Source organism: Trichosurus vulpecula, chromosome 4 (genome assembly GCF_011100635.1).
Source record: "Trichosurus vulpecula isolate mTriVul1 chromosome 4, mTriVul1.pri, whole genome shotgun sequence".
NCBI classification, from domain to species: domain Eukaryota; kingdom Metazoa; phylum Chordata; class Mammalia; order Diprotodontia; family Phalangeridae; genus Trichosurus; species Trichosurus vulpecula.
In genome coordinates this window covers 54,305,110-54,558,981 of record NC_050576.1, presented here as the reverse complement: position 1 = coordinate 54,558,981, position 253,872 = coordinate 54,305,110, and the positions used below count along the sequence as shown (strand labels likewise).

At 38.6% G+C, this 253,872-nt stretch overlaps 3 protein-coding genes across 3 annotated transcripts in view; all 3 read right to left on the bottom strand.

The window, feature by feature from the left end:
* Positions 1-24,107: 24,107 nt before the first annotated feature.
* Positions 24,108-234,213, bottom strand: ATF6 (activating transcription factor 6). The gene is made up of 16 exons (XM_036753691.1): positions 234,056-234,213; positions 224,253-224,329; positions 218,264-218,351; positions 217,076-217,182; positions 213,173-213,302; positions 212,229-212,432; positions 200,558-200,778; positions 175,453-175,638; positions 174,059-174,150; positions 152,952-153,095; positions 147,994-148,107; positions 146,555-146,657; positions 136,066-136,133; positions 131,365-131,476; positions 66,419-66,503; positions 24,108-25,245 (listed from the first exon to the last, which is right to left on the bottom strand). The coding sequence occupies exons 1-16, from the start codon at positions 234,111-234,113 to the stop codon at positions 25,034-25,036; spliced, it is 2,001 nt and encodes a 666-aa protein (XP_036609586.1). The 5' UTR covers positions 234,114-234,213; the 3' UTR covers positions 24,108-25,033.
* Positions 104,404-105,168, bottom strand: LOC118845691 (proteasome activator complex subunit 3-like). The gene has a single exon (XM_036753692.1). It carries the CDS (start codon positions 105,166-105,168, stop codon positions 104,404-104,406), a length of 765 nt encoding a protein of 254 aa, XP_036609587.1.
* A 9,929-nt stretch (positions 234,214-244,142) lies between the features above and the next one.
* DUSP12 (dual specificity phosphatase 12) overlaps positions 244,143-253,872 on the bottom strand; it is a 14,756-nt gene continuing 5,026 nt past the window's right edge. Inside the window, 5 exon segments of the mRNA XM_036756384.1 lie at positions 244,143-244,569; positions 251,133-251,316; positions 252,677-252,773; positions 252,916-253,034; positions 253,135-253,248. Coding sequence (XP_036612279.1) covers positions 244,408-244,569; positions 251,133-251,316; positions 252,677-252,773; positions 252,916-253,034; positions 253,135-253,248 — 676 coding nt within the window. The 3' untranslated portion in view covers positions 244,143-244,407.

Sequence of the window (253,872 nt, the reverse complement as noted above, 5' to 3'; positions counted from 1 at the left end):
TGGTTGTTAAACATTTACAAGCACACCCCTGGGTGATGATCATAGAAATGCCAATTGACTTTCTGACTTAAGCTAGGCAACATAAAACAAACCCGGACTAAGTTTCTCTGACTTTCTCTCCCTAAGTACCTACCTACCTAAGTACCAGTTCCTACCAACTCACGAAAGCCAATTGTTAAATGTGTGAACATTTGCACCTCAGAAATTGGCAAACACTACAAATCTGGACTTAATTTATTGCTTCATTGATTGTCTAGGCTTAAGGAAATGATGGAGAAAATGTTAACGATGCAGTTGAAACTTAAAAGTCTGTCTACATTTTCTTTCCTGAGAGCTGGTTGTTAAACATTTACAAGCACACCCCTGGGTGATGGTGATGGAAATGCCAAATGACTTCTGATTTAAACTAAGCTAGGTAAAACAAACCCCTGACTCAGTTTCTCTGACTTTCTCTTCCTAAATACATATATTCCCTTTCACAGACTCTGCTTTGTTTTGTAAGAAGTAAATTGATCCTTGCGTTTGGCAGTGCTGGGGGTGGGGCAGGGCTCAGTGCAGCATTGTGGTGAATGTAGTTGATTTCTCAGCAATCGATCTAAATTCATTTCCCAGCTAAGGCACAGATATCACATCAAAGGCAGAGAAAAGGACACTGGGAACTAACAGATACAAGAGAAAGGCAAGATCTAGCGCCAACAAAGTAAGAGGAAGAAAGGGAAATGCTGAAAAGACATTGTAGTTATATTCTTGACAGAAAGAAAAAAGAGAGGAATGGAAAAGACATTATCGTAGCTGTGGCATTCTAAACTTAGGGCACATTTATAAGTGGATATTACACTTTAGAAGGTGATTCCGCATGATATTCTTTTAAATGGTGACCTCTGCTTATGGAGTAGCAGAAAGAGTAAAATGAGGTTTGGCATTAGAAATGGCTCCAAATCCTTCAATTGGCTATTGAGTCAGACACTGAATATCCATACAAAGGACTCCTATGGGGGCTTGAGAGTCCCTGAACAACTTTAGGCAAGTAAATTGGCCTCTCTGGGCCTTGGTGACTCATCTGTAAAATGAGAGACTATTTCATTCAACCAATCAGCAAGCACTTATTAAGTACCTACTGGTGACAAGTCCAGAATCATGGATACAAAGGCAAGAGTATAATAGCCCCTGACCTCAAGGGGCATGTACACCAACTCTGGACTTACTCTTCTGAGCCCCATGTATACCAGCAGGTCCAGTTCCCAGGAGATGTCCAGTTCTAGCTCCCCATCTGGGCTCTAGGGGTACTCCTGAGAGGTGAGGGTTATCTTTCTAATGCTGTTGGTTTGAGTCCCCATTAGAGTGCATTTTTTCCAATGTAAACCTTTAATTAAATTAGTTTCTCTCAAATCACTGATTGATCCAGCAATTAGCATCCCAATATAATCATTTAACATTAATTAGTTCTTACAAAGGTATATTTACTGAGACCATATAGCAAGAACAGACACACAAACTCATCTCCCCCAACTCCACGGGTACAGTCTCCCCTCAACTACCTCAGTTCTCAGGGAGAATGGACTCAAAAGCGTTGCTAAAAGCATTTGCCTAGACCAAGTTCACTTCTGGATGTGGTGCAGCCACTTGATGAGTCTCTCCCTAGCTTCAACAGGTCATGGTGTCTCAGAGTTCATCGACTGCTAGGCCGGATCAAGCAGGTCACTCTCCAGGGCGGCACTGGGGACTCACCTGACTCAGTTGCAGGCAAACTCTGCTATGCTACAGATTTTGGACCTTTTGAGATATCACAAAACAGAGAGGGCCTCATCCCAGACATAGGCTTGCCTAGTAGGCCATGAATTCACCAGCTTCATGGTGGCTCTGGGGGAGAAAGGGTCCAGTGTTCCTCTGCCAGAGGAGTTCACACTTCTTATTACTATATAGCCAGAGAAGAAAAAGAGATTGAGTTGCCCCCATAGGAGTCCTTTGTGTGGATATTCAACATCTGACTCAACAGCCAATTGAAAAGCCCTTACTCACTGAAGACAAGAAACATAGAATACTTGTGCATGCTCTAAAATGGAGAGCAGGACCCTCCATAACACATGCGCAGAAATAGACCCACTAAGCACCCATGTGGAGGATTGCATGAGCAGAGCACACTCCACATATCTGAGCACAAGGCTCTTACTAGTCAGTCCCTCAATACATATAAATATATACAAAATAGACACAAGATGATTGGGGGTGGGTGGAAGTCCTAGCAATGCTAAGGGCCTAGGCCAGTTCAAAACCCCATGATCCTTTGTAGTAGGATTTGATTTACAAATTTTCAGGAACATGTCTATTGTTGTAGGTTCAAATGACCATTTGCACATAGGGAAAAATTACTATATAACTAAGAATTTGGGCAGCCTCTCAGAATTCACTGTAATTAATCCATCAGCAGGTATTTGTTTATTATCTACAATGTGACCCACACTGGGCCAGATCCTGTGAATCTGACCCGAAAAGTGTTTAGGGAAAATATAGACCACTGGCCGTTCCCCAACCTCTGAGGAAGACGTCTTAAGGTGGGGATAATAGCCTCAGAAACGTCAGCCCAGGCATCCAGCAAAGGCCGAGCCTAAGACACTTAGCTCATCACTGGCCAGTTTTTTCTCTTGGTATTATGCAGGCTGGCTGGCACCTTTAACATCCTGCAGAAACAGAGGGCCTCCTTGTACTAGTATGGCGGCAGACATACCAAGGGACCACAGAAAGGACCTGTTGTCCTGGTTTCTCCTCTTGGATGGGGGGGGATTCCCAGTAGAATACAACACAGAGGAAAACGCCCACTTCACACCAGCCGTGTCGCTGCTACCAAGATCCTGGCAGGCTCCTTTTCCTATTCCCCTCATTTTCATTGACTCTACATTTGGAGGAGGAGGAGAGGGTCAAAGACGTAGGGCTGGAAGAGACCTGTGAGGTCACTTTAGTTCAACTCCCTCAGTTTACCCATAAAGAAGAGAAACAGAGAAAGTTTAAGATATTTGTCTGAGGTCACCCTGGCAATAAAGGACAGAAATGGGATTTGAACTCACTTCCTCTAACTCCAAACCTAGAATCCTTTCCACTCATTCTCCTAAGGACTGAGCCAAAGGTTCAACTCAATATCACTAACTCCTGGCTGCAGGCAGCCTCAGAACAAGTAGAAATACCAATCCACTTTTTCTTGTCAAGTGGTTGCACCTGCTCCCATAGTTAGCTCAGCTGTGTTTCCTCTCTGATGGTTCTAGCAAGCCTTTATTTCTTAGTGTACACAGCCCCACAACCCACCCGTCCCTCTTTGATTCAGAACTGCCTTTCAAAATCTTCAGCCAGTTGGGCATAATCTGCTGTGTATGAAAATGAAATGCCATTTCAGTACTTAGCTCAGTATATCGAGAAAAGTGCAGCGGATAGAGCACCAGGCCTGGAGTCGGGAAGACCTGAAAGTAAATTCAGCTTCAGATACTTACTAGCTATGCAACCCTGGGCAAGACACTTAATTCTGTTTGCCTCAGTTTCCTCATCTGTAAAATGAGCCGGAGAAGGAAATAGCAAACCACTAACCAGTGTAGTATGTATCATTGCCAAGAAAACCCCAAATGGAGTCACAAAGAGTTGGACGCGATTGAAATGACTCAACAACAAGAAGTGTCTATCCTAGATGGAAATGGAAACACCTAGGAGAGGAGCAAATGACTACTGGTCAACAAGCATTTAGTAAGTGTCTACTATGTGTCAGGCACTAAGCACCAGGGAGACAAAGATGGAAACAAAATAGACCCCGTCCTCAAGGAGCTTACAATCTACTTGGGGGAGGGGAATCACATAAGCACAATCAATCAGCATTTAGTAAATGTCTACTATATGTCAGGCACTAGGCACCAGGGAGACAAAGATGGAAACAAAATAGACCCTGTCCTCAAGGAGCTTACAATCTACTTGGGGGAAGGGAATTACATAAGCACATTCAATCAATCATTCAATAAGTATTTATAATAAGCCTGCTATGCCAGGCATTAGGCTAGGCATTGGAGAAACAAAGATAAAAGCTCCTGCCCTCAAGTAGCTTATGTTCCACAGAAAGGTAAATATGACATAAATTTTAAAAATACTAAATTATTGGGTTGGAAGAGGGAAACTAACAGCAAGGAGAATCGGGAACTATCTCCAGTAGGAAGAGGCGCATTTGGAGGAGGGGGACCTTTCCTTCCCCATCCAGAGGTTAAACGGTGAATTCCTAGATGATAATCTCTTAACTGCCAAATGTACTGGCTTTTTCTCAATCCTCAATCATCTGTAGCTTGTGACACTACAGATCACTCTCTTCTCCTTGATACACTCTTCTCTTTAGGTTTTCAGGACACCCCTCTCTTCTGGTTCTACTCCTTCCTGTCTGATCTTTTTCAGTCTCCTTTGTTGAATCTTCATTCATGTTGTGCCTGGGAGCAACTGGGGGTATCCCCCAAAGCTTTGTGGTGGGTCTTCTTCTCCCTCTATACAATTTCACTTGTTGATCTCATCAGCTCCCATAGATTCAACTATCTTCTCTGTGCAGATGATCCTCAGGTGTATTTATTCAGCCCCAGTATCTCTCCTAACTTTCAGTCTCTCATTTCCAGCTGCCTATTAGGCATCTCAAATGGAATGTTCCATAGATTTCTTAAGCTCAACATGTCAAAATCCAAACTCATTGTCTTTTCCCCCAAAATTCTCCCTTCCTCCTAACTTCCCTATTAATGTGATCCCAGTACAACCTAGGTGCCACCCTCGAGTCCTAATTCTCTTCTTTTCCTCCTCCCACCCCCCTACAAGCAATCTGTTGCCTAACCCTGTGACCTTCACAATATTTCTCTTACGTACTCACTCCTCTGAAGCTTCCCCCACTTTGGTCAGGCCCTCATCACCTCACATGGATTATTGCCCTCACCTACTGGTTGGTCTTGCTGAAGCCTCTCCTCATTCCTGTCCTTCCTCCACTCAGCTATAGATGTGACCTTCCTAAAGTGCAGATTCGATAACGCCATCCCATCTATTCATCCATTGGCTTCCTATTACCTCCAAGATCAAATTTTAACTTTTCTATTTGGCTTTTAAAGCTCTTCATAACAAGGTACTTTTCTACCTTTTGGATCATCTTATACCTTTCTCCCCTCCATGTACTCTATAATCAAATGATACTGGATGCTTTGATGTTCATTGCTTAAGACCCTCCATCTCTCCAGTTTGTGCATTCTTAATGGCTAGCCCCCATGCCTGGAATGCTCTTTCTCCTTATCTCTGCCTCGTGGCTTCCCTACCTTCCTTCAAGCCCCAGCCAAAATCTTACCTCCTGCAAAAAGTCTGGTTCCCCCTGAATGCTGGTGCCTTTCCATTGAGCTTATGTCCAAGTTACCCTGTATATATTTTGCATGAGGGAAGGGACCATTTTTGCCTTGTTTGTATCTCCAGTGCTTAGTGTAGTGCCTGGGCACATAGTCGGTGTTTAATAAATGCTTGTTGACTTGACTTCTAATGTGTTAGATATATCATCACTTCCTAGTCACATCTATAAAGGAGGGACTTTGCCTTTTCCTCCCAGCCTTCTGTCTCCTGAGCTTCAGGTTTACTGGCTAGATTTCTTTCTCAAAAACCAAGCCTTAACCCCAACTCACTCTGGAGCTCATAGATTGGACAATAGGTCCCTGCCCTCCTAGCGCAGAATGAATGTAAATACTAAATAGTAACTGTTTCTCTTTTGGGTAGGAACCCTGAGAGTCTTCCCCTCCAAGTTTGATTTTTTTTTTTGAGTTTTTCATTAAAGGGGCATTTACTGAATGGGCATTACCTCACTCAAAGTGAGAACCTGAAAAGACCTTAGCCTGGAAGGGCCAGGGTCTCCCAGTGTATCCTGGGCCATCTACATTTGTCCTGGTGAATATCAGGTCACTGGAACCAGATGGCTCTGGAGGAGAAAGTGAGGCTGGTGACCTTGCACAGCCCTCCCTCCCTCAAGTCAAAGTCAATTGCAAGTCATGTCATCATTTCCCTGATGTCATAGTCCTCTTCGAGAACAAAGGACAAACACGACAACAATAACCCAGCCTTCTCCAATTCCCTGGGCCTCTGCTGATCTTGAAAAGACCTATTGACCCAGACTCCAGCAGCCCTCCTATTACCACTACTCTGATCCAGCCTTTGACGGGATAATTGTATGGTGCAGGTCCAGAACTAATCACCATAAACTTGATGAGTATTAAAGTCCTAGTGTGGGGAAAAGACATTCTCTAGAGACAATGAAAACTCCTTCTCCTGCCCTTTCAGCCTCCTACTCTCCACCTCCCCTAACTTCTTGGTTTTCTAGTCTCACAAAGGCCACTACTGTTTAGTAAAAGGGGCCACTCCTGCCTCTCTGCCCCACAGGGACAGAGGGCCTTCAGAATGACCTTTACACTGACCGAGGCAGGCCCTGTGGGATGGCAGGATGGTGGTTATTACGCCCACTGCTGCCTGGCAAGAGAGCGGGATGTTGGTTGCTCCATGTCCCCAAGATGGCACCCTCCTCTCCTCTCCCTCTCCAACAAGTCAGAGTGATATACTTCAGCTCTAAGGCTCTTTTCACCCCACAATACGGGATTATGTTTTTCACAGGGCTGGGGGGTAGGGAAAGTCTAGTCAAGGAAGAAATTATATATAGTGGATTAGGGGGAAAGGGAGAGAATTTAGAGAGAGGAGGGGAAAGGTCTCAGAGCTCAAGTTGCCACGTCATGGTTTATCACAGTTTAATGGGAATGTTGAGAAAGATTAAGCCACAGCTGAGCTTCCCCCAGGAGGTGTGTTGCTGGGCAACAACGCAGCTTAAATTGGGAAATGTCCCGGAGACCAGTTCTGCTAACCACTTTTTATTATTTTTCTAAGGCAGCGTGATGGAGAGCAAAAATCCCTGGGAAAGTAATCAGAAGACTTGAACCTCATCTTGGATCTGCCATTCAACAGTTTGTGTGATTGTGGGCAAGCCTGGGTACTTCCCCCACTTCTTTTTTTGCTACATCTGTAAAATGAGTGAGTTGGATTAGATCAGTGGTGTCAAACTCAAACAGAAATGGCCACTAGTCCATACATATTGACTTAGTTTTAGCTCCCATGATCTTATCCAATCCAAACCTCTCTCCTGATCTCCATCCTCTCATCTCCAGCTGCCTATTGGGCATTTCAAACTGGATGTCTTGTAAGCTTCTCAAAGCCAATATGTCATTGTCTTTCTTAATGTTATCTATGTTTTATTGTATTTTTATTTATTTTGTTAAATATTTCTCAATTATATTTTGAACTCCTGCTGCTCTCACTTGGAAGCGCTATAGGCTGCAGCCTGTAAGCTACCCTCTTAACTAAATGATCCCTAGATGAATTAAAAAGCATTTACTAAGTGCTTACTGTGTGCCAGGCACTGTGCTAAGTTTGGGGGCTACAAAACAGTCCCTACTTTTCTGGAGCTTATCTAGTAGGGGAAGACAACACAGCCAGGGCAGAAGCGCTCTTGACAGGGAACTCAAAAGGAATGGTGAATGGCGTCATGGGGTAATTGATCGACCTGTCCTTCCTGGGTACCGTTATGCTGACCTAAGTATTGTTCTCAGAGATAGAGTGGAACAGCTCCAATGGAAGTGCCTTTGGCATCATGGCATACAGTTGCATGAGTGGTGTAGTGGTTCTGAGGGCAGGTGAACATACACAAATCTGAGCCTGGGGCAAAGTCCAGAGCCCAGGACCTTCATTTATTGAGGGGGGTGCAGGTTGGAATGCGGATAGTATAGCATGAAGAAGGTCAAGTCTTTTCTTCTTCTAAAGAGATGGATCTTCATGATAAGCCTCAGTTTCTCTCCTGTGCAAAATAGTAGTCATTCCTCAGAGCACTTGCCAATCAAATGCTATGCAAATGTAAACTCATATAAAAAGTAGAGTGTTCCACTGAATGGTTCAACCTACTTTGATCTGGGACTCTCTTAAATAGAGCTGTTGTCTTTCAAATCACCCCTGGTCTTCTCTTGTTTTAATTGTCATGGTGTTCTTCTTTTGAATTATGTGTTTGTTTGTTTAGAAAATTCTGAACTTAACAAACACCAAAACAAACATTTCCATGTGCATAATAGAAGAGGAAAAGAGGATTGTACATGAAATTGTAGGTCTCTATTATTCACAGTTTGCTTTTAAAAAATGATAAATTCAACAAGTAACTTTCATTTTTCTTTCAATTTATATATTTTAATAGTATTTTATCTGATTACATGTAAAGACAATTTTAACATTCATTTTTTATAAAATTTTGAGTTCCAAATTTCCTTCCTTCCTATGAAGTAAGCAATTTGATATAGATTATATATGTGCTATCATGTAAAACCTATTTCTATATTAGCCATGTTGTGAAAGAAAAAACAGTTTGAAAAAAATAATTACAGTTTGCAAAAGGAAACAAATTTGAAAAAAGTAAAGTGAAAACAGTATGCTTCAATCTGCATTCAGACTCTGTCAGTTCTTTCTCTGGATGTGGATAGCATTATCCATTATGAGTCTTTTGGAATTGTCTTGGATCACTGTATTGCTGAGAAAAGCTAAATCAGTCATAGCTGATTGTTGCACAATGTTGCTGTTACTATGTACAATGTTCTCTTGGTTTTGCTCACTTCACTTTGCATCAGTTCATATAAGTCTTTCCAGGTTTTTCTCACAGCACAATAGTATTCCAATGCATTCATATACCTTATCTTGTTCAGCCATTCCCCAACTGATGGGCATCCCCTCAATTTCTAATACTTCGCTACTACAAAAAGAGCTGGTGTAGATATTTTTGTACATGTGGGTCTTTTTCCCTTTTTTATGATCTCTTTGGGACACAGACCTAGTAGTTGTATTGCTGAATCAAAGGGTATACATTTTGATTGCCCTTTGGGCATAGTTCCAAACTGCTCTCCAGAATGGTTGGATCAATTCACAACTCCACCAACAGTGCATTAGTGTCCCAATTTTCCTACATCCTCTCCAACATTTATCATTTTCCTTTTCCGTCAGCCAATCAGACACATATGAGGTGGTACCTCAGAGTTGTTTTAATTTGTATTTCTCTAATTAATAGTGATTTAGAGCATTTTTTTTCATGACTATAGATAGCTTTGATTTCTTCCTCTGAAAACTGACTGTTCATGTCCTTTGACTATTTACCAATTGGGGAATGCCCTGTATTCTTATAAATTTGACTCAGTTCTCTATATATTTGAGAAATGAGACTTTTATCAGAGATGAACAAGTAACTTTCAAAGCCATCCTGCTTGTCTGGGACTCTTTCTGGTTTTCCTTTTGTAATCTGAGCATTAAAAAATACTGTAATGACCCTGTTTCATTATTATTTTTATAATTGACTACTGTTATGACAACAATAATAATAAATGCCATTTATGTAGCTTTAATGCTTATAAAGCACCTTACATCCAGCACATGGAAAGGAGGTGAATCAAGGGAGTCCTTGATAATAGTGAGAATTTTCTGAAGATAACCTGACAATATATAATCTAATATTAATAATAATGTTATAATAGGCCATTGTCAATTGCTGATTAAATTGAAGAAGTTCCTCCTTTATCTTGGTGAGGTTACAGGGTATTGGTCTTCATTTATTGTTTTGCTGATTATCTAGTTTTAAGAAAGAGATGGAGAAAATTAAATAATGCAGATCAAATTTAAAGGTGTGTCTTAAGCACATTATTTTTTGGTTCCAGAGAGCTGGTTATTAGACATTTACTAGCATACCTCTGCCTTTGCCTTTTCCTTTACATACCTCTTCAAGAGTACAACTGGTGGAGGAGAGCATGTCTTCATTTCACCCCACCCCTACCTCAAGCAGTAGTAGTGACTTCTGGCAGAAGCACGTCGACATAGGAGATATTTCTTTGCAGTCTGAGAGGAGAATCACAGGCCATTCTATCCTTTTGTGTAGAGAAGGAAAGAATCTAACTTCTACATAGGGGTCCATGCCAGGATCTAGCCTGCTATCATGTAAAGGAGATTCCTAGTGCAGAAGCAACTATGAGAACCATTTTAGGGGTAACTCTAAATTCCAGAGTTATGGAGCTCAAACATTCCTGGTAATGCATCTTCTGGAGCCAGAAGACTTCCTAATGCATTTTGCTCCTTAGAGAAGGAAGAGTTTGACCATATGGTTCCTTCACAGGGTTGCCCTTGGATTGTAAAGCCAGATAAAGGTTCCCACTCATTCTAAAAAGAGCTTTAACAGTTTGCTAGCCCAGGAGATGAGTTAAGTTAGAAACTGGTGAAGACTACAGGAAGGAGCAGAGCCTGAGAGTGGTATCCAGCAGCAGCTAGTATCATTATTCATTAGAGGCCTAAGACCAAGACCAGTGGGCAGAGCACAGAAAAACAGGCGACTCTGTAGAACTGCAGCACCGAAGGCATGAGTTGCCTTCTCATGTTCCCTATAGGTGTGCCTCTCTGCTAACACACTCTATGCGTGACCATTCTCCCTTCTGATGCCAGGATCTTCAGCCAAGTGATAGAGTTCTGTAAGAAATCTTAGGGTACCAGGAACATACAAGAGAGTAGACTGGTGGATGGAACGTCACTCTATATTAGGTAGTAGAAAGACCGGGCAGCTTCCCTGGAGAGTCATCCTGCAAAGAAAATCCACCACAATCACCTAGCATCTACTGAGGAGTTAGATGGACTCCTTAAAGTGAAGGAGAAAAATTGTTCTCTAGTCAGCCAAGCAGACAAGATAATAAGCTCAAAAGATGCTCACTCATAGGATAGAGATATGGGGTACTGCTTGGGGTACACACTTTCTAGAGTGTCAATCTATCCTTGATTCAGAGGGGACTCTGTTCAGATCGAGAAAAAGGGTGAGCCTAGAAACAGCCTTTTTCTTGCCTTATAATCAAGTTGTGGGGAAAAAAACAAGTTAGGGATAGAGATAGATCTCTCTCTCTCTCTCTCTCTCTCTCTCTCTCTTTCTCATCTCTCTCTTTTCTGTGCATATATATATATATATATATATATATATAAAATCTCTCTCTATCTATCTATATAATCTCTCTAGATAGACATATCCATGTAATTCTCTAGATAGATGTATATATATATATAAATATATATAAATATATATATATATATATGATATATCTCAAGTGAGAGAGAGAGAAGGGGAGAGAGAGAAAGAGAAAGAGTGTGTGAGAGAGAAAGAGAGAGAGAGAGGTGGCCAAATGGCACAGTGGATAGAGTGCTGGACTTGGGAGTCAGGAAGAACTAAGTTTGAATTCTACCTCAGACATTTCCTAGCTGCATGAATCCAGATCAGTCACTTGATCTCTCAGCCTCAGTTTCCTCATTTGTAAATGGGGATAATACCAATAGCACCTCCTTTCCAGGGTAGTTATGAGAGTCAAATGGAATATTTGTAAAGCACTTTGTAGACCTTAATAAAAATGCTAGTTATTAGAGGGAACCTGCAGAGCCAGGCAACAGTATCATCCTTGAACCACCTATAAGCCCAGGAATGGGACTGAGGGTCAGGAGATGGGAGGATGCTGACAGGCAGCCTAGACCAGAGGCAACATCCTTGTTGATTAATACTCCAGTTGAGGGAGGGGAAAGGAGGGGAGCCTAGGAAAGAGTGTCCCTGCAGAGGCCAGAGACAGCAACAGGCGTCCTGAACCAAACATAACCTCAGGACTGTAGGCTCATGGGTCTAAGAAGTGTAGATCCATAGATTTAGAGATGGAAAGACTTTAGAAACCATCAAATCCCAACTCTTCCATTTTAGAGGTGAGGAATTCAAGGCCCAGGCAAATGAAGGGAAAGTTGTTCATGGTCACATAGGTAGTTAATCAGCTGAGACAGGGTTTGTATCCAGATGCTATCATGAGTACGATCAGGGGAACCCCCTATTTGCTGCACTGGGGCATAGACATGGAGTTATACATGTACCCTGATACTTTTCTATGGAACATGCAATCTATACCCTTACTGAAAGACGCTGCTTTGCCTCCTCCTCCTTTCTGGTGATTGTGTTGAAGGTGACTGGTGACTGAGCCAGTAAGATCCACTCACTCTTAGAAGAAACAGCTCAGCCTCTTTTGGGAAGTGTCTCTTATTTTCTCTCTCTTTGACTTCTAGCAAGAGAGGGAAGAAAAAGAGGGCTCTAGAGAGGATTTCTTTCTCCTGCTCCCAACCCAGCATCCTAAGGGACCCTGAGTCTCTGGTTGCTGTCTACTGCTTTCTGTTTCCTTCTCTGAGTATGATCCTGAGAAACGGATGTTTCCAGCCCCTATCTCGTGGGTAGCTTGAGTTCTGAGTTCAAGAATATAATGGGTGTGATGAGTTATTTCATGTTTTTATGTATTTGTTAATGTGTGCCTTTGAATCATTTACTCTGGCTGATGGGCAGCTTGGTGGCACAGTGGATAGAGTGACAGGCCTGGAGCCAGGAAGACTCAACTCCCTGAGTTCAAATCCGACCTCAGACACTACTTGTGTGACTCATGAGCTGGAGAAGGAAATGGCAAACCACTCAAGTATCTTTGCCAAGAAAACCCCAAATGGGGTCACGAGGAGTCGGACATGACTGAAATGACTGAACGACAACACACTATGGCGGATATTTGTGATACTTATGACTGATGCTGTATATTGAGTGCCTTTTCTAGAAAACTCTGGTCTACACATTTTGGGAGAACCCTGGACATAAGGAAATAAGCGTTTATATAGCATTTATTATGTGCAGGGCAACATGCTAAGTACTTTTTATAATTATTAGCTCATGTGAATCCCCAACAACCCTTTTAAATACAAAAGTTTGTGCCAAGGGCTGACTTTCAATAGATTACAGCGATGGAACCGCTCTGCTGCGTGTGAAACCCCCGATCCATAAGTTATACCTAAGCTTTGTTTAAGAGATTTCCCCAGGGTTACTCTGAGATGGGGCAGAGTCAGAGAGAATAAAGCCTGCTCCCTCCCAACTTTGGGGTCCAGTTCACCTCCACCACCTGTTTCCACAATTTGGCTAGCAGCTTCTGTGGGGGTGTAAGATCTACCCACAGCCAGCACCCTGAAAGCTGCCAACAGCACAGGTTCTTTTGATCTGCTTAACTAAGGAAAGCAAGGTGAAGGGGTTGACAAGTTTACTTTAATCCAGCATACAGACAGCATTCATTTAGTTCAGGGAAAAGAGCTAGCACCCTGAATTTCAGAATAAAATACAAACATCAACAGACAGACCCAATACAATTCATAGTTACCAACATTTAGGTTCAGCCTGGGAGCTCAGAACAAGGCTGGCCCAGGGTCACGCACCACCACTGCTGTAAGGAGGAGTTCCAAAGGACAGACAGCCAACTCCTGGTTTTTATATCTTTTTCAGTGTCAGGGGTGAGTCACACATGCGACTCACCCATGTGACCTAGAATGGTCACAGAGGCGGACTTAAACCCACATGGTCTAAGAGCCTCTGCTCTCCTAGACATGTAAACTAGGCTCTCCCTGGAGTTAGCCCCACCTTGAGCCCCACCTTAGTTGCCAATACACACCCACTAAGGTTTTACACCTAATAGGGGTTTGGGCCTGGGGCTTAGCACCTAGTAAGGCTCAATGAATTACTCAAAGGAAACAAAAGCCAAACTATTCAAGGGCACTTGTTGAACTAAGTGCTAAGGAGCCTATTTTGCTTACCAACACACCACCTCCTACAGGATTGAACCTGGTCCATACGAGTCGAGTCCAGAGCTAGAGCGCCTTTGGGGAAAGGAGAGGGCAGCACCATCATCCCGATCCCCTAGGCTCGTAATCTAGGTGTCATCCTGGTTTCCTCACTATCTCTCACCCTCCACATCCAAACTGTTGCCAAGGCCCATCAGTTTTACCTTGAATATGCCCCCTTCTCTCCTTTGACACTGCCACCCCTCAAGCACAGGCCTTCATCACCTCAGCCTGAATTACTGCAATAGCCTGCTGCTGGTCGGTCTGCCTGGGTCATCCGTCTCTCTCTCCTAATCCATCCACCATTCACTCACTACAGTGCAAATCTGATCATGTCACCCCACCCCATCCCTCCCCCCACTCAATAAACTCCACTGGCTCCCTGTCCCTCCAGGATCAAATATGAAATGCTCTGTTTGGCATTTGAAGCCCTCCATAACCTAGCCCCCCCCCCCCACCTTTTCAGTTCTTCTTACACCTTACTCTAATATTTACTCTTACATCCAGTGATGCTAGCCTCCTGGCTCCTGGCTGTTCCACAAACCAGACGGTCTCACAGACAGTCCCACAAAGCTCTCAGCTCTGGACGTTTTCTCTGGCTGTCCCCCGTGCCTGGAATGTTCTCCCTCCTCCACACTCTGGCTTCCTTTAAGTCCCAATAAAACCCCACCTTCTACAAGAAGCCTTCCATAACTCCTCTTAATTCCAGTGCTTTCCCTCTTTTAGTTATTTCCTATTTATCCTATATGTAGCTTGCTTTGTATTTATTTGTTTGCATGCTGTCTCCCTCGTTAGATTGTAAACTCCTTGAGGGCAGGGACTGTCTTTTGCCTCTTTTTGTGTCTTAGCACAAAGCCTGCTACATAATAAGTGCTTAATAAATGTTTATTGATTGATTGGCATTTACACCTTCTGTCTTTTCGAATATACTGATTTTTCTCCTCAGCTTCTGCTGAATCCAGCAGCCACAGACGTGGGTTCCTTCCTCTGCACACCAGGCCCATCTTCTTGTCTTTCTTTCTCTCTCTTCCTTTCCAGGAATGTGCCCTTGCATGGAAAGTTCCATCTCCCTGTCTATTTTCATACACTTTCCCAGTTCTAACATCTCAAAGGAATGTCTGACCTCATCGCTGTGAGTGTCTCCAACACTTTTCTTTGCTCCCATCCCCCAGCTACTTTCTATCCCAGCCATTATTTAATCCACCAAGCTGGCCTAATTTTGCAAATGCATTTTTCTCTTGCCTCTATGTCCCCCCCCTCAACTTTGAACTGCTGGGGTCAGGTTTTTCCACCAATGACAGACACTGAATTTCATTCTAGTTTAAAGGGCTCCTTTCTTCTGTCATGAAGCAATATAAAGGTTACAGACAAATAACCCCCACCGAACCAGAGATTGGGACAGGCTTGTCAGGGCTGTGAAGGAGGCAAATTGGCAGATGCCATAGTCACAAAAGACAAGGGTTCTTTTGGGTAGCCTGGGAAGGGATATCATTTTGTTCTAATTCAATTTCAGATACAATTGTGAGGCATCTACTACTGTGGAGAAATATATAATTAGCATTTTGAGTACTTGGGGCAACACAAATCACACCTGAACAAGTGGCATGAAACGCCCTCAAGGTGGCCAGACAGATAGAGCTCTGGGCATGAAGTCAGGAAGACTCATTTTCCTAAGTTCAAATCTAGCTCAGACACTTATTAGCAGTGTGACCTTGGACAAATCACTTAACCCTGTTTGCCTCAGTTGCTCATCTGTAAAATGAGCTGGAGGAGGAAATGGCAAACCACTCTAGTATCTCTGCCAAGAAAACCCCAGATAGGGCCACGAGGAGTTGGAAATGACTGAACAACAACATCAGCTTCCTACTTTAACAATTTTTTCTTGCTACTTAGGTATTAAGTTCTGTTGTTTCTATATTGAAAGAATGTAAGAGCTCTTGATCCATTTTCAATTCTGTTCCCTGTGGCAAAGCCCCAGTCACCCCACCCAAGTTATGACTCTGGCAGGAAAAGAGGAAAATGGATTCTGAGCCAGGGAGCTGCCTGCTGGGTGTAGCTAACTCCTGCCACTACTGAAAAACTTTCCTTCTCTATAGTGGCTACAGATAGCCTCCCAGCTGCAGTTCCCTAGCATGCCAGAGTTCAGATGTTTGTAGGTCCAGGGCTGATATACACTGCTTCTTAGACTCTGAGGCTTCTGAGTTCTATTTGAAATCCTGTCTTTCTCCACCACTGACTTTGCATCCTTGTTAATGCCCTGTGCTTCAACGACCTCTTTTCCCTACTGGAATTCTTCCTATGCTTTAAAGCCCCAGTCAAATGTCATCTCTTTAAAACCTTCCCTCAATTTGTATCCTCCTTCAAGGAGGTAATGACTTTTTCCCTCAGCACATTGCAATTTTATATAATAGATCTATGTGTTTCACATTATCCCAACTAGACCATGAGCTCTATGAAGAAAGTGATAAAGTCTTCTCTGATAAGGTACTGACTATAGCAGGTGCTTAACAACAGTTAACCTAAGTTGATTGGCTTCTACCTACCTTTCCAGGATTATTTCATATTACTCCCATTTTTTCACTTGCCATTCCAGTCAAGCTGGTCTACTTGAACATAAACATGCCCTTATATACTTCCCATACATGAATTTTCCATCTTTGCACAGATGGTCCTCTATGCCTGAAATACATTTCCTCTTCCCCTCTATGTCATAGTATCCCTTATTATTATTGTTGTTCAGTTGTGTATGACTCTATGTGATCTCAATGGGGTTGTCTTGGAAGAGACACTGGAGTGGTTTGCCATTTCCTTCTCCAGCTCATTTTACAAAGGAAGAAACTGAGGCAAACTGGGTTAAGTAACTTGCCCAGGGTTGCCCAGCTAGTAAGTGTCTGAGGCTGGATTTGAACTCAGGAAGATGAATCTTCCCAACTCCAGGCCCAGCACTCTATCTACTGCACCACCTAGCTGCCCCAAAAGAACTCCTACTATAACATCCCTCAGGAGCAGATCCATGAAGACCTTGGAGGAAGGGGCTCAGCCACCTCCAGTCAGTTCATTCTACTTTGGATGCCTCCAATTGTTGGGAAGTTTCTTCCTGATCCTAGGTCTAAAGTGACCTTTCTATAACTTCCAGCCATCACTCCTAGATCTGCCCTTTGGGGACAAACAGGCCAGTCTAATTCTCTTTTCCATATGGCCACCCTTGAAATACTTGCAGATGACTTTTGTCTTCTTTTATCCATGCCCAGTTCTTTCAAATGATCCTCATATGTCTTGGATTCAAGGTCCATCAACATCCTGATCGACCTCCTCTGGAGACTTGTCAGTTTCTCTATAGTCTTTTTAAATCAATGTGCCCAGAACTGAACAAGATGCTCCAGATGAGGTCTGGCAAAGGCAGAGTAGGTGGGACTATCACCTTCGTGCTCCTGGAAGCTATGACCCTCTCAGTGTAGCCAAAGATTGCATTTGCTTTTTTGCCTGCCACATCAGTGCTGACGTATTGAACTGGTAGTACACTAGAACACCCAGATCTTTTTTATACCAACCGCTATCTATCTATACATCTCCCATGTTGTACTTATGAAGTTGAGTTTTTGCACCCAAATGCAAGACTACATAGTTTTTATCCCAACTGAATTTTCAGCCCAGTGTTCTAGCTCAGGGATAGGCAAACTACAGTCCAGGGATACATTGTGTGGTTTTTACATTTTTAAGTACAATAAAACTTCATTTTAAAATGCTAAAAACAAATAATCTTAGCTTGAGGGTAGGTCCCCTAGACATCAGTTTACTCATCCCTACTGTCAAAACCCTTTAAGATGCTAACCCTGCCATCCATTACATTAGATCTCTCCCAGTTTTGTATCATCTACAAATGTGATGAGCATACCATCTATGTCTTCATCCAAATTATTGATAAAAATGTTAAACAGCCCAAGATTAAGCACAGATCACTGCATACTCTATCAGAGACTTGCTATATTGACACTGAGCCACTCTGAGTCCAATCACTGAACCTGAATTTGAATGGAATCCACCTGGTTTTATTATCAGCTACCCAAACCTATGGCCACAGAGGCCATTGCCAGTTGTCTTGACTTATCTCTCACCACTGGACTTGACGACCCTGGAGGAGAGAGTGAGGCATGATTTTGTACAGTTCTGCATCACTTTAATTCAATTCAACCACAAGTCAAGACATCACCCTCCTGATGTCATTGGGCCTCCTCAAGAATGAAGGACATCTCCTCCACAATTGTAAGAGATATTTTATCAAAAGCTTTTGTAAAACCTAACTAAACGCTATCCATACATTCTCCCCATCTACTAGTTGAGTGATCTTGTCAAAAAGGGAAAGAGGGTGAGCATATGCATCACTTGGTCTTGATGAACTGAGCGGCTCTTTAATCGTCACTATCCCTTTCACCAGCCAAGTCTTTAATGACCCTTTCTTTTTCCCCACGAATTGAAATCAAGTTCACTGGCCTATAGTTTACAGACTGTTCTCTTGCCTTTTTTAAAAAAATGAGGGTAACAGTCACCCTTCTCCATTCTTGTGGCACCTTTCCCATCTTCCATGATCTTTTAAATATCACTGACCACAGTTCAATAATCACACCCGCCAGTCCCAGTCTTTTCTTTTTTTAAAGCGGCTAAAGGTTTCAGCCTCTCTCTCTATCCATGTGGCCTAAATTAAGATGATGATGATGAATATATTCCAAATTCCCCTTGGGTCAGAGGCAGTGCTAGGGCATTGCTGGGAACAGCCTGGGTAGATGGTAACAATCCTGGAGCAGGCGTGGGAGCTGCTGGTTCTGTTACATTGTCTTCTTGAGTTTCGACTAGGCAACGTGGTTCTGCCATATGTTACGTTCTCAGAGCCAGGAATCATAGTAACGAAATAAAACCAAAGCTAATGGGATGGAACGCGTCATTCTGTGCCTTGGGGCCAACAAGTTGTGTAGATGTGTTATGTGGATATGGCAAAGGCACGGCTTGACTGATAGCATGACCACACCAACCTCAAGCACTACTGAGAACCTTTGTCCCTGCGTAGCCTAGCTTCTTCCACTGACCAGAATTCTCACCCTATTCCAAGGGAAGATGGGTTGTATGAGGATCAGTGAAAGTGACATCATTCAAATGTTTTTTTTTCCTAACAAACTTTTTGCTACCATCAAACTTAAGCCATTAATTTAATTCAATTCGACAAATATTAATTAGGTGCTTATTATAGGAAAGGTGCTTGCTAGGTGCTGAAGGTGAAATAAGATTTCTTTGCCCTCAGGAGCTAATAATTCCTAATAATAATAAGAGATAATGTGTGATGATAGGGGTTCAGAGTCTGTGAGCACCTCTGTGGTCACTGAACAAAACTTAAAGCATGGTGTCCCGCTCAGTATGGGTCTGCAGTAAATTCCCTGCTCCCATCCTTTACCCCTTTTGTTTCACATTCTTGCTGCTGGGATTCAGAAGTTTGAGGGTGGCTCCAGCCCACTGCCCTGGGCCACTGCTTTGGCCAATACATGGGCCACTCTCAGAGGTGCAGTCACTCCTACCCAGGCCACAGACACCCTCCCAAGTCCTGGCATTAGCTCCACAGCCAACCTTTGACCTTTGTTCTTTGTATAGTCTCCATTTTTGATAAAATAGCATTTCAACTTAAGTGGGTCTCATAACGGAAAATTTTTACTTAACCAGGAAAAACAGTTTAATCTAAATAGCAACAGGCCACATTTCTTTTTTCATCTCTAGCCACTTAATACTAAGTATTTCTTTATTTTGGATCCTCTACTTTCTATATAAAGATAAAAACCAAGCATGAAAGTTAAAAATTCTTTATTTCAAAGAACAGGTACAGCATTATAAAGACTTGTTGGAAAGCATTAAATACATATTATCTGTCATTTGTTTCCTTTGTGAATTGTAATCCCACATAAATACCAAAGGAGAAAATGGTATCTTCCCTTTCCCCCATCTTCATCTTTAATGCAAATTATTAAATCAGCAAGTGTGAATATAATCTTAAAGATGGTGAAACAACATCTCTTACATACTCTCAGATATCTCTCCCAGGAAAAGAGTGTTAATCTCCTCAACTGGGAAACTCAAGCTAGTCAGATGAAACAGCTGGATCTAGGCCAACTGGAGCTGCCAATGTGATGAGAACAAGAAACCAAGATTCCTGTATTCAAGATTGCATGGTAGTTTCCAACTATGGGGGAACCCAAGGCTTGGTTTCTTTCTGCACTAACACTAAGGGGGAAACTACAAATTCATAATTTTACCACAGGTCATATTAGTAAATATTTAGAAAATAACAACAGGCTTGTTTCTCATCAGGAAACTGACTCAAACATCTTTAAAAAATCAAGCTTGTGCCCAGAAGAGAGGCAAATTCTGGAAAGATAGAATCAGTCTGGAGATGATCACCTGAATAATATCTACCCCAAACCAATAAATTAGTGAGTTATCTCTGTGCTGACACTTCTATTCTTACTCAAATGTTTTATTTAACTGATAACCACTGTCATCACTGGGGAGTCCAGTGCAGTGACAGCCAAAAGTGATAAATTATGTCACATTTATTCTTACGATCTTAAAACTACTTTCCTTAAAAAATACACACAAACCTCTTTTGAGGTATGAATGCTAAATTAACAAATCATTAGACAGGAAGCAAATATTTGCTAATTTGACAGATCTCAGACGCAGCCTATACATTACATACAAGAATGTGGCTGTTCTTGCTAGGTGACAAGACAGCAGACAGGGCCACATAAAATCTAGTCACCTAAATCCTTCTAATTTACAACGCATGCTTCCCTTATTTCCTTGAAGTTGTGTTTAAAACTAAACTAAAAAACAAAACCCAAACCCTGCGATTTCTCTCCCTCCCCCACGCAATTGGCAACTAGAAGTTGGAACTCCAGTGTTTCTCCAAATGTCTCCATCTCTAATCACTCCTCCCATGCTTTTTAAGTAAAAGTTATATTTGGCCCCCATAACAGCAAATGCTTTTGCTCTGCCCTGATTTTTTAAAACAAAACAATTACGGGCTGAGACAAAGGACAGTCCCAATCCTCGCTGTTGCTAAATGTTAGTCTACATTAGGCAAACAGACTAAAGGCTACCTACCGTAAAGGTAACAAAACAGGGGGTCAACAGAGGGATGAATGTTGAAGCATTATGACAATTTCGGCAATGGGTCAGAAAGAACGGGTATTTTACTGAAATAGTTTAATAACATGTTCAACTCCTATGAATCCAGCTATACATATTACTCTGTTGAAGGAAGCCTGTGTCAAGCCCTTCTAAATGCAGAATAAGGTGCTCACGGGTAGAGAGATTTCATGGTGTCACACAGAAGAAAGGGGGCCTCCATCTATACACTGCTTCCTTTACTCCATCTCCAATAATAGAAAATTGGATACTTCCAAAATGAGTTATGAAGAGAGAGATCTCTTGGCATACCATCGAAGATGCTTGTCAAATTTCATCACTTCAATTTAGTGCAATGACAGGAATCAGACAATAGCATGTAAGGGAAGAAGTTGACACAAATCTAGCTTTAATGAACTTAAATACCACAGGAAAGGAATTTAAAACATCAGATCCCCACCTTTTGCCTATGGGTATGCATTACAGGGGAAGAAGAGTCAAATCAGTAACGTTTTTAATGACTGTGTCTCTAATAAAATACATTGAAAATCAGCCTGGATTCAAAGGTCCTTGTCTGCTTCCATGTAATTTTTGTTCTGAACACTGAAGGATCTCATAATATTGCTGCATTTGATTTCCAACACCTTTTATATTTTTTGCTAAAGTGAAAAATGAAGCAAGCCAGTGGAAGGTGGAACTGGTAGTAATCACCAAAAGACAGCAGAAGATGTTCTTGGAGCTCTGGAATCCTTATAGAGTTTTCATTGCCATTAAAGGGACACCCCCTCCCCCCCAACTTTTTGGAATGCAAATGCTTGGAAGAATAATCCGTTTGCTGAGAAAGGACTGACCCTTTCTCAAACTGCTAGTTTTGGAAAAGAGCTATTTAAAGCTAAGATGCTACCTCAAGTTGGACACGTAAGCACTTTTAAACACGGCAGAGCCCATTTCCAGGCCTGATGCAGAATGCATTAACCCAGTCATGGGAGAAACTGCTCAAAGTCCCTTCATCACCTGATTCAGCTGTCAGTGTGATGGAACATCTGTTTTACTTTTATTCAGTCTAAACTGTGCAGAGAAATCCCTCACTTCAAAGTTTCCATTGTCTGCTTCCCCTGCCAGCCAGCAGAGTACTCTTGGCTGAAAGGCATATAGCAAGGTCACACAATGTGTGCAAGTACGTCTTACAGGGGTCTGTGCATCTCTCAAGCAGGCCTTTGAAAACTAACTAAAAGAACTTGGAAAAAACAGTTAACACTGTACACACTCCTGCCGCAATGCTCAAATGGTGATGCCGGAATCTGGTTTCGTTCACTTACATGGTTATTTTTCATTTCCTGAACAGAAACGAATGTCAGTCATTTTTTTCTCATAAGGACACACAAATATCCAAAGGAAAACCACTATCACACAAGAGACTTAAGTAGTTTAAGAAAGGGGTGAAGAGATCTGGGGATAATCTGAAGGTTGTCTTTTCAAATTTCTCCAAAAAAAGTTTTGGGGGTCATGCTATGACTCATGAGCTCATCTAGAGGAGCTCAGTTCATGAAGGGCTGATGGCAATAAGGCAAACGGACAAGGAGACTGAGAGATAGGACTGTGGTTCCTCTACCATTGTCAGTAACTCACATAGCATAGATGTTCAGAGCTACCTGTATGTCCACCACCTTATTGCCAGGCTGATCCCTGTGTACGAACCATCCAGGCTAGGGGACTCAGGCAATGAGCTGGGATGAAATTGCCTGATGCACTGGTACAGTGACCCCAGGAAAGCTAGATAAACCACAGAGAGATGAAACCACAGCTTTGTGCCAGAAAAAAAAGTCCACTGAGTGAATGGTTTCTTGATGGGTTTAGAGATCAGTGAAAAGAGATGGAAGATTCTGACAGATCCTGTTTGGACTGCTCAGAGCATAAAGTATTGTTATAAAAACTGATGACAGAGTTATCTAACTTCGAATCCCTTGGGGAATTACAATGTGGGAATTTCTAATCTGCCTCCTCATAGCAATCAAAACTATAGACAATCTGAATTAGATAGCCCACATACAGAGACAAAGGAGATGGGCCAGGAGATGACCAATCTAAGATTGCAGGCTTATTATTGCATATGCTTTCTCCCACCATCAGAGTACACAGTATTCAGCTAGGATCACACAGGGCTTTTTCATATTTATCTGCTTGACAAATATACAAAGAGATTGAGAGAGGATTCAGTAAGATACTGGGTTATCCTGATTTAAAGTGATTTGGAATATAAGGAATAAAAAGGTTGACCAACCCTTAAAGTCTCAAAATTCCTTCTTGGTACACGTATTTCTTTTCCAGGGAAGTTAGGCTGATTTCCCATAGTGATCATCTAACTTCAGGGGAATGGCATTTGCTTAGAGAGAGGCCTTGCTTTGCAGAAGGTCAGAAATGTTAGAAAGACTCCAAAATCTTGAGTTGAACCCAACTTCATGAATATAAAGATAACACCACAAATAGAAAAATAAGCATTAAAGGTTGACAGAATTTTTGTTTTTCCTCTCCTTAGAAGAACGTACGGAGATGGCCTAAGAGGAATGGTATAAAATCCAACAAAGAAAAACTGAATCTGCAAGCTAGCAAATGTGTTATCCACATTGATGGAGGAAAACCACCATGTTTCCATGTTAATAAAGGGTCTAGAAAATGCCATAAGAAAGGCCAGAGGAAGACAACTGTTTTAAGTAATTGGAATCAGAAATATATGTCAAAGAAAAACAAATCTATATGGTCTGGGAGGCACAATGTGGACAATATTCTTTTTCATGTTCAAAATTTACAGGAATACAGTTAGAGTGGAATGCAAGTGAAAACAATAGTCATTTTTAGGGATGTAAAAATCTAACTCTGTCATGGTCTCCTCCATGGTGAATATGGAAACTGGTGCTACATTTGCCAAATGGACTTCCCTAGCAAGTATGTCTGCTTTTCCTGAAATAAGCAAACAATCTATTAGTTTTCAGAAGAAACAGCTTCTGGCTCGCCTAGTTATAAGCCACACCGATACTTATCACTTGGACCTGCTATCAGTGCAATACTCAGAACACTCTCCCTCCCACCCCCCACCCCACCCCAATCTTTCCCAACAAATACAATGAGGTATTTTTCTGCAGGCCTTGTGGATCTGTATAAGATATCATTGAAGAGAAGACCAGAGCACATGCAAACACTCCCTGTGAATTAATTTAATGAAGCTATATTAAAGCTAAGTTTTTATTTTAGAGTGCCCCCAAATATTTTCACAGCTTTAAAAACTTTTATTACTTTAGCTATTTCTTCCTCCATTCTCCACATTAAATTTTCCTGTAGTTCTCTCATTTTCAAATCATTAGTGAGACAAAAGAAATTTCATTCTTTCAAATCAGCATGTTTTCTGTTCCCCACCATACCACCCGTGCAACATCAGGCAGCTTTTAAGTGTAGCATCAGACTTTTAGAGGTGGATATGAAATATGAACAACAGATTCCACTAAGGTTAGAAGTTACCAACCGAGGGCTCTTCCACTTTACCTTCAGCTTGGATCAAAAGCAAGCTTGTTTTGAGTGTTTTCAATACAATTTAGTAGTAGCTGAGTACTTTCAGCTGCTAGGTTTTGAGACCCGTCATTTGGATAAATACCAGCCCTAGAAGGGGCAGTTACATCACTTTGCTACATACATCATGTGTAGTAAGACGACATTTCCCCAAATCAAGTGTAGCCACACTGGACATGCCTCAGGGAGGGAGGGGAGAGGAAGCTGATGTGAAAGAAGGAGATATCTATTTAAACACAAGATGAGGATCGAATGGCAAGAACACCCAGGAAGTACAGAAGCGCTCTGAAGGGTAGCACTGGAGGAACCAAGGACTGAGTTTGCCTCTGAAATATCTCGCCAGGCTGCCCTCGCACCACCTGTGTGACAGTAAGGCTGCTGGAAAACAAAAGCGTTCCTCCTTTGCTCCCTCACCTATCATTCCCCTAGGTAGACACTGAATTATATCACCGGGCAATACTAAACTGCCTGCCAAAAAGAGAGCAGCAAGATGTGCTTGTCTGACATGCGGCCCATCACCAATCTGGCTGTGGAGGTCTGTGGCAGCAGGCACATCAGCTGCCTACTGCACAGACTCAGTGATCGCACTGACAACATGGGCCGTCGCCTCTGGGGCAGCTGGTGGAGAGCCAAAGTAGCTGCTGGTCTGATTCCTCTGATGATCTCTGAGGTAGGGAGGAACAGCCGAACTCTTGATGTGGAGGATTCTGGTGTCCATCACTTCACAGTCAATCTGCATCATCACTTCATAATCCTGCCCATTGATTACATTCTCTGCAGGGAAGAAAGCATGAAGAAGATAGTTATCGGAACTCATAATTTTGTGATGAGTTTACAGCACTAAGGATGTAAATGAAATGAAAAGGGAAAAACTTGTGAAACACATCCTCATGGGTATGGAGGAATTTCACCAGCTACTGACATTTAACCTTACCCCTAACACGCCACCACAGCTGCAACTCATAACCACTTCAAAATTTCAATTTCTACAAGTGCTTCATTGGCACAGTTAAGGGACAGCACCACAGCCAAATTTAATACACACTGCTTCTGTTCCCATACATTATTGTAAATGGGAGATAGATGGTATCGAAACAAAGATACTGGTCTTGGGATACCACTTCCCACCTACTTGACCTCCTGGATTTCACCCTCTCCAGATACTCATCATTCTGCAAGATGAAATCAACTGTGAAACTCACACTTCCTCAGTACCCTCTGGCCCTGGGGCCCCATTCTCCCTCTGATTGTAGAGGGGGCTGGACACTGGAGAGCTCTTCCCTAATCCTCTACCATTTAATGAGGTCACTGGGGAATTCACCTCATCATTTCCTACCCAGATGACTTCCTGAATTTCATCATCTCCAGAGATTCACCATCTTACAGGATGAAAACATTCATGAAATGCACACCTCTTCAAATTATTTTCCATCCTAGTGACAGGACTTCTTCGGGCTCTTAGACTGGGTAACCTCTTCCTGTCAGCTTCTTTTTATGCAGTGGCTTCCTCCTTTATATGGTGAGCTCCTTGAGGGCAGAGCCTGTCTCATGCCTTTTTTTTGTCTACCCAGGGCTTAACACAGTGCCTGGCACAGACCAGGCACTCAATAAATCTTTACTGGCCACAGTCTGATTGAATGAGAGGGTCCTGGCTTGATTCCCAGCTCTGGCTCTAACCAAAAGGGAGTAACGGATGTTCTCTGAGCCTTCATTTCATCATCAGCATAGAGGGAGCAATACTGTCTGTACTGCCTATCTCACAGTGTTCACAATGCTTTGTAAATCTTAAAAGTTTTATGGATATCTGAGTTATCTGTATAATTATTTATTTTCATGTTAATTTATATATTTTCATATTAATTTTATATATGTTTATATTGTTATACTAATACATATAATTATTATTTAATATAAAATTTTGTTACTAATTTAATTAAGATTAATAAAATAATGATTTTATATTAATTTTATATATTTTATATTACTTGTAATTATCCCAAGTATTCAGTCACTTCCTACTTCTTACTAAATCCAAGTTAACATCCTGCATCTGAAGTTCAAAGGCTTCCATAAGCCAGACTCATCCTGGACCTTTCCAGCCTCCTGTCCTGTTATTCCTTTACATGAACTCTATGCTCAAGCATAACTGAACTCCTTTCTATCCTCTGAGCACAACCCACTCTGCACCCTTGGTCACAGCCTCTTAGCAGAATATCCATTACACTAACAGTTGCCTAGTATAATGCCTCTTCCCCTTCTTTGCTTGTCTAACTTCTTTCTACCTTATAAAGCCCAATTCATATGCCATCTTCTCCATGTTCTCCCAGGTCAGTAATGAGCTTTCCTCTTCAAATTCATTCGGTACTTTGCTTTGCCCCTCTGTAATGCCTTTACATAATATTGTAGTTATACAAATACACACACACACACAGACACGTGGTTTTTGTCATTACTTTGGCTGAAACATAAGAGTACATGAAGAGAAACATGGAGAAGTAAAGCTGGAACTGGAATTTGGAGGTCCTTGAGAACTTGGACTTCATTTGGTATATAATGGCAAGATATACAATTAGAACAATGAAGAGAAAGGGGGATCTTGAAGGAAGTGTGGAAATGGAAAGCATTGACCTTGGAAAAAACTCAAAAGAAACAGAAGTAACAATTGTCTGGAAGACTGGTACAACATGTGAGTGAGAAAAAGAGACCTTTGTTGTCATCTCATGGCTTCTCATTCATTAGTAAAATTTCTACTTTCATCAGCACACTTCTAATTATGAATACAAAAGATAAGATAATAACTAAAGGCTCAATGACAGCTTCAAGGCATCTGACGGCCAATTCAGCCTCCTTCCTGGAGATATAGCTTCTCTTCTTGAATGAACAATGTTCCAATCTAGAATTCTTAATTTTAGCTTCAAAGGTTCTGTACATTTTCACATCTGGCATCAAGGTGGGGAGGGGAAAAGGTGTTACAGGATTTTAAGATTAAAATAAAAGCTTATTTCTAAAATTTAAGATATCCAGGTGGGAAGTCCTATTTTGTAGGGTAGGGCTGTCCAAAGTGCGGCCCGTGGGCCACATGTGGCCCGCAGTGCGATTTTATGCAGCCTGCCTGTGTTTACTACAGGCATGGAAATTGACATAAATGCTTTAACTAAAGCATTTGTGTCGATTTCTGTGCTTGTGGTGGGCACAGGCGGGCTGCATGGGGACACACGGCCCGTGTTTGGACAGCCTTGATGTAGGGAATAGTAAAAAATACCTTTTTTTTCTTTGTCTTAAAAAATACACATATTTGGGATCCAAGATGGCAGAGCATCAGGAAGCAATGTAGCCAAGCTCCTGTCCATAAAACTCTTCCAACCAGACCTAGAAAACGCATAGCTTGAATCCTGATGGGGAAATCCTGAAAAAGGCACAGGGAGTCCTTTGTCTGGCCCAGCTAGGCCTAGGGAGACAGACAGACAGGTCTGTGGATACTAGGTATGGAGTTGAGCCAGAAGCATGATGGAGCACTTCGAACTTCTACACAGGGAGAGGCTCCGTCTCAAGGTAAGAGGACTTCTCAGACACTGGGCACCACCAGAGCTGCACTGGTACAAACTGGTAACTTTGTCACCCACTATCCAATTCTAGGTCACAGATCCAGAGTGGACTGAGAAGGGAACCTGTGCCAGGGGGTGGTGCTCATGGGTAGGGAGGTCCTAGGGGTGTAATGAGAAAGGAGGAAGTTCAGAAGCAAACAGCAGAGATGTGGGTCTGATCATAGGAGGTGAGCAGGATCTCAGTTCCAGTATCTAGCCTAGCCTGCAGCCTCCCAGGGGAGGACTGCCAGACCAAAGAGAAGCCTGCAGTTATGTCACCATGAACCAGTAGAACTTCCCAGTTGGCTGACAGGAACTGAGTCCAGCAAGATTCTAACTGTTTTAACCAAAAACTTAGGTGAGGAACCTGCTGCACTCAGAATAGAGGGATAGCAATCAGACTTTGCCCTGGATCAGATTGCTTTGAAAAACCTGTAGATCTCTAGACTGTCCCTGAGATTCTGGAATACAACAAACTTAATACCACAAAAAAAAGCAGCAACAGGACCATCTCAGACCTTCCTTCCAGAAATGTGGCAGAGTCAAGCCCTAATATAAAGTCCAAAGTCAGGAAATAGGCTGGAAGAATGGTGAGGTAGAATGGTCACAGGGATGTTTGAGATGCAAAAGCAAAAAAAAAAAAATGACTCAAAATACCTACAAACAATGCCTCAGAGTAAAACATAGCTTGGGCACAAACTCAACTAGAATTCCTGGAAGAAATGAAGTAAGAATTTTAAAGCTAAAAATGATTTTTATAAACTAAATGAAAGCACTTAAGAAAAAAAATGGAAAAGAAACAAGAGCTATGGAAGAAGGAACTGAAAAGGGACTGATTGGCACAAGAGATACAAAACTTTGTCCAAGCAACAAGCTCCCTGAAAATGAGAATGGGCCAAATAGAAGCCAATGACTCCATGAGACAAGAAACATTAAAACAAAGTCAAAAAGACTTAACCACGACCAAAAAAGCCCAGCCCTGATATCCTATTTCAAGTGTTCTTAGAAAACTGCCCAAATCTCTTAGAACCAGAAGGTAAAGTGAAAGCAGAAAGAATACACAAGTTACCTCCTGGAAAAACAAATAAACAAACAAAAAACAAAATGAAAACTCCCAGAAACATTATTGCCATAATCCAGAGCTTTCCAGGTCAAAGAAAAAGTACTGCAAGCAGCCAGAAACAATGAATTCATGTGTGGAGGATCACATACTATTTAGCTGCCACCAGTATAAAGGAGTAGAGAACTTAAGATGTGATATTCTAGAAGGCAAAGGATATGTGCTTCCAGTAAAGAATAATTTCCCAAGCAAAACTGAGCATAGTCCTACAATGGAAAAAATGGACTTTGAATGAAATAGAAGACTTGTAGGTATTCCTGATGAAAAGACCAGAGCTGCGGAGAAACTGTGAAGTTAAAAAAAAACACAAAAAGGTAAATATGAATAATCAGGGACTAAGTAAGAATCAATTTCTCACATTCAAAAATAGGGAGATGATACATGTATCCCCTTTGAATTCTATCATCATTGGGATTCATAGTGGGAGTCAAATTAGACAAGGCCAAGGAGTAATTCTATTATGTCTTGATGATCTTAAGAGAAAAATGGAAAGAAAGGGGAAGAGGAATACACTGGAGAAGGGTGGGAGGGAAACAAAGGTTAGGGAAAATTATATCACATAGTTAGGTTGCATAAGAATACATAAAAAAAAGACACTTATATAAACAAGGAAGAGGGGGAAGGGAGAGCAGATGACTCTTGAACCTCATTCTCATCTGAACTGGTTAAAAGAAGGAAAAATAAATATACACAGTTGGGTACAGAAATACATTTCATTCAAATAGAGAGATTGGAGGGAAAGAGGAAAAGGGAAAGGACAGAGTAAGGGAGAGGGATTAGTACTAAGCAAAACACACTCTAAGAATGCACACAATATAACAATTTGAGGTGGCAAAGAATTGTAATCAGAAGGAGTGCTTATAAATTGGGGAATGGACAAACAAGTTATAGTATGTAAATGTGATAGACCGCTTTTGTGTTGTGAGAAATGATGAAGGCATGTTTTCAGAGAAACTTCAGAAGACTTGTAAGAACTGAAACAGAGTAAAGTGAACAGAATCAGGAGAATAAATTTGAAAGGACAGAAATATCATAACGACAAACAACTCTGAAAGAATCAAGAATTCTTAATCAGTGTAATGACCGAACTAAGGGAGTAATGAGGAAACATGCCATCCACTGTCCTTTAGAGAAGCAAAGGATTCAAAGTGCAGAATGAGACAACAAATCTTTAGTTCTCAAGTGTGAATGAAGTTTTGGGGTGGTAGGGTGAGAAGACAGATTTTTACTAACTGAAAAAAATAAAATATAATTCAAGAATTACATTCCTCCCACCCCTCCATGACTGAACTCTGAGGCTCTGTTGGGATAAACCTAATTACCCCCAATGTGGCTCTGTTTGTTGGTTCTGGGTAGTCAGCTTTTTAGTCCATACTTCACTTGGGCCTACTGCTCATTTGAATTATAAATAATTATTTTACAAATGGTAAAACAATATCAAATCTACAAGATGTGTGAGCCTAAAGGAATACTGGCTATTAACATGGCATCTCAGATTCCCTCTTATGCTTTTAAGCCAGAATTTTTGATGTTAGAAACAACAAGAGCAAGTGTTAGCAGATGCAGAGTATTACTCCTTATCAAGGTCATGTGTAATCAGTATACATTTTAATTAGCTGTTGGATTTCCTTGAGATAAGAGTGGTATATTTTAAAATATTTTCATTTTTTTCTCACTATCCTTTCTCCTTTCTTCTAAAAATTATGTGGCCAACATTACAAATCTAGAGGAAGCCTGTATTATAAATTCAGTTTTTGACCCTTAGCTATTTCAGTGCAACCTAGTGATCTGAGAATTAGTCAACCTAAAGGACTTATTTAATGGTAGTATGGCAATTTATGAGTGAAAAAGATGGAGTGGTCACATGGTGAGGCTGAAGCATAACAGGCAGACAGCCCAAGTGTTCCATGGTGTTCCTGTAATGTGAGAAGAAAAGAAGGAAGTGTGCCTCCTTTGACCTATGATAAACTTATGGGAGGTCATGGTCAGGAGTCTTTTGTATAGGGGCAAGCACTGATAGGATGGGATGTCCATCATTGGAGGAAACATTCAGAATGATAAGATCATAGATCCATTTGGACAGAATTATAAAACACATGGCATTTTTTCATTAAGAGCTTAAAGTATTATAAAGATATTATCACACTCTGGTCCTTCCCTTCAATGTCCTGCTGCGCAGAGGAGCAGCCAAGGCAAGTACTTTGTCTTCTAATGTTCTTCCCTCTATTTGGCAAGTCATTTAACTTGTCAACGTCCTTTCTTCAACAGTGAAATGGGCATAATAACAGCACCTTACCTCCAGTGAGACATCTAAGAAGTGCTTAGCACAGTGCCAGACTCGGGAAAGGTGCTTAATAAATGCCTGTGCCCTTCTCCTTCCCTCAATCTGGGCTTACGGCAGTTGCAATAGCTTCTACTAGAAAGGAAAAGGCATGTATACCCTGCCCAGAAGTACAGCCCCATGCCTGTAGGGCTTCCTTCCTAAGCTCTTCAGCTGCAGAACTGCTGCCAACTACACTGTCACTGGCTCCAATCGCCGACACTGGTTTTGTCCAGCCTGATGCTACTTAGTACAGAACAACAACCCACTTCTCTGTGGCGCTTTACAAACTGTTTCACGACAACACTGTGAATTAGGAAGCACAAACGTTATGACCTTTATTTTATGGATGAGGAAACTAAGGATTAGACAAGTGAAGTGACTAACCCATGGGCACTCAGCTAGTGTCTGACCTGGCACAGGGATCCAGGTCTCTGGATCTCCAGTACTCCTTCATTACCAGCGAATTGCCTCTTCAGAGAGGGCTCAACACCTTACCAATCAGACAGGTGTTACTATCCCCATTATACTTTGAGAAACGTAAACATTGAGCTGAAGTCACCTAGGCAGGTTAAATAGCACAGGATAACAGAGTCGAGTCATAAGGCTTGTTCAAGACCTAAGAGAAATCATTTAATCCAGCACCCTGCCCCTAGACCCTCCTGGGCAGATGATTTATTTTATCGCTAAAGACCGTTGGAAGATACATTTCTGCCACTTTAAACTGGTGACCTATTCTAATGCTAACAAGTGTGGTTAGCTTTAAACTTTATTATTTTTTGTCAATTTCCTTCTGTTTCCATTGTCAGTGGAAATGGAGAACAGCTGGATAGCTATATCTCAGTTAACCCTACATGTACGTGAAGACTAAATTACTCCTCATTTGAGTAACAGAAATGTAAACCTAACCAAGATTCCCTAATTCTTGGACTTCTATAACATCTATCAGCTGATGTGCTTTATATTTACAGAATTAAATTCGTCTTCCTCTAATTAGCTAACTTATTTGGAACAAGTGCTTTCTTTTTCAAAGACAAGGAGATGGAAGAAACAAAGGCAATTTGCTAATGTGTTGTCATTTTGGGGGGAGCATGTGACTGAGCTCAGATTTCAAGGGACCTTGTCAATCATTTTCTTTTGGAACTGAGGTTCCTTCCCCTCACCCATCGCCTAAGCACAACTGAAATGAGTTTCTGGTTGTTGGTTTTTCCTTCTTTTTAGTGTGTCCCAAAGCATAGAATAGCAGTTAATGGAAAACACATGGATCAGAGACATGTAATACATATTACTAATTTTTACTGCTTTCCTGGATTAACTCTGAATCCAGATGACAGTTTAGGATCAGACTAGGTCTTTTCATATAGCAAAGCCACCTGCAGAAGTCATTAAATTAAATGTGCCCAGAATGGCTAAAGCTTGGTGATAACTGCCCCCCACCTCCCCTCTCCCTCGCCTCTTCCTAAATATCAATAAGCAACCACACAGCCAGGATGTGAAGCTGAGGGGCCACACCACGGAGGGAGGGCTAGAGGCCAAGTGTGATGCATTCACTTTGGAGTCAAGGAATCTGGGTTCTACCACTCTCTACCTACGTGACCATGTGCTCTCAGTGACTTCACCTCCCTAGGCCTTGACTTCCTCTTCTGTAAAATGGAGGGGCTGGATCAATCTCTAAAGCCTCTCCCAGCTGTAAATCTTCTGAATGAGGATCTCTAACCTCAGTCAGTTGTGATGAGAACATCAGTGAGACTTTAAGCTACAGCAGAGTTGGATTCAAGCTAGTCAGAGTCCACTTTAAGTGGCTTTCCTGGCCCCTTCTTCCAACTGTAACAACTCCTTGGGGCAAGGAGATCGATATCATAACTAGAAAACATCCAAAAGGAGGGTGATGCTTCAAGTTGAATTCAAGGTATCCCTTCTGAATAGGAAACGTGACTGATCTGTGTCCAGGTAGAGGGCTAAAAATTCATTGTGATCTGTGTTATTCAAATAAAATTACATGAAAGTGCTGTGGGACTGCCTTAAACTAAAGTACTTTATTTTATTTTTATTTTTTTGCATGTGAAACTGAAAATCTAGTATGTACAACTTGCTATTCCTTTTAAATATATAATAGAGTTACCACGTACATTTCTTTTATTTCCTTTTCTTCTTCCTTCCCTTTCCCAGCCTACAGATGGCTACCATTAGACACAAATAGGTATATATATGTAAAACTATTCTATATATATATATATATATATATATATATATATATATATATATATATATATATATATACACACACCTCTATTTATCAGTTCTTTCTCTGGGTGGAGATGGTGTCTTTCTTCATATGTCTTTTACAGATAATTTTGGGTATTTATAATAGTCAAAATGACTTATTAGCTCAAAGCTGTTGTCAGAACAATATTGTTGTTATTAAATTGCCTATACCCTCAGATGCAGCAATACCACGACTAGATCTGTTTCCCAAGATGATCAGGGAAAAAGGAAAAGAACCTATGTTCTGCAATTTTTACAGCAGCTCTCTTTGTGGTGGTAAAGAGGCAGAAATTACAGGGATGTCCACCAAATGGGGAAGGGCTGAATAAGTTATGGGATATGATTGGGATGGAATACTACTGTGCTATAAGAAATGAGGAGCTCCATGATCTTAGAAAAACATGGGAAGATAGACTTGCAGGAAATAATGAAGAGCAAAATGAGCAGAACCAAGAAAACTAAGGTACTTTAATAAATTCTGGCTAGACAAGGCCCAAGGCAAACTTTACCTTTTGACAAAGTGAACTACAGAAGTGTTAGAGTGAAGGCCATAGGTTATGTTAGTTTAACCAGAGGGAGAACACCCATTAGGACTGAGTAGATTGACTTTGCACAGCAGGTCTGTTTTTGAAAAGGCAGAAGAGTTGACAGAGGGCTGTTGTGTTCTATTTTTGGTATGATTAAATAAAACTTTTATCATATGTAATCATCCCAGTTCCCACTGGGCTGGGTAATTATGTAGTAACACCTGTAGAGTATCAAATGTCTACCAACACAACAGGAGCTTCTTTGATTGGATGAGAGGGAACATGGCATTTTAGAATGGAATAGGCCAATGAGCTCCATCCAGAGAACCCAAGGTAGTTGAAAGAGGAGAGTGGAATGAAGAAAGAGATACTCCAGGCTGAGACTGTGGCTAAAGAATTGTTTAGAACAGGGTCAGTAAACATTTTCTGTAGACTCAGATAGTGACAAAATTGGAGATATTATGTAGGTATTTATATGATGAGAGAAAACACATTTCCACAAAATTTAATGAAATTAAAAATATAATAATAATAATAATAATCACTTCTTTGGCTAATACAGGTTTACTAATGAGAAGAATGGAATTCTTTTTGGGGGGGGGGGATGGAGATAACATTTTGCTTAATTGGAGATCAAAGTTATTGTTCCTTATCAAAAATGGTTGAAAATGGTCATTTGTTAATGCTTATCTGTAATAAAATTTTACATTTCATCTCTAAAAATGATTTTTCACCCAGATATGTACTGCCAAACACTGATATCAATCCACTAGTATGTGATTTTAATTGAGCTGAAAGGACAATAGTCTTAAATAAGTTTATTTTCTCTGGACAAATTTCTTAGGCTGTTGCAATCAAACGTGATTTGGTGAATTGGCTTTCCTTGCTTGGCTAACAAATAAGCCAGTAGGGAACTTACTGTGGTCGCAGCCTCATTTTCATTTTTAATTTTTCCTCAGGAAATTCTGCTGTGATGAAATATTCCATCTTAAATTTTTTAATTTTTCTAACCATTGTTTTCCTGTGAGTTGGGAATATCATGATGAAGACAGTCCAGTAATGTTGCCATATATTGTAATCTTTTAGCACATTGCATCACAAAAAGGTGCTTTCCAATAACAAAATAACCCACATTCCACTGTGCCTTAGAAGTGTGATATTCAAAATCCATTTTTCTCTTCTTTTCTTGTTTTGACACGATGGGTATGTACTGGTAATAAAAAAAATGGCATGGCATGGCAATATGCGTGGCAGTGAAGATGCTATCAAGTTATAACTGCATCACTATAGTACCCTAGTGTACCCTAGTGCAAACTGATGACAGCACCACATATGGTCTGTCGTAACTTCTCAACTCTGCAGCTGGAGCATAAAAGCAGCGAGAGACAACGTGCAAATGAATAAGTGTGGCTGTGTTCCAATAAAACTTTATTTATGGATGCTGAAAATTTTCACATGTCACAAAATATTATTCTTCTTTTGAATTTTTTTTCTAACACTTAAAAATGTAATAACCATCCTTAGCTCATGGGCCATACAAAAAAAAGGAGCAGGCCATATTTGACCCATTAGCTGCAGTCTGCTGACCCTGGTTTAGAATATAAATATCACTCAATTAGAAATATTTTATATGCACTTCCAGTCACCAAAATTTGCACCACTGTGGTCTGACCTATGCGGTGGCATGGATAAGAAGTGGAAGAGGGAGTGGATGCTAGAACTAGGAATCTACTTAACAGTGGCAGAAGAAAAGATAGGAAAGGTAATTAGTAATTTGGCAGATTTCTAAACCCAGGGAGGCAAACATGCTTGGGGATCAGGAAGGTTCAGAGGCTTGGTACCTCAAATTGGGGGGTTTCCTGGTAGGGGTGGCAGGAGAGGGAGAAAAAAAATGTCCCTGTGTTAAACGTGAAGGCCCACTGGATTAGTTCTAAGGCACAAGAATTACTAAGAAGCTAACCAAGGACTGCAAAGCCTGGGCTCCAGGGCTGAACTTTATGGTGTGATGCAAGGGTGGGGAACCTGTGGCTTTGAGGCCACATGTGGCCTTCTAGGTCCTCAGGTGCAGCCTTTTGACTGAGTCCAAGTTTTACAGAACAACTCCTTTTATGAAGTCAAAGGGCCGAACTTGAGGACCTAGAGGGCCACATGTGGCCTTGAGGCCCTGTGGTGCCTGCAGCAGGTTTTCTGGGGCACCACGAAGGTTCCTGTGTTCCTTCCCAGCAGTCTTCTATTTGCTGGCAGACTCCTGAAATCTCACTCCTGGAGTTTCATCCCTTTAATTTAAGGCTCACGGGGCATTGACATATCCAGAGTTTATCAGTCATTGATACCTCTGGGTAAATGAAGACACCAAAACTAACTCCCATTTTTATATAGCACTTTCAGGTTTCTGGGAGGCTTTCCTCACACCATACTGGCTAGGTTACTGCAGGGTGGGAGCCGGAGGAAGGGAGAAAGAAGGGGAAAGCTTGGGGGAGCGGGATAATTGGAAGGGGGAGGGGCCTTTTGGGAAATAGTTTCCAATTTTTCTTGGGGCTAGCCCTGTTCCTTATAATTTTTAGTTTGTTGTAGCCAAGTAAGAAAGGGAATAACATTAGAATGGAAATACTTTCTGATGATAGGCAGCAAACAAGCATCAGAGCACAAAGCTTTGAGATAGGTTCTGAGGACAGTAAGCATATCTCCATGTTGAATAATAATGTCGATGACAGTATCTGGTGAGATGATTAATGAGGCAGATCGAGTGGTGAAGGTCAAGTTTCTTGACTAGAATTAGAAAGGTCTCCACGTTTGGGCAGCACTCATTTGGTGTGAATGGTCACAGCCTAGTGCTGGCTTGCTGACGAGTTCTTCCAAGCCCTCTAAACTCAAAGGACTGAGATGAAGAACAGGTCAAATGAGTCAGAAAAGTATAAAATATGAGTGTAAATCAATGGCAAACCAAGCAAACAAATAAGGAGAAAAACATGAAATATCAGACTTCAAATATCAGCAATAAAATTTGACTTTTAATTCTCACAGGAATGGGAAAAGCCAGAGAAAATGTCTGACCACTAGAGGTGGAAAAACCCCCAAGCACTGTGGGATTCAGAATAGCCTGTGAACACACAACAGAAGAATAAAGGCAGCCTGCCAAGAGACTGCAGGATGATCCCTTTGGGAGATGACTAATAGGCAAACCAAAATCTTTAAGGCAAACAACTGAGTATGACTGTTTTACAAAAATTATGTTTAAAATTAAAAATACACACACACACACACACAAGATTTAACGAGCACTCCACGTGATACCCTAAATTTCACTCATCACCAGTTCAGAATTTCTGAGATGTGTACCCTACACTCAGTACAAGAATCTTTGCCTTGTGCATATGAAGTTGGGTGATGGGTTGGCCTTTCTGTATGATACTGGATAATCAGTGGGGTGATGGAACATCTTACAATGAGAGAACAGGCATCAGGGACGTGAACCTTTGGGAGGTGGGGAAGGCTGTTCTTCAAGAGGGACACAACAGTGACCAGGACTTGGTAGTGGTGGAGGGCATTTGGTCTGGGTGCAGCATGATGGGTCAGTCCAGGAATGCAAGGCCAACTTCGAGAGTGGTGGGCACCATGGATGCCCTCCCTCACAAGATATTTGCCCCTCCTCCAATGAGAGCATCCTGGGTCAAAATCCTTCTAAACCCTGCTAGTATTATATATCCCTCTCATCACTTGTGACTATATTGATCAAGTGAAAAGGTTCCTAGGAGAGGAGATTAAGACCACCTAAGATGTCCTGAATGAGGGAAATGGGGGGAAGCCCTATAGCTGGCTTTACAAGGAGTTAAGAGAAGCTTACCATCAAGGTGAGGCAGAATGGTCACACATTTGTAAAGGAAATGAAGAATGCAAATAAAAATTGAGGGTCAGGTCCATCTAGAGGTCCTGTGAAGATCATCTTCTCACAAAAACTAGTCCAGAAAATACTCCATTGATTTGGAGCTGTAAGGAACCTCAGATATCACTGAATACAGTCCATTCATTTTACAAATGAGGAAATTGAGGCTCAGAAAGGAGAGGTGACTTGTACTAGAACACAAGGGAGACATGAATAAAGCCAGGATTTGAATCTGGAGCTTTGGGTCCTCAGTCCAAGGTTCCTTCCATAGTGCCAGCCTGCCTCTCTTAAAGAGCGTTTTCTTCACTGACTAATAGGAGAGACTTGGTAGTTGAAGTCTAGGCTTCAGAAGGCAATCTAAGGTGAAATAAGTCTATTCCAGTTTAACTGGATAACTCAGTAACAGTTTTAGTACTTCTGGTGTTTAGAAAACTCCAGTTCTCTCTGGAACTTGGCTATTCCTCCTCAGGATTTCTGCCTATGCTTTTAAAATGTTTATTACCTGAGATCATAACTGTGTAGAAGTGCAGAGAAATACTTTGTCTTAATAAACTCCTGAAAGAGCGACAAACAAAAGGGGACTAGAAGGTCTGTTATTCATTTTCTTCACGCTGATTTTTTTTAACACCAATTTATATTTGATTACTATATAGTTGATTACCTCAATTAATATCATGAAAACAAACCAGGTAGGTACTGGTGTGCGATGTAAGATGTATAAAAAGAACAAGTCTTGGTTAAATTAATCATGGTAAGTGAAACTCGGTGATGCTGTTGAATACCATTATGACACTGCTGGAAGTTTTAATGTGAATCCATTGACCAAGGCAAGGCCAACAGCTCACGCTATCAAACATGAACAAGGATTAAGCATTTAAGTGCCTAGTATGTGCTAGGTACTGAAGAGATCTTATTAAAAAGTGAAAATTGCTACTCTCAAGGAGCTTATGTTTTATCAGAGGAGACAACGCGTACGTGTATGTATACACACAGAACGTGTACAAAGTAGTTAAGTGAAAGGCAGCTGGGGAAGATGGGCATCCGTAATGGGAGGAAGGGGATGAGGACCCATTAAGATCTGGTGTAGAAGGTGACGCTTAAGTTGCACCTTGCAGGAAGTGAGGGATTCTAAGAGAGAGAGGTGGAGCGAGAGTGCATTCCAGGCTGGGGAGACTATGCAAAGACATGGAAACTGACTAGGGACAGAAAGTAATACGTGAGGAAGAGCGAAGGACAGTTTCTGTCACACACAAGTTGCATTTGGCTCTTTTCATTTCCATTTTTCCTTCCCCCTTTGCTTTCTTTCAACAGTAATAATAACAAATATCATGACTAAATTGTATGGTGTGCTTTAAGGTCTGCATACACCATGTGCTACTTTTTAACCATAATACTCACTGCGATCAACCAAATATTGAAGGTGTGTCCAAAGCTGTCAGGAATCTGACATTCGACGGTGACAAAACCAAACACATATTTAGAAGACCTCTCGCATTACCTAAAACTCATCTGACACCATCAAGACAGATTCAGTAATATTCTATTAATTTTGCTACTGTTGAGTTAAAATACTATCCCAATAGCACCCCCCCCAAACCCCCCCCCAAGCATATAGTTCAAATTGTGTTTGAGATCAAGCTCAATGAGGCAGGGACCATGTTTTGATCATACCTGTGTCTCCCTCAGCACCTACAACAGTATTTTGAATATGTTATGTGACTAATAAACAGTTGTTGAATGAATAAATCTACAAATTGTTTTCTCACCCCCACCTGCCCCCACCAGCAAATACCATCCAACACAGAAAGAGCTACATTGTTCATGGCTACTCTGCCCAAACATTTCTTAGAATAACATCTTGAAACAGGTGTCAGAAGCCTGAAGACTGGCAATTGTTTTTTAAAGAGGAAATGTTAAATAGGTCTTTCAAATCCTAAACTGTCTTACATGAGTAGGTTATGCATATTTATAAAATGATATGGTGAGATTAGGAGTCACCATGAGTTTACTAAGAACAAATCACAACAAGCTTAAATCATTTAATTTCTGATAGGGTTACTAGATCGGTAATCAGGGAATGCTATAAATGACATATTTGGATTTCAGTAAAGTCTCACAAGTGTCTCATTTTATTCTTGTGGACAACATAAAAAAATGTATACTGTATATACCGTACCTGTGAATTTGATTCTTATTGATAAAGAGAAATACAAAGAAAGATTGGGGTAGATATGTCCTGGTTACCTTCTGTGTGATCCACACCACAGAAGATGGCCTTTTAGGTCTGAAGAGTGGGGAGACTGGCCAACTAGTGCTTACAGATATATTTAACAACCTCTCTGTTTGGGGCAGTGACCTATTTCACACTATCAGTAATTCTGTGAAACATTCTTGGTGGAGTTAAAATGTAGAATAGAGCTAAGATAGTCTGGGTCTAGCAAACCTTATTGAAACATAACTCTCAAATCTCCTTTGGAGAAGAGCTGCATCAGTAGTACCATTTATTACTGTCAAAGCTGATAAATGTAGAATCAGTCCCTAAAACAGGAGGCAGACCTGTCAAGCGCCTTCTACTTTGGGTTCACACAGCCAAGCCTGAGAGGGTAAGGAAGGGATCAAAAGTATTTTCAAGAATGCAGCTGCCATCAAAGTGACAGTGACATCACAGCCCCTGCCTTTGCTGTCTGCTTTGTCTTGAGTCCAAGTGATACTCCTAATGTGGGGGAAGCCACAGCACACTATCTGACTCTCTGCAGCTGCACTTCTGTGCCACTGAGATCTCACCTCTATCGTTTTCTCTCCCTCCTTCCAACAACAGTAATTATCATTAATAAAGCTGACATTTATATACTGCTTTAAGTTTTGAAAGCATGTTACATATATTATCTTGTTTGAATCTCAGAACCCTTTGAAGTATTAAATTATTACCACCCTCATTTGACAGGGGGAGAAACTGAGGATCAGAGATATTAAGTGATTTGCCAATGGTCCCATCTAGCAATGCTGGGAGGCAGGATTCAAACCTGGGTCCTCTTGATTCCAGAGTCACACTTTATCCCATGCTACTGGACATACAAGACCAAGGGTTAACAGGATGTAGGGTGGGAAGGGTCCTTAGGGATCATGCAGTCTAACTGCTCTGCAGTCACAAAATGAAGCTCAGTTTGACAACATCCTCTCAAAGAATAGAGCCCACATGGCTTGCTTTCATGTGCTGCTGCTTCCTGGTAGCCTAAAGGTGAGAGAAGGACTGGTGACCTCACTAGGACTACCGGCAGCAACTGCTGGCTTCCTGCTTCCGCAGCTCAACTGTCCTGCTTCTAATATATTCGATGTTACTAATACTACAAAAAAATTGCTTTCTCTGTGTAAGAAACTTGAACTTAAAGATAACTACTGATTATAAATTTGTATCAGTTTGGCAAGAATTACATCAGTGTTTCAGGTGGCAGAAAAGTCAGTAATAGGAGGCTGTGGCTAGGCCTTTGAAAGACAAGAAAGAGTGTAAAAAGCAGTCAAACAGATTAGTATCGCTCACACACTGGGCAACACCCTGAACGTCTACTTCAACAACCCGGACTCTGTAATCTTTCTCTCCCAGTATCCATGATAGAAGAAAGAAGGATGTGATGAAGAAGTTGCTCTGATAATTATATAACTGATTAGAGGAAAAAAAAAGAAAATGAATGACAGGATATCACATCCACCTTAGGGTAAAAGGTCAGAAAGAATATGGCAAATTCTATTAATGGGGTGCATTGTGTAAATAAAGCACTATCACAACACGGGCCCTTCTTGTCAAACTAACAGTCAACTACTCTTGTTACGATGAGGGCCCCCAACTAGTCCCGATGCAGAAGCTGCTTGGACAGTATTCACGTCTGATGTCACTGTCCACACAGTGAAGTAGTAAGTGGTTGGGGGCAGGGAGGAGGGAGACCAAAAGGCTGGGAGCCCAACTCACAAGTGACTAAATGTTCCTGAAGGCCAATATCCTTGAGACAGCGCTATTCTGAGCCTCATTTTCTCCACTGAAACGTCAGCACTTCTCAGTCTGCATTAGACTTGGCTGCTTTTCAATCACCTAATGTCCAGAAAAGCTGAGATACTGAGTAGTTCCTTGTGTTTACTTCCCTCAGTTACCTACAGCTGATAGTTTTGCAGGATTACATAAGTGAAACCAAGGAAACGGGTCTCCTGTAAAGGTGTCTGGATTTATAAATAGTTTTATTGCTCCCTTTAAGCTTTGCAACATGCAGCTCTGCATGCAGTCAAACTACATTAACAAGCCTCTGGAAGCAAAAGGCCATATATGTTTTAAGAATCTGAGATGGCTAATTCATCTCATTCTTAACTGCAGTTTAATAAGGTGTTGGTCATACAAGACTTTATTTGTTTAAAAAAATGAAAATCATTAAGTATATCTTTCGGACAAGGCAGTCCATTTCAATTCAATTTAACCTTACGTGTATGTGTGAAGCACCATATTGTAAATATATTACAGTGAACATATTTCTGAAGTTGTATTTAGAAGCAGACTATCTGAAAAATAATTCCAGAACTGAAATAATTGATTTGTATTTGACAACAACATCCATCAATGCCATCTGACTCAATTCATGGAGATTAACTTATCCTGATAAAAGCATTTGGAAAGAGGAAAAGTATTAGGAAAGGTGACCAAGTTGGTGTGCTATTTGTAACCAAACTGGAGAGGACACTTAATGAGGAACTGGATACTTACTTGCCCTGGTGGTTCAGATAAGAAAGTATGACTGGGGTTTTGAGGCAGGTACTTATACTTGAGTAGACAGGAAGAACTGACAAGTATGGAAACATTCTGGCTTGGTGAATTTACATACAAACACTAGGAGATGGAGAAGGCCTGTGGTCACTGGCTATACCACTCTGTACATCTTGAGAATTTTCCATTCAGAGAACTGCTATGCACGAACAAAGAAGCCTACAAACCCAGGGATGCATTACTCTTAATCTAAGAATTTGACATGATATTAATTTCCAAGGGAATCAAATCGATGCTAACCACCTATGTTAAGGCTATGCAATTATTCTGTGTGCCATAAAAAAAATAACTTTTATTTTTTAACAGAACATGTGGTTCATCTGTTCTCTGTCCTTATCTTCCAGCCAGATGCTGGCTATCACAATTATAAAGGAATCAGTGATTGATAAGCAGATCCTTTCCCCCCCCTAATTTATAAAGAATTACTATAATTTAAGAAAAAACTGCAAAAATATTTCAGTCATTATAAGTTAGTAGATTTAATTTATAATTAAAATAGTTGTAAAATCTAGACTGTATAAAGGGTACTTTATAGTTTCATAGTTTAGTAATCCGATCGTAAAAACAGGTCAACGTCAGCAAATGAGACAGACATTTCATGAATACAATGGAATAAAAAGACTGGCACATAAAGAAAAGTAGTCCATGATTTCCAAATTTGGATTGATGCTCTAGTCCTTCAGGAAAACTTCTGAAGAACTTGATTATGTTAAAAAAAATTAGTGAACTTATCCCCTAAATAATCAGTTTTTACTTCACATTTGATTTGTTGTTGAGGTCAAGGATGCTGGGGTGAGGAATAGTGAATGATGACACTTAGAGGTACAACTTCACTAATTCAATTAAACAAACATTTACTAATCACCTAACTAGTTGCAAGACTGTGCTAGAAGCTATAAAGGATCCAAAATGAGTAAGAACATGCCCTTTTCCCAAACACAATTAGACTGTTCCTACAATCTAACTGGGGTGATGGATGGATGGGTGCAACAAAAGATGTCTTGAGAAAGGGACTAGAGAAATACAGAGGAAGGAGACACTATTTCTGATGGGCAATCCAGGAGAGCTTTGTGAAAGAGACGCTTCTGACCCAGGCTTTGGAGAACAGGTAGTATTTCTGTTATAACAGAATTGTAGTTCCTGGAGAACTGGGTTCTTATAAATTGTCTTTGTATCCTTACTAGAGGAATGTCCAGCACACAGCAAGTACTTAATAAATGCTTGAACTGAGCGGAATGTGACAGTCAAGAATGGAGACCTGGGAAAGGGAGATTTTTGGGTAGAAGGAATAATGTGAACAAAGACATAAAAGCAGATAAGTACAGGGCTTGTTCAGGGAATAGATAACTAACTAAAATTGAATTAAATGTAGGGTTAATATGAGGGAGTGGTGGAATATATAGATGGAAAGGTAAGCTGGGGTGGAGGAGTTTGGACCTTATTCAAAAGGCAATGGGGAAACAGTAAAAGGTTTTCTTGGCATAGGAAGAAACATATCTAGAGCTGTGTTTTAGAAAGACTATTTTGGAATCGGTGTATAGGATAGACTGGAATGGGAATGGGAAAAGCTGGACCCAGGACTCAGTTATACTAAGGGCACAGGACAGAGGGGAGAAGAGTCTGAAACAGGGCAGTAGCAGCTGGATTGAAAAGTAGGTATGGATTTGTGACATCTTCAAAGAAAATGCACAAATACACATTTCTTAAGCACAGAATCTTAAAAAGACAAAGGCCAAGATTTGCCACGTGGAAAAATCCAAATGAAAGATGAACAATGGGCAGAGATGGGCAAATATCACACCCCAATACTCCATTTGGCTGTGAACATAAATGTCATTAAGAGTCAAAACTTGCTCCTGGTCATCCTGAGGAATGTAACACATATGCTATCTGAGAACAACTTGGAAACCCAATTCCCACAGATTCTGGGTTGTAGCTTTGATAGATGAACCATCTAGTATATAATTTTCTTTTTAACTCCAAGGAATTTCTCACGCTCCTGAATGATGCAGTCACTATGAGGCTTCAGTGACACTGCAAAAGCAGACACTTTCCAGGGAAACTTTGGTCCTATGGATCAGGCCCATGTTATCATGCAGTGTTCTCTCTAAAGTTCCTTGATGCATTCAGTTATGTTCAATTAAATAAATGTTTATGACCTTCATTAAAGATAATGTGTGCCTGCAGCTTCTGAGGTCATGTGGGATTTTGCATAAACCAACTTAGGTGGAAGACTGGGAGAAACCTCCCTTTGACTCTGACATAGTTTCTAATGGATCTATCATGAAATAGTGTATATTATAGTTATCAATGCTTGTGGCTTATTCTCCTCTTAGAGTGGAAGTTCCATGATGGTAGGGACCTTTCCTTATCTCAAATGCATATTGCTAGACTCAAGCTTCTAGCATGACAATACATATAATGGGCGATTGAAAATTCTCATTGAATAAAATGAGTGACACAACATAACAACAGCAATCATAACAGCTAGTATTTGTAATATTTCCTTCAAAGTCTAAGTACTCTCATGCCTAAGACTGCCACCAAGAAAAGCAAAACAGATTCCAAAACAGATAATGTAAACATTCTACATCACCCTCTTTACATAATTGCAGATGGCTACATACAGGTAAGCTGTCCTAAACAGTGTGCCAAAAAATCCTGACGGATGAGCTGCTATGTCTGTTTGCATCTGATAACGTATAAGCACTTCTTGCATTTCAAAGTTGTGTCTTGCTTTAGCACAGCGGCTTACTTCCTCCCTGCTTCTCCATTTCACCAATTCTGATTCAAGTCTAGGTGCCTCAAGTCTCTATTCCTGCCTTTTGGTTTGGCTGCCCCGTGGCTACTCAAGAGAGAAGGCCAGGGCAAAGAACAGGGGTCTTTTATGGTCTCCCCATTCCAAAGCAGAAGGGAGGATGAAAAGGAAGACTACTGATTCAACAATAAAGAGACAGAGTCTAGACACTTAGTTTGCCCTGGCTAGGCAGCATACAGAATGACAAGCCACATCTGCTTGTGGGTTCAATATGAATCAGAGACAGATGGGAAAATGCCTGTGTACAGCTTTCCTATAGAAAAATGGAGTGTCATACTGTATGCAGAGAGCAAGTCAAACATTGCCTCCATGTGTCTTATATATTCACAAAGTTGGAAGCAATCTATAAGAGGATAAAGTGACTTATCTAAGGTCACATGGCTAGTTAAACTGAACCCTAGTTCCTTATGTTATTAATTTCTTCATCTGGAAAGCTGATCTCTACAAGAGATAGGCTCAATTTCTAAATGTACAGACAGTCATTAAGAAAAATTCTCCCATAAACCTTTCAATCCATCAAAAACTAAAAGGAGGCACTGTTCCCAGGCCCCAGTTTTATAATCTGCCAAAGGAGGGGGTTAAGCCAGATTCTATCTGACATCTCTCCCTGCTACAGACCTATAATCTAGTCCAGTGCATATGGCAGACATAGGTATGAGTCTTCTGGGTTTTATTCCTTATTCTTCTACTGATGAACTCTATGGGTCAAATGTGCTCTCTATGGCTCATCTTTTATCTGCTAAATGATTCTGGTGCTAGTGTAAAAGAGTTAATGAATGAGTTCATAGAGCTACTGATGGGTTTTGATGAAAGATAATATACAACGACGGAGTATTTCTACTGTTAACCAGGTGTGACCGAGACTCACATTAAAGAAGATGTGAAATACTCTAGAGGAAGCTGCTACACTGGAAACAATGAAAAATTTGTTTATTTTTAATGACATTTTCCAGAGCTTCCTGAGTTCCATGGCTTTTGCCATAGCAGAAAGGTTGATTAATATGTAGTCATAAAGAGGGGTAGCAAGAGATCATTATCACAAAGATAACACAATGCCAAAGAGGAAAAATGGCAATAAGTCTTCTTCATGGCCTCAGAAAATCACCTACTGTTGGGGAAATGTGTTCAGCTGTTAATGTATCTTTTATTACCATGAAAACCTCCCAGAATCAGTTGCTTACAAGTGAGTACTTCTCACCAGGTTCCTTCACATGTTCTTATTGTTTTTTTTTTTTAATAAAAATTAGAACTCGGTGACCCTTCCTAGGTAAAATGACAGAATTCGCCACAATAGCTAATAAAGTGGGTGGCAAATAACTGGGTAAATCTTTTTATTGGAAAGACCAGATGATGCAGCCTGGGTATGGCTTATGGCTTAGATGTATGTAGAGTGATGGGCTATGGTTTCTTTCTTTCTTTTTTTAAAAGTTACTTTATTTTTAATTTATGGGATACAACAAGAATTTCCATAACACAGTATAAAAAAAGATTGCATGTGAAACTGAAAATCTATTATGTACAATTTGCTATTCCATTTACATATATACTAAATTTATTTATATAAAATTTTTTTCTCCTTTTTTCTCCACCCCCCCCAAGATGGCTACCATTAGACAAAAATAGGTATATATGTGTACTTCTATTTATCAGTTCTTTATCTGGATGCAGATCTTTTTTCATATTCCCTTTGCAGTTAATTTGGGTATTTAAAATGGTCAAAATGACTTATTTGCTCAAAGTGGTTGTTAAAACAATATTGCTGTTACTGTATACAATCTTCTCTTGGTTCTGCTCATTTCATTCTTCATTATATTATGCAAGTCTTCCCATGTTTTGCTAAGATCACTGAGCTCATCATTTCTTATAGCATAGTAGTATTCCACCACAATCACATACTATAACTTGTTCAGCCATTTCCCAAATTGATGGGCATCCTCCCACCCCCCCAAAGCTTTTCACAACACAGAATGCAAGCCTGAACTTACCCAGCTTGTTCCACAGTCCACTGGTGCCTTGTGACTTTCATACTATGAGCTCATCTATAAGCACTAGTCAAACTATCACCTAGGTACAAAAAGCTACAACACACTCTAAGATTGGACATTACAAACCCAAAGCAACTATAAAATGCAATCACCGCTTACATTTAAAGGTTAATAGGCATTAGGTAATCTTAACATACTTGTGAACCTGCTAAATGTAAGCTCTTTTATCTGGAACTAACTCCCAAGATTTAGAGGGCAGCGCAAGAGACCTCGATGATGCAGCATTTTAAGGAGGGGATAAACTCTGCTCTTGGATCTGATTTACTGTTCACGTAGGAAAAACAGTGTAATGGATTTCAAGTTTGCCTTGAATTTTATCACATTTGACATTAAAAAAAATATTAAGCCCTACCAGTTTGGTACTGTTTCTCCCAGATAAGGCTTAAAATGCTCGGCACAAAGACCTTCAACATATGTCAAAAACATGTTAAAATATGGCCTAATCAATTCATGATTTGCACTCTCTCCCCCATTTCACATCCTCCTCCCTAACACTCCCCTGACCACCGCCATAAACTCCAGCGGCTCCCTATCACCTCCAGGATCAAATAAAAAGTCTTCTGCTTGGCTTTCAAAGCCCTTCATAACTCCCCTTCTAATCTCCTCACACCTTACTCCCTGATACATACTCTTTAATCCAGTGATACTGGCTTCCTGGATGTTCCACAAACAATATACTCTGTTTCTCAGCTCTGGACATTTTCTCCAGTTGTCTCCTATGCCTTGGAATACTTTCCCTCATGTCCACCTATTAACTTCCTACTAAAATCCCATTCTACAGGAAGCCTTTCCCAACCCTCTGTCAATTATTTGCTATTTATCCAGTACATAGCTTGTTTGTATACATTTATTTACTTATTGTCTCCCCCCACTCCTTAAAACTGTGAGCTCCTCAAGGGCAGGGACTGACTTTTGCTTCTTTTTGCATCCTCAGCATTTAGCTCAGTACCTGGCACTAGTAGGTATTTAAAAAAGGTTTATTGATTATTTGGTCTGCTTACTTTTTTCTAGATAAACTCCATCAGAGGCCAAAAACAATATGGTGAAATATAGAATCACAAAATTTTAGAGTTGGATGGGACGACACCGGCCATCTAGTCCAAATGATCCTCCCAAGTAACCCCTCCTATGACGAGCCCACGCAGCTATTCAGTCTGCTAGGAAGCCTCTAAATGATGGCAGATCTTAGCACTCTCTGAAGCAGCTCTTTTTATTTTTGGACAGCTCTCATCGCTAGGAAGCCTTTCCTGACATCAAGTCTAAATCTATTCTTCCACCTACTGTTACTGGGTTTGCCCATCAAAGCAAAAAGAACAAATCTAATCTGTCTCCTCTCCCATAGCAGCCTTTAAAATACTTGATGACATCCATCATGTTCTCTCTACTTCTTTTTCTTTCCTAGGCCAAATGTACTCAGTTCCTTCAACTGATACTCACATGAGACAGACTCAAGCCGTTTAGTCATATCGGTTGGGTTTCTTAGGATGCTTTCCAGGTTATTGATGTTTTTCTTAAACTGTGGCACCCATAAAGGAACACAATGATTTCATACATTGTGTGACTATGGGAGAGTACAGTGGAACCATCACCTCACCTCCTTATTCTTGTGAGCTATTCCTCTGTTAATACAATTCAAGAGAACATTAGTTTTTTTGGGGCTGCTATGTAAAACACACTGCTGACTCATATTAAAACCCACAAATCTTTTTCAAAAATGAAACAAAAAAATTAACAACCCATCCCCAAACATCTATCTAGCCAATTGTCCCCAACTCAATATCTGTGAAGTTAATTTTTTTGAACTCTAGTGTAAGACTTTACACGTATCCCTGCTGAATTTCATGTTCTTAGATCAGTGGACCAATATTCCAGCTTGTTAAGATCTTCTTGGATCCTGACATCCAGCATTCACTAACAGGCCCAGCTTTGTGTTATCTACACATTTGGTGAGTATGCCATGTATGTCTGTATAGGTTATTGGTAAAATAGCACAGAGTCAACCAAAGATCCCTGAGGTACTCCAATAGAAACAATTCCAATAAACCACTAAGTACTCTCTTTGTATTTTAAATTTTTAAGTTTCAAAGCCATCTAATTGTATTATTGTTCAGTCCTTATTTCTCCAAGAATTGTATGAAATATTTTAGTGAATGCTTTGCTAAAATTGGGGCAAACTATATTTAAGGCTTCCTCGGATTGTCCATTTTAATAATCCTGTCAAAAAAAGGGAAGCGTTAGTCTGGCATGACCAGTCCTTGAAGTGAAGGTGGTTGCTTGTAATTACTGCTTCCTGTGTTAGATGTCCAGTTGCCATCACTTTAATGATCTATTCTAGAATTTTTTCCAAGAATTAAAATCAAACTCACTGGCAAGTAATTTATATACGCCTTCTTCCCTTTTTGGAGAATCAGGACATCTACCCTTCTCTAACACTGTGGTATCCCTCGCATTTTCCACAATTTTTAACACTGTCAGGATACAGTGGTGGAGTAATCATACGTATGAATGAATAAGCATTTATTAAGCATTTACTATGTGCTAAGCCACTGTACTAAGCACTGGAGATACAACTACAAGCAAACTTAACAGTTCCTGTACATAAGGAATTCATAATCTAATGGAAGAAGACAACACATAAGGAAGCTAGAAAGCGGAGAAGGTAAGTGTGCACATTGGGTGGCAACAGCTGGGAAGTGGATGGCCTGCAGCCTGGATCTGCATAAGATACGGTAAAGGCTCCACTATCTGAGCCCAGGGATCCAGAGTTCTCATGGGGTGTGGCTGAGGAGGATGGCCAGAGCACAGAGGGAAGCAGTTCTTTTAGCACCCGAGGATGTAGTCCATCTGGACCAGGTGACTTGAACCCATCAAGGGTAATGAGGTGTTCTCTTCCTGTCTCCTAATTTATTGTGGGGATTAAAGCTTTGTAACCATTTAAATTCTCATTTCCAGTGCAAAGATCATACTTCTTGGCAGAGAAAACTAGAGTTAGTTTAAATTAAACTCCTCAGAACTAGCATGGTACCTGGAACAAAGCAGGTACTTAATAAATGTTTGTTGATTGAGTCACTGATTGATCCTTTTGGAAACTCAAATGTCATGGTACTAAAACCTATTTTCCGTCTCACTCAACTCTTTTAAACTAACTTTTCCTGTAAACCTTGTGCTTCTAAAGTCAGTAGATAAATGCTCTGTTCTCATTACTGAAGTTGAGACTTCAGACTACTTTTCCACAAACTTATACAGGGCTTTTGTCTTTCCCTTTAAATTCGCCAGGATCTTTGCTAGCATTATACAAGTTACAAAAGTTCAGTAAGAAAAGAAAAGGTCAGTGAGGAAATCTTAACTTTCCACACATAGTGTTCTAAATTAGGTAGCTATTTTTCTAGTGTTAACAGATGCAATTAATGCAATTTAGGTAGGCTGCTTTTTCCCTTTACTTGCCATGTCTCACAGTAGTACAATACATAACTCCAAATATCCAGAAATAGGCAAATAGGGTGATCAAAACTCATTCCCTATTAATGACTGAAATCCAGACCATAACAATTCAAATAAAACCACACGTTTGTTGGGGGGGGGGCAACTTCCATATTCGGATTCCTAATTGAATTCATAAGTTGATACCTGAGAATCTTCCTCTGTTAGACTCTGAATCACTTATAGAGAAAAGGTCTGAGATTTTTTAGTCCAAAATGTGCACATGTCCTCTATCTTCCTAAGCAGATGTGAATTTTTAAAATATCATTAATGAGGGCCCCATTCATATTTTAAAATGCATAATAGTTAAGCTACAATGCACAAAAGAATAAAATAAAATCTATATGGAGAAAGAAGAGTAGCTAGATTGGGTGAGGTCTATGGGAAAGGAATATACCTTGTCTTTAAAAACTGAACCTGATTTGTAATAGATTTTTTTCTTGCTTTCTCAATAGGTAAGGGAGGGGGAAAGAATTTGGAGCTGAAAATAAAATATTAAATTTTTTAAAAATGAAATTACAAAACTGAAACCAAATCTCTGCTTGAAAAGAACAGTTCTAGTGAAGTACAAGGCCAAGTGAAGCAAGAGCTCACACTAGTTTGGCTAAGAAATATGCAGCTATATATTCCTACTGAAACACATGAGAAAGAGAGAAGGGAAGGGAGATGGGGTGTTTGCAGTGATGTAACTCTGAGCCATATTTGCAGTCATTTAGATAAAAGAGGTACATGACTGCAGGATAGTCTTGGGATAACAAAATATTCTAAAACAGATACTGTTGCCTTGAAGAGCCCACGAAAGTGCGAAAGATGGATAGATACCTGGTTAGAGTATCACCAGTGTAAGGGGCATAACTTATTTGGACAGTTGGAAGGGAGAACTCATAGGCTGGGTGGCAAAAGGAAGTGAAATGTATTCAAAAGCATACAATGAATATGTCAAAGTAATACAGCTATCTATTGTCCAATTTATGCTAGTTGTGTTTTTCAAAAAGAACAGAAAGGCAATAGAAATGTAAGAGGATAGTGGTAAGTGCTAAAAAGAATAAATGAAAAGAGGATGGTAAAAATATAGAGGGAGAAGGGAGCAGACTGATGGAAGGAAAAGAAGAATAAAAGAAAGAATCCATACTTAACTGTATAGTATAAATCCATTTACTAGAGAGAAAAAGAGTTCCAAAGTATTATCAGTTCAGTCAAAAAGCATTCAGTAATCTAGTGATAAAGGCACCTAACTGATGCTTCACAGTACCTACTGTACCAGTGACTGAAATGAGTTGTCATCTGATCTCCATGACAATTTACAGCATCACATATTAGACTCCTCTGTGGGGTCAGCCTACCTTTGCCCAGAAGTTTCAGCAAATTCCCATTATGGCAGATTATTGGGTGAAGCTGAGATGAAATATGATAGCTGGCTGGCCATGGCTCTTTACCTGTCCCCTGAGAAAATATAAGCTGTCCTACAAGCCGTGAGCCCAGCCTTCTCTGGAGTAGCTGGATTTTACTGTCCGAACACACTGTATTTAGAGTTTATTTGTATCATGGAAACATGTTTAGCCTTTCCAAATGCATTTGTAAAATACAGGCAAGAAAAATATAAATCATGCAATTTGAGAGTAACGGAAAAAAAGCAGAACAGTGAAATTCATCAAAGACCCAAACTATAATTACCATAGAAAATAAAAACTGGAGTTGAACCCACACTCTAGAAAGTTATAGGGACTCAGAGTGGATGGCATCTTATCATAAATCTTCCTCAAAAACCATACAAGAAAGAATTCAGTACACCCACCAGGAGCAGCTCCACTATTCAGACATGCATGGGAGCTAAAGAAACCTTGAGGGGAAAGGCAACCCAAAGAAAGATTCTCAGTTCCAGCACTCCTTTCAATAGCTAAGCTCTCCCCACATGACCGGGTTTCATCACTAAACAATTTCCTGCCCTTTATTAGACTCTCCCCCTTTTCATCTGATTTGTTGTTGCTGAGTTGGAAGTATGTGACACCACCAAGGTTCTGAAGAATGATGGGAAAGAAGGTAGCAAGATTTTAAGTTACTGGGGCCATAAATCATAAAGACCACCTGTTCTTTGTCAGGCCCTGCACCACTTTATTCACTCCAAAGGTGGTCTCGATTGTTGGGTGGCTGCTGGATACCCAAATAATAGAAGTGCTGCTTCCTGGAGTGAAGGAGTTCAGATGAGATACGGGAATCTTAGTATGAAATTCAGATCTTCCTGACTCTAGGTCCAGTAATTTACTCACTGAGCCATATAGCTGCCTTATGCAAAGATTCAGAGGCAGGTTGTAAAATAATTTTCCTTTTTAAAATGGAAAAAAAACCAACTGGAATCTTAATGCAACATTATTTTGGAGCTCATGTCACAGGAACATAGGTGAGAGTTTTATAATGAGATTGATTTCTTCAATAAATCCCACTGGACAGGATCCAAGATGGAACCTGGTCATACTGAGTTTTGCACTGAATGGCTTCATGTTAACATGAATTTTCAGTTGTCTGGAATAGTTCGTACCATCCTGTAGAAAGGGAAGATCTGGACTAGTTACTTTCTCAGTGTCCTTCCAATCTCTTCCATTCAACAAAGTAGCCTCTTATTTTTAAAGATACAATTTGATGTTGTTTTCCTTTAATTAATCAAATTAAGAAACAAATGACTGCCACAGAATTACATTTTCAATATGAAATTAAGTTTTTTTTAATACTGAGAATTATTTTTCAAACTTGAATGAGTAATATTTTTGAAGGAAATGTAATGCTTTCCAGTTCATTACCATAAATGCAATCTAAACTCCAAATGTTAAATCACATGCCCTTTTGTTTGCAATCGTGCACAAGTAAGAAATGGATTCCTGAAACTAGAGACTTGAAAAAGGCTCTCATGCCGAGAGATGCCAAAAATAATGATGACAAATGCACTGAGTATTTCCTCTGCTACAACATGGCTGTCCAGGCTATCCTGTGTGGGAAAGTGCAATTGTTTCATGGTTTTTTTTTTTAAGTGGGAGGTAAGGAATTAATTCTTCCAATTCATAGAAACTTACTATAATCAAAAATAGGCTTATGATTTATTTGCTAAGGCACACAGTTAATTTTCAAGAGATATTAACTGCCAATGAGCCATGGTTTTTGAGATGGAAGGGATCATCTACTACAGGCACTCTTAATGTGGGATCCATCAGCAAAAAAAAAAAATTGTGATAACTATTTCATTATAATTGGTTTCCTTTGTAATCCTATTTATTTTATTTTATGCATTTAAAAGCATTATTCTTAGGAGTCCATAGGCTTAATTAGACAGCAAAAGTATTCCATGATGCACAAAAAGGTTAAGGACTCCTGAGCTAGCATTACTATCCCTCTCTTCATCCTTAAAGAGGAAATTAAGAGTCTTCTTGACTCCAGGCCAAGCACTCTAACCACCTGTCACCTAGCAGCCCAAAATATAAAATGCATGTATACAAATAACTATAAAACACTTCAGGGGATAGTTATTATATAAGGGGATAGTTATATTACATAATATACATTATATATAAGTCCCTCACATAACTATTATATATGTTATTATATACAAAATTTTATCAAAGCTCACAGAGTAGAGTTGGGACAATAGCCTAAGTTTCTAGTGTTGTAGCATGCTACAATTAACTGATTTCAGGGTAAAGATATTATTCGCATGACTTCAGACCTGAGCCTGTATCTTGAGCTGAGAACACAATATTTAGGATTCAGAACCAGAATCACAAGACTGTAAGGGAAGTATGAGGTCAGAAAGTCCAACTCCTATAAAATCCCCAATGTGTGGTGTGAAGACCCCCAGGGAATCCATTACTTCCCAAAGTAGCCCCAAATCCGTACCTCTACTTGCTGGGCAGTTTTTCCTTTTACTAGGCCGGGTCTGTTTCTATATTTCCACCGAGTGCTCTTGATTCTCCCCAGTGGGGCTAATCCAACCAAGCACAGTCCCTCACCTCTTTCTTCTCAGGGACCAGGGCACAGCCCAGCAGGATTATCATCTGCCTCTCTTGTTCTGGTATTATGCAGTGGCTGCATGGGACAGCAGGAGTGAATCGGGAATCTGCGGGACTCTGGGTTAAACGAGTTAACCTCTCAGGGCCCTAGTTTCCTCAACCATAGAATCAGGTGGTTTGAAGTCTCTTTTACCTCTAAATCTATGAACCAATGATGTCTTTAATGAGGCCTAAGGTAGCGTTAGCTTTTTGTCTGCCATGATAAGCCGCTGATTCTGTTAAGCTCAAAGTCCACAGAAGTCTTCGAGTCTTTGCTCCTATAAACTAGTCTGGCCGTGCCTCGCCCGTCCCATTCTTATATATCGGCTTTATTACCTTCTGTGATACAAAATGACAAATGATTTTATGACAATATAAGCCAAAACAAGCATAAAAGAGATATGAGCCAAATGCTATAGTGGAGGGCAAGATCACTTTCAGTTGGGAAGATAAGGGAAGGCTTCATGGAAGAAATTAGTTATGATATAGCTCTTGAAAGATAGGTTGGGTTTGGGTAAGCAGAGATTGAAGGGGAGGAAAATTCTAGGCTAAAGGAATGGAAGAGGCAGAAAAACAATGTATGTTCAGAAATAAATTAATATTCATTTGTTTGGTTGTAGCGGGAGAATGGTATAGTGAACGAGCTGGTGGAGGGCTTTGGGATGATGGCAAGGTAATTACGGAACAATTTATCAGCTGAAGGCAAGAGAAAAGTACCCATTCTTTTGGGGTGGGGAATGGCAAGGAACCAGACCCAGACTGGAAGAGAAGTGAGAGCATTAGACTAGAAGGTCTAGGTTCAAATCCTGGATCTGCCACTTTCCCTCAATGTGACAGTAGACAACTTATTTAACCTCCACAAATGAGCCTTAGTTTCCTCACCTGAAAATGGTGAGGGGAAAAGGAGGCGGTGAAAAGTAGGTCTAAGTGATCTCTAAGTTTTCTTCTAGCTCTAATAGTGTGTGACTCTAAATACACTATAGATACACTCAGTCTTCACTGATACAGTTTCTGTGAAATAACTTGTATCTCTGGAAGTGAAAGGTCAAATCTATTGCACTGCTTCATTGTACAAAGTGTTGGTATACTCTGATTTAGTCTGGTGGCAAATATATTTTCCTGACACTCAAGTGCTGTATTTAACTAACTTCATCAGTTATTTCAAGTTCCTACTGATAGCAGTAGCTATAAAAATATTCCTTTGGGGAACAGTTTACCAAATTTCTTTGGCTAATCTCAAATGACCCATAGCTTAACATGCTGAGTACGGCTCCCTTGAATAATGCTAGAAACACTGTATAAAAGGAGGGAGTAAAATCAATGTGTTTGTGGGATTCTGTGTGAAATAATAAGCTAAGGGAAGAGGGAGTGACCTCTCATATTAAGGGAAAGCCTGGCCCCTTTACTGGAACCAACTAGAAGTTTCAGTGTGGGCATACACATGGGTTTCCTGGGAAAACATGGTCCTATCTGAAATTATAGACAGCGAATTAATTAGGGAGAATGACTTTGTTTTTATTCAGTTAAATAGTATGTTTTGTTTTATTTTGAATGTAGAACTGGGCTGTCAGTTTGTTAGACATAGTTTAGTGGTTGTGGCTCTGAGTGGAGGAAAAAACAAAACAAAACCATAGACAGCAAGACCAGGAACAGTTGAAGGCTTTTGTGCGTGTTCGAATAACATGAGCAAACAAATAAACTTTGAAATCATTGTCTGTAGAATTTGGCTGGGTTAGATCTACCTAATTAGAGGGGTTTTTGCTTAGATGCCAAGAAATCTTGGGTTGGCATATTCCCCATTTATTTCTCTACAGTTTATATATAGTCAAAATTATCCTCAACACTCAAATGGCCTTGGTTATCGCAGCAAATTCAGGGTGTTTAGGCTGGAAGTCATTTATTTTATTACAAATACAAACACACTTCATTTTTAAGTGATCCTGATGCCAGTTTTTATGAAGGACATTATATTAAATATTATGCCAAATGTTAAACATTTACCACTGGGCCAAAACACACATGTAGTAGCAACTATTTTTACATTTATGTTCAGATTTGTTGTATTCCTCATCCTAACTTGTGATTGTGAAACAATACAAAGCCCAGAAATTTATCTTGCCCTACAAGAAAGGAAGGGAAAAGGGGATGAGAGGGGAGTGGGGTGACAGAAGGGAGGGCTGACTGGGGAACAGGGCAACCAGAATATATGCCATCTTGGAGTGGGGGGGAGGGTAGAAATTGGGAGAAAATTTGTAATTCAAACTCTTGTGAAAATCAATGCTGAAAACTAAATATATTAAATAAAAAAAAAAGAAACAATACAAAGCCCTATCAATTTCAAAACCAACTGAAAATTGACTGAGTGGTATATTTGGTTATTCCTCTCTGAATTTCTCAATTTCCCAGTGCTCTGTATTTATTTAGAAACATAAGGAAATAGATTATGAAAAAGCTTCATGATGAATAAGACTTCATGTTTTTATGTTGTAATATTCACTGGGTCTTATAAATGCTGAATTTGACTTATTTCCACTTCCTCAACTATCCAACAGCCTCTATAATGCATGTTAATAAGTCATGCTTATGCACATAATTTCTACCCTGTTTCCCTACTGATATTTTGACTTTAAAATAGCAAAATTATATGAGAATATGGCTGCCAACAAAGTGGTCCATATCCAGAATCAATCACTCAATTAACAATCATTTACTTAGCACCTCTACCACGTGCTAGGCACTGTGTTAAGGTGCTGGCATAGAAATAAAAAAAACTGAGGTGGGTCACTGTCCTCAAGGAACTTACATTCTATTGGAAATACAAGGAAAGAATGCTGAATTTTACAGCTACGGTATCTCAGAGGTGAAAGAGATCTTAGTGGCCATTCAATGAATTAACATGTAGCTAACAATCACACCTACAATATACTTGACCATTTCTGCTTCTTATGGATTGGTACCAAAAATCTTATGTGGAGAGCTATCAGAGAAAGACCTGACCCATTCTATGGAAGGAAAATGTTATTGATGCTACATGTTTAAAATAATGTTGTAATTATGAAATTACAGTGAAAGGATTCTAGAAAAGTCTCTGGCCTGTAAAGAAAGTACATATGAATAGAGCTCATCAAAGATCATGGGATCACAGACACAGAGTTAGAAGAGACATTTAGCCAAACTACACCATTTTACAGATGAGAAGACAGAGGGGTCAGAAAAGTACCGGCCTAGGATCTGAAACTGAGTTTCCCTGACTACAGCTATAATACTCTTTCTTTCTTCCATACCACAATATCTTGGCTAAGTGGGTGGAGCTCAGCTTGATGGGCATTTGTTAAGCTCAGAACATGATGCACCTCTACAAATGCACTGAAAGCTAGAGGCTCTAAGAAGGGAAAGGGGAATTTGGTGCTGGCTGGATGGGATATAGGCTTTGAAGTGGGTAGAACAATCTACCTTTGGAAATTATGAGGGAGGGCTGTCCCACAGGCCTTCTCTGAGAAGGGAGCAAAGTCTAGATACTAGCTAGGAGAAGCCCAACTTTCCCCAAGTTGGGGAGCTGGTGAATTTGCTTTGGGGAAGCAGGATGGCTGCAAGATGCTTGTAGGACACGATGCTATTTGGAGGAATCACAGGGAACTTCATAGGTCTTTAAAGCAATATCCCACACATAGACATGGAATCAAAAAGCACCATGATATATGTCTATGATGCTCCTTCTGATAATCTACTGATTCCCTGATTTTCCAGGAGAAATATAAATCTACATCATGTTATTCTGAGGAGCCTATTATGTGGAAAAGAAACTTCAGTTGTTGGGGAATTAAAGAGTCTTGGATCAGTAACGTGTATTTAAATGGAGTCAGATCTCCAGTTTTTAGTAGTTGAATGCTGAACATCTGTTGGAACAGCTTAGATTTGGAAACAGCTCTATGACACATGGGAGAGGGAGTTAGGATGATCTCATCAGAAGTTGACAGGACACTGAAGGTCAATTAGGTACAAACCCCAGGGGGCCTTAGTGGCTGTCTTTCTCAAGGCAAAGAAGTATTAACATCACAGACAAAACAGATACATATTAATCTAAGATGAACTTCCTGAGGTATGTGAAAATCTCAGTGGCCAACACCGACCACCATGCTGAAAAACAGATTATGTTATATGCCAAGAGGCAAAATCAAAGTCTTTAAAATTTCCTCTATTTTTCTTTATGACACTAAACCATAACACTCTCCAATGTGAAGAGCTAGGCCAGGTCTATAAATATAGCCATTAGCCTTTATTGAGCATATATATGACAAGTTTTACTATTAAAACTGGAGAGTGGGATTTCTTTTTTTAAGGGGAGCCAGGGAAATAAGGAAGCTGTGTTTGAAGAAAAAGGGTTCTCTAGAAGGGCTATGTCAAATCTGGGGAGGACTGAATGATCAAGCCTTGGGAGATGTGATGAAAAATTAGGTACTTTAATGATGGCAGAAAGTTGAAGGGGAATGATAAAGAACAAACATTCACTGAACATCTACAGTAGGCACAGCACTGGGCTCTACACATGGGAAGGGACTCAAACAGTATGATTCATAGTCCCTGACTTTGAGGAGTTTATAATCTAGTTGTAGGAATAAGACATATACATGGAAAGTTAAATAATAATAAGAAAAGCAGGAACTACAGGGGCAGAATAATTTAGGAGACCAATGGCTGGACTCAAAGTCAGGAGTTCAAGTCTTGCTCCTAACAAATGCAGCAATGCTGGGCAAGTCACTTAAACTCTCAGGGAGCTAGGCAGCTCTCTGAGCATGTTTTGAGAACAGTTGCCCATGTGCATCAGTAGAGGAAGTTTCTTCCCTAGGAATTGCCTATACCAACAAAATCACAGGTGCAGACAAAAATTATTATTGTTAGTTAACATATAGAGAGAGCATTAGGGATTGGAAAGTACTTCACATACATAGCTTTGTTTGGTCAGTAATTTTACAAAAGAAGACCACAGGAGATGCTCTAAAGCAGTACACCATTAAGTGCCAAATGAGCGGTATAGGCAGCAACTGTCACAAGATCAAAGATGAAGAATCACTGTGGGCCAGAGTCAAAAGTGACTGAGTGGGAATCATCCCAGTCTAGGTGACTGGGAAGATGGTGAGACTATTAATAGAAATTGGAAATTGAGAAAGGTGAGGAAGGTGATGGGTTCTGTATGGGACATGTAGCACTTGAGGTACTGGCAGGATATCGAGATGTGGCCTTCTCTCTCTGGAATGTTCCTCTGCCACGAAGGTCCCCTTCTCACATTGGTGAGTTTCTCCTACAGCCTCTATTTTATGGAAGATCCTAGACCAGCCATCCTTCATTTCCTCTCCTCTTTCTGGTGCATATGAGCCCCTTCCCCAACACCATTTTTCAGCTCCCTTTTAAATGTGCTGTTTTTCCCCATTAGAATGTAAGTTTCTGTAGGGCAAGAGCTTTCTTTCTTCTTGTATTTGTTTCCCCAGTGCTCAGCACAGGGCCTGGCACATAAGCACATAATAAATATTTGTTGACTTGCCTTGCTCAAAGACTTCCCTGATTTTGAGTTGGTAATGACTTTCCCTCCCGTACCTCACCCAGCACCTTGTCTGTATCCTTTGCATACACTTAACATGTACTATACTGTATTATAGTTATCTGTGTATGTTCCTATCCCATAACTGTTTGTAAATGAGCCTTATTCCCCTACTAGACTGTAAACTCCAAAAAGACTGAGACATGTCTTATCCTAACTTTGTATATACCCTAGCACCTACCTGAGTGCTCTCCATATGGTGGGTACTTATTATATTTACTTAATTGAAGGAGGTCAGTGGAGAAAGAAAGACATCAAGTCAGAAGACAGAACCTGGCAACTTCTACATCCAAAGCTGGTAGAAGGTGATGGTGAAGGGGACAAAAGAACGGTCAGAGAGGTAGGAAAACCACTGACACTTCTTCATGATACCTATTACTTAATCAAATAATATCTGAAAAGTACATAAGAGGGCACTGTGAATTCTTCACGAATAACCATCTTACCAAAAAAAAAAAAGATACAATCCATTCCTAAGCTAACTCACCATGAAACAGAGCATCCCATCATTATCATCCTTTCCATGTCAGCCAATTTCAAGAATTCTTTGAAGGTTTTAAAAATACACCTGCTTTATGTGGATGGATAAATTCAAATCAACGAAAGATCAAATGTCCTTCCCAAATCCACTGTTAATTAAGCATCAAGATAGGAAGAAAATCAAATTCAACCAAAAGAAAAATTAAAAAAACCTTACCAGAAACTTTTACAGACAGTCCTGGACACTATCAAACAGGCTCCTACCTCCACCTCCCATACACACCCCAGAACTTTGCTAAACTTCTTACTGAGAGTCACGGAAAGCAGCTGAGAAGTTTAATCACAACATAAGTAGAAAACCTTCAAATATAGGAAATGTTGATATTACAAGTGGAACTACAAGTGGAACCTTAAAATTCCTTCTTAATGGTAAAGGATTTCCATTCATCATCCATGATCAATATGCAGGTAATCATACAGAAAAAGTCTTCTTACAAAAAGCTGGATGAGCAGTTTATTGTGATTCAATAATGTTCACAATCAATCTTGCTACCTTTTACTTGAGGCACTTATTTCTACTTTTCACCACAGGAATATCCCCACAAAGTAAAAAAGAGAATTTCTATTTTGATTCTTAAATCTTTGACTAACACATGTTATTTTAAGCTGTTTTTAGTGGGAGAAGGGAAGCAGAAACACCTGCAGAACAAAGGCCAATTAAACTGCAAATGTAAAAATGGGACGTAGAATAAAGACTGATGCAACTGGCAAATACTGAGGACTTGGGCCCAACACCCACATCCTCTTTGTTGCACTCTCATCACTTAAAGCCATAATGCAGAACTGTAAGAATTAATGCACGGTACTCTTTTTATCAATTTGGGTCTAAAAAAGCTTCCTCTGGCCCCTACAATCTGGTTCTAACCCTATTTTCCCACCCTTACCTCAAATTTTTTCTTGAAATTACTCTAGGCTTTGGACAAAATGGACTATTCATGGTTTCTAGGAATTTACCTTTGTGCCTCTATTAATTCCATTCCATCTGTATGGAATATTTTCCACTCTCCATTGTCACTTACTAAATGCTACCCCAAAGTTAAGGCCAAGTTCAAATAAAATCTCCTCCATAACCTTTTCTGATATTGCAGAGTGAGTGGGGTAAGTAAGGTATAAATAGACTGTGAAAATAGGAGAGTACTAGGTTACAAAGGGCTTTAAATGCCAAATAAAAGGTTAAACATTTGCTCCTGGAGGTGATAGGGAACCAGTGGAGTTCACTGAATTGAGGGTGGGAGTGGGTGGAGCATACTATGACAAGGTTAGAACTTCACCTTAGGGAGATTTGTTTGACAGCTGAATGAAAAATAGCCTGGAATGAAGAGGGACCTAAGGTGGGGAGACCAACCAGCAGGCTACTGCAATAGTCTAGGTGGTGAGTTGATGAGTATCTGTACCAGGATGGTAGTATTATTAGAGGAGAGAAAAGGGCATTTACAAGAGATGTTATAATTCCCCCTATCCATAGGTCTGATAGACAATTCTTCATTGTTCCTCTAAATGCTAACGATGCCACCCTTTATATCCAAGTCATGTCAGAGGTCAAGGTAGAAAAAAGAGATTAAATCAGTTAATAGTCAGTCAACAAACATTTATAGTATAAATAAATTAACACATGTGGTTCAAGTTAAGACTTTAGGGATCAGGTAAATATTAATGGAAAAGGTTAGTATTTGAGTTGGTTTGAAAAATGGATAAGATTTCAATAGGAAGATACGGAGTGGGGTTAGGGGTGGGGTTTGTGTGACATGGAAGGAGCATAGAAGATGTAATGTGACAGAACTCCATAAACATAAAGTGTTCTATAAATGTGAGTATTATTCCAGCTGTGAGAAAGAGCATAAGCCAAGGCACAGATGCGAGGAAAAAATGCAGGATATTTATAGAGGATGGTGAATAGTTTGATTTAATTGAAACAGAGAGTATATGGATGGGGAACATACGAAACAAAGTTGAAAAGGGTGGGTGGTGAAAGATCAGGTAGGGCCTTTGATGTCTGGCTGAGCAATCTGTACTAGAGTCCCTGGACAACAGTAAGGCATTGCTGGATTCTGAGCAGAAGAATGGCATGATTTCATCAGTAAAGCGAATTTATCTGACAGTGATGTGAAGGATGGTCTGAAAAGGGACAAAACTAGAAGTGGCGGGGACCAGTTAGGAGACAGCAGTGAGAGACTATCAAGGTGGTAATGGAGACCTGTTTTGCGGTAGAAGTAGATAGGAAATAATAAATTACATAGAAGAGATATTGTGTAAGCAGCATCCAAAGAGCTTGACAATTGACTAGATATGGAAAATGAAGGAAAGGCAAAGCCAAAAGGCAAAGACAAAAGGCAAAGATAACTCCGAGGCTTTCAGCAGAGGTGATAGAGAAGCCAGTGAAAAAGACAGTCAAGTCAAAGGACTTCTGGTTCTGAAAAAAAGGCAAGATTTGTGGTTTGAGACATATAAAATTTGTGGTGTCTATGCATCACCCATGAAGAGATATGCAGAAACCAACTAAACATTTGGCTTGAGAGATCGGACTAAACAATATGGATTATTATTTATCATTCAAGTAGAGTTTAGCACTGAAGGCAAAGAAGGTAGGAAATTCCTAAGGGGAAAGGTGGGGAAAGGAGGGAGGAAGTGGTCTTGTTATGGAATCACATGATTAACCAGGATCTACTGATCTTAGTTATCTCCAATCATTCTTATTTTTAAATTCCATGTGGTTCTTAGACTCAAGAGTCTTAGAAAAAGCAAATTATATTCAATGTTCTTAATTCCTTTCCTTGCTCACTTAAAAAGCCTCTGTGATGCTGTGATACAACTAACTTCTAAGTTTCTGGTTTTCCAGGATATAGGGGGATTACTAGAATAGAATTCATGAGCTTGGTTATGCTTTACTTCCTCACAGTTAACTTCCCTCACAGGTCTCTATACAAGGTTAAGAACAATGAACCTGAAATGATACTAACACCAGCACCCCGACCTGGTAGTACTATTGTGAGGAAACAGCAGTTTAAATTGTAAAGTGCTGTAGAAGCACGAGCTATAAATATTTCTACTTAAACTGTGTGGACACGATGCCTTTAAGAGGAGAAAGAAATGTACTGGAATCTCTCTCTCCCTAAACCCTCTTTTTCATCCTTTGTTACTTCTTATATGTAAAGGGATTTATATGTATACTTTGTGAACCACCTCCTCTCAACATGCCTGTATCAAGCGCCTACTACGCACAAGCCACACTTCTAGGTGCCAAGATACAAACACAAAAATGGAGCAGTCCCCACCCTAGAAGTCACCCATCTCATGATCCATGTGCTGGGATAAACAAGTTTGGTTTTGGAGATGATGGGAAACTGAATCTGTTTTTATTTCCTCATCTTTCCCTTGGAGGTGGCTGGTGGTATGGTGAGGGAACAGTTAGCAAGTGATTAGGCAATCCTGGCATCTGTTCCCCTCTTCTGTTGTTTTGCTGTTGGTCAGTTGTGTCCAAATCTTTGTGACCCCATTTGGGGTTTTCTTGGCAAAGATACTGGAGTGGTTTACCATTTCCTTCTCCAGCTCATTTTACAGATAAGGAAACTGAGGCAAACAGAGATTTAAGTGATTTGCCCAGGGTCACACAGCTAGTAAGTTGTTGTTGAGGTTGCATTTGAACTCAGGTCTTCCTAACTCCAGGCCCAGCTCTCTATCACTTTGCCACCTGGCTGCTCCCATTTCTATGTAGATTAGAAACCACATGACTGGACATTCTAGGGCTTACTTACGACAGAAAAAAAAATATGAAAGTGGAAACACAGCATGCCAGGCTAAGGCAATTAGAAATATGAGCAAAAAAAAAATAACAGAATCATAGAATTTTAGGAACTGGAAGTGATTAAAGAAATCATTTTCTAAGAAGTATGTAAAATCCTTGAGGGAAAGTAATGTTTAGTTTTTAGGGCTAGTTGTACCCCTACTAAGCCAGCATAGTGCCTAGCACATAGGGATTTAATAAATATTTGTCAAAGTGGGAAAAACAAAACAAAACACACTTTTAAGATTTTCAAAATGTCTTAAAAACTCATACTTGATGAGAAGATGAACAAAACAAAGTTAAGGTAATTATTCTAACTTAAGTTTAGTTACTGTTAGAGGGGGTGAGGGAGAGAGAGTATAGGACATAATTCAGATCTTTAATCCGAGAGGGTGTGTGTGTGTGTGTGTGTGTGTGTGTGTGTGTGTGTGTGTGTGTGTGACACACATGCTGTAAGGCAACAGGGTCAAACACATGGCCACAGGCCACATGAAATCCAGATTAAAATGTAATTTGAAAATTTTTAACAATATAAATAATAAAAAACTTAATATAACTTATGGTTTTCTATATCAACATGAATCCACAAGTATCATAATATATGGTTTGTTGTTGTTGAGTCATGTAGTCATGTCTGACTCTTTGTGACCCCATGGGCTATAAACATACCAATGCTATCCATGGGATTTTCTTGCCATTTCCTTCTCCAGTGGATGAAGGCAAATAGGATTAAGTGACTTGCCCAGGGTTACGCCACTAGTAAGTGTCTGAGGTTGGATTTGAACTCAGGTCTTCCTGATTTTAGGCCAAGTGCTCTATGCACAATGGCACCACCAGCTTATAATTTGGAAGGGGCTCCTAATGTATAAGAAGGATCTAAGACAATAAGTCAGAGGAATGGGAAATTTTTCTTACCACTACTGCTATTCCTCATCTTACACAGAACTGAAAACTTCTGAAAATATACAATCACAATTGAGTGGTGGAACTTTCAAAATCTTATTCTAGCATGAACAGGAGAATAATGTTTTAAAACAATATACCAACCTACACAAATGACCATCTGAATGTTTAAAAAAAAATTTACCCTAAGGAGCCTTGGCTTGAAAAAGAAACCTGATATAGTTCATCAATATAAGTTTAAACTTACCATTTATGTTTATTGCTGGCAAAACTATTGACATCTTTGGTCTTGTGGTCTTGTTATGGGTGGTAGCTGGTAATAGCAGGTGATCCTAAAAAATGCCAAAGAGAAATGTGTTATACTAGACAGTAAGGTTTAAAGCTAGAATTAGTAGTATTCCTAATACGCTTACAAAAAACCCCTTCCTATTTGATTCATTTAACAAACTTCTAAATTTTATTTAATTCTGAACACCAAATAATAATAATAAACACCAAAAAAGAACATTTCCACATAAAAAGGGAACAGAACTGTAAATATTATATAGATTGCTTCCTTAAAAACATTAAATTCAATGTTACTATCAAAGATATTCTTGGTTCTCTTCTGCATTTTTGAAAATGCTTTAATGACCCTTCTTAATTCCATTTTGGAGGTCATCCCTATTGCTACCTTCCTTCTTTCATGGCAGAATCTACCTAATATTGTGTTTACATTCCTATCACTAGCACGGTACCTGGCACACAGAAAGTACTTAATAAATACTTATTGAAATCAATACAAATAAATTTCAAAAAGGGGAACACAGGAAAAGCCTCATGTAGGAAGTGATTATAATTTAACACAAATGTAGGTATCCTTGGATTTTAATTATATTTTCCCCCTTAAACTTGCCCTAGAAGTCATAAACTCTTTAAATAGTTTCAGGTTATCAAAAAATTGCCAGTTTTTGATAAACAGTCACAGATGTGTCTTTCCCAAACCAAAACAAAATGACATAACAACCCTAAAAGCCAACAAAAAAGGCCTCTACTCTCTATTATTCAATAATCAATTATTGAATATTCAAAGGGTATAGAAGCTATGTACTAATCCTGGGGCTATATATTAAACAATGGAAAAAAAAACAATGGATACAATTCCTGATTTTAAAAAAGCTAATAGAGCAACTGGGACAAATATGTAATCAAGAGAAAAAAAATATGAACGTAATGTATCACTCAGTACAAATGTGTTGACTTTGGCCTGCTGCTTTCTACCACCTAGGTAGGTCTTGAGATGCCAAAGCTAAAAATCAGAAAGGGTTTACATCCTGAAACTGGGGTAGGTGAGTGTGAAAATATTTGAGAATATATGTGTGTATAACCAACAGATGAGGGCTACCCCTTGTTTTACTTAATCTATATACACTTCTCCTTAGTGACGTGGATAACTCAGAGCTGCAGAAAATGAGGACACTCACATTATCATTCTAGTGAAACCAGTTTAATTAAGCCAAACCAGAATTTCACAGGTTTGCCTGAATTTCTACTTGCTAGTATCTCATTCAATCATTCACTCCTTCAACAAAGATTAATGGATGATGATGACAATGATGATGGTCATTAAAGCATTGATTAAAGTCTTACCATGTCCTAGACACTGTGCTAAGCGCTAGAGCTCCCGTTACATTTGAAGGACACAGAAAGATTTAGAATGCAATGATTTAAAATGTAATATAAGAATTTGTAATGATACAAATGTGAGATATGGAGAACTCATAAGAGTACAGTTTCATGTACAATCATCTTTTTATTGTACTAGGTAATGGAAATGCTTGTTTTATTCCATATATTTAAAAATATGAAAAGAACCTTTACGTTCTAGAACGTTTATAGCAGCTCTCTTTGTAGTGGCAAAGAACTAGAAATTGCAGGGATATCCATCGACTGGGGAATGGCTAAACAAGTTGTGGCACATGATTGTGATGGAGTACTTCTGGGACATAGGAAATGGTGAACTCAATGATTTAGAAAAATGTGGAAAGACTCGCATGAAATAATGAAGAGCAAAATGAACAGAACCAAGAGAATATTGTATACAGTAACAGCAATATTGTTTTAAGAATGACTTTGAGTGAATAAATTATTTTGTCTATTATAAATACCCAAATTAACAATAAAGGACATATGGAGAAAGATGCTATCTGTATCCTGAGAAAGAACTGATAAATAGATGTAAAGAATAATTTTACACATATATATGTATATTGTGTATATATATATATGTATACACACATACACACACACACCTATTTGTGTCTATTGGTAGCCATCTCTGGGAGAGAGAGGAGGGAGAAAAAAAAGAAATTTACATGATAATTTTGTTGTACTTTTGAAAGGAATAGCAAGTTGTGCATAGCAGATTTGCAGCTTCATGTACAACCGTCTTTTTTATTGTACTATGTTATGCAAATGCTTGTTTTGTTCCATAAATTAAAATTTTTAAAAAAAATTTTAAGTGCTGGATGTGAAAAGTATATTGCCACTGAGGCACATAAAGCATTGCTACTACTTATACTTTATGTGGTTTAAGACAAAATTATCACTCTCATTTTCATAAATTTCTCAGGAGTGTTTTTATGAGAAAAAAAAACTTAGCGAAGTCATTCTATCAGATTCTGAGGGTAGTGGCAAGGGAGTTCTTGGAAAAAACACATTGTTAGATGTAAAGATCTGGGATATTTTGTAAGATACATTTTAAACAAGGAAAAATACAACTTCGTGTTCTTAACGTTAAGTTGCAAGATTTTAGCTCCTAATAATTTAAATATAATTTTATACTCTTAAAACTGAACAGGAACACAATTGCTAAAATACAATCCCTCCCCCTAGTTTCTTATATCTTTGAGTCAGTGACAGAGACAAAGCTCAATCAACCCCAAGTTTAAGGGCATTGGTAAAATAAACACAATTAAATACCATTGGTCATGGGTTAAGGATAGAGTCAGACTTAATGCTGCATGTCCTGCTGAGATCTAGGTCCCAGTAAAAAGGTCATTTTTAAAACACGGGCTTATGAATATTACATCTTTCTCTCTTCATTAAATTTCAAATAAGTTATTATAGGAAAAAGAGCTAGAAAAAAAGGACTTTTTAAAATAAAAAGACAATAATTTCTTGAACATACATATGTAATTAATGTAGTTAGCCTAAATAAATGTATCAATTATCGAAGTTTTACAAACCAGAAAAGACTTTAATTTATGGTATTCACAAATTTTGTACCCTGCTACGGGACCCTGAGCTCTGATGCGTGAGTTTTCACCTTATCCTATAAATTATTTTGTCTATCGTAAATACCCAAGTTAACTATAAAGTACATATGGAGAAAGATGCTATCTGCATCCAGAGAAAGAACTGATAAACAGATGTAAAGGATAATTTTACACACATATGTATAAAAGGTGGTGTACATATGTATGTATACATATGTATGTATATATGTATGTTTGTATGTACATGCGTATGTACACGCACACACACCTATTTGTGTCTATTGGTAGCCATCTCTGGGAGGTGGGGGGAGAGAGGAGGGAGAGAAAAAGAAATTTACATTATAATTTTGTTGTATTTTTGAAAGAACAGCAAGTTGTGCATAGCAGATTTGCAGATTCATTCTGAGGGTAGAGGCCTCTACCTCATTTCCTAGGCCATTTCCAAACCATGTGCCATACAAGTACCATCCATTCCCCTTTACAGTTCTCCTTTGTATGCTTTCTTTCCCAATTAGAATGTAAACTCCTTCAGGGTAAGAACGGTCTTATTTGCTTGCCCCCACTTAGCACAGTGCCTAGCACAAAGTAACCATTTAATAAATGCTTATTTTTTCATTCCTTTTGAAAGTTCCTCAGGGCTAGTGAAACATCAGGAAATCTGGTGCAGTAGGAACTACACTGGAAAAGTTGTATGAGGGAAAGCTTGTACAGCATGTTCATAAAGTACTCATCTCACATAAACCACATTTAGTATTTTAGTTTCCTAAACCCTGACAGGTACTTAGGGTTAAAAAAGTAAATTTCAGTATATTAAAGTGTAATGTGGCTGCTTCCATGTCCATCCTCTTTCTACAAAGAGCAAAATTTATGTCCAGCTGCAGTATATGGATTCTGAGGTCCTTAGTCTCTTCAGATGCCTTGGGTTCACTCTTTTTAGACAGAACATACTCTGTATGGACAGTATCATCCTTAGAAACAAGCGCAGCTTGATTTGGGTTAACAATTAATCAACAAGTATTTACTAACTAACAGACAGGTTCTCCGGCACCAAATGATGCAAAATAGCACATATTTAAATTAAGTGGTGTGGAAGAGATGAAAAAAAAATAGACTATCAGTGCTGGAAAGAGTTCAAAGGAGGAAAGGTTCCAATATGCCTCACAGAATATTTCTTACAAAACTAAAGCTAAATTTCATTTAATCACCATGTTGTATTAGGAGGGCAGAGTTTATAATCTCAAAGAGGATCATAAACATGTCTGAAACGTTCGGAACCGCCGGATATAAGAAACTCTCAAAGTAGAAGGCAGAAGAATCAAAACATTTATTTAGGCTCCACAGTAACCAACCCATGAACCAGCAACCCCATTTTGATATATTGATCAAAAGCTTCCAGGCCCAATAAGTACGCCTTGAAAGAGTAACCAGGAGGCTACAGAGAAGCATGATTGCGTAAAGCAAAATCATGTTTCCCCCTCTATGGTAATAAGATTACCCACTGGACTGAAGTCTTTGTTCAGCTTTCTCCCGTAGGTCAGCTCTGCTACTGGCAGCTCCTGCTTCAGCTGTGTCTGTGGCTGTGGCTGTAACTGATGTAACTGTCGTAACTGCCTCTGTAACTGCCTCTGTAATGGCCTGAAGTCTTTGTTCAGCTTCCTCCCGTAGGTCAGCTCTGCTACTGGCAGCTCCTGCTTCAGCTGTGTCTGTGGCTGTGGCTGTAACTGTCGCTGGCTCCAACCGGAAAAGGAAAAGAGAGGATCTTCAAGCTGTCCTCTCCCCTCTTATAGAGTTTTTGACATCATCAAGCACCGCCTGAACGACCAGGGCCGATTGGTTCTTGACTTGGCCCCTCCCCCTAGCATAGCCGTTAACACCTCCCCTCAGCCAGCCCCATGACTCCTCACACAGGAAGTTGTCTGGTCCTGCCCCGGAAGAGCAAGCCACAGTGTCCAGAGGCTCAATGAGGTAAGCTGAGTCATTCAAAGAAAACAAAGGCCATTATGGCTACACATGTATCACACAATCTCCTATATTTTTTCTTTTTTCTTTGAGTATGTTATTAATGCAATAGGAAAAGAATTCCACTTCAAGAGAGGAAAACAATATTAAAAATTTCAGCAAAACTCACTGCTTCTCAGAAAGTCCATCATTAAATGTTATTTAAAATTACCCAAACATAATAAAGGCATGAACTTTTAAAGATGAGAAGAAAAACTACACCAAAGAGCCTCTCCCATTAGAGTTAAACAGGATAATATTTCTGGTCCTACTTCAAGAAGAAATCAACAATTACCAAATAAAGTTTTCAGATTAAGTTTGACTACTCCGAAATGTCATCAGGGACTCAATTGAATGGATCAGTATTAAAACCAACAGTTTCTTAGTTACTCTTTATTTACAACATTTAGATAAGAATACCAAAATATTTCAGTCTGGAAACTGAGCTTGAGATAAAAGGTGGTGTAATACTTGAAAATGGAAAGAGGCATTTTTTCCCCTAAAGACTGAGTGTCCTCATCTCATCCAAGCTGGAAGTGCAGGGTCTACTCACAGGCTGGATCCCACCATTGGATCAGCATGGGAGCTCTGACTTACTGCTTTCAACTGGAGTTAGACCAACCCTCCTAGGCAAACTGGTGGCCCCTACTTCAGGGCTCACCACTCTGATTCCACATCTTAGTAAGGACACAAATTGGCATTGCCCATTGGAGCTCAGAATTCCAGAGCTCAAGAAATCATCTGCCTTCCCAGCAGATGAGATATAAGCATGCACCACCATACCCAGTAATATGCCATTTTTATTGAGCCCCTGGGACCTTTTTCTAGAATTTAACTATACTTCAGAGCATACCATTTGATCCCATAACATTTAATAAATGCTTACCCTGTGAAAAGCACTGTTAATTATTATAAGATAAATTCCTAACTTCATGACACATGTACAGATAACTTCAATGAGTGCATTAGAAAGATTAAAAACCAAAGTACGATATGAAGCCTGAGGTCATTTTCACCTAGAGTACAACCGGAAAAGGGGCATTTGAGTTGTTTTAAAAGACAGCTAGGGATTTAACAGGTAAATAGGAAAAGGTATATGGAACAGCGTGAGTAAAGAAAGGTAAAGAAATGGAAAACATCTGCAGGACATTTTCAAGTGACAATCTACTTTGGCTGGAACACTGAACATGTGGAATAAAATATGAGACTAAGCTGAAAAGACTGGGGGCAAGGAGGAGTCAGATCATGGAGGGACTGGAACACCAGTTTGAACACCCTCAGTCAGAGACGGCACAAAGCATTTGAGAGTGATTATCACCACATTTTTACCTGAACGAGGGCTACTGTGGTAATATGTAATTAAACATGAAAAGGTGTGTGTGTGTATATATATATATATATATATATATATATATATATATGTATATATATGTGTGTGTGTGTGTGTGTGTATGTATGTATATGTATGTATTTAGTTTCTCATCAAATGTTGAAATGATTTGTATGATTATTTGGAAAACTAGGAAGCTTAAAATTGAAAAAATGTTGGAATCTACTTCCTCTGATAAGCCACCACACACACTTCTTTAATATATTTGCTAGACACTACAGGATTTAGAAATGAAAGAGACCTTAGAAGTCACTGAGTCCAACCCCCTTATTTTACAGATGAGGAAACAGTTTCCCACAGGTTAAGTGACCTAGGTGTGGAGTCTGCACTAGGTTGCCCAACTTTAATAAGCACGTACTAAGCATCTACTGAGCAGCTCACTGTGTCAGGAGTCCCCATGGAACTCATAATCTTGTAGGGAAGAATAATACATATACACAAGTAACCATAATACAAAATGACATGTGGTATGTGCATAACAGAAGTAGCAAACCAAAGCTATGGACAACTGAAGTCAGGTACTGACTTATCTGAGTGAATGAAGAATGAGCTGTAAACCATACATGGTGCGATGATGGACTTCCTTGCTGCATGTCTTGGAGCTCTAAAATAGATAATTCAAACATCTGTTTTCATAGCATTGGAGGAGCACAGGTTTAGACCAAGAAAGGATTTTTAAGACCATCTAGTCCAACCCCTTTGTTTCACAGATGAAAGGTGAAGCACTCTGCTCAGTCACACAGGTAGCAATAGAACCAATATTCTCTGACTTTAAACCCTGCATTCTTTCCATTACACTATGAAAATGCCATCGCTCCTTGTTTCAGAGAATAGCTCCAGACTCCTCTGAGAAGTGACTAATTGTGTCACAGTCTCTTTAATCTAGGTTTCTGTCCTAGAAAGTTTTTGTTCTTTAATGATACGTCATCTCACATACTGCCTTTCAGGTCAAAGACTAAAATAAGAGACATTTCCTTTTTTAAACTGGTGGGGGAGGAGAGTTAAAGCATTAATACTAGGCAACTCCCTTACTTTTAAAAATTATTCATCTGCAACCACTAAACTCTCTGCTTATTTTCCAGTAGTTAGAGAAATTGTTGAATTGAGTCCAATTCTGTCCATTCATTGAAGTAACTGCCATTAGAAATTTGAAATCATACAAAAATCTGACATACCCTGAAAATAAAGTTTGTGGAGGCAGTAAAATTAAGTAAATTGTGACTATGAAAAAAAGCTATTAAAATTTTCTGGTCTAGAGCTTCCCATCTTATTAAAAACATAAGCAAAAGGCATTACTCATCCTTGATTTGGAAAAGGTTAATATAAATACTAATATGAATGCACTGTTTGTATCATTAATGTATGTAGTAAAACTATAAACTAATAAAAGAGAACTTACAGGCTTGCATCTGCTCCATGAGTATGTGTCAACCAAGGGAAGAATAAATCAAAATTATTACTGCACAACAGATGGCCATACACTGAGCCAAAGTTTACACTTTGACAGAATGACAATTTTGGCACTCACCTCAAACCTGATAGCCCTGGCAAGGTCACTAGAAAAATAACAGCCTGAAAACACTACATGCAAGTTCAATGTCTGTGTTAAAGCTTTGGGGTCCTCATCAAGCTCTACAATTTTTGGTTAAATTAGATCCAACAACCAGAGGCTTTTCCCCATTTAGCTACTAAGAGAAATCCCTATGTAAGCCAGCATATTTTAATGGTGTGTTTGTGTGTGTGTGTGTGTGTGTGTGTGTGTGTGTGTGTGTGTGTGTGTGAGAGAGAGAGAGAGAGAGAGAGAGATTGAGATTTGTACAAAGAAAAATCATAAGAGCTGATATTTACATGGTACTTTACAGTTTACAAAGTGTTTAAATGCAATTTCATTTGAGCTTCACATCTCTATAGTAATATACTACATATATTATTCTCTACTTTACATATTTTATTATTTAATATTTTTAATTTTCAACATTGATTTCCACAAGATTTTGAGTTACAAAATTTCTCCCCATTTCTACCCTCCCCCCACTCCAAGATGGCATATATTATGATTGCCCCATTTCCCAGTCAGTTCTCCCTTCTGTCACCCCACTCCCTCCTCCTCCCCATCCATTTTCCCCTTACCTTCTTGTAGGGCAAGACAGATTTCTATACCCCATTGCCTGTATATCTTATTTCCCAGGTGCATGCAAAAACAACTTTTTTTTTTTGAGCATCCACTTTTAGAACTTTGAGTTACAAATTCTCTCCCCTCTTCCCTCCCCCCTCACTCTCCCTAAGAAGGCAAGCAATTCAAAACAGGCCACACATGTATCATTATGCAAAGCACTTCCACAACAATCATGCTGTGGAAGACTAACCATATTTCCCTCCATCCTATCCTGTCCCCCTTTATTCAATATTCTCCCTTGACCCTGTCCCTTTTCAAAAGTGCCTGCTTTTGATTACCTCCTCCCCTCATCTGCCCTCCCTTCTATCATCCCCCCTTTCTTATCCCCTTCACCCTACTTTCCTGTGGGGTAAGATACCCAATTAAGTGTGTATGTTACTCCCTCCTCAGATCAAATCCAATGAGAGCAAGATTCATTCATTATCCCTCACCTGCCCCCTCTTTCCTTCCAACAGAACTGCTTTTTCTTTCCACTTCTATGTGAGATAATTTACCCCATTCTATCTCTACCTTTCTCCCTCTCTCCATATATTCCTCTCTCATCCCTTAATTTTATTTTATTTTTAAGATATCATCCATTCATATTTAACTCACCCTGTGCCCTCTGTCTATATATATGTATATTCCCTTCAACTACCCTGATACTGAGAAAGGTCTCATGAATTACAAACACTGTATTTCCATGTAGGAATGTAAACAAAACAGTTCAACTTTAGTAAGTCCATTATGATTTTCTTGTTTACATTTTCATGCTTCTCTTGATTCTTGTGTTTGAAAGTCAAACTTTCTATTCAGCTCTGGTCTTTTCACTGAGAAAGCTTGAAAGTCCTCTATTTTATTGAAAATCCATATTTTGCCTTGGAGCATGATACTCAGTTTTGCTGGGCAGGTGATTCTCGGTTTTAATCCTAGCTCCTTTGACCTCCAGAATATCATATTCCAAGCCCTTCGATCTCTTAATGTGGAAGCTGCTAGATCTGGTGTTATTCTGTCTATGTTTCCACAATACTCGAATTGTTTCTTCTGGCTGCTTGAAGTATTTTCTCCTTGACCTGGGAGCTCTGGAATTTGGCAACAGCATTCCTAGGAGTTTTCTTTTTGGGATCTTTTTGAGGAGGCAATCGGTGGATTCTTTCAATTGCTACTTTACCCTCTAGCTGTAGAATATCAAGGCAGTTCTCCTTGATAATTTCTTGAAAGATGATGTCTAGGCTCTTTTTTTGATCATGGCTTCCAGGTAGTCCAATACTTTTAAAATTATCTCTCCTGGGTCTATTCTCCACCTCTGTGCTTTTCCCAATGAGATAGTTCACATTGTCTTCCATTTTTTCATTCCTTTAATTCTGTTTTATAATTTAGTGATTTCTCATAAAGTCACTAGCCTCCACTTGCTCCAATCTAATTTTTAAGGTAGCATTTTCTTCAGGGGTCTTTTGGACCTCCTTTTCCATTTGGATAATTCTCCCTTTCAAGGCATTCTTCTCCTCATTGGCTTTTTGGAGCTCTTTTGCCATTTGGGTTAGTCTATTTTTTAAGGTGTTATTTTCTTCAGTATTTTTTTGGGTCTCCTTTAGCAAGTCATTGACTTGTTTTTCAAGATTTTCCTGTATCACTCTCATTTCTCTTCCCAATTTTTCCTCTACTTCTCTTACTTGCTTTTCTAAATCCCTTTTGAGCTCCTCCTAAGACCAATTCATATTTTTCTTGGAGGCTTTTGATGTAGGCTCTTTCACTCTGTCGACTTCTTCTGGCTGTATGTTTTGATCTTTTCTGTTACCAAAAAAAGACTCTAGAGTCTGAGTCTGAGTCCTTTTGCACTGCCTGTTCATGTTCCTAGCCAACTATTTGACCCTTGAGGTTTCTGTCAGGGTATGACTGCTTGTAGAGCAGAGAATACTTTGTCCCAAGCTTTAGGGGCTGAGCCGCTGTTTTCAGAGCTACTTCTACTTAGCAGTCACTGCAAGCAAGCTCTGCCAAACCAGCGCTCTTCCTCCCCCAAGAACTGCTAACCAGGACCATAACCCAGAACCAAGCAGGGCAAAGCAAGAGAACCCTGCCTCTGTGCCAGCAAAGTGCTCCCTGCACTCCTGCTCTGATCTGCCATTTGATTCCTCCTACCGCATGGGCCAGGGACTCCGGATGCTGCTGACGCTGGAGCTCTCAAAGCAGCTGCAGGAGCTTCCTGCTGCTGCCATTGCCACTGTGGCGGCAACTCCAGGGCTGGGGCCAGACCATGCTCTTCTCTCCCCCTGATCTGGCAGTTTTCCCACTAACTTGCTCCCTTGTCTTTGGCATTTGTGGGTTTAGAAGTCTGGTAATTGCCACAGCTCAATGATTGATGGCCCTAAGACCTCCTCTGCCTGATTCCCAGTCTGGTTGGTCCTGGCACAGCCCATGCCGGGCTGCCCAGCAACCACCCAGACTGTCCTGGGCTGGAGACCTGCTTCCCTCTGCTATTTTGTGGGTTCCACAGCTCTGGAATTTGTTCAGAGCCATTTTTTTACAGGTGTTTGGAGGGATTTGGGGGAGAGCTTAAGCGAGTCCCTTCTTTCCAGTCACCATCTTGGCCTCTTCTCTACTTTACAGAAGGAAAATGAAGCCCAGAAAACTTTCTGTGTTTACAGAAAAAAGAATCTAATCTATATTTGACTTAAGATTTTTTTCCCTTTTGATTAAGACAAACCAAGAGTACTGGGGACAAAAATAAATCTAGCAGGACCTTCCTTATATTGAAAAGATATTTCTTTTTTATTTACCCCACCCCCCACATACTAGGCAATCAAAATTCAGAACTTTGTTGACTGTCAAAAGAACTTATTCAGGGACCCAGAAAGGTGAGAATTTGAGATAAGATAATTAAACCTTAAACTTATTATAAATCATAATTTCTTTGAGTGCAAATGATGTGGCAATCACAAGAAATATCTTAAGGATAAAGTTCAAACACAAAATGCATCAAGTTTAAGTATGTGAGAGTCTGTCACACATAATGTTTACAAGATGTTTTACTTCAGAGAATTCACTATACTCCTGACTACTGGTAGGAAGTGGATTTCCTGAGGATTAAGCTATACAGCACATAACACAACCAAAGTCATAGGCCACAGGAAACTCACCTAGTTCATTGGGAAAAGAAAAATTTGAAACTACTAGAAGGGAAAATTTAAATATGGATTTTAAAAGCAAAACAGTTTTAGTTTTTGGATGTGTGTGTGGAAGAAGTCATACCACACTCCTTGAGGTGTTGTATAACCAAAATTGGAGTAAGGGCAAGCATATCTCCTGAGACTGTGGTAATCCATGAGTTTACAAATTCCTGAGCAAAGTCTCTGCAGGCAAGATGCAAATCCACACAAATGGTACATTTTAGCAAAAATGAAGTATGAGACGTATAAATATCATGGTTAGAACTACAGAAATCCCCCTACCTCTATGATCCAGTATGTAGGTTAGGATGGAGTAGGAAGGAATGGGATAGAGAGGTTATCATTCCAGCTGACAAGCTTGATGAACAATGGGCACTGAACAATTCTTCCAGTGATATCTGACTGAATGAGGGATGCCCCTCATTTTGTATTCCCAAGCTTCTCCATCTTTCTAGGGTATTTATTTCTTTAAATTCACCCTCGCTTCACTAGGGTTTCTTTGCTATAAAGCATTTTTTGTCTTGGGACACTCATAGGAATTAAGGAAACCTATAATATGTCCCTAAAGTATACTCTGGGAAACACTGCTCTTGACAACTAAAACTATAAACAGAAAAAAAATGTAATAAAAAAAATTCTGTGCCCTTTAAACTTTAATCACCAGCTGGAATAACTTGACTCATCTGCATTAGTGGGTAAAATGCCTCTTGGTATTTAAAATCTTGGGTTAACAAAATAGTCAAATTACAAACTTGTCCACACTGGGAGCAGAGCTTGGTCTGCTATAATTCTGTTTGGAGTGACTAGCAAATATAATTTGCCCCCTTCTCCGTAGAGAGTAGAATTTCTCCATATTGGTCAAGGAGCCCTCTGTACAGATGGCCTTTAGTTAGTCCCTTCGAGAGTTTCGAGCTGAGCAAACTGATCTACAATAATTGGATATCCAGGTTCAAAATATTTTTTTGGGAGGTTCCCCTAGGATCATGGAATCTACAAGTTGGAAAGAGCCTTAAAAGTCATCTAGCCATCATTATTGAAGAGTAATCCTTTCTATAGCATTTTTGATAAAAGAGTATCCAGTATTTGTTTGAAGACTTCCACTGATGGGAAATTCACCACCTCTAAAACAGTCCATTTCATATCTGGATAGCTCTAATTGGTTTTCAAATACATTTTCACTGATATAGTCTGTTTTGTTTTGTTTTGTTTTTGAATTATCTAAATTTCCCCCTCTGCCCCTTCCCACAGTCATTCTTTACAAAGAATTTTTTTTTTAAAAAAAGAGAGAAATATTCAGCACAACCTATTAATGCAATGAAAAAGTCTGAAAATATATGCAATGCTCCATATCCATGGACCTCCCACCATTGCAAAGGAGTGGGATAAGACTATCTTCTTATATGTCTTCTTTGGGACCATGCTTTTTCTTTGTAACTTTGCAACTTTCACCTGATTGCTCTGAACCTGCTTTTACATTCTTGTAGTCTATATACGTATTGTTTTCTTGACTCTACTTGCTTCATTCTGCACCAGATCAGGTAAGTCCCTTGTCTTCCTGGTTCTGCTCACTTTGCATCAGTTCATGTAATCAATCATCTGCTCATCATTTCTTATGGTATAGTAGTATTCCATTACAATCATATACCACAACTTGTTTAGCCATTCCCCAACTGATGGATATTCCCTCAATTTCCAATTCTTTGCCACCACAAAAAGAGCTGCTACAAATATTTTTGTATAAAGTCTCCCCCTCTTTTTTTTTTAATCTCTTTGGGACACACACCTAGTGGTGGTATGTTACTGGATCAAAGGGTATGCAGTTTTATAGCCCTTTGGTCATAGTTCCAAATTGCTCTCCAGAAGGATTGGATCAGTTCACAACTCCACCAATAGTACATCAGTGTCCCAATTTTCCCATATCCCCTCCAACATTTATCATTTTCTTTTTCTGTCATATTACAGGAAGTCTTGCTTTGGAGGTGGGACTTCCACTGATGAAAGCTGTTATGGGTAAAGGGAGATGAGGACCTTATACTGTATGAGGACTTCAGGATTTTGTAACTAAAAGGTCTACTTATTCTGGGAGGGAAGTACTTGGAACCACTGTTACACCTGGCACCTGGAGGAGTGGGAAAACACAGATAACAGGGAGGAAATTTCTAGGCAAATGTAGAAAAAAAAGGCCAATAAAGGGAGATCAGTGCTGGGGGAAGGGCTTTATACCAAAGGACAGTGTCCTCTCTAGACATCTGCCATAACTGGCATTCTTCTGAGAGTGAGGCACAATGGAAAAGAGGAATTCATGGGGAACACCCTACAAACAAGGCAGTTGCAGAAAGCACCTAGAAGGGAGAGTATAGAGAAAAGAGAGAGACCAGATAATTATAGGAATCATGTTCACCCCATCAGTTATAATTCTTCTTTACAACTGGACTATTATGTAAATAAGTTCAATGCAAAGGTATATGTAGAACCTATATCAGATTACATGCCATCTTGGGTGGGGGAAAGAGGAGAGAGAGAGAAAATTTAGAAGTCAAAAATTTGTGGAACTGAATGTTGTCAACTAAAAATAAAAAAATAAATAAATATATATATATGATAATAATAAAGAAAAAAATTATAACAATCATGAATCAGAGAACAAAAAGTCTAGAATAACCAGAAAGAGAAGATGGCTAATGAAGAAAATGAGAGAATTCCTTTCTTGGAAAGAGGTGTAAAAAAATAAAACTTAAAAAAGCCCCAAAACTAATAATTAGAATGACCTCAAAGTAGAGGAGAGGAAGGGGGAATCTACTTGAATAACTGAGAGGGGAAAAAGGAAGAGGGAAAAAAACTAATAAATAAAATTCTAAAGGGAAAGGGATAACAAATGAGAAAGAGGGGATAAAGAGTGAGGAGAAGAGAACTAGTAGGAATAAGGACACTTAAAAAAAAAAGATCAAAGTAAAGAAACTGAAAGAATATAATATTGTGTTTACAGCAGAAAAGGGGGAAAATATAACTTGAAAAATACCTGAATTTTAGAGACAGATGTAGAGGAATATAAATCTAACTCTAGTAACTGTGAATGTGAATGGATTAAACAACCCACTAAAATGAAAAATGACAGATTGTTTAAGAAAACAAAACCTGCAGTCTGTTGCTTACAAGAAACGCATTTAAAAAAAACATACACAAGATAAAATTGAGGAGATGGAAAAAAATGCACTACGCATCAAGTGAATCCAAAAAAGCAGGAGTTGGCATCATACTATCAGACAAAGCAAAAACAAACATTTGAAAAATAAAAAGGGATAAACAAGGAAATTATATTATGCTAAAAGGAACCATAGACAACAAACCATTATCAGTAATAAACTTATATGTTCCAAATGTGTTAGCATCTAAATTCGTAAAGGAAATTTATTATTTATCTATATATTATCTGCACTTCAAGAAGGCATAGAAAACAACAGAATAATGATAGGAGATTTCAATATCCCTTTATCAGTTTTGGATAAGTCTAATAGAAAGATAAACAAAAGGGAAATATAGAACTGAATAAATTTCTGGAAAAAACTAGAGTAAGACTTTTGATATCTTCTAAAAGGGACAGAAAAAGAATATACCTACTGCTCTGCACCACATTGAACTTTTACAAAAACTCATCATGTAATAAGGCATAAAGAAACTGCAAACAAATGTAAAATGGAAGAAATGGTCAATATATCTGTTACAGGCAATAATGTAATAAGAATAGAAAGTGGGTTAGGGATAACAAACAAAAGACACAGCCCAAAAAGGAGACAACATAAAAATATTAAACAATGAGTGAGTCAAAGAACAAATCATAGAAACAATAACTATGCAAAAATGATAATGAAACAACATATCAAAATTTCTGGGTACAGCTAAAGCAGTCTTCAAGGGGAAAATCATATCATAATAATCACATGTTAACAAAATAGAAAGAGAAGATTAATGGACTGAATATACATTTTTAAAAATGTGAAAACCAACACATAAACAAACTTAAAATAAGCACCAAAAAGGAGATACTTAAAATTAGAGGGGAAAAAATTGGAAACAAAAAACCCCTCATAGAGATGATACCTAAAACTGAAATATATTTTCTTGAAAGGACTAATAAAACTGATAACCCTTAAAATAAAATCAATAAAACAGTAAATGAGCAAGGTGAAATCACAGCAAAATGAGAAAAAAACCACGAAAAATAATCAGAACATACCATGCATAGTTATATGGTAACAAAACTGAGAAAACAAAAGAAAGAGATGAGAATCTTCAAAAAACCTAAATTATCAGGAAACAAGATTGGGATCTTAAATAACTCAATCTCAGAAAAGCAAATTGATCTAGCTGTAAAGAATCTACCAAAGGAAAAAACTTCTGGTCTTGATGATTCACAGAAGAATGAGACCAAAGTTTTAAAAAATAACAGTCAAGTACTCTTACGCCACAAATAATTCTCAAAATCTGAGAAAGAAAGAACCCTAGTGGGTTTGTTTTATGAGGCAAATATAATCCTAATAGCTAAATTAAGGGAAGATAAAACATGGAAATAAAACTGTAAGCCAATGTCATTAATGAACCTGTACTCAAAAAAAAATTCTATCAAACTATAGCAATTTATTCAGAAAATCATTCATTATGAGCAAATGAGATTTATATCAAGGATACAAGGATGGTTTAACTTTAGGGAAAAAGAATCAACATAATCAATAATATTAAAAACCAAAATATCCAAAAACCACATGATCATCTCAACAGATGCAGAACAAGCCTGTGACAAAGACAAAACTCTTTTTATGCTAAAAACCCTACAAAGCATAGGCATACAAGGACTTTTTAAAAAAAAATCACAAAAAGCATCTATCTGAAACCAAAAGTAAGCACTGTATGCAATGGGAATATACTAGACCCTTTTTCAAGAAATCTGCGAGTGAAGAAAGTATGTCCCCTTTCCTCACTATTATTTGATATAGCTCTAGAAAGGCTAACAATAGCGAGAAAGGAATAAAGATAGGTAAAGAAGAGATAAAACTATCCCTGTTTACTGATGATAAGATGGTTTACTTGGAAAATCCCAAGGAATCAACGAAGATACTGACTGAGACAAATAATAGCTTTAGTAAAGCTGCAAGCTAAAAAAAAAAAATCCTCAAAAATCAGCAGCATTTCTATAAAATAATAATAAAACACAAGAAGCAATAACAGAACAGGAAATCCATTCCAAGTAAGTACAAAATGCATAAAATATCTGGGGGTCAATCTCCCCAAGCACACAAAAAATTTGTATAGATTCAATTATAAAATAGAAATAAACTTGAATGGCTCAAAGAATAAGCAATCTAAAAAAAATCACAGTATTACTGTAAAATTAATTTATACTTTTATACCAATCAAATGACCAAGGGGATCCTTTACAGAACCTGATAAAATAATAAAATTCATTTGGAAAAACAAAAGACCTGGAATATTAAGCAGAAATGATGAAAAGTAAGGATGTAAGAACACTTTCAGTCCTCAAATATTGTAAAGCGGCCATCATCAAAACCATCTAGTATGGGTTAAGTAATAGAGAAAGATCAATGGAACAGACCAGACAAGGGAGATTTAGAAACAAAAGAACTCAATAAAACAATATTTGATGAAGCGGAAAAAAATTCCCTAAGGAAAAACTCCCTATTCAATAAAAACTGCTAGGAAAGCAGTCAAGCAGACATTAGGCTTAGACCAAGACCTCATATCACACTCCATAACACTTTCTAAATACAGGATACAGGACCTTAATATTATTAAGTTTATACTGTAAAAAAAATAAGAAAAACACATCATGTAACTTTCAAAGCTATGGGTAAGAGATTTGTTGTCAGCCAAATAAGATAGAAGAAATTACAAAAGATAAAATAGATAATTTTGAAGACTTGAAAGTGAAAAGCTTCTGTCTAGATAGCATTAAGGTACCTTGAGTAAGAACAGAAGTGGTGAATGGGGAAAAAAATCTTTGTCTCAAATATTGCTGAAAAGAGTTTGGCATCCAAGGTACATAAACAATTAGTAACTATATCTAAGACTAATAACCTAAATTAGACAGATAAATGGTCAAAAGATATGAGCAAACAGTTCTCAAACCAACTGTAAACTATGCACAGATACAAGAAGAAATGTTCAATTATCACTGATAATAAAGGGAAATGCAAATCAAAACAACTCTGAGGTTTCACCTCATACCCTACAAATGAATAAAAACGACCAAAAAATGTTAACAGTCAATATTGGAAAAGCTGTGGAAAGATAGGCACACTAATACATTACTGGTGGAGCTATAAAAGCAATTTGAAATTATGCAAATTAAGTGACTCAAAACCCCCCCAGTCTTTGAATTAGAGACTCTAATTCCTGTGCCTATACCCCAAACAAGTCATCAATAAGAAGAAAGTCCCCAAATATTTACAGCAGCACATTTTCTGATAGCTAAGAATTAGAAACAAAGTAGATGCCCATCATTTGGGGAATGGCTAAACAATTTTATATATGAATTTAATAGAATATTACTGTGCTGTAAGAAATGATCTGTGATATGAATACAGAGAAGCATGAAAAGATCTATGTGAACAGAAGCAGAGTGAAATAAACAGAGTTAAGGAATCAATATGCACACTCACTACAAATCAAAAATAAATGTAACAAAATTATGAAGATAAATGGGATTTGAGATATGAGAAGACACTTATCCCTCTGTGGAGGTGGGAGGTCCACAGGTGTTACACATTGCATGTTTTTAGACTCTTTAAAAGCATTTATCATTTGTGCTTATTTTTATTCCTCTCTAAAAAAATACTATTCACTATGGGATACACGGGAGACAATGGTGATGTTAGGATTACTTTAAAAACTTGGTTTCCAAACTATATCTTTCCAAGATTTTCTAACTAAGCCTGAACACTTCATGGGTGTGATATGCTAGGAGTTAATAATAATAAACTGGGATGATTGAGAGTTAATAAAATGGCATATTATCTGTAGATGTGGCCTGCTAAAAGACCAGCACAAAGTTGGAATAAGGAAAGATAATTTTCTTGGCATAAAAAAGAAATCCACATCTGAAATATAACAAATAATAAGAACATGTCTCATTCCACTCCTCCTCCTTGTGGTAGCACTAGCATGTACACTAGCCCGGACTGACTGGTGAGAAACCAGTCAACCAGTCTAAAGGGGTAAGGAGGCCATTCTTGGGATCTGATTGGGCCAGATGATTAGGACTAGAATTATTGGAATACCTCCTCCCCACCTAAGGTAAAAAAAAAATGTCCAGTCTTCCAAATCAGATTTGGCTATCAAGGGGAGCCCGTCCATCTAAATCAATGTTGTATCCCTAATCAATCCTTTTTGTAGTTGAGTCAGTTTCTCTTTGCTAAATATTTTATGGCCCTTGGACGCCATATTGTGTTTTAACTACAAGCCTGAACAACTGGACTGGACCAGGCACACATTTGCCACTAGTCAGCAGGACTGGGTCAAATGACCTCATGGTTAAATCAGGGAAAAGGCAACGGAGAGGAAACTAACAATAAGCTCCCTCTCTCTCTTTTTTGGGAGTATAGATTTGGACTTGGAAGTGATCTTAGATATCACAGACTCCAACCTCTTCACTTTATTTTAAATTTTATTTTTTATTCTGAACTTAAACACCAAAAAATGAATATTTCCTTTCACATAGCAGCACACGAGAGGATTCTATATGAAACCAGGAATCCCCATTTCCTATTTTTTGCTTTAAAAAAAAAGATAAAATAAATTTTACTTGTTACTTTCAAAACTATATGCTTTGCGCTTTCTTTTCAATTTTCTTCTGTTCTCATCTGTGCATTTTAAAACGTTTCAATGATCCTCTTTTTTTATAGGTGATCATATTTTTGTTAACTTTCCTAGACTTGACCCCCTCCAATTAATTCAAAAAAAAGGGAAAAAAAACCCTGTAACAAATAAACATAGTCAAAAAAATCAATCTAGACAGCAGCCATGTCCAAAAATCTAAGTCTCAGGATGTGGGTAACATATTTTATGATAAGTCCTCCGGAGACATGGTTGGTCATTACATTAATTAGAATTCCAAAGTCTTTCAAAGTTACTTTTCTTCACATTGTTATCACTCTTGTATAAACTGTAATCCTGGTTCTATTTACTTTACTCTGGGTTAATTCCTACTATATAGTATTCTCTGAAATGATCTCTATCATTTTTCACAGCTCAGCGATAGTTGGTATGTTCATATACCACAATTTGTTCAGATATTCCTTGGAAGGAAATCTAAGGCACTTCCCCTAGTTTCTAGTTCCTTTCTTTTCTTACCCCTTTTAATTCCTATTTCAGGATCAGGACGTTTGTTTCATTTGTGACTATTCCATGCTATTTTTTTCCTTTTTAGTACCCATTTTCTATCCCCACTTGTTTCCTGGTTGAGTTTGATGTATTTCTATGCCAAAGTGTGTGTTTAATGCCCTATTCTTGACCACTTCCGAGAAGTGAAGTTCCTATGATGCCCATTCCCCCCCAACCTTCCCCAGTGTCTGCATAATCTTCTCACGCACCCCACTGATAAGAAATAGCAAGTCGCAGCCCTTTGCCTCCTTTCTACCTCTCTTTATCTTTCCTCCTTTAAACCCTCAGAACAATCTCAATATCTTCTGAAGATAAGGTCCTGAAGGTACACTTGTTTTCTTCACCCCATTAGAATGTTAGCATTATATCATTAGATAGTTCCTTCCGATTTTTGCTCAAATAAAATTTTCTTTGTGGGTTTCCACTGACTCTTATGATGGTTTTCAAAGTTTTTCCTCAGTGCTGGCATTTTCAAAGGAAAAATCTGAAAGTCCTATGTTCCATTAAAAGTCAGTTTTCCTTTGTAAGACTATACTCAGTTTTGGTACAGCTAGGTAGCACAGTGAGTAGAGCACTGGCCCTGGCATCAGGGGGTCCTGAGTTCAAATCTGGTCTCAAAGATACCTGACACACTTATTAGCTGTGTGACCTTGGGCAAGTCACTTAACCCTAGTTGCCCTGCCTTCCCCCCTCCAAAACAAAAGAAAAAGAAAAAAAAAGACTACATTCAGTTTTTCAGGCTAAGTTATTCTTGGTTGTAAGCCTCTCTTTTTACCTTTCAAAAAACTGTATTTCAAGATCTCTTCTTGTTTAAGGCAGAAGCTGCTAAGTCTTGTGGAATCATACTTTACTTTTTTCTGTGATTTGTGAGTTCTAGATTCTGGCTATGACATTTCTGAGTCTCTTCCTTTTGGGTTCCTTTCAAATGGAGATCTGGTAGGTCTTTACATTTGGTTCTATATTTACATCGTCCTTTGGTTCTAACAGATTTGAGATGCCAGGCTTTTTTTAAATCATTGTTTTTGGAGAGTTCAATGACTGTTGACTTGTTTTTCAGATAAGTTGTTTTTTTATATCATATTTTCTAATATTTCTTGCTGTCACATGAAGCTGTTGATTTCTGCTTGGTCTATTCTAATTTTCAGGCATTCTATTTCTTGGTTAAGTTTCAACATTTTTTCTTCTAAGCTATTGAGCTACTTCCTCAAGAGCTTTTATTTCATTTCAAAAGTCTATTTAATTTCTCCTAGATGTTATCCCCATGGAAAATCCATTTTTTTTCTTTTGAGTTTCCAAGGTCCCATTCTGGGGCTTCCAATGAAAGAAATGATTATTTCTCTCTTGTATTAATAACTAATTATTGAAACAGGACCAAGGATGTCATCCAGAAATCAACCAGTATGGGAAATCTTGGGAAAAGACTGTGGATTCCTGCTTATTGTGTTTACTTAGGTCTGGGAAAATGTGGATTCATTCATCCTTTTGCTAACCAGATGATATGGAAATTGGCAAGTCTCCTTGACTAAGATTTGGGTGATCCAAGTCATGGGCCTCCACGTTTCTCCTCACTGTAATCTAGCCCATCCCCTCACTGTAATATTCATTATCTCATTAATTATTAACCAAAGTTGATTACCACCCCCAGAAACACCTGCTCCTCCAAGGGCATGTAAACTGTGAGCCCACCACCATGAGGGGTCTTTGGCATTTGAGAGTGCCACTGACCTCTTTTTATTAATAAACATGTTAGCTGTATTAATAAAATGATTAAATTACCCAGAAACGATGTCTCTTGAACTTTTTACATGTCACACTAACCAACCTTGGGGCATTTGATCACCCTGGGCTTTTCTTAGAAGAGCCTTCTGCTCTTGCTGCTTTTGGACACAAAGCCTTGCAGGCTATATACTCTGGTTGTACTGGAGCTCATCTTGTTTGAGGTACCACTATCCTACTGCCTTGGCTTTAGCCGACTTTTTGTGTATTTCTGAGGTAGAAGAACTATACTTACTGTAGTTTACTGTCACTGGATTTCTTGATTATTTGGTCTGGTGCAAACTTAAGGTTTTACTGATGTGTAACAGTTGAGTGGCCTGGTTCAGGTGGCCACTTTGGCATGAAGTCCTACTAACAATCTCTTAATTGTCTAATCTAATGGTCTTTACTCAATCCTCACCCTTCTTGACCTCTCTGCGGAATATGACACTGTTAAGCAACTTTCTCTGGGATAGTGTCTCCTTTCTGGGCCTGTTTGGTATTTTACAATGTTCTCTCTAGTTACTCCTATATGTATGATTGCTTCTTCTCTGTCTCATTTGCTGGATCAGTTTTCATCCATAGCATGCCCACTAAATGTGGGTATACTCCAAGGCTCTGTCTTGGACCCTCTTATTTTACTCTCTACACTCTTTCACTTGGTGACCTCATCAGCTCCCATGGGTTCAATAATCATCTCTACACAGATGATTTTCATATTCATATATTCTGTCCTGGTCTCTCTCCTGACCTTCAGTTTCCACCCCATCACCAAATGCTACATATTTCAAACTGGATGTCCTGTAGGCATCTCAAACCCAACATGTCCAAAAAATTACTGATTTTACCTCTCCCTCCCAAATCACCCTTCCTTCAAATTTTCCTATTACTGTCAAGTGTACCACCATACTTCCAATTAATAGATACCATCCTGGACTCTACACTTGCTTTCACCCCACACATCTAATCCACTGCCAAATCTCGTCATCTTTACCTTCACAACTTTTCTCATATGTGTTAATTTCTCTCCAACCATAAAAACGTAGTTCAGGACCTTCTAATGGCCTTTATAATGTCTGGACAGTTGCAACAGCCCCCTAATTGGTCTCCTTGTCTCAAATCTCTCTGCTATTCAATCCATCCATGACATAGTTGCCAAAATGATTTTTCTAATGTGGAGGTCTGACCACATTACTGATCCTATTCAAACTCAAACCTCCAGGATTAAATATAAACTCCCTTGTTTGGCATTTAAATATATTCATCTCCTGTCTCCAATCCTTTGGACTAACTATCCTCTATGTCAAGAGTTCTCTCTATCTTCATCCCTCCACCTCGCAGAATCCCTGGATTCCTTCAGCTCAAATACCACCATCTGATGATGGCAATCATCCTATGCTGCCAGTGTATCTTTATGTGTACATCTTCTATCTCTAACTAGACTGCAAACTCTTGGTAGGCAAGGACTTTTTAATTTACTTATTTGTTCCTGACCTGCAGCCCACCATATGTCTTGCATATAATAAACACTCAAAAACTGCTTAAAAATGAGAAAGTTTCATGGTTCATATATAAAAGTAAGTTTTACATACAGAATTTAAGAATTTCTAAAGGGAAACAATAGAGTCTAGAGGTTTGTCATGGTATCAGGTAAGGTCCAAATGGATATACTATTCAAATTAAAAACAAACAGATACCACCTGTTAGGTACTGTAGACATGAAAAAAAGTTGGAAGTACAAAACGATGTGGGTAGGATGGAATTTCATATTTTATAAACTTCTCTTTCTATATCTTGCAGTTTTTGGCTGAGGGTGGCTTAGACACTATAAGTGGGAGTTTATGAGGGCACATAACCATCTGCAGAAAAACAGAAAGCCTTGTTCTGTCTCTAAGATGACAAAGAGCACCCAGTAAAAGCAAGGGCAAAAGCATCCACGCCCATAACTGGGAGTCCTGTATCTCCCCATAAACAGTCACGTGAGGACCTCAAACAGTGGAAATCCCCCTAACTAGATAAAGATCACTCCCTCTTAACACCATAACCCAGCTGTTAAACAGATGCCCATGGAAACGGAGGCCATCACCCAAGCCTTTGTTTTAGGGCTTAACACTTTCCGTATGTAAACTATCAGAGAGATATGAAGGGAATTGTCTCCAAAGTTAGCCTCTGAATTTGAGATTCACACATGTCTATGTGATGATAATGTAACTGATTAAAAGCTAAGCACTGGAAAGAGACAAGCTGCTCTGTGCTCCATATTGAAATGCTGGGCAGTTGAAAGTTAGATAAAAGAGCTTTCAGATTAGTTTTCAATGTAAACAAAGTTACCTGAAAAAGAAGGGGGCATCTTAGCAACTCTGTACTTTATAGCTGAAAAATCTTCCCCTTTTTTCTGAGGCACTACTGCTTCTCTCTCTTTCCCTCTGTTAGTATTATTAGCTTTTTTATTCTTAAAATATAGTCCTTAAAACTCATACGTACAAAAATATTTACAGAAGTTCTTTTTGTAGTGACAAAGAGCTAGAAATTGAGGGAGTGTCCATCTACTGAGAAACAGCTAAATAAATTATGATATATGAATGTAATGGAATGTCACTGTGCCATAAGAAATAAAATGTACAGTTTGAAACAAGACTGTAAAGACAAACAACTTTGAAAAACTTAAGAACTCTGATCAATGAAGTAACCAATCATGATTCCAGTGGAACAATTGGATGAAAAATGCTACCTATCTCTTGAAAGAGGGATTATAAACTCAAGATGGAGAATAAAACATACATTTTTAGGTATGACCAATATGGAAATTTGTTTTGCTTGACTATGAATATTTGTTACAGGGATTTTTTTTAATGGGAGAGGAGAGAAAATAAACGGTTTTAAATTTGAAAAATAAATTTTACAATTTTAAAAGACTCTAAGTTAATTACAATCATTAATTTTCATGAGAAGTTCTTTTGTTCTGAAGCTTGGAAATGGACACATTTTATAAAACCACAAGATAACTTACAAGCTATGAAATTCATGGACTATCTTAATTTCAAGCTCCTATATGTACCAATGCTAAATATAACATAAACATAGCAAACATGCAAAAAGCAGTCCTGAAATGACTATGACTCTTAAAATATGGGGAAAAGAAAGCTAGAGATCATTAGGAGCCTGGGCAACAAATTAGCAGGTACCTTCTTCAGCAGTAATTTGTACAATCAGAAAAAATCAAGAGACATTTACATGTCTTCCCAGGAAATGAAACTGTGGATAAGAAGTAACCCCAGGAAAACTCAAAGGCCTGGATAGAGGCAAGGTGAAGTGGAGAGGATGGATAACACGGAAAGTGGATAATCGTAGCACATTTCTTTGATTTCATCCCCCTGGCCCCCCATGTTGATTCATCAAACAAGTACATCAAATAAGCAATGTTTCTTAAAGTAACAAAAATGTCTACAGTCGCCTAGAATTTCTCTGCAATTTGTCAACTTTCCCTACCTTTCATATGACATAACTGTATAAGTCAAATCAACTTTAACTAGATATGTGGCATTTTAAAACTGCACTTTAAAACCACAGAAATGTAGCACCCCTGGCTCACGGGCCATCTCTGGTGTGCTTCCCATTAATAGCCAACTGGAGGACACAGCTCTTAGCAAAGGCAGTTATTAACAGGGCAAAATCAGAATAGTAGCTGCAAAACTTTCCCCCACATAAATCTAGGGTTCAGTCTCCCACAAAAACAGAGTGCCTGAGAAGGGTAGGTATAAACAGAATAGTGGCACTGCATTCTCTCGGTGCCCCTTTCTTTCTCCAGAGAGTTTCCATGCAGCCCCCTTGGATGCACTATCTCTGCTGGACAGGTTGCTTGCTGGGTTGGCTCCCCAGGTCCACTCCTCTTTGCAGCTTGACTCTCTATTGCCAGGGCTCTCTTTGTCTCTGTCTCTCGTCTATGTGCCTCTCTCTTGCTGGCAGAGGTCCCACTCCTCAAAACTGCTTCCAGCCTTAAATAAATGCCTTTTTAAAAATCAATGTCTTTCAGGAAGTTACATCTCTGCTCAACAATGGAAGCTATATCTCCTCTCAAAGGTAACTGCCACTGCTAGCTTAGACAGGTTGGAGCATTAGCAACTCAGTCTTTTAAAGCCCCTCAAAGGTGTGCCCAATTTTCTGCCAAAGCTTCCTTGAATCGCATCAGAATATAAACATTGTGTAAAGGGATGAGAAGGTCTGACGCCTGGCTGATATATTAACACCTCATTAACTCTGGTATCTGCTCTGTCTGATGACTTTATCAACTACAGGAGTGCAGGGAGGAGAGCGTGAGCAACAAAACTCCCTTAAACAGAGAATGTAAATTAAAAACACAGGTTAGATTATCTTCTAATTGAAAAGAGTCTAATCAATAAACGATAAATGCTAAGCAGCTGGCCCTCAGAGAGACTGTTACAAGGATTCTTGATCCTTAGCATCCCTTGTCCTTTTTTGTGGCCTTATCTCTACCTACGGGCCCTCAGTATTGTTCCTTAGCAGCCCAAGTCACCAGCGCCCTTTCCAGCCCGTCCTTACTGAGGCAGAACCACATGCTTGGTGGTACTTTTAAGAACCTTTCCACACCTTCACAACTCACTCTGTGTTTCTACTAGGGAACTGGAAAACTAATTCATGTTAACGTGACGACAAATGATCAACAGAGTGATAATACATCATTTGCTTCATTTAATGCACAACTTAAGACATATATGACCAGAAAATAAAGTTTTATGATTATGCAGCAAGAATGTAGAAGCCACACACTGGGCTTCATTCTGCTTCTCACAGACCATGGCCTCTCCCATCACAACACCTTCACTCCAGCATCTACATCTGAAGCGTATCATCTTGTCACCTCTATCTCTTCAGGTCCCCTGTTTTCTTCAAAACTAAAATGAAATGCCACCTTCTATATGAGGTCTTTCCCTGATCCACCAAGCCAAGAGTATCCTCCACGCCAAATGATATTCTGTTCACTACATATCTACTTAATATATATGTATATATGTGTGTGTATATATATATGCACACATATCTCTCTGTATCTATTGAAGCACACTGTCTTTTCTTATACAAGGCAAGCTCCTTAAAGGCGGGGTCTGTTTCCTTTTTGTCTTTATACTCCCAGCTTGTAGCACATAACAGGCTGATTGCCTGGTTGATAGCATGGCCACCTGTGAAACACTGAAAGTCTCAAAGGAAGGCCTGCAATGTACTGCTACATAAACATCCTCTATGATGGAGATTTACGAGGACAGTGACAAGAATTAAATAGGATGAGAAGTCACAGGCGGATTGCAATCTCACTCTGCTTGCCATTTAAAACCCTTTATAATCTAGTCCCAGCCTATCTTTCCAGGCTTCTTGCATATCATTGCCCTTCTTAAAGTCTATGGTCCAGCAGAACTGGACTCTTTGCTATTCACACGGAGCATTCCAAAGCTTACCTCTGTCCTTTCTGCCTTGAACATACTCCTCTACCTCTATGAATCCCCAGTTTCCTTCAAGTCTCAACTCATGTACCATCTATTACAATCAGAACTTTCTGGCTCCCCTTAGCTGTTGGCACTCTTTCCTTTCTCAAATTATTGAGTACACACTTACTTGTTTATGTGTGTTTCTTGCTGTTTGTCCTTCATTCTCAAAGAGGACCATGACATCAGAGAGGGGATGCCATGTCTTGCAAATGAACAGGATTTAAGGCAGGGAGGGCTGTGCAAAGTCACCAGCCTCACTCTCTTCTCTGGAGCCATCTGGGCCCAGTGGCAAGATATAAATCAAGATGACTGGAGATGGCCCCCTTACATATGCTATCACCCTACTAAACTGTAAGCCCCTTGTGGGTAGGCACAGGACACTAGGGATAAAGAACAAAGGCTCCGGAAGCAGAGGGGCCAGGTTCAAATTCTGAACTACCTGTGTGACCTCCAAAAGCCTATTTCCTCATCTCTAACATGGGAAGAGACGGTCTCAGATCCCTTTCAACTCTGTGAATCTCTAGCTGTTGGCCATTTTGTCTCTGAATCCCCAGCACCCAGCCCAGCACTCTCACATTGTGCTTGATAGGGGGTAGGGTTTACAGAGTACCGGCTTTTGGGTTGGGAAGACTTCGGTTTAAATATGGCCTTGGACGCTTGGTAGCTGTGTGACCCTAGGCACTTCTCTCAGTTTCACTTTCTTCTTCTGTAAAATGGGGACAATAATAGCATCTACCTCATAAAGTTGTTGTGAAAATCAAATGAGATAGCATATTACAGTCCTTCGTAAACTTTAACAAGACATACAAATGCTGTTATTATGATTACTAATAATAAAAAGAGTTTTTGAATTGGGTTTGATTGTATGGTATCAAGAAATCCTAGGTGCATAGAAATATATAAGATATTCCATACTTGGCCTCCTTGCTGTTCTTCACACATGACACTTCATTTACCTTTGCACTGCCTGGTCCACATGGCTAGAATTCTCTCTCTCTCCCTTCTTCAAGACCCCTCTCAAATACCACCTTCTATAGGATGCTGCCTTCCCCTCTAAGACCATTTCCTTCTAATACGTACTATCTTGCATGTAACTATTTATTTACTTATTGATTTATTCGTCTCCCCCATTAGTACATAAGCTCCTTGTGGGCAGGCACAGTCTTATGTTATTGCCTCCCTTTTCATCCTGAGCACAGGGCCTGGCATGTAGTTAAAAAATGCATGATGTTGATTAATTGATAATGACAAGGATAATAACGCTCACATTCATGGAGCACATTACAAATTACAATGCACTTTTCTCATAACAACTCTGACAGGCAGTGCCAGCATTATTATCCCATTTTAGAGGGGAGGAAACAGGCTCCAAAAAAATTAAGCGGCTTGCCAAATTTCACAGAGTTTGTCGTGTCAGAGGGGAGAGCTTTACAAAAGGTCTCACATGTGGCAGCTATATGGTGCAGTGGATAGAGCACTGGCCCTGAAGTCAAGAGGACCTGAATTCAAAGGAAGACCCAAGTTCAAACTAAGCCCCAGACACTCACTGCCATGTGACCCTGAGCAAATCACTTAACCTCATTGCCTCTAAAAACAAAAATAAAAGGTCTCATATACACCAACATATTTATAGCAGCTCTGCTTGTAGTAGCAAACAAAGCACAAGCAGATGCTCATCAATTAATGACTGACTAAACATGCTGTGGCACATGAATAGAACAGACTATTAAGGTATAAAAAGGATGAATTTGATGAACACAGGAAAAAGATGGGAAGACTTCTAGAAGTGATAGAAAGTGAAATGACTAGAACCAAGGAAAACAATTATGAAGTAGGTAGAAAGCAATATGAGAGGGGAAGGCATTAGCAGTCGGGGGGAGGGCAGGAAAGTCCTCTTGCAGAAGGTGGGATTCAAGCTGAATCTTGAAGCAAGCCAAAAAAACTAAGAGGTGGTGTTGAGGACAGAGAGTATTCCAGGTACATGAGACAGCCGATGTAAAAGTATGAAGATGGGAGATAGAACGTGGGTTTGCCAAGAACAGTTAGAAAGCCCATGTAGCTTGATCGCAGAGTGTGTGGAGAAGAATACATAACAAGACCGAGAGGGTAGAAAGAAGTCACATGCTTGGGGTAGACATCCCTAATTCACCAACAGGTTTGAGGCCTGTTGCTTACCCTCAATCTGGTTCCACCCATCTACCAAGACAGTTTCACTGTGGTGTGGCTGCTACGCAGGTTACAGTTTCTTGGAGCCAAAGGTGAGAGTTGAATGCCAGGTGGGACACCAAAAATGGATAAGCAGCCCCAAAAAGAGCTCAGTGAGCCCTCACTGCAGAGGTGCTAGTCTTCCCTGAACACCCAAGACATTTAGAAAAGAGAGTAGTGATAAGAGCCAGCCTGCTTCAAGAACAGGTTGTGTCACATTTAAAACACATTTCTGTTCCTGACAGTTACTAGATTAAATAAATCAGGGGGATGCTATAGAGATCAATTACCTAATTTTCAGCAAAATACTTAATAAAAGTTTCACTTGTGGAAAAGATCACAAGATACAATCTAGATTTGGGAAATTTGCCACTCGTTGAATGGGCAGTCTCAAAGAGTTGTTATTAATGATTCAATCTTAACTGTGAAGCTGGTCAGCACTAGAGTGCACCAGAGATTTTGTAGAGAACCGGATAAAGGTATAGATGTCATTTTCATCACATTTATTCAATTGCACAAGTCTGGGAAGGACAGCTAATACATTGAATAAGAGTTGGGATCCAAAAATATCTTGAGATGACAGGTTACCTTGGGCTGAATATAATAAGATGAAATTTAACAAGCCTAAGAGTAAAACAGTCAAACATTTATTAAATGTTTACTATTCATTAAGCGCCATGATAATGGTACACTTAGGTCCGAAAAAAAAATCAGCTTTACAAGTCAGGTGAAATTTAGCAAGAAAAAAAATCCACGAGTTTAAAGACTGCAGGCTCAGTAGGAGTCAACATTATTCTATACCAGCCCCAAAACTGATGCAATCATAAGCCTATGAGAGTTCTAGGGTCCATGACTAGAGAGAAGACATTTCTACCACACTCAGTCCTGGTCAGACCACACCTAAAGTATCCTATACAATTCTGATGGTCACATTTTAGGAGGACCTTAGTTACAGTAGGTTCAGACAAAGGTGGTTTCTTTATCTGAATGTCAGTAATCCATAACAGTTGAGTAAAAAGTCATACAATTTATCACCTAAATAAAATATTTTTGATGAAGTAATTAATGTAAGAACTGATTAATGGTACTTGGAGTGGTTAACCTGAAGAGAAAGCTTTGGGGGACATAACTATATGGGGCAGCGAGGCAACGAAGTGAAGAGACCACTTCGCCCGGAGTCCAGAAGACCAGAGTTCAAATCTTGTCTCAGGCATTTACCAGGTGTATGACTCTGAGAGTCACTTAGCTTCTTTTTCCCTCAGTTTCTTTATCTTGGAGATAATACTATTACCCACCTCCCAGCATTGTTGTGAAGATCATATGAGATAGCTGTAATGTGCTTATCATAGTGCCTGGCACATAGTAAGCACTATATAAATGGTAGCTATTATCATTATATAACTATCTTCAAGAATTTGAAGGGCCACCATATGGAAAAAAGATTAGGTTTGGGTGGTAGACCTGCCAAATTTATGGGTGAAGACCCCATGTATACTTATACTTCCTTATTTAGCACTTCACTCATTGTTAGTTTGAATAAACTTTCCCTGCAGTCAAACCTGTCAGAAAGCCCCATATATTATTAGTGTGCAAGTGGCATATATATATATATATATATATATATATATATATATATATATATATATATATATATACCTTACCTTATAAGGAAAGCTTTTATAGCTACAGTTTATACTAACTAGTTAAATGCTTTAAAATATTAATAAAAATAGCTGGATCTTATTTTCTTTACATGTCTTAGTTGTATGATTAGTTGATGGAGCCTACTGTAGGAAATTACCTGTGAATGCACACCTGTTCCCTTTTCATGTTCTCATTAAGTATACCTCCAACTTGAGTATAGAATGCTATCCTCATAAAATTTCATGATCTGTGATTTATGACTATTCATTTAATAAGCATTTACTAAACACTTACTATGTGTAATCTACAAAAGAACTTAGGGTTGAGTCAAAAATTTGTGAAGTGAATGCCTCTAAATCCTAGAGAACAGGTCATAGAACTGGGAAGAATATATTGCTCTATCCATTTGAAATAACTATCTGTGCCCAGATTCATTATGATAACTTCTCCAAACACTTTAAAATATCTTAATGCCAAGGCACAATAGCTTGTCTCGCAAACGTTTAAAGATTTATATAGGCAGCTACATGGCCCAGTGGATAGTGTTGAGACTTGAGCCAGGAAAGACTGAGTTCAGATCTAGCCTTCAGACACTTACTAGTGCTGTGAACCTAAGCAAATCCCTTAACTTCTATCTGCCTCAATTTCTTTAACTGTAAAATGGTGATAACAGCACCTACCTTCCAGATTATTGTGAGGATCAAAGAGATAATATTTGTAAATCGTTTAGCACAGTGCCTGACACATAGATTAATAAACGCCTCCTTCCTTCCCCTACTGCAATTAAAAAAAATATATGCCACAGTCAAGATCTCACCCAATATGCAGAATCCTACATAAATGGATTTCTGCTTATATTCTCTAGTTGTCACTAAAATTCAGTACACATCACAAAAGCATCTACTAAACAAGGCAACTAATTTGTGAATATTTTATAGATCTATATAAACTTCATATAAACATTTTAAAAAGGAAAATATTTACTAGCTACGTTGCTTCTACAAAGTCAACAAGCATTTATTAAATGCCCACTATGTGCTGGCCAGGGGTGGGGAACTTTCAGCCTCAAAGCCACATGTGGCCCTCAAGGTCCTTAAATGAGGCCCTTTGACTGAGTCCAAATTTCACAGAACAAATCCCCTTAATGAAAGAATTTTTCTGTAAAAGTTAGACTCAGTCAAAAGGCCGCACCCAAGAACATAGAAGGCCACATGGGGCCTTAAGGCTGCTGGTTCCCCACCCCTGTAGACCCTCTACTAAGCCCTGGAGCTACAAAGGCAAAAATAGTAGGATGATAGCATATGTAAGGGGGCCATCTTCAGTCATCTTGATCTATATCTTGCCACTGGGCCCAGATGGCTCCAGAGAAGAGAGTGAGGCTGGTGACTTTGCACAGCCCTCCCTGCCTTAAATCCAGTTCACTTGCAAGTCATGGCATCACCTCTCTGATGTCTTGGTCCTCTTTGAGAATGAAGGACAAACAGCAAGAAACACACATAAACAAGTAAGTATGTACACAATAGTTTGAGAAAGGAGAGAGTGGTAACAGCCAAGAGGATCCAGAAAGTTCTGATTGTGAAACAGTCCTTGCTTTCAAGGAGCTAATGTGGTAGTTTATGATATGCAAAGGACAATGTACAAAAAAAGACATATGAGAATGATAAATTAGAGATAACACAAGGAAGGCACTGAGTATTAAGAGTGTCACTAGATTGCAGATCACACGAGGGGAAATAACATGTAAGAAGACTGAAAAGATAGGAGAGGCTCAGGTTATGACAGATGATTTTAGATTTGATTCTGGAGGTGACAGCAAGCCACTGGAGTTTATTAAATGGGGGGGGGGGTGACAAAGTCAGAACTACACTTTCAGATCAGTTTGACAGCTGAGTGAAAGTAGACTGAAGTGGGGAGAGACTTGAGGCAGGGAGGACCAACCAGAAGGATATTGCAGTAGTCCAGGTGTGACATGTTAAAAATCCTACACTAGGGTGGTGGTAATATTAGAGAAGGGGGAAATATATGAGAGATGTTACGCAAGCAGAAATGGCAAGTCTTGGCAAAAGATTGGATATGGAGGGGTGAGAATGAGGAATACAGGATTACACCTAAGTTGGAAACTTTGTGACTAGATGGATGGTGGTGACCTTAAGAATTAACAGGGAATTGCGGAAGAGGAGAGGATTTGGGGGGAAAGAAAATTAATTCAGATGTCTATGGGACATCCAGTTCAAAATATTCAACAGGCAGTTAGAGATGTAAGACTGAAGGTCAGCAAAGAGGTTAGGGCTAGATAAGAAGATCCGAGAGTCATCAATACATGGGACCTGATCAGACTGCCAAGAGAAATAGTACAGAGGGAGAACAGAAAAGGGCCCAGGACAGAGCCTTCAGAGATATGCATCTTAAGTGGGTGTGCACTAGATGAAGATCCAGCAAAGGAGACTGAGAAGGCATAGTCAGATAGGAGGGGAACCAGAAAAGAAAAATATCATGAAAACCTAAAACCTAGAGAATCAAGGAAATGAGGGTGATCGACAGTGTCAAAGGCTACAGAGATATCAAGCAGGATGATTGTCATTAGATCTGGCAATTAAGAAATGACTTTGGAGAAAACAGTTTTGATTTAATGATAAGAAGACAAAACCGTAGAAAGTTAAGAGAGTGGGAGGAAAGCAAGTAGAGGCACTAATTATAAACTACTAAGCACCGAAGAAGAATTGGCGAGATTGTTTTTAAATCTCCATAACTACCATAACCTAAAAGCAAAACATGAATTTTAAAAATGTGACTTTAACATCATTTTTATTATTTAAGATTGGGACTTCACTCCGCAGGAGGAAACGAAGTCAGTCAATTTGTTTCTTTTTTTTTAAAATAAGTTTTTATGGATACCTTTTGTCATTTTTGGACACGAATTTCCCCTACCTCTCAGAATCGAAGCTTCTCTGGGTAACAAAGAAAAACAGTAAAAACAAAAGATACAGCGTTTATGTGTCTGATAACACAGGCAACATTACTCACTCATAATCCCCTGCCTCTATGCTGAGAGGAGCTAGATTGCAATATCTTTCTTCCAAGACCATTGTTATTGTTGTTTCAATTTAGCTTTCTTTTCATTTAGATCAGCCAACTCCAGTGATTCTGATAAAGTTCAGTTTGTGGTTCCCCACTAACTAGTACACATATTTGGATTTTAAAACTTCCACAGGAATATTTAGACACAAATTTACCCCCTCAAAAATCTATTTTTGCTAAAATAAAAAATAATTTCAATTAGCTTTACTTATAAAAAGAATAAAAGTATAAAAGTCACACCTAGGCTTCTAATACTAATAATAAATACATGATATATTGGACAATATGTGTTGACAGTCCAAAATTAGTTTTATCATACAAAGAGCTTTCCAACAAGAGTTCCCTACCCCCTAGCTCCTCTCCAAAAAAAAAAAAAACCCCAAAACCACCAAAATATTATCTTTTTTTTTCTAGAGGAGGGCACTTTATATGTGTTCTACTATAGTTTGATAGGGTTACAATAGGAAGAAAATAGCAAATTATGAATTGAAGGACTTTTACATTTAGCAAAAGATCTAACTTGAATGTTATAGTTGAAGCACTTCAATTCTAGCATGAGGTTTGACAGAACAAAAGTGTAGGGAACAATCAAAAGATAATGGTTGTGTTATGCACCTAATAAATCTCTAAATTTCACAAAGTAGTTGCTGGTGGTTGGATAATTGTTAAGCTCTAGGAGTGCTCACAGACCCATTTCACAACATGTGCAAGTTAAATGCCTTTGTCAATGTTATAAACTGAAGTAGTGCCCCGTACTATCCTAAATCAGACATAACACCTTAAAAGGAAAATAAGGAAGAGGAAAACCTCTTGAGAATGTGGAATGTAAACAGATTAAGAGTCTTTCCATTAGGCAACTTCCATTTGGTGGTAGGCTTTTCAAACTTCAGATCTTAAAGATTTGGGCTAGTCATTATAATTTCAATAGAAAAGTAAACTTATTTCATCTGTTGGTAGCACTTTCCAGGATTTTAGATTGGGAGGGAAGAATAGAGGTGATGAGTTTCAATTAGCCTGCATCCTAATTTTCAAATTCTTTTTAATTAGACTTTAACTACTCTAAAGATGAACTGAGTTACTAACTATACTTCATGTTTCAAATATACAATTCCATTTTGACATATGAACATAAAGGCTAGTCCCAGGTAATGGGTGCATTTTAAATATCCAGCCATCTCTGAAATACACACAGGAGAATGGAATGCAAAATTCATGTGTTTTCATAACTTCACACATGGTGAATAATTTCTTTTTAAATCCTTTTAGGGATAAGACAAAAAGTGAAAAAAAACAGAAAGCATGCCAAGAATATACTAGGCTGGTTATACCTATTTTAACGAACACTACTACCACCCTAGGAAAATGAAAAAAACAGCCCACCAGAAAAGCAGCTTACTTCAAAGACTCATAGATATTTCTCTAAGAAAAAAAATATGTAAAAGAAAACATCTCTGCTTTAAATCTTTAACTTCTCTAACTTATAGAATGTTTTTACAGCAGTTCAGAGTAGGCCTGGATAATAAATGTTCATGGTAATTTTCACCCACAGCAACCAAAATACACTAAAGAATACAAACTCCAATAGGAAAGAAGGCTTATTCAAAACAGATTTCTTTCTTTATCATGGGGGTAGACTGATGATTCTTGTAAGCAGATAGATAAAACCATCTTACAATTGCTTGAAAAAGAATAAAAAACAACCTGTGATGTGATTCCCATCTGCTCTAAGGAACCTCTACAAGTTCAGATAATCTTGTCCTTAGTCTAATAGAGAACCTGAAAAATGGAGAAATCTATGTCACCCTAAAACTAGTTTCTGAGAGGATATATTTTGCTTTCATCTCCCACACAGCTGTAAGTTTTGTGGAATGATTATTTAGATGAAAGCTTATTGGAATGTTCCCTTATCCTTTGCAAAAAAATAAAGTTAATTTCTGATACTTATCTTTCTTCCTTCCTATTACTGTAGACATTTCCTTGGCAAATATAGGTATCTTCTAGAGAAATATCTTAATACTTGAGTTCTTATAACAAAGTAGTCTCAATTCCAGATTTTACTTAAGAATACCATGTGAAGTTAGGAAACACCCAAAAGGAATATGGCTCAAAAACCAAATGGAGAAAAAATAAGGCTATCAATTTTCCATGGAAATCAAATCACCTTACTCTCACATATGAAATATCAACGGAGGATCCTACCCACTCATCCTCATATCTGTACAACAAAATGAACACAAATGACTCCAGTCTAAACTCAGAAATATAATTTGCAAGATATAAGCAAAACGCTGCAAAAATTATTTTCTAATAATAAATTGCTCATTCATTTAACATGAACAGGGATGCTTGCTTCCCTGGAAAAAGTGGATTTGTCGCTTAGGGTTGATGAAATTCAGTGGGGAAGGCCCAGATGTAGATGAACTGAAGATAAAAGCCGCACAAAAGTGTGGAGAAAGGACGGATCACACATTTTCACCAATTCCTCTCAGGTTTCTAGGTGGTTCACTGTGCTCAATATTTTACACTCTATGTTCAGTTTTACGTCTAGGAACATGGCAGAAAGATCAATGGGGATCAGAATTAGAAAAACTTAATCCCGACTTTGTGCCTTCCCATTTGCACAATGAGGGTAATATTTCAAACACCTGTTTCACAAGGCTGCAAGGGGTTGGAGAGTGGGGGTTGGGCAGTGCTTCCTAAACTTCAAAATGATCTTTAAAAAGTTACTATTATTATGTCTATAGCTTTTAAAATATCAGACAATAAAACTTAGCAACAAGGACAGTGACCTATTAATTCACAAAGCAGTTAATCGGCTGACAATTCTGGTGTCTTTCCTTGGCTAGGGAGGAGAAATAAGGTTACAATGAAAAACACATCTGGGAAGAAGAATGCAGAAGAAAATCAGGTGGAGAAAGGGGAAAAATGATTCGGCAAAGCCTCATAAAACAGCCTGAGAACCACAAGAAGCACTATACATTACAGACACAGCAAAAGGGAGAAACTAGAGAGCTGGGAAGTTCGACCCATCGATCACAGTAGACCTACATGTGCATTTGTACAGCTACGGTTAAGATATATCACTCTGCATATGCTTTTTCTTCCACAATAGTGTTTGGGTTGGAAAATATCAAAAAGAATGAGTCAACCTGAGGGGGAAAAATACATCTGAAAATAAAAATCAGATAAGCACACTTAAGCCAACATAAAATGTTAAACCAAGTTTTATTTCAACCTGCTAAATTTATGGCATACAATGACCTAAACACATACCCCCTTAAACTCCCTTCTCTGCAAAAACAAATGATGGTGGAAAGGGAGAATTCCTGAGGTCTTAACAAAGTAACACATTGCAGAACCAAGGGAAAAGTTTCATTAACTTCTCTTTTAACCTTTTGTTTTTAATGAACAACCTTTGGGAAAGTTCAGCGTCACCCATGCCACAGCAGTCACCCACCAAGCCGCTTTCCTTAGAAAGGCAGTCTTCTCTCCTTGGCCAAGCTACCCCCTGGCACGCGACGGTCCGTCACCGATCTACCCCCAAAGGAAAACAAGAACAACACAAAACCGAACGGGGGTCAGGAGGCGCTGCGTCGAACTCGAGGCCACCAGCGGGGCGGGCGGCACCCGACGCCCGGTCCAGCGCTCGCAGGCCCGGGCAGTCACCCGGACAAGCGCAGGCACGGCCTCAGTACAGGTTCTCGGTGTTGGCGCTGCGAGGGGTCTTGATCTTCTCGATGTTCTTGAGGATCACGTCGTGCAAGGTGGCGTACTGGTTTCGCACATGCAGCAGGATCTGGCGCACGCTCAGGTACTCGTTCTCGTCCACCTCGGCCACCGTGCGCCGGTAGTCTTCCACCTGCGGGTACTTGACGATCTTGGACACGAGCTTGGCGCGGGTGTTGTAGTAGGTGGAGAAGCGTCGCAGGTAGGAGGCGGCCGTGCTCTCCACCGTCCACAGCTGGTCCACGGTGTCCTCCTGGATGGACACTCCGAAGTTGTTGCCGTCCTCCACCTTGGGGATGAGCAGCTGCACCCACATGCGCACCGTGTTGCACTTCTCCCTCAGCAGCTCGATCTCGGGCTTGACGCGCTCGATCAGCTCCACCAGGTGCTGGTTGCTTCGCAGCAGCTGCCCCTCGCCCCCGGGCAGCGAGACGCCCTTCCCGGGTGGCGCCTGCTGCAGGGCGGCGGGCGGCGGGGGCGGCGGCTCGCGGTTGGGCCCGTCGCCCGCGGTGTCCGGCGTGTCCTGGGCGGCGGGCGGCTCCGGGGCCGGCACCGAGCGGATGCGGGACAGGTCCTGCAGGCGGAGCTCCTGGACGCGGCTGTCCAGCTCCGACAGCTTCTGAGGGAAGAAGGTGGACACCAGATCCTCGGCCTCCTGTGCGATTCGGGCCCGAAACGACTCCACCTTGCTCTGCACGTCCTGCTCCACTTTCAGCGGCGAGGCCATGGCCGGGGCCTCCGGGCGGGCCTTGTCCGGGCGAGCGCGGCCTGGCTACTGCCTCGACCGCGGCCAGCCGCTGCTGCCCCACCAACTCCCAACAGCCCGGGTCCAGCTCACCGGAAATGACGCCCAGCAGCCGTGGCCGCCCCCGGCCCGCGTGCCCGCCGCGGTGGGGGGACGTGGCGGGAGCCCCGGGAAGACCCCGCGCTAGGCCCCTCTCACATCCTGGAGAAGCCCCCGAGGCCGGGGGTTGGGGGTGGAGGGTTTCTCTTCCATCTCCCCCTCTAAGAGCTGCTGGGTGGGGTTAGGGACACGAGGCACCAGCCACCTCCCCCCTCTGAAAAATGCAAGCTACAGGGCCCACGGTGCTCTCTAGAACTTCCCCCGGGGCCTGCCAGCACCCGGGGACACTACACCTGAACTTGAGGGATGCTTTTGACCTTGACTCCATGGGAAGGCGGGCTGTGCCGTCAACAGGCCCAGGCCTCTCTCTGACATCCCAACCCAAACCCTTTTTTAGCACCGGGATTTTCAGTGATGCTGCCGATCTTTGGAAACTGGTGGTTCCCTTACTCAAAACTGTGCATGACCAAAAAGTAGGCTGGGCTGCTGCGCACTAACCATGCACCAAGTATGACCTGCTGCAAAATCTCCAACCTACCTGCCCACACCTCATTTGTAGCTCGCTTGCTGTCTCTACCAATTAAATGACCGAGCTGGACAAGACTTTGCTTTTTTGTTTGGTCTTCCTTTGTAGCCCTGGCACTTAAAACAGTGCCTGCCACATACTTAGTGCTTAGAAATGCTTGTTACAAAAAATATTACCCAGGAAACAACGCATGATGGAAAAAGAAAGTGGGCTGGTCATATAACCAAAGCAATTATTAAGTATCTAACTATGTGCCCTCAGTACTGAGCTAGGTCCTAGAAACATAAAAGAAAAAAGCCAAACAGTAAAGATAGTTCATAGCCTACTTCAATGCAACAGTTTCACCCAAGAAATACTTTTAACACCTAGAAGGTAATCTCTAGGCTAGGGTATCCGATATATTCTTTCCATAAATAATTTATGGGAAGACAGGAACTAGAATGGCTAAGGATGAGTGGGCTTAACACTTGGAATTCCCAAAGACAAATTCACAATTATTAAAAAGAGACTCCAACCATTGGTACTCCTAAAGCAATGGAGAGGAGACTAATCACTTCCTGCTTCCCTAGCCTGCATACTGATAGGCTCTGTGCTCATACAGCCTGGATGAGATGGAAGTCACCAACTCTATTCTGTCATTTGAGATGGAGCACCACCAAGCTTTATGCAGTAGGCTCCTGGGAGCTCTCCTCTCAGTCACCTGACTTACTGAAGTTACTTAAAACTGCTGGACTTTGCCATCCACCTTGGTGCTGAACAACTTCTGGGCCTTTACACCCACCCTTCAGTTTAACTTTGTTGATGTATTGTTGCTCCCACTGGGGGAGGTTGCTTCAGAGGAGCTGTCTCACTTCAATTAGTATCCTCAGTCTTATTAATTCGTATCTGTAAGTATGTCCAGTGAGGACACCATGCATATATTCTTCAGATACTGTAAAGCTGAACAAAAAAAAATATCTGAATATGAAAGCTATATTGATGAAGACATTGTTTTTTTGTACTTTTTAAATTTAATTTAATATATTTAGTTTTCAGCATTGATTTTCACAAGAGTTTGAATTACAAATTTTCTCCCCATTTCTACCCTCCTGCCCACTCCAAGATGGTGTATATTCTGCTTGCCCTTTCCCCAGTCAGCCCTCCCTTCTGTCACCCCACTCCCCTCCCACCCCTTTTCCCTTCCTTTCTTGTAGGGCAAGATAAATTTCTGTGCCCCATTGCCTGTGTATCTTATTTCCTAGTTGCATGCAAAAACTTTTTATTTTGTTTTTGAACATCTGTTTTTAAAACTTTGAGTTCCAAATTCTCTCCCCTCTTCCCTCCCCACCCACCCTCCCTAAGAAGGCAAGCAATTCAACATAGGCCACGTGTGTATCATTATGTAAAACCCTTCCATAATACTCATGTTGTGAAAGACTAACTATATTTTTTGCTCCTTCCTAACCTATCCCCCTTTATTGAATTTTCTCCCTTGACGCGGTCTCTTTTTGAAAGTGTTTGTTTTTGATTACCTCCTCCCTCTATCTGCCCTCCCTTCTATCATCTCCCCTTTTTCATCTTCTTCCTCCTCCTTTCCTGTGGGGTAACATACCAAACTGAGTGTGTGTGGTCTTCCCTCCTCAGGTCAAATCTGATGAGAGCAAGATTCACTCACTCCCCCTCACCTGCCCCCTCTTCCCTTCCTACAGAACTGCTTTTTCTTGCCACTTTTATGCGAGATTAATTTACTCCATTCTCTCTCTCCCTTTCTCCCTCTCTCCATATATTCCTCTCTCATCCCTTAATCTGATTTTATTTTTTAAGATATCATTCCTTCATATTCAACTCACCCTGTGCCCTCTGTCTATATATATATATACACACACACACGTATATATATACATACATACACATACATATATACACACATATACATACACACATATACATATATACACATACAAACACATATAGATATAGATGTATGCATATTCCCTTCAGCTACCCTAATACTGAGGTCTCATGAATCATCACATCATCTTTCCATGTAGGAATGTAAACAATTCAACTTTAGTAAGTCCCTTGTGATTTCTTTTTCTTGTTTACCTTTTCATGCTTCTCTTGATTCTTGTGTTTGAAAGTCAGATTTTCTATTCAGCTCTGGTCTTTTCACTGAGAAAGCTTGAAAGTCCTCTATTTTATTGAAAATCCATATTTTGCCTTGGAGCACGATACTCAGTTTTGCTGGGTAGGTGACTCTTGGTTTTAATCCTAGCTCCATTGACCTCTGGAATATCATGTTCCAAGCCCTTAGATCCCTTAATGTAGAAGCTGTTAGGTCTTGTGTTATTCTGATTATGTTTCCACAGTACTCAAATTGTTTCTTTCTGGCTGTTTGCACTATTTTCTCCTTGATCTGGGAGCTCTGGAATTTGGCGACAATATTCCTAGGAGTTTTCTTTTTGGGATCTATTTGAGGAGGCGATCGGTGGATTCTTTCAATTTCTATTTTACCCTGTGGCTCTAGAATATCAGGGCAGTTCTCCTTGATAATTTCTTGAAAGATGATATCTAGGCTCTCTTTTTGATCATGGCTTTCAGGTAGTCCAATAATTTTTAAATTATCTCTCCTGGATCTATTTTCCAGGTCAGTGGTTTTTCCAATGAGATATTTCACACTGTCTTCCACTTTTTCATTCCTTTGGTTCTATTTTATAATATCTTGATTTCTCATAAAGTCACTAGCTTCCACTTGCTCCAGTCTAATTTTTAAGGTAGTATTTTCTTCAGTGGTCTTTTGGATCTCCTTTTCTATTTGGGTAATGCTGCCTTTCAGGGCATTCTTCTCCTCACTGGCTTTTTGGAGCTCTTTTGCCATTTGACTTGGGCTCTGCACTCCTGCTCTGATCTGCCACTTAATTCCTCCCACCAGGTGGGCCTGGGGCCAGAAGCAACTGCAGCTGTAGTTCTGTAGCTGCACCACCTCCGCTGCCCCCGGGGTGGTGGCCGAACCACGAACTCCTTTCATTCTGTCCCCCGCAGCTTTTTCCACTAACCTTCTCTGTTGTCTTTGGTGTTTGTGGGTTGAGAAGTCTGGTAACTGCCACAGCTCACTGATTCAAGGCGCTAGGGCCTGTTCCAGCCGGCTCCCGGTCTGGTTGGTCCTGTTGCCGCAGCTCCCCTCCGCTCCCAGCTCAGTGTGTGATAGACCTCATTCAGTGACCATCCAGGCTGTCCTGGGCTGGAGCCCTGCTTCCCTCTGCTATTTTGTGGGTCCTGCAGTTCTAGAATTGGTTCAGAGCCATTTTTTATAGGTTTTTGGAGGGACGTGATGGGGAGCTCACGCAAGTCCCTGCTTTCCAGCTGCCATCGTGGCTCTGCCCCCATTGATGAAGACATTCTAATGCACACACACCAACTACAGCTAAGAGTAAGAGTCACCAAAATAAAAATCCCTTAGATCACTTGTTAACCTACTAGTAATTCAGTGACATGATCTCTAGGTCCCTTGGTTAATATACATTTAACACCAAGTGCTCTCCTTATAACAACCCTATGTTGTTGTTGTTTTTTGATCCCTATTTTATATATGGAAAAAAATTCAAAAAGATTACAAAGTTAGTATTTAAGCCACAATTCAAATCTAGGTGACCTTACTCCAATTCCAGTAATTCACTACAGATTCAAATTTCCTTTACTTAAAAACATTAGAATTCTCTAGTCATCATTTTACCAAGCATCTCTCAAAAATAAACTACGTTCTTTTTTATTAGTACATAGGCTCAAAACTGAAAACCAAATTCCTGTATTTTCTAAGATTTCTTCAGAAATGTAAAAATTACTTCGGAGACGTTTCCTTTTATAACATATTTTGAGAAAATGTCTTGCTCAGCAAACTATTCAACATGATTAGTTCAGAGCCAGTATTTCTACTTACTTTTTAAAAATAGCTTAGTTGATGGAAAGATACATGAATTTCTGAAAAGTAAAGTAAGAAGAAACAGGGAAACAATATACAGAAAAAGTTGAATGTAATGTAATTATAATGATTAAATTTATCCCCAAGTAAGAGATGAGGACATGTATTCCCCCTTGTGTCAACAACCTGGCTAGCAGCTTCTGTGGGGGTATAAGATTCACCCACAGCCAGCACCCAGAAAGCTGCCAACAGCACAGGTTCTTTCGATCTGCTTAATTAAGGAAAGAAAGGTGAAGGGGTTGACAAGCTTACTTTTAATTCAAATATCATTGAGTTAGTTCAGGGGAAAAAAACCAGCACCCTGAACTTCAAAACAAAATGCAAACAAATTACAGACATCAACAGACTTTGTCTGATTCAGTCCCAACACATATACCAGAGTTCAACAAAGTTTAAACATCCGGGTTTACAAGCTGGAGGGCTCCTTAACTACAGCTGCCCAGAGTCTCCTCATCAACACCATCTCCAGACCCCCACAGCAATGGCTCTCTCCTCCCTTCTTATAGGGCTTCAGCCATTAAACATCATCTGAATCACCAGAGCTCAGGCTCTGGTGATTGGTTCTTGAGTTGGCCCCTCCCCTTAGGACCCTGAGAGGTTCACATCCACATGGATTACATGAACACCTAATGGGGTTTGGGTCTGGGGCTTAGCACCTAGTATAAAGCTCACTGAAATAAATTGAGTCACTCAAAGAAAACAAAGGCCATTCTGGTTACACCCCTTTACTGAATAGGTGGGAAATAATGAATAAAGAATACTACATACACTGTCTTTGGGTATGAGAGGAGAAAGTGATATATTCTGAAATGAAGATGATATAAAAAAATCTATCAGTACAAATTTTTAAAAAATTTAAAAGTAGCTTCAATGTAAGTCATTTGCTTCCAGTTTTAGTAAACTTTTAATTTTTAATGTAGAGTAATGGCAACTGAAGAGCTACTAAAGCATGACATAGATGTAAATTTCTAGTCACAAAAGGTAATATAATTATTTATATTAAATTATTATTAGCTGAGCTGTCTGTTAAAACAAATATAAATTCTCCATGGGTTCTAGCTTATTTTGTCAGGTGATATATCTTAAAAGTATGTCCTGTTAAAGAGAATGCTAGATTCTGAACCAAGAATGTGTGGGTTCAAATCCTACGTCTGACATATCACTAGCTCTGTGACCAAAGTGGCTCCACCTAAGCTTCACTTGTCAAATGGAGATAACATTACTCATAGTATCCACCTTATAAGAATGCTGGAGATTCTATAAAACACTTTGCAAACACTAAAGTGTTCTATAAATGCCACCAGTTATTATTTATTACTGGCATATTTATTGTCTTTGTTAAGCAGAGTTACATTAGAGTATACGGTTGTTCAAATTAATTCCATCACCAAATTCTGTCTGATACATGTGTGGTCCTGGCCTTTATGATCGGTGTCTCTTTGCCACTTTCTCCTGGTAATTCATGCTTTGTTCTTCAAAGATCACAGCGGTAGCTCAGACCAGGGAGCTGCTTTTAGCAGGTCTTATGCAATCTGACCATTGCTCTCTTGGGCTTTCGAAAGAGTTTGAGTCTAGGATGCATAGTTAGAACCTTGCCCCAGGCAGTGCTTTCGGCTCTCCAGTATCCAATTATTGGTCCCAGCCCATCAGTCAGCTGGAAGGTTTTACAGATTCTGAGACTATCCCTGTTCTTTTCAGGGGGCTAACTGTGATCCCCTGCTCCTGTGATAGGACCTATAATGAATCTGGACCCTAGAAATCCACAATTAAAAAACTAAGGAGAGAAGCCAATAGCATCAAAACCAGTATTTCCTGGTCAAGCACCATGATTCAAGTCTCACAATCTCCTAAGCTGGTACAGGTGTCTGAGGAGTCCAGGGCAAGTAATAAAGTTTTGGTATTATGGATGTATCTTGGCTTAAAGGCAGCGCAGTGTATCTCAGGGTGAAGAAAGTAACCTAATCCTAGCAGAGAGAATAGTAGCTTTTGTTTCAAATAGGAAAGTGTATCTTCTCAGACTGATATGTGAAACATACAGAAGACATTACTAGAAGTTGGCATTAAGGGGAGGGAGTATCTTCTTGGCATCCACATCTTTTTTAACATATTCAATCTTTATGGCCAAATTGGGAATTTCATAGTTCTGAGACAGATACATTCCGACCACACTGTTGAGTATAATTCCAACCAAAAACTGAATCATGGTGATGGAGGCCCTTATTCTGAGCTCCATAATGAGATTCAGATCCCTCCTCCCTATTCAGAGCAATATCACTGATCTCATTTGCGTCTTTGAGGTTGAGTCTACAATTCCCTCTCTAGGTCAGAGGGTTAGCACCGAGGCTTCTGCTCTGTGGATGTCTGCTCTCCCCTTTCAAGGTCAGAGGTGCTGAGTCTACAATACTAGCATGGCTGTTAAAGAGGCACTGCTGTTCTCCTCCTCCACCTGGCTCCACAATCCTGACCTACTCTTGTTTCCCAGTCCTTGGCCTGGTCACCTGTATGTGGGTCAAATTTGTGATCTTATACTGGAAAAATGACACACTGTGGTTTCTCCTTCTATTTCCTGATCACTGCTCCGTCTGACATTCTTCTTAGATCTTGTTGGATTGGTTAGAGGGAGTGGTGATATGCTGCACTACTTCTTCACACTCTACCATCTTGGCTGGTCTAATGATCTCTTACTTGCCACATCTAATGGCCTTTTTTTGAATCCTTATCCTTCTTAACTTCTCTGCAGCCTTGGCACTGTTGACCACCCTCTCTCTCTGCTGATCTCTTCTCTCTAGGTTTTCTCAACACTGCATTCTCCTCCTACTTGTGTGACCACTCCTTCTCAGTCTCCTTCGTTGGCTCTTCATCCAGTACATACCCACTAACTATGGGTTTCCTTAAGGATACCCACTGAACCCTCTTTTCTTCTCTCTCCATGCTATCTTGGTGATCGAATCAGCTCCCATGGATTCGATTACCATCTTTTTGGAGATGAACCTGAGATCTATTTATGCAGCCCTCACATCTCTCTGGATCTCCAGTCTCACTTCAACAAATGCCTATTGGACATTTTGACTTGAATGTCTTATACACAGCCCAAACTCAACATGTCTGTAACAGAACTATCTTTGATTTCAACTCTCCTCTGTTCTAAAGCTCCCTTTTACAGTTGAGGACACCACCATTCTCCCAGTTGCCCAAGCTCTGACCTTTGTTGTTATATTCTTGACAACTCACAATCACTGCATATATTCAATATGTTGCCAAGTGATCTTCTTGCCTATCTTCTCAACATCTTTCTTATACGTCTCCTTCTGTCCATTCACACTGCCACCACTGTGGTACAGGTCTTCATCACCTCACCTAGGGACTATTACAATTGCCTTTTAATTTGTCTCCTTGCCTCAAGTCATTCCATGAGCTGCCAACATGATCTTCCTAAAATTCAGGTCTGACCATGTTCTGGTCTTCCCCACAATAAAATGCTGTGGTTCCCCCAGGCCCAATTACAAAATCTTCTGGCTTCTAAAACCCTTCAAAACCTGGCCCCTTTCTACCTTTCCAGCTTTCCTACACTTGACTCCACTTCATATATTCTATGATCTGGTAATATGGGCTTTATTGTTTCTCATAAAGGACATTCTATCTCTTGGTTCTTCCTTTTTACTGTTTCCTCCATGCCTAGAATTCTTTCCCTCCCAGTTTCTGCCTCCTGGTTTTCTTGGCTTCCGTCAAATCAAGAGGCCTTTCCTGATAAGCTTAATGATAATATCTTCCTTCTAATTATCTCCAGTTTAACCTGGATATGTCTTGTTTGTAAATAGCAGCTTAGGCATTATCTTCCCCACTATATTTGAACTTTGGGTCAGAGGTCATGCTTTTTTTTTTTTTAACTTTCTGCATCCCCAAAACTTTAGAATAATGTGCCTAGCATATATAGTAAGTTTTTTGGCTGACTACATGTCAACTGTTATTATTACAATGAAATCAAAGAGCATTAGGCAAAATCTTGCTGTTTGTCATCTTACTTTGGGGCAGTTATGATTGGTAATAGTGTTAAATAGTTTTAGAGATAAAATTAATTATTTCGACTATGTTCTTTAGGAACCTATGTACCCAAAATGTGAGCTCCTTTTCTATTCTTTTAAGTACAGAATACGGATTTTCTTGCTTTTGCATTTATTTAGTGAAACACCAGAATTCGACTAGTTAGTTACATTATTACTTGGCTACAAAGTTCTTAAAAAATAATCTTCAATAAAATGTCTGGAGCCCAGCTGTCAGAATTTCAGAGAAAATAATGTCATCTTGAAGTAAGCAACTAAGGAAATATGTTTCAAAATGCCCATCAGTGCTCCCAAACAGGCTTAACAAGGCTCCATGACCTACATAAACTGTCTTCCATTTAAAATACAGAATTATAAAGTACTGGCTACTGGGCCAAAAGAAAGTGTCTTTGGGATGCTAGAGAAGTATACAAGGCTCAAGGGTGATACAAGGAGACTCCTACTACTGCTATTTATTCATAGCTTTTTATAAACATTTGTTTTTGTTGTGTTTTTTTAATTAAATATTTTAACCAAGGAAAATGTAGGAAAATGCGTTAGAATAATTTCTGCAGCTTAGTAGGCCTTACTTTGGACTACATCACCAGGCTTAGGGTGAGGTAGGGAAAGAGGGGCAGGGCTTGAAAGATACAAGATAAAACCCCTCTGGAATGCCAAATTTCATGACACATGCATATTTTATTGCTGAAAGTAAAGTAGTGGTTAACCAAATATTTTATTCTTGTAGAAAAATGCTTCCATCTCTAAATGCCAAATTCACTAAGCTGGAACCCAAATTTTGTGGTATGGCCTACAAAAATGTCTACATTCAAAACATCTTCGGAAGTTTCTAATTCAGTTTAACAATTTTCACCACCAGATAATAAGGAGAAAACTTAGAAAACTAGGAAATGACTATTGTAAAAGGACTCCAAGAAATACTAAATTTCTCAAAGTTCATTTTAAATTATCTCTCTAAATCTGATTAAATTCTGGGAAATCAATTCTCAAGAGTCCAAAGTTTGCTAAGGTACCAAGTGCCATTACCCATTAGAGGTAACCTGGGCTACAGTCTTAGTGCCTTGATCAACATGTTTGGGTGAACTCTGGTAAAGCACTTTTAGTAGGATCACAGACCTAGGGCTGATGTCTGCCCCTCATCCAAAGGAAAACTGCCAGTAGGCACTGATTTTTTGATCCTCATTTACCTCTACAATTCAGTATGTTGTTGTGGTGGTGCTGTGTTTGTTTAGTACAAGTGTTAGTAAATATTACCCTTTTTTGGCTGAGATAGAAAATTCCTTTGAGAATACCCTCAATGAAATTAAATAGGAGGCCAAGAATAGGGTATGATTCCTGTGTTAAAATATACAGGTATTTATTTTCCTTTACTGCCTATAGAGGTGGCACAATGGTTAGAGCACTGGGCCTGGAGTTAGGAAGACCTGAGTTCAAATTTAGCCTCAGATACTAGCTGTGTGACCCTGGGAAAATTATTTAACCTTTCTTTGCTCAGTTTCCTTAACTGTAAAATGGGGATAAGAGTAACACCTACCTTTAGGGTTGTTGTATGGATCAAATAAGATATTTGTAAAGCACTTGGCACAGTGCTTGGTACACCACAGGTGCTTAATAAATGTCTGTTTCCTTCCTATCTTCCTTAAATTGAACTGACCATGATAGGACCACAGATCTCAAGTTGAACAGTCGTTAGAGACTATCTAGGCTAACTCAATCATTTTATTAATGAGGCTACTAAAACCTAGAAAAACTAAGTAATTTGCCCAAGGTAGTGGCAGAGTTGGGATTTGAACTCAGGTCCTATACTTACCAGTTCAGCACTCTTATATTTGAACCATTCTGCCTCCCTAATAGGCTAATGGAGCTAATTATTGTAAAACAGATGGCTTAAAAATCATTGGTTTTTATATATGCGCAATATATTGCGCATATGCGCAAAGAAGTTAGGATGACCATTTCTTCTTTATATTATACAATATAAATTGATGGAATTCATTAAAAAAAATGTACATTTTACAACTAAAAAGCTAGTCCCAAACATCTGAGGCCAAAAAGGACTTCATCAGAATGGAATTCAAATATTTATGTTCTTAAATAAAACCCCAATTTTTGGTATCACTTAATTCAATGAAATTTAGGCTTTATAATCCCAAGCAACTTATATTTTAGTACTCTGTTGTATATGAAAAATCATAGATCATGGACAGGCCCTGGACGAAAAGCAAGAAGGCAAACTGTCTAGATGCTATAAAATAAAACTTTGACATACATGAATGATATATATATATATATATATATATATATATATATATATATATGTATATGAAGGTCAAATAATAAAAAAAAACAACCTTCTAGACAAACAAGGTCAGGTGATTTTTTTTAAAGCTTTTTTTTTTTTAACTTCATCTTTTTTTTTTTTTAAACAAGAGTGTCAAGACAACTCTGAACGGCTTACGATGAAAAATGCTATCCATCCCCAGAGAAAAGACTGACAGAATTTGTATACAGATTGAAGCATACTTTTTTTACTTTATTTTTCTTGGGGGTTTTTTTGGGGGAGGGTCTATGTTTTCTTTTACAACATAATATAGAAATATGTTTTGCATGACTACACATGTACAACCTATATCAAATTGCTTGCCTTCTCAATAATGGGGGTGAGGAGGGAGATAATATGGAACTCAAAATTTTAAAAACAAATGTTACAAATTGTCTTTACATATAATTGGGGAAAAATGAAATGCTAAATAAAGTTTTTAAAAAATAAAAAGTAAAACAAGGGTGTCTTTATGAAAAAGATGCAAGCCTGCAAAGGGGAGGCTTTACTTCAGTTTCAAATAGAACAACAAGAAATTACATCATCCCACAAAGGAAAGAATGCTAGCATATCTCCCTGGATGACATGCTAGCATTTTGTCAATTAGGAGAGCTTCACTTTCAGATTAACTCTGTAAGAAATGATCACAGCAACACACTAAATTTCTTTTTTAAACTATGCATTTAAGCTACTAACACTTAAAACTGCACTAAGACTTCTGGGATATCCTGTATTAACAGCTTATTTCTACATAACCCTCGGGTTCATTGTTTGTTCAATCTGACTACGCCTAATGAGACAGACGAAACCACAAACAATCATATCACACTCCGCTTTTTTAAGCTGTCTATCTAAAGCTTTGGCCTCTTCAGGCATCATGTGAAAAACTATGGCATTAAATCAGTTCTGAAAACAGTTACTATAAAGTGTCATAGGGCCTTAGATTTATAAGTGGAAGGAATCTTGGAGGCCATCAAGTCCAGCCCATTTTATAGATGAGGAAACTGAGGCTGAGAGAGGTTAAGTCACTTGCTTAGAGTCACACAGCTATTAAGTGTCTAATGTAGTATTTGAACTCATGTCTTTCTTATTCCAAGCCCAGTACTCTATCCACTGAGTTGCCTAGCTTTCTCTAAAGATTTATAATAAAAGGCTATGGACTTTTTTGTACATTTCTTCGGGTGGAACTGTGTGACTTTCACTTTTCAAATTTATAAAACTTATGAGGGGGAGGAAGGGAGAGGGAAGAGGAGGAAGAGGATATGTAACCATACTTACACAAGCATTATTAGATTTGAGGAGCTACTTTTCAATCACTTTCATTTTTCAAAAATTTATCTATTTTAGTATATATATTTTCTAATGTTTTTAATTATATTTTTGGAAAAAAAGGCTTCTTTTTGCTCCAAAAGATTACTAGTGTATGTGTGAAGGCCTAATTTAGATATAACCCCATGCTCAGATACTAAACTCTGGGTTTAGAAAATTATATACAGTTTGGGTTATCTCCCCACTCTCTTTCTCTGCCTTGTGCCCATATAGCTTGCTTCAGAAACACAGATATTTGGTTCATCCAGGTCTCTACAACAAATCTCTTGGCTTCCACACAAGCCCTGGGACTAACAGTATATTTTAACATGGGACAGGCTTTTTAAGATCCCTCCAAAACACAATGTGCAAAGGCCTCAAAAGTCCTGTAAGCTGTACAGACCATTCTCCTTCCCTCTCCTGTACTGTTCCACCTCTCCCACAGCTGGTACAATCCTCCAAATATATAGTAGTAACCTAGGGTTGAGCCCTGTCCCTCAACCTTCCTGGAAGGGAATGTGAGTGGGTTGCTAAAGTGTTAATAACTCTTTCTCCAGTAAACCCCACTTTCCCTAGGGACCTATATAGTCTTTTAGGCTTATTACAGCACTACCTTAGGACTGAACTTTTCCACCTCTCAGTTCAGTCTGTTGCTGCTTCTCTGCTATATAACTCCCACTAGTTCTAAGAACTCAGCATTGTCCAGGAACTCCTCAGAGTGCAAGAGAGGCTTGATCCAAGTTCTTCTGCTTGCCCAAGAACTAATAAATGATTTTGCCACTTTTGTTCTGTGATGCTGTTTGGGGTGCAAAGAGTGTTTCCTGAATCACGTGGTATCTAGAAAAGCCAACTTTGTTCAGGCTTGCTCCCATAAAACCAAAATCTATGTCCAACCAGCCTCTCTTCATCTCAGCTCTCTTCTCCTTATCTATCTAGCTCTCTGAAGGAAAAGCCTAGACTGTGAATTAATTGATTAATCTTAATGTGTTATCAGTGGGCAACAAGTACATAGGACAAGGTTAATTCACACTTTTCAAAAAGCCATCTTCAATGCCAAAGAAGGATCTCATCCTTTAATCTTTCTAACGAGGAGCTAATTTTGACCAATGTCCTCTTGGCCATACTATCTCCATAGAAATCAATATAATTTAAAAGTTTATTTGAGGAGAGCAGATCTTCATGAGTGAAGATCTCTATCTAATGTTACCTATATTTAATGTAATCTGAACCCCTAAATCATTCTCTTCAATATGAAGCCATAATTAAAAATTTAATTAAGTAATCCCATTGTTGTATAAAACAAATGCTGTAATATCCTAAAAATGGGCTATTTTTCTTTAGAACACATGGAAATTTAAAGGCTCAGGACACATGGAAGGAGCCACTTTCCTCACACTTGCCATAAAACCATAAGATTTTACAGAATGAATCCTTTTCTATCATGTATTATTCTTGTCTACTCTTCAAATAACATTACAAGTACATCCCTTTTAAAGACCCATTTTAGGGTTTCTTCTGTAGTTTTATCCTCAGCTCAAATATAGATGAATATCAGGAAACACAAAGAAAGTGTTAGATGATAAATATGCAACTATGAGTCCTGTTCTATATATCATAGTGATGTGAAATATACAAACATGTCATTTGTCTATTCTCATTTGGTTTCAACCATCTTTATTTTGGCAGTAAATTATGCAAGCCATTACTCTTTCATTATAATGATCTATAGGATATGTCATGCTTTCGAACAGTTCAAAAATAATATTTCATTGGTTGAATTTAAAGACGAAAATTTGAGACTGACGTTCTGTAAAGGGATCATTCTCTTAAGAAGTTGGAGAAAAAATTTGTCACTTGATGTGAGTCAAGGCCAAGGAATACGAGAAAAATAGAAATACTGGTTTGTTAGCTAGCCCTACTGTAGCTTTACCTTCCAAAAGTGTTGGATTCACTATATCATAGAAGGCATTTTATATTTAGTCCATATCTCATCTTGTCTATAAGAATAGCATAAGATAGGAAAATCTCTGTGAACTATATCTATAGTGGTCCTCTGATCTATCAGTATAGTAATCATGTCTGAAAAATAAAAGGGAAAGATCTGTTCATAGTGAAGTAATTACTGACTCTTTGGGATCACTGCTTCCTTTTTTAGTTGTTCAACAGCCAGTCCCTCTAATAATACATTCTAGAATTTTGCTAGGAAGCCAAGTCCAGTTCATTTTCTATTCTCTTTCCTTTTTTGAAAGTGAGGACATTTGTCCTCCAATTCTCCAGGGCCGCTTCTGTTCTCCACAGTCTCTTGAAAATCAGTGACAATGGCTCAGCAATCACATGTGCCAGTTCTTTCAGTACCTGGGATGTAGTTTGTCTGAGCCAGGTAGCTTAAACTCATCTAGAATATCTTTCTTTTTGTTTTTTGAGTTTCAACACCCTATTAATCAACAAGGATTTCATTCTATCTTTCTATCCTGTCCAATACAAAGCCTATTCTCCTTCAAAGAGAAAACAAAGCAAAATGAAAGTTGAGTAGTTCTGTCTTCTCTCCATCATCAGTTGTTATTATCCCATTCCTTCTTTGATTTTCCTCTCTTCCTCAATGTAGGTAACAAACCCAAACCTTTTTTGTTGTCCTTAGTTTTCCTTATTAGCCTCAACTCATTCTGATCTTTAGCTTTCTTAAGAACCATGTCTCACTTTTTTATCACTCCTAATTGCCACTTACAGGCCCCACATTTAACATTATCATTCAATAGCCTCTTCTCCTCTAAAGTTTACTGCATTCAGATTTATCATCCCATCCAGATCCTGGGGGCTACTATCTACTAGCTTCCAGTTCATTCTCCCTCCTTTCTCAAGTTCAGTACCTGACTCACAGTCATCTTTCTTTCTACCCCACAACCAACTCTTACACTTGGAGACTTCAATTTACAAACCAATGTCTCCTCAAATACCCTGGCTTCCTAGTTTATCAACTTCAGCTCCTATGGTATAAAGCTTTACTTTTTACTTCAGCAATATACAGGGTTTATACTTAATCCTAAAGGCAAAAGGAAGCCACCAGAGTTGGCTGATTAGGGGAGAAGTCACATGGCTAGATGTATCTATTTCTTTTTCTTAAAAAAAAAAAAACTCTTCAGAGAACAGTGAGGTGGCGCAGTGGATAGAGCACCAGCCCTGGAGTCAGGAGGACCTGAGTTCAAATCCGACCTCAGACACTTACTAGATGTGTGACCCTGGGCAAGTCACTTAACCCTCACTGTCTCAAAAAAAAAAAAGCAAACCAACAAAAACCCCAAAACAATAAAATAGGAGAAATTAGAAAAAAAAAATTCTTTGATATAAAAGTTGGCTTTCTAGGAGGAAAGGAGAAATCCAGGTAAATAAAAACAAAATATCTATTTTTAAAAGAAATTGAAGTTCCCAAGTGTTTTGCCAAGTATTATAACTAGACTTAGAAATAAGACTTTTATTCCATGTTCTTTCATTCTTCTTCACGGTTTTATTGTGAGAGGGAAAATTGCCGTATAATTAAAAAGCATTCCCTTAAAGTTTTATCCTATCATTGTTTTAAAGAGAAAATTATAAATACAAAAAGGGATAGTTTCCTTTGTTTAAAATAACTTGTTGGAAATAAAATCTATGTTCTCTAATCTTAATGTAAACGATATCTCTTTCGTTAACCAGAACATAGTCTCACTGGTCTCTTGCCCCTTCCCCCCATCCCTACATTTCAAGTTATACAGTGCTTAGAATTATAGGATCCTAGAGCTGGAAAGGAACTTAGGTCACCCAGTACAACTTAACAATAAAAACTAAGATTTAAATTGCACCTGAAGGTTGACAAAGCACTTTATATGTGTTGACTCACTTGATTCTTACAATAATACTGAGAGATAGGTACTATTATTATCTCTATTTTATAAGCAAGAAAACTGAGGCTGGGAGAGGTTAACTGACTTGCCCAGAGTCACACAGCTAGTAAGTAGCTGAGGCAGGATCCAAATTTGGGTTTTCCTGACTCCATGCCCAAGTGCTCTATCCTCTATGCTCCCCAGCTGCCTACTTGGCCCTTCCTTATTTTTTCCCTTAAAGACCATGGTTGTGATTGTTTGTGTGGTTGAACAATAATCCAAAGAAACAAAATGGAAAGCCTAATGGACATGAACAGCTGGAGGCTGTTCACTTTGTGAACAGAACGCTCATTCCGTTAGACTCGTTACATTGGACAGTGAAGGGAAATACAACACAATTAACATACTTGACCCTTAAATTGAGAAAGCTTTCCGTCTAAAAGAGAATATGGGGAAAATACATATTAAAAACTCACACAAAAGTAAAAATTCAGTATCAAAGTGAAATAGAAAGTTTAACATAAAGAAGAGATGTTAGAATGTAGAGAGTAACTGGAGCCAGTAAGACTACGTAAGAAGGGCTCACACAGACTGAGTATGAAGAGCATCCACAAATTACTTGACTCACAACAATCCTCGTGATAGATAGGGAAAGTGTTACCTCCTTTTTATATACGATAAAATTGAGGGCAACAGAAATGAAAGATAATAAAAGCAATAGTGATTATATGGCCCTTTAAAGTTTATAAAACATTTTATGTACATTTCCTCATTTGATGAAGTCACTTGCCATAAGATATTAACAGTTGGAGTGGTTAAGAGCTGACTGCTTTCAACATATAGAAAATTTGCCTTGGCTTAGGCTTATTCATCATCATTAGAAATTTAAGAAATTGAAATCTTTGACAAGACACTATTTTTTTAAATTCTACATCCATGTGCTATAAGAATTCTCAGTTAAATTGAGTCCTTGAAAAATCAATGTTCAAATGCAAGCTAAAAACCAGTAACTTTTAAAGTCTGTACTCAAAAAGTCCAAACAGTAGTTTTTCTTATGTCAGCTAACAATCCATTACAAGACCGAGGAACAAATGACTAAATCCTCTAAAACCACACAATAGCAACTCATACTTAACAAGGGGTTCCAAAATATGCTGATCTCAGGCAAAGATCTAAGTACCTAAAAGGGAATCAACGGCAAAATGCATTTATACACAAAACTTCCCTTTTGAGAAATTTTAGAGCACTACTAATTGGAACAGTGAGTATCTGGCAATGACTACTAACTTTTCCAATAAGTAGCAAATACACTTTCTCAATCTACTAGATTTTTTGTTTTAGGAAGATGAACTAAAATGGACTTTCTTAAGGCCAATGTTACTTTCTGATTTTAAGTTTCAAAATTATACTAACTTTTAAACCACTGAGTTATTACCTAGCATTATGAAGCATTATGAAATACCTAATTTACAATCAGAGTAAACAAGAAGTGGGGGTTCTGACTCACTAAAAAAAACAACCCTACTTAAAATGCCCAGGAAGGAAATATATATACAGAATATAAGAAAGAAAAAAGGATTGATTCTAGGGACAAATGTGCAATTTTACTCTTTGGTTACAAATTACGTCACATGACTATAAAATGGGAAAATCAAAAGTAAGAAGTAGGCATTAGTAATAACAAACATTTGTATGGTGCTTATAGGTTTGCAAAGGGCTTTACCGGCAGTAATCCTGTTCCAGGTAGTGCAAGTATTACTATCCTCATTTTTACAGATGGGATTGCCCAAAGTTTCATAATTAGTAGGTGCCAAAGACCAAATATGAACCTACAGCACTCTTTATATATGTATCCTACTAATGGGTGGGAAAGATCTTCAAATCTAAATTGCTATTACAATATAATAATATATTTATCACATAAGTTTAATACAATTGCCACATGAGTCTAACCAGTAGTGTTTTCCTTTCTGGATACACTTCAAAACCTAATTAAGGGGACCTGACTAAAATGACATACCATAAAATGACTGTAGGAGAAAAGAGATCAAGTATCTTTCACAGCTACAGCTGTGCCGCCTGCCCACCGCCCGCCGTCACCCCCCCCCCCCTGCTTAATCAAACAGGTGATGTGGGTGATCCCAAAAGATAAAACAGAATTTCAATTAGGAAATTAAAAGGGTTTGTTGTTTATTTTTTTTTGCAAACAAAAGCAACAGAACTAAGAAAAAAAAGGAAGCTGTTCACTGGGGAAAAAAAATCTCTGCATCAAACATTTCTAATAAGGCCTTGATATCCAAGACATAGAGGAAACTAAAGCCAATAAAAAGACTAAAAACACAGCGAGCAAAAAGGTTGAACAGTTAAAAAAAAAACTATAAACTATTAAAAACCACCTGAAAATCTGCTCCAAATCGCTAATGAGAAAAATGTGAGCAAAATGACTCTGGGCCTTTACCTCACACCCAGCAAACTGGCAAAGATGGCAAAAGTTGGGAATAGTTAGTATCAGAGAGGTTGAGGAAGTTAAAAATAGGCCCACTACTAGACTGCAGGTGGGGTTATCAGCTGGTCCAAAGACTATGTAATGTAAGGAATTTGGAGTTGTGCTAAAAGTCTAACTAAATTATACATACCGTTTGACTCCAAGATCCTTTAGCTGAGCATAAAACCCAAGGAAGTCAAAAGACAGAAAGAACATTCCTATACACACAAAAATATTAAAAGTAGTACTTTTTGAGGGAACTAAGAAGTAGAAACAAGGCAGATGTCCCTCAATTAGGGACTTTGTAGTACATTAATGTAATACTATTGTGTGACATAAGAAACAATTAGTATAAAGATTCATACATGGGAAGTTTTAAATGCACTGATGCACAGTGAGGTATGTAGAACCAGGAAAACAATATACACAGTGACTATATCAATCTAATTAAAATAACAGAGAATGAAACAGAACACTGTATAATCATAATAACCAAGCTTAGCATTAGAGAACAGATGAGAAAACACAACTTCTTTCTTTTGTTGTAGAGGTGGGGGACTACAGGTATAGCACTACACACACTGCTGGGCTTGGATGATCAATTGATTGTTTTTTCTCAACTGCTTTTTTCTTCATTCTTATTTCTGTTGCTAAGAATATCTTGGTACATAGGGGAGGCAAGAAACATATTAAGAAATGGGGATGCAAAATTAAAAATGAAAAATATAAAATTTAATTGAGAAAACCTATGTATTTCAAAAGGAATGGGAAAAAAAAACTAGAAAAGGCCTTTAGAAAGATAAAAACAGTAGGGAGCTGAGCTAAGAAAGGTTGCTTCATTTCCCCCCTTTTTAAAAAAATACAAATATCTTTTTTTTTTTTTTTGCCAAGTTAATTTGTTCACTTTTCCCTCCATTTGGATAAAGAATTTTCCTGAATGGCTATGGAAGGGGAGGCAAGTAATGGCAAACTTCCAAACACTATGCAATTATATTCAATTCTATTAATCTCAGGAACAAAAGAAGGGGCTTTAACTTTTTTTTTGGTTCAATTTTATTTTATTTTCAGTCCCAAATCCTCTCCCTCTCCCTGTCCCTCTCATACTCATTGAGAAGGCAAGAAAAACAAAACTCATTACAGATATGTACAGTCATGCAAAACCAATTTTCACATCACCATGTCAAAAAATATAATATATAAAAAAAGTTTTAAAAAAAGAAAAAATGCTTCAACTTGCACTCTGAGTCCATCAACTGTCTAAGTGGAAGTGGATATGTTTTATCATGAGTCCTTTGGAACTGTAGTTGGTCATTATGTTAATCACAGTTACTAGGGTTTTTCAAGCTGATTATCTTTACAATTTTGCTAGTATTGTATAAATTGTTCTCCTGGTTCCTCTCATTTCACTCTGCATCCAGTCACACAAGTCTTCCCAGGTTTTTCTGAAACCATCCCCTTCATCATTTCTTTCAACATAACAGCATTCCATTCAGCTACTCCCCAAAATGATGGACATCCCCTCAGTTTCCAATTCTTTACCACCAGAAAGAGAACTGTTATAAATATTTTTATACTAATGGGTTCTTTTCCTCTTTTTTTTTTTGTCTCATTGGGGTATACAGACCTAGAAATGGTATTGCTGGGTCAAAGGGCATGCTCAGTTCTATAGTTTTTTGGTTAATCACAGATTCACCAACAGTGTATTAATGTACCTACTCTCTCCAACAAGGCTGTAATTTTCTGAAGAGGTCTTGATAAATTACCATATCTACTTCAATGACTAGGGTCAAGTACTCCTGCTTCTAAGGATTCTCTACATTTAAACAAACTGTTAAAAAAAAACTGGCTACAAAAGAAATGATGAGGAAAGCTCATATCAAGTTGGAATATTTCATTGCTATTTTATACGATGGAAAAGGATTATCTATGAAAATAAAGCATGGTAAGCATTTTGAACAAAAATAGTCAATCTACTATACAAAAAGCTTTTCTTCTAGTACAGAGGTTCCAAAACTTGTTTGGCCTACCATCCCCTTTACAAAAAAAAAAAAATTACTCAGCATCCCCCTCAAAACTATTTTCTTTAACCCTTTAATGGTTTTTTGAATATTTTTACATGGGGAGGGCGGGCAAAAGGGGATGTTGAAGGGAAGAAGGTAGCAGTATTGATGTTTTCCCCAAAAGAGGTTCATTGTGACATTTTTTTAAATGTCCAAAACAGAGGAAAACTCAGAGGGAGGCCCTGATAAGGTGAACAGTTTTGAAAGTAAAGCATAGATTTTATCCTTATACACATGATTCCTACCCCTGATCTCTCTGCCTAGGTCCTGATCCAAAATATTTTTCCTTCCACTCCCCAAAACCTCCAAGGCAGGGTAAGGAAGGCGCTGAAAAGTGGCACAAGCACCTCTTCCTCTGTCTGGTATACAGAGAACCCATCCCACCCAGGCCCTTCCCCATCAAAAGACTTACCTTTAGGAAATTCCACCCCATAAAACAATACTTCACTAATGAGGGAATATAAGTTCTAATGCAATAAATAGTAATTCATCTTTCTCTTTCCTCTTCTAAGGTCCTGTGACCCTTTTAATGTTTGTCCACAGATGTTCTTCCTTTGATTTTTCAATGGCCATTAAATATGGTAAGAGGTTTGCTTTTTGTTGTTGTTGGAATAGCCTTGTACAGTCCTGAAATCATGTAAGTCTTAATTTCATATCTTTGCTTGTTATCTGTAATTGTTTACTTTTCTTGGGTTTCTGTCATTTTTACAAATTTGCATATTTAATTTCTTTCAAACATTCATTTTTTTATAGTTACAAAAAAATTTAAAGACAATGATTCAAATTCAATTTGTTGAAAATCCACTTTGTTTCAGTGATAATTATGCTTAACTTTGGAATTTATTTGGGAGGTACAAGCTTATTTCTCTTTTGCTTCTCATAACATAATATTCTAACTGTTTCTTTGATTGAGAAGCAATTTGGGGCAATTTGTTTTTTCCCTTTTACTGTGAAGGGGTTTCTCCTTGTTGTTGAGTTCTGTGTAATGAGAGAATTCTGAACCTTGGCTTTAATTGTTGTGCCTAGTAAGTTAAACTTAGAATTTCCTTCTGTTAGTGTACCTGGATCCTACTGATCTGTATTTCCCCATCCAGGTTCCAGTCTTTCTCATGTATTTGAGGGGACATGATTTCCTGAAATGTGGTCACTAGGTTTTTTTTTAGTTCAACGTGTTTTCTTTTTCAAAGAACTATGATTTGAGAAAATCAAATTGATATTGTCTCCATTTTTGTGACTAATCTCCATTACTGCTGATACTCTGCATAACTATTTAAGTCACATTTCTTTGTCTTGAGTTAAGTTCACAGGTTCATAAGTTCGGTTTTCCTCTCTGAATTAAGTTTAAAAGTTCAGTTTCCCCATAAATCATTTTAATAAAAAGAAATCTGTTATCTCTATACCACTAGCCATCCATGACCAATTATTATTATTAAACCTATTAACCATATACCATTAATTATTCTTGCAGGTAGACTAAATCAATCAGAGTTTCCTAGTAACAAGATGGGAGGAAGGGTTGCTAGCCCCTCAATCCCAATTCCAACCAATCACATTGTTTTTCCCATCTGCGATGCTGCCTTCTATTTTGGGGAGACACCTCCTTTTGTCTAGAAAAATGATCTGTCAGCCCTTATTCGGTGTCTTAGCTTGCTGAAGAGACCAGGATTCTATTTATTGGCAAATTTGCACTTTGCTAATAAATTGATCATGTTCAAAGCTTTGTGCCTCAGTTTACCTTAATTTCAACTGTGACAGATTTTTAGATTATGTCTACATGTTCTTTCTTTAAAGTCAGTTCTCAGGGGTTTTAAAGATTTCATATGTTTTAATTTTGCTTGCTTTTGATTTTGTTAATTTTCTTTCTACTTCTGCATTTTCTAGTTCTAAATTTCCTATTTTCTTTTCTAGACAATGTACTGTTTATGGGAAGATTCTCTTTCATTGGCTTTAAAATCTGTATTTTATTTATAATTTTTAATTTCTCCTTTGAAAATTCAGAATACTGTCTTCATTCTAACCTTATTTCTTAATACAATTTCTTTACTATACTTTTGAATTATTCTGGATATTCTTATACCTGTTCAGTTAAAACTTCTAGGATTCTCAAGGTACTTGCTGTAATCCTCTTTTATCATTGGTTATTTAATAATTTTATTTTCACTCCAGAGAATTTATTCACTGTACTACATCATTTTCTTGATTTTTCTTTTGTTATCGGTCTCTCTGCTGGTTTTTCTCCTTGCTATTTTTTTTTTCTATTTTTGCTTTTCACTATTTACCTCTGACCCATTCCCCCAACTCTTGCTTTAGAGCCACATCTTCCTGATTGGTTAAAGTTCCTCATAGATAGTTGGCTTCATATCCTCCATGCTGCACTCCAATCATCTCTTACCATGTAACCAAACCAGTCCTACTGTATTCCCCATCTCTATAGTTTATCTTTTGTTCTGAGAACAGTAATCAAATTAACACTACCATGTTTAGAAAGGAAACAGCATATCAATCAATAGCCCTAAAACTCTACTCACTATATCTGTAGCTTCTCACACTAAACCACATGTCCCTAACCTCTAATCCTCTATATGTGTTATCTTCCCCATTAGAATGTAAGCTTTTGGGGGGGGGGGGAAGCCAAGATGGCAGCTGGAAAGCAGGGACTAGTGTGAGCTCCCCACTAAGTCCCTCCAAAACTCTATAAAAAATGGCTCTGAACCAATTCTAGAACTGCAGAACCCACAAAATAGCAGAGGGAAGCAGGGCTCCAGCCCAGGACAGCCTGGATGGTTGCTAGGTGAGGTCCTTCGCACAGGGAGCTGGGAGCTGAGCAGAGCCCAGCCCAGCATGGGCCTCGTGGACCAACCAGACGAGGACCTGGGCGGAGCAGGCCCTAGCGCCCTGAATCAGTGAGCTGTGGCAGTTGCCAGACTTCTCAACCCACAAACACCAAAGACAACAGAAAAGGTTAGTGGGAAAAGCTGCTGGGGGCAGGGTGATAGAGTTCGCAGTTCATCCACTGCCCCGGGGGCAGCGGAGGTGGGGCAGCTACAGAACTACAGCTGCAGTTGCTTCCAGCCCCAGGCCCACCTAGTGGGAGGAATTAAGTGGCAGATCAAAGCAGGAGTGCAGAGCCTGCCTAAGATCTGAGTCCAGTCTGGGTTGATGGTTCTTGGCGAAGGAGGAGTGCTGGTGTGGCAGAGCTGGCTGTAATAGCTCTGAAATCAACAGTGCATCCCCCCCAAGCTTAGAACATAGTACTCTTTACTCTACAAGCAGTCATACCCCGCTGAAAAACTCAAAGGTCAAGTAAGTTGGCTGGGAACATGGCCAGGCAGCAAAAACGCACCCAGATTCAATCGCAGACTTTGGAATCTTTCTTTGGTGACAAAGAACACCAAAACATACAGCCAGAAGAAGTCAACAAAGTCAAAGAGCCTACATCAAAAGCCTCCAAGAAAAACATGAACTGGTTTCAGGCCATGGAAGAGCTCAAAAAGGAGTTGGAAAAGCAAGTTAGAGAAGTAGAGGAAAAATTGGGAAGAGAAATGAGAAGGATGCAAGAAAACCATGAAAAACAAGTCAATGACTTGTTAAAGGAGACCCAAAAAAATACTGAAGAAAACAACACCTTAAAAAATAGACTAAGTCAAATGGCAAAAGAGCTTCAAAAAGCCAATGAGGAGAAGAATGCCTTGAAAGGCAGAATTAGCCAAATAGAAAAGGAGGTCCAAAAGACCACTGAAGAAAATACTACCTTAAAAATTAGATTGGAGCAAGTGGAAGCTAGTGACTTTATGAGAAATCAAGATATTATAAAACAGAACCAAAGGAATGAAAAAGTGGAAGACAGTGTGAAATATCTCATTGGAAAAACCACTGACCTGGAAAATAGATGCAGGAGAGATAATTTAAAAATTATTGGACTACCTGGAAGCCATGATCAAAAAAAGAGCCTAGATATCATCTTTTAAGAAATTATCAAGGAGAAATGCCCTGATATTCTAGAGCCACGGGGCAAAATAGAAATTGAAAGAATCCACTGATTGCCTCCTCAAATAGATTCCAAAAAGAAATCTCCTAGGAATATTGTTGTCAAATTCCAGAGCTCCCAGATCAAGGAGAAAATACTGCAAGCAGTCAGGAAGAAACAATTTGAGTATTGTGGAAACACAATCAGAATAACACAAGATCTAGCAACTTCTACATTAAGAGATCAAAGGGCTTGGAATATGATATTCCAGAGGTCAACGGAGCCAGGATTAAAACCAAGAATCACCTACCCAGCAAAACTGAGTATCATGCTCCAAGGCAAAATATGGTCTTTCAATAAAATAGAGGACTTTCAAGCTTTCTCAGTGAAAAGACCAGAGCTGAATAGAAAATCTGACTTTCAAACACAAGAATCAAGAGAAGCATGAAAAGGTAATCAAGAAAAAGAACAAGAAAAAGAAATTGCAAGGGACTTAGTAAAGTTGAACTGTTTTGTTTACATTCCTATGTGGAAAGATGATGTGTATGACTCATGAGACCTCAGTATTAGGGTAGCTGAAGGGAATATGCATATATATATATATATATATATTTATGTATATACATGTACACGTGAGTGTGTATGTATGTATATGTGTATGTGTGTATATATATATATATGTATATATATATATATATATATATAAATATATGTAGAGAGAGAGAGAGAGAGGGCACATGGTGAGTTGAACATGAAGGGATGATATCTAAAAGAAATAAAATCAAATTAAGGGATGAGAGAGGAATATATGGAGAGAGGGAGAAAGGGAGAGATAGAATGGGGTAAATTATCTCACATAAAAGTAGCAAGAAAAAGCAGTTCATTGGAAGGGAAGAGAGGGCAGGTGAGGGGGAATGAGCAAATCTTGCTCTCCTCAGATTTGACCTGAGGAGGGAATACCATACACACTCAATTAGGTATCTTACCCCACAGGAAAGAAGGAGGAAGAAGATAAAAAAGGGGGGATGATAGAAGGGAGGGCAGATGGTGGAGGAGGTAATCAAAAATAACCACTTTCAAAAAGGGACAGGGTCAAGGGAGAAAACTGGATAAAGGGGGACAGGTTAGGAAGGAGCAAAATATAGTCAGTCTTTCACAACATGAGTATTGTGGAAGGGTTATACATAATGATACGCATGTGGCCTATGTTGAATTGCTTGACTTCTTAGGGAGGGTGGGTGGGAAGGGAAGAGGGGAGAGAATTTGGAACTCAAAGTTTTAAAAACAGATGTTCGAAAACAAAAAAAAAAGCAACATGTAGTTTATGTAATACAAATATGAAACTATAATCCTACTAATTTAAGTATAGTTCTTTACAAATAATCTGTTACTTGCCACATGTCTTGTAAAGTAACTTATATAACATCTTGTATCTCCTACTACATCAGTCTATCTAATATCTCACACAGTGTTAGTCACAGTACTTTGTACAAAGAAGGTGCTGCACTTATTGAATAAACAAATAACTGAACATACTTACCCTTCGAAAGGACACAACATAAAAGGTATCTCCCCTTCTTCGGATAGCTTCAAAGAAGTCTTGATAACTTCTAGGTGAGGCATAATAAACTTGCAGCTCACTTCCTGAATTCCTATGGAAACGAAAAAAAGAGAAAGGTATTGCTTGCATGTGAGGATATTTATGCCTTGTTTAAATGCCTTTCATTTTAAGGATACCAATGTTTCCATTTAAAGGATTTCTCCCAATAATGTATACTTGAGGAAATAATTACTAGAAATAACATTAATTTAATCCAAGACATTATCTAGACATACATATATAAAACAAGAGAAAATATTTGACAACCAAGGCCCTACACCAAAAATTTTCTAACTCATTTGATCCCAAATCATATTTCCATTTTTCAACTGGCAAGAGACCAAAATTGTGGCAATAGAACCAAAATGTTAGCCTACAATTATTAGAAAAAAGTTGCAATTTTCTTTGCAAAATAATTAGCTTTGTAAGCAAATCATTTATAAAAAGCAAGCCTCACAATTCCTACCCCTTCTAAACTGTTTCATCCTTTTCAAAAGCTGAAAAACAAAAACATACCAACTGTGATTTCGTGATTTTTAAAAAAAATTTACAAAGCAATAACTAAGTTATTCTCAGTATTAGTGCAAATTATATAATTTGCCATGTCAGTATAGATATGTTATATTTAAGTATCTCAAATGAGATTAAAAATCAATTGCAGCTACTCCATTTCCAATTCTACATAAAACATATGGTAAATTCTAGAAGAAGTATAATCTAGAGACCAAGCAAAGATGGCACAATAAGGAGCCTACCTCCTTCCCAAACTGTTCCTACAATAATCGAAGAACACCAGAATAAGCAATGATTGAGAAATCAAACAAGAAACCACAACGGGTCATCTTTCCAGCTCAAAAGCATGTGACTAGGGCAGGAACTGTGACGGGGTGGGATGGGAACAGAAATTCAGCACCCAGGTGACAGAGGTAGCCAAGCAGAGTGAGGACTCAGCATAGGCCCAGGCCTCTTCTAGAGGGGACAGGAACGCAGATTGTGGTCAGAGTCCCAAGTATGGGGTCATCCAGAGAAGATCTGGTACTCAGTCCCCTTCCCAGGACAGGAAAAAGAGGCTGAATCCCTAACTTAGCCCTCAGAGTTTTCAGCCAGGGTAGCAGTACTGGGTTACCTAGAGCAGACTGCTATAAAAGATTAAATAAACAAAAAAAGATAAAGACCCATTATGATGACAGAGATACCCAAGACAAACCCAGAAGAGGAGAATAATTCTACAATATCTCCAAGCAAAGCCTTAAAGAAAATTACAGATATTGCATAAAAATTCCTAGATCAAATGATACAAGAGGTTTTGAGTTAAGTTAAAATACAATAGTATAAATGAAACGATAGAAGAAAGAATTGGGAATATAAGAAGAGTGGGAGGCAAAAGGGCAGACTAGCAGGTGTGACAGATGGTTAACTGGATCCCTATTTTATTGGACCCCTACTTTATTCCAATCAGTATTAGTCAGTTTTATATGATTCCACAGGGGTGGTAACTATAAGTTCTGATAGTAGGCCTCAAAGCTGTCAACTACAGAATCTAAGTTCACTTGCTTAATCATAAGAAGCTAACTAGAGGCCCTCTGCCTTTGTTTTTCTTTGTTATGTTGACCAAGCCCCATGTGGTGAAGGTGACTCAATTACATGAAAAGTCCCCCAGCTATTTTTGTTGCCCCTCCATCCCATGTCATCCCTCTACTGCCCAACATGGAGAGATGACCATGAGCATGTAGCCAATGAATGAACTTGTTTGTTGGCCTGTGGCCTTTCTACCACCCCATGGATATGCTTATCATCTTGGTAGGACCTCCTGAAAGGTCAATATAGGCCTGTTAAGGTCTGCTCACTAACCCATTTGTCAACCAACAGGATTCTATATTTTGCATAGACCCTCCTGGAGGGTCAAGGGCAAGGTCTTTCCACCGACATCTATTTCTGGTCTGCTCCATCTGTATTGCCCAGGTATCAAGTGCTACAAAACTAAGGCCCTAGAGGAAGGGGGCATCTCAGATTGTGAAGAAGATCTGAGGTCCACTTCATTAGAGGGGACCATGAACCCTTTAATAAAATGCCACTGGCTCAGAGCTCTGCCTCAGTGGTTTTTCTTGCAAATTGGACAATTTTGAAAATCCTCACAAAGGAAGTAGTATAGTGAGCTTCCCTCCTCCCAATATTTTTCCAAACAGATCTAAAAAATGCACCAGACAAAATCCTGATGGGAAATTCAAGAAAATATCACAGTGATTAACTTTTCCTAGGACAGGGTCTGGCCAGAAGTGGCCTAATGGAGTATTTGAGTGAGAAATGAAGTACCAGAAGAGGAGGTCCCAGACTTATATTAAGGTATTACAAAGGAACAGGTGCATCTGGGAGCTCTGTCACCAACCACCTAGTTTTGGGTCACAGATTCAAGTGGAATGAGGAAGGAACTTGGGCCTAGGAATGATGTTTTAGGGAAAGGACTGGTCACAGGCCATAGGCAGTATAAGGTGAGAAGAGAAAGGTAAGAAACAGCAAGGGTGTGACTCAGATACAAAGAGCAGAGCAGATTCTCAGACTCAACTTCTAGCCCAGTCTGAAGCTTGAGGAGAAATAACTACAGCAGAAATCACAGACCAAAGGGGAGCCTGCAATTCTGTCACTCTGAGCCAGCAGAGCCTCCCAGCTGGCTGATAAGAACTGAGTCCAACAGCATTCTATTGCTGCTCAGAATAAAGCCTAAGTCACAAATTTGTGGAACTCAGACCAAGGAAACAGCAATCAGACTTTTCCCTGGATGAGACCACATTGGGAGCACTGAAAGCTTGTGGGTCCCCAGACTATCCCTAAGATCCTGGAATAACATAACATTCAAAACCCAAGAGAAAACAACAGGTTCAACACAGACACAGCCTATGAAAGTGCAGCAAAGCCCAACCCCAACATGAAATCCGAAATGAGCAAGTAGCCTGGAAGAATGAGCAAACAAACAAAAAAATGAATCCCACCATAAAAATGCAATTATGGTGACAGGAATGTACAAGACACAAACCTAGAAGAAGCGAATGACTCCAAAACATCTACAAACACAAAAGAAAAATAAAGCTTGGGTGTAGACTCAACAGAAGTCATGGAAGAGATAAAGCAAGAGGTTGTTTTGTTGTTGTTTTTTTTCTTTTTTTTTTTTGGAGGGGGGAAGGTAGGGCAATTGGGGTTAAGTAACTTGCCCAAGGTCACACAGCTAGTAAGTGTGTCAAGTGTCTGAGGTTGGATTTGAACTCAGGTCCTCCTGGCTCCAGGGCCGGTGCTCTACTCACTGCGCCACCTAGCTGCCCATTTTGGTTTTTTTTAAGAGACAAAATTGTATTTATCAATGAAATAAGGGTGCTGAAGGAAAAAAAGGAAAAGAAATGATAACCATGGAAGAAAGAAAGAATTGGTTGAAAAAAGAATTAACAGTTTGGCAGAACAGATATAAAACCATGTCCAACCAACAAACTCTCTGAAAATTCAAATGGACCAAATGGAAAGCAATGATTCCATGAAGATGATAAAAAATATTAAAACAAGTCAAAGGACAGAAAAAATAACAGCAGGTTCAACATCAGAAAATGCTAGGATTTTATCAAAGAAGAGGCATCATCATCTTCTTTGCCACTGTTCCCTAAGGACCATGGGACCTTTTGATCTGACTTTAAGCTGAAACTTTCCATGTGTACTATCTTCCCCATGAGAATGTGAGCTCACTGAAGGCTGGGATTGTCTTAATTTCCCAACCTATCCCCAGTGCTTAGCACAGTGTTTTGCACACAGTAAGTGCTTAATATATGCTTCATTCATTCCTCTGGTACAGTCATTCTGGAAAGTAGTTTGGAACTATACCCAAAAGTCATTACACTGTACACCCTTTGACTCAGCAGTCTCATTAGTAAGACTGTATCACAAGGAGGTCGAAGAAAGAGGAAAAGGACCTATACGAACAAAAATATTTACAGCAGCTCTTTTTGTGGACACTAAAAGGGTGCTCATCAATTGGGAAATGGATGAACAAATAATGGTATATGAATGTAATGGAATATTATTGTGCTATGAAAAAATAAAGAGAAAGTTAGAGAGAAACCTGTGAAGATGTATATGGACTGAAGCAGAAGGAAGAGAAAAGAATCAGGAGAACAATTCACACTATAACACCAACACTGGAAAAACAAACAATTTTGAAAGTCTGAAGAACTCTTATCAACACCGTGATCAAGGATGGCTCCACACTATATTCCAAAAGACAAGTCTATTACCCACTTGCTGATGGATGGAGAAGTGATGGACTAATATGAACAATGAGGCACACATTTTTAAATATGGCCACTATGAAAACTTGTTTTGCTTGACTATGCTTATTTGCTGCAAGTGTTTCGTTTTTGTTTTTCTGGAGGACAATGGGAAGAAGAAAAAGAAATGTTTGATAATTGAAAAAGAATTTAATTTAAAAACCCTTAATGCACTAAAATGATAAGTAAAATCTATAAGAATTTTTTCAGTGGCTTTCACTTATCATTCTTGTGTTTTAACAAGTAGCAAATATTCAATAATGCCTTAATTCCAAACAAAGTGAAAACCTGGCATAGTCTGACAAAGGACTTAATTTTTTGTTAGTGCTTTTCTTACCTGATGCTGGTTGCTTCTGTATACTGCACAGCCATGAGCTGGGAATTAGAACCATGTTCCAGAGAATTCTAAAGAACAATAAAATTTATTACAAAAAAGGAAATAAAAGTCTTTCCCATGGACTCCTGTCTATGACTAAGGCCTGGATGATTATAGGGTTCATACAGTCTGTTCAGATACACTCTGCTTAAGAATATTCACATATGGTCTCTGTGTCATCAAAAAATCTCTTTGATAAACCTAAATTCCCTTCAAATGGGCTTAACAAAACACCAGCACCTATACCTGTACCTGCATCTGCAGGTCAAACACCAAACAACATGTCCCTGGATATCAGCTATTATGAGAAAGGAAGTGATCCAAGAGAAAGCCACATAAAAGAAAAAAGTCTGTGCTCTAGCCAACAGACTACACAAGTTTTAACATCTAAGATATACATAAGCAATAAATGCTGGGAACATAACTTGTGTGAATAACTGTTTTGCAAAATGGTATAGATATAAAAGATAAATTATGAAAATATATCTTACTGTTCAATATATTTAACACTGCTCAATACACATGTGAACTGAGCCATAACTCAATAATTAACTTACTGAATATAAATATAGCCTAATCCTGAAGGCACAAAGTAGCCCACAATTGCGTTAAAAGTCTATTTTCCACCATATGCCCATCACCTTATGTCCATAATAGTTACAAAAGATGATCTTCCCAAGCCACATAAGGATCTGAGAGTCCCAAAGTTTATCACTCATTATTTGTGCTTAAAAGGTATCCTCTCTATTGCCCTACCTAAACAACTATTTAAGCAATTAAGTTCTACTTAAGGAAAAATGTTTCACCTATTATAGTAATTTTTCTTCACTGTTCCATGCTGTTGTTTACTGGATTTAGTCAGCCCCAATTATAACGCAGACCTGGGATCTTAGATTTAGCTCTAGAAGACACTTTAGGTATCAATCACTTCAATTAATATCTAAGGAAACCCAAGGTCCATAGGGGGCAGCTAAGTGGCTCAGTAGATAGAGTGCCTGGCCTGGAATTAGGAAGATGAATCTTCCTGAGTTCAAATTTGTCCTCAGATAATTACTAGCTATGTGACCCTGAGCAAGTCACTTTACCCTGTCTGCCTTGATTTCCTCATCTATAAAATGATCTGGAAAAGGACATGGCAAACCACTCTAGCATCTCTGTCAAGAAAACCACGAAAGAGGAGAGTCAGACATGACTGAAAAATGACTGAACAACTGAAAAGGCCCATAGGGGTTAAAAGTGATTCTTGACCAGTTAAACCAGCTGTTTAGCAAAGCCAGTATCTGAATTTGGGGCCTATTATTCCAAATCCAGCTGATTCCAATTCCACTAACCCACAAAGGATGAATTGATTGACACAATGTATACTTGAAGCGTATACAATATCTGAGCATTCCCTAGGCTCTGTTATCCTTTTAAACACAAAAACTAACAGTGAATTAAACAAAATAAAGTAAAAAAAATTAAATTAGAGCTAGGGTAAATGGAAAAATTTATCAGTTGATTAATTTTAAATGACTATTGCTGCTTTGGCAAAAAAAGAATCAAGAGAAGCTAAATAAACTTTCTTTTCCTTCTTTTCCCAGTCTTAAGTATGGGTAAGGGTTAGAAAAAGTTAAGTCACATGTACAATAAGTTAATGAGAAATAGGTATAAAAGGAAGCAAATGACCCTTTATCTATGCTAGATCTACGATTTTTATCACTTAAGGAAAAACTGCCCCTTGGCTTTATACTTTTTAAATATTATGAATATTATATAACATTGGCATTGGATATACAGTGTTGCATATTTTTAAAAAAATATTTACTATTATAATCTGGGAATCATGTGCATCTTATATTTCCCACAATTTAGAATTTACTTAATCTACAATGATGAAAAACCTATTGAGTAGGTTTTTTTTTAACCAGAGATGATTTTAAAATATTCATTATAGTCCCAACGAATAATGAATTAAGCATAATGAAATACATAACTGGGACCTTGTCAAAAGTGATCTTGGGATCCCAACCATGGCACAGCCTTGTAGACAGGAATACTTCATATAAAAATTCTTTCCATACATCAATATTTAAACACTAGATGGAGTCCAAGACTGAATTCTGCTTTACAACAAATCTCAACATTCTAAATGTCTCTTAAAATCTTAATAAAGTATAACAAATCAGAAGAGGTAGTTATTATAATTCTTTACAAATAGGGCTGGAAGTCTTTAACTATTTATCATATAACAGAAGCCAATTGCAATTTAGGAAGTCTAGAATGGGATTTTTCAGATGATCTTTTAAAAAACAAAACAAAACAAAAAGTACAATATGGCTAGGATCTTTGTATTTTGTTTTTAACTTGGATTCAATTGGCCACTCACCACATTATCATAGTGAGCTTAATCTGAAGCTTTTCTAGCTTTCCTCCCTCGCTCTGCTTCCTTTCAAATCTAACTTATTATACCCTTTTCCTTTTTTTGGTTTGTCCACCACTGAAGTTGTCTTTGTCTTCCCAGTCACCTCCGTAATGCCCTCTGGTGTGAGACAGAGAGTACAGACATCAAGGGGAAGAAAACAGAGATCATGGGAAAAGGGTGGAGAAGGGAGCCAAATTCAGTTACTTTGCTCTATTTCCTGGATGCCCACTCACACACGTCAAAGCTCAATTTGAGTACATATTAGAAAAAGGCATTATTTCCATTTATTCTCAAGAAATTTGCAGTCTAGTTACAGAGATGAACACATGAAGCAAAAACAAATACAAAAAAGCATATCACAAGTCAGTACATGATTTTGAGGTAAGTGGTTTAATCATAATAGTCACACTTTTTGAACGAAAAAATGGGAACATATGCTCTGGCAAAAGATATTCCTTCCACAAGGCCTTTTTACAATGACTTTCTTTTATTGAAATCAAGCCAGACTATATGGTCACCACAGGTATGAACAATGAGTGCTCTGATTTCACAGGAAGGAGGGAATATTTCAAGATGGTTTTATCTAGAAAGGCTTCATGAAGAAAGGAGAATTTAGATTTTTACTTGAAGGACAGATAGAAATTACACATGCACAGAGGCTGAGGCAAGAATTCCAGATGGGGGAAAAGTATGAAATTTGGAGGCAAGAAAAAGCACAAGACTTGTGCTAAAGGAAGGTGAGTATATGAGTGAACCAATTTGATTGGAGAGGAGGGTTCATATACAGAAAACAGGGAAATGAGACTATAAAGATAGACTAGGGATGGATTATGCAGGATCTTGCTTTGACAGGCTGACTTTATCTTACAGACAAGGGGGAGTCACTGAATGCTTTGGAGGAGAGGAGTGACAAAAGCAAGCCTGGGTTCTCTGACCCTACAGCTTAACCTGATCAATCACTGGAGTGAAGCAGAGGCATTAATACCTTCCTCTTCCTCTCAGGGGGTTCAAGCCATTTAACCCTTCTGGGTCTCAATTTCTCATGTGTAAAATGAGAATGTCGGAATCAGTGACCTCTAGGGTCTCTGCATAATTTAAATTGATAATCCTATGACAAGTATTTCAGGTGGGAATGGGTGACTAACAAAATTTCCCTTTCTCAAGCCAAGTGCTTCAGACTATCATATTCCCTCTTCCCACATGCCCCAGAATCTTAAATCTTCAAGGAAATAAAAATTAAATCTTGGTTTAGAAAGAGTTATAGATTCCTAATCACAGAAAGCTTAATCTGGGGCCTAGATTAGAAGGGGAGAGATGGGAGGCTAAAAAAGTAATGTTACCAATGCTAAGCAAAGAGGTTGCACAGTAAACTGAATACAGCCAACTGCAAACCTCATTTTAACTATTTAAACATCTCCTACCAAGTTTTTTTTCAAGCAATAAGTTGGCTGATTTGAGACTTGGCTTTCCTTTTCATCTGCCTATTTTTAAAACCAAAAAATAAACAAACAAACGAATGAATGAATGAATGAATGAATAAAGATGCTAAGGAGATCAAGAGAGGAGTCTGGGAAGATGGTAGAGTAGGTTAGCAAATACCAGGCTCTCCAAATTTCCACCACAAACAAGACAAAACATGCCCTTAAAGTGAACTTCAAGTAGCAGAAATAATTAAAAGCTGGGTTAAACCATTGTCCTTCTAAGACAACTTGAGAGGACCACAAGAAAGACTCCACCTCCATGGGCGGAGGTTTGGCCTGAGTGAAGTACAAACACCTCCAGGCCAACTCCCCTGAATCCACGAACAAAGTCCTCACCTCACAGACAATGTGGGGGCTGGACAGCTACGCAAGGGAACACTGAAGCTCCCTCTGCTGTTGCAGGATAGCAGTCCAGCTGTGCTAACTAGACATGTCGCTGGGCCACAGATGCAGGTGAGATGGAGCTACCACACGCCCAGTAAGTGTGGTAGCAGGAGCAGGGACTCTACTGGCTCTGGGTACTTGCAGGAGAGTAGAATCCCTGGTTTCCATTCCAAGGCAGAGAGATAAGCTAAAATTTGCAGTCATGGGAAGGACCACAGAGAGCAAGAACATTTATGGTAACAGCCCGGTAGGCTGGAGTGCAGTGGAGTGCTCAAGGTCGGGCTCCCAGACAATGCTTAGAAATCAACAATATGGAAAAACCTGAAGCATAAGGCGTTACCTCTCCCTTCCCTCCACATATCTCAGGACTAGAACCTGACTACTATGATAATAAGCTGCTAAAAAAAAATAACAAGCAAGCAAAGGAAAAACCTTTAGATAGGTACTTTAGATAGATAGATAGCTACTATAGGGAGAGAAGATCTGGGTTCATATTCAGAAGAAAAGAGTAAAATTTTAAAAGCCACTCCTACTTAAATGAAAAATGTCAAATGGTCCCAATCCCCAAAAGAGTTCTTGGAAGAGTTTAAAAAGAACTTTAAAAACCAAATAAGAAAGGTTAAGGAAAACTGGGGAAAAAAATAAGAGCAATCCAAGAAAATCAAGAAAAGTATGAAAAGGAAGTAAACCAACTGCGAAAAGAGATTCAATAAAAACTAGAACTGGGCAAAGGGAATCTAATGGCATTATAAGACACCAAGAAATAATAAAACAAATTCAAAAGAATGACAAAAATAGAAGAGAATATAAAACACCTCATTAGAAAAACAACTGATCTAGGGAACAGATCAAGGAGAGACAATATAAGAACTGCTGGATTATCTGAAACATATGAAAAAAAAAGTCTAGATATGATAATTAGGGGAAATTGCCTTCAAGTTCTAAAACAAAAGAGTAAAATAGAAATAGAAAAAATCCACTGATCACCACCTTAAAGAGATCTCAAAATGAAAACTTAGAGAAACATCCTGGCCAAGTTTTGAAGCTCTCAGGTTAAGGAGAAAATACTCGAATTAACAAGAAAATACAGTTTAAATACTGTGGAGCTACAGCTAAGATAACACAAGAGCTAGTAGCTTCTACATTAAAAGACTGAAGGGTATGGAATATTGAACTGATTCTCATTGAATACTTAAAGATTCTCAGGTATTTGTGAAAAAAAGACCACAACTCAATGGGAAATTTGACATATGAGAAACATAAGGTAAATATTAAAAACCAATTATAACGCACTCAATAAAGTCAAATTGTTTACTTCTTATATAGGAAAATATTATCTGTACTCCTAAGAATGTTTTTACTTGGGTAGTTAGAAAAAGCATACGCAGATAGAAGGCTTGGGATTGAACTGATATAATGGACTGAGTCTAAAAATTAAAACTGGTTAGGGAGAGACAAAAATGCGGCAATTATCTGATACAAATGAGGCATAAATGGAAGAACTGTTACAGAAGAAGCAGGTGAAGGGCTGGTAGTGCTGGACTAATCTATGAGAACTGGGTTAAGGAGGAAATAAGATATACATCTAGAAGGTTTAAAAAAGTGTTCTAAATTTATCAAAAAATGGGAAGGGGAGGGGACAGGATAAGGGAGGGGCTTTTAGAGGGGTGTGTCAAACAAGAAATAGGAGAGTTGAGAGACAGGTTAAAGGAGGGATTCTTGGAGGGGTGGGCAGATTAAGGGATAGGAGCCTTAAGGGGAAAGGATAAAGAAGAGATTCTTAGAAGAGGTGATTAGGGAGGTAGTGGTTAGAAGCAAATCAGACAACTGAGGAGGGATAGAAAAAAAAGGGAGGATGAGAAAAATAATAAAGAAGAAAAATAGGATATAGGGAAATACAAAACTAATAATTATAACTCTGAACGTGAATGGGATGAACCCATGCATAAAATGGAAACAGAATCAATTAAAAATTAGAATCCAACAATATGTTGTTTATAAGAAACGCATTTAAAAATGAGAGATATAGACAGAGTTAAAATAAAAAGCTGAAATAGAATGCATTATTGCTTTAGCTGAGGTTAAAAAAAAAAAGCTGGGGTAGCAATCATGACCTCAGAAAAAGTTAAGGCTAAAATAGATTTAATTAAAAGAGATGAACAAGGAAACTACACTATGATAAAAGGTATCACAGAAAATGAAGTAATATCAACACTAAACCTATGTGCAGCAAATGCTATAATATCTAAATTTTTAAAAGAAAAGTTAAATGAATTGCAGGTGGAAATAGAGTAACACTATAACAGTGGGGGTCTTTAATCCTCCTCTCTCAAGCTACATAAATCAAGCCAAAAAAAAAATAAGAAAGAAGTTAAGGAGTTGAATAGTCTTAGAGAAGGTAGATATGATATGTGTCTGGAGAGAAATGAATGGGAATAGAAATGAATACACCTTATTCTCAGTGGTACATGGTACCTTTACAAAAACTGACTGTATATTAGGGCATAAAAACTTTAAAACTGTGAGAAAATTTTTATACAGTTTCTCAGATAAAGGTCTCATATCTCGAATAAATGAAGAACTCTGTCAAATTTATAAGACTATGAGTCATCCCCCAACTGATAAATGGTCAAAGGATATGAATAGGAAGTTTTTTTGATGAAGATATCAAAACTATAGATAATCATATGAAAAATGCCCTAGATCACTACTGATTAGAGAAATGCAAATTGAAACAATTCTGAAATATCATCTTACATTTATCAGATTGGCTAAAATGACAGACGGGGAAAGCAACAAACGTTAGAAAAAACATGGAAAAATTGGGACACTAATTCACTGCTAGCGGAACTGTGAACTGATCAATCCATTTGAGTGCAATCTGGAATTATCCCCAAAGAGTTTTAAAACTGTGTAGACCTTTTGACCTATACTACTATTAGGTCTGTTTCCCAAGGTGATTAGGAAAGAGGAAACAAATTTATATGTTCTAAAATAGTTATAACAGCTTCTCTTGTGATGGCAAAGAACTGGAAATTGAGGGGATCCCCCTAAATTGGGGAATGGCTAAACGAGTTGTGGTCTGTGATTGTGATGGAATACTACTGTGCTGTGAGAAATGATGAGCTGGTTGATTTCAGAAAAACATGGAAAGACTCGCATGAAATAAGAAAGAGTAAAATGACCAGAAGCAAGAAAACACTGCACACAGTCACAGCAATACTGTTCTAAGAACAACTTTAAATGACCGAGTCATTTTAAGTATTATAAATACTCAAGTGAACTATAAAGGACCTATAAAGGGAATTGGTATCCATATCCAGAGAGAGAACTGATTGCATGCCATCTTGGGGAGGGAGAGGGGAGGAGGAGAAAATTTCAAACTTATGGAAGTGAATGTTGAAAACTAAAAATAAATAAATAAATTGGGGGAAAATGAACTGATAAACAGAAGTGTGTACAGTATGATTTTACATATGTACACATTTTTGTGTCTAATGGCAGGCTTCTCTAGGACAGGGTGGGGAGGGAGGGAGAAAAAAATACACAACAGAACAAAAGAAAATTTAGAAGGCAGCACATAAAAGCAGAGAAGCTTTGAAAAAGATGTGTAGTACATAGTTTTCAAAAAAAAAAAGTAAACAATGTGAAATGGAAATCATGGCTTTTTTTTTAAAATATTGAATCCTCTATGTTGTACTGTGTACATAGAAACGTTCCCTTTTTTTGGTCCTTTTGCATTTAAGTTCAAAATGAATAAAAAAATTTTAAAAAGATGCTAAGAAGCTAGGAAATAGCAGGAAAGAGTTGAAAGAAGCTATGTGTCTGGATGACCTAGAACTTCTTAATCAATCAAGAATGGTCACAACCTGCCTGATTTTTTAAGTTGGGCAGTTTAATTATCAAGAGTAGTCTTCTAGTAATGCCAGCTGCTTCCTTTCCTTTCCTTTACCTTCTCTGCTAAATATTACAAAAATCAGTGTTATAAAGGAAAGGAATAAATCAAAGTACACAATGATAAAATGTTAAAAGAAAACAAAAAAACATCAGAGTTAAGTAATTCACCAAAGTTTTATAGTATACCTTATAAGACTTTTGGGTCTCTTCAGAATCTGAAGAAGACTAAAGAAAAAAAAAAGTGGACAGAAATGAGAAATGCTGGAGGAAGCAAGCACTCTATTGGCTAAAATAGCACTCTATTGTAAGAAGAAAAACTACTGTTCAGGGATTTTGGAGATGTAATCCTTGCACTGCCACCAATCTATCATGTAACCTTTTGGAGGGCAGTATGTAACCAAGAATTGGCTATGACCTTGGCAAATTTAAATTTGTACACATCATATTTCTCTATATGATAAATGTTAATCATTAGTATAATCCTTAGTTTCTTTACTGAAGAACAAATAACCACAACAGTATATTTCACTAACACATAAAGAGATGGAGGCTTGACATAAAACTATAAATCATTTTGAGACCCCACTGGCAATTAAGCCCAAGACCCTTGGGAATGTCAATGACTTCCAGACTACCAGCCCTACTTCCAGTCTGGCTCCTGCAGCCATCATATAGGGCTATAACCCTTATCAACCTCTGCAACCTAGGGCTTAGAATCCCTATCAGTTGAGCATATGCCAGGTGGATCAAGCCTTCTCTCAGGCTCAGGTGGAGATAGCCCGGGACCTTCACCCATACAACCTAAAAACAGCAATACTCTCAGAGTCTGCCATCATTACTTCTACAGCAGTAATCATAGGGAACAATTATTACAGAGCAGAAATGGGACATACCCACCACTACTACCAACCAATGACCAATTGCCAATAACTAGAAGGTTAAGTCCAAGAGCCTGGAAACAACCACTCCCCTTCTTTCCTCCCACTCCCCAACCAACCCTGCTTCTATCCCAGCCCCCATACTATCCAGTGAAGCAATCCCCATAGAAATGAAAGCTAGCATCTTCCTGGGCAGAAACTGCAACCCCTGCCTACTGGAAACTGCCACCCCCCCCAAAAAAAAAGTCTTCACCACCAAAGCAACTGTGCTTGAACTTTCAACTCAATATCGGAAATGCATAAGGATTTATCAGTGGAAATGACACTAAAGAACATTCATTACATCTGCTGTAGGACCCTGGGCCCTTCCATCTGACTTGCAGCTAAAAGCCCCTTTATGTAGTGTCTCTCATTAGAATGGCAGCTCCTTGAGGACAGGGACTGTCTTGCTTTTCTCCCTTTGTATCCCAAGTACTAAATGTAGTACTCTGCCTAATAAACATATAAGCACTCAATGAATGCTTATTTATTCACTCATGCCAGGGTACTAGACAAATTCACTATGCTACTAAACATTTTTTCTCTACATCAAAAAGTTACCCAGGCTATTAGGGGAAAAAAGGGAAGGAGGGAATGAAAGAAGGAAGGAAGGGAGGGAGGGAGAACGGGAAGGAGGAAGGAAGGAGAGGGAAGAGGGGGAAGAATAAGTGATAAATTAAAATTACACACATACTCAGTAAACTGTAATTAAGATAACTATTTAAATAATATTATGTTATTAAATCTATTACCAGAGCTAATCACAATTAACTAAATTTCCTAATTTTAATTTTACCTCTATTCTTAAACACTGGCAAACCTCAATGAAAGGTACTGGTAATCAATGAAATCATCCAAAAAGATAACAGGAAGAGAAAAGAACTAAGGATTTAGATGGTGGAAAATCATAGACTCAAAGTATGATGATAGCTGAGCTTTAGGGGATCATCTAGGGCTTAATCTTCTTTGTGTCATGGACCATTTTCAAAACAATGGTTTTAAATTAATAAAATAAAATACACAGGGTTAAAAAGGAAAACAATTATATTGAAACAATTATCAAGAAAAAATTTTTAAAATAATTTCACTTACCCCCAAGATAAAAACTCCTGATCTAATCCAACTCCTTCATTTTACAGATGAAGAAACTTGCTCAGAGGTTAATGACTTGCCTGTGACATTTTTGGTAGTGTGGGGACAAGGTTTTTTCATTTCCAATCTAGTATCCTTTCCATTCCCGGACAAAACCTTCCTTTAGTACCCAAATAATTATAAAGCTGACTATATGCATTATATGTGCAGTGCTCTGATAGCAAAGAAGTTAAGATAAACTGTTTTCTTTTTGTTATAAAAAAATCAAAACATACCTGTAGCACACGTGTTTTCTGTTGCTGACTATTTGACATTCTTCTTGACTTGGTCCTCTCTACTTCATGTCTATGAACCCATCCTCTGAGTTCATGATTCAACCTATTAAGCAAAATGTTCATTTAAATATGCTTTTTAAAAATAACTGTGGCTACAAATGAATGTTTCACAATACTCTCAATATTCTGAATAAATGAAGACATTTAATGTATGTTGATTTTAACATATCATTCATATTCATAAGGCAGCTTACTCAATCCCAAGTTCAAAACTGAAAGGATATTCACAGCTAAACACTTGCCAAATATTAATAGTGGAAGGAAAAATTTTCCCATAAAAAATGATTCCAAAGTTTTCCTCTGCTCTCGAACTGTGCAAAAAAGCATCTCAGAGGCTTGAGGGAACTTAACAAACTTCAAGACCCCTAATTACAAACTGATGTGTGAAAACCTCTGACAATCAGTCTTGAAGATGGTGTAGTAGAAGGAGCATTCTAGCCAAAATCTCCCAACGTTTCCCTCCAAATAACGTTAAAATAACTCATTAAATCAAATTCTGGAACAGCACAGCCAACAAAAGGTCAGAGTGAGACATTTTTCCAGGCCAAGATAACGTGGGAGGTCAGAAGGAGCGGTCTTTGACACTGGGGTGGGAGCTGGAGGCAGCAATGCCAGCAGCAGCAGGAGCAGCACTGGGAGTGCTTAGCATGCAGAGACAAGAAGGTGTTTGGAGAACTGGTCAGAAAGAGATGACAGGGTCCCTGGGCTGGCACTGGGCACAGTGCTGGGTGTCATCTGGCAACTCCAAATGATGAGATTTCATGTAAACAATATATTTTTCATTTCAAAATGGTGTAACATATTTAAACATGCAACTCCAACATAATCAAAGGTGCTCCACAACAGGGACTGTTTCTTTTTTGTCTTTTTATTCCCAGTACCTAACACGAAACCTGGTACATAGAAGCCTCTTGATAAATGCTTACTGAATTCAACTGAATGAACCACAACCCTAGGAAATGGGTAGTTATGACTCCTCTCAAGAGATCAGTGAAGAAAGTGAGTAAACACAAAATATATGTTGTTCGACAGGAAGAAAAATAGAGAAGCATTCTAACTTCCTCTTTCCTAGCCCAGTGGTTCTCAAAGACTGTGTTGCTGGGAGGGTTGCTAGGCCCCTGCTACCACAAACCATACAGAACCCACATCTGTAATGAGGAGGGCAGGCACAGGCCTCCTCCCTGGCCCACAGTGCTCCCAGGATTGCCAGTTCATTGTGCCTCACCTCCTCATGGCAAAAACGAACATGGTGCTGCCAGCAAAAGTTTTGACGTTATCGGTGATCTAATCATCTCTTTGAAACTGAAGCCAGGAAAAGAGAGAACTGCTGATTACAGATAACTTCTCAGATATTCTCAGACCGAGCAAACAGCACTCACCTGAGAGACTCTGTACGATTAATTATTGGCTGACAAGGAGGTGGAGGAATATACAACAGCGGCTCTTCAGTCACCACCATCAGAGCTTTGTCATCAGAGACAGAATGGTCATATCTGAAATATACAAATACAATCACTTGTTTCCTCACGATTCTAGAGACTTACAATGAAGAAGCCATGGAAAATCACTACCATTATTTAACTTAGGAAAGAATACAGTGTCTATAGCCATACCATAAAATAGAGGACTTAATAAAGAGTAGGTATAGAGGCTCTATGAAGAACAAATGACAATTTGGCCGCAGATCCTATGGCCTTTTGTGATACTGTTATAGGCACCAGAGATGGACCATAAGACCAATTTTAAAAAATAATTCTCTTTACATATGGCATATACCTACAGTAATACATAACCATCATATGTACTTTTAAAAGTAATAAATGTAGTCATTTATAAAATATACCCTACTTCCAATTGCCTGACCTGCTTGCTTGAGATTTACTGATAGGAATCTGCGTATGATTAAATGTGGGAAGAGTAATGTGGAAGCAGTGAGGAGTCAGAGGTGGTACCCTTACTGCCATCCACCCTCTCCAGAGCAGGGTTTTGATACATTTTATAAGCAATGTTAGCAATGCCTGGAATTTTTATATAGATGTTTATTATTTTATGAAACCCAGATATACTACTACCCAGGCTTTTATAAACTGATCAGTAAAGGATCTATTATATAATTAACAAGGTGAATTTATGTAGTTAACTTATAAAACTGAGCCAAGAACAGATTTATTTCCTCAAAATGGTGAGCAGAATTATTTCTCTTTCCTCTCTGGACTCTGTCACATCCTACCCCACTGCTATAGGTGAGAAAGAGATGACACCATACATGCATGAGAACACGACAGGGAGACGAAGAAGTCAACATAAAATGAAGCGGCTAGAGAAGAAAGTCAATCCAGCACTTGGCAAAAAGAGTGGACTCTTATAAATGCATCAGACAGAGAAACTGATTGAGAACAGTGAAAAAAGTGCCCAACATTACATTTCTATTTATTTAAAAAACACATATTCACATTCATAAAAGTATATTCAAAGCTATGTTCTTGCAAAATACTAAAAAATCCCTTTGAAAACATATTTCTGACTTATTACCTTCTTTCCATGTGAAAGACAAATTCTAGTAATGATTTCTGCACATCTGTGTAAACGAGCTTTGTTCTGTCAGCCAAAAATGTTCTTTTGGAAAGGAAAACTATGATAGGAGAAATACTAGGAAAGAGACTGGGTGGAGCTGGAGGGAAAGGAAAAGTGAGCTCCATAAGCCAATGTACAATCTGGAAACAATTAAATACACACTAACCCTGAAAGGGCCTATGGTCTAGGTCTGTGAATCATTTTATATCAAGTGAAAACAAAGCCTTAAATACAGATTCTGAGGGCAAGTGGACAAGAATACACTGTCACATACTTCCAAGATTTTAAAAGATAATGCATTTACAATATGATGGGCAAGTCAAGGTATGCAGTTACAAATCCGGAAACTATGGACATATAATTTGGTTTTCTCTCTACTTTTTGATCTCATATGGAAACCTTTTATTTTTAAATGAGCATTATATAAAATAGACTTCATTAAGAAGAAACATAGCTTTGATGTGTAAGTGGGAAATAACTAAAAATTCAGCTTTAATATTAATTCATATTTGGTCCCTTCAAAATGCTTTTCAAGCAACAGTGGGTATCTTATTTTCAATACCAAGCTTAGTGAAAAGAAATAACCAGGGTAGTATATTGATGTATTTCTTTCTTAGGGATCTCAAATAGTTCAAGTATGTATTCTCACATATCATGATATGAATAAGGAGTCAAAAAATTATAATCCTTTCTTTTTATTAGTTATCAGATGTCCAAGATAAAATATTAGCCATGATGACTTCTGAAGTGCAAAGAACATAGCTTAAATTTCATGCACTGATTGAAGCCAAAACAAGATTCAGCCTACAATTCACCAAGTAAAATTCAGAACACTGCATTCTAGAATATAGTCTCTTTTGATGAAACTATCCAATAAAGACAAGAAGGTAAAACCTGCTATTGGTTTCATATTATAAAAAATAAGCATGAATCTTGTAAATTCTGTGTTACATGAAATGTAGCCCAACTTCTATACTTCTGCAACAGAATTTTACAGACCAGCTATGAATGCTCAGACGTCTTCTGAATTAAAAAAAGTTACATTTTAAAAACTACTTAAACTCTCACAGATCTCCCATGGAAAAGGCTAGAACTTCAAAATCAAGGCTCATGGAACCTGTACTTATAACAATTTTAGAGTAAAATTTAAAAGTCCAGTAAGATTCAGGAGCACTGCTAAGTGTTTGATCAAATTAATTGCTACTGACAAGTAGAAAAGCAGGAAGTATTATACCAATTTTTTCCAACATTAGCTTTGTTTCAAATAAATCAATTAATAAGCATTTATTAAGCACTAGGCATTATGTACTTAGCACTGTGCCAGGTGCTTGAAAAAAGGATAACATTTATATTGTATCTACTATGTGCCAGGCACTATGGTAAGTACTTTTTCAAATGTCTAATTTTGTCCTCACAAGGAAGGTTTAGTGATTTGCCCAGAGCTAGTCTGAGGCTGAATTTGAACTCAGGTCTTCCTGACTCCAGATCTATAGCTTTATCCACTGTGCTGCCAGCTGCTTCTACTGCTTGGGATGCAAAGAATGAAAGTAAAACTGTCCCTGTCCTTAAATAGTTTACAGTATGGCTGGGAGAGACATATGCATGTCACATACGCATATACAAAACAGAAACAAATAAATACAAGATAATTAGATAATGAACAGGAGGGAGGCAAATACAGCTGGGCATCAAGAAAGGCTTCATATAGAAGGTGGTACCTAAATTCAACCTTGATGGAAACTAGAGATCCCAGGGGAAGGGGGGTAGGAAGTATATTATAAGCATGGGGGCAGTCAGCACAAAGGTATGAAGACAGGCAATGGAGCATAGTGTGAGAAGGTCAATGTGGCCATCTAATGCCTCTGATCACCCTCTCCTCCTCTGGGTTTTCATGGTAACTTCTTTCCACAGGGGAATTACATCCTCCCAAGCTTCCACGTACATACTTCTAAGGGAGAAAGCATGGCAGAGTAGTCAGGGAGCCAGCCACAGAGCCATGAACACCTCTGATCCATCTTCCCTGGGTAAATTGGGCCAAGTCACAGAGCCTCTCAGTGCTCTGGACAATTCCCTCAAACTACAAGTTGCAGTGAAGCTGCCAACCTGCTTGAGGAGAAGTAGTCTGCTCACGAGAGACTTCATTATACCAGCAAAACAAAAAGTCTAGTCCCTGTCCCTATGTTTGTATGTGTATGTGCTGTGGTCCTGTGAAAGCATGTAAAGCCACTCAAGTAAAGGGACTGTTTCCTTTTTTTCTTTGTATCTCTAGCACCTAGAAGAGTGCCTGGCATAAAGAAGACAGACATTTAAAAATGTTGACTAAGTGACCGACATGAAGGTCAGTAAATAAGAGCCACCAGGATCTGGATTAGGTGATAAATTTGGATGAAGTGAAGGGGGTATTGCCTAGAATTCCAGAGCTGTGATAATATTCTCCTTGTTGGTATAGGTTATGGCAAGAAAGGATCAGAACTATCCTCCCCTGCTCTGGAGTCAATACAGCATGGTACAGTCAACATCAATAAAGTTCTTAATTTCTCCTACTAGATCTTGCCTTATAAATGTATATATTCTTAACACGGACTTGCCTGTAGGTTACACAGGCTCTATTCTTTTCTAATAAGATCTACAAAGAAATCAGGAAATCTTGAAAGCATATTATTAAATATGGAATGCTCAAAAGCAATTCTGTAGTACATGCACTAGAAAATGGTAATAGTCATCATTTTATTCCTAAAAAGATGGGAAATCTCAACATATTCATGCTGAACATAAAAGTACATTAAAGAACAGTAATTTATTTTACCTAATTCCAGTGTGCAAAGAAAGAGAACTCAAATACAATGAGAATGAGTGAACTGGGGCAGTAACAGGTGTCCCATATGCATTCCTGGCCCAATCAAAGCACTGAAGTCACCCAAGCATCAGTATATTTTCCTTGCATAGTTTGTGCCTAAATATCCACTAGCCCTTTTTTCTAGTTCTGTCACTTACATGCGGGTAGGAAGGTTAGAAGATGGTATCATAATACCTGCCACTTACAGAATGCTTTTAAGGTTTGCCAATCATTTTACAAATATTAATTTCATTTAATCTTAACAACTCCATGAAGTAGGTATTAAGATATAAAATAGATGAGGAAACAAATTCAAAGAGCTTAGGTGGCATCTGAGACGTAAAACCCAACAGGATTTTCTTACAGTTATCCAAACATGACACTACATCTCCATCTCCTATCTCTGTGCCTGAGCTGGGGCTGCTCTTAGAAACCGTCTTTGCATCCAAAGTTTCACTCAGGTGCCACCTTCTGCTTGAGACATTTCTTGATTCCCATTCCCTCCCCCCAAAACTGCCTTTTACTTCTCTTATATTTTGTATAGGCATGTGTGTGTGTGTGTGTGTGTGTGTGTGTACTCACACACACACACACCCCTTTCCCTTTAGAATGTAAACTCCTTGAAGAGATAATCTCATTTTTGGGCCTAACACAGTGCTTGGCACCCAGTAGGCACTAAATTAATGCTTGCTGATTTAGAAAAGGGCAAGTTAGAGATCATATGTTCTAATCTCCCCATTTTTCCAGATAAGGAAATTCAGGAAGACAGGATAAATGGCTTGCCTATAACATACCACACATTTATTGGTGGAGTTGAGTACAGAAACCAATTTTTATGATTTACAAACTAGTATCATATTAACTCCACTTTTTCATTTTATTAGGTCAACTAAGAAGTCAAAATCTAACAGGAACATGCAGAATCACCTGTAATTGTTTTTCTGGATGGCCCCATCAACTTTTCCTGGAACTGAATCTTGTCCCTCAGTAGCTGAGAATCCTAAAAGATGTCTACTCTGATGTGCAGGGTTCATATTAGAAGTCACAGTGCTGGAATCCCGCTCAAACATGCTAAAATAGAAAAGTATGGAGTAATCAGTATAATGAAAATAAGTTACATATATGCATGTTTTAGACTGCCAAGAAACAAATTAAAATTTCTCTGTAAGTCAAATGGTATTACAAAAAAAAAATCAATCAAAGTAAATTGGTACAATGTAGTTAAGTGCTTTGCAGGGCAAATATGTTGCTTATTATAAACAATTCTTGGGGCAGCTAGGTGGCACAGTGAGTAGCTCACTGGCCCTGAAGTCAGGACGACCTGAGGTCAAATCCGGCCTCAGACACTTGACACACTTACTAGCTGTGTGACCTTGGGCAAGTGACTTAACCCCAATTGCCCTGCCTTCCTCCCTCCAAAAAATAAAAGCAAACCACAAAACAATTTTTAGCAAAGATGTAACAACAGCTTTTTTATACATGGCTAAAGAAAAAAGACCAATGTGAGATAGCTTAAGAATATTTTATGTGTTTACATACATATGTTTACATTTTACATATCTACGCATATATCTATTTTTAAAAAAACCTCAACTTCAGGTGACGAGTTAAGAAGCTCCTTCAGGATTACTCGAAACTTCAGTTCTCAACTAGGAAATAAAACGTTTATGGTACCCTCACAATTCCAGATCACAGACAGGCTCCTAATACCAAACTATTTCTTAGTAAAACTTTGCTGCCATTCTTATTTATATTTAAGATGCTCTTTCCACCATGCCATCCCTTTCACCAAGACATCAGGTGAACTTAGTGATTTCTGAGAAAAAAAACATTTAACAAATCCTGTTATCATTATTTGGAATTTATTCTAAGACATTAATAATACATGTGGAGCCTTAATGAGTCAAAAACCTTTTAGTATACTTTTATCTTATAGGACATTCACTGTATTAACACTATTTGTCCATCTTAAATCAACACAACAGAAAGCGCTTTAAGACTCTACATGTTAGGTACTGTGCTAGGGAGACAAAGAAAGGCAAAAGATGATCCTTGCCCTCAAGGAGTTTACAGTCTAATGGAGGAAGACAACACAGAAAAGGAGGCTGAAAAATGGGTGGAGGGGAGGTACTTGACAAGGGGGAATGATGGATAGGAAATGAAGAGGTGGCTAGCCTGGGTGCCGTCCTTAAACGGAGGCTCTGGGAAGAGCTCTCCTCCACTATTCATTCTCCAGTCAGAGGAATGGAGAAAGGGGCCCCAAGGGCAGAGGGTATTGATGAGGTATCAGGTCCTGGACTGAACTGACAGCTATAAGGTCATCTCCTTTGAGGGCAGTGTGAGGAGTTTAGAACGTTCAGATTTCAGGCTGAGGAGGGTAGAAAGAAGATAAAGAAATAGCATTGACAAAAGGGTAAATAATATCTTCCAGTGTGAAGAGGGTTGATACAAGGATGAAAATTGCTATCTTAGTGGTGATTTATCCTTCAGGGGCAGGGTCAAGAGCAGAAGGCTTTTAAAGAAGAGGAATCTCTGAAGTCCTTTTCTCCTTCCTTCTTTTCTACTTCTTCAATCTTCTATTTCTATTCTCTACTCATATTACTGGTCACAAACTTTGACTTAGTCCCACATTCATGGCTTGTTCATGTATTGCAAACAAAGAAAATAATTCCAAATAGAGTGAGGATGCTGCAGTATTTGATGCTCACAAGGAGAGTAACTGATACGAAATGTGGCATCTTTCAAGGAGATATTAAAGCCCAATATGGTCCTGCTTAGCCTTAAATCCATCAAATTTCTCATAAATAAAACTTACAAGTTAAAGAGAGAGTCCAACCAAAACACTTTAATGTTTAATGTACATGGATAACATCAACCTATCTGGCTCCAGTGAAAAATATTCAATAACTCAATTGATTTCATGGAATATTACTCTAGTGATATAAAAATGTCATTTCAACCTGAATAAAGTACATCAAGTGAGATATACTGAAGGCTTTGAGCTTGAATCCAGAGATTACAAGCAAGCAATGGATGAAGTCAATACTTAGAAATCCTTTGGTCTCCTCTAAGAAAGATACAGTAAGCATAATACATTGAGACATGAGCATTCTGAAATCAATGCTGAATAGGAAGAACATGTTTAAAGCAATTAACATCTGTGTAATACTGCTCTCATTATAAACTCTTAGAGCTGTACAATAGATGTAACAGATTTGGAAAGCATCCCCACTAAAATTCATGCAATATTAGCATAACAGAACTCATCCCCCAGGGCAGCTATAGACACCTAGCTCATCAAAAGGTGGAAAAACAGTAACATATTTTCTTAGAAGACATGACAAAAAGATCAAAAATTCAGAAATACTTTTGGAATGAGTGGACATTACTTAAGCAGGCAACGATGAACGTTGATAATAGGGACACATATGTAACAAGAAGTGGTTAACCTCCAGATAGAGTTGATGAATGGTTAAGATCCATGACAAGGATGACATTGGCACGAATTTAGTCAACAATGTGTAGGCAAAGGAATATGAATTATGCAGATTTGTCTATGAAAATGGAGGGTCTGTGATAGCAGTTCAGTTAAGTAACTCACTATCATGAGAAACTGCAAAAAGATTATCCTTACGGATCCCTGACTTAGTGATAAATGCATATGTTGCAGTTATAAAAATCAAGCACCAATCGATAACTAGAGCAAAATATGACCTCAGCTAGAATCACATATCAGAAAGTCACTGTCTTATGATATTAATGTGGTCTCAATAATTAAACCAAGAGCAACCAAAATAGAGAAACCAATATCCCCAATGAATATCGATACAAAAATTTAAAGTAAAGTACTATACTACAGAAACCTATGACAAAGATCATATACCATGATCAGGCTGGATTTATACCAGGAATGCAGGGTTGGCTCAATGTTAGGGTAATTATAAACACAACTGACCATATTAATAGCAAGAACAACAAAACCATATGATTATATTAATGGATACAGAAAAGGCTTTTGACAATACCTATTCCTATTAAAAACACTAGAAAGCATAGAAATAGATTCATCCTTGATATGATAATTAGTATCTTTTAAAAAAGGGTCAACAAGTATCTACTGGGATAAAATAGAAGCCTTTCCAATAAGATCAGGAGTACCCACAATAATCACTACTATTCAACAGTGCTAGAAATGCTAGATATAGCAATGATAAGAAAAAGAAATTGAGAAAATAGGTGCAGGCAAAGAGGAAACAAAATTATCACTTTCTGAAAATGATGTGAAGGTTTACTTGAATAACCCTTGAAATTAAAATAAAAAACTAATTTAACACTTAACAATTTCAACAATGTTGCAGGATATAAAATAAACCTACAAATCATCAGCATTTCTGTATATTACCAACAAAATACAGCAGGAAAAAGAAAAAAATTCATTTAAAATAAAAATAGAAAATGTAAGATATTTGGGAGTCTGCCTACCAAGATACACAGAGGTGCTATATAAACACAATTACAAAGCATTTTTACTGAAATAGACCGGTCTAAATAAATGGAAAAATATTAATTGCTCATGGATAAGCTGAACTGATATAGTAAAAATGAGAGTAATAGCTAAATTAATTTTACTCATCCAATGTCATAAAAATAAAACTAATAAATAAATACTTCATATAGCTAGAAAAAAATAACAAAATTGATTTGGAGGAATAAAAGTTTATAAGTGACAACAGAATTCATGAAAAGAAGTGGGAGGGAAAGGGACCTAGCAGTACCAGACCTCAAACTATTCTACTAAGCAGTAATTATCAAAAGAAGTACACTATATTTGCTGGACTGAGAGACTACAAATCTCAATACTTGAACTAGAGACCTCAAAATATCCTCAAGACTCAATCCATAAACTGTAGTAGAATCAGTCTCAACTGTTGCCCATGATAATCCAGACATAATACTGATCAAAAAAATTTTAAGAATAATCTTTTACACTTAATATTTTTAACAGCTCTCTTAAAGCTACAAAGAATGAAAAAAAACTTAGCAGAGGATATCAAAATTACATGGGGAAAGGGAAAGGGAAGAAGCATTTATTAAGCACTTATATGCCAGGCACTGCACAAAGCATTTACAAATATTATCTCATTAGATCCTCACAACAACACAGAGAAGTAAGTGATATTATTATCCTTATTTTACAGTTGAAGAAACTGAGGCAGAAAGAGTTGTCAAGTTAACTTGCCCAAGATCACGCATAGCTAATACGTCTTTAAGGCTAAATTTGAACGTAGGGATTCCTGACTTCAGTTCAGCACTCTATCCACTGTGCCACCTAGCTCCACTGGGAACAGTATGAGGTGCATAGTTGTCATCCTGTTTGCTCCTGGAGTTGTATTGTGGATGCTTTTAGCGAGCCTACAGAGGATAAGCTTATATCCTAATACTTTCATTCCTGTCACAGGATTGTTTCTATCTGAACTTCATTAAAAAGAGTAGAAAAGATACTACTAATAATAATTATAAAGAACTGTGCTGAAAATAGAGCATTATTATTACAGATAACACTGCCGACCACAATCTCCTGGATATAACAATGATCAATAACAATTTATGAACATTTTTAATAGCTGTTTACACGCCAAATACTCAATCTCCAAGCTAAGTAAAATGAAAAGCTTACAAGATGTAGACTTAGTAGAAGAAATCAAAATCTTGAGAGAAGAGGATGGAGTGCATATCATAAACATACACACATACACACTATAAATGTATATACAAATATCTACAGGTATGTGTATAAACACTATATCTGTCTATCTACACACAGACACAGACACAGATACAGTTAAAACAATGATTATAGATGGAGGCCTTAATTCATGTTTTGGGCCAAGAAGCAAAAAACACTAACAAAATGCAGGTGACTTTAATTTTGAAAAATTCCTTGGAAATAGGTGCCACAATAGTTGTTGCTTTTCTTTTCCTCTCCACTTAAAAAATTTAAAAGCCAACAACTGTTGGTACACACATACACATATACAGAGGATGAAGATGTCCATTCACCAGTGAACTCTACATGTTGGCTAGTACTCAGCTGCGTATCTTAAAAAACTGCTATCCTTCACCTGTTTTTTCCCTTCATAGATAAACTCTTCAGAGTGACTACGTCTCTGATCCAGGAGGCTCTGCAATGTTTTGGCTTGATGTAATAAGCACAATACCATCTACAAAAGAGGAGCATATGGAGAACCTTGTCGTCCCGAGGGAATCTTCTTCCACTTGGACTCTGCCCTTGATCTTTTCCATAACAGTGGCAAACACCTCTGGCAAATATATGTTGCCCTGTTTTATGCCTTACCTGGTATTAATGATCTTGAATATGGTTACTGCTGTCCTTATCTTTCAAGAAGGCCTGTATAATTCTGACACGTTCACCCTGTTAGAAATTCTTTAAGGGAGCATTTTGTTTTGACTGAGTCAAATTTTTTTTTTGTACTCAACAAAAAATAAGTACAGTGGGATCTTATATTCTCTGTAGGCAGTATGTTAAAAATGTGGTCCATTGCAGAATAATGTTTGTGAAAACCTGCCTATTCTCTTCTTATATATCCTTATCAAAGATGCCCTCAGTTTATATATAACTTATGCTCAGAAAAATTTATTTTTGGAACTAGACCTCTGACTTCAATAGCATAGGAAATTCATAGTGAGAAAACTCCTTCTACCAAAACATATCAATATCTGCTGTGGTACTTACAATAAGGCACTGAGAAGTTAAGTGACTACCCCCCTGTCATGCAGTCCATGTGAGTCATAATTTGTGCTAGAAACACCTTTCTGCCCTGGAGGATGGTTTTATGCAATACTGCTTCTCAAAATAGTGTTCATAGAAAGGAAAGTAGGAATGTGGTTTAATAGTTACTGATGTTCTCTTGGTCCTCTTTTTTGAGGAAAAAGGCAATAAGGTCCAAGATTTTTTCACACTTTTGTTAGTTTCTTCTCCTTCAGATACCCTGAGACTCCTTTTCTCAATTTCATCAAAGTTTTGTCACCTCAAGTTCAGACCTCATCTGAGTACATCTGATCCAATCCAAATGTTTTTTCTATCTTCACTATCCTCAATAACATTTAAACCTCACCGGTAAGAACAACTGGGACTGTAAGAACTGGAGTACAAATGTGGTGCCTCCACTTGGCTCATGCCGAAAAGTTCGTTAAAAATCTTTGCAGATCATTTCCATCTTTTTTTTTTGTTTCCCTTCCAATTTCATCCTTAAATGACTACAGCATGATTCCATTTTCGTAAGTCTCTCAAGAAGTTTTCTTTAAACTGGTTTTACTGGCCACTAACTACTGCTATTCTCTTTACTCAAGGTTTGACAAGTCAAGTGTTTTCTGACTCGCCAATCTCATGTTTTTCTGACCTCTTCATTATAATAACCAATTGGCATCAGTTAAGCTTCTGTATGAAATTATTATAATCATTGTTGATGCCATGCCATGTATGCCACGCATACTGATTTAATTTAGAGAAACTTATGAATTATTTGTAGAATTTATCTGCCTTTTCATTCTCTCCAACAGATATTACTGCATGAATTTCAATTATTTTTATGATGGTCTCCTTGTAATTACTTTTTGTAAACTTATTTTTGAACACAAGCTGAATACAAGTTCCATGAAGTGATGCTTCTTATTGCCTTTCAATATACAACAAAACCAATTTCTCCAATGTCTTTATACACCTCTACAAAGAGAACCTATGAGCAACTAGGATCATTAGACAAGGATATCATATTTAAAATACCAACAGTTAAATAAGTTATCAAGTCTGAAAACCATCTTATTCTTAGCAATGCTGTTTCAACAATCTGGCTAGCAGCTTCTGTGGGGGTGCAAGAGCCACCCACAGCCAGCACCCAGAAAGCTGCCAACAGCACAGGTTCTTTTGATCTGCTTAACTAAGGAAAGCAAGGTGAAGGGGTTTGACAAACTTACTTTAATTCAGCATACAAATATCGTTCACTTAGTTCAGAGGAAAAATCCAGCACCCTGAACTTCAGAACAAAATACAAACAAATTACAAACATCAGACCTTGTGTGATTCAAATCCCAATACATAGTTACCAGAGTTCAACAAAGTCTCAGCATCCAGGTTTAGAAGCCGGAGGGCTCCTTAGCTACAGCTGCCCGTGGTCTCCTCATCAACTCCATCTCGAGAGCCCTGCACAAATGGCTCTGTCCTCTCTTCTTACAGGGCCTCAGACATCATCAAACGTCATCTGAATGACGGCTCTGGTGATTGGTTCTTGAGTTGGCCCCTCCCCTTAGGACCTTGGGAGGTTCACATCCACATAGACGAGGTTAACACCTAATAGGGCATGGCTCTGGAGTTAACACCTCCCCTGAGCCAGCCCTACCTTGGGCCCCACCCCAGTCACCAATCCACACCCACACAGGTTCCACACCTAATAGGGGTTTGGGCCCGGATCTTAGCACCTAGTAAGGCTAATGAAATACACTGAATTACTCAAAGCAAACAAAAGCCAAACTTTTGCCCATTTTGCTTACCAACACAAATGCCGAGCTCTTTTCTGGTTTCTCACACTACAAAAGTAGAAGGGCCATTTTGTATTTCTTTGCTTCATGAGTTGCTACAACTAAAGAATTTGTCACCGAGTGGCCAGGCGACCAGTGATAAACCTTTGGAATATTACCTCACATTAACATATGGTGTTTTAAGATCTACCAAACATTTTCCTTATAACCACCTTGTGAGGCAAGAAGCACAAGTATTTTTATCTGTATCTGCTAAGAAAACCGAAACTCTGAGGAGTTAAATGATTTGTTCATGATCTGACAGCCAGGAAGAATGCAGGGTAGGAGACCAATCCAAGTTTCCTGATTTCAAACTAGAATAAATCCACTATACTATTCATGAGCCTTCTTGTGTTTCTCTATAATCATCCTATAATGTTGTAAAAATAATTATATCATCACGATCACAAATAGCTTTGTTAAATTTGCATCCTCTTCTATAGTGAGCACGATGATTATGGACAGAAACCCTAATTCACGTTTTGGGCCAACAGGCAGCAAAACACTTAACTAATAAGATGCAGGTAACTTCAATTTCCAAAAATTCCTTGGAAAAGGTGCCACAATAATTGCTACTTTTCTCTTCCTCTCCTCTTGTAAAATTCTAAAGGCCCACAATTGTTTCAGATTATTATTTGTAGGCCTTTTAAATTTCAAGTATGATTTCATATGCTGAGGTTTCATACCAAGTTGTTGAACAAAAATGGCATTAATCCAAATCTGTTCTCTACCCACCAACTCAGCTTTTTTATGACAGGATTAGCACTTACATTACACTAATTTCAGACTTAAAGACTGACACAAAGCTAAATAAGATATAACCCTTGTTCTCAAGGTTGTAAGATCAAGTCACTAAGTCTTTATTTCAGCACCTACTCTGTGCCAGGCACTGTGTTAAGTTCTTGGGATATAAAGAAAGGCAAAAGACAGTCTCTGCTCTCAAGGAGCTCACAGTCTCTCATGTGGGAGAGAACATGCAAATAAGTATAGACAAACAAGATAGGCTGCCTCAAAACTCTTGGTGCTTAAATCTGCACTGTGACTTTTGGACCCCCTGTATAACAGATTCATAGGAGATAATCACAGAGAGAAAGAACTAGCATTAAGAGGAATCAGGAAAGGTTTCTTGTAGAAGCTAGAACTTTAGCTGGTACTTACAGGAAGCCATGAAAGACAGAGCACTCCAGGAATGGAAAAATGCCCCCAAGTCAGGCAGATAGAGTATCAGGTGTGAGGAACTGCCACCTCAGTTTATACAAGGGGGATTAAGGAGCAAAATGATTGGAATGGTAGGAAGAGGTCAGGTTATAGGCAAACACAGGCTTTTATATTTGATACCGGGAATCATTGGAGTGTATTATATAAGGGGGCGACCTGGTCAGATCTATACTTCAGGAAAATCACTTTGGCAGATGAATGGAGAATAGACTGGAGTGAGGAGAGACTTGTAGGGCATTGTAATCGTCCAAATGTGAGGAGATGAAGGCCTGCACCAGGATGGTGGCAGTATCAGAATGTCAGAGAAATGTCACAAAGGTAAAATTAACAGGCCTTGGCAACAGCTTATTAATGGGGGGCTGACAGTAAGAGGTCAAGTAGGACACCTAGGTTGCAAACCTGAGTGACCAGGAAGATACTGCTGCCCTCCACAGTAACAGAGAAGTTAGAAAGAGGGAAGAAAGATAATGAATTCAGGATTAAACATATTGACTTTAAGACATCTATGGCACATCTCTAGGGCAGCTAGGTGGCACCATAGTGCACAGAGTATTAGGTCTGAAAGCAGGAAGACCCACCTTCCTGAGTTCAAATCTGGCCTCAGACACTAGCTCTGTGACCTTGAGCAAGTCACTTAACCCTATTGGCCTCAGTTTCCTCATCTGAAAAATGAAATGGAGAAGGAAATAACAAACCATTCCACTATCTTTGCCAAGAAAACTTCAAATGGAGCCATGAAGAGTAAGATACAACTGAAACAACTGAACAACAACAAAAACTGCACACCCAGGTCAAGATGTTCAACAGTCAGTTGGGGCTCTGAGATTGTAGATTTTGTTTTATTATTCATTACATTGTTAATAAACTATATGGCCAGTAAACTTGAGGTTTATTTAAGTCTAAAAGATTAAAGAATATGATAAAAAGACTGGAAACAAATTTATTCAATTCATTTAATATTTAGTAAGCAATAACTAATAGTTTAAGTAACATTTCATAAATATATTTGATGAATAAAATATTCAATAAACTAGGGGCCTCAGAGCTAAGTGATTAATTCATAGGATAGATGCTACAATTTTATGAATCCCCAAGAAAATATCGGAACATTTCCTTTGCCTAGGAATCCTAGGTGAAAATGAATAAAGGACTTCCAGTTAGGATGGAAGTGTTATGATCATCTGATAAAGATGGAGTGTAATAGCTGGTGAAGGAACTCAGCTCTCTTAACATATACTCCAACAAAGACCTAAAAAAGGGGGCCAGGCCAAATATTGGTCAAGAAATCCAAGGAGACACAACAATAAATTCCTTCGTTCAGCCCCGAGAACCCTGCAGGCAGTGGGAAAGGATTTCCATCAAAGAAGCTAACATATGAGTAGGTAAAGATGTCAGAAGTCTGCCTTTGCTCTGAGCAGAAATACTGCAGGGTCACCTGGAGTTCACAGCACTTTACTCCTGGGGAACAGGAAGCCCCAAGTGTTTAGATGCAGAAGTTCTAGGGAAGGTTAAAAAAAGTCAAAGTGTTCTGACCTCAGAAGCAGAGCCAGGAGACAACAACAATGTGACCATGATACCTCAGGAGAGCAGAAAGTCTTCAGCACTATGAATCCCATTGCTTAGGGGAAGAGGAAGGAGTCCTAAAACCTGCCAGTTGTATGAAGAAGGCAGGCATATCCGGGAAAGTGGGAGCCAGCAGCAGAAACCCAGGAATTTGAGGTCAGGACCAAACAGGGAATGATCATGTGATCTAAGAGTACAGGATGGAGTAAAGCCTAGCCTTGGCACAAAATTCCAAATTAGAAAATGAAGTTAAAGATATAACTAAACAGAAGAAGGTTAACACTACGAAGCAATATTATGGATAAAAGATGCCCAAGAAGGTATAACCAGAAGAGAGTAACTCTGAATCAACTTCATGCAGAGCCTCAGAAAAAGAAAATGGCTTGGCTAAAAGGACTACAAAAATACTTGAAAAAAATTAAGATATTATAAAAATGAAATTTTAAGTTAAAAAGAGCTCTGGAACTAAAAGAATAAGTAGCTTGGAACAAGAAGCTGAAAAACCTTACCCAACTTATAGACTCTGTGAAGATTAGACTAGAGCAAAAGGAACTCAATGATGCTATAAAAGAGAAACATTAGAATAAAAGCAAAAAATTTTTTAAAAAATTGAAGGTTTCCACTATCAAAAACAAGTCAAAAAGAGATAATTTAAGAATCATTAGATTCCCTAAAGAAGATGACAAAACAAAAAGCCTAGATGGAATCACAAATGAAAACTGCCCAGATGTACTGGAACCAGAGGGCAAAGAGGAAAAACAGAAAGAATCCACTTGTCACCTACTGAAAGTAAACCCCAAAATGAGAAGACCTAGGAATGTCATAGGTAAAGTTCAGGGTATCTGGGTCAAAGGAAAAATTATGTAAGCAAGCCGAAAAGAAAGAATTAAAATATCAAGGAACCAGTTAGGACTACATAATACTTGGCAGCAACTACTACAAAAGTGGAAAAAAAATTTTTGGAATTTGATATTCCAAAAGACAGAAGATAAAGGCTTACAATCAAGAATTATTTATGCTGCAAGACAGAAATATAATCCTAAAGAGGTAGAAACAAAGTAAAAGTAAAGAAACAAGTACATGTCCCTTCAGAATCTTCATGTCTTTAGAAGTCATAGAAAGAATCAAATAAGAGAAACAGAAGACCTGAGAAGTCCTTTCTATTTTGAAAGTCTTAAGGGAGGAAAGAAAAGGAAAGGAAAAGGGATATACTGGGAAAGGATGGGGTAGAATTTAATATTTCTGATAGCTGGAGTGCACAAGAAAAATATATAAAAATGGAGGAAATAGGCATCACATAATCTTCACCTTTGTCTGAACCAGACAAAATCGGATTCAGCACACACACACAAAGTCTGGTGTGGAAAAAGTTATTAAACTGAACAAGAAAACAGGCAGGAACAAAGAAAGGGAAGAGCTGGGAAAGAAAAAGTCACAAGCAAAAGAAACTTCAATTTTGGAGGGTAGATTGCAAAGGAGCGATTAAAAGGAAAGAAAGAAAAGATAAGAACCAAAATCCAGCAAAGAAACAGAAAAGAGGCAATGGAGAGGAAGACCATTTCAATTCTAGTTACACAAAGCTCACAATCCTCTTTCACCAAATTCTAAGATGTAAAGAAGGAAAGACCATGTGCTTGGTTATCTGACGCCTGAGGAGGCATACTCAAACTGCAAAGTTTCTTAAAACCCTCAAGAAAAGCCTCTATAGCAGACACCCTAAGCCTTAGGCCCCATACATATATACATGCATACATACTCACACATACACAAAATTTTATATATAAAAAATGTATGAGATATATATGCAATTTTACATATAAAATATGTGTGTGTAATATACAGTATCTCCACTTCCACAACTCCAGCTGCCTAGTGAACAGCTTAAACTGGATGTGCCATTTTTGTTGTTGTTCAGTCATTTCAGTTGTGTCTGACTCTTTCTGACTATATATATACACATACATATACACACATATGCATGTGTATGTACATATGCATGTATGTATGTATCTATGTATGATGTATCTATACACACAGAGAGAGATTTAAAAAGGGTTATGGATGTTAAATGAAATCACAATCCTTTGTGGCTTCCCAGGGAAACTCCCCTAAGTAACCACCACAAACTCTGGGTGTGATGATTATTAGTTACTATCAACTAACACTTTCTTAGCTTTAGATCTGATTGTTCTAGTAAGTAATCACCTTCTTCCACAAAGGTTATCCATTTTGCTTTCATATTATAACTAGCATTACTGGCCTGAAGGAATTGTTTCATCTCATGGTATTCTGGGAATAGTTTTCTCATCTGACCTAGCGTTTTATTAATTCTTGCCATATTCCTGTAAGATAGAAAACAGCAGAAGTCACTTACATTAACTCCAGGAAAAGTCACTGAAAGATTAAGTAATATTCAAGGTTAGGCAGAAAGTCTGATTACCTGGTAGAGGCAGGTTTCTTGACCCTCAGTGTGGCATTTTAACTATGATATCCCCACAGTCTGCCTCTCCACTGGAATATCTGGAGTCTTGGAGAAAGGGCAGCCAAAGGCTACAGTTTAAAATCCCTGAGGTTGACCTTTAAGCCTCCCAATTCCAATCCAAATGCCAAGGCTAGAGGATCATTAACAGTATTTTCCACATCTTCCTCCTGCCCTCCCCAATCCAGCTTGTTGCTGGCTCACATGTGTGCCATCTCTTTAAACCAAGGATGAAATCCAAAGAAGCTGAAGGGAGAACCAATGATTGTGCAAACATTTGTTCAGAGACATGAATAAACTGGACTACTGGGGGGAAAGGCACAGCACTGGCTTTATCTATGCTATCTCTCTGGGTCTCCCAACACTCAATAATACCTGGTTTTTAGCTGTATTTTATTTCTTCAGTTTATTTGTTAGTTTGATAAATGTGGAAAGCATTTTTAGCCAAGAATTAAACTGGATTTCATTTGTAAATCTAGCTGAACAAAACTCAGTATGCTTGGTGGTTTGAATTTTGACATTTAAGTTATACTTGTGAGCTAGAGCCAGCAGTGACATCATACAGCAAAATGTGTTCAGTGATTAAATGAAAAAAATTAGAGCCAGATTTTTGAGGACAAGATCATCTGAGAACAAGGAACTGGAATTGTTCATGCACAATAATGAGAAGCTAACAAGGCTAGGAAATGTTGGAATGAAGACTGTTCCTTCTAACCAGTTCCAGACAACACCAACCCATACGTTCCTTCCTTTTATTTATAAATGGTTTTATAGACTAATGAACTGATCCTTCAGTACTATGACTTTCCTTCACCCAAGTTTAACATCTGAAGAGAAAAAGTGCTCAGGTATAGTGGTGAGAAAAATAACGTTATACTATTATATTAATAACTTTTAATTTGTGATCTACCCTTTTCCTTCATTTCTGCTAAAACTCAACTCCTGAAAATCTCTGAACGGCATAGCTGAGCAATGAGATTTGCTCATAACCATCTAAGCAATTAGTTGGGCCAGCCCCACCCAACTGGAAGACCTAATTTCTGTCTGGGAAAGCCTTAGCATGAAGGGGGAAATTGGGGTCCTTGGTCCCCTCCATTAAAGTTTAGGGCAACTCAGTTCACGGATAAAACTAGCTAGAGAGGTACAGATGGAGGTGGCTTGCCCTTGCCTAGATGCTTTGAGGCTGCTGAGTCTCAAAATCAAGTCACATCCTCAGAAGGAGAAGCTGAAGACTTTTAGCCCACCTCCTCATTAAATGTCCACCAATCAAGGTTCAGAAGGCATTTAAGGCATTTCATGGTCTCCAGCGGTGTCTCTGGTTACCAACAGAAACCACTGACTATCAATTTATTGATTGCCAGTTAACCTAATTAATAAAGGAATTATTACCCAGAAACTTTGTCTGGGGTGGGGGGGCAGGGTTTATTTGTCTCAGTGGGAAAGGACTAAGTCCAAATATAACATGCAAAAGAGGAAACAATGGCAAATCTGAGCCCATAGTACATTTTCTTTCATGTTTTACTTTCTTTTAAAACCCTTTTGGGTTATTGTTTGTAGGGGGGAAAGTTAATCTGTTGACTTTTGAAATGGAAAGAGAAAAAACCAAAGGAATCTATACATAGCAAGAAAGAAAACCCACATGACATCACCCTCCCAGTCACCCAGGCTAGATGTCATCCTTGACTCGTCACTCTTGCCTCACATAGCCAACCTGTGCCAAGGCCTATCAATTTTATCTTCACAATCTCTCTCCACTACACCTCCATCTCTCCTCTAACACTGCTGCTGCCATCCTAGCACAGGCCCTTGTCACCTACCGAACACACTACTGCAACAGTTGCTGGCTGGTCTCCATGCCACTGGTCGCTCCTCATGCCAGCGCATTCTCCACTTGGCTGTCAGAATGATCTCCTAAAACTCAGCTCCCTCCCTCCAACTCAATAAACTCCAAGTGCTCCTTATCACCGCCAGGATTAAATATTAAATTCTCCTTTGATATTTAAAGCCTTTCATAACCTTCCTAAACACACCTTTCCAGGTTCTTATACCTTACCCCCCACCCCCCACCACATACTCTGTGATCCAGGGACACTGGCCTCCTGGCTATTCCTTAAACAAGATATTCCATCTGCCAACTCCAGGTATTTTCTCTGTCTGCCCCCCTGAATGGAAGTCTCTCCCTCTTCATCTCTGCCTACTGGCTACACCTGTTTTCTTCAAATCCTAACTAAAATCCAATCTTCTTTACAAAGCCTATCCTGATCTCCCTTAATTCTAGTATTTTACTTCTGCTAATTATCTCCAATTTATCCTATGTATAGTTTGTTAGTACATAGTTGTTTGCATGATGTCTCCCTCTTTAGACTGTTAGCTCCTTGATGGCAGGGGCTGTCTTTTGCCTTTCTTAGTATCCCAACACTTAGTACAGTGCCTGGCACACAGCAGGTGCTTAATATGTATTTATAGACTTACTGACTAACAGAGACAATTTCCTTATCAGAGTTTGGCTATGGCTTCTAATATGTGCAAAACAGAGGCAGAGAAACATATTTTCTCAAAGGCAGACAAACCAATAAACAAAGAGCTGTCAATAATTCTGCTCAAGAGACATAAAAGTATTTACTACATACACTTTATTTCCTCCAATATCTCTGCAATAAGAAATAACTGCCTGCCCTCAGTAATTACCAGACTAGTTCCAAAAAATGAAAAACAAATGACACCATGGCATTTAGCAGAGAAAAATTAAGAGAATCCACTAAAAGGTGAAATAGGCAAAGAGAACTTCCAAAACCTGTTGTTTGAGGAGGAGAATAATCCTTTCATATATCTATATTTAACAAATGGCAAAATCACAGGATAAAACACTCTGGTAACAACAGCCTGTCACTTTTCTTCATAAAACCAATGTTCCTCAAACCAGCTCATTAACCTCCACTTCCTAACCAGACAGCTGTTTTTGGAGTAGTTTCTTGATGCTTGGACTTTAAGAGAAGAGAAATTTCTTGAATAATCCAAGCATGATAAAGCTTTCTTTGATTAAAAAAAATTATCTTATTCCAGGCCAGCACAAACTGAGGCTCATGGGCCACTGAAGGCCCTCGGGCTGCTTTGCCAAAGGATTTCTGGCCCTTGAAAAATGTAGAGGAAAACAGCCTTTGTATGCAGAGGAACTCTTTTGGCCACTGCAGGTTGTGCAGGCCCGTCTTATCCTATTCATTTTATTTACAAAAATAAAAAATTCCACTTCCCTAAATCTAACAACTATTTCTACTAGATCCTCAATAACGGTACTATATTTCTCTTCCACATCCAGACCTGAGGGTTAGCACCATCAGAGACATATACACAAGTTTGAGATCAGCTTGTAGTATTTATCACATGGTGGAGTTTGAATATACATGACGCCAAAATGGCCCCAAAGTACACAAGCCTTTTTAGAAATCATAACATAACAAACCGAATATACCAACACAGATTAGCAGGGGGTACAAAAACGAACACACCAATCATATCAGCCCCCATGCAGCTGGTAAAGAAAAATTTCAAAAGTTAGGTACTGCACCGCATGTAGTAGAGTGATGAATGGGAACCCTCGGATCCAGAAGGCAAAAATCCTAGAGCATATAATCCAAAGAAAATGCCTTTTCTTATTGCCCTCAAAATATGAAAACGGGAACCATTTGTAATGAGCTGTTTGTTTAATGTCAGTGATTAAAAGGTTTATTATATGAAGTGTGAGGAGAAGAAACTATATTTCTCACAACAAAAAAAATACTGAGGAATAAAACAAGGAAGGTTTAAACTAACAGTATTAAATGCCTTGGGAAATATAAGACTAGACAAAATGAAAAACTCTATCAGTCATGCCAGTTAGCCCAAAGGCCTAGGATATGAAAAGCCGTCAAGATGCTAAAACATATGCAGTTTGAAATCACTCACTTTCATCTCTAAATCTCAATATTCTGTTAAGTAAAACATGCCGTACTCTATCTTCACTCATTTTGCTCATCTAGCCTAGAATGCTCTCCTCTTCCCCTACCATTTATCCAAACCCTTTCAGGTCTATTTAACTCTTATTTCTTCCATGAACCTTCCTCTGCCTATACCTATTATTTGTCTCTATTCTCTGAGTTACAGCGCTTTAATTCTGTACCATACCACTTAGAATTTATGTAGTCTTATACTGATCACAAATTATTTCATGGGTATTTGTCTTATCTCCTCCAATAGTCTATACGCTTCCCAAAAGCAAAAACCATCTTCTGCCATTTTCCCACGGTGCCATGATTCATGTTCTAGCCCTAGCAAGCATGCAATGCATACATGAAAAGCTAAAAGGCTAAAATCTAAAAATAAAACAGAGGGACTTTAAAACAGAGTATAAAACCTTTGCAGTTTCATATAACTATTGCTATCTGCTATCAAACATAAGTGTGTAAGATGGAGTGGGGAAAAGGTTGTGGGCTCATAAAAAGCTCTGCAGGTTTAGATATCTGTAATGCTAAACTAATTAGTAGATGCTTTAACTAACTGTTAAACATATATATCCATTAGCTGCTCTGTTGGAGCAAACCAAGAGGACAGAGTTTGGTAGCAAAGAAGAATGATAATGGAAACCAAATTAGAAGAAAACTGCTTTAGAAATTATGTTAAGACACAACAACTTTTGAAAGGACAAATATAGTCTAATGGTCCTCCTGACTTCATAAGGAGAAGTGAAATGGTTTCTTCATCTATACTGTAGAATTTGCATTTACTCTTAATAAGAACTCATTTCATGAAATGTTACTGTTATTCAATGTAAACAAAGGGTTAGTTTAAAGAAATAAACTATAACATCCTTCCAAGACAATACTGTGTCTGTTCCATATTTATGAAAAGTCCCAGAGTGCTTAGAGCAATGCTAATCATGAAGGGAAATGCAATAAATTTATAATAATGTTGATGATGAAATAACAAACAGCAATTAAAAGCAGGAAAAGCACTTAGAGCCCAGAAATCATCCATCACTGTCTCTCATACATAATTAAAAAGTGGATTATATATGCAAAAGCACCATGCAAATATTTCTTCAATCAACAAAAGTAAACATTTTCAAAATTAATTTTAAAAGAGATTATACTATATTATTTCAGGATAAAGTATTTTATAAATACCACATTGAGGTGGAGTCAAGAGGGCAGAGTGAGAAGAAACATTTTTTCCTAGCTCACCCAATATACCTAATTCACAACAATCTAGAATAAAGGTCAGATGAAATTCTGATTGGGAAAGCCAAGAAAAAGTCACAGAGTCATTTTTCCAGCCCAGGGAGCTTAGGAAGACAAAGAGGCCTGCAGAATGCTGGGGCAGGAGCTGGCCAGGAGTGGCAATAGCAGCAGGGATGAGGAACATTCCAGTGCCATGGAAAGGAGGCTGAATAAAGTATGCAGAACCAGAACAATTTATATATATCATCAATATTATGAAAACAATTTTAAAAACTTTTATAAATTGATAAAAAATAAGTAGATCCAGAAGAACAATTTATACAATAACAACAATAATGTAAAGACAAATAACTTTATAGGCTTAGGAAATATGATCAATGCAATGACCATCCCTGATTCCAAAAGACGGATGATGAGACATGCTATCCACCCCCTGAGAAAGATGTGAAAGATGTGGAGTGCAGAATGAGACATGTATTTAATGAATATAGCCAATGAAGGAATTTATTTTGCTTGAGTATATATATATTTGTTATGAAGAATTTTTCTTTTCTTTTTTTATGGATGGGGGGGCAAGGGGGAAAGAAAATAAATTTCTATAAATTTAAAAAATAACACTTTAAAAAAAATCAATGACTTGGCATAGATGGAATGCTTATCGAATGCACACATGACGCAAAGCTGGGAGTGCTAGTTAATATAGTGAATGAGAATAAAGATCCAAAAAATCTTAAAAAGCTAGAAAATTGAGCCAAATCTAGTAAGATCAAATTTAATAGTGATAAATGTGAAGTCTTTCACTTGGGTTCAAAGAAGTCAATTTTCGAAGTACAAGATGGGAAGAGGGGTGGAGGAGAGAGAGGCATGGTGAGACAGCATTTGGTCTGAAAAAGATCAAAGTGTTTCAGTGAACTGCAAGTCCAGTGATTCAGCAGTGTGATGTAAAAGCCAAAAAAGCTAATGCAATGTTGGGTTGCAGTAAGAGAGGCACAGGGGCAGCTAGGTAGTGACACACTTACTAGCTGTGTGACCTTGGGCAAGTCACTTAACCCCACTTGCCCTGACAAAAAACAAACAACAAAAAAAAGAGAGGCACAGGTTACAGAAGACAAGGTGATAATTCTTTTATCCTCTGTCCTGGTCAGACCACAGCACAGACCACAGACCACAGAAGGACACGGATAAACTAGAAAGCACCCAAAGGAGGACAGATACATTAGGATTAGCTTAAAAAAACTGGAGATGTTTATCCTTGGGGAAAGAAGCCTTGGGGGAGAGATATAAGAATTGTTTTCAAGCATTTGAAAGGCTGTCACATGGAAGAAGGGTTAGATTTGATCTGTCTGGGATCAAAAGTAGTAAGTTGTTGTTGTTCAGTTATATCCAACTCTTTGTGATGCTATCTGGGGTTTTCTTGGCAAAGATGCTGGAGTGGTTTGTCATTTCTTTCTCTAGCTCATTTGACAGATGAGGAAACTGAGGCAAACAGTGTCAGGTAACTTGCCCAGGGTCACACAACTAGTAAACATCTGAGGCCATATTTGAATTCAGGTATTCCTGAATCCAGGCCTGTGTTTTATCCACTGCGCCACCTAGCTGCTAGTGGAAGTTAAAAAGGGGCAAATTTAGATTTGCTATGAGTGCAATCTTTCTAACAATCAGAGTTGTCCAAATAGAATGGACTGCTGTAAGAATTAGTAGGTTTTCCCTCACTGGAGGTACTTAAGCAAAGGCTAGAGAACCACCTGTCATTAAAGATGTTGTAATGGGAATTTCTTTTTTAGTATGGGTTAAACCAAATGGCTACAAAGGTCCCTTCCCACTATAAAATTCTGTAAAAATGTAACTGTATGTAAATTGTAAATTTGTATGTAATTGTATGTAAAATATATAAAATTCTGTAATATATTATATTCTAATATCATTAGAACAAGTAGGCAAAAGTTACAAAGAGACAGTTTTAAGATCAATACAAGGGAGAACTATCTATCACAACAGAGCTGCCCAGACGTAGAAATACTGAGTCTTTGGGAAGCAGTGAGTTAGCAGTGAGTTCCCAGTCCCTGAAGGTATGGAAGTGAAAGTGGATGGCCACCTTTCAGTGATTCTTTAGAAGGTAATCCTCTATGAGTTGTAGGTTAGACTAGATTACCTCTAGAAACATAGACTCAAGTAAATACTCTATAATTCATTCATAATTTATAAAAATTCATTTAGAACACAACCCCTTGTTGTTTCTCCAACCCAGATCCAACCAATGCCTGCCTCCATTCAGTTGACTTAAAATCAGTGATGCTGAATCCCTCTATTGATAAAATTAGATGGGGAACCTGCGGCCACATGTGGTCCTCTAGGTCCTCAAGTGTAGCCCTGTGACTGAATCCAAACTTCACAGAATAATTCCCCTTAATAAAAGGATCTGTTCTGTAAAACTTGGATTCAGTCAAAAGGCTGCACCCAAGGGCCTAGAAGGCCACATGTGGTATTCCACATTATCCATTCCATTATCCAACACAGGGCTGTCCAATCTTAGGTTTTTATTGAAACAATAGACAATACATTTTGATTTGCCATTTTAGTGACAGCTCTGGGATAGCTTCATTTACTAAAGCATTTATGTAAATTTCTATGCTTGCAGGTGGGCCACATAAAGGCCCGAGGGCCACATTTTGCACAGCCCTGATCTAACAGGTTCCCCACCTGTTAGATAATGGGAACACAAAGTAGTCATACTGCTAACTCAAGGACTCCCACATTAAGTGAATTCTTTTTTTTAATATGGTTAGAAAAAAAATGAAGGACCTCTTTCACCCATTATTTCTTTTTTTAAACCTCATCTAATCTGAATGGCGTAATGCTGACCAATAGTCCTCACACATAACATAATAGATCAATAAACATTATCGTTAAAAGTGACAATGATAAAATACATTTTTAATAGTCAAGTCAAATATTTAAATGTTTACCTTATGGGGCCATAGTTCAGCATTATGAATGTCAGCACCACCATCACACACACAGCTCTCCGTTTTGGACTGGGGACTTTGAGCTTCTGATTCTATGAGAAGGTTCACATTACACACAATCAACCCTGCGTCAGTTATACAGAAAGACATCAAGAACTTACCAACGTATGATAACCATTTACTGGCTCACTACAAGAGACACAGAGATGAAACATACTAGCATTCAATCACAAAAATGTATTCCCTCTCATCAAGTGGCTGAGTGGCTATCTGCAAAACTATTTTAAATAATATTGAGACTTCATCAGATTCTTGCTTCCCTCTAGGAAAGATAGCAATGGATAGTCAAAATACAGTTAATCTAAACATATCATTTTAGTCATTAGTTTCAACCATCTAGTTGAGGGATCATCCAAGGTTGCTAAGATTAAATACGGACTTAACTCAAGTTGTTAAGGTCAAAATGAGCAGCTTTCAATTTCATTTTCTCTTCCTTGCATGTCTGTTGACAAGTTATAGACTGAATAAAATCCAGGTAACAGGAGGGAGGAAAAATAAAAGTTCTACATAATGATAAAAGTAGACAGTCAGAACTGGATAACTATGTAAACTAGGACTTACTTTAAAAAAATTAACCAAAAGGTGAGAGAAAAGTCCCTTTCTACAGAATATAGTCCTTAAATTAGTGCTATGTGGCAGACAATCAATACAGAAACAGGTAAAGAGAACAGTATGAGTCGCTCTGAAATAAATGCCACTTTTCCAAAGTTGGTAGGGTGCACTATTTTTTTTCCTACTTATCTCCAAGGAATTCTGAGATATTTCTGATGTTTCCCCTTATCCTCCACCCTTCACAACAATTCCAGGAGTTTCCCCAAGTGCTCAGGAATATACAGTACCATTAGGAAAAAGAGTGAAAAAAAACCCATTTAGACATATTTAACGAGCATTTACTAACAGAACCACAATTTCCTGGGAACAAAACAAGGAGACATGACTTGAATATCTCAGTAAGCTAAAAGCCTCAAAATGAGTGCCCTCATCAAAATAAAAAGGAAGGCAATGACTGAGTGGTGAGATGTGTTGTAATTATGAATTTGAAAGCAGCTTCTTTCCAATGCTTTATCTTGACTGTGGAAAAGGCACTCAGAACCTATTTCCCCAGTACTACTTTATCCATTGTAAGCTGACTATGAAGTTATGCTCTTGAATAGTTTTATACCTAATAATGGCACTTAATAGCACCTTAAACCAACACTAAAGTCAAATATAAACATAAGCAAGGACTCTTTCTTTTTTGTATTTCTATTTCTAATGCTAATTTCTATTTCCAGCACAGTGATCTGTACCTTGGAGGTACTTAGTAAACGTTTGCAGAATTGAGTAACGCCTACCTCTGACACTACTTCATCCAGCTGCCGCTTCAGGGATCCATTCTCTTTTTTAAGTCTCTCATTTTCTGAAAGGGCTGCTTTTAATCTTGCCTCCAAACCTAACATATATTCTTTCTTCTTCTTGCGAGACTGACAGGCTGACTCTCGATTTTTGATCATGCGCTGTTGTCTCCGTAGGACAGTCACCTAAGGAAAAGGACAAACAGATATGATTAAATTTGAAACCTATCTTGTTTATTCATCCTTCACAACCCTAGAAAGTTATTCACTGTTTACTGCGGCTTTTAGATGCTGCTAACCCCGCTATAAATTACTTGCATTATCAAAGGTTTATTTTAATCTTGGTGTAATTTAGGATCCAATCTGAGTAAAGGTCCAATGACTGAACATATTTATCCAAAGACCAACCTAATTAACATTCACAGAGACCTGTTACCAGACTCATTACACAATGATTAATTTCTAGACTATAGCAACTCTCAAAGACCATCTACTAAGTTATGGTGAGAATAATCACAATGATAAAATTATGGACCCCTCATATACTGAAGTTATCTGAAGTCAGAGCATGTTGGTTATTTTTCATTTAACGTCTTTTTTTTCAAATTTGTTTAAATGTTTTTATTTGTGATTATGAAACAAGTCTTACATACTAAATAATCCTTTTCTCTCATTAACCTTCATTCTATGAACAAGACTGTTGATTCTCACACAATAGTGGTGGCTCCTTTGTATCAATGCACAAGTGCTTTGAGGGAAAAACTCGTTTTTTAAATGAAAAGTTAAATCAATTGCTCTTCTTTTTCCTTTTACTTCCTAACTATGAATGTCTTCCCTACAACTTAGAGTTACTATTTAGATCATACTTATATTAATGCACTCAATCACACAGAGAATTCATTCATTATTAGAGTTTAAACCACAGGCTCTGAAAGTGTGCAATACAACCCTGGTGGGGGAGGGAGGGGGGACGGGGATGGGACGATGACGACAAGGACAACGACAACAGTAGTTTGAAATGCTGCAAATTTAAAAAAAAAAAACATTAAAGGAGGGGCAGCTAGGTGGCACAGTGAGCAGAGCACCAGTCCTGGAGTCAGGAGGACCTGAGTTCAAATCCAGCCTCAGACACTTGACACACTTCCTAGCTGTGTGACCTTGGGCAACTCACTTAACCCCAATTGCCTTGCCTTCCCCCCTCCAAAAAAAAAACAAAACACAAAACCATTAAAGGTTTAAAGAAAATAAATTTCCAGGGGGGTGCTGAGTAATTTTTTTTTAAGGGGGAGGTAGGCCAAATAAGTTTGGGAAACTCTGGTTTAAACAGTCACCTCTATAAGTATGAATCTCAGATTTATGTCTCTGATCCTGACTTCTCAGCTCTAACTTCAGGCCTGGGTTTTCACTGGTGTACAGGGTTCCTTCATTTGTATGTCCCATCATCACTTTAGACTCAACATATGCAAACTGAACTTGTAACTACCACCTTCCTATTAAAAAAAATACAAAATAACTTCCCTCCTTACCAGGATATTTCTGCCTGAGCTATATCACCAACTTTTTAGTCTCCCATGCTAGGAACCCTAGAGGCCTTTTTGATTCTTCCTTCCTTGTCATCAACAAATCCATTCATTAAAAAAACATATTCACAAATCATCAAGCTTTCTTCCTTCAAAGTATCTGTCAGATAAAACCCTTTCATTCCATTCCACTGTCACTGTCCTAGAAACCTCACATTTTGATTACTTTAACAGTTTCTAGTCTTTTCTCTCAATCCATATCACTGAAAATCTTTGCATCTAGACCAAATTCCTCTCTTTAACTTTTTTTTTTGCTTTTTTTTTTTTGCAGGGGGGAAGGACAGGCAGTTGGAGTTAAGTGACTTGCCCAAGGTCACACAGCTGGTGAATGTGTCAAGTGTCTGAGGACAGATTTGAACTCAGGTCCTCCTGACTGCAGGGCAGGTGCTCTACTCACTGCGCCACCTAGCTGCCCCTCTCTTTAACTTTTAAAAGCTTTTGAAATCCAGCACTATCTATCCTTTCCCCTCTAATACTCCCTAATATTTATCATCCAAGTCAGTCATCAGTGCTTTCTACACACATCAGGCTCCCTCCCCGCTCTGTCCCTTATTAATATTTTCCCCACCTAGGATGTCCTTCCACTTCTCCTTCTGCCTACACAAATTCTACTCATTCTTTAAGCTCCAACACAAATCCCAGTGTTACCCAATTATTCTAGCACACGCAGATCTCTTTTTTCACTGAATGTCTACTGCATTTACAATTAAAACCACACAGTCTCATACTAACTATTCTAATCAAGGAATAGAGGAAGCCATAACGAGTAAATATTCCAGAAAGCACAAGGGGATGAGAAAATCATAGCATTCTGAGGGGCGGAGCCAAGATGGCAGCTGGAAAGCAGGGACTTGTGTGAGCTCCCCGCAAGATCCCTCCAAAAACCTATAAAAAAATGTCTCTGAACAAATTCTAGAACTGCAGAACCCACAAAATCGCAGAGGGAAGCAGGGCTCCAGCTCAGGACAGCCTGGATGGTTGCTGGGTGAGGTCTATCACCTGGAACTGGGAGCAGGGGGAGCAGAGCCCACCATGGGCTGAGCCGGGATGGCCAGACTGGGGGCCAGGCTGAGTGGGCCCTGGCGCCCTGAATCAGTGAGCTGTGGCAGTTACCAGACTTCTTAATCCACAAACACCAAAGACAACAGAGAAGGTTAGTGGGAAAAGCTGCAGGGACAGAGTGAAGGAGTTCATGGTTCGGCCACCTCCCCAGGGGCAGCAGGGGAGGTGCAGCTACAGAACAACAGGTGCAGTTGCTTCTGGCCCCAGGCCCACCCGGTGGGAGGAAGTAAGTGCAGGAGCAGAGTGCAGAGCCTGCTTAAGATCTGAGTCGCGGTCCAGTTTGGCAGTTCTTGGGGGAGGAGGAGCGCTGGTGTGGTAGAGCTGCCTGTAAAGAAATAGCTCTGAAAACAACAGCGCATCCCCTCAAGCTTGGAACAGAGTACTCTCTACGCTACATGCAGTCATACCCTGACAAAAATTCAAGGGTCGTGTAGTTAGCTGGGAACATGGCCAGGCAGTGAAAACGGACTCAGATTCAGACTCAGACTTTGGAATCTTCCTTTGGTGACAAAGAAGACCAAAACATACAGCCAGAAGAAGTCAACAAGGTCAAAGAGCCTACATCAAAAGCCTACAAAGAAAAACATGAATTGGTCTCAGGCTATGGAAGAGCTCAAAAAGGATTTGGAAAAGCAAGTTAGAGAAGTAGAGGAAAAATTGGGAAGAAAAATGAGTGTGATGTGAGAAAATCATGAAAAACAAATCAATGACTTGCTAAAGGAGACCCAAAAAAATACTGAAGAAAATAACACCTTAAAAAATAGATTAACTCAAATGGCAAAAGAGCTCCAAAAAGCCAATAAGGAGAAGAATGCCTTGAAAGGCAGAATTAGCCAAATGGAAAAGGACGTCCAAAGACCACTGAAGAAAATACTACCTTAAAAATGAGACTGGAGCAAGTGGAAGCTAGTGACTTGATGAGAAATCAAGATATTATCAAACAGAATCAAAGGAATCAAAAAGTGGAAGACAATGAGAAGTATCTCATTGGGAAAACCACTGACCTGGAAAACAGATCCAGGAGAGACAATTTAAAAATTACTGGACTATCTGAAAGCCATGAGCAAAAACAGAGCCTAGATATCATCTTTCAAGAAATTATCGAGGAGAACTGCCCTGATATTCTAGAGCCACAGGGCAAAATAGAAATTGAAAGAATCCACAGATCACCTCCTCAAAAAGATTCCAAAAAGAAAACTCCTAGGAATATTGTTGCCAAATTCCAAAGCTCCCAGATCAAGGAGAAAATACTGCAAGAAGCCAGAAGGAAACAATTTCAGTATTGTGGAAACACAATCAGAATAACACAAGATCTAACAGCTTCTACATTAAGGGATCGAAGGGCTTGGAATATGATATTCCGGAGGTCAATGGAGCTAGGATTAAAACCTAGAATCACCTACCCAGCAAAACTGAGTATCATGCTCCAAGGCAAAATATTGACTTTCAATAAAACAGAGGACTTTCAAGCTTTCTCAGTGAAAAGACCAGAGCTGAATAGAAAATCTGACTTTTAAACCCAAGAATCAAGAGAAGCATGAGAAGGTAAACAAGAAAGAGAAGTCACAAAGGACTTACTAAAGTTAAACTGTTTTGTTTACATTCCTACATGGAAAGATGATGTGTATGATTCATGAGACCTCAGTATTAGGGTAGCTTAAGGGAATATACATATGTGTGTGTGTATAGACAGGGCACAGAGTCAGTTGAATATGAAGGGATGATATCTAAAAAAATCAAATTAAGGGATGAGAGAGGAATATATTGAGAGAGGGAGAAAGGGAGAGATAGAATGGGGTAATTATCTCACATAAAAGTGGCAAGAAAAAGCAGTTCTGAAGAAAGGGAAGAGGGGTCAGGTGAGGGGGAATGAGTGATCTTCCTCTCATCAGAGGTCACCTGAGGAGGGAATAACACACACACTAAATTGGGTATCTTACCCCACAGGAAAGGAGGAGGAAGAGATAAAAAAGGGGTGATGATAGAAGGGAGGGCAGATAGGGGGAGGAGGTAATCAAAAACAAATGCTTTCAAAAAGGGACAGGGTCAAGGGAGAAAATTCAATAAAGAGGGATAGGTTAGGAAGGAGCAAAATATAGTTAGTCTTTCACAACATGAGTATTGTGGAAGGGTTTTACATAATGATACACATGTGGCCTATGGTGAATTGTTTGCCTTCTTAGGGAGGGTGGGTGGGGAGGGAAGAGGGGAAATAATTTGGAGCTCAAAGTTTTAAAAACAGATGTTCAAAAAAAAAAGTTTTTGCATGCAACTAGGAAATAAGATACACAGGCAATGGGGCATAGAAATTTATCTTCCCTACAAGAAAGTAAGGGAAAAGGGGATGGGAGGGGAGTGGGGTGACAGAAGGGAGGGCTGACTGGGGAACAGGGCAACCAGAATATATGCCATCTTGGAGTTCGGGGGGGGAGTGTAGAAATGGGGAGAAAATTTGTAATTCAAACTCTTGTGAAAATCAATGCTGAAAACTTTATGTATTAAATAAATTTTAAAAAATAACTGAAAATCATAGCACTCTAACCAAACAAGAAATAAAGAATTTAAATAACCCAATCTCAGAAAAATACGTTGGATAAGCCACAAATGAACTCCTAAATGAAAAATCCTCAGGGCAAGATGAATTTAAAACTATAGTGAATTCTATAAAAGAAAAATTAATTCCAATATTTCATGAATTGTTTGCAAAAGAGGAAAAGGAATCCTACCCAATTCTTTCTATGATGAAGAGACAACACAGATAAAGTGAAATACAGACCAACAGCCCTACTGAATATCAACATGTAAATATTAAATACAATATTAGCAGGGAGGCTACAGTATCATATTTAAAAGATTATATACACTGTGGTCAGGTTGGATTTATACCAAGAATAAAGGACTGCTTAAATATTAGGAATACTATAAACTACAGATCACATTAAAAACAAATCACATGATTATTAAATAGCTGCAGAAAAGGTTTTTGAAAAACTAAAGTACCCACTAATGTTTTAAAAAAAACACACCAAAAAGCCTAACAAAAAAATGGATCTTTCCTTAATATGGTATATAATATCTACCTTTCTGCTTGCACTACATCACCAACCTTTTAGTCTCCCATGCTAGGAAGCCTAGAATCCTTTTTGATTCTTTCTTCCCTGTCATCAACTAATCCAAGAGACAACATTATATGTATTGTAGAGTGCTAGTACATCTGGGGTAGTCTGAGTCAATTATAATTTCTAATCATCTCATCTCTAACCACTTACCTCACCACATGGTATAACCCTTAAAAAAACCACACACAGCTGCAAAGTATTCTCTGTTTAAAACTAGCCCTGTAAAAGGTGGTGTTTCATTATTAAACAAGCATCTGCACATTTATTTGACCATATGAGAGGCTTATGTAAAAGAACTTTCATAAACAGTTTATTTCTTTTTAAAAGTTGGATTAATTTAACAATCAATATTCCAGCTGTATTCCCATTTCTTTTTTTAATTAAAAATCTTTGTGGGTGGGTAAATACTTAAAGGTCAAAACAGAAGAATAGGCCAGTAACTCCAATAACTGCTAGGACTTGGTACTTCAAAGGCACAAATGAATACATATTAAAGACAAGAGTAAAATATGACTATTAGAAGTTCATACCAAATGGTGCCTAAGTCATGTCAAATCTTGGTAACATTAGGATGTTTATCTGTGTGCCTCACACCCCTCTGTGTCCTGACTCTTTTATCCCTAAATCTTCTGATAGGATGGAGTTGATCATTGGAAAGATCAATGGTCTCTCTAGCTTGTTTGGCTGTGAATCTTTAGATTAGACCTCAGCAAAGAACTTTTGATTCTACTTGAAACTACTTCTAAATCACAGGAGGCAGAGAACCCTATAATATTTTATCCATTTAATAGATGCTTGTTGACTAAGTTGCTTAAAGCATACCACATATAAACCACAATAAACATTAACATAATCCACTCTTGAAAAATGTTCCTATCATTACTGGCCAATAGCAACAGAAGGATGAGACCGAACCATACAGTCCTAAAAAAAAATGTGTAAAAATAAATATTTTTAAGGCTTTGCCATGCCTTGTTAAACAAATGTTGTAATCTTAGGTTTCATAATTAGATTTAAATTGCATTGGAAAAATTTAGACTTCCGCTATCCCTCTTTTTTTCAATTTTATTCATGGCAATCAAAATTTAATTTCCTTCTTCTAAGTTTATTTTTAATGCAGTTTTCCACAAATCAAGAATTAACTGAAAAAGCCTTAGTACTAGTAGCCTGAGCTATCATACGCTTGGCAAAGCAAAAACAACAATCCTTCACGCTACTCGATTTCCTTATCCCTTTGAAAGAGTATGTCTTCTGTTCTGGTGTATGACTTCAAGACCAAAGTGGAAGGAGTGTTGGTCCATGATTTCCTGTTTGCAGATGATTGTGCACCCACTGCAGCCTCTGAACCTGAGATGCAATGAAGTATAGATCGATTCTATACTGCTTATGCTAATTCTGTCCTAACAATTAACACCAAGAAAACACAGGTGCTCCATCAGCTACTGCCACACCATCCATACGTGGAACCATCAGTTAAAGCAAATGGAGAAGTTTTGAATGCAGTGGATAAGTTCACTTACCTTGGTAGTATACTTTCCAGGGATGTACACATTGATAATGAGGATGATGCATGCATTGCCAGAGCTAGCTCAGTGTCTGGGAGGCTCCGAAGGAAAGTATGGGAAAGAAGAAGTATTAGACTGATTACCAAACTGAAGGTCTACAGAGCCATTGTGCTGACCTCATTGTTGTACGCCTGTGAAATCTGGACAGTCTACCAGCGCCAGGCCAGGAAATTGAATTGCTCCCATTTGAATTGTCTTAGGAAGATTCTGAAGATCACCTGGCAAGATAAGGTACCAGACACTGAGGTCCTTACCCAAACTAAACTGCCAAGCATTCAAACTCTGCTTCAGAGAGCGCAACTCTGATGGGCTGGCCATGCTGTCCTTGAATGCAAAACTTACACTTGCCAAAAAGACTATTTTATGGAGAACTCATACAGGGTAAGCGTTCACATGGTGGTCAGAAAAAGCGATATAAGGACACTCAAGGTCTCTCTTAAGAACTTTGTAATAGGGGCAGCTAGGTGGCGCAGTGAATAGAGCACTGGCCCTGGAGTCAGGAGGACCTGAGTTCAGATAGGCCTCAGACACTTCACACACATACTAGCTGTGTGACCTTGGGCAAGTCACTTAACCTCAATTGCCCTGCCCCCAAAAAAAGTTAAAAAAAAAAAAAAGAACTTTGTAATTGATTGTGTGACATGGGAGACATTGGTCTAGGACTGCTCAGCATGGTGTGCCCACATCAGAGAAGGTGCTGTGCTCTATGAGCAAAGCAGAACTGAAATACCTCAAAGGAAATGCAGGACATGCAACTTTGGAGTATCCACCCCAAATATTCACAGGGACTATTTGTGCCTGACCTGTGGTAGAGCATTCCGAGCTCGTATTGGCCTGATCAGCCGCAGTCAGACACACTTGACTCAGGCACAATGATGTCATTTTAGTCCTCTTTAAGAACTAAGGACAACAACCACCATAACTTCCTAAATAAGAAGAAATGGTAGGCACGGTTCTCAGTAAGCTGAAAATGTGCTTGGCTATGTACATCATTAAATATCCATTTATGATCCTGGACAGCTACTGTCTCAGTATTCCCTTTTTTTTGTCCCACCCCCCTTTCTTTGTTCCATTTTCATTTCCCTTCATCTGTCCCCTTCCCATGTCTTCTTTGTCTTTCTCTTACAAGCTTCTGCCTTACTCTTTCTGTCAGTCCCTAAGAATCCAGTGCTTCCAGCCAAAAAAAAGATGCTGTTTTTACTGTTGAGTGGGCATTATCTTGCTTTGAGTTTAAAGAATTGGTGACCCTGTAGAATTATAATACAGGATTTTGAAAGTCATCTAAGCCATAAGTGAGATAAACTGATGATATGGGTAGAAGGGTCAGTCTCAATGCCTTTAAACAGACTGTTCTTCATGACTAAAATGCACTCCCTTCTAATCTTCACCTTATAAAATCTCTAGCTTCCCCATGGGATGCCTTTCCTGGTCTTCCTACTTGTTACCATTTTGTCCTTTGAATTAAATATCATCGAAAGAATGTGGGAATTTGTGTCTCCTCTGTGGAAACTATCTTATTAAAACACTAGAGGAGTTACAAGGAAGACAATAAGTCAAATTTATACAACTATTTAGGATTCACAAAGTACTTTCCTCAAAAGAACCCTATGAAGTAGAGGATACAAAAATGGTCCCAATTTTACAGATAAGGAAACTGAGCTCTGTAGAAATTAAATGACTTGTCCACAGTTGCACAACTACTTTAAGAAGTGGGACCAAAACCCAACTCTTCAGACTCACAAAATCACCTTTTTCTACTACAAGATGCAATTTCTTATAAAATATGTTCCCAGCTCACAAAGTATGGTAGCCGAAAGAACAGGCAAGACCTCTCGAAAACTCAGCTGCTCAATTCAACAAGTTATCTATGAAGCATCTCCTCTGTGCATGACAGTGTGCTAGACAACAGGATACAAAGACAATGCAAAAACCAGTCCCTGTTCACAAGGACTCACAAAGAGAACATTACATTTATGCATCAAAGTAGGTACCATATGATCTGAGTAAGGAGAGATGACTGGGGGATTAGAAAAGGGTTCTCAGAACAAGTAGTACCTAAAATGTTCTTTGAAAGACTATCAATTTCTCTTTCTCCAGAGGAACAAAGAAGGAAATAAAAGGACTCCAGGTTTAGAGCCTGAAGAGACCTTGCAGGTCACATAAACTCATTTCATACACAAGGACATTTGTGAACAGAGAGATTGAAAGACCTGCCCAATGTCACAGGTTACAGGGAGCAGAGCCAGGACCAACAACCCTCTTACTGCAGTCTCTGACCTGTCTCTTTAGGGTCTATCAAGAAACCTTGCATTTTCCTCTGATGCTTCCCATTTATATCCCTTTTATACACATGATTAACTTTCTTTCTAGATATTAATTTTTCTGCTCAGAGCATTTTAGAATAGTGACATGCACACAAACTGCTCCAATAAAGACATTGATTACAGCAGAGCTGCACTGCAAAGAGGTCATGAGATCAGAAAGTAGCTCCCAAATGACAACTACAGGATTATGTTATAAGCTCAGATGTATTTATTGCTGATGAAATGTCTTGCTCTCTAAAACTCCTTATCCATGGACTGAGCACAATTAATTTTGTAATGGGCTATCCCTGAAGAGATACAAATTATTTTTAAAAATTTTACCCATCACCTTATTTTTCATCCAGACCTATGATTTCTAGTATTATCATAGATTAAAAATAAATTGTACATAACATGAAAAATTCCACAGGGAGCAAAATTACTCATCCTTTAATTAAAATGCATTTTCTAATACAGTGGTGGTCAAAATTTCCATTGAGCAAGAAGGCTAAAGACATCCTTCACTGCCCTAACCTATAATCCTTCTTTCTATACTCTTCCTCTTTTAACTGTTTAGGAGAACCACAAATCAGCCAGAAATACCTACCCCAGCAGGTAAAAGGGGTCACAGTCCTTGTAACCCAGGAACAGAAAATGCTGAACCTCCATCAACCAGGAAAGAAGTGAAGAAAGCCAGGGTGAAATCAATTTGGCTAATGGAGGCTTGCCCATGGTAAACTTAATGAATGTTCCCTAGGCCGATGCATTTCCCTTTAACCATTTGCTTGTTCCATCCAACAACAAAAAACATCAATTACACCCATCCCAAACTGCCAACCAAAAAGTTCAAACATTTATGGCCAGGATGCCCCACATTCACCTTTCTCGCTGTCTCTATGTAAGAAACCAAGTGCATTCCCACTGTGGTTAATGCTATGGTGGTATGCATATTAACACAAACTAGGCTGGAGACTGAAGCCATCTTTTGTATAAGAGTAAGTTAGTATTTGATGACTACAGAAACATATCAAGCGCTCACCCTAAACTCAATTGCCAGCAGGAGCCAGGGTCCAGAATTAAAACAAAGTCCCCTAAATGGAAATATTGCTCAATACTTAGCCTTGGTTTCAAGAAATTTTATATCCATAGCAAATTTTCTTTTGCTGTTCATAACTGGCTAGAGAAAGGTATGTTACGGAGTTCAAACTCAAAGGTATCAACCAACTATAAAGTACTAGCTAATTAGCAAGGTGGCAAATTAGCAAGGGTATTAGAGTAAGGCAGGGACGGACATTTCAACAGCAGATAAAAGCATCATTGTGGAATCAAATCAAAAGGTAAACCATAGCACATGCCAAACCACCAGATCCATTAACAGGAGGGTAAAAATAAAAGAAAGCACATAGGTATTGGCAGATATACTAAGGATGCACAGGATATTGTTTCTTCCACTATCACTACTGTCATCAACTTTTCTCATCACACACACACACACACACACACACACACACACACACACACACACACACGTATGGAAGCAACTTAAAACCAGAGGGCAAGCAGGACATACAAAGTTGTCCCAATTAGTTAAACAAGGATGTGAAGAATTTAGACAAGAGTCAGAAAAGATAATTAAGAGGTTAAAAAACACACCTATATAGAAACTTCTAAAAAAAGGTAAAGAAATGATTTATTATCAGTTTTAAAACATATCAATGCCATTAACAGAGTGAATGGTGAACACCTATGGGTTACATGAGCTAAGAGCAACAACAGTATGGTATAGTAGAAAGAGCATCCAATTTGGGGAACGACAGCAGCCTGGAGTTAAGTCCTAGTGCTACCATTAAATACCTGTGTGACCTCCAGCAAATCACTTAGCCTCTTTGGGCCCCAGTTTCTACATCAATAAAATAAAGGGGGATATTCCTCTCAGCTGCCATCTAGCTCTAAGTCTTTGATGCTGAAAGGAAGCTTTTTTATATAAAGCATGAAGGACTCCTCAGGTATAATATAAACATTTTCTCTAACAGCAATGCTACTGAATAAATAATGGTGAAGAGATTATAACGAAACGGGTTCAATTGTGTCTTTGATGGCTAGGTGTCTTTCCCTGAGGATAAGAAGACAGAACAATCTCACAGGGTCATCCTTCAACATTATGATTTAAATACGAGCTTCTCAACTCAAGAACCCTGAATACTTCCTTCTAACATATACCACTTCCCCTACTAACAAAGACCCACAGCCATTACTAGAAGCCCATCTTTTGAAATTTTTAAAAATATATGAAAAAGTTTGATGTCTCTATTGCTATAATAGAAAGCCTCTAACACATAATGACTCTCTGTGACCCTGGCAAGTCATTTAACCCCTGCATGACTCAGGCAACTCTCTAAGACTACGAAATGCAGCAAGACAGTGCCAATCTGCATTGGTAAAAGGAGTTTCTGGAATTCCTTGTGGCCATGAAATCACAGATCTTGTTCCTATTCTTATCATGCCTCATACTCACAAACTAGCTTTAAGAATATGATCTTTTTCTGTGGGTTTCATTCTGAAGAACAGAGATAGAGGGAGCCTGAGAATGACACTCTCAAAAAAAGACTAAATAATCAGTTCTCTGGAGATTCCCACCCTACTAGTCTGATCAGTTCAAGCCACCTTCCTAATCACTTCCCTTTGAAAAAGCTCATTCAAAATTGGCCTGCGGAGACTCTTATTTTGTGTCCTAGTCCCTACTCTCTCAGAAAACACAAAGGACACATTTGTATAAGGCCAAAAGCCATAAGCTGACCCAGAGAGAGACACAAATTCACATCAATAGGCCAGTGAATGGAAGGAATCTAAATTATCTAAGAGAAATTCCCTAGTTCATAAATACAAGTGTTGCCAGCATGAAATCATAGTTTTGTTCTGTAATAAAAGCCTACAGGATGTTAAGAAAGGTAGCAAGAATTAGGTGTCAATGGTTTTTAAAGTTTCTAGCTAACTAATGGGTAAACACGTTTAGGTTACTCTGGTTACTCTCCCTATGTTGTTTATCATATGCTTGCATTCTCTCTGTCTCTCCAAGTTGACAGATTGTACATTCACACTGAGCGTGGCCTTCAAGGAGTAAAAGACCCATACGTGGGCTTGTTTCCTTCCATTCAGCACTTGTGTCTCAAGGGCTCAGGGTATTTCCTTGGTGTCAGGCCTAACAAGTTTACAATGCTGAAACTATTCCCCCAAGTGTCTCAGACACAGCAGTAGCATTCTTTCAGATGTCATTACAGAAACTAATAATAGAACCTGGGAAGATTTATTCTTCCACACCAGATAACACCAGTGTACACCAACTTTCTGAACTAATAATACAAATAAGAGTAAAATATAAGTGCCATCCCCAAGACCACATGGAAAATCAAAGTCATCAGGGAACCTGGATTCAAGTCCCAGCTATTATGACCAATGATTAGGTAAGTCAATTAATCTCTCTAGACTTTAGTAACTGCGTGTGTACATTGAGGAAGGTAGATTAGATCTCTAAACTTTGAATGCCTTGAAATCTATAAAACAAGAAATCTGCTCACTGTCTTTTTCTGAGCAAATATTTCAGTGAAGGAAAATGAAACACCAGAATGTCCATTCAAGATAAATATTTAAAGTTTCAGTGAAGATGGCATTGTAAAGGTCACAAAGGAGCCTAGCTCTCCTCTCCACATGTATTCCTGCAAAGATCTAAAAACAGCCCCAGAAAAAAAAAAAAACACCAATCAAGGAATACAAAAAAATAGAATAATATGCACCTTCATCCATTCCAGGATTACACAAAGAAAAAAGCAGAAGCCTATGGAACTCCTCCACCAAGACCAAAAGGAATACAGGTAAACAAGCCAAAAACCTGCCAAGAAAGTAGCAGGATATAAACACACACACCCATGAATCATCAGCCTTTCTATTGATTATTAACAAAACCCAGAAGGAAGAAAGAGAAATTCCATTCAAAATAACTTCAGAAAGCAAAAAATGTGTGGGAGCCTAGTTATCCATATGAACAGACCTATAAAACACTGTTTAAAGAAATAAAGACAGACCTAAAAAATTTGGTTGGGCCATAACAGTATAATGACAAAACCACCTAAATTAATTTACTTATTCAGGGCCACACCAATCAAACTACCAAAGGGTTACCTTACTGAGCTAGAAAAATTCATCTGGTGGAACAAAAGGTCAAGAATCTCAAGAGAAATAATTTTGGGCAGGGGTGGGGAAAGCAGACGGGAATAGATGTCTATCAGGTCTAGATATAAAACTATATTACAAAGAAGCAATCATCAAAATTATTTGGCTCTGATTAATAAACAGAGAAGCTAATCAGTGGAACCAGTTAGGTACACAAGATCAAAAAGCAAATAGAGTTTAATAAACTCAAAGAAGTCAACCACTGGGATTTTGTCACTCTTTAACAAAAACTGCTGAGAAAATTGGAAAGCAGCTATGGCAGAAATTAGGTTAGACCAACATCTAATATCATATACGCCAATAACTTCCAAATGACTATAAGACCTAGATATTAAAGATCTCATTATAAATTAGAGAAGTATGAAAAAAGTATCTTTCCCAACTACAGAAAAAGAAGGATTTCATTACCAACCAAGGGATGATAGGAATAATATAAGAATCATAGGAGATGAAATGGAAAATTTTGTTTACATAAAATTTGAACACTTTTGCACAAACAAGATCAATGCAGTTAAAATTAGAAGGAAAAGTTCACAATGCTGAAAAAATCTTTGCAAAATCTGATAAGGGCCAGATAAGCAAGATATACAGGAAATTAAATCAAATTTATAAGGAAAAAAAAAGCCATTCCCCAATAAATAAATGATTCAAGTGTATGAAAAGGCAGTTTCCAAGAGAAGGAAACTAGTTATCAACAACCAGATAGAAAAAAATGATCCAAATCACTACTAATAAGAAAAATGCAAATTAAAACAATGCTAAAGGTCTACTTCATATCCATGAGATTGGCAAAGATGATTTAAAAAAAGAAAAGAAAATGACAATTCTTGGAAGGGATATGGGAGGGTAGGTGCACTAAAGTACTGTTGGTGTAGCTGTGAACTGGTCCAGCCATTCTGAAAAGCAATTTGGAACTATAAACAAAAATTCACTAAACTATGCATATCCTTTGGCCTAGCAATACCACTACCAGGCACAAAACCTAAAGGGATCAAAGAGGAAAAGGACCTATATCTATAAGCACAAAAATATTTATAATAACACTTTAAAGCCAAAAAAAAAAACCTGGAAAGTAAAGGTGAGCCCCATTAATTGAGGAATGGTTTAAGAACATGACATATGAATGTAATGGAATAGGACAGTGTCATAAGAAGTAACAAAAAGGATGGATCCAAAGAAACTTGAGAAGACTTATATGAACTAATGCATAGTAAAATGAGCAGAACTAGGAAAATAATTTATGCAATGACCACAGGGGTACAATGGACAGAGGACTAAGCCTGAAATCAGGAAGATCTGATTTCAAACCTGGACTCGAAGACCTAAGAACTCTGATCAATGAAATTACCAATACAACTACAAAGCAATGATAATGAAACAGAATATCTACCTCCTGACAAGTGATGGACTAAATAGAAGAATGAAACATACATTTTTGGCCACTGTCAATATGTGGCTTTGTTTTGCTTAACTATGCTTCTTTTGTTACAAGTTAAAGAGGCAGGGAGAAGCCAAGGAATTCTGGAATACACAGGGCTAGTAATAGGGATGTCCCCAAAATGACAAAATGAATACCATGAAAGCATTTTAAACATATGTACAGAAAAGAACAAGAAGTAGTTCTGGGGAGACACAGACAAGGTCAGCTTTGTAACTAATGTAATGATTATTATATACCTTTTTAAAAAATATAAAGCTGCAAGTAATGGAGATCCAGTTTTATATAAAATCCTCTTTTTCTCTTCTTTGGATATGAAAATGTTTATTGGTATTTGCCAAGTTCAGAATAACAAAAAATTCAAAATTATAGAAAGAGATAAATTTTGTGAAGTCAAAATATGCAATGCAAAAGAATACAAATATTTTAATAAAATGTTATTTTTTCTTTTGCTTTCTAAAGGTTTTTTGCAGGAGGGCCAGAATATGATCAGCATGTAACTCGTGATCTCTGGATTCCATATCAAGTTCTCCACAAACTATTCTTGTCAAATATGCTCTAATGGATCATTCCAACATGTAACCTGAAGAAACATCAGAACTAAACCAAAGAATATAAAGATAGACATGTAGGTGATTTTGCATTTTTCTTATTAAAATATATAGTGCTAAATTTTTTTTTATCATTTATCTTTGTATTAATAGACAGGCTGCACAAAGACAACTCAGCATGGACTTTGACATTAAGTGCAGTGAAGATAAACTATCACATAGAGATGTCTACACTTCCATTTTTTTGTTTTTTCAAAAACAGAATACTCAATTATTTTTGTTGTTTTCTGTTTTTCATAAACAATATTATGTAAGTTCTTTAAGTTAGAACCTATTCTGAGTATCCTTCTGCTTGGCTGTTATTAAGAGTAATCAGAAACAAAATATATTTAGTTTCCTTTAAAGGCCCAAATGCCCACTCACTTTTAAATGTATGACAAATACTAAAATCATAGGCTTAGTTTTTAAGGCACGTCATGCCAATAACATTACATACAAACTACAGGAAGTAATAATAATAACTTGGACTTATAATTCTGCTTCTCCTCCAAAGAACTTTAAGTGCTTTCACACATATGATCTCACTAAGATTCATCATTCTACAGATGGAGAAACAGTGCTGTTAAGTAATTATAATCATTATTATTAGAATCCAGGCCTCTTCACTGCCAACGCCATTCCCCACCTTAAAGACTTTAGTTCTGAGAGTGGCGAGTCACTTCTTCTCTCTCACTCAAGTGAGATCTCAGGGACTGTTTTCATTTTTGTTGTTGCATCCTGAACACCTGGCACGCAAATAAATGTCTGTCAAACTGAATTGAATTTCTCCTGCTTCCTTGACCAAAGAAGAGCCTGCCAAAATAGAATAGTCTGTGTCTTCCTTTTTTCTGTCTCTTAAAGGAGTGGTATCACATTCAAATACAAATGGATCCCTGAGGGCTGCACATTGACTTAGAAAACCATAAATTAAAGTTATCTATATTGTATTATATTTGTATGTATTTTATTAATCATTTCCCTATTACATCTTAGCCTAGTTTGGGCCAGAGTCTGGCAGCCCAATACTACCCATACGTCTTAAAGTCTTTTAAAATTCACCTCAGATTTTATCTACTTCATTCAAGCATGCTCAGCCCTACTAGCTCAATACTCCCATTCCCATCCTAATTTTTGTTCTTGTGCTGACCTTCCTAATGTGATTTATAACTTCTATGTATTCCATAAACAAATAGTTTACAATTCATTTATTTACATATGATTTTTATCTTATCTCAATTTGCCACAGGACTCAAAGCTTTTTAAAGAAAAACAGTTAACCCAAATAATATAACCTAGTACATAAACCTGGTATAATATCATCCACCCTGCGCATGATCGTAAATCTTGATGATGACAATCATGGTGACTGGAAATAACAATGAATGTAACCTAAATTTTAACACTGATTATCTGTTTTTAACTAATGGAACTGATATGTCTGGGAAAATTCAATGACCTAACATAGATTACAAAGAGATAAGCATGCTTTCCAATGAAGCGTCCTTTGTAGTTCTAGGACTGCCATTTACAAAGAAACTCCTGAGGAAAATTTCCATACCAAGTCGAGAGCCTGTGCTTGCTTTTTCCATCAGGAACAGAGCCAATAACAGACTGTGCTCCTTTTAAAATATTAGGTGAAATTTCCAAAGAAGTTAAGGCTCAAGAAGAATGGTTTTACCAGCAACAGGCAACAAGAGTGGGAATATAATTTGAACCAGGGAGATTGCTTCACAATAGAAACTATGGCATCTAATGCTTTTTTAGGATATGGGATGCCAAGAACTTTGTTCATGGCAGTAGCTGGACTCTAGAGAGTGAAAATAACCAGATGAGGGTGTAAGAAATAAACTATGTCAACATTCCAGTCATAAAAGACCAATGGGCTTTTTTGACAAGTTCCAAATATTTCCCCCCAAGCTTCTGATTTAAAAGAACGTCACAATAAACTAAGAAAAAATATATGTAGTTCTCTTATTTTTTTTACATAAACATTTTTAATAGGGAATGGATCCCTTGGCCATTTGTAGGATTTTACACTATCAAATACATACATGCCTCCTGCTGGAATCAATGGAAGCTGCAGGTCCTTTGGACCGCAAAGTCTTCTGAAAATTGCTTGCCTCTATCTTACAGAGGAGTAACTGGAGTTTATCTGGCTGATAAATCGGTGCTGCTCCATGACATGAAAGAATGCTGAACCTCTATTAGACAATTCATCCTCAATGATGACTAAAAAGATTCACCACACTTATGGTCTGTGGTCCAAGAGAACTAAGCATATATATGTCACTTCAGAAAAATACTCTATTAATCTTCAGGACCTTTACATTAAATAATACTTGAATATATCTTGAATGACACTGCTGAGTCTCAATTTTGAAGAATAATAGAAATGAAATAATGATAAAAAGGATGACTTAAGCGATAATAGGAACAAAATACAGACTAATATGCACAAAACTCCCAATAATAACAGCAACGATATTCAAAAATAAAGTGGAAAACAGTTTTGGGGTGTTTTTTTGGAGAGGGGGGAAGGCAGGGCAATTGGGGTTAAGTGATTTGCCCAAGGTCACACAGCTAGTAAGTGCGTCAAGTGTCTGAAGCCGCATTTGAACTCAGGTCCTCCTGACTCCAGGGCCGGTGCTCTCCTCACTGCACCACCTGGCTGCCCCAGGAAAACAGTTTAAATATCTAAGTCCAAATAGGATATTTTTGACCTATCCTATTCAAGTTAATACTATTTCTTCAATACCGAAAGGACTGACACTAAAGTCACTAAAATTCTATTAACAGAACCTAAGACTATGCTCACACATTTAGGAGGCAGATATTATAACGGATGTTCCAAAAAGAAATTTGGAAAGTAGCAGACAGAAACAGACTGCATTATCAAACTACGACTTGCTCACAAAAGGTGACGCAATGAACACCATTACAGACATATCTGAACTGAAACAAAGGTAGGCCAACCATATTGTAAATGAAAGAGATGATATGGCTAATTTAAGAATCTGCAAAATATGAAAAGACCTAGAGAAGGGATCTGGCATATGGGGATAGATACATTTTGAAGGATTTATGAAAAGACAACAACAAGAATTATAACAGATAAAAAGATGAACTGGAATTTACACTAGTGGAGATACATACTCAACAGCAAGGTCACAGATCCATCTAACAATATTACTGACTCAACTTTTTTCAAAATAGATTTCCTAAATACATATGAAGACTGAAGTCACTAGTTATTATTTCTTTAGAAAACTCCACAGGAAAAAACTTTACCATTTCAAAATGTACTGAAATTGCATTTCTACGGAAGGAGTAGTATCTTAAAATCCTCTTTCTTGAATGTTAATCTTTCCAGGTAATAACTCCTCTTTCTACCAATAATCAACAAGTGTTTTCCTATCAACACTCTGCTAGAGATAAGCATTGTGCTAACATGCAACTAATTCCCAATACAATTCCCCAAGACAATCATGCTCAACTCCATACTATTTACTACCAGCATTCTATTCAGGTCCCACCATGGGTCACTAGGCTTCTGACTGACTGATTAGCACTCAACATGGACAGCCAAGACCCAGACCCATTCCTCTACTCCCCAGGTATTTTCACATTATGCTTCTTCACCACCCCCACTCTCTATCTGTAGCTCTGGGAAAAGTAAACAAATTAATATTACTATTCCTGGAAAGGATATTTCAATTATCCTATGACTCCAATCATCACTCCTGTGACTTCCTTGACCAACAGAACCCTTCCTGACTACTATTGACCCATATGTACTATCTTCCTCTATTGGAATTTAAGGGCATGCACAGGAAGCAAAATGAACAACTCTGATTAAATAAAATTAAAACGTTTTTGCATGAACAAAACCAATGCAGTTAAATCAAAAGAGAAGCAGGAAACTGGAGGTGAAATCTTTGCAGCATATTTCTATGATAAAGGACTCATTGCTAAGATATGTAAGGAACTAACTCCAATTTGTAAGAACCATTCCCCAAATAATAAATGGTCAAAGGAAATGAAGAGAATGTTTTCAGAGGAAAAAATCCAAGCTATCTATAGCCATGTGAAAAAAAATGCTCTAAATTACTATTTAGAGAAATGAAAATAAAAACAATTATAAAGTACCACCTTATTTATACCCATCAGATAGACAAAGTAGATAATAAAAGAAAATGAAAAAGAATGGAGGGGCTATGAGGAAACAGGTACATTAATACACTGTTGGTAGAACTGTAAACTGGTCCAAACACTTTGGAAAGCAATTTGGAATTATATCCCAAAAGCTACTGTAACATGTAGACACCCTTCGGCCCAGCCACACCACTGCTAGGACTACACCCCCAAGAGATCAAGCGAAGATGAAAAAGAGCCATATGTGCAAAAATAATTACAACAATTTTCAGGTGTCAAAGACTGGAAACTAAGGGGGTACCCATAACTTGGGGAATGACTGATCAAATTATGATTGATGAATGCAATGTAATATATTTTGTTGTGAAAAATTATGAAGGAGACAGTTTCAGAGCAACCTGGGGAAGACTTGTATGAACTGAAACAAGGAGAACAGTTGATAAATAACAATGTTATAAAGACAAACACCTATGAAAGACTTAGGAACTCTGATCAACACAATGGCCAACCACAATTCCAGAGGACTCATGATGAAAACATGCTACCTTCGTCAAGATATAGAGGTAATGGACTTGGAATGCAAATTAAGGCATATATTTTTTAAAATGGCCAATGTAGGAATTTGTTTTGCTTGACTATATACGCCTGTAACAGGTTTTGGGGTTTGTTTTGCTTTCTCAATAAGGGAGGGAAGGTTAGGAGAGAGACAATGCAGATCTGAAAATAAAATAAAATTGATTTTTTAAAAGAAATTTAAGCTCACTGTGAGCAGTGACTTCCTTATTTTTTATATTTGTATCCATAGTGCCATGCACATACCAACTATCTAACAACTGTTCCATGTATTTGTTCACTTACTCATTCATGCCTTTGCTCTTGTGTTTTACCTGCAGAGACATCAGACACCCTTCATCTCTATCACTGCAAATACTACATTTCCCTCAAGGTCTCTGGTCATCTAGTCTCTGCTTAAAGAACTCAATTCCTACTTCCTCCACAAAATCGTACCCAACCACTAGTCCTAGATTACTTCTCCCTCCCATAAAATCCCAAGACACTTATTTCTTGTACCAGTAAAAACAAACATATGATAACATACTACTCTGTATATATAGTCAACGCTCTCCGCACCCTACTTGCTTATGTATTTACATGTTGTATTGCCCCCAAAAGCCCCATAAGCTGAAGAGTAGACTTTTTTTCTTTATAGCCCCAGAGCCTAGAACACATAGGTGTTTTATGAATACTTGCTGAATTGAATTCATGTCAGTCTGGTCTTCCTCACTAGATTATAAGCTTTCCTCCCATAATCAACAAGTATTTATTAAGTGCCTATCATGTACTCACTGCCCATTTATTCCACGTTAAATTCTCCTGGCTCAATCTTACTGGCTCTCCTTAAAGCAGAAGCTTCCTCTGACTTGAATGGGCCTTGTGTGCCCACTAATTATTGCTGCCAGCACTAGTTATTGCTACTAGGAAATAGAACAGGGCATTGCACATACTTACTCTGTAAAGTTCTAAGTACTACATAAATGTGAGATATTATATTATTATTATTTTCAATGTTTCAAAAATATGTTAGGAGTCACATGACCAATACAGATCATAACCTTTCTTAATCTTAGTAAATGGTCTCCAGAGCCATCTCCCTACCAGACCCTATGTTACCCAGACTAGAAAACAAGCCCCAGAGGATTTAATCCCTTCATTTTCAGAACTCCCACCGTAGGGTCCAACATCCTGATTGGCAGTTGCCTCAGTCACCCACTACATCTAGGCCTAGCTTCAGTCGTATTTCACATACTGGCCATCTCCTCACTAGCCATCACGTCACCCCCTGCGTGCCTTCCCCATATTCCCATTGATTTTCTACCACCACTACTCCCTTTTCCAGTTCTGGAACAACAACAGAATCAACTGGCACTGATCCTTGAGTTTGTCAATATACTTTGCTATGTCTCTATTTGCCATTCTTGTAACTTTCCAAACTCACACATCCTTCCATCACCACCATGCCCCCTTAAGAGTTGTCTCTTATTAGAAAGTAAATTCTCTGGAGAAGAGAATACCTTCACTTTTATATTTGTATCCTAAGCACTTAGTATAGCATTTGGCCCTTAATAAGTAAACTTAATAAATGTTTTTTCATTCATTTATTTATTTGTTGTGTCTATGGCCGAAAAAAAATTATCACTTGGTGGTCAACCTTCTAGCAATGAAGTTCTCTAAACTTAAAACTGCTCTTCAGATGACAAACCTAGTCCCTCATTACTAGTCTTTATTAAGTTGAGAGGCCGTGGCAGGGCCTGAACTTACACGTTAAAATGGGGTGCTAGGACAAGACTTGAATAGAGGACCGTGCATCAAGTATGTGCCTAAAGTGCATTTAAATGAATTATTAATTCCTCTCCTCTGTCACAGAATTTATATACGTATGCAGATGCTTCTAAAGATATCTGGTTTAACCATTTAGAGCAAACAATCTAGGTTTAGCACAAGTAAGCCTTGACACATTATGGAAGATCTATGGGTGCAGAGCACTCTATTAATTGTTTGACAGAGTTTGTCATGCTTGGTATATTCAGAATTCAGTTTATATTTAATAGATTCATTTTAATAAGTGAAAACTTTGGTTCCTCAAGAAATCTAATCCCAATGAAGGAAAGAGAATACAAATGAAAAAATAAAACAAAGAACAATAGCAATCAAGCAACATTATCTAGATGTAACCAAAGTGTTGTCATTCAGTCATTTTCAGTCATGTCTGACTCTTAGTGACCCCACTTGGGGTTTTCTTGGCAAAGATATTGGAGTGATTTGCCATTTCCTTCTCCAGGTCATTCGAAGTAAACAGGGTTATGTGACTTGCCCAGGGTAATACAGCTAGTAAGTACCTGAGGCCAGATTTGAACTGAGGATGGTGAGTATTCCTGTCTCCAGGACCAATACTGTATCTACTGTGCCACCTAGCTGCCCCCTGTAACCAAATACACATTCATAACCAATTATCCTTCCATCAAATTATAAAGGGGGTTAGTGCCAGATACACTTGATAATAAAGTTTCCTAGAGAAAATGAGGGATGAAGAGAAACTATTTCAAATAGCTCCTCTGTAAGTCATATATATATGGTAAATTCTTTATTATCTGACATGCTGGAGAATGTAGTATTCTGGTTATTCACAATTTTCAAAGAATTAAAATATAATAAAATATACTTGACATTAAAAACATATAGAACATAATTTAATTTTTCTTTGATAAAAATCTCCCATAAAGATTTCCTATTTGTAAATAATAGCTATCAGTTTTGGAATGGCATGGTCATAAAAGCCTAGAAAATATAAATGAACAGTATCATAACTGGTTTTGTAAATGGCTAAATTCATAGAACCCTTGGACTTGTAAGAACAGAAATTCTATGTACAAAGCAGCTAAGAGGCACAATGCACAGAACACTGAACCAGGAATCAGGAAGACCCAAGTTTAAATCCAGCCTCAGTCACTCAGCTGTATGACTTTGAGCAAGTAATTTGTTTGCCTTGGTTTCCCCATCTGTGAAATGGGGATAATACCTAGTTCCCAGGGTGGTGAGAATCGAATGAGGTATTTGTAAAGCTCTTTGCAAACCTTAAAGCACCATGTAAGTGCTAGCTGTTCTTACTGCCCATCTTTTCAGCAGCTAGCCAATTAAAGAACACAGAGTAAGCAATCAACAGATAGTTGCCAACTGATTTTCTTCATTTTCACTGAAGTAAAAACTATCTTTCTATCCTGGAAAGGATATAGGGCTAGATCACAAAAGTTTCATTATAAAATTTATATGGTCTCTTTTTATAGAACAGTATGTCTGTCTTTGGGCTTTTAGGACATCACCATGAGACAATAACTTAGCAGAGTTGGAAGGAACCTCATAGTACATTTAGTCTAATCAATTCATTTTATAGATAAGAAAACTGAAGCTTGGAGAGAGGAGTGTTTGCCAAAAGTCACACATGTACTAATCAGCAGAGCCAAGATTCCAATCCAAATTGTCAGATCCAACCGCAGCACACTGTCTCTGCTCCACTGCCACAGACTGTTTGTTGTACTATTATAACTAGACACACGGAGTGAATAAGGTTCTGCTTAATAGTGTTCTAGTCAGTAAAAAATCAAATAACAGTCAGCTATATTATTACACCTACCTTGTGGGCATAAAAATGTGCTTTGTAATATTTAGATCAATGACTGCATAACGTATTAAGAATTTTTTATATCCGGTTTTCTTTTAAAGGAACACATTGAACTTGCTTTGGCAAAACAAATCTTAGAAAATCCAGACTGGTATATTCCTTCTTGTGCTTCCATCAAACTCATTAGCCAATGAAAATTAATTACTAGTTAATATAGTGGGAGTGTTTCCACTTTTTTACCGACCATGTGCTGTAACTGGCTAGAAAGAGGTAATACTCAAAAGCACTTCAGAGATTTAGACATTATTAAGCAGTTCTCTCTCTATCTCATCTCCCAAAACAACTAAGAAATAGGATGTACTGCAGGAAATATCACAGAATACCAAATAATCATAATTCATTATCTAATCATTAATGCGGGGGTAAAAGGACTCCAGAAGACCAAAAAGAATGCTAAAAATAAATATTGCTTTTAAAAAACCCCCAAAACTATGGGCTCTTATATGAGGAACTGCCAAACGATTTCAAGCAGTGAAATTTGAAAGTCTTTAAAAGATTATTCTGGTGAGGGAGAGAGGTACACACAGTTTACACATTCATTTTGGATCAAATCATTCCAGACTTTTCATAATCTTTTTACTTGGATTCTAACCTAACAGTTTTGTTTGGGCCTTTATCCAGGTTTTTTCCCACTAAGGACTGGGATTATAATTTCATTATAAGCTTTCATTGGATTAGATAACCAAACTCACTTACCTTCCAGAAGAGATAATCATTTTAGCTAATGCAGATTAACAGTGAAGACAAACTATGGTAATTTTTTTTTTAGAATACAGCAAAAAAATAAGGTAGAAAATATCTGATAGCAAAGCACTTAATGGCTGAAACTCACATCTGAGCCCACACCTCTTGTGGTAGTCTGTAGGATAGGTTTAGTCATGGAGAGTTTGCCCGTAACTGGGTTATTCCCTACAGGGGTTGGTAACACATTCACCACATGGTTAGGTAGTTGAGTGGTTCCCCTAGTGACAGCAATGACTGGCTGAGCAGAAGGCAGAATTCCAGGTGCCTGTAGTTGTACCATGGTCGGTTGAGAGAGCACAACAGGTTGACCTACATTGTGGGAAAAAAAACAGAAGTTATATATCCATCACGGAAAAAGTAGTATTGCAATTGGTCCATGTATACTGATTTCTGACAACAACAAATTACTAGTGTTTAAGAGGCTGGTAATTTGAATAAAATTGGCTCCAAGTTTCCCTTTTAAAATTAGTTATCATTAAAAGAGTGACTATAGCAATATAATGCTTCCAAATTTGTGTTTCTCCTCAGACCATAAACATTATTTTCTTTGTATTTCTCTTAGGTACTTAACAAGAACTACTTTGAACTACAGTTATTTATCTATGTATCCTCCTTCTAGATTATTAGCTCCATGAAGGCAGGGGCCCTCCTTAAGGGCTTTGTACCAAGTTCTACAAGTTATAAGTCTTTTATAAATGTTTGCTGAATTAATTTGAATGTCTTCTCAACTACACAAAGAGATCAAATTCGTTTAAATTTGAACCTAGTACAATTTCTCTAAAAGATTATAATTACTCTATTAAACTTGTTACATATTCAAAAGTGCCCTGGATATATTTTAACTATAAATATCAAATTTCTTCTGCATTCAGCAGAGAACCAATAATTTTAAATCAATGCCACCTGCACACATAGAGGTTATTTGACCAGGGAACCACCTCAACTATTAAAAAGCAGCAAATTTCAAAAACTAAAAACTCCATGAAATGGACCTTAGGTGAGGCAGAAGAAAAAACAAAAACAAAAATGTGTACAGAGTTTAACTGTGTGCAAATAGAACTCAACTGTAATAAAAATTGATGAGTCCGCCAAACCGTTCCCTAGTCTTCATATTTATTAACACTATAAAATGATACTATATCTGAAGGCAGTGTGCCTAAAGAAGATTAATATAAAACACAGCAGTGGTATTACCAACTTGTATTAAAAATTTTACTTGCCTAGTGGGTGATTTCTTTTAGATTTGTCCCACTTTATAGGAAATTGGATTCCAGGGCTAATTTCCACAGCTGATTTAAAATCCATCTGGTGAAATAAGACTATTACATTAACAGCTAACTTAAAAAATCATTTCTAATTCTTTTTTCTTTAAACTATCAGTCAAAGATACTTGACATGACCCACATAAAGTTCAGCTTAGTGTTTCATAAGAACTAGAGAATACTAAAGATTAAAATAATTCTCCAGAGCACCTGTTTGGTAGGAACATCTGTCATCTCTAAAAAAAGATCATTCTCACAAAACCTGAAAGAGGTTCCATCCAGAAACTAAAAAGAACACAATTCCAAGGTGTTCCCTGGAAGTCCAAATTCCAAATTCCACAGTTCCAAAGGTAGGTGACTTAGCAAAATCTCAAGAAGGTTTCAGATGGCTTATAAAGGCAGACTAATGATCTGCATACAATTAGTGCATTTTTTCCTTAGAAGTACCCAAGGCAAATTGGGAAGAAGGAATATCTAAAAACTCCCTCATGATGTTTGTAATTCCTGTAACTTAAAAGGGTAAATTAATTGTAAACACATTTATCTTGTCATTTTTTCTCTCAAGACTGTATTACTTTACCAAATCAAAAATCTTCAAAATGGAAAAATGACTCATAAGCAAAAACAGAAAGATATTTAGTGGACTAAAGATAGAAATAAAAAATAATTAAGACATAAAACAACAGGAAGCATGTGACCAAGTGCTGGGTTCACTAACTTTAACAAATTCCTGTGGCTGGGTCCCATGTAAAGACATAATAGGTCATAATATTAAAAAACCAAGCCAAATACCACTTCACATCTATCAGATTGGATAATATAACAGAAAAGGAAAATGATAAATGTTGGAGAAAATGGAGGAAAATTGGAACACTAATGCACTGTTGGTGAAGTTGTAAACTAATCAACCATTCTGAAGAGCAATTTGGAACTATTCCCAAAATGTTATAAAACTGTGTATATCCTTTGATCCAGCAATACCAATACTAAGTCTGTATCACAAGGAGATCATAAAAAAAGGAAAATGACCCACATGTACAAAGTATTTATAGCAGCTCTTTTTGTGGTGGCAAAGTATTGGAAATTGAGGGAATGTCCATCAATTGGGGAACAGCTGAACAAGTTGTGGTATATAAATGTAGTGGAATACAATTGCGTTATAAGAAATGATGAGCAGGCAGATGTCAGAAAAACCTGGAAAGACTTAGATGAACTGAAGCTGAGTGAAGTGAGCAGAACCAGAAGAACATAGTACACAGTAACAGCAACACTGCGGTATGATCAACTATGAGAGATGTAGCTCTTCTCAGTAATACAACGATCTCAGACAACTCCAAAAGACACATGATAGAAAATGCTATCCACATCCAAAGAAAGAACTACGGAGTTTGAATGCAGATCAAAACACACTATTTCCACCTTTTTTGTTTTTTCTTTCTCACGGTTTTTCGCTTTTCTTCTTCTTTTATAACATGACTAATGTGGAAATATGTTTAATATGATTGTACATATATAGTCTATATCTGATTGCTTGCTGTTGCATAGGAGAGAGAAGAAAAAGATGGATAAAAAATTTGGAACTCAAAATCTTATAAGGGTCAATGTTGAAAACTATCTGTACGTGCAATTGGAAGAAATAAAATATTATTAAGTAGGAAAAAACCATAAAAAGCAGCATTCCTCAGAATCTGGGGTTAAGCTATAGTTAAAAGGATTTGAAAGATTCAGTAGGCATTTGACAGTATTCCAAAAGAAAGAGTAATAGAGTAGAAAAAAAATTCAAAGGAAAGAAAGCATTACTGGTTCCTGTTACAGCAGTACCACATAAATTTAAGTAGTATGTGAAATTAAGAAGCAAGTAGCTTTGGAACAGATCTCAAGAGGCATCAGGACAATAAATTCACATCAATGCTACTTATCATATCTGCTGTGATGCTGATAAAACTACACCATGAGGAATGTTAAGTTAAGTTTTGGGAGCCCAACATAATTCAATGTTATATGAGACAAACTCCTGCCTCCTTCATTTTTAATTTATACCAAGTCTCTTCATTCCCGTGTTCAGCTATATCCCAATCAACTGGCAATTTGAATCTAGGAACTCTCAACATGTGTGCTCCAGGTACCTCTTCACATCCAAAAGAAAAAGGGCTAAATGTTGCCTATTCTGTTTTCAAAGGAAGAAATCAAAGCCATCAATACCAGCGTGAAAAAATACTCCAAATCGCTAATAGAGAAGTGTAAATTAAAACAATTCTGAGAGTGTACCTCCTGTCCATCAGACTGCTGAAATGGACAAAAATGGAAAATGACAAATGTAGGAGGGGCTGAAGAAAGACATGCACCCTAAGGTACTGCTGATGAAGTTGTTAAATGGACCAACTATTATAGAACAACATTATCAAACTATACCCCAAATGTCACTAAACTGTGTTACCCTTTGATCTAGCGATTACCACTACAAGCGTATTGCTAAAGAGATCAAAGAAAGAAGAAAATGGTCCAATTTATAAAAATATTTATAGCAATTCATTTTTGTGATGAAAAAAATTGAGAATAAACAGGGTACCCATCAATTTGGGGAACGGTTAAAAAAATTTTGGTATGTAAATGTAGTAAGATTTCATATGTGCCATAAGAAATAAATGAAGAAGATGGTTTCAGGGAAAACGTAGGATGACTTGTATGAATTGATGCATAGTGAAGTGAGTACAGGTTAACAATTTATCCAACTGCAACATCTTAAAGAACAACTTTGAAAGACTAAGAACTCTAATCAGTACAAGGATCAACCACAATTCCAGGGAACAAGTGATTAATCATGCTACCAACTCCTGACAGAGAAGTGATGGCCTCAGTGTACAGAACAAGACATCTTTTTAGATGTAACCAATGAGATGATTTGTTTTGCTTGAATTTGTTATGCCTACTTATCACAATGGTTTCTTTCTCTTTTAATGTGGAGGGAATAGGAAAGGGGAAGAGAAAATAAATTTTTTTTAACTGGAAAAATAAAATTTATTTTTAAAAGGATTAAAGAATCAAACTTAAAAATGCTGCCCATTCCAATTTGTGCACACCATTACAGTAAAACATAATGGGGGGGCAGCTAGGTGGCGCAGTGAGTAGAGCACCAGCCCTGGAATCAGGAGGACGTGAGTTCAAATCCGGCCTCAGACACTTGACATGTACTAGCTGTGTGACCTTGGGCAAGTCACTTAACCCCAATTGCCCTGCCAAAAAAAAAAAAACAAACATAATGGGATAACTAAGTGACTTTCCAGATACCTGGGACCACAAATTTGCAAATCACATGATCTTGTGATTTGTAGGCATCAGACAAAACTGGCCATTTGACTGGTGCTATTCATAATGGAGAATCTTTAGTCACCAGGTGAAAATAGTAAATAAGCATCTCTTTAATTTCTACATCTATAAAAAATATCCTATCTTGTCTCCCAGCCAACCGCCCTCTTGAAAGACTACTCCTGGGTCCTCTGACACATCATAATTTTGACTATCATGCCAGTGACATCTGTATGATCATGGAAAAGTCACAACTTCTCAGGAGCTCTCATTCCTCCTCTATAAGATGAGAGAGCTGGACTAGATAATTCATCTCGAAGGTAACTTCCAGATCTAAAGCCTGTGATCAAGGTTTTGATGGTCTGTAAGTTTCATCTTTAAATTTTGCTCAAAACAAAAATTAATTAGCTAATATTCATCAAGCACACAAAGTTGTTCTAAGCACTATGTTAGGCATAAAGGAGTATACAAGGATGTACAAGACACAGACCCTATCCTTAAGGAGCTAAAAATCTTTCAGAATACAAAAACACATATACAGATGAGCAGATAATTAACAATACAAGTCAATAAATTATAAGATCCAAATGAGTTGAACCAGAAAGGCCAATCCATCAAAAAGTTCAGAGGAAGGGAAAACTTCCTGAACTGGGAAGGTCAGGAAAAAGCTTTTTGAAGGATATGGGACTAGGACTACCCTTGCATATATGTAAGATTTGGATAAAGAGGATATTTTAGGAAAGGAGAGTGAGTCATAAAGGATAGGTAGGATTTCAAGAGGCAGTGATGGGGGTGGAATAGAGAATGGTATAAGTGGAGGCACAGAACCAGTGAAAGCAAAGTTTACTCAGATGAAGATTTCCTATATGTGGTGAGATCTTCCAGATGCTCCCGTTTAAAGATAATATTGCACTGACTATACTAAGAATATTATAGGGCCTCTTCAATGAAATTAATGATTTTTCAAAAGAATGATCTAATACTCAGGGGACAATGTGATGTAGAGGAAAGAGTACAGTATGTGCGGTGGAAATTCAGGAAAATCGGAAGTTTCAAATACTGACTCTGCCACTTAATACCTCCTATTTTATACTGAGGAGATATAGGGAAAAAAAGAGACTGATAAATACACTCAATTCCACAGTACTTCTGAAGCTCCAAGTATGCCAAAAGTCTTCCTATATCTCTTTGCCCCTTTGTAGCAACACTCCTTGAAAAGGCCATCCTCAACAGGCGCCTCCACTTTTTCTCCTCTCACTCTTCTTAACCCCTAACGATCCAGATTCTGATCTTATCATTCCACTGAAACAGCCCTCTCCCAAGTGAGTTACTAATGATCTCTTAGCTGACAAATCCAATGGCCTTTTTTCCTATCCTCATCCTCTTTGATCTCTCTGCTGATCACTTTCTCCTTTCTGACACTGTCTTCTAAGTTTTCAGAATACAGCTCTTCTGTGGCCTCTCTCACTGTTCCTTCTTTGTTTCCTTTGCTGGATCCTCCTCCAGCTCACACCTTCAAACTGTGTCCCTCAGTGTTTTGTCATGGACCCTCTTCTCTTCTCCCTCTTTACTACTTCTCCAGGTGGTTTTATCGGCTCCAATGGATTTAATTACCATCATTATACTAATGATTCTTAAATCTACCTATCCTGCCCCAATCTCTAAGCTGACCTCCAACATCACATTTCCAAATGTTTTTCAGACATCTCGAACTGGATGTCCACCAGACATCGTAAATTCAATATATCCAAAACAAAATTCATTGTCTTTCTCTTTATACTACCCACCCCCCCCCACCTTTTCCATTTCTATGGATCATTCTAATACTAGAGAATCTTTCCATCCTCTTAATCCCCGTGTCTTACAACCTAGGAGTCATCCTGGATTCCTATCTCTTGCCCCCCCACCCCCACCCCATAGCTAATCTGTTGTCAAGGTCTGTCAACTTCACCTCTGCAGCATTTCTTCAATACACCCCTTTTTTCCTCTGGAGACACTATCAACCACTCTAATGCAGACCCTCATTACCTCATACCTGGATTACTGCAATAGCCTGCTGGTGGATCTCCCTGCCTCAAAAGTCTCTCCTCACTCCAATCCATCCTCCCTTCTTGTCACCAAAGTGATTTCCTAAAGCACAGGTTCAATTATGTTACCCTTCCCTACTCAATAAACTCCAGTGGCTCCCTGTCACCTCCAGGATTAAATACAAAATGCTCTGTTTAGTATTTAAAACACTTCATAACCTAGCTCCCTCTGACCTTATACTCCCCAACATGTAACATTCTTTGATCTAGGGACACTGACCTCCTGGCTATTCCACTAACAAGACACTCCATCTCTCAGATCCGAACATCCTCTCTGGCTATCCCCCATACCTGGAATGCTTTTGCTCCTACACTCCAACTAGTGACCTCCTAGACCTCCTTCAAGTCCCAAATAAAATCTCATCTTACATTGGAAGCCTCCACCAAACCTCCTTAATTCTAGTGCCTTCCCTCTGTTAATTATTTCCTATTTATCCTGTATATAGCTTGCTTTGCACGTATTTGTTTGAATGATGTCTCCTCCATTAGATTATAAGCTCCCTGAGGACTGTCTTTTGCCTCTTTTTGTAACCCTAGTGCTTAGCACAGTGCCTGACACAGAGCAAGAACTTAAATGTTAGTAGCAAAATTCAAGCAATAACTTAATAACACTATCACTGGAGTATGAAAATAATAGCTTTTATAGACTACCCGGTCTATAGCAGATAAATTATAGAGTTATATGCTGGAGTCCATGATTTGGCCTAAGTGTAAAAATCATCTAATAGCAAAGCCCTGTGGTAATTAAGACATTTAAATAGAAAAATGATGTCTTTAACGCTACACTGCGAGAGAAGGCATTAAAAACACATTCTCTCACATTCTCTCGCCCCTAGTTACTCATCGTATATAGCTTAAGGCCTAACAATTTTTGGTTTGGTAATCTGTTTAAGACTAAGCAATTATTATCAGTCTTTTCAGTGAGCACTTACTTTCTCAGATTTAGCTTCCTTGGATTTATTTGAGATATACCAGGACTTGGTCATAACGTGGCTTGTATAGTAAATTAATGGTTTGGAAAAGCTTCCTCTTATCAGTGTGATTACACCCTCCTTTGTTGCTAGGACACTGAAAGCAAATTAAATGACTGTGTTTATTTACACCTCTAATAGGTTCTCAAAAGCTATGCCAGTTGAGCAGTTTCTAACAGGTCCTATATCAAGCTAAAAAAGCTTTGAGTACAAACCCAGAGTCTGTACCGGGCACACAGGATGTGTCTGTCTGTTGTCTGAAGACCAGTCTAGGTAAGAGTAACTCATGCAATCATGCGCTAGGCAGACATTCTTAACTTTTTTAGCATTTTGGTAAAGCCTACTGATACCTTCTCAAAATAACTTTTTAAAATTCATAATTGAAGGAAATGCTAAATTTCAATTAAACGTTAGTGAAAATGAAGATAGAATTTTTTCCCCATCCAAATTCACATTTCCCCTGAAATTGATCCACAGACCCCTTAGGGTGTCCATGGACCCCAGGTTAAAAACCACAGCACTAAGGTGTGGAAAAGTTTTCTACTGTACTAACACAGGGCATCATCACAGGAATAAATGTAAAAGTATTAATTTACTACATAAGCCATGTTATAACCCTGTCCTTCTATATCTTAAATAAATCCAACAAAGCTAAATGCAAAAAAGAAGTGATAACTAGGTTTGCCAAAACTCGCTTAAATATTTAACAACTCACTCTCACAAAGCACCTTCACATTTACAAAATGAATTCCTCACAACAATCCTGTAAGTCTGGCAACATGAGTGCTACTGCTTATATTTTACAGACGAGGAACCTGACACTCAGAGATGTTCAGGGACTCAGGATCATGCAATTACAGATCTAGAGCTGAAGAGACTACAGAGTTCACATTCAAACTTTATTCTGCAGATGAAGAAACTGAAGAGCAAAGAAAGGAAGGAAATTGCCCAGGGTGCCACTGAGATTGAGTGACAAAGGGGAGGAGAACTGGTCTTCTGACTCCCAAACCCACAGAACTTTCCCTTGGAACCACAATGTCTACATTACACCACTGTCTGACACTAAGGAAAGTACAATGCTGAGGAACGGGCTTCACTGGGCTCTCTATGTAATGCTTTCTCTAGCTGGATGGTAACCAAAAAGTTTTTTAATGTTTTCCTCTAAAAACTAATTCATCTGTCGATATAGCAACTCTGAGTATCTCAGGCCATCTGCTGGACAACATAGGCAATACACACACGTTTCTCTGAAATTCGAGCACACTTCCACCTAGGAGCAGGGGACCCGAAATTGTAATTTTATAATTGAAGAAACTGAGGCCCACAATGTTTAAAAGAAGTCTTCATCAGGTGTTGGTAGAGAAAGGTCCAAAACTACAGTGTCTGTGCTCATTCACAGGCTCAGAGGAGCCCAGATCTAAAGCCAGAAGGCACCTTAGGGCATCTAATCCAACCCACTCAGTACAAGGCTCAGCAAACTGTCAAGGAATACAGCTCACGAGGGACATTGCTGGGCCCTACAAATCCAACATCTCTCCTCTTTGCACTAAATCATACTGCCTCTTCAGACTACAAAAATCAATTGTGCTACACACACACATACACATGCACACAATGAGCAACACATACAAGCACACAACATGCACACACATACGTACAGGCATGTGTGCATGCAACATACACATGAGCATACAGCATGCACATATACACACATTGCACATGCAAGCGCACACACAATGTGCACAATACACATATGCACACAATGCCCCACGCATGCACATAGGTACACGTAACATCTATGTACACACATACAATATGCACGCATACAACATACACACATGCACACAACTGCACACATACATCCATACCCAAACACATGCATATGCACATGACTGAATGCCCACCTGTACTGTACACATATGCACACACACAAGCACACACATGTACACTCAATGGGTAGGCATATACACATACTTTAAAGACGCAAGGGGCTGAAGCCTCAAAAGAAAGCTAAGCAGTGAGCTGTAGGGAGAGTTCCCAAGATCACGCCTTTCAAGCTGCAGGGGACCTCAGCAATCACTGATTCCAACTTCCCTCAGTTTACAGGTGAGGAAACTGAAGTTAAGAAAGGTGATGGTACTTTCCCAGAGTCTCCTAGCTAATAAATGCCCAAGACAGAATTTAAAGCTGGGGCTCCCTGATCCCACATCCCCTGGTCGATCCACCACGTTACAAAGCCTCAAGAGAACCAGACTCGGGTTGGAGCGAGCATCGTTTGAACTTCACCTGTGACTCTTAAGAGTCTCTCTAAGGCTCGCCTTCTTCATCATCTATACCAACTCTGTGCCAAGCACTAAGCCAGGCAGCAAGGCTACAGACACCGAAACAAGACGGGCTCTGTCCTCAAGTAGCTTATAGTCTATTGGGGAGAGAAACGTTTGTAATGCTTGTATCACAGAGATGGGGAGAGGATGACATGAGATTAAAAGAGTTGGGCCACCTCTTTAGTGCCGTATGAATTGTATTTGTTATTACTGGTGTTGTTGCTGCACTTGCTGTTTTGGCCAAAGAGGCTCCTGGGTTCTATTTTCATTTCCAATGGGACTTATCAAATGTCAAACACCCTCCATTAAAGTCCTCCTCTCATGACTGACCTTGGCCATGGAGGTCAGATAATCTACAAATCAGTAGGTCTGGTAGATGCTACCAAGCGGGAAAAGCCTCCACTACGGGCTTAGCTACAGTGTCTGCTGTCCACAAAAGTGGAGAGACGCTCACTGACAAAAGGCTAACTTCTATGTGAGACTTTTTTTTTTCAGACAAATAAAATCATGAAAAAAATCTACTGAAGTATTTTGGAGTTGAGATTTGCAATTGGTAGAGAAAATAGAGATCTTGGAAGCAAATGTTCAAAAGCCCCAGAGTGATGTTTCTCCACAGTTATAACGTGAAAATGAAACAACCAGATAAATAATTAGGAAACTTGGATTTCTGTCTGACACTGAAAGCAAGTCATCAAGGCACATATTCCCAATTTACCTCTTTCCTAGTATTTGGCATCTTATAAAGATTTACAGGAAACAAACAGTATTGTCTGTTAGCCACCCTGAATACCATTAAAAATCATTTTTGTTACTATAAATATCATAATTACTTTACTCTATCCCTAAATATCCATGTGTAAACTACAGAATGCTAAAAATAAAGACAATTTTGTTTTTGTATTTAGTTGCAAAAGTCTCCTCATATATTTCATAAAACCCTGTCATTTAAAATGGCATCAATGGCCAGCTTGTTATGACAAATCTTGTCTTCCAACCATATCCATAGGGCTCCCAAAGTAGGTGATACTGCCTGCTGTGGGGGTGGTAGAACAATGGGAAGTTTTGTGGGGACCAGTAGTAGCCTGGGGTGCAATTGGGGGGTGCTAAATAAAAGTAAAATGGTGGTAGAGCATAAGGAAAGATGAGAAGAAAATGCTGAAAAACCTTTCATACACGGTTCATCTGTTGTACAACAGAATTTAAGTTGTAGTGATTACGTTATTTTCCAAATAAACACACAAAATGCAAGTCATAACCAATCAGTGGTCAAATCCACTGATAGGTCTTAACAAGCAAGTGTTGGCAGGCAAGCATGTCATGCATTGTTAAAAGTCCAGCATGCAGTGAGTGGAGCACTGGCCCTGGAGTTAGGAGAACCTGAGTTCAAATCTGATCTCAGATGCTTGACACACTTACTAGCTGTGTGACCTCGGGCAAGTCACTTAACCTCAATTGCCCTGCCTTCTTCCCTCCAAAAAAAAAAAAAAGTCCAGCATGCACCAGCAAGAATATGTGCAGATGACTTGTTTACAATACGATGCTATATGCTTACATGATGCAATACTGCATCATCAAAATTTCAGCATAGGAAAAACCCACAAATTTACAATAAATTATTAAATTTAAGATGTGTCATTTAAAAAAAATTCATATTTTTTCAAATAATGCAAATTAAAAAAAAAACATTAATGGGTTAAAGAAGGTAGATTTCCAAGGGGGCACTGAGTAATTTTTTTTTTTAAAGGGGCCAGTAGGCCAAATAAGTCTGGGAACTTCTGATATACAGTCATAAATACGTAAGTCTTATACCTTTAGCAGGTGCAGGTTGAATGTGAATAACAGGTTGCTGCTTTGTCAAGGGTAGGAGCGTTGGGAGTGTCTGAATGATGATTGCTTTGGTTGGAATGGTAGAGTTGGCTTGGCTCTTGGGTACTGCTGGCAGAATTAATGGCTTGGGCTGAATTGAAGGCTTTGAAATAATGTGACTTTGTTTTTTTGGAGTCAGTCCATTTACTATAGGAAAAAAAAAATACCAAACCATAAATGAATACAAGTGGATCAATTAAAGTATGAAAAATAAAAATTAACACACATTTATTTTCTTATATTATTTTCAAATACTTAAATGAATCTATGATCCAACCAAGTCAGGAATTCTCTCAATGATGAAGATCGTAACTCATCCATGCTGGTCCACACTATTTCAATCTCACCCTTGTTCTCCCAAGAGTTCTCCACAGGAGACCAACCCAATGGGCTGGAGGCCTTCCTTACTTTCTCCTAATGTCCTGAAGGTATCAGTGGAGCACTCTCACTGTCCACCTGTAATTCCTCACTCTCACCATGTGACCAGCCCAAGTTTGTTCCTGTTATACAATTCCTTGATAACGTCCTTTACACCTTTTCTTCTATGTATTATCTTGGTTAAATATTGGCCACAAAATAGGTATATTTAACTGTGGATTAGATCTCACTACTTAAGATAATAAAGGTTATTTTTAAGGTCCATTACATCCATCTAAGGAAGTTGCTAACTAGAAACACTGGGATGTTACAAAGGAAAACAAAGAAACAAAAAAGATTACTTCCTCCTCTGTCTCTAATCAGTGAATCGTCATGGACAAATATCACATCTCCATGAAATTTGTAAAAGCAGGAAAGCTCAGAGAAACTCCGACTCTAGAACTCCCCTGGAGAAAGTGAATATAAATCTACGTCCATGGCAGAAAAATTAATCAAAAGCTAGACAATACCAGTCCTGTTTGTGGCACCAATGACGGGCTTGTCTTCCTTTAGTAACTCTGATGAGGAAGGACTGTTGGAGGTTTCACTGTATAAAGAAAGGGGAGACATCTGGGAGCTAGATGATAAATCCAACTCTTCCTGTAGCAAAATAAAATTAAAAAAACAAATGCAAAAAGTTGTAATTTTCTCTTGTTAAGTCATTCCAAAAAGCATTTCCTAAGCATTTCTGTCTCTAATATTATACTGGATATTGAATTACACAATACATGCGCAGTGTATGACATAGCACATCTTAAGCACCTACTAAGTTCTGAATCTATATGGTGGATAATTTTTTTTAAACGCACTTCAAAGGAAAAAAAATTTGAAATATGGCAACTATAAAACATCATCCAGAAGCATAGATTTGACTCACCCAAAGGCTGCTTCACTCCCTATGTTACCTTCCATAACCTCTATGACTCCATCTCTCAGCTCCAGGCATTTTTTCTGGCTGTCTCCCATCCCTGGAATGCTCCCTGTCTTCATCTCCATCTCCTGGCTTTCTTCAAGTCCCAACTAAAATCCTACCTTCTACAGGAAGCCTTTCTCTATCTCCCTTAATTCTAGCACTTTCCCTCTATTGATTATCTACAATTTATCCAGTATATAACTTATTTGTACATAGTTGTTTGAGAGTTGTCTCTCCCATTAGACTGTGAGAGCAAACCCTGCCCGTGGTTTAAGGAACCAGTTTAGGTTTAAGGAACTAGAGATATTTAGCCTGGAGAAAAATTCCTTACTAGCTATCTTCAAATAGCTGAAGGTTTATCACATGAAAGGGAGATTAGATTTATTCTATGTAGCTCTGGAGGAAAGGAGAACCAAAACGTACAAGTCACAGGGAGTCAGCCTTTGGCTCAATATAAAGAAGAACTTCCTAAACGCAGAACAGACTCCCTTCTAAGGAAGTAAGTTCCCTCTTTATGAAGATGATCAAGCAAAGGCGGATGTAGACACTTGTCCAGGATGCTGCAGAGGGCATCCCTTAATATTTTCTCCTGGTAACCTCCTCAGCTGCCATGGGGATGAACCATTATGTCTGTGGAGATGACCAAGTAAGGGATGGAGATGGAGACACAATGATACAAAGACACAGATATACAGCCCCAGGCCATCAATTACCTACTGGACGTTTCAAATTGGATATGCCAGACACATCTCAAACTTGACATGTCACAAACGGAACTCATCATCTTTTCCCCTAAACTCTTCCTCTTCCAAACTTTCCTATTTTTCTTATTGTTCTTCTAATGTCCCAGGTTCATAACCTCATGATTATCCTTAATTCCTCATCTTTCCTCCCCACCACATACCCAAACTGCTGCCAAATCTTGCTGTTTCTACCTTCGCAATACCTCCCGGAGCAGACCTCTTCCCTCCACTCCCCCAGCTACCACTTTAGGTCTGGCTCCATTACCTACAGCCCAAATTACTGGGACAGCCCTCTAGCTGAGTTCCCTGCCTCTCACCACTCCAATACATCCTCTAATCTGGAAACAAAGTAATTTTTCTTAAGTGGTAATTTTCCTTCCAAATGTAAGCTCACTATAAAGTTTATTTTCACTCTTCATTTTTGTAATCTGGCATCTAGCAATGCCTGGCACAGAATAGGTGCTTAATAAATACTTGTTGACTAATTGGTAGATATCACTGCATCAGTGATCAGACTAAATTAGAGGTTAGACCAAGTGCTTTTCAAAACTAAAGCCCTATAATTTTATGAAATCAAGTGGAGAGTAAAAGACATGGAAGAAGGGGTAAAAACAGGTTCAAAAGAGGCACAAATAGGTAGGAGAACACCAAAAACAGATTTTATGTTACACTGCAGTTTTACCTAGATACCAGTGTAGACAGTGTGCCAATGAAAATCATCTTTCTGGCACAATACCATTAAGCTGCTGAAGCCTGGTATAGCATATAAATGTGAAGCAAGATACTGTATAAGTGAAGCATTTGGTCACATTATACAAACATATGCAAAAATAAGTATAACTCAAACTACGCAATTAGAAATCAAACTACAACTGATGACTGTTATTCAGAAAAATTTTCAAAACATCTTCCTCTGTGAACTGTCAGCTTTATAAGTAAAGGGAAAACAGAATAAAAATCAACATTTTCACAAACCACAAAAAGTCAGTAAGTTAACTCCTTTTAAACTTTTGGGTACCAAAATGAATTACCACATGTTAAAAAATCTGACTGTTTACAAGATCCAATGTGTAATGCAGGCCAATTACAAGCTATAATCTTTTCACTAACTGATCTCATTTTGTTTATTACCAGTGGTATCTGAATTCATAAGGCGTGCTGTAATTAATTAAAAGTATGCTTCCTACCCCCCAAAAAATCAGTCCTCAATTCTTGTTGATTCTGCCTCCATGACACCTCTCTCCCCTCAGACAGCCACCAACCTAGTCCAGGTCCTTATCATCTTTGACTTAGACTATGGCTACAGCCCTTAATTGATCTCCCTGCCTCAAGGCTCTTCTTCCTCCAATCTGTGGGCAGCCAGCTCTATCCCGTTTAGGCCTCATCAGACCTCTGTGAAGCAGTGTCTTAGATCTTTGCACAGCAAGGTCAATTGAGAATGGGTCTATGCACAGGAAGGCCAGTTTCAGGACAAGAAGACATGGCAAAGAAAACCCGCCTTCATAGCTGATTATCTACATGGGAGATGACAGAAATGTTTCAGTCTGGTCATCTATACGGGAGAGAACATAAATATTTCAATTTGGTTAGCCTTGAGGAAAAATAGTGTCTTGTTCCCAGGAACAAGGAGATAAAAAACCTAACCAATGCTTTATTGTACTCTTCTTTGAAGTCAGGATGACTCAGCAATTAACCTGTATAAAATACTGTCAGTAACTCCATTAAAATCAGTCTACAGCCAGACTATATGACTTGCCTAGCCCCATGTCTTTGTCTTTCTGTGTCAATTACTTCATCATATATTCACACCACTGCTGGCACACCAATCCATCTGCCACAAAACTGCCAATGATTTTTCCTAATGCACAGGTCAGATCATGTCCTACCTACCTTGCCTTTCATTTCATTCCCTCACTTAATAGATTTCGGTGGCTCCTATTACCCAGGCCACTGCCAGGCATCTTGACCTTTGTCGTCCCCCTGGACTCTGATACTCTGGCAGAAAAAGCAATGACTCTGGAGGAGGGAGCGAGGCTGATGATTCTGAGCAGCTCTGCCTCGCCCAAATTCAATTCATACAGAGTCAAGACATCACCCTCGTAATACTATCAGCCCTCTTCAAGAAGGAAGGATGAACAGGATCAAATATGAATTTATTTGCTTGGCATTCTAAACCCTTCACCACTTGGCTCCAACCTGCCTTTCCAGCCATAGTATATATTACTTCCCTTCACACACACGGTGGTCCAGCCAAACTGACCACTACTGTCCTTCTCAAAGTGCATTCCATCTCCAGGCACTTGCAGTGACCCTCACGCCCTCATCTCTACCTCTGAGAATCTCTAGCTGCCTTCAAAGTTCAGCTTAAGAGCCACATCCTACATGAGGTATTTCCTGGTACCCGATGAGTCTGTCTGTCCCCAGCCACTTGTTTCTCAAAAAATATTGCCTTGCATTTATTATGAATATTACCATTTATAGCTGTACATGTTGGCTTTCCCTATAGAATGTAAGCTTCTTGAGGGCAGAGACTGTCTCATTTTTGACTCTGTACACTTGGCACAGTTCCTGGAACATGGAAGTTGCTTAATAAATCATTCTTAACTGAAGTCAGATAGGCCTCATTCAAGTATTGTGAACAAGCAAGGTTTTAAAGTGCTACTTTTCCATATCCGTATTTTTTACAACCAAATCAACATAAAGGAACAGCTACTTACAGGAACATGCTGGGTTGAAGAATAAGAATCCACTGATTGAGGAGAAGAGACTGAACAGCTTGAGGAATCTGGAGAAAGTGGCTGAGGCTCTGCCTTGATATGTTTATCTGTAAAACATGGGGCAAGACATTATAACTCATGAAGAAAATGAACAAGAGCAAAAATAAATTCCGCACCTAAAAAGGAGCTTTAAATACCTAAACATAAATGCTGCCTTTGGAAAGTTCAATTCCCAGATATAAATGTGTGTTTAATGCCCAATTTTAATCTTTTTTTGTCTTTTGGGTAAATGCATAATTAGGACATATGTAGCTATTATTATAATATCTTGGAAATGGGCATTTTCATAAATGTTTGTTGAACTAAGTAGAGGCTAATCTAAACCAGTAAATTTCACCTAGTACTCAAAATGCACTTTTTTAGCTCAATTAACTTTAGCACCAATGTAAAATTTTCCATTAGCAGAATTTTTAAAAAAATGGAGAAAAGCACTGAATTTTGTAAAACAAGAGAATAAATATCACTTTAATTCTGAGTGTCTGTTACAAGGATGGATAATGATGGAGTGTCTGATCAAGGATGGATAAAGGAGAAAAAAGGAAGTAAAAAAAATCATAACCCAAGACTTCAAAATCTTTAATTTGAAGCCAATATTATAATGAAAAGGAGAGGCAAAACTATTTCTGGAACACAGAACCTATAAATTTGATAACCTGAAAAGTTTGGGGTAAAAAATATCTGTGTATGCTTTCTAATCCTGTGAATGTTCAGATAAACAATTTTAAGGCCACAGTAAATCTGATTGTTTTTCTAAAAAGTCCCTTTCTCTATGTCAATAGTCCTTTAAATGTAGCCTACATCGGACTGCGACATCTATTTCTCTTGTTGACAGTATATTTTTGTTCCGGCACGAATTTTAAATTCATTTATGATATTTAAGAGTAAGGCCATTCTTTCTATTACTCGTGCAGAGGTGTTTTTCTTTTCTTTCTTTTCCTTTCTTCTCTCTCTCTCTCTCTCTTTTTGGAGTTACAAGCCACCACAGGTAGAATAGAATAGACTCCACTGAGCCTTTTACCCACTACCAGGATGCACAACCAGAAAAACTGAATTGCTGTACCGCCGAATAACCCAAAAGTCAATCTTGTCTATACAGTTCATTACAAATTAAAAGTGGCAAACCGTTACCTGCACAAGATTGGTTTGCAATCTCCCAAGGATCTGAGTCCCATGGCATCAAATCCAAATCAAAGCCAAGGTTATAGAAATTGTTTTCCTGTAGGTTACAAATCAGCAAAAGAAAATGAGAAAAGTAAAAGACAAATCACTGTCCAACAAAGTATCAGAAATAACATGCCAAAAATCATATATAAAATGGTCAAAGATATGAACAGGCTTTTCAGAGAAATTACAGATATCCATAGTCATATGAAAAAATGCTCTAAATCACTATTGATTAGAGAAATGCAAATCAAAACAACCCTTAGGTACCACATCTCTCCTGTCAGATTGGCTAACATGACAAAGCAGGAAAATCATAAACGCTGGAGATGTGAGAAAATTGGAACATGACCGCATTGTTGGTGGAATTGTGAACTGATCCAACCATTCTGGAAAGCAATTTGGAACTATGCCCAAAGGGTTATAAAAATGTGTGTACCCTTTGACCTAGCAATACCATTTCTAGGGCTATATCCCAAAGGGATCATACAAGGGGGAAAAGAACCCATATGTACAAAAATATTTACAGTAGCTCTTTTTCTGGTGGTAAAGAATTGGAAATCAAGTGGATGCCCATCAATTGGGGAATGGCTAAACAAATTGTGGTATATGAATGCAATGGGATACTACTATGTTATAAGAAATGAGGAGCAGACAGACTTCATAAGAACCTGGAGAAACTTATATGATCTGATGATGAGTGAAGGGAGCAGAACCAGGAGAACACTGTACACAATCACACATGCATTGCTCCTGTGATGACTAACTTTGATAGACTTGGCTCTTCTCAACAATGCAAGGTTCTAAGACAGCTCCAAAAGACTCACAAGAGAAAAGGCTGTCCACATCCAGAGAAAGAATTACGGAGTCTGAAGGTAGACTGAAGCAAACTATTTGCTCTTTTTTTTTTTAATTTGATTTGATTTTTTGTTTTGTATCATCTTTCTCATAGTTCATTTCATTGGTTATAATTCTTCTTCACAACTTGATTATTGGGAAAATAAGTTAAATATAAAGGTATATGTAGAACCTATATCAGATTGCATGCGGTCTGGGGGGGGGAGAAAATTTGGAACTCAAAAACTTGTGGAACTGAGTGTTGTAAACTAAAAAAAAAAATTTAACTTAAAAAAAAATCACATATAATTTATATCGCCCAAATGTAGAGAATGAAGTTTCCCAAATGACCCAATTACATCTTGTAACAGCACTTCCAGGACCTACCTAATATCTGGTGTCAGTTAAGTTCAGTTGTTGAGAGCATTATACTAATGGGATCAAGGCCATGTATTTAATCACCATCTAACAGCGAATTCCACAAAGCTGACAAATTTTGTTGAGTGAATATAGGTCATATAACCTTTCTTTGTTCTAAGGCCACAAACTGCTCTTGTAATCTTCCTCTCTCCCTTATTCCATCTCTCCAATTCCTACTTATCTAGATATACCAATAAGTAAATATAAGTTGATTTTTGAAGGAAGAGAAGATTAACAACCCAGCAGGCTTAAGAGAGAATGAGACACCTTATTGTTCTTCCTTTGTTTTCAAAGAGGGCCAATGACATTACGAGGTGATGCTTTGACTTGCTCGTGAATTAGTTTTAAGTGAGGCAGAGTTTCCCAAAGTTGTCAGCCTCACTCTCTCTTCCTGAGTCATCAAAGTCCAGTGGCAGGACAAAAGTTGACTCTCAACAAAGACTAGTGATGTCCCGGGATGCAGTGGATGACCTTGGCGTCTTCAATTCCACAGAGCCTGCTTCAGTTCCCTTCATAGCCATTAGAACAAATAGTTCTCATTCTGTCAGGGGAAATCTTCACATGCTTGGGGTAGACATCTCCCTAACTCACCGACAAGTCTGAGGCCCGTCAGTTACCCTCAACCTGGTTTAGCCCATCTGCCAAGCCAGTTTAGGAGTTAGGGGTATGTGAAACCTATGCTAACTTTGAAGGAAGATAAGGATTCTAACAGTTACAGGTAAGGAAACAGTGCATCCCAGGGTTTTGTAAATTAATGGAAACAAAAGATAGAACACAAAATGAAGGAAATTTAACTTGTCTAGTTTCACTAAAATTGTTGAGTGTATTAAAGGAAGAAATGTGAAATAAGGCTGAAAAGGTAGGTTGAAGTTAACCAGTAGGGCCTTAAAGTACAGTCTAAGGAATTTTTATTTTAAACAGAGCAGTGGTTCTTAAACTTTTTTGCATCCTGGATACTCTGACAATGTGGTAAAATCTATGGACCCCTTCTCAGAATACTGTTCTTAAATTCATAAAATAAAATATAGAAGATGACAAAGCAAACCAACTACACTGAAATGCAGTTATCAAAATATTTTTGCAAGCAAATTCATGGACCTCAGGCTAAGAACTGCTATGCTAGAGGTAAAATGGAGTCCTTGAAAGTTTTTGAACAGAGGTAAGATCATAGATTTAAAGCTGAATAGGATTTTTAGAGGTCTTCTAGGTAGTCACATGGCCAGATCCATGCCTTGGGAAAATCATTTTGGCCACTATTTAGAGAGAAGAGAAACTAGATGTAGGAAGACAAATTAGTTGACAGTTCAAATGAGAAATGATGCATACCTAAATGAGGGCACTGACTCTATGAGTATGGGTAAGGGGACAGAGGCAAGAGAGTGGAAAAAGAATAAAAAACATGCGGTTCAAAGGAAACAAATCAGAAGGAACACAAACAGGGCAATTTTGTGACTACTGTGATAAAGACCTGTATGTAACATAAATTCATGGTTTCATATACGCTCCTCTTTTTTATTCTTTCAATACTGAAATGCTCATATTGGTTGATGTTAAGTTCGTAAATTTTTTTTTAAAATATGATTGAAAAACTAACACTAGGAAACTGAACATGGGGTGTTAGCAGAAAGAGTAAAGAAAAACTCTGAGGTTATAGGAGGCAGTTAGGTGGCTCAGTGGATAGAGCACTGGGCCTAGGGTCAGGAAGACCTGAGTTCAAATCTAGCCTCAGACAATTACTAGCTGTGTGAACTCGGCAAGTCACTTCACCCTGTGTGCCTCAGTTTCCTCATCTGTAAAATGAGCTGGAGCTCCAGCTGGAGCTGGAGAAGGAAATGGCAAACCACTCCTGTATCTTTGCCAAGAAAACTCCAAGAGGGGTCATGAAGAGTCAAACGTGACTGAAAACAACTAAACTGAGATTACAAACCTGGATAACTGAGAAAATGGTAGAACCCTCAACAGAACTAGGGAACTTTAGAGGGGAAAAATACAGATTTTTAGGAAACGATGATTTCCATTTGAGGCATGTTCAATTTGAGATTCTGATGGAATATCCAGGCAGAGACATATAGTATATAATTGGCGATATGAGACTGGAGTGGATACATAAATTTAGGAGTCATATACATGGAGATGATCATCAAAGCCATAGGAATTAATGAGCAAGGCAGAGAGTGTGAGGTGAGAAGGAGGCCCAGGGAGAGACTTGGAGGACATCCGTGCTAAGCCAGGAGGAAGGATGAGTAGAAAGAAAACTAAAAAGGAGTGATCCAATAAGTAGGGAATCATGTTGTGAAAGCAAAGAGAAGAGAGAGTAGCCAGAAAAGGTAAGTAAGCTAGAGTGTCAAAGGCTGCAGACAAGTCAAGGAGCATGATAACTGAGGGGAAAAAGGATCTGATTTAGCAGTTGAGAGATCTTTGGTAATCTTGGAGAGGACTGAGTAGAATGACAGGGTCAGAAACTTGATTTTAAGGGGCTAAAAAATGAATAGGTGGTAAGAAAGTAGAATCAGCTTCTTATTCTAGGAGTCCAGCAGAAAAAGGAAAGAAAACCATAGGATGATAGACTGGGATGATGACTGGGTCAAGGAAAGATCTAAGGATGGGGAAAGACCTGGGAAGGAATGAGTTAAAGAAAGCTCTCCAGGAGGAAAGACACAAGAAGAAAGGGCATCAAGTAACAAGAAATAACTATTGTGCAATCAACAGATGAATGAACCAAGAGAAATTAAATAGCAAACCTAGAATAAAGCTTGATAAAATTCAATTCCTATTGTTTTTGGGTTTGGTTTTTATAAGAATTTAAGTTAATGTAGTTATTTAATGTTATTAAACCAATGAACAGAGATGAAAATCCAGGACAGCATAATGCGAATCTTAAAATGCCAACCTTGCTTACAAAAGAATAAGAGTGTGAATGGATCAGGACAATTTCACCACCATTACTAAAAAAATAATTTTCAAATCTGTTTTTTCCAGGGTCTACTTATTGTCCTCTGAGGAGAGAATCATTTCCCACAATTCCTACCTCTGTTTCCTCTTCAACACAAGGAATGCTATTTCCTCCCTCTTCATAATCTCACTTCCTCTTATGAACTCATAGCATTTCCCTATAAAGCATTATCCTGGGTAAAGTCCTTTGGTCGGTTTTATCTCTCTCAGGCTCTCAGGTATACTCCTCAAGGGCAGAGAACGGTTTCCTTTAGCTTGTATTCCCCCCAGGGCCCAGAACAATGCCTGGCACATAACAAGCCCTAAATAAAGCTCTACTGAATTAAATGTGTTCACCTCCTAGAACCCAGCTGCCCACCTTTAGCTTTTCAGCTTAAGAACTTCTACAGCAAAAAGAATATGCTGTATTTAAAGATCAAAAATTATTCATTAAAAGGATATTTAAATATTAACCAATATGTCTTTGATATGGTTCTCAGGTCTTCAATACTGCTGTTAAAGGAAGGAGTGTATGAGGTGTTCAAGAGGACTAGAACCTCTGGCATGAGGGCCTGATGAGCTCTTTTCAGGGGGGCTCATCTACCTTTGGTGTCTACCTGACTCACTCAACTCTCACCAGTGGCTCCAAGAAGCTGTAGTATGCACAGCAGCAACACCCAAGTAAAGCATCTAAACCAGGTTAAAGACAATTGTCAGGCCTCAAACCTGTTGTGAGTCAGGGGGATAACCACTCCAAGCATGTGAAGACTTCCCTTAGTGGAATGGACAGACGAGGACAATTGAAGAAGGCTGAAGCAGGCTGTGTGGAGTGCTTAGAGCTTGGTCAGACATCAAAGGTGCCAAGGTCATCCACTGCATCCCGGGCCACTGCTGGTCACCTTGACTTCCTGCCACTGGAATTTGATGAGAGTGAGGCTGACAATTTTGTGAAACTCTGCCTCACTTAAAACCAAATCACAAGAAAGTGATGTTCACATGAGGGTGATGTCATTGCTCCTCTTCGAAAATGAAGAAAAATAAAGGAAGAAAGAAATATTGCTAGTATGATACAAAGTATTTTCATGGTGAGAGTGGAAAATTTTTTTTTACACGTTACTATTAGTGAACACTGTTAAACAGAATATGTGAAAGTAAACTTACTTTCAGAAGCAGATAATTTAGTGGCATGCCCAGAAAAATCTAGGTCTTCTGATTCTAGTGCTCATTCTTTCCACTACCCAGTCCTGTCAAACACCAAGAGAATCTGGGGCCACTAACCACATATATGGATCCCCAGGGGCCTCATATTGACTTTCAAATGTAATGTTATCTATGTTTCCCAATTACACTTTCCAATTTTTGACACCTCTTTATCACACCACATTTAATGAGTGCACGGTTGATTCTATTTTTTTATTTTTAAATAGCAAAATGATTTATACAGTATTCTACGAGCCTAAGTTAATAGGTTTTAGAGCTAGAAGTGAAATCCATATCCATTTTATTTTACAGATAAGGAAGCTAATGCCAAGAGACATTAGGTGACTAACCCAAGGTCACATAGATAAGTAGGAGAACAGGGATTGGAACTTGTTCCTCTGACTTGAAATCTAGTGCTCTTCCCATGATATGCATGAATTGAAAGTTAAAAATAAAAGTTAGTGTAAAAATCTGAATCTGCTATCCTGAAATCTCTGAGTAATTAGGGTAAGGATTCAATGCTTATTCAATTTTGAATAACAGTACTTCTCCTCTACTAAACACTTACATAAGTTTCATTCTCTACATCCAGCTGCAACTCTTCTGTATCCATTAAATCACCAAGTTCAGCAAAAAGGGTTGAATCTAAGAATAGACGGAAGAAAAGAAAGAAAAAGAAAAGACTATGTGATCCAGTGATCTTGAAAAAAAATACCACAACACTATGCCAACTGCGCTACTCCAAATATCAGTTATTATTACACTCTATCATCGTTAACTTAGAACTCAACAGCTTCTCAAGTTAATCATACTAGTTGGTTAAGTTATAGACTAATGTAAAGCTCATTATTGAAATAAATTGTATTTTAGTGCATGTAGTTTCCAGATATTTTTTCCTTAGCAATATGGACAGGCTATTGTTTAGAAGCTTAAAGTCTCTCTGATATAAAACAAATATATTCCCACAATTGTGGATATACAGTGAATCCCACTTTCTCGGTGCTTTTAATTATAAAAAAGTGAAATAACTCCCCAATGGATTAAGGTCGAAATCTGAGGGGAATAATGAGAGTGCATTATTAATAATTAATATGTTAATAACTAAGATGACACATTAAGGGCTGCAAAGCACTTTTGTACATTGTCTGGCTGGAGCTTCACTTCTTCAGTCAAGTCTCAGCTCAAGCACCACCTTGTGCAGGAGGCCTCACAGGTTAACTCCTCTGCACAAATCTTCAGTATAATACTTCCTCTCTGTACATTATCTCCCTTATCAAAATGTAAGCTTCTTGTGGGCAGGGGCTGTTTCATTTTTGTATCATCAATATTTAATTCAGTGCCTAGCACACAGCAGGCACTTGTTGATTAACTGACTGAAACACTACAACACTGTGAGGTTGGTATTACAGGTATTATTCCCATTTTGCATATGAGGAAACTGAAGCTCTGTTGGGAGACTTGCCCATAATAACACAACAGGTAAGGGTCACCAGAACCAGGATTTTAACTCAGGTCAGGTCTCAGTGTTGCTTATACTATACCACATTGCCTAATAGGTATACAGCTGCAAGGGTCCTAGCTCAATTCTCTCATCTTACAGGCAGAGATTACCTGCATCATTGAAGAGAACTTCCAAATCACTGAGATCCACTTAAGTATACTTACTTCACCTCTGTGTGCCAAATACTGCTGGAGCACTCTAAGAGAGTATCACTAAAACAGGAGTTGTAATGGCAGGTAATTATTCTACTTCATTTAGTGTTAGCAAATTTGTCCCACTGAATTAATCATTTAAAGAAAAATTAATATAAGTTCATGGAAGAAAACTAAGGCGGTCATCAGCCTGGAAAAGAAAATCTGTAAAACAATGGAAAGTGGATACATTTAATTTGGGTACATTGCCAGAGGGGAGACAGGGAAAAGCTACAAAGAATTTTATACTTTACAAACTAGAAGAGCAAGGAATAGTTTACCTGTCAGATTTATGGAGAAGGGAAGAATTCATGACCAAAGAGATAGAGAACATTATGAAATGCAAAATAGATCATTTTGATTACATTAAATTGAAAAGTTTTTGCACAAACAAAGCCAATGCAACCAAGATTAAAAGAGAAGCAGAAAGCTGGGAAACAATTTTTATAGTCAGTGTCTCTGATAATGGCCTCCTTTCTAAAATATATAGAGAACTGAGTCAAATTTATCAGAATACAAGTCATGCCCCAATTGATATATGGTCAAAGGATACAAATAGGCAGTTTTCAGGTGAAGAAATTAAAGCTATCTATAGTCACAAGAAAAAATGCTCTAAATCACTATTGATTGGAGAAATGCAAATCTAAACAACTCTGAGGCACTACATCACACCTACTGGATTGACTGACATGACATAATTTGATGGGATAAAACCCAGAACTGAAATTTGAGTAGAAAAGTAAAACTTACATAAAACAAACAGGATAAGTAAAGCCTGGGTGTATTTGTGGCTGGGGGAATATGGTGCTATGATGTATGTTAACATTATATCCCCATGTGGGAACTCCTGTTTGAGAGATTAACTCTATCTCTGCAGGGGAGCTCTTTCTCTGGGTCTTAGAGCCTTAAAGAGCTGCCTAAGGCGGAGGTGCCAAACTCAGACAGAAACCGATCCCTGTGGCTACATACTGACTTAGAGAACCACAAATGAACATTATTGAGACTGGATTGTATTTTCATTTATTTCATCGAACATTCCCTAATCCCTGGACAGGAGTCTGACACCTGTGATCTCAAGTCCTGAAAGGCTAAGTGATTCATCCAGGATCAAACAGCCTGTACATGTCTGATATTCTATTATCTTGACTATATGTATGTAGATTGAGACTGCTCAGGGCACAGTTGATAAAACATAAAGTCACAGAGATCTGAAAATGCAGCCTCAAACCCTCACGTGTGACCCTGAGCAAGTCAATGAATTCAGTTTCCTCATCTGTACAATGGGGGTGATAACAGCACCCACTTCCCAGGGTTGTTGTGAGGATCAAATGGCAGAATATTTGTAAACCACTTTGCAAACCTTAAACTGTTATAGAAATGCTAGCTATTGTTATTTTTTATGTCAGAACACATCTTTCTGGCTTTAAGTCCAGTTCACAGGTCCATCACCTATCCCTATCTGATTCTTATGTGACTAAATCCAGTAGCCAGTGAAGCAAAGCACAGTGGATAACATCTGGCTCACTACTAACGAAGGAAGACAGAAAAGTGATGTTATCATAGGAGCACTCTCAGAGCAGCTGCAGAAAAAGAGTCTAGGAAATATGTCCCAAGAACGTCACAAAAAACACGCTAGAGCAGCGACGGAAGACTTCGACTATCTGGGCACATACTTGGAACCACTTTCTACCAGCAGCTGGGCAGCTAACAATCTCCTGACTCGACAATAACAATTTGCTCAGTTAGTAAACAGGCATGTGTTTAGCAGCTACCATGTACCAGGCACTGTGCTAAAACAAAGAGATAGAAAAAAAAGGCAAAGACAGACCAGCCCCTGCTCTCCAGAAGCTCAAAGCCTAATAGGAGAAACAAGGTGAAAACAGCTACGTATGTACAAACAAGATAAGTGCAAGATAAAATGGATATGACAAACAAAGAGAAGCACTGGCAGGAAGAGAGAGCAGGAGAGGTTCCTCCAGTACAAGGTGGAATTTTAGCTGGGACTTGCAGGAAGCCAGGAGGCACTCCTTTTGCTGGTTCTTTCACATTCTGAAGATCTTCATCCGGGCCATCCCCCCTAAATGTGGGTGACGTTCCCTCCTACCCTGCTCAGGTTCTGTCCTGGGTCCTCTTCTCTTTTCCCTCTATTCTACTTCACTTGGTGATCTCATCTGTTCCCATGGATTCCCATGGATTAAATTATCATCCCTTTGAGGGGGAGAATACAGGCAAGACGGACAGTTAGTGATAATGCCCAGAGTCAAGAGATGGAAGGTCTTGTGCAAGAATTACAAGGAGTCCAGTGTCAATGGATTGTAGAATATGTGGAGGGGGGCAAGGTGTAAGAAGACTGGAAACGCAGGAGAGGGAAAGGTTACAAAGAGTTTTGAATGTCAAATAGAGGGTTTTATATTTGAACCTGGGGGTGATAGGGAGCCACTGGAGTTGATCAAATTGAGAAATGAGGGTGGAGCATGATCAGACCTGAGTTTTAGTTGAGTGGAAGGTAGACTACTGTACAGAAAGCTGAGGCAGGGAGACAACCAGGCTATTGCAACATTCTAGGCATGAGGTGATAAAAGCATGGACCAAGATGGTAGCAGTTTCAAAGGAGATGTTAAGATGTGAGAGATGTTAAGAAGGTAGAATCAATAGGACTTGGCAACAGATTGGATATTGAGGGTAAGGAGTTAAGATTGGGAGCCTCAATGGAAACAGGAAAGTAGGGAAGAGGGAGGGGCTTGGAGGAAAACAAAGTGAGTTCAGTTTTGGACATGCTGAGTTTAAAATGTCTATGAGCCAGTGAATAAGAGATGTTCAAAAGGCAGCTGGAGATGTGAGAGTGGAAAAGAGAGGTTAGAGGCTGGATAAGCAAATCAGAGAATCATCAGCAAAGGGACAATAATTTAATCCATGGGAACAGATGAGATCACCAAGTGAAATAGAATAAAGGGAGAAGAGGACCCAGGAAAGAGTCTGAGCAAAGTAGGAGGGAACATCACCCACGGACAGGGGGTATGGCCTGGATGAAGTTCTTCAGAATGTGAAAGAACCAGCAAAAGGAAATTGTCTTCTGGCTCTGATTGTCACCAAACGGGAGGAACTTGCCAGGTTGCAAATGATGGGAACCTTGTAGGGAATCAATCAGTCAAGAAACATTTATTAAGCACCTACTATGTACTTAAGCATCTACCAGGCACTGTGCCAGGCACTAGGTACTGGCATCTGCCCTCGAGGATATTATCTGGGGTAGGGGACATTTTGTGCACAAGAAAGTAAATACAAAATATAGTGTTGTTGTTATACTTTAAGTACAAAGCAATTTGGGGGCACAGCAGTTAGGCAGAGGTGGGGAACCTGCGGCCTTGAGGTCACATGTGGCAGATTTGTTCTGTAAAATTTAGATTCAGTCAAAAGGCCACACTTAAGTCAAAAGGTTCCCCACCCCTGACCTAGGGGAATCAGGAAAAAAAGCCTCATGTAAGTGGTGACATGAGCTGAGCTTTGAAGGGAGCTAGAGAGTCTAAAAGGCAGCGGTGGTGAGGAAATAAATTCCAGACACTAGGGCAAGGGTGTAAAAGCAGAGAAAGGAGAGACAGAATGATGAGGATAAGGACAGCAAGTACACCAATTTGGTTGAACCATAGAGGGCATAAAGGAGTAATATGCAAAAATCCTGGAAAGACTGACTTCAGCCCAGGAGTTTTTGACCTTTTTTGTGTCAAGGACCCCTTGGACTCCTTTGGCAATCTAGTGAAGTCTATGGACCCTTTCCTCAGAAAAATGTTTTTAAATGTGAATAAAATATGTAAGATTACCAAAGAAACCAATCATATTGAAATACATTAACACATTTTTCTTAAAACAAGTTCAAAGACTTCAGGTTAAGAATCTCTGCTTTAGCCAGATTGTTAAGGGCTTTAAAATGGAAACAGGAGAGTTTACAACAGGAGCTTTCTGAGCCAGAGGGTGACATGGTCACACCTATCCTTAAAAATGATCACTCTGCTAAGGGAGGGGAGGATAAAAAGGAAAGAGACTGGAGGCAGAGAATGCAATGGAGAGGCTATTACAAAAATTCAAGCAAGAGGTGACAAGGGTCTGAATTAGACTGGTAAACACTAAGTGAAGACTAGGGGATGCAGAAAGGGGTGTGGTGGAGGTTAAACTGACAATACTTGGCCAGCGCTTGCGCAAGGGAAAGTGAGGGAGAGTGAAACAGTGAGGATGACTCCAGGGGAAGGGATGACTCAGAGTTTGTGATAGAAAAAGGAAAGAAAAGTTGGCTACAGTGCAATATATTTTAAATTTTAGGAGAGCACACTTCAAAGAATGAAAAGAAAAATTAAGTAGCAACTCATAGACAACAATTTCATAGAGGAAGTCAGATCTAGAAGGAAAGAACAACACTCCAAATACACAAAAAGAAACCAATCTGATAAGGAGAAAAAGAGGGAATTACTCAAGGAACAGGGTGGACACACAAAGAACTCATGAAGCAAATCAGATTTTTTTAAAGACATCTACCAAAAAAATGGAAGGAAGGAAAAATTAAAGAAAGTAAATTTAAAAACAGGGTAAAAGAATAGTTTCAAGAGCTCACTAAGATGAAGGCTAGAGAGAAAATCTAAGATCAAAAAGAAAAAAGGAGGATCAAAGAACGAAGAGGATCACTGCCCAGGGTGATTAAGATAAGAACAAACGACTGTGGAGAAAAGACAATACTACTTAATTCTTTCTACTTTTCTGTTCTCTGCCCTCTAAGAATGAAGTTTGCACTGGAAGCAACACAACCAATAACCAGGGATCCTGAGACTAAGTAAAGTGAGAATATCATGAGAGCACTGTTTTTCATTATTGAATTCAAGTCACCTGAACTATTACATCCTTGCAAAGAACTAGGCCATGTGACTGCTAAGCCACTGCCAATGATGTCTGAGAGGTCAGATCGCAGAGAACAGATGAGATTCCGCAGGACTGGAAACCGCACATAATTTTTTATTAGTTCTGAAGGCTTTTTATCTCTTGTTCCTCTATTCTTTTTCAAAAAAAATTCTATTCATTATTATGTATGAAGGGGAGAGGGGTTCTGGGAGGAGACAATAGAAGATGGGAAGGAATGTAGGCAAAGTAAAAACAAAAACAGCAATAAAAAAATTACTGTTTAAAGAGCTAATATCCCAATTTTTATAAAAAAGAGGAGAAAGCGGTCTATAAACTAGACTAGCATTTTCTTTACTTTGATTCCTAGAAAAATTCTCAAATGTACTAGAAAAAGGATGATGGATAAAAATCTAGGGGAAAAAAGAAATCTCAAAGAACCAGCATGATTATCAAGAATAGGAAATATCAAACCAATTTTACTTTCTTTTTTGACCAGGTTTCTAAATTAGCACGTCATATGCGTGCTACAGATACAATTCACTTAGAGTTTGGCAAAGTACTTCAATTCTTTTAGAAAAGGTGGAAACTCGTGGCCCTATTCTGTTTAACACTTTTGACAATGACTTAAATGAAGATAAAAATGTATGCTTAGCAAATCCATAGATGACAAAAAGCAAGGAGGAAAAGTTAACACAATGAACGACAGAGTTAACATTTTAAAAGAGCCTGAAAGGCTAGAATATTAGGCTGAAGTGAATAACATAAAGTTTAATAGATAAAAATGTAGTCTTAGACTTAAGTCTCAAAAAATAAGCTTCACAAGTAAAAGACTGGGGAAATATGGTTAGATAACAGTTTTTTTAAAAACATCTAAGGGTTTTAGTGAACTCAAAAACTCACTATCAATCTAGGCACATTGCCAGCTGTGAAGGACACAAACACAAAATTTAAGTCCCTGCCCTCAAGGAGCTTTGTTACATATATGTAAATACAAAATAAATACAAGGCAATGAAAGATGAGGGGAGGCACTAGAATCTGGAAGGACTGGAAAAAGGCCTGATGCAGGAAATCCCATTTGGAAGCTTGGAAGTAGACCTTGTAAGAGGCAGAGGTGAGTGCATCCACAGATGAGAGAGCAGCCTATGTAAAGACATGGATACATGCTATGCCAAGTGTGTGAGGAACTGCAAGAAGGCTTAAGAAATATACATCCTATTGAAAGAAAACAAAGAATCCTAACCACTAGAAATACTCAAATAAACTCTAGGAAAAACTATTAGATAATACTTTGGGTCAGGAAAATAAAGAAAAATTAGGGGATTCTCTTGTAACTACAAAGTACTTACAGAAATCTGTAATACAGTTGTGAAAGCTTGCACACTGGGGCTGGGCCAAACACAACATATCCCAAACGCAGTCTTGGGGTTTTTACCTAAACCTAGACCATGGGTGGGGAACCATATGTGGTAGGCCCTCAAGTGCGGCCCTCTGACTGAATCCAAACTTCCCAGAACAAAACCCCTTAATAAGAGGATCTTTTCTGTGAAACTTGAACTCAGTCAAAAGGCTACACCCAAGGACCTAGAAGGCCACACATGGTCTCAAGGCTGTAGGCTCCCTACCCCTGACCTAGATGGAGCATGGACATGGATGGAGCAAATACTTTTCTCCCATTAATCATTAACTGACAGTAGTGCTTTAAAAGAATTTTCTAGACTTACCACCACACAGATCCCTACCCCACTCACGCAATAATGTGAAAAGAACAAGGAAAAACAATCCAGAGGGCTGCTGCGGGGTCCGAAGCTTGACAAGAGGAAGGAAGGAAGGCCCAAGTGAGCAGGTATCTGTGGTCCCTGCTGCTCGTGCTCTTCCGGTGCCAGTGTGGGGCATCATGGAATGAGTGTGACAAATGTGTGCACACAATAATCACAAATACACACTGACATGCACACTCACACAGTCTCACACACATATATACTCAAGGTTATCTTATTCACACATACATACAGTTTCACACATACATACTCACACTCACACATTACATATACTCACGCTCACAAATCCACATATACACACTCAAACATATTCATACAGCCACACACCTACACTCATACATACACTCAAAGTCACATACACTGAGGCACACACTTATAGACTTAAACACACATATACACACTTTTACATACACACATAATCACAGACATATGCTGTCACATACACACTCATATACATTCACACATGGTCATACACTCATAGTCATATATCCACAGTCACCTGTACACACATACACATATACATATACATACACTCATACACATATACACATACTCATAGACACATACACACTCATACACCCATAAAAACTCACACGTGGTCACACACACATACTCATATACAGTCACATATACACACGTAGTCATATACACACATACAAACACACTCAGTCAGACGTACTCATGCATACACTCATATACACATATATATACTGACCGTCATACATTCACACATACGTACTCGTACATACACACATATACTCAGACTCTCAAATACACACACTCTCAGACACACACGCAGTCATACACACATATATACTCACAACTCAGACATACTCGTATACACACATACATATAAACTGATAGTCATGCAGTCAAACATACATATATACTCATACTCAGACATACATACACTCTCAAATACAGATACACTCTCAGACACACACATACACTTACACTCAGACACACATACACACACACACTCAGACACACATACACTCTCAAATACAGATACACTCTCAGACACACACATATACTTACACTCAGACACACATACATATACTCTCAAATACACACTCTCGGGCATACACATACTCATACATACACACAGTCATATACACACATACATACACTCAGACTCATACATACATATACATACTGACAGTCACACATAAAATCATACATACATACACTCAGACTCTCAAATACACACATACACACTCAGACACACAAATACTTATACTCACACATATACACACATATACTTACACTCAGACACACAATACTTACACTCAGACACACACATATATACTGACAGTCACATATACATACGCGCACATTTACACACACATACTCTCAAATACATATACTTAACTCTGACACACAGATACACTCTTTATATAATGCATATACTCTCAAATACACACATACACTCTCAGACACACACATACGGTCATATACACACATACATACTCACACTCAGACTCATACATACACTCATACACGCACACATATACTGACGGTCACACACACTCGTACACACACATATACTCACACTGACACTCTCAAATACATACACTGACACACTCAGACACACACACATTACTTACACTCTCAGACACACACATACACTCTCAGACACACTCACACTCAAACACACATACTTACTCTCACACAGACATATACACATACACTCTCAGACACGCACATACACATATACTCACACCCAGATACACACACACACGTACACCCTCCGAGTCTCCTGGGGTTAGGGACTGCCCCCAAGCGGACCTGCCCAGGCTTCCTTCGCTCTCAAGCTTTTCTCCCGGTGAAAGGGCGCCGTGCGTGGGGCTCCCCACGCAGGAGCCAGGCAGGCCCGAGCTCCCCCGGGTGAGTGGGGAGGCCTGGCTCCGGGCCGGGCCTCCTCCCCTTCCCCGGCCGCGGCCTCCTCTGACACCTGTCACCGCGCGTGGGCGCAGGGTCCGACCCCCAAACCCCGCCGCGCCCAGCCCCACTCACCCCAGTCCACATCCAGGCCTTGGGAGACCGGCCGGCTCGGGCTGAACGGCGGCTCCATGGCCCCCGCGGCGGCGGGCGCCCCGACACACGCCTCTTTAGCTACACGTCTCCTTCCCCAGAAACTCCGTGACTAATGTCCGGGACGCAGAGAGATACCGACAAAACACTGAACACCGACGGAGACGGGGGCCGCAAGAGGACAAACTACCTCGCCACCCGCCCGCGAAAGCTACGTAACGTAGTGCAACTGTGGCTGGGAGCCAGGGGTTCGAGTGGCGGGTGGGCCAAGGGGGCGGGGCCCAAGCGCAGAGCCCAGGCGGATTCCTCCTCCAGCAGCGCCCCTTGGAGGCAGAACGCAGAGTGGCGCGCTTCCTGCCTGCAGTTCCCGGGCGGCTTATGACTTTCAGTGCTCTAGCGCCGGTGAGCTTCCCTGCCCGAATTGGTTTGCATGCCACCTGCCCCATCAGACCGCGAGCTTCCGGAGCCCAGGACTGGCCTTTGCCTTTCCTGGTCTCTACAGGGCTTGGCACACAGCAGATGCTCAAAGCAGGAACCCCCGTTGTGTGAATCAAACCCCCACCAAAAACAACTGGGTTTGTTCGGTTGGAGGTCCCGGATTAAGGAACAGACTTGATGTTCTGAGACCATACTTGCCAAATGTACAAAGTATCAAGTGTTGTCACTGTCACTTTACTGGATACCATCATCTTTCCGGAACGATATTTGCAGCAGGTAATAAAAGGTTAAAAGCAAAGGTGGTGTATGAACGCTCTTCCATAGGGATGTTACTTGAATATGTACCCACTGAAAATAAACATGGAGTGCAGAGAGCCTAAGAGATCCTGCTTCCAAAATAACAAAAATCAATCATTCCTTACTAAAGTTCACCTTAAATCTTGGTTTCCTTTCTAGGATCAAGAAGGACAAGTTTTAGAAGGATTTACACTAATAACAAACTCTAAATAAAACTTAACACTCGTTAAATAAAAACTGATTCAAGAAATGAGATATGATCTTTTTAAAAATATAATTTGAAATGTTAAAGGCTATTCAGCTAATGCTATGTGGAAGTTAAGAACAGGAGGCGAAGAACACAAATCTCTCTAGGACCAAGTAGAAATCTGGGAGGCGAGTGGGTGGGTGTAAACAGTTTTCAGAATTCCCCTAAGCTCCACATGGCCAGGTGATTACAGCAAATTACATAATACCGCCTATGAAAGCAACTTTTGTGATCAGAGCCTGTACTGAATTCTGGAAATCACCCATTTTTTTTTAATGTTTCTCCCTCTGTCATCATCATTCTAGAGCCTGATAACAATTTTATATGGAATTTTAAAAATACTTTAAGTTCTTGCCCTCCCGATTATACATTAAAAAGGTAGTGAAATACAGCTGAACACCCCTCAGAGTCCTGGGCCTTGTATGTAGTTATTAAACCACAAATGTTAAATTTTTTTTTTGCTGGTAATAACTTTTGTTTTTAATTTTTTATTCATTTTAAACAAATACAAAACAAAGGAATATTTTTATTACACAGCAAAACACAAGAGAGGATTCAATGTAAAACAATAAATTTTCATTTCATGAAAACCTGTGTAATAAATCCTACTCATTTTTTCCAAAGCTACCCAGCTTTTCCATGCTTCCTTCTAGGTTTTCTTTTGCTCTCTGCTGTGTACTTTTTATTTTTCCCTCTATCTTCCCTCCTACAATTAAACATGAATACATATATGCTTATAAACATACACATATATATACATGTAAGACCATACTATGTATATTTTTATTTCTCATTTCTTTTTCTGAAGATGGATAGCATCTTCTTCCATAGCTCCAAGTCTTTACACGGTTTTCTAAATCAGCCAGCTTATCATTTCTTATATCAGTAGTATTCCATCACATCCTGAGAGACTGTCTATGAAAAGTTTTCCCCTAATCTTCTGCCTTCCTTCTAATCTTGGCTACATTGGCTTTATTTATACAAGTCAATTTTAATTTAAAATAATCTAAACTATCCATTTTATACTTCAACAATACTGTCACTTTATAATATAGTTTAAGGTCTGGTTTAAGGTCTGGTACTGCTGAATCTCCTTCCTTTACATTTTTTTCCCCTTAGTTCCTTTGAAATTCTTGACCTTTTGTTTTTTTCTCAGTAAAATAATTTTTTTAGTAATTTAATTGGGATGGCATCGAATAAATAGAGGTTAGGCAAAATTGTCATTTTTTTATTATATTGGCTTTACCTACCCATGAACAATGAATATTTCTCCAATTATTTAAATCTGTACAGTCTTTTACCACCTGCATTGCCTTTTGACATTAAGGATCAAAAGGCCTTTCCATCTGATTTATAGATGAAACCTCTCATGTGTTGTCTCATGCAATTAGAATGTGAGCTTCTTGAGATCATGGACTATCTTGCTTTTCTATTTGTATCCCTAGGGATTGGCACAATGCTTCACACTTTGTTGTTGTTCAGTCATTTCAGTCATGTGCAATTCTTTGTGATCCCATTTGCAGTTTTCTTGGCAAAGATACTAGAATGGTTGGCCATTTCCTTCTCTAGATCATTTTACAGGTGAGGAAACTCAGGCAAAGGGACTTGCCCAGGGTTAAACAGCTAGTGTCTGAGGCCACATTTGAACTCAGGAAGATGAGTCTTCCTGACTCCTGGCATTCTATCCACTTCACCACCTAGTTGTCCTGCTTTGGACTTCATGATCACTTATTACTTTTTTATTCATTTATTCATTCTATGTGGCAAGAACTACTTTTGTCTCAAGGTGCTGCCAAACCAAAGAGGCAGCTGGTATAGTAGAGAGAAGACTGGAACTGGAGTCAAGAATCTTACTAGCTGCGTGACCACTGGCAAGTCATTCCCCAACTCTGAACTCTAGTTTCTTCTATAGCTGTAGCACCTGCGTCACAGAGGTAGTGTTAGAAGGGTCTTTAGAAGTCAAACAGTCCAATCTCTTCAATTTGCACATAAGACAACAAAGGCCCCAAACAAACAAAGGTTGTGACTTGTCCAGTGTCACACATGTAGCAAGTGGCAGACCTGGGATTGGAGCTATAGTTGAGATTGGAACCAAGGTCTTCTGACTCTGAATTCAGTGACCTTTCCAGTATGCCCTGATGCCTCTTGTGAGGCTCCAATGGGAGCACCAAGCCAATAAAATAAAAACGACACTAACATGTAAATTAGTTTATTCAGGGCCATACCAAATTGCCAAAGGATTACTTCATAAAGCTAGAAAAAGCAATAATAAAATTTATCTGGTGAAACAAAAGATCACAAATCTCAAGAGTAATAATGAGAAGAAGGGAAGGGGTCTATCAGTACCAGATCTCAAACTGTACTGCAAAGCAACGCTCATCAGAACTCTTTGGTGAAAAAATAGAAGTCGATCAGTGCAACAGATTAGGTATATAGCACATAGAAACAACAGAACACAATGGCATGGGTTGATGAACTCAAAAATAACAGTTACAGGGGGAAGGGAAGGACTCACTATTTGACAAAACTGCTGGAAAAACTGGAAAGGAGTCTAGCAGAAATTAGGAATAGACTAACATCTTATATCATATTCCTAAGTAAAGTCCAAATGGATACATTACAGACATAAATGATGGTATCATGAACAAATTAAAGGAACAAGGGAGAAATTACGTGTCAGATCTATGCATTGACAATGGAAGAGTTCACGATCAAATAAGGGATAGAAAGAATCACAAAAGATAACATGGACAATTTCAGTCATGTGAAATAAAAATTTTTGCACAAACAAAACCAATGTGATTAAAATTAGGAGGTAAACTGGGAAAAAATCTTTGCAGCAAGTTTTTATGATAACAGACACATATCTAATATATTCAAGGTTGTTAGTGTTGTTCAGTCATTCAGTTGTGACTGACTCTTCGTAGCCCCACGGGATACTACTCCAGGCCCTTCTACCCTCCACTCTCTCCCAAAGTCTGTCCAAGCTCATGTTCATTGCTTCCATGATACTGTCTATCCATCTCATCCTCTGCCATCCCCTTTTTTCTTTTCTTTTACCTTCAATCTTTACTTATATCAGGGTTTTTTCCTACCTTCTCATCATGTGGCCAAAATATTTAAGCTTCAGCTTCAGTATTTGACCTTCTGGTGAATAGTCTGAATTAATTTCTTTAAATATTGGCTTATTTGATAGAGCAGACTCTTAAAAGTCTTCTCCAGCACCACAATTTAAATAAATTGATTCTGCAGCACTCAGCTTTCCTTATATTCCAACTCTCACAGCCATACAAAAACCATAATTTTGACTATATAGACTTTTATTATCAAGGTGACGCTTCTGCTTTTTAGTATGCTGTACAGATTTGCTATAGCTTTCTTTCCAAAGAGGAAGCACCTTTTAATTTGATGGTTTCAGTCACTGTCTGTAGTGACCTTTGAGTCCAAGAATATAAAATTTGACACTTCTTCCACTTCTTCTCCTTCTTACTTCTTCTTCTTCCTTTGCCAGGAGTGATGGGACTAGCTGCCAAGATCTTATTTTTTTGATGTTAAGTTTCAAGCCAAATTTTACTGTCTCCTCTTTTACCCTCATCAAGAGGATTCTTAATTTTTCTTCACTTTCTGCCATCAGAGTGGAATCATCTGAGATTGTTAAGTGTCTGAGGCCACATTTGAACTCATATGTTCCTGACTTCAATGCCAGGGCTCTATCCACTGCACGACCGACCTGGCCCTATACAAGGTACTGATTTAAATTTATAAAATTAAGAGCCATTCCCCAAGAAATAAATGCTGAAAGAATATGAGCATAAATGAAATTATTGCCTATGTCCAAGAAAAGATAGCTAGCTATACTTGTTTAGAGCTTGTTTAAAATTTCAAGAAGGGATTAAATTTAAACTTTACTTTTCACAAGAGTAATTTTGTTATGCCTCAGTAAATCAATGAGTATTTTTTTTACTTTATTCTTTCTCTTTTAATTTAATATTTTTAGTTTTCAGCATTGATTTTCACAAGAGTTTGAATTACAAATTTTCTCCCCATTTCTACCCTCCCCCCCACTCCAAGATGGCATATATTCTGATTGCCCCGTTCCCCAATCAGCCCTCCCTTCTGTCACCCCACTCCCCCCATCCCTTTTCCCTTACTTTCTTATAGGGCAAGATAGATTTCTATGCCCCACTGCCAGTATATCTTATTTCCTAGTTGCATGCAAAAACATTTTTTTTGAACATTTGCTTTAAAAACTTTGAGTTCCAACTTCTCTCCCCTCTTCCCTCCCCACCCAACCTTCCTAAGAAGGCAAGCAATTCAACATAGGCCACATGTGTATCATTACGTAAAACCCTTCCATAATACTCATGTTGTGAAAGACTAACTACATTTTGCTCCTTTCTATCCTGTCCCCCTTTGTTCACTTTTCTCCCTTGACCCTGTCTCTTTTCGAAAATGTTTGCTTTAGATTACCTCCTCCCCCCACTGCCCTCCCTTCTATCATCCCCCCTTTTTTATCTCCTTCCTCCTTCTTTCCTGTGGGGTAAGATACCCAATTGAGTGTGTATGTTATTCACTCCTCAAGTCAAATCCAATGAGAGGAAGATTCACTCATTCCCCCTCACCTGCCCCCTCTTCCCTTCCAACAGAACTGCTTTTTCTTGCCACTTTTATGTGAGATAATTTACTCCATTCTATCTCTCCCTTTCTCCCTCTCTCAATATATTCCTCTCTCATCCCTTAACTTGATTTATTTTTTAGATATCATCCCTTTATATTCAACTCACCCTGTCTATATGTATATATATATATATATATATATATATATATATATATATATATATATATGTATATTCCCTTCAGCTACACTAATACTGAGGTCTCATGAATTACACACATCATCTTTCTATGTAGGAATGTAAACAAAACAGTTCAACTTTAGTAAGTCCCTTATGATTTCTCTTTCTTGTTTACCTTTCCATGCTTCTCTTGATTCTTGTGTTTGAAAGTCAAATTTTCTATTCAGCTCTGGTCTTTTCACTGAGAAAGCTTGAAAGTCCTCTATTTTATTGAAAATCCATATTTTGCCTTGGAGCATGATACTCAGTTTTGCTGGGTAAGTGATTCTTGGTTTTAATCCTAGCTCCATTGACCTCTGAAATATCATATTCTAAGCCCTTCAATCCCTTAATGTAGAAGCTGCTAGATCTTGTGTTATTCTGATTATGTTTCCACAGTACTCAAATTGTTTCTTTCTGGCTGCTTGCAGTATTTTCTCCTTGATCTGGGAGCTCTGGAATAGGGCAATAATGTTCCTAGGAGTTTTCTTTTTGGGATCTTTTTGAGGAGGCAATCGGTGGATTCTTTCAATTTCTATTTTACCCTCTGGCTCTAGAATATCAGGGCAGTTGTCCTTGATAATTTCTTGAAAGATGATATCTAGGCTCTTTTCTTGATCATGGCTTTCAGATAGTCCAATAATTTTAAAAATTATCTCTCCTGGATCTATTTTCCAGGTCAGTGGTTTTCCCAATGAGATATTTCACATTGTCTTCTGTTTTTTCATTCCTTTGGTTCTGTTTTATAATATCTTGATTGCTCATAAAGTCACTAGCTTCCACTTGCTACAATCTAATTTTTTTTAATTTATTTATTTAACATATTTAGTTTTCAGCATTGATTTTCACAAGAGTTTGAATTACAAATTTTCTCCCTATTTCTATCCTCCCCCCCACTCCAAGATGACGTATATTCTGGTTGCCCTGTTCCCCATTCAGCCCTCCCTTCTGTCACCCCACTCCCCTCCCATCCCCTTTTCCTTTCCTTTCTTGTAGGGCAAGATAAATTTCTACACCCCATTGCCTGTGTATCTTATTTTCTAGTTGCATGCAAAAACTTTTTTTTTGTTGTTTTTGAACATCTGTTTTTAAAACTTTGAGTTCCAAATTCTCTCCCCTCTTCCCTTCCCACCCACCCTCTCTAAGAAGTCAAGCAATTCAACATAGGCCACATGTGTATCATTATGTATAACACTTCCACAGTACTCATGTTGTGAAAGACTAACTATATTTTTCTCCTTCCCAACCCATCCCCCTTTATTGAATTTTTTCCCTTGACCCTGTCCCCTTTCCAAAGTGTTTGTTTTTGATTACCTCCACCCCCATGTGCCCTCCCCTCCATCATCCCCCCCCCTTTTTTTTATCTTCTTCCCTTATCTTTCCTGTGGGGTAAGATACCCAATTGAGTATGTATGGTATTCCCTCCTCAGGCCACATTTGATGAGAGCAAGATTCACTCATTCCCCCCTCACCTGCCCTCTCCCCTCCTCCCACAGAACTGCTTCCTCTTGCCACCTTTATGCAAGATAATCCACCCCATTCTATCTCTCCCTATCTCCCTCTCTCAATATATTCCTCTCTCATCCCTTAATTTGATTTTATTTCTTTTAGATATCTTCATCTTCAACTCACCCTGTGTCCTCTCTCTCTCTCTCTCTCTCTCTCTATATATATATATATATACATACATATATACATACATGCACATTCACTTATATATACATATATATACACATAAACATATATATATATATGCATATTCCTTTCAGCTACTATGATATTGAGGTCTCATGAATCATACACATCATCTTTCTATGTAGGAATGTAAACAAAACAATTCCACTTTAGTAAGTCCCTTATGATTTCTCTTTCTTGTTTACCTTTTCATGCTTCTCTTGATTCTTGTGTTTGAAAGTCAAATTTTCTATTCAGCTCTGGTCTTTTCACTGAGAAAGCTTGAAAGTCCTCTATTTTATTGAAAATCCATATTTTGCCTTGGAGCATGATACTCAGTTTTGCTGGGTAGGTGATTCTAGGTTTTAATTCTATCTCCATTGACCTCCGGAATATCATATTCCAAGCCCTTCGATCTCTTAATGTAGAAGCTGCCAGATCTTGGGTTATTCTGATTGGGTTTCCACAATACTCAAATTGTTTCTTTCTGGCTGCTTGCAGTATTTTCTCCTTTATCTGGGAGCTCTGCAATTTGGCGACAATATTCCTAGGAGATTTCTTTTTGGGATCTATTTGAGGAGGCGATCGGTGGATTCTTTCAATTTCTATTTTACCCTGTGGCTCTAGAATATCAGGGCAGTTGTCCTTGATAATTTCTTGAAAGATGATATCTAGGCTCTCTTTTTGATCATGGCTTTCAGGTAGTCCAATAATTTTTAAATTATCTCTCCTGGATCTATTTTCCAGGTCAGTGGTCCAATGAGATATTTCACAGTGTCTTCCATTTTTTCATTCCTTTGGTTCTGTTTTATAATATCTTGATTTCTCATAAAGTCACTAGCTTCCACTTGCTCCAATCTAATTTTTAAGGTAGTATTTTCTTCAGTGGTCCGTTGGACCTCCTTTTCCATTTGGCTAATTCTGCCTTTCAAGGCATTCTTCTCCTCATTGGCTTTTTGGAGCTCTTTTGCCATTTGAGTTAGTCTATTTTTTAAGGTGTTGTTTTCATCAGTGTATTTTTCAGTATTTTTTTGGGTCTCCTTTAGCAAGTCATTGACTTGTTTTTCATGGTTTTCTTGCATCCTTCTCATTTCTCTTCCCAATTTTTCCTCTACTTCTCTAACTTGCTTTTCCAAATCCTTTTTGAGCTCTTCCATGGCCTGGGACCAGTTCATGTTTGTCTTGGAGGCTTTTGGTGTAGGCTCTTGCACTTTGTTGACTTCTTTAGGCTGTATGTTTTGGTCTTCTTTGTCACCAAAGAAAGAATCCAAAGTCTGAGACTTAATCTGGGTGTGTTGTCGCTGCCTGGCCATATTCCCAACCAACTAACTTGATCCTTGAGTTTTTCAGTGGGGTATGACTGCTTGTAGACTAAAGAGTTCTATGTTCCATGCTTGGGAGTGATTCGCCAGCTCTGCCACACCAGCACTCCTCCTTCCCCAAGAACTCCCAACCCGGATTGAACTCAGATCTTAAGCAGGCTTTGCACTCCTGCTCTGATCTGCCACTTAATTTCTCCCACCAGGTGGGCCTGGGGCCAAAAGCAACTGCAGCTGTAGTCCTCAGAGCTGCACCACCTCTGCTGCCCCTGGGGAGGTGTCTAAAGCTCGAACTCCTTTCACTCTGTCCCCACAGTTAATCTTCTCTGTTGTCTTTGATGGCTGGGGGTACAGCTCACTGATTCAGGGCACTAGGGCCTGTTCCAGCCAGCTCCCGGTCTGGTTGGTCCAGGAGCAGCCCACGCTGGGCTCTGCTCCGCTCTGCTCCCAGCTCTGTGCAATAGACCTTACCCACCGACCATCCAGGCTGTCCTGGGCTGGAACCCTGCTTCCCTCTGCTATTTCGTGGGTTCTGCAGTTCTAGAATATGTTCAGAGCCATTTTTTGTAGGTGTTTGGAGGGTCCTGGGGGAGAACTTTAGGCACGTCCCTGCTTTCCAGCTGCCATCTTTGCTCCACCCCCAATCAATAAGTATTTATAAACGCATAGCAGTTTTCAAATTCGGTAAGTAGATTTTGCCAATTTGTAAGAAATAAATGTCTTACCAAGAACTCCTTGAAGCCTCTGGTGAGTTAGGAAGGACTTTTATTTAACATTCTTGCAGGAGTGGGCACCTAACAAGTATGAGCACCCCTTGAGACAAATATACGGCTTTTTATTCCTTATTCCTCATTTGGAGTCCCCTCCCGTTTCCTCATTGGCTGGGTACCGCAGGGTTCACAGCCTATCTGGAACACCTAAACTCCCCATGTAATTCTCCACCCCATTTACATCTCCTATTAGCCTGCCCCCTTCCCCTTATTTTCTTTATACGTTCCAGCTACCTTGTAAACACCTGCATCTTGTTTAGCAACTTGGCTTTTATGCAGAAGCAACAACCTCTTTTTTCCCACAAATTCAGTCATCAGACCATAAGTCAAGTGAAGCTGCAACACTAACATTTCACAAATGAAGCCTAGTTTAAAAAAAGCCACACGCAAATATCCTAAGCATTTGGATAATATAGGGGTTTTAATACCGAACTGTATATACACACATATATATTCATCTATGTTCATAATGCACACGCACATGGTTTATGTGGTTAGAAATACCTTAGTTCCCATTAAATTTATTCCACTTAGATACATTTGGCACATTTTGTATCCATGACCAAGAAAGAGAACAAGATGAGGCTGATCACATGAAGGGATGTATTTTCTTGTGCCAATTCCAATAAAATATAATCAAAAACTATGGTTGCCTATAAATTAAAAAATCTATGAGGAATAGTAATGAACAAAGGCATGAGATATAAAGAAGTTTCTTTTTAAGTCAGTTATCAAAATCAGTTTTTAAAAGAATTTACGTTTTTCTTGCTTGTGATCCAAGAAGGGGTAGCATTTTCATTTCATCCACTCTATTCTTATGTATTTGAAAAGCAGGCGTCATCCACCGGCCACAAGAACACTGCTCGCCATACCAGTTGAAGGAACCCAACTTAGCACTGCACTTTGGGCAAAGGAGCTAAAAATAAAACACAGAAGGGTTATCTTTATAGAGCAAACCCACTGACAAAGATGAATTTGCATTTAAAACTACAGTCAATAATCTAATACCCAGAAACAAAAATCATAGTGAAAGCAAACACAGGGAAACAAACATAGAAAGTAAACCCAAATTAAGGAAGGCTGCCAATGACATTGTGAAAATCATTTACCCTTGTCTCAGTTATTCCATCTACAAATCAACCTAACTCTGAGATATCTTTGAAGCACTTTGAGATCAAAGATATGACCAAAAAAAGTAATACTACTTGGCACTGATGTCGCACTTTTAGAGAAGCACTGTTTAAAGAATATAAATATTTGTTGTAAGCATTTAAAAAATTTTTACCCATAGGCTTCTCTCTGATAGAAAACAGGTATGATTCCTATTCTGCAGATTTGTTCTAACTTTTCTTTAATCTAGAATCTCAAAAAAGTCATTCTTTTTTAAAAAAACAAATTTAAATAATAGCATGACTTCAGAGTAAGAGTAAATTTAGTTAAAGAAATATAGTTGCTAAAGAAAACATTATATTCGAAAAAAGAATTAAAAAAAAGATTTCACAGCAACCATGATATGGCCAGGTCAGCAGCCAAAAAAGGTGAGTGTCAAGTGGCAACACATTAAGAAAACTTTGACTTCTAAAATCCAAGTAAAAGATCTCCCAAGTACTTAAAACTCGTTTTCTCTAAGAAGTGGTCCCTCATTAACGGTACGTATTTAGGGAATTCGAATTTTGCTGATATGCTGGAATTTATAAGCAATAGCAAATATTATTATAACAGTTTATGCTACAAAAGTCTAATTTTTCCTTTGTTTCAGGGAACAGCATTTCATGACACATAGAAAGTCAGCTTTGAAACCAGAAGACCTGGGTTCAAGTACTGCCCCTGACACTACCAGCAATGTGAACCTAGGCAAGTCACTTTGCTTCTCACAGTTCTAGGAAGCCAAGACTTTAGCAGAGAAGGAGGTGATCTGCATTGCTAGAACTTCCCTCTGACATCCCTACACCAATGAAATCTCAGGACTAGTCCAGAACTCTAGCCTTTCATTCCTTGGGGGCCAGCCTATTGGGAATTATCTTCTCTGTACTTGGCTAGGCTGGCCCTTGGGGAGCACCCACAAAGCTGTAGGGGTAAAAGATATCATCAAAAAGATATCATCAAAAAGGTATATATGTGACTAGAAGAGGTGGACCAGTCATGTCTCAAAAGCAGAGGAAAAAAGACATCCTGTCCCTGTGCTGCTTCCTTCATCATGTTAAGACATCAAGAAGGCCCCCAGTATGCTGAGCAGACCTCCATGCAGGATTTATAGAAGGATATGGACAGCTTTACAAGATGAAAAGGCATGAATGGGTTTTGAATTGCCTTCTTGGAAGGGAGTACCAAAATATATGAGATCAGAGATCTATTGGAGGACTGAAACACATATATGTAAAAGACAACAAGGCATGTCTGTTTAAATTGCTTTTCTACTCTGTGACCTGTTGATGGAATGACATGGAATGAACAGAAAGGTATTTAGTAGGCACTTAACTATGTGTCAAGCTCCTGACTAATTGCTGGGGATACAAATGGAAATGTGAAACTGTCTGTTCTCAAAGCATCCCCATTCTAATTAGGGGACATAAGATATAGAAGAGGATTCAGTTTTAGGGAAGATAGGTTAGGTAGTACTTAGGGTGTCTTGGGAAGTCCCCAACCAATGGCTCTGACTTATCTCAGGCAAGGTTGGGTGTGAAGGAGTCAGCATCAAGACAAGAGGGGGTGTCTAGGGTCTGCTCGGAACTGAGCAGTTGGGAGTGGGGTGAAGGAAGGAAAAGGCAGATGGTAATTTGAAGCATTGAAGAAGAATGAAATTTTAAAAATTGTTACAGAAGAAACATTAGATAATTTATATAAAGAGAATCTCTCTAAGTAGAATAAATCAAATTAAATTCAGAGAGATTATACCTCCAAATTAATTTCATTGTGGGGGACTAACTAAAAAGATGACCATTTTTATTACTAAAAGCAGCTAACATTCAGAAACCATGATATTCAATCAGAATAGTACCATGAGAGAAGTTATCACTTGTCTCTTGAATTAATAGCCAATTATTAACTGAGCTCAAGATTTTCCCTTTTCTATTTCCTCATTTATAAATCAGCCGCTTGTAGGTTATTCAGCTAGCATCTGAAGGACACTGCTCAGAGATGAGATTGCCCAAACTGTCAAGGGACATGCTTTTCAGTCTCAGGTAGGATTCTACCCAACTAGGAGATCTTACAAAGAAAATCCAGTCTAAGTGAGATCTTGCCTTTAGGAAATAAGCCCCTGTCTTGGAACCTTCCTATAGAATTTAGGGTGGCCTAGTTTATGAAGGAGAAAACCAATCTTTGAGGTCTGGGTAGAGATGGATTCATTTGCCCATATTACTGGAGTTATCTGAGTCTCATGATTAGGTCCTCTCTGCAGGAGCAGCTGAAGACTTTTTTGCCCACCTCCTCATTAATTTGTCCATCTTTCACTGACTGTTAACCAATCAAAGTTGATTCCCATCCTCAGGGACGTGCCCTTTTCCTTGGGCTTTTTAAGCATTCAGAGGCCCCCAAGATTGTCTTTGGTTTACAAGAAAAAGCCAAATGACCATCCTTTTAGTAATTATTCACTAGCCATGATTCATAAAGTGATTAATTACCCAGAAATTATGTCTCTCAGACTTTCATTCATCAAAATCGGTTAATGGCTAGAATCGGGTAGGGATTGATCAGTTTCTAGGAGATGACACCTCAAAAGGAAACTAATAGTAGATTGGCATTAATTTTGTAAATCTGTTGTAATATTCATGTGTCATTCATTTGATATTAGATTTTTATTTGCTCAGAAATAATTTATCTTTGCAAACCTTAAATTGTTAGCCAAATGTGAGTTAAAATCTTTATTTTATAAACTATGATACAGAGTCCTTCTTATATGTATCCTCTGAATCTAATACTTTCCCAAGGTTACCAGACTGTTCAGTCATTTGTTGTTGTTGTTTAGTCATTTTTCAGTCATGCCTGACTCTTCAAGACCCCTTCTTCCCAAATGAATTTGGGCACCTACTTCTAGACAGGAGACAATGGTACTAGCTGAATGAAGCCTTTCAGGAGATAAAGAGATTCAAAGAGACTAGTCAATGAGATAATAAGATTCAAATAGATTCAAACAGCCCCTCCTCCCAGAGCAAATGGGCTGGACAATAGAATCAAAACTCTAAGCTCCCTGCCCATAGCCAGTACAACCCTGATTACCTTTTCTCCCTGCCCACATAGCACATTTCCATAACAAGAATTCCTAGCTTCTCCTAGCTGGGGCATCTTCCTTAAGGGGTGTCTCTCAGAAGCAGAAGCCTCCCTTAGGGGGCTGTGTGTGACCTCCTTTAAGGAGGAGTCTGCTTGGTGTGTTATCCAAAATAACTGCTTTCACTTGATTTGGAGACAGCCTGAGCAAATTCTTTTGGACATAAACACACACACACACACACACACACACACACACACACACACACCCCCTCTTGCACCCCAGCATTTTGGTGACCTTGCATCTTGTCAATTTTAAAAGATACGGAAATTGAGGCAAACAGAGTTAAGTAACTTGCCCAGGGTCACAAAGCAAGTGAGTGTCTGAGGTCAGATTTGAACTCAGGAAGAGAAATCTTCTTGACTCCAGGCCCCCCACTCTATCCGCTGCACAACCTAAATATCTAAGACCTTGATACAAAAGAAGGGTCTTAAGAATTTAAAGTTCAGTATTCTCAACCTTCAAAAAAAAGTAGTGAATAAGGGTAAAGAAGCCACAGTACCCTACTGTAATATATACTGAGCACTTATAAATATATTAATCACTACTTCAACAAATATCTGAGTGTCTATAGCACTGTGGAAGAGCTAGACAAAAAAAAAATTCCCTGTATTCTCAAAGAGTTTTTAATCTAACTGGAGAGTCAAGACATCAACAATGAAATATGAAATTAAGTGGGATATATGTGTGTATACATACATACATAAGTATGTATGTATACACACATATGTATGTACATATGGCAGACAGTAGGTACCATAAGATTTCAAAGGGACAAGAGATTACTAGGGATTTGTTGTGGTTTTATGATGTGTTGTTGTGGAACTATCTCAAAGAATTCACAGTCGGACTACCTCTAATCGAAGTATAAGCATTTATTGAGGACTGACACCCCTCAGGAAAAGGACTAAGTTCTAAGAGGAATCAGCAACTTCAGAGAAAGCAAGATGGATTTTTATAGGGTAAAGATGCAATTACATAACAGAAATTATGAATATTAAAAAGGCAGGAGGTGTTTGTTAAGGGATTAGGTAATCGGGAGGGGTCCCAGCCTCAGTGGAACTGTGTATACGGATCACCCACAATGCATACAGAAAAACCCATTTGGGAGGGGGGTATGTATATATGATAATGATACTATAATAAGCTTCTCTATGTCATAAGTTCACCTAAAGGACAGCTTTTGCTATTACTGCACAGGTGCCTACTTAGGGAAAGTCTCTTCTCTTGTTTTGGGGTCCGTATCCTGCTCAGGCATCCTGGTGGTGCTGCTTTCTGATTGGCTGAGTTTTACGATGCTGAGACTTAGATGGAGTTGGTTGTGATTGAGTGCATGGACGCACCTGCTGTTTCTGTTGGAAATATGAGGACTGGGTCTGGGGGCAGTGGCTTGCTAGAGGCAGTGGCTGGGATCCCATCACATGGACATGCCTGTTTCTGTGAGAAATATGAGTTCATTTATGTACCTGTTGTTCTAGTGAGCAGTGAAGCATATATGAAGAAGTTAGGATACTGAGTGGGGGGTGAGGCATGAGTGGAATGGCTAGGTAGGGGCAGTGGGCCTACTGTTCAGTGGGGCCCATAAGGAAGTTAGAATATTGGGGCTGGGGGCACTTTATCAGGGTTCCATCAGATTAAAGTAGTTAAGGAAGAGTTTTATGCAGGTTTTCGTGGGTATTGGGTTTGTCACTGTTCTCTAGTAGTAGCTGAGTGTGTTGTAATTTCTATCTTGTACTAGGCTGAATTCTTTCAGGGTGAAAATTTTATCATGTTTCCTCACAAGGGCTTAATACAGAGCTATGCACAAAAAGGTTATCAATACCACTGCAACCCTGTGATTGTACGGCTTCTGCCTGAACCTCCTTTTAAAGAAGGACATCAGGCGAGCCATAGCTTATTCCTCTCCAGGCTTCACACCTGACTTTCTCTACTATATTGTTCCTACCTAGGTGGTCCTTTCAACTTCCTTTAATGTATTGCCTTCTTCCATTAGAAAGCAAATTCTTTGAGGGCAGGGTTTGCCTTTCTAAATTACATTTGTATTCCCAGAATTTAGTAAGTGCTTAAAACATACTTGCTGACTAAATGGATTGAGAGAAATGATTAACAACCAATATCTTGGAGAGATTCAGATCTCTCCCCTTCTTCTAAATTTCTCATTTTAAAAAGTTCAGTTTCTTAAAGGACATTACTGATAATGAGACTGAATTAACTCTCCCCATCTAGGTCAGACCCCACCCAACCCACAGTTCAAGGAGAAGCCCACTGGGTTCTACTCAAGCTAGCGTGTAGACAACCCCTTTTGTCTAGATAGCCCAAGGCTTCGAGTGGTCTGAGTAGAAAGATAATTTCCAAGGGTCACTTTTGGCCACTCTCTGACCACCTAGTCTTCCAGCGAATATAAACTATGAGCCCACTCCACCATGATTATCTTTGGTTTAAGAGAAAGGACCAAATGACCATCCTTTTATTAATAACCTGCTGGCCTCATTAATAAAATGACTAAATTACTCAGAAGCTATGTCTCTCAAACCTTTTTAATCATTATAGAATAAAATTACAATATAAAATGAATCTTTCAATATTAACTTATTGGTATGGCTGAAAATCCTGGAGGAAAACTATGTCATGTAAATTGTATCCTGAAAAGCTAGGCCTTGGAAATACCATAACAAAAGTTTAACTATTTAAAGGAAACATGTTTCTGGTTAATAAAGAGGAAAAATATAGAAGAAAAGAGAAATAGCAATTTTGTTTTATAAATATGGGAAGATAGAGAATGAATTTACTACAATTATCAAATACTGAATTGAAAGGACAGAAAATGAGTTTTACTAATTTAATTATGTCAATCTAGTGTCCTTCACCAGAAAAAAAAACAAACAAGCACAGATTTAATATTAAATTGTCCTTAACTATCCCATAAATCATTTCAAAACTTTTGTTCCTGCACAAAATTAAAGAGGTTGGACTTCATTATTCTCCCACAGCTGTGTAACAGTTTGTTGATGAACTATTAATGGATTTTTATGTGTAATATATGCAGGAGGGACATAATGGGAGGTACTGCTGGTAAAAGGGACAGGACAGGGCATGCATTAAAGAAACAAACACATCATGAGAATATTGTGAAAAACAAAAATGTAAGAAGGAAAAATGAATTATAGTTGGTGTAACGAAATCCCCTTAATAAAACTAAATGTTCTACTCACCTGTCCATCCATGACACCTAACAATGCAGATTCCATCCACTGAACAGGTTCAATGAAATAAGAAGTACATTTGGCCTCATTCCCTGTGTTAATTATTAGAGGCGTCATTTTCTTATGAGCAAAGGCTGCTGGTCCACTTCCTTCACTGTGATCCAAAATACTAGAACTCCGAAATAAGGAACGCCTACAATTTCCAAACCACAGAGAACATCAGTAACCAGAAAAAAGATTTCTAAAAATACATGAAATATGTGATTATGGAATATTTTAAATTTATTCAACAAGTATTTCTTGAGAATCTAAGCATAGGCACTGTACTTGTAGGGAACACAAAGAAGAATAAAAATGTCTGTCTTCATGGAGCTTATAGTTAAGAGAGAAAAGAAGATATAGCTGTAAAAACAGGTAGAGTATACAAGTGTAGTGAGAAGGTACCAATGAAATGACATGGAAATTCAGAGGAGGAAGATTTCTTCAAGTTGATAAGATCAGCAAAGGTGGATGGAAAAGTTGATGGAAAAGTACATGGTCAGAGTTGGGGGGAAGAGAGGACTGTGATTTGTTATTATAATACATTAATAATTACTATTTATGATTGTCATAATATATATTAATACCTATTTCTAAAATTATCATCAAGGCCCAGCTCAAATGCTGCCTCTTTTATAATCTACTAACTTTCCTCATCTTATCAACTTGAAGAAATCTTTTCCTCCTCTGAATTTCCATGTCATTTTGTCAGAACCTTTATTATTATACTTTTATATCCTACACATTTTTACAGTTATATATTAATAATTGTCATGACATTATGTCATTGCTAATAATAATGCTGTTGATGATGATGATGATGATGATGATGATGATGATACAGTGTTTGAAGGTTTGCAAAGTCTTTTCCATATGTTATCTCATTTAATCCTCACAATAGCCCTCTTAGGTAGGTGCTGTTATTATCCTGATCTTATAGACAGAACAGAGACAGGCAGCAGTTAAGTGATTTGTCCTTGGTTACACAGCTAGGAAGAAGTGTCTCAGGCTGCATTTGAATTCAGGCTTCCTGACTCCAAATGTAGCGCTCTATCCACTGCACTTGGCTGCTGAGGTGAGAAGGGCATTCTAGGCCATGTAGAGGAAAATGTGAGCAAAGATATGGAGGAGGGAAAGCCTAGGGCATCTCTGGGGAGCGGTCTGGCCGAGTGGAACCGCAGGTAAAGTGATGAACACTTCAGTAATGGAGAATCCCAGCAAGGAAGGACCTTGAATATCAGGTAAAGGAGCATGGGCTCTTCTGGAGACCTCCATCATACCACCTGGCTTTGAGACAGGGCAGCTCCTATAATCTGAAATTCCTTTGGTGTCTCTATAACTCACACTCCTCTGTATGTCTAATTTGGATCTGAGATCTGAGTTACAAATTATCTTTTATTCAGTAGCACTGCCATTTTTCCAAATTTGATAAGCTAATAAGAAGACATCAGAACTTCAAACATGTTTCTTTATCTAAGCAATATAAAATCTCTACACCTTGCAAAATACTTTACCTGCACCTCCTACATTTGTAGAGAATCTCATTTTTCAATTCTTGGGAAATAAGAGTTGGGTCAACAGCAAAGACATCCTGTGGCAGATTCTGTAATTCTGTAGGGAACAATTACAATGCACCCAACTGTGAACATACAAACCCTGTGCATATCCAGATAATGCTCTGTTAATGTGAGGAGAAGAAGTGACAGCCTCAGAAGTTAAGAGTATTCCTCTTGGGCTGAGGATCCACACTCACCAGGATATTTCTCAGTAACTTTTTGTAACCGATATTGCTTATAAATCGCACTAGAGGTGTCCACTTCACAACTCATTGCCTGGTAAAGCTTCAGCTGCCACTCAAATCCCTCATTCATTCTGTAATAACAAACAAAAAACAGAGGTCAACTTTTTGTTCAAGGAGGAAACACATCCTTTCTCATAGGAACAGAAAAAAAGCCCAAAACAATCAACACACTTAGCCTCTGGCTTGATGGTCTGGAGGCTGCCATAGGCATCTTCAAAAGAGAGCTGCTCAGTCTTCATCAGATAAGCAGTGAGGACAGCAACGCTTCGACTTACACCTGCATGGCTGAAAAGAGTCTTTTACAATTAACTTGTCAATGATAGAGGCAAATAACATTTCTTTTGTTAAGTACTGGTAAAATTCTGTTCCATTTTTATCTGGCTCCGCTATTCAAGCAAATGTTTTGCCTTTAATATCCATCTAGCATGCACACACACACACACACACACACATACACACACACACACACGTAAATGTGGAGTATAAAAGCCCATGCCTCTGTATTTCCCAACACAACAGTTAAAACAGCCCAGCATTACCAAAGTAACTCCAAATCCAGGCAACAACAAAAGAAAATTAACAGTGTTAAGGGCTGTTAACTGAACTTGTCTTTTTGAGTTGCCATATTTTTCCACAAACACTGGACCCAGAGCATCCAAGAGGCCCTGAATATGTCATGGACAAAGCTCCCCCTGAGCTGACATAATTTGTTGTTGCATCCAAGCTGGACTCCCTGTGTGTCCTTGGGAGGAAAGACTGGGAAAATGTCTGTGCAGCTGGGGTCCTTTGCAGATAAGTGGACCCTCCTATCTTCACCGTCTAGCAGTTCCCAAGGGAAAAAAAAAAAGGCAGCTTTTGCCATTGCCTTGCTCCTCCCCTTCAGGAAGGGTTTCGTCCTTTTCCCACTCT

Bases quoted from the DNA above. Each gene is read 5' to 3' on its own strand.
- ATF6 (XM_036753691.1), bottom strand. From the start codon at position 234,113: ATGGAGCCGCCGTTCAGCCCGAGCCGGCCGGTCTCCCAAGGCCTGGAT. The intron at 212,433-213,172 runs GTATTGTCTAGC...TTTTTCCTATAG, and splicing joins TGGTGCCACAAACAGGACTG to TAAATGGACTGACTCCAAAA. The intron at 148,108-152,951 runs GTGATTCTGCAT...TGTATATTTCAG, and splicing joins ATCCAGAAAAACAATTACAG to ATATGACCATTCTGTCTCTG.
- LOC118845691 (XM_036753692.1), bottom strand. From the start codon at position 105,168: ATGGCCTCGCCGCTGAAAGTGGAGCAGGACGTGCAGAGCAAGGTGGAG.